At 40.9% G+C, this 204,908-nt stretch overlaps 7 protein-coding genes and 2 long non-coding RNA genes across 10 annotated transcripts; 1 reads left to right on the top strand and 8 right to left on the bottom strand.

Annotated features, from left to right (window-relative positions):
• Positions 1-17,395: 17,395 nt before the first annotated feature.
• Positions 17,396-22,335, bottom strand: LOC119732980 (sperm-associated antigen 1A-like). Its single transcript, XM_038206563.1, has 6 exons — positions 22,155-22,335; positions 21,515-21,707; positions 19,856-20,046; positions 18,333-18,525; positions 17,562-17,681; positions 17,396-17,409 (listed from the first exon to the last, which is right to left on the bottom strand). The coding sequence occupies exons 1-6, from the start codon at positions 22,329-22,331 to the stop codon at positions 17,396-17,398; spliced, it is 888 nt and encodes a 295-aa protein (XP_038062491.1). The 5' UTR covers positions 22,332-22,335.
• Positions 22,336-54,058: 31,723 nt separating this feature from the next.
• LOC119732979 lies at positions 54,059-56,468 on the bottom strand (the record flags this gene model as incomplete). The annotated part of the gene is made up of 1 exon (XM_038206562.1): positions 54,059-56,468. A coding segment is annotated over one exon (2,277 nt), but the record flags the coding sequence as incomplete, so codon positions are not given.
• Positions 56,469-59,388: 2,920 nt separating this feature from the next.
• LOC119732978 (chromatin modification-related protein eaf-1-like) lies at positions 59,389-79,755 on the bottom strand. The gene is made up of 8 exons (XM_038206561.1): positions 79,641-79,755; positions 74,758-74,943; positions 64,865-65,759; positions 62,975-63,165; positions 62,376-62,568; positions 61,554-61,673; positions 60,219-60,347; positions 59,389-59,747 (listed from the first exon to the last, which is right to left on the bottom strand). The coding sequence occupies exons 3-8, from the start codon at positions 65,691-65,693 to the stop codon at positions 59,449-59,451; spliced, it is 1,761 nt and encodes a 586-aa protein (XP_038062489.1). The 5' UTR covers positions 65,694-65,759; positions 74,758-74,943; positions 79,641-79,755; the 3' UTR covers positions 59,389-59,448.
• Positions 79,756-88,271: 8,516 nt separating this feature from the next.
• Positions 88,272-104,248, bottom strand: LOC119732879. The gene is made up of 3 exons (XR_005271618.1): positions 103,908-104,248; positions 90,447-90,613; positions 88,272-88,573 (listed from the first exon to the last, which is right to left on the bottom strand). It is a non-coding gene; the product is annotated as an uncharacterized LOC119732879 (long non-coding RNA).
• Positions 104,249-106,587: 2,339 nt separating this feature from the next.
• Positions 106,588-115,084, top strand: LOC119733355 (zinc finger and BTB domain-containing protein 41-like). Its single transcript, XM_038206942.1, has 2 exons — positions 106,588-106,992; positions 113,105-115,084. The coding sequence occupies exon 2, from the start codon at positions 113,108-113,110 to the stop codon at positions 113,948-113,950; it is 843 nt and encodes a 280-aa protein (XP_038062870.1). The 5' UTR covers positions 106,588-106,992; positions 113,105-113,107; the 3' UTR covers positions 113,951-115,084.
• A 4,448-nt stretch (positions 115,085-119,532) lies between these two features.
• LOC119733285 lies at positions 119,533-158,893 on the bottom strand. Of its 2 annotated transcripts, none has more exons than XM_038206885.1 (9): positions 158,848-158,893; positions 149,082-149,267; positions 147,009-147,140; positions 130,023-130,486; positions 128,962-128,997; positions 127,479-127,663; positions 126,304-126,496; positions 125,228-125,350; positions 119,533-123,475 (listed from the first exon to the last, which is right to left on the bottom strand). In XM_038206885.1, the coding sequence occupies exons 4-9, from the start codon at positions 130,411-130,413 to the stop codon at positions 122,418-122,420; spliced, it is 1,986 nt and encodes a 661-aa protein (XP_038062813.1). In that variant the 5' UTR covers positions 130,414-130,486; positions 147,009-147,140; positions 149,082-149,267; positions 158,848-158,893; the 3' UTR covers positions 119,533-122,417. The 2 variants fall into 2 exon arrangements, with proteins under 2 accessions (XP_038062813.1, XP_038062814.1); XM_038206886.1 differs by having other exon boundaries at positions 130,200-130,486.
• Positions 158,894-162,994: 4,101 nt separating this feature from the next.
• Positions 162,995-171,113, bottom strand: LOC119732977. Its single transcript, XM_038206559.1, has 4 exons — positions 171,101-171,113; positions 169,311-169,346; positions 168,114-168,368; positions 162,995-166,378 (listed from the first exon to the last, which is right to left on the bottom strand). The coding sequence occupies exons 1-4, from the start codon at positions 171,111-171,113 to the stop codon at positions 164,145-164,147; spliced, it is 2,538 nt and encodes an 845-aa protein (XP_038062487.1). The 3' UTR covers positions 162,995-164,144.
• Positions 171,114-190,661: 19,548 nt separating this feature from the next.
• On the bottom strand, positions 190,662-196,131 carry LOC119732906. Its single transcript, XR_005271633.1, has 3 exons — positions 196,012-196,131; positions 191,598-191,783; positions 190,662-190,796 (listed from the first exon to the last, which is right to left on the bottom strand). It is a non-coding gene; the product is annotated as an uncharacterized LOC119732906 (long non-coding RNA).
• A 4,689-nt stretch (positions 196,132-200,820) lies between these two features.
• LOC119732976 lies at positions 200,821-204,862 on the bottom strand. Its single transcript, XM_038206558.1, has 3 exons — positions 204,699-204,862; positions 203,625-203,746; positions 200,821-201,878 (listed from the first exon to the last, which is right to left on the bottom strand). The coding sequence occupies exons 1-3, from the start codon at positions 204,860-204,862 to the stop codon at positions 200,821-200,823; spliced, it is 1,344 nt and encodes a 447-aa protein (XP_038062486.1).
• Positions 204,863-204,908: the final 46 nt, after the last annotated feature.

Here is a 204,908-nt window from a genome sequence, read left to right as displayed (position 1 = left end):
CCCCCCCCCCCCCCCCCCCCCCCCCCCCCCCCCCCCCCCCAGTTTTTGATTTTACGGAGGCCAAGTGTCTGGAGAAAAAAAAGGTGTGAAAAAAACGTGTGTACATTTTCAGATTTTTTGGCTGATGAAACCCCCCCCTGCGAAAATTCCTGGATCCGCCCCTGCATATATAACACTTATATACAAGTAGATTTAATCCATTCTGGTCTGACACTGTCATAAACATGAGGTTATTACCTGCTAGCTTATGTCTTCATATGTTTATGTAAGGGAAATCAGTCCAATGATTCCATGTTATCCATGTCGTTGTATTATTTGGACATTTGCGGCACTTTTAGTTATTTTTACAGTTTACCGTACACACGTTAAGGAATATAATCTTTTAACCTACTCTGGTGTCCTTGTGCTGTTTATCTAATTGGATAGGAGCCGTCCCACACTCCAGAGGCTAGACATGTAAGATTTTTGGCTTTAACATATCGCCCAAGGCTACCGAAAGAGATACAAAAACTCCCTCATGTGTTTCATGTAAGTGAGTGAGATTTTGACAGACAACTTGTCTGACACGTTCAGCATCAAGGTCCATGTTACGAAGTGACAAGCACCGAAAAATAGGGAGACCTTGGAGATGATGGGTGAGAGCCCTCACTGCATCCAAACTGAATGCATTGCCATCAAGGTCAAGCTGTTGTAAACCATGCCCAGCAGGAAAGATGCTGGGTAGGTCTTTCACGTCATCATCGACCAACCTGCATTTTCTGAGGGTCAAGTAGATAAGGGATGACGGGATGTGGCTGACATGTCGCAACCGTGCATGGAGGTCAACGTCAATCAGTGTGAGATTAGTCAACCTGCATCCTTCTAGAACATTCAACAGATCAACAACCTCATCCAGTGACCGTCTCATCATACCCAAACCAATCATGCCAATTTGGTCATGCATGCGCAAAAAGCTGTGCGATACAGGCCCGATGTCAAACAATGACTCTGGCTCAATGAAAATCACAATGTATAATCGAGCACGGCGCTGCTCATCCACCACACCAATTGTTTCCTCAAAGAGACCAAGCTCCTCCTTCTGCTCAGACAAGTAGTAGTAAACATGTATCAACTCAGCTGACTCCATGCTGTTACTCAGAAGAATTCCCCTGAAAAGGGTAAGGCCCTGCTTTACATGCATGGCAAAAGCTGTACCTTCAAGTGGTGGAGTGACATGCTGTAAGTAGTAACTCAGTGATGTCAAGTCTTGGTTACTCTGGCACAGTACCTTAGTTGGTCTTACAAGTTTGTTAGCCAACTCTTCTGAACCAGACTCAAATAACAACAACCGAGCCAATCTGTGCATTTTCGCAATGTCAACGTCCATCTTTTGTATGTGATCCAGAATGAGACCAGCAGCCTGCCTTGATCTACCACAACAGAATATCAGTAGGTATGTCATTTCATGAAGCTTCTCAACTGCAATCTGCTTCATCTGATGATGGAAATTGTTTTCATCACGTTCTAGCAATTTCACCAGGTGACATGCTGCGAAGTATTCTTGGATCAACTTGTGGGGGAAAATGACCAACTTTTTTACATCCAGACCACTTGTGAACATTTCACGTTTAACAAAACCCACATGACAACCCTTGGCTAAGGAAGACTTACAATTTTTAAATTCAGTTTCATTGAACATGAGACATTCTCCTCTAGAGTCTAGCAACCCTTGCAATGCAACACGCCCCAAGCCATCAATGATGGACATCATCTGCTGCCAATCAGGCATACCTTTATTGCGGCGAATGAAAAGAACCTCTGCAAACCCTGTGAATAGCTTGGTAATTCTCTCAGGTAGGGAATTTTTATTCTGCCAAACAATGCACAGCATCTGGGTAATGATTGGAACTACAGCCATTTCCTGCAGATTTGCATTGACTTTCAGATGTGAAATCAACTTTTCTCCCATGTCATTATCAGGAAGATTTAATCTGATGTACTTATCTCTGTCTTGTGGTGTGAAGCCCAATGTTTGAACTTGAGCATAGTTTGGATGACCTCCCAAAACATAATTCACCTTGTGTGGTCGAGTAGTTACCAACACAAAACTTTTTGTAAGGACTCTGTTGTGTAAGATATCCTGAATCCTGTACACGCCCTTCTCAGATTCCAAAACATGAGACGGAATTTCATCTAATCCGTCCAACAGCAAAGCAATGCGTGACTCATGATCAGCAATAAACCCTTTCACTATGGGTTTTGTCAGCTTGGTGTCTTTAGCTAGAATTTGGTCAAATATGGCATCCAAGATACAACTAGATTGCTGCATTTGCATCAGACTTAACCAAAGCACAAGATCAAATCTACCAAGAAGGGGTTTTGAACTAAGTGTGATGGAGGAGTTTGCAATTTTCTGTAATAGGGTTGATTTACCCGTCCCGGCCCCACCATAAAGAAGAATCTTGAATTCCTTAACCACTTCTGGATTTAACAAATCGTCCAAGGAATTCAATGTAATAAACTGAGTGATATCTAACAATGTTTCTCCTTCTGAGAATGTCACAAACCTTTCCGCTTTTCTTTTGCCTGGAATGTTCTTTTTGAGTAGTAGAGGAACAAAGAATTCATTAATACCCACATGACATGACTGCACTGTAGGGTATACAGGAATAGTCGTTGCAGTTTGCTTGTATTTGTCGATAATTTCCTGTTGCAAATCCTCAAAGGTAACCGGCACCTGGAGTCTGGTGGTTTCTAAAAGAAATCATAAAATCATTATGTGTTAACGATTTGAGTATACATAGACATGATTCATAACAAATCTTTCAAGCTGCAATTAAACGAATCCGAACAATGTGCATATCCAATTTTTGACCTTTTTTTTCTTCTTCCGCAAACAATTTTTGGCTTTTCCGCAAACAGTGGAAAAGCCTTTGTTTTTGTTCTTTTTTTTTGTTCTTTTTTTTTTTCCCTCCGTTTTTCTTTTTGTTCTAACCAAAATCCCAAAGACTTTGTACATGGTTTATTAACCATGCCACTTTTGACCTAGAACAAACTCGTATTCTGATGAAACGACCTCATAGTTACCTTGTGTCCCGAAGTGTGTCGTCACGATTGCGTCATCATGGGTCAAGTGACGTCATCTTAAACATGCAAACTTTAAGACCCTAGATTTTTAACAATTCTTTTTTGCTCGTTTTCTTTTCTGGCTTTTCCACAAACTTGCGGAAAAAGCCTTTCTTTTTGTGCTGGGTTTTTTGCTTTTCCGCAAAGTTGCAGAAAAGCCTTTGTTTTCGTTCTCATTTTATTGGGGGGAGGGGGCTTTTTCGCTATTTTGCGAAAAAGCCTTTCTTTTCGTTCTGATTTTTTGGCTTTTTCGCAAATTTGCGAAAAAAAGCCTTTCTTTTTGTGGTCGTTTTTTTGTGGCTTTTCCGCATAGTTGCGGAAAAGCCTTTCTTTTTGTTCTGGTTTTTTTTTCTTTTCTTTCTTCTTCCTCTTCTTCTTCTTTTTATTCCTTTCAAATGCCATTGACTTTGTGCACGTCTTTTCTGGCCTCCACTTTTGGCATTAATCTTTGTCATACATCATTCAAAGTTAGCATAAGCATAGTCCCTATAGCAAAGATGTGTCCCGAAAATTGACGTCATGGTGACGTCATCGACTAGTTTATTATAGATTCTTAAATATTTCATTTTTCCCATAGACTTTGTACACAGAAATTAAAAAAAAATTGTTGATTTTTAAAGGGCATTTTTGACTCTTTGCCAGTAATTCATTTACACCAATCTTTGTCCAAGCAAAGACCCTAATTCAAACAACATTGTGTAATGATGACGTCATGATGACGTCATCCGGTGTTTAGTTATGGGCAATTGAATTGTGACACTTTTAATATTTAAAAATGCATAAGAAATCAACCGTACGCGTCCGCAGCATTCTGCTGCGGGCAAGTGGTAGAGTAGGTTGAGGTCTTTATTTCATTCAGTGTGCGTGTGCAATGAGAACAAAAAGAAAGGCTTTTCCACAACTATGCGGAAAAGCCAAAAAGGAAACTAGAGGTTTATGTCTGTTCAATCAACAGAACATAGGGCTTTTTCGCATTGTTGATTGTTGTTGTTGATTGTTGATGTTGATTGTTGATTGTTGATTGTTGATGTTGATGTTGATTGTTGATGTTGATTGTTGACGTCGATTGTTGATGTTGATTATTGATGTCGATTGTTGATGATGTTACTGATGATGATTGTTTATGTTGGTTATTGATTTTGATTGTTGATGATTGTTGATGTTAATTGTTAATTGTTGATTTTGATTGTTGATTGTTGATGTTGATGTTGATTGATGATTAGTTGATGCTGATTGTTGATGTTGATGTTAATTGTTGATGTTGATGATGTTGTTGTTGAATGTTGATGTTCATTTTTGATATTGATCTTTGATGTTGATGTTGTTGATGATTATTGACGTTGATTGTTGATGTTGATTATTTATGTCGATTGTTGATGATGTTTCTTGATGTTGATTGTTGATGTTGGTTATTGATGTTGATTGTTGATGATTGTTGATGTTAATTGTTAATTGTTGATTGTTGATGTTGATGTCGGTTGATGATTATTGATAGTTGATTGTTGATAGCTGATGATTTTGGTGTTGATTGTTGATTTTGATTTTTGATTTGTTATTGTTGATAAGTTGATGGTGATTGTTCAGTGATGTTGATGTTATGTTTAAATGTGTTTTCAACTATCGTATTTTTGATGACGTCATGATGACGTCACATTCTTTTCAAAATTTTGTGTATATACTTATTCCCTGTCAAACCAAATACAAAAAGAATTTGAATTTTGCATGTTGCGTTCGTGTGATATGGCTTAAAGGGTCCAACAATTCATAAAATCATATTAAATCGTATGATGACGTCATTATGACGTCATTTCAATTTGTACCTATAACACATCCCGGTCTACCTACATACCGAGTTTCAATATAATCAGACTTACCGTGCTGTTGATATTGAGCTTTGAATTATGAACTTTTAAGATGACGTCACGTGACCCATGATGACGTCATTATAACAATACTTGGCGGTGCTCATTATTCTTTTGTGGATTTAGCCTGTACTAAGTTTGAAGCGACTTGGATGAATAAAAGTGTTAAATTTCGTAATCAGAATAAAATTGTTAATATTTAAAAAATCGTTAAAAATCTGTCGATGACGTCATCGTGACGTCATTTCATATTTTGTGCACTGGTACAATTATCTACCCACCCACCAAGTTTCAGTACGATCGGACATTCCCTTATATGTGTTTTACAAAATCGCATTTTTTATGACGTCATCATGACGTCACACATTTTTCAAAATTTTGTGCATATACCTATTGCTTAACAAACCTAATACAAAAAGAATTTTGAATTTAGCATATTGCATTCGTGAGATATGGCTTCAAGGTCCAAAATGTCAAAAATCGATATAAAATCACACGATGACGTCATGATGATGTCACCTCAATTTTTATCTATAACACATCCCGGTCTACCAACATACCGAGTTTCAACCCAATCCGACTTCTAGTTCTTTAGATATAGGGTCCTAGAGTTTGCACATTTCAGATGACGTCACGTGGCCCATGATGACGTCATGATGACGTCACTCTTCCATGCACGAGTTCACTGTGGGTTCTGACTCTGTGCCAAGTTTCATTAAGATTGAAGTATGTTCAGGGTCAAAAGTGGGGTCCAGAATGAAACATGTGCAAAGTCAATGGGATTTGGGATAGAAGAACAAGAAGAAGAAGAAACTAGAGGTCTATGTCTGTTTGCAACAGAACATAGGGCTTTTCCGCATTATGATTTTTTTTAATCAATAATATGCCCTGAATATTCATGAACATAAAATCTGTCAAAAGAATTTTGCATTTTGCATGTTGCGTTCGGGAGATATGGCTAAAAGGTCCAAACAAATAAATATTCATATAAAATCTCAGGATGACGTCATCATGACGTCACCTCATTTTTAATCTATAACACATCCTGGTATAGCCACATACCAAGTTTCAACCCAATCGGACTTACATTTCTGTAGATATAAGACTTCACAATATGTAGGTAAATTTTCAAAAATCAATAAAGAATTAGGTGATGACGTCATCGTGACGTCATAGTCTTGGCATAATTTTTGTATGAGGGTCTTTCTTGGCTGTAACTTTGATGACGATTCCAGATCGCCAAAATACGAAAATGGTGGCTTGAAAACGTGTACAAAGTCAATAGGTTAAAAATCCTACAGCAGAAAAACTGCACCTTTTAATGCGTGATTTTCCTTTAAACTGAAACATTTATATAAAATATTACTTGCTATTCTAACTCTTGGGAATATTTTCAATCAAATGAAAGGCGTAAAAAAATACGATTTCTTTTTCCTTCTCATAGTAATTCTCAGCCGAAGTTCAGAACTACTCAGTAAGATATATCAGTGTTGTATACGGAAAGACTTCTGGAGAAAGCTGTGTACAAAGTCTATGAGAAAAATTAATTATTCATAAATCCATAATAAATCACTTGATGACGTCACCATGACGTCACTCTTCGGGACACGTCTTGGCTATAGGGACTATGCTTATGGCAACTTTCAATGATATCTGAAAAAGATTAATGCCAAGAGTGCTATAATACATCCCTGTCTATGCGCATGCGTGAACATAAAATCTGTCAAAGTTAGCCGAAAATCGGCTAAAACGGTCAGTGTGGACACGATTTGACCTCGGCAACATGTGCGCTGCAGGCTGACTGACATACGATGTACGTGCCTATGTACAACGTACGTGCATGTACATGTACATGTACATTGTGGACGTCCTGTCCTGTGCATGTTTTGAAGCAGAGGTATTGTCAACGTGAAGTTATAAGCGTGCGCAGGGTATGTTCGAGTTTGCTTATCGCCTCGAAACTTTGAAATGTTTTAGACCTACCCTTCAATCGACAATTAAAGTAAAAACAAATATAAAAACTGCCATGGTTGATTTTTCAGGAATTTTCTAAGGAAAAAGTCTCTTTTTATTGTAACTTCCGGTCTGATGACGTCATTTGCCTAAAACTTCGCACACGTCTTAAGTGGGTCAAGGTCATCATATACACCAATATTTAGGCGATTCCAACAAACTTCGCCACAGACATCTATTCAAAATACATTTTTGCTAATTTTCAACCTGACGCTAGAGGGCGCTCGAAGATTTCATGACGTCATCGGTAGATGATTTGAAGAATACTATTCGCCAAGAGACTAACACCGTTAAAAGCAAGTTTATATCTATTACCACTTTCAAATGATAAACCACTTCCGGTTTTGGCCTTTTTCGACCGGAAGCAAGGGTCACGTGATTTCACGCACACTGAATGAAATAAAGACCTTGCAACCTATTCTACCACTTGCCGGCAACAAAATGCTGCGGACGCGTACGGTTGATTTCTTATGCATTTTTGAATATCAAAAGTGTCACAATTTAATTGCCTATAAATACACACCTGATGACGTCATCATGACGTCATCATTACACAATGTTGTTTAAATTAGGGTCTTTGCTTAGACAAAGATTGGTGTAAATGAATTACTGGCAAAGAAGTCGAAAATGCCCTTTGCAAATCGACAATTTTTTTTTAAATTTCTGTGTACAAAGTCTATGGGAAAAATTAAATATTCAAAAATCTATAATAAATTAGTCGATGACGTCACCATGACGTCAATCTTCGGGACACATCTTTGCTATAGGGACTATGCTTATGCTAACTTTGAATGATGTATGACAAAGATTAATGCCAAAAGTTGCGTTGAGAAAAAACGTGCACAAAGTCTATGGGATTTAGGCGACAAAAAGAAGAAGCCAAAAAAAAAAAAAAAAATGAGAACAAAAACAAAGGCTTTTCCGCAACTTTGCGGAAAAGCCAAAAAAAAAATCAGAACAAAAACAAAGGCTTTTTCGCTGATGGCGAAAAAGCCAATTAGGTTAAATGGGACACAAAGGTGCATTTTCAAGGATGACATTAAACCAATTACATTACATGCCCCCTTTAATTTGGCGTCCCCGGTATCACAATACATGTATTGCATATGAATTCCTTTGGGGAACTAACCCACCAGCATGACCAGGCCGGTTTTCACGTGCAACCTCTATGAGAGAACACGGCGAAAAAAATCATTAAAAACGGGCCCTTTTTCACATCTGTCGCCACCACTTCATTATTTGACAGAGTATACAGTACCTTAGATCTTACTACAGTATGACCCTAACAAACTACTCTTGCAGAAAATGAAATAAAACACTGAATAAAACACTGATTTTCACTCACGAATTGAGGTTAAACACTGCATTTTTAGTCAAAAATCTCCCTGTTTTGTGTGTAAACTACACGTGACGTTCAGCCAAGAACTGGTCCATTAACATCATCACAACGTTATACAGGGTGGTAAAAAAAAAAAAAGGACAACCACTTTTGACAGCAATTTTCACCAAATTAATGAACATATTTGAAATATCTTTTCAGATTGTAGTAAAGTATAGGCCTTTAACCATGCATGGTGAAAAAAGCTTAGTAATTAAAAGTCGCAGAAATAGTGATATTATGCTAATTTGAATACAAGTCACCAAAATCAGTCTTGTCCACATGTTATTAATTGGATGTTTTCGTAGTTCATACAAATTAAAAAACCTTCCCACCAAAATATATCTTGCCCTGGTAACTTTTATTAAAGCTGTCCAATTATTCATGTCAGTTTTAAGACTGATCATCTACACAATGAGTTGTCGGCTTAAGTTCATAGTTGCATAACATTAATAACATAATCAAATGTCATGCCCTTTTCAAATGTTAAGATGGGCTTCATTGTTAGCGCGTTTTTTTCAAATGATAATATTCAAGCATGCATTGGTGCATTTTGTGTTAAGAGTATTTCAGTGCCTGAGAGAAAGATGGTACCTTTATTTATATTTTTGATGATATTAAAGTGCACAACGAAAAGAAAAAGAATTTGAACTAGAGGTTCCCGTTTGTTGAGTTACAAATGCAGAGTGGTCGGGATGGCATATTTTCTTGTGTTTACAATGACTTAATCATAATTGAACTGCACAATACCCCTCCCATTACCCTGCAAACTATACGCAAAAAGATATACGCAAACTATTTTGTCAAAATTTGCCCTTAAATCGCTTGTAATTTGATACCTGATGATGTTATGATGGCGTAACAAAAATTAAAACATCTTTGTAACAAAGTACAAGTTCACACAAGGTTTTGTGATCATACCGTGAACCGTTCGGAAGAAATGTTGCTTTGTTTTGAATTCAGGCTAATATCTTCATTTTGAATTCATTTAACCTTGACCTTCCAGTACACCCGGAAGTAAAGGTCACCCGGAAGTAAAGGAAGGAAGGAAGGAAGGAAGGAAGGAAGGAAGGAAGGAAGGAAGGAAGGAAGGAAGGAAGGAAGGAAGGAAGGAAGGAAGGAAGGAAGGAAGGAAGGAAGGAAGGAAGGAAGGAAGGAAGGAAGGAAGGAAGGAAGGAAGGAAGGAAGGAAGGAAGGAAGGAAGGAAGGAAGGAAGGAAGGAAGGAAGGAAGGAAGGAAGGAAGGAAGGAAGGAAGGAAGGAAGGAAGGAAGGAAGGAAGGAAGGAAGGAAGGAAGGAAGGAAGGAAGGAAGGAAGGAAGGAAGGAAGGAAGGAAGGAAGGAAGGAAGGAAGGAAGGAAGGAAGGAAGGAAGGAAGGAAGGAAGGAAGGAAGGAAGGAAGGAAGGAAGGAAGGAAGGAAGGAAGGAAGGAAGGAAGGAAGGAAGGAAGGAAGGAAGGAAGGAAGGAAGGAAGGAAGGAAGGAAGGAAGGAAGGAAGGAAGGAAGGAAGGAAGGAAGGAAGGAAGGAAGGAAGGAAGGAAGGAAGGAAGGAAGGAAGGAAGGAAGGAAGGAAGGAAGGAAGGAAGGAAGGAAGGAAGGAAGGAAGGAAGGAAGGAAGGAAGGAAGGAAGGAAGGAAGGAAGGAAGGAAGGAAGGAAGGAAGGAAGGAAGGAAGGAAGGAAGGAAGGAAGGAAGGAAGGAAGGAAGGAAGGAAGGAAGGAAGGAAGGAAGGAAGGAAGGAAGGAAGGAAGGAAGGAAGGAAGGAAGGAAGGAAGGAAGGAAGGAAGGAAGGAAGGAAGGAAGGAAGGAAGGAAGGAAGGAAGGAAGGAAGGAAGGAAGGAAGGAAGATTAATCGCAACAAATCGAAAGAGTGGTCGGGTTGTGCCCGACCACTCAAATAGCAATCCTTCTTTGAAGTGTGCTATTATTTTGCCTTCAAATTAAGCTCCAATAGCTGAGCTCAGTCAAGCGAAGGGAATGTATACCTCCATGGACAAACAGGTTCCGCACATGAAATGTTCAAATTAGCATAGCTCAGCGATAAAATGTGCAAATGCAACGATTTGAGGTGAAAACTGCTGCCAAACGTGGGTGTCCTTTTTTTTTACCACACTGTATAGCGCCACCTTGGAGCTTAGATCTCGAGTCATTTTTTTTCGTCTCGTCAGCTTTCCAACAGTATAAACCTTATTGTGATTGGTTGAGGTTTAGCCTTGCGTGTATTCATTTACAAAAGAATTGTTCATCTAAACTCCAATAAAATTTGCCGTTGCTCATGGCTTAGTGCGTAGGGTCTGTTTATAGTACACGTGCTAGGCAGCGCTAGTGTATATACACCAAACACACACACAGCCCTATGTGTCAAGGGTCATCTGGCTGTGCGCTTTAGCCGGTTTACATGGGGTCCTTTTGACCGCAAAGGATTTGATATGATAAACGTATTTGCACAAGGTTGACATTGCGCGCAAAAGCCATTCTCTATACACTCTCTGATGCAGTCCACGCAAACATTTTGATCACACCACAAATGGGATGATGAAAGGACAAACTGTTGCTGGCGGTAAATCAAGCAGCAAGCAAGCAAACCTTTGGTATTATACTGTACTATGCAGTGTTGCAAGGTCACTTTCAAGTCTTGTGTGTTATCACGAGCACTGAGTTTTGTCTTCAGGGTGTGGACTGTGGACCCACTTATTAGTCCTCAGTATCTTTAAATTCCTGAGCATGTTTAAGGAGGCATAGGACCTACCTTTCTCAACACCACCCCCCCCCCTAAAAAAGAGAGGGCAAAGCAAGCTGAACAATACCAAACATGACCAAACCGCAATTTGTTTATCAAAGACTTGATTTTACAGTAAAACGTAGGCTAAGCAATTTGTGTATGAAATGAGTTAATACGCATAATTTGTCTTTGAATATAGTAATGGAAATTATTGTAAAAGCCATTATTTTTTTTCCAATCTCTTTTCAAACTTTGGAATTAAAAATATGCTGACTCACCGGGATGGGAAGCACTGTCTTCAGGTGGTCGTGAAGATGTCTCTTCTGAAATTATGAAATAACATTAAAACATATTAGTCTCCAATTCAGCTATACTGTCCACTTTACAAAAAAAACCCCGTTTTTTTGTCCAAAGGGAAGTTTGGGATTCACTGAGAATCATTCAGTTTCAACTGACTTATGCACTTATGATCACTGCCTAAAAACCTGGTTGCAGAAAAAGTAGTTGAGGAGGAACAGTTGTAAGGAAGTCTCATAAGTCGGGAACGTTCGCGGTCCAGTGGAACGTTCCTGTTGGAACGCCAGACGGTCCATTGGAATGTGCCGTGTCCTGAACGGGACGTGGGAGCATTCCGCGCATTAGGGGGAACGTTAATGAGTTAGCACACATAATTTGTTTTTGAATATAGTAATGGAAATTATTGTAAAAGCCATTATTTTTTTTCCAATCTCTTTTCAAACTTTGGAATTAAAAATATGCTGACTCACCGGGATGGGAAGCACTGTCTTCAGGTGGTCGTGAAGATGTCTCTTCTGAAATTATGAAATAACATTAAAACATATTAGTCTCCAATTCAGCTATACTGTCCACTTTACAAAAAAAACCCCGTTTTTTTGTCCAAAGGGAAGTTTGGGATTCACTGAGAATCATTCAGTTTCAACTGACTTATGCACTTATGATCACTGCCTAAAAACCTGGTTGCAGAAAAAGTAGTTGAGGAGGAACAGTTGTAAGGAAGTCTCATAAGTTGGGAACGTTCGCGGTCCAGTGGAACGTTCCTGTTGGAACGCCAGACGGTCCATTGGAATGTGCCGTGTCCTGAACGGGACGTGGGAGCATTCCGCGCATTAGGGGGAACGTTAATGAGTTAGCACACATAATTTGTTTTTGAATACAGTAATGGAAATTATTTTAAAGCCATTATTTTTTTATCAATCTCCTTTCAAACTTTGGTTTATAATAAAGGAATTGTGAACACTGAACAGAAAATTATTCAAGTTTATGTGGGGGTCTGGGGATTTCCCAGTCGAGTAACCGTTGATCTTATTCACATAATTATTTTGACCCACACGCACTGAATTACAAGGCATTTTCTTGACAACACTATTGCAGTACTATGTATAAAATGCTATCAGAGTGACTTCAAACTATGCACAAAGACTCCAAGGTCAGGTAGGCCCGCTAGACAAGTGATGTCATGATGACGTCATCAATGGTCTTATGGCACCTTAAAGGTGTATATTTTACTAATATTTTATCTAGACAACTGTAAGTCTGATTAGGTTGGAACTTGGTATACATGTATATGAACATATATACAGGGAGTCATGTAAAAGACAAAAACTGGGTGACTTCATGATGACGTCGTCTCCTGATACGTATAAATCCTAAAGGTGAATATTTTAAAGTCCCATGTCTGGAGAACTACAAGAACAGCTAATTACGTCATAGAACTACAGTATGTTCAATATTAAAATGCTCAAACAGTACATCACCCTCCCCTTGCCGCCCCCCCCCCCCTAAACTACTTTATCGTATCGAACTAGATTATATTTACCTGGTCCCTTCGATGGCAAATTGTAAGTGATATGAACTGCTCTTGAACCAACAATGATAGGGTCGTGGCTACCGCTGATTGTGCCGATGCTTCCTATGCTGGCTCCACTTCGTTGTGGGTAATCTACAATCAAAAGCAAGAATTAAAATATCCTTCAATTCAATTCAATGCAATAGTTAGAGAATAACAGTGTGAGCACCCGGTCTTCACTTTTGTAGCTTAACCGTGTGTGACTTTTCTTTTGGCGATATTTCCAAACTTTTTGTGTTCATGTTCAGGGGCCATATTTTAGTATTATGCATGATACCCTGTCTCTTCAATATGCATTATTAATATCACCCTTGCCAGCCCAGGTTTGACCACATAGTTCACTGCATTACAACTGATGTCCAGGGTATGAACTTCTGCTGCCATAGCGAACAAAATTACAACAATGTTTGTTTCATATTTTTAGTTTTACCTAATGGAGGAAGCTGAAATTTCGTTTACATACTCCTTGTTTCCAAAATTACAAAGATGCTCGGTTTAGAAACAGTTAATATGTCCATGTGAGGCGTGTTTACAGAAAATAAAACACAGATCCATGCTTTCGTTGTAAACATCCTTAGTACGAAAATGTCGTGTTAAGACTTATAATGCGCCCGCACGCCCCGCATAACAACTACATGTATAGAATGCATACACGCGCGGAAGTCTTCACTCGATGGCGGTTGAGAGCACGTGTACTGATGTATTATAAAAAGTTACCGAAGAACTGTTGTATATTTGGTCAATCATTGGCTTACATGATGCTGGATCAACGCTGGTTCAGGGGCCATTGATTCACTTGTTTTTGAAGCCTGTCTTTATATCACGTTAATACACCCCCACATGATCGAATCTCGACCAATCAGAAGCTATCAACTCTCCAAGGCATTTATTAATGGTTGATTAAAAACATGTCTCACAGTTAAAAATCAGAAATTTGTACATGTGAACATAATATATGATTTTTAAAAAACACTTATACCAAAACATAATATTACTAAAAACCAAATATTAAAATACTTACATTAAAAATAAAAATACTTTAAAAAAATTTGCGCAAACCAGGTAGGCCTATTTTAAAGTGTTTTTTTTTTAAGAACCACAAGTTCAATTCAGTTTGTTTATACCGGTATTTGGCCTGTTTACAGATACAAAGAAGATTTTTTTCCTTAAAACGATGTTGCATTCGGGTGATGTTATTATTGGATTTGTCTTTCAATTCATAATGTTTTGCAGGCCAAATACATTATATTATGAACCCAGTATGTCCAGGAGTTGGTGCCCTCATGCATCCACGCCATGAGAACTTGACTACTGAACCTTCTCACTAATTTGTGCACCAACAGTTTATTTGCCAAAAATTGTGCTCGAAAAAATCATGAAATTTGCTCTTTCTTGTCAACATCATAATAGTGTGCTTTGATAATATCCTACTGTTGGCTCTCAGGTACATGTATGTGAAAAACACCATATTTAGGAGTTTTTAAAATATTATTCAGAAGATGGAATTTGCATTGGGGTGATGTAAATCAACATTGTGTTTTTGCCCTTTACAGACGTCAGGTGCGGATCCAGGATTTTTTTAGACGGGGGGCACAACTTTGGAGAATTTGCTCCGAGAACTAATACGAGCGTGAAGCCCCTGAAAATTTGGGATTCTAGATGCTCTGTGGTGCAATCTGAGGCGATTCCTGGCCCCTTTACCCCTGAATTCTTTGAGCAAAAGCTTTTAAGATTTTAAGAAGTTACTGTGTACTTCAAAATTGTAAACCATGTATTTTCGTATTCATATTTCTTGAATTGTATTTTGGAAAAAGAATCCAATTGACTTAGTTTGTAAACTGTTGCAACAATGCGTTGGGGCATTTGCTCCGAGGACTAATGAGAGCGCGGAGCACAAATGCCTTACGGTGTGGGGTCAGGGGCCCGCTAATAAAGGGCCCCGGGAAATTTTGGATTCAAGATTCTCTGTGGTGCAAATCTGAGGCAATTCCTGGCCCCCTTTTCCCCTATAGCCCTGGGTTAAGTGTAAAATGTTTGAAGATACTTCAGATTTTTTTCATTTTCATTTCGCTTTGGGGTAACACATGTAACATGTAACACATACTCTTGTATTTATAGCCTTTCAAGTTTCTTCTGTTCTTCACTTGATAACCATGTATTTTCGTCTGCATATTTATTTTCGTGCATTTTATTTATGAAAAGGAATTGGATAGGCTTATAGTTTGTAAACTGTTGAAAGGATGCGAATAGGGGCTTCTGCCCGAGGACTAATGCGAGTGCGGAGGGCAAATGTCTTACGGTGTGGGGTCCGGGGCCGGCTTAAGGGCACCGGGAAATTTTTGGATTCTAGATGCTCTGTTGTTTAAAATACACTGTTGCTTTTACAAGCCTTTTAAGTTTCTTCTGTTCTTCACTTGATAACCATGGATTTTTGTCTGCATAATTATTTTCATGCAATTTATTTTTGAAAAGAAATAACTGTATAGACTTAGTTTGTAAACTGTTTAAGGATGCTTTCTAATGTTTTGTTTCAAGTTTAAATTGTTAGTTTATCAATAAGAACAAACCGCTTGAACATGTACATGTACATTGAGTTCAAGTTTAAAATTTGAGTATTTTAATCAAACTACCAGTAAAACAGAGGAGTAATTAGGCCTCCATGCACATTGTAACTTCACAGACCTCAATGAAAAGTGAAATGTCCCATTCAATCCCGAGAGCCCCCTCTCTGGGCTGACAGGGGGCTGGTCGGCAGTGTGGTCTCCCTTACATGTCTTAGGGACGCTGCTACGCTATATATTGTGCCTAATACCGGTAGCGTCAATGCAAAGGATGGAGGGGAAGGATGCTGTTGGGAACCAATATCAGGGTCAGGGGAGTCATAACATGCAGGGTTTACAGACAAATGTATGTGTCTCACCCGGTCTTGGCTGTAGTTGCGGTGGTGGTTGTTGCGTTGGTTCCTGCTGGGAAGGCTGTCTGCTGCCGGACTGAGTCGTTTGTTGATCATCCCTCACTCCATCAGCCGGTAGTTGTTGGGTCGGAGCTGTGCTTGGACCAGGGTTAGTTTGTGTCTCACCCGGTCTTGGCAGTAGTTGCGGTGGTGTTTGTTGCGTTGGTTCCTGCTGGGAAGGCTGTTCATTACTTGACTGAGTTTTTTGTTGATCATCTGGTAGTTGTGGGGTCAGAGCTGCCTGACTGTCTGTCACTGTGGTTACGGTAAGAGCAACCCACAAACCAAATTTGAAGTTCCTCAGTAAAGTATTTCCCAAGCATTCATGCTGATATTACATGTATTTCTATTGTTTTAGCAATATTAGTGGCCTTGACCTAGCTGTCAGCCCCAAAGGCAACAGGCCTCTTAAGACTATCAAGAACGACGGACAACCCACAAACCAAAGTTAAAGCTCTGTAATTATTCTCAAGTTATCACGTTGACAAGATTTCTATTGATTAATAGTGACCTTGACCTTTGACCTGTCAGCCCCAAAAGCTATAGGCTTCTTTAGACTATCAAGAACAACCTCCAAACCTTTCAAGTTCCTTAAGTAAAGTATTTCTCAAGTTAACTTGTTGACAAGATTTCTTTTGTTTTAGCAATAGTGACCTTGACCTTTGACCTGTCGGCCCCAAAATTGATAGGCCTGTTAAGACTATCCAGAAAAATCCACAGACCAAATGTCAAGTTCCTAAGTAAAGTATTTCTCAAGTAATCGCGCTTAACAAGAGTTAACCTAACCAAACCATGCACACACACACGCACTAGCACGTTTGTTAATGGTGTAAATTGAGGATTTTCTTTTGTTCTTCTTCCCTTTTCCTTAGTTTGTACCTTAACTTTTTCGCAACAGCTCTCATTGGTTTTGTACATGTACACATTTTCAAACCGAGGAGTACTCGATGGAGTTTGCAGAAAAGACAGACCAGCAGCCGATTTCACAAAATCTCACGTAACATTTGGCGCAACTCTGCTTGAACCAAAATTGATCGCGTAAATTGCGCGACATTTCACTTATGACACATTTCAAGAAAGTCACATAGTGCGTAAGTCCGCAAGTTGCACAATAAACTATGATGCAACTTGCACCATCATTTTAGGCGGCCTAAGTTGTGGTATAGCGACTGAAATGACATATTTTACCAGCAAATCAGGACTGTCACAGAGCTCGTTATATTGCACAACTTATCAAGGTTGATACAAGACGGACAAAATAATTTTCAAAATGGCAGGCTGAGGTGATCCAACGACTGTTTCGCAGACAAAAAAATTCACACACAAACAGCCGTTGTAAAAGCTGCTTTTATCCTCGTCCAAGATGCTTAAATTATTTAAAGCGCTGTGCAGCTGCGCCAAGTTTTGTGAAATCGATCGTAAGTTTATTGTGCAGCTGGGCAACAACTTTGTTGCGTAAGTCTTACTCATGGCACAAGCTGCGCACTTTTTCATGAAATCAGCTGCTGCCCACTGTCATGGCGCAACCAACAAAGGGTCTATAGTTAAACCTAAATTCAAGATTATTTGAAATGCTATAAAACGGACATTTTTGGGATAAGAAATATTCAATTTACATACCTACATTTGTATTTTTCTTAAATTATGGCAGAGTTTTTGCTTACCGTCGTTGAGTCCGATCTCATGAACGCCTGTTGCCTTGACGTCGCCCTCATTGAACAGCCTCTCAGCCTCCATATCCAACTTGGCTGTGGACTCGGCTAGATTCACGTCTACAATATAGTCTTGTGCAGGGGTGAGATTGTTGGGAAATGAAAAATCCACAAAATAATCAGTAAATAAATGCAATTTGGATCTGCAAACATTTTGCCTCATTTGAATACATGTCCTGAATGACTTCAAATTAGCTTCAGATTCGCGTTTACATTCAAATGTGTGATGCAATCAAGCTAAATGAGTCGTTTGTCGGCAATTATGATTTTAAGATACAGCCCAAAATAGGCCAGTAGGGGTGAAAATTTCTAAATTGACTAAATTGTAAAATCGGAATGTCTTCTTACATGTACATGTCAACTTTTTCCCCCAAGAAAATCTCACGATAAAGTATTTAAAATGTGACATTTTTGCTAAAAAAGTTCAATAAGCTGAAAAAAAGCATGTTTATTGTGGTGTAATAAACACTTCTATTTTGAATCGTTGATTTCTCGGTTTGATTTCTCTGTTTTCTTCTTTCTGCTCTGCCTGTGTTCTAAGTCCCATAACTTCTGAACAAAAGTTCGTATTCACATAAGGTTTTCAGCAAATATAAACTGAAATACAGCTCTATTCAAAAATGTGAAAAAAAACCCACAAAATTCGATAAGGGCCAACAAATGACTCATTTAGCATGATTGCATCTCATGTTTGTGCATTTGGCCTGAAGACTGCCGACCCACCTGCGACCATTTTCTCATATTTCACATCAATCTTGAGGATTTCTTGGAAAGTCGTAACAGCCGCCTCGTAATCCTTCAGTCCCTGCTGGGCCTTGCCAAGGCGCAGCAATGCCTTGACGTTGTTTGGTTCCAACTGCAAGGCAATCCGGCAGTCCTCCATTGCCTCTGCAAACTTTTCCAATTTGTTGTAAGCCTGGGGGGGGGGGGGGGTGGGGAAATAAGTGAAAAGAGGGGATTCAAATTTGCCACATAGTGAACAACGAAGCATTGCGTGTTCAACAGGATAACAGGTGTGTCACCTGGGATTAATCGTCTGCCTTATGTGCAGTACTACAAAAACATACATGTAAGATGAGTTGGCCCCCCTCCCAAAATGATGTTTTCCTTTCTTTTTTATTCCCTTTATGTGAAAACTTTTCAGGAAATAAATTAAAACGTTGCGTATCTCTCTCACAAGCCATCAGCAATGTGCAAATAGTGCACAGTACTGAACACCTAATTCCTTTCCCCTTTTCAGAAAATTAAGCCCTCTTGGTCCCTCCCCCTACCCCCCAAAATGGTTCTGGACCCGCCCCCCCCCCTCCCCTTGAGAATGGTTGCATGTGCAGTCTACAAAAATGGCAGTTTATTTCATGAACCCTGCGTTGCATATAAGTACAACGCGTTGCAAATTATCTCATATACACCACAATGCCTATACTATGTGGGCGTGAAGGGTGCGAATTTAAAACCTTGCTCTTTTTGACTTTCAAAACAATTGTTGACAGCTATGATGTGGGCTATGTCATATTTAGCACCCTCTGCTTTAACTGCAGGTGCTATGCCCCCCTCTGGTGTCATATCCCACATCACAGCAGTCAACAATTGTTCGTTTGTCTACCTTTGGGAGAGTGTGGCATACAGGTTAGGGCAGAGTTGTAATGACTTGAGTCAATGACTCGACTCGAGTCTCAATTTTTGGTGACTTGACTCAACTCAAGTATCTAAAGCAAATGACTCGACTCAACTTGAGTCACTGCGAGCAAATGACTTGACTCAACTCGAGTCCTTCATTAGAAAGACTCGAGTCCCAAAAGTGTAAGCAAAATTTTGCGAAAAATATCGAATTGACTCGCGCTAAATACTTCACTCGGCTCGACCCGACTCGACTACACACTGTGACTTGACTCAACCTTCTTGACCTAATGACTCAACTCGAATCACTTCATTAAAATGACTCGACTTGACTTGTGTCACAAAAATGAGTGACTCGTTTCAACTCTGGGTTAGGGTTATGTGTTTCATGATGAGAGGGTCCAAATCCAGCTACTGGACATATGGTGTGTCCTTGGGCAAGCCACTTCACCTCCACTTGCCTCTCTCCACCCAGGAGTACACATGTAAAGGGTATTAGTTGGGGAGCAACCTACAATGGACTGATCCAGGGGGAATAGAAATATTCTCAGCCATTTCATGAATACGGAGATAAACGCCGGCCTGATGGGCCATCTTGGCTGGTAACAGACTTGACTTGACTTGTTTACCTGTGCCCTGTTGGTGTACAGCACCACAAAGTCTTTCAGACGCTCCAGGCCCTGTGTGTAGAGCTCAACGGCTCGTGTGTAATCGCCCTTATGAAATGCTTGGTTCCCCTGATCTTTCAGAACTGTCGCCTCTGCTTTACGCTTCTCTCTGCGCTCGCTGGCATCTGCTTCCTGGGCCCTCATGACATTATCTGAAAATAAAGTTGATCGCACGTAACATAAAAGGATAGAATTTACTACAGTCATCCCCCATTAACCCTAAGGTTAAAAAAAAGTCTCCGGTTTTTGGTAAGGAGTTTGCCCCAAAAGTCTTGCGGCGTTTTTTTTTTACACCACTTTTTTTTTCTTCAAATGCTGGCTGATATGTTGCAGATGACACTTCGATCCCCTTAAAAATCTCGAAAATATGGTACTCAGTAAGGCCATAAGGCTTGAATAGTCTGCACCCACTTACACTCTCGACCGACACGAACATTCTTCGGGAAATTTGGATAGTCAAGACAAAAATCAGAGAAAACGGTAATGTCAGATCATACAGCGACATCAACATCATGCATGAGCTGCCAAGCTGGTCATTAGTCTGCTCCCTTACATATTGCGCTAATTAAAATGCATTTAAAGATTCCCTGAGATACACGACCATCGCTCCCTCACTCTGGCTTCCAGACAAACAATAACAAAATTACAACACAGTGTGCAAATGATGCCCGACTAAATTTAGTGCAAAATATATGGGTGCCCAGAGAGGCCACGTAAAGCTTATACTCGATCGTAACTCCACCTAAAACACGTTAAATTGTGCAGCAGCAGGATTCCAGTCAAACCAGTGAGTTTGGCAGTTTGGAGACATATCATCTTACATTTCAATTTTTTTCAAAAAATTTTGCAGGCGCGCATGGCTACGAAGACGCACGCGCAAACCAGAAACCGGAGACTTTTTTTTTTTTACCTAACCTCCCCAAATCCTCTTGGCAAAATGGAACATTTTGCAGAAAATTGAGGCTTTATGGCGAAAATGTGTGGCTGATTTTGCAGGATGCACTGTGTCAATGTCTTGGACTGGACCTTGTGTTGTTTATGCTCAGCCATACATATTTAGGCCTACATTATACATGTACTTGAAATCCTCCACATTGCTCTAGGATGTCACTAGCTCTGCCTCAACCAATTGACATTGATTGCTGGAGGATTTTGTAGGATTGAGGTAGTGGTCACCCCTCCAAGGACCACATAAATAACAGAGCATTTTGCAGGATTGAGGCTGTATGCAATTTTTACATGAAGGCAGTCAGAGGATTTTGCAGGACTGAGGTTGCATCCTCGCAAAAACGCCTAGGGAGTTAGGATTAATACAAATACTGCTAATACAAATTCTGGTTATGGGCTATTGAATGTAATGTCAGTATTAAACAGAGCTTTTAAGAGCTCAGTGAATAAACCTGACAATGTATTTTTCAAATCTTCTACATGTATCTGGTCATGGTCAAGGAGACTATACAAACTAGGAGTTTTGGATCATTTCTCTAAATTGTTATTTAGGTATAATGGTTAATTTGGTTTTGTCAAAATTTCACAAAATTTGATAAGGGACGACAAATGACTCATTTAGCATGATCACATCACATGCTTGTGCATTTGGCCTGAAGACTGCTGACCCACCTGCGACCATTTTCTCGTGTTTCTTGTCAATCTTGAGGATTTCTTGGAAAGTCGTAACAGCCGCCTTGTAATCCTTCAGTCCCTGCTGGGCCTTGCCAAGGTGCACCAATGCCTTGACGTTGTTTGGTTCCAACTGTAAGGCAGTCCGGCTGTCCTCCATTGCCTCTGTAAACTTTTCCAATTTGTTGTAAGCCTGGGGGGGGGGGAGGGGAATAAGTGAAAAGAGGGAATTCAAATTTGCCACATAGTGAACAACGAATCGTTGTGTGTCTTAACAGGATAACAGGTATGTCACCTGGGATTAATTGTCTGCCTTATGTGCAGTACTAAAAAACATACATGTAAGATAAGTTGGCCCCCCTCCATAATCAATGTTTTCTTTTCTTTTATTCCCCCTTCTTTACATGAAAACCTTTCAGGAAATAAATTAAAACGTTACATATCTCTCTCACAAGCCTTCATCTTCACTTGTCTCTCTCCACCCAGAAGTACACATGTAATGGATATTAGTTGGGGTGCAACCTACAATGGACTGATCCAGGGGGAATAGAAATATTCTCAGTCATTTCATGAATACGGAGATAAACGCCAGCCTGATGGGCCATCTTGGCTGGTATCAGACTTGACTTGACTTGTTTACCTGTGCCCTGTTGGTGTACAGCACCACAAAGTCTTTCAGACGCTTCAGGCCCTGTGTGTAGAGCTCAACAGCTCGAGTGTAATCGCCCTTATGAAATGCTTGGTTCCCCTGATCTTTCAGAACTGTCGCTTCACGTTTCTCTCTGCGCTCGTTGGCGTCTGCTTCCAGGGCTCTCATGACATTATCTGAAAATAAAGTTGATCGCACGTAACATAAAAGGATAGAGTCTACTACAGTCATCCCCCATTAACCCTAAGGTAAAAAAAAGTCTCCGGTTTCTGGTATGGAGTTTGCCCCAAAAGTCGTGCGGCAATGCAGGTGTTTTTTTTTTTACCCCACTTTTTTTTTCTTCAAATGTTGGCTGATATTTTGCAGATGACACTTCAATCCGCTTAAAACTCTCAAAAATATTGTTTATGTAGAGCTTGAGGTGACCTCAGTTAGGCCATAAGGCTTGAGAAGTCTGCACCCACTTACAATCTCGACCAACACGAACATTCTTCGAGAAATTTTGACAGTCAAGACAAACATCAGGGAAAACGGCAATGTCAGACCATACAGCAACATTGACATCATGCATGAGCTGCCAGTCTGGTCATTAGTCTGCTCCCTTACATATTGCGCTAATTAAAATGCATATTTACAGATTCCCTGATATACACGACCACTGCTCCCTCATTCTGGCTTCCAGACGCACAATAACAAAATTACAACACAGTGTGCAAATGGTGCTCGACTAAATTTAGAGCAAAATAAATGGGTGCCAGAGAGGCCACACAAAGCTAATACTCGATCGTAACCCCCTCTTAAACATGTTAAAATTGTGCAGCAGCAGGATTCCAGTCAAACCAGTGAGTTTGGCAGTTTGGAGACATCATCTTGCATTTAAAAAAAGTTTTTAATTTTGCTGACGCGCATGGCTACAGCGACACATGTGCAAACCAGGAACCAAAGACTTTTTTTGGCCTAACCTCCCCAAATCCCCTTGGCAAAATGGAACATTTTGCAGAAAATTGAGGCTTTATGGCAAAAATGTGTGGCTGAGTTTGCAGGATGCACTGCGTCAAGGTCTTGGACTGGACCTTGTATTGTTTATGCCCAGCCACACATATTTAGGCCTACATTATACAAGTACTTGAAATCCTCTGCACTGCTCCAGCCAGTGACATCCTGGATCCAGGATGTCACTGGCTCCATCTCAACATATGGACAGTGATTGCTGGAAGATTTTGAAAGATTGAGGCAGTGGTCACCCCTCCAAGGACCACATAAATAACAGCATTTTGCAGGATTGAGGCTGTATGCAATTTTTACATGGAGGCAGTTGGAGGATTTTGCAGGACTGAGGTTGCATCCTAGCAAAAACGCCTAGGGAGTTAGGATTAATACAAATACTGCTAATACAAATTCTGGTCATGGGCTATTGAATGTAATGTCAGTATTCAAACAGAGCTTTTAAGAGCTCAGTGAATAAACCTGACAATGTATTTTTCAAATCTTCTACATGTACAGCCATTATCTAGTCATGGTCAACGAGACTATACAGACTAGGAGTTTTGGATCATTTCTCTAAATTGTTATTTTATATAATCGTTAATTGGTTTTGTCAAAATTTCACAAAATTTGACGAGGGCCGACAAATGACTCATTTAGCGTGATTGCATCACATGTTTGTGCATTTGGCCTGAAGACTGCTGACCCACCTGCGACCATTTTCTCGTATTTCTTGTCAATCTTGGTGATTTCTTTGTAAGTCGTAACAGCCGCCTCGTAATCCTTCAGTCCCTGCTGGGCCTTGCCAAGGTGCAGCAATGCCTTGACGTTGTTTGGTTCCAACTGCAAGGCAGTCCGGCAGTCCTCCATTGCCTCTGTAAACTTTTCCAATTTGTTGTAAGCCTGGGGGGGGGAATAAAGTGAAAAGAGGGGATTCAAATTTGCCACATAGTGAAAAATGAAGTGTTGCGTGTTCAACAGGATAACAGGTGTGTCACCTGGAATTAATCATCTGCCTTATGTGCAGTTCTACAGATGAGTTGGCCCCCCCTCCCAAAATGATATATTTTCCTTTCTTTTTATTCCCTTTTATGTGAAAACTTTTCAGGAAATAAATTAAAACGTTGCGTATCTCTCTCACAAGCCATCAGCAATGTGCAAATAGTGCACAGTACTATATACTTAATCCCTTTCCCCTTTTCAGAAAATCAAGCCCTCTTGGCCCCTCCCCCTACCCCCCAAAATGATTCTGGACCCCCCCCCCCTCCTTGAGAATGGTTGCATGCGCAGTCTACAAAAATGGCTGTTTACTTCATGAACCCTACGTTGCATATAAATACAACGCGTTGCAAATTATCTCATATACACCACAATGCCTATAATATTACGTGGGCGTGAAGGGTGCATGTGCCTCGCAACAGAGTACTGCAGCTTTTCAATATCATGTATGGCACGAGCGAGTTTAAAACCTTGCTCTTTTTGACTTTCAAAACAATTGTTGACTGCTGTGATGCGGGATATGTCATGTTTAGCACCCCCTGCTTTACCTGCAGGTGCTATGCCCCCCTCAGGTGTCATATCCCACATCACAGCAGTCAACAATTGTTCATTTGTCTACCTTTGGGAGAGAGTGGCATAGATTATAGGGTTATCGTGACTCATGATCAGAATTCAGAGGGTCAGGGGCCCAATCCAGCTGCTGGTCAAATGGTGTGTCCTTGGGCAAGCCACTTCACCTCCCTGCAACCCACAATGGACTGATCCAGGGGGAATAGCAATATTCTCAGCCATTTCGTGAGTACAGAGATAAACGCCGCCCCGATGGGCCATCTTGGCTGGTAACAGACTTGACTTGACTTGTTTACCTGTGCCCTGTTGGTGTACAACACCACAAAGTCTTTTAGACGCTCCAGGCCCTGTGTGTAGAGCTCAACGGCTCGCGTGTAATCGCCTTTCTGGAACGCTTGGTTCCCCTGATCTTTTAGGACTGTCGCCTCTGCTTTACGCTTCTTGCGTCTCTCTGCGCGCTCGCTGGCATCTGCTTCCTGGGCCCTCATGACATTATCTGAAAATATTAAGTTGATCGCACGTTACATAAAAGGATAGAGTTTACTACAGTATAATCCCCTATTAAACCTAAGACCAAAACAAAGACTCCGGTTTCTGGTATGGAGCTTGCCCCAACAGTGATTCAGAGGTTGTCTGTTCAAATCTCACTTTGGTGAATTTTTTTTATATCTGCTTAAAAAAAATTCAAAGATTAAAAAAAGAGATAGGTCTTGTTTGTCAACGTTGCTTGGCAGATAGCACCGAACAAAATAATAAAATTTAAAACTCATTCTGATTGTGATTGATTGCTCTGTCTCAGATCAGAATTAGAAATATGCTGACTCAGGGGATGGGTAGCAGGAATCACATGTAGTCACTTGGGGGTTACTTGCTGCACATGCGCAGTGTGAGACATCCACTAGTCTTCGCATGTTGGCGACATTTTACCAACATATTCTGGCGCTATGGTGGCATAAAATGTCCACAATTTCCATTATGTGAGTTTTCCCAAAGTTATACCCCGAAAAGATATACTCAAAGTAAGTTTCCAATAAAACTCACCAGATAATCAACTGGGCTACATTTCTTTAAAAGGAGTATTCGTTGCTTTCTTTTTACCATGCAAACTGACCGTGAATTATACTGATGAAGAGCAAATCAATAATTGTGAATAAAAACAAACTGTAGCTCCCTATTAATCACCTGGAAGAGAACATTGACATTGCTGGCCTCACTTCCATAGGTCTCCCTTATTCCTAAAGACTACTACATCATTTGAATACGGAGCATCAATAGACCTATTGAAGCAAAAATTAAAGTAAGAAAAGACTGATATGTCATGCCGTATTTAAGCCTTATTAAGGAACAAAGGCTGATGGCGTTGAGTGGGATTCCTGGACACAACGAGACAAACTAAGTGGAAGGCACAAACATAAGTGGAATGTCTTCATCTGCTGGTGAATATGTCCCTTCTAAAATGGAAAAAAAAAGAATACAGATTGGTCTCTTACCCAGTCACTGCCAGCTTTATTAGGTGGCAAGGATTTAAGCGTTAGGCCAACAAAAAATAATACTTCTGCTTCCTGTTACCCGACCGACCCTATTTTTAGGCTGCGACCCTAAAAATGTTATCGGCAATTCCAAAAAAAAATTAATAATGATTGAATAAATAAAATTAAAAACCTGTTGTCTTTTCTGTCTTCACAAAATACCTCTTAACAAGCCTTTTGCATCAAAAAAGTGTTTGTATATATTTGTTTTCTTTAATACTTACATAAGCTATTGTTTTCAAAAGAAACCTCCTTTATTTTGACAAATCTGCTTCGCGATATAAGTACTTCGCAATTCGATGTCAGTCACAGTGACTATGATCACCTGCGTAAACCTAGCTCAATGGGGCAACAACTGGTTCCCACTGCGCCGCGCCCAATTTAGAAGACAAGATGAAAATGCGGTAACCAGTCTGTCATGGCTATATGATTGATAGCGCTAGAATATGGATATATGCATTGCAGGCACGTGCACTGTCAACTGGTCAGATTCGACATCGTAAAAATGCCAAGAAAACACCGATGGAGAAAGAACATTTTTGCAAGTTAATTCACAGAATTGATCTAGCTTGTCTGTGTATGTATTTTCCGTGTTCAAGAGTTCATTTTGAGATCGCACTACTCGTTTTTGGAGTGATACAATGCAGCGTGTTTCCAAAATTTTCAACAGTAAAAACGAGGTCTGTTGGCTGCGCACCATACATGCACAGTGCATCACACACTTCAGAGTTTTAGCCAGCTTCCCATCTTGACTAGCATTGTGCATATGGTGCGAACGACCTGAATTTTCCATTATTTTTATGGAATTATCGAAAGTAAATATATTGACAATAATTATGGTAGGTTTTATTCACTTTCAGTGGCCATTCACTTTTTGTGTATAGCTTTCGTAGTGCAATGGAAACAGTTCAGGCTAAAACTTCGCATATAATTGAATACCCCATTCAATCGGTATAAAAACAAATTGGCAAAAAAACCCAAAAAATTCCGACCGACCGACCTGATTTTTGAAAGGCATGTAATTGGAAGCAGAAGTATTTTTTTTCGGCCTTAACTGTTAGAAGAATTGGACTAGAGTGACCTTATCTGTGGTTCAATTAGTCACTAATTGGTTGTGGTATTGTGTAGTACGGATGCTCCGAGTAATTGGCCGTGGGGTGACAGGGGGCTGGTCGGCAATGTGGTCCCCCTTGTCTCAGGGACTCTGCTACGCTATATATTGTGCCTAATAGCGTCAATGCAAAGGATGGAGGGGAAGGATGCATCAGGGAACCAATATCAGGGTCAGGGGAGTCACAAAATGCAGGGTTTACAGAAGAAGTTTGTGTCTCACCCGGTCTTGGCTGTGGTTGAGGCGTTAGTTGTGGTGTTGGTTCCTGCTGAGAAGGCTGTTCATTACTTGACTGAGTTTTTTGTTGATCATCTGGTAGTTGTTGGGTCGGAGCTGCCTGACTGCCTGTTACTGTGGTTACAGTAGGTTCTCCCTGTTGCTTGAGGACCTTCTTTTTCTCCATTTTACCATTTAGCGCTGCTGATGCGGGCACAGTTTAGTTGCAGACAGCTTCATTTGTCCAACCCGGTATAATCCTGTGAGTGCAAAGTACAATCAGGTAAAATCACAAAATGGATGCTTTCGGGCAGACAATCAGTCCATCGCCGTCCGTTGGTTTAACGGTTAATCACTATGTCAGTCGGTCAGTAAGTCAGTCGATTGGCTGGTCAGTCGATCTGTCATTCATTCCATCGGTTAGTTGCTCTGTTGGTTTGTCAGTGGGTTGGTTGATTGCTTAGTCAATTGGTCTATTGACAGAGTTGTAATGACTCGAGTCAATGACTCGACTCGAGTCCGACTCGAGTCACATTTTTTGGCGACTCGACTCGACTCGAGTCCCGACGGGTAAATGACTCGACTCGACTCGAGTCACTGCGAGCAAATGACTCGACTCGACTCGAGTACCTCATCAGAATGACTCGACTCGACTCGAGGAAATGATAAGACTCAAGTCCCAAAATAAAAGCAAAACTTACTTGCGAAAAATATTTGCAATGACTTACGCTGCGCCGTTCGCGTTGCCAGTTTTTGTTCACGTCACGTTAATGTTCGCGAAAAATGTACGTTTATATACAGCAGCAGTCTGTTTCCTTCCTCCATAATGAAACAACAAACATACACCGTGTCGCGGACTCCCACCTTGTGGTTCTATAGCATGTAATGCTAAACCCGGAACCAGACTTAAAACGCATTTCTCAATCCGTGGTATCATCATTGGTTTCGGGCGATTTTGAAGTTCTTGGTGGAACGCTGACTAAATTCATGTCCCGATTTCACACAAAAATATGGATACGAACGGGCCCAACTTTAAATATTCAGAAACAGTTATGTATAATGCAATTAGGTTTTAACGTTGTCAGCGATCAGCGAACAACAAAATCTAGACCCGAAGCCAAACCAGTTATAAGACCGAAGTTTCACATCTTCTTTTCTGTGACGTGAGCTAGCAATGGAAACTGTTGGTTGGGTACCATACAGCATACTTTATGTCTTTGGATTTCCGTAATAGACTGGTGCCTTGTATTCTTTCTCTCTTGTGTTTGTTGCTTTTTATTGTAATTTAGTGTTCAAATATTTGTGACTCGAATTGACTCGATCTAAATACTTGACTCGACTCGACTCGACTCGACTCGACCACACTCTGTGACTCGACTCGACTCGACTCGACCTTGTTGACCTAATGACTATAATCCTGTGAGTGCAAAGTACAATCAGGTAAAATCACAAAATGGATGCTTTCGGGCAGACAATCAGTCCATCGCCGTCCGTTGGTTTAACGGTTAATCACTATGTCAGTCGGTCAGTAAGTCAGTCGATTGGCTGGTCAGTCGATCTGTCATTCATTCCATCGGTTAGTTGCTCTGTTGGTTTGTCAGTGGGTTGGTTGATTGCTTAGTCAATTGGTCTATTGACAGAGTTGTAATGACTCGAGTCAATGACTCGACTCGAGTCCGACTCGAGTCACATTTTTTGGCGACTCGACTCGACTCGAGTCCCGACGGGTAAATGACTCGACTCGACTCGAGTCACTGCGAGCAAATGACTCGACTCGACTCGAGTACCTCATCAGAATGACTCGACTCGACTCGAGGAAATGATAAGACTCAAGTCCCAAAATAAAAGCAAAACTTACTTGCGAAAAATATTTGCAATGACTTACGCTGCGCCGTTCGCGTTGCCAGTTTTTGTTCACGTCACGTTAATGTTCGCGAAAAATGTACGTTTATATACAGCAGCAGTCTGTTTCCTTCCTCCATAATGAAACAACAAACATACACCGTGTCGCGGACTCCCACCTTGTGGTTCTATAGCATGTAATGCTAAACCCGGAACCAGACTTAAAACGCATTTCTCAATCCGTGGTATCATCATTGGTTTCGGGCGATTTTGAAGTTCTTGGTGGAACGCTGACTAAATTCATGTCCCGATTTCACACAAAAATATGGATACGAACGGGCCCAACTTTAAATATTCAGAAACAGTTATGTATAATGCAATTAGGTTTTAACGTTGTCAGCGATCAGCGAACAACAAAATCTAGACCCGAAGCCAAACCAGTTATAAGACCGAAGTTTCACATCTTCTTTTCTGTGACGTGAGCTAGCAATGGAAACTGTTGGTTGGGTACCATACAGCATACTTTATGTCTTTGGATTTCCGTAATAGACTGGTGCCTTGTATTCTTTCTCTCTTGTGTTTGTTGCTTTTTATTGTAATTTAGTGTTCAAATATTTGTGACTCGAATTGACTCGATCTAAATACTTGACTCGACTCGACTCGACTCGACTCGACCACACTCTGTGACTCGACTCGACTCGACTCGACCTTGTTGACCTAATGACTCGACTCGACTCGAGTCACTTCTTTAAAATGACTCGACTCGACTCTAGTCACAAAAATCAGTGACTCGTGACAACTCTGTCTATTGATCAGTCAGATGCTCTGTTGGTCTGTCAGTCAGTTGGTCAACCAGTCAGCCAGTCGGTTGCTCTGTCGGTCACTTCATGGGTTGGTAAGTCAGCAGTTGCTCTGTTGGTCGTTTTGTAGAGTAGGTCGGTTGGTCGGACAGCCGCTCTGTCAGTTGGGTGGCTGTAGGTCGATTGGTTGGTCACTCTGTTGATTAGTCAGTAAGTCGACCAGTTGGTCAACTAGTCGGTTGGTAAGGTCGTTCGATCAGTTGGTTATTTTTTTTGGTTGGTCAGTCAATCGGTTGGTTGCTCTGTCGGTCGGTCAGTCAGTCAGTCAGTCAGTCAGTTGCTTGGTAAGTCAGCTAAAAAGACTATACTGAGCTGGCCCTCCAGTTGTATAGCATCAGGGCAGATGGTCGAGGGTTGAAAGGATTCAACTTCCATCTAACCCCACCTCTATCTTTTCACTTTGAGGACACAAAATGAACGTAATGATTAGAAAATATCCAATCTTGTTATATTACCAATGAATGCCTGCACTAAGTGTAGTGATGAGATTCACATCACTGATGCAGTGTAAGCAAACACCAGTCAGCAATGACATTTGAACCATCCGTAATTATCACCCTGCATCTCTTTATGTAAGCCGCCCCCGTACAATGTAGGTGGTCTGTATTCTGTCAACTATTGGAACTGATATCAGTATCCACCAACAATAAACATAATTAAAAAACATATCACTGAAAATCATACTTAATTTGAACCAGCCGGACAAAAAGTAAACAAATAAAACACTTCAAACCATCCCTTTGACACTCTTCACATACAGTAATTACACTTAATTACCTGCATGGAGCCAACTATAGCTATCCCTAACAGTCCTCAATCTTCCAATTTCAATACGATTTTGCACACCCCCTAGGGAGTTAGGGTTGTTAAGAGTCTGTTGATAAATATATCATTTTTATCTTCTCTTTAAGAAATAAAAAGGACCAATTCCAGGGCAGTTGTTTGATAAGTTACTAGTCCATGTAAGGCAAGCATGTGACCATTAGTCAGAGCCTAGCCATGACCAATTTCTCCCCCCCCCCTTCCCAACGTAGCCATTCACAACGTCCATCTGTGACTCGTACCTCTCAGTCTCGCAAGCTCAAAATCTTCGAGGAAACTACAGAGAAACACACAGATTTCACACAGAAATTACACACCCTGACAAGTTAGGTCATTGATTGCATCTCTTTGTAGGGTGTCATTATCTGTATATTTTGTGTGTAATGTGTCAGGGTTTTTTTTTCTCCAAAATCCAAAGACGCCCAAAATATAACAATACACTACAGAAATAAACAAAGTACTTTGATTTTATCTTTGAACCAAATCGAAAGATTTGTACTCGCCCACTCACTTATGCAATATGCAGTGATGCCACGCCCCCACACTTAACACAAATGCAATGTGCAATGATGCCCCGCCCCCTCACTACACACAAACACAATGTGCAGTGATGCCCCGCCCCCTCACTACACACAAACACAATGTGCAGTGATACCCCACCCCCTCACTACACACAAATGCAATGTGCAGTGATGCCCCGCCCCCTCACAACACACAAATGCAATGTGCAGTGATGCCCCGCCCCCTCACTACCCACAAATGCAATGTGCAGTGATGCCCCGCCCCCACACTACACACAAACAAAACGTGCAGCGATGCCCCGCCCCCTCACTACACACAAATGCAATGTGCAGTGATGCCACGCCCTCTCACTACACATAAATGCAATGTGCAGTGATACCCCACCCCCTCACTACACACAAATGCACTGTGCACTGATGCCACACCCCCTCACTACACACAAATGCACTGCACTGAGCACTGATGCCACACCCCCTCACGACACACAAATGCACTGAGCACTGAGGCCCCACCCTCTCACTACACACAAATGCAATGTGCAGTAATGCCCCGCCCTCTCACTACACACAAATGCAATTTGAAGTAATGCCCCGCCCACTCAATACACACAATTCACTGTTCACTGATGCCCTGCCCCCTCACAACACACAAATGCACTGTGCACTGATGCCCCCCCCCCTCTCACTACACACAAATGCAATGTGAAGTAATGCCTCGCCCCCTCACAACACACAATTCACTGTGCACTGATGCCCAACCCCCTCACCACACTCAAATGCACTGTGCACTGATGCCACACCCCCTCACTACACACAAATGCACGGTGCTGATCCTCGACCCTCTCACTACACACCAATGCATTGTGTGCTGATGCCCTGCCCTCTCACTACACACAAATGCAACGTACAGTGATGCCACGCCCCCTCACAACACACAAATGCACTGTGCACTGATGCAACGCCCTCTCACTACACACAAATGCAATGTGCAGTGATGCCTCACCCCCTCACTACACACAAATGCAATGTGCAGTGATGCCCAACCCCCTCACCACACACAAATGCACTGTGCAGTGATGCCACGCCCCCTCACTACATTTGGCTGACGGTTGATCGTTCTTGAAGTTTATTTTGCCAGATTTAGTTTATCTCTCTGTATGACCTTGACAACGATCCAGTAAAACATAAAAATTAGGACTAAAACTGGGGACAATATTGAAAGTAATATTGCAACATGGAATCAGACAAAATAACATCATTCCACTCACTGACATTGTGTTGAACTATAGTTAGTAGGTGTAGCAAACTTCGGTAAGCTACGGGGCATCAACTACTTTATTGCAGAAACAAAGTAGTCTGTTTAATCAAAAGAGATCCTGATAAAGTGACACCAAATTCATTTGTTTTTTGGAGAATTGTAGTTGTATTTCAAAAAAAGTTAGGCCCTTTAGTAAGTATTACCAGTAAGTAGGGATGTTAGCAAAATAACTCCCAAAAAACTTCTCATTTTTTCCCACTCAGAAATTTTTTTCAATTGATACCCTGACAATTTTCCCAATAGGATTTTCTGGTTTCCTCCACCCAAGAAATAATCTTTTTTTTTATTACATATGACACCCCGCACAAAGGTTGTTGAAAAACCTGCCAAAACCAGGCACATTGAACAATGGTGTAATGACCTGCCCAAAACACAAAAAATAAAGAATACTTCAAAAGTAATACCTATATCCAAACAATGTATTCTTGTATACTTCAATTTTTGTCCACACTCCAAACCGGTCTTCAACATAGTGTTGAAAACCAGCCAAGAACATACATGTATTCATTTCCCTTATGAAAGCACAATAGGTTTACTCATGCCTATCCTAGTGATACAAAATCATTGCTCTCTTACTCTGCCGTAATGCATTTATAAGGGTAATATATTCTTGCTGCCCTAGGGGAAACAATAGGGTACCTCTGGCAATTACGAAAGTACGTGAATGTCTACGGTCACCCTGATACCAAACTGTGAAGATGACGTTTCAAATACAAGTTCAGAATTGTGTAAATGTAACTAATGAACCACGACATGTTCATTTCTCTTTAATCAGAATTTCAAGTATCTTGCTCTGCCATAAAGGGTTATATTTTTGCTGCCCGTACAGATTCCAGATTTGCTTTTGAGGAGGAACAATAGGGTACCACAAACTGCAAAGTCTCACTGGCAATTACGCGAGTACCTGTACGTGAATGGCTACAGTCACCCTGATGCCAAACTGTGAAGACGACGTTTCAAATACAAGTTCAGAATCGTGAAAAGTTCAACAATACTTGAATTTCTCATCGGATAAAGCAGCTTAAAACTCTTACCTTTCTGGGCACAATGGAGGGCTACATTACACTATGTACATGTACATGCACTTGTACACTCTAAAGGATGCAAAATCTCCAGTCCATTGAGTACAACTCAATGTTTGCGAGCAGACTTCATAAAATGAAGGCATGCCAAGGCTGAATGCCACGTCATCAATCTGATGAAACCCTCGCATGCAAAATCTGATATATGACGGCTTTGGTATTGACATTTGCATATTATCTCTTTGCACGTGATTTCTATGTGCACACACCCACTCGATATCCACCAATGAAACTGACGGATATTTCTAGGTCATTGTTAATTAAAGAATCTTATCATCAACCAGTTGCATGATACCCAGGGGCCCAGGTCTCCAATTGGACGGCGCATTCCCTCATCTATAGAGCACATAAACTGCACGTGAGCTCATTTCCAGGGATATTGCAAAGTTCACCAGTCACATGACACCAGGAACCAATCAATTTAAAAGGCACGTGAGCTCATTCCCAGGGATATTGCAAAGTTCACCAGTCACATGACACCAGCAACCCATCAATTTATACGGCACGTCAGCTCATTCCCAGGGATATTGCAAAGTTCACCAGTCACATGACACCAGCAACCCATCAATTTAAATGGCACGTACGCTCATTCCCAGGGATATTGCAAAGTTCACCAGTCACATGACACCAGCAACCAATCAATTTATACGGCACGTCAGCTCATTCCCAGGGATATTGCAAAGTTCACCAGTCACATGACACCAGCAACCCATCAATTTAAACGGCATGTACGTCACTCCCAGGGATGTTGGATTGTTCTACACTTAGGTGACACCAAGAACACTCTCGGTGGACGACACATAAACTTGATTCCCAGGGACTGTGACGTGGTTCCATTGGTAGGTCACATGGTTAGTTGTACCCCAACCGGAGTGCACATTCGCTTAAAAAGCAGGGACCCTCTAAAGCCGTCCAAAAAGGATAGTGATAGGTGATTGCATGTCAGCATTACACTTGTTAGTTTCATTCAAGAGGATTTATCTCTGTGGGTCTATTTTGTTATTATTAAGTCACTTTGCTGTTTCAATGTTACAAAAAGACACAACAGGCTCCACATGTACACTGTCATTAGCTGCTCAGGGGGATTGTAAGAATTAATAAACTGCCTTCTATTTGAACCAGTCCAATGGATACCTGTACTACGGGCAAGTTATTGCATCTTGACTAAGCTTGCCAAGTTGGGTTGGACTTGAAAGTCTCAATTGAGGACATTATACATACATGTACTCAGTGCAAGGCCAACATCTCAAGTTAAAACAGCTAAAACTTTGTCATGGAGTATTTGGGTGTTAACGTATCATCCAAGATCCCGACAAGACCCCATAGTGTGTCAAAAAAACACTCAGCAATGACATTTGAACCGTCTGCATCATCAATCATCCTGCATCTCTTTATAGGCCGCCGTTGTCTGTAGTCTGTAATCTAATATGAACTGATATCAGCCCCTAGGAAACCCAAATAAACACACATAAACAAATCCCTACAAATCATACTTTGAACCAGCCAGACAAAAGCAAACGAAGAAAACACTTCAAATTATCCCTGGACACTCTTCGAAAAAGCGCATAGGCCTAGCCGCATGAAGCCTCAAAACTACAACAATTGAGGACATTTGAACCATCTATTTGCAGTGATATCAGCCAAACCCAAAATAAACACACATAACAAACAAATCCCTACAAATCACACTTTGAACCAGCCAGACGAAAGTAAACAAACAAAACACTTCAAATTATCCCTGGACACTCTTCCAAAAAAGGCACTAGCCTAGCTGCATGAAGCCTCAAAACTATACAACTTAAACACTTTATGTTTGCTAGATTTCATAAAGAAATAAGGTGTAGCATTTCCAGGGCAGCCATGGGATTGGTTCCTAATCCATTTACAGTCAAAATACGATGAGTCCTGCGTCAGGGGTATGCCTATAAATAAAGAATTTGACTTTCAATCCAGAAACCATCACAGCAGTCTTTGAATAGGAAAAGTTAACTTGACAAAGTTCAAAAGCTGAACAGGAAAAAAAATTAACAACAACAATTAAAATATACCCTAAGATATCATCACACAGTAATTCAGAACATTACGAATCCCTACTGAGACCATTGTAAAAACAACAGCATGCTTCATTAAATGGACAACGGGTGACCAAGAAGAACACTGTCATTAGCTGCTCAGGGGATTGTAAGAGTTGTAAGAAATAAACTGCCTTCTATTTGATATCTAACACCTGAACCAATCCAATTGTTATACCAATGCCTGTACCACGTACATTGTGTACAAGATATTGCATCAAGACTAAGCTTGTCCAGTTGGGTTGAAACTAGAAGTCTCAATTGAAGACATGTACTCAGTGCAAGGCCAGCACATCGAGCTTAAACAGCTATGACTTCTTCAAGGAGTATTGGAGGTATTAAAACATATCAAAGATCCAAGATCCCATAGCGTGCCAAAAACCACTCAGCAATGACATTTGAACCGTCTGCATCATCAATCATCCTGCATCTCTTTATAGGCTGCCGTTGTCTGTAGTCTGTAATCTATATGAACTGATATCAGCCCCTATGAAACCAAAAATAAACACAAGTTCAACCAAAACAATCCCTGCAAATCATACTTTGAACCAGCCAGATGAAACTAAAGCAAACAAAATACTTCAAGTTATTCCTGGACACTCTTCAAAAAAACGCATAAGCCTAGCCACATGAAGCCTCAAAACTACAACTTAAACACTTTACTTTTGTTAGGTATTTCGTAAAGAAATAAGGTGAAGCATTTCCAGGGCAGCCGTGGATAAGTTCCTAATCCATTTACAGTCACAATACCACTATGTATAGCATTCATATCACTCACAGCCTATCCACTAACCATACATGTACATGAATGTGTAAGGACGCAATACTCAGCAACCAAAAGTGGGACATTAGAGATCTGAAGCAAGATGAAAGCTGCATGCTCTTAGTTTTCTCCTACATTGTGGGAAAAACATCCCACTTCAGTGAAAAACAACATTGAAAAGATAATAGGCCAACTATTTTTCATTACTATACCTCATACATATTCATGATCGAGAGCCGAACGTTCACTGGTCAATTCACCATCACGTGCCAGATGTTATTCTTGCTGTTTACCAAATGCGCGCGCGAGGATTCACGCACATTGTAAATACGCATGCGTAGTAGACTGTCGCATGGGTTACCCGTGCGACAGTCTACTATGCATGCGCTTTACAGAGCAATCGAGGAACTGTCGCACGGGTGCAGTACGCACGCGCGAACATCGCACAGGAGAGATGCATGGTTGCACGGTTCGCGTAAATGTTAATTTACAGAGCTCAATGCTGCCGTACTGGAGAAAATGTATAGACCGTGTAAAGATGTCTCCTGTACAAAAGAAAGTTGTACACATTGCAAACAACTGTATTTACAACTGTAGTAACTGTATTATAATTGCAAACGAACCGAACTAGTAATTGAAGTTGAATCTTTTGGTGAGCTGTACAAGTTTCCCCAAATTTTGTTTTAGGTGCATAATAATAAAACAAAATTCGGCAACTGAATATGTATGAGGTATAGTAAAACAAATATAACATGGTTTATTTCGGGTGGACAGTCGATATTAGCTCCCCTCGGTATTGGAAGTTGACAAACTAGTTCCCTTGGCTTCGCCTCGGGAACTAGTTTGTCAACTTCCAATACCTCGGGGAGCGAATATCGACTGTCCACCCTCAAACCATGTTATAGGGCCTATTTGTATACTACAAGGCAGATTATAATGGTACTGTAAGCAGTCTTTTTTTGTGATTGCGTTACATAAGCTTTATTGAACTTACCAAACTAGTCAGCAATATTTAAAACCAACAAAGAAATCACGGATAGAGGACGGTTTTATTTTTTGGTCGGAAATTTTGGGAATGTCATGAACTAAAATTACATGTACATGCGCATTCGAAAATCGCATTTTCCAATGAAAGATACTGTTCAAATTTCAAAATATATTATCGTTAGATTTTTAGATTAGGTTTTTTTGTGATTGCGTTACATAAGCTTTATTGAACTTACCAAACTAGTAAGCAATGTTTAAAACCAACAAAGAAGTCGCGGAAAGAGGACAATTTTATTTTTGGTCGGAAATTTTGGGAATGTCATGAACTGAAATTACATGCGCATTCGAAAATCGCATTTTCCAATGAAAGATACCGTTCAAATTTCAAATATATTATCGTTAGATTTAAGAGAAGTCAGTTTCAGATAAAGAAGTTGTTTTTGGTGGGAAAAAAAACTCTCATGATTCTAACAACTTGACCAAAACTAACGACAGGTGTGGATCACAATCATGACAATCGCCTTGGTATCATGTCGCAATCTCTGAAGTTCAAGAATTACTGATCTCTATTAAAAAGCATTGGCTTGCGATGGTACTACATGTGTAGGAAGTCATGTGAACTTTGTCTTGGATCACCTCAGGAAAGTGCAAGACATGGCCCCATGGTTCGTTTCTGAGCATGAAGAGGTCGGTTCCCAGATTTTCCCATGGTGAGGTTGGGATCTCATGAGGCTCAATCAAGTGGCATGAAGAGGTCGGTTCCCAGTTTTACCCATGGCGAGGTTGGGATCTCATGAGGCTCAATCAAGTGGCATGAAGAGGTCGGTTCCCAGTTTTACCCATGGTGAGGTTGCGATCTCATGTGGCTCAATCAAGTGGCATGAAGAGGTCGGTTCACAGTTTAACCCATAGGGAGGTTGGGATCTCATGTGGTTCAATCAAGTGGCATGAAGAGGTCGGTTTACAGTTTTACCCATGATGAGGTTGGGATCTCATGTGGCTCAATCAAGTGGCATGAAGAGGTCGGTTCCCAGTTTTACCCATGGTGAGGTTGGGATCTCATGAGGCTCAATCAAATGGCATGAAGAGGTCGGTTCCCAGTTTTACCCATGGTGAGGTTGGGATCTCATGAGGCTCAATCAAGTGGCATGAAGAGGTCGGTTCCCAGTTTTACCCATGGTGAGGTTGCGATCTCATGTGGCTCAATCATGTGGCATGCAGAGGTCGGTTCCCAGTTTTACCCATGGCGAGGTTGGGATCTCATGAGGCTCAATCAAGTGGCATGAAGAGGTCGGTTCCCAGTTTTACCCATGGTGAGGTTGCGATCTCATGTGGCTCAATCAAGTGGCATGAAGAGGTCGGTTCCCAGTTTTACCCATGGTGAGGTTGCGATCTCATGTGGCTCAATCAAGTGGCATGCAGAGGTCGGTTCCCAGTTTTACCCATGGTCAGGTTGCGATCTCATGAGGTTCAATCAAGTGGCATGAAGAGGTCGGTTCCCAGTTTTACCCATGGTGAGGTTGGGATCTCATGAGGTTTAATCAAGTGGCATGAAGAGGTCGGTTCCCAGTTTTACCCATGGTGAGGTTGGGATCTCATGAGGTTCAATCAAGTGGCATGAAGAGGTCGGTTCCCAGTTTTACCCATGGTGAGGTTGGGATCTCATGAGGTTTTATCAAGTGGCATGAAGAGGTCGGTTCCCAGTTTTACCCATTGCGAGGTTGGGATCTCCTGAGGCTCAATCAAGTGGCATGAAGATGTCGGTTCCCAGTTTTACCATGGTGAGGTTGGGATCTCATGAGGCTGAAGTGGATCTTTGCGTTGGCCAAGCTGGTCTTCCTGACAAGTGTGACATGAGGACACCACACGGCTTACTTGGTCGTTTATTTTTGTCCAGAAGACAGAGTCACATGCTAAACGTCATGTTTTCTCAATGTCTAACTGGTCATGTCCAGTGTGAAGGTTGTTGAGAATGTACATTGCACTTGGATTCTGGTATCAGGACTTGTCGCCCTTTTAGATGGCAATGCATGAGAGTCCAAGTTCTTCCCTGTAGGACCAGTAGGGTCGTACTCGTAGATCACGAGGGAGATCTTTGATAGAGCCTGGCCAACCAGAGTAGATGACTCTTTGCAGCTCTGATAGTACTGGGTCCCTGGCCGTTCCTGCTGGAGCATGTCTTGTACATCCAAGGTGGACAAGGTCAATCTGTTGGACAGTCGGGTGCGCATCCGCATGTATCTCAGCTAAAATCCTAATTTACAGGGGTCCAACCCCCTCCCCCCCCCCCCCCCTCTGGCCCTATAGGGTTAAAGCATTACATTTTTATACAACGTGCAAGACATGGCCCCATGGTTCGTTTCTGAGCATGAAGAGGTCGGTTCCCAGATTTTCCCATGGTGAGGTTGGGATCTCATGAGGCTCAATCAAGTGGCATGAAGAGGTCGGTTCCCAGTTTTACCCATGGCGAGGTTGGGATCTCATGAGGCTCAATCAAGTGGCATGAAGAGGTCGGTTCCCAGTTTTACCCATGGTGAGGTTGCGATCTCATGTGGCTCAATCAAGTGGCATGAAGAGGTCGGTTCACAGTTTAACCCATAGGGAGGTTGGGATCTCATGTGGTTCAATCAAGTGGCATGAAGAGGTCGGTTTACAGTTTTACCCATGATGAGGTTGGGATCTCATGTGGCTCAATCAAGTGGCATGAAGAGGTCGGTTCCCAGTTTTACCCATGGTGAGGTTGGGATCTCATGAGGCTCAATCAAATGGCATGAAGAGGTCGGTTCCCAGTTTTACCCATGGTGAGGTTGGGATCTCATGAGGCTCAATCATGTGGCATGCAGAGGTCGGTTCCCAGTTTTACCCATGGCGAGGTTGGGATCTCATGAGGCTCAATCAAGTGGCATGAAGAGGTCGGTTCCCAGTTTTACCCATGGTGAGGTTGCGATCTCATGTGGCTCAATCAAGTGGCATGAAGAGGTCGGTTCCCAGTTTTACCCATGGTGAGGTTGCGATCTCATGTGGCTCAATCAAGTGGCATGCAGAGGTCGGTTCCCAGTTTTACCCATGGTCAGGTTGCGATCTCATGAGGTTCAATCAAGTGGCATGAAGAGGTCGGTTCCCAGTTTTACCCATGGTGAGGTTGGGATCTCATGAGGTTTAATCAAGTGGCATGAAGAGGTCGGTTCCCAGTTTTACCCATGGTGAGGTTGGGATCTCATGAGGTTCAATCAAGTGGCATGAAGAGGTCGGTTCCCAGTTTTACCCATGGTGAGGTTGGGATCTCATGAGGTTTTATCAAGTGGCATGAAGAGGTCGGTTCCCAGTTTTACCCATTGCGAGGTTGGGATCTCCTGAGGCTCAATCAAGTGGCATGAAGATGTCGGTTCCCAGTTTTACCATGGTGAGGTTGGGATCTCATGAGGCTGAAGTGGATCTTTGCGTTGGCCAAGCTGGTCTTCCTGAAAAGTGTGACATGAGGACACCACACGGCTTACTTGGTCGTTTATTTTTGTCCAGAAGACAGAGTCACATGCTAAACGTCATGTTTTCTCAATGTCTAACTGGTCATGTCCAGTGTGAAGGTTGTTGAGAATGTACATTGCACTTGGATTCTGGTATCAGGACTTGTCGCCCTTTTAGATGGCAATGCATGAGAGTCCAAGTTCTTCCCTGTAGGACCAGTAGGGTCGTACTCGTAGATCACGAGGGAGATCTTTGATAGAGCCTGGCCAACCAGAGTAGATGACTCTTTGCAGCTCTGATAGTACTGGGTCCCTGGCCGTTCCTGCTGGAGCATGTCTTGTACATCCAAGGTGGACAAGGTCAATCTGTTGGACAGTCGGGTGCGCATCCGCATGTATCTCAGCTAAAATCCTAATTTACAGGGGTCCAACCCCCTCCCCACCCCCCCCCCTCTGGCCCTATAGGGTTAAAGCATTACATTTTTATACAACTAAATCTGAAACCTCCGTAAATCGAACAGCATGAATTTTATCCATCGGATCATTCATGTGGCCTGACCGTGAATTTTCTTTTCCCAAACTACATGTATGTATCCATATTACATGATTGTTTAGCACCCTCTACGATACTTTAACGATACGTACGCACGTACATGTATATATTAATTTTTTCCCAGGATTTGTCGAGCAGTGCAACAGCTCAGTTGGTAGGGCTGTGATTTTGGACCGCAAAGTTGTAGGTTTGAGTCACCATTTTGTACCGGAATTTTGTTCTTTTCCAATCTTTGGAGGATTTTTTTCAAAAAGGGAAATAAAGTCAGAATTTCAATATGTTCGAATTTATTTCTTTTTTTCTGATTTTATATTTTCTTCTCAAGTTTTTAGAGAAGTAAAGTCCAAAAACACCATAGCGTGCACCCCATGTGGATGTCATTTGGGGAAAACAAATTTGCGGGACCAGCTATCCGTACCCGGCCGGTCATGTACGGTGGTACCGTTGCATATTACATTGTGCAAGCATGCTCCACACTTAGTGTAATGCACTGACGCAGTGATTTTTCCATGTCAAACGTCAATATTTCACCTTTAATCCAGCCGGGAAAGGGTTCCGATCAGTGTTGACCTGGGTGTTTCTACCGTACAAACACTCCATTTACGACTGGTGAAAGAGTGTAAAACTACGCTCGCGATAATTTTTATGTGCCATTGTCATTGACTTTTTCGTCGACTTTTCTTTGAAATTATAATTTAAATAAAGTCACATATTGTGGAAAAATCGTAAAACAAATAAAATTTTGTGGGGCACAAGTTGTTAACAAATTGGAGATTTTGTTGGAAAATTCCAAAAGTCTTTTTTCTGATTAAAATCAGAAAAATATTCTCTGCAAGAGGCAAGTTTGACCATACATGTAGTTAACCATAGTTCGACTTATTCTGGTCAAAGGCACTAGTGGACGACTAGTCTAGTCCACTATTCAGGACCAACCTACTGCGGCTGGTCGTGCCATGATATTACTGGTTATCAATAGCAATTTTCATAGCATAGTGCAGAGGGGACCTACTATCAACAAAAATGGCGGAAAAATGAAAACTGTGAGAGCTGATAATTTCATTTTCATGTCATAGTTTTTCCGTGTACCTTTACGATTCTGTCACTTTTGTCGCCATTGTATAACTGCAATTTGTATTAAGTACACAATTACTACTATTTGTGTACATTTTAACAGAAACGTCAAATGTTGAAAAATTGTGCGACCGCCATTTTCTCATGGTCCTTGACATGACTTAGTTCAACTAGAGTCGTTGATACGTTCCCTACGTTATCTGCACTGCGAATGCACTAGGTACGGCACAAACCAACCACTAGTTAACTATTGGTCCTTGATCCAAGTTGCCCAAGGCTGGCTACAAATGCATACGCAACTTCATCTGCAGCATTCAGATATAACTTATTAACTTACCATCCTGGTTGGCATGGCAACAGTGAGTGATGATGTTTGTCTGTTGACTTTGGCTGTGGAATCGTCTTCTTGTATTATCTCTAGTAGTGGCAGACGTAACTCGTATTGTCTGGGACTAGACGAGTCAATTCTTCCTATACAAAAAAAGACACATTTTACAAAACAAAACCTACAGAGGTCTACAGATGTTGTTCAATGGTGAACATGTAGATTGGCCACATAAAGAGGTCTAGTTGGCATGCCTATCCAAGCAGTATATTTGCATTGTCCTCTAAAGATGGCCGCTCAGCATGAGGTCTATTGAAGTAGTGGCTTGGCTGTACAGTACTGGATTATTCAGTACGGCAAAACCAGACATGAGATATTAGTAAATTCTTGGGGTAACACCTTAACCTTATGACCAGTTCCAGTGCTTTGGCTACAGGGCTCGATTTACCCGGGTGCACGCATGCACCAGTGCATGTAGATTTTTGCTTGTGCACATAGCTTTTTACTGAGCATGCACGACGTGCATATACTTTTTTAGCCACCAAAATACTCATTTCATTCATATATTTACTATTTACAAATGAGTGAGAATAAGAATAAAGTTTGTTGAATACTTGACCAGATAGTGTACAAACGTGTTATTTCTTTTATATATCCATAAATTATTCCTCGCAGCAGATTCAGGTACGCGGTAAAATTTGGAGATCCCGACGTCCTGCAACCTCCTCCGATCATGCATGTGATTTTAATACCACGTGATACATGCTGCGGATAATTTGGTATCGCACTGACGCTCCTGGCATTCCTTATGTCCGGATCATAAGTGTGATTCCAAATTATTAGCTGCGTTTATCACGTGGTCTCGTTATTGACCAATCGGACGCCGCCTATCATATGTGCCACATGAAGCAGACGGGTAGCTCGGAGGGCTGCGATAATTTTGCACGCAAATGACCCTGGGTACTTGTGTCACTTGTCAGGTTAAAATCTAATTTCTACACGTTCGTATGGGTCTTCATCGGCAAATTTTTGTCGAAATGACACATACTGAACACGCGGGAAGGCAAATTTAGCTTTCTATGTGAGTACTCAACATATGTTCGATATTATGTATGGCGGTTCAATTTCGCCATGTTCGAAATGCCACAACAGCGTGGCGTTGTATACAACGCCAAGTTCACGGGTGTACTGTAGGTAGAAAGTTCGATAAATCAAAGAGAAAGAATGCCTTCAGAGAAGCAGACGGATGTAAGTTAATTATGGTACATGTGGGTTTTTCTTGGTGCATGTAGGTTTTTTGGTCTACAAAATTGCACCAGTGCATGCCACTTTTTTTTGGTAAATCGAGCCCTGTTTGGCTAACACCCTGCTCAACTGCTCAATTAAACAACACACAACAGGTGCTTGTCAATGTGCCACGCCTGCTACATGTAAGTCTAACCAAATCAATCCAACGGCCTGAGAGTCTGAGCTTGCTAGTCACCACAGTATGCATTATTGGATGGGACAAACTCCCATTGTCTCAGAATTGGTAGTTGAAACTTGAATGCTGTTCATGTTGGCCTGCTCAATACAGGGTGTATCAAAAATAAGGAAACCCAAATGTAAATGTAAATTATACAAAATCGAATAAATATTTTGAAATAAGTTAAAGATGATGTGAAACGCCAATGTGTCCTCTTTCCAATGATACCTTGATTGTGTGTCTGTGGTGAGTGTACAATGTATGGAAAGATTTCCATATACGAAGTTCACTCAACACCCTGTGTACAAACCCTATGAGATTGGACTGAAAAATTCTAAGTGTTTTCTAAGAAAATGCTTGTATTTTCTCACTGCTCAAATTGACTTTGATGACATGAAATTACTATCTGGGGGCTTGTTAATAGTCAATACAGAGGAAAATTAGTGAACTTCGTATATGGAAATCTTTCCCAATGTACCCTAGAATAAACAAGGTAACAGTATAACAGACTGACACACATACATAAAAAAAAGAAGTTAAAAACAAAAATAATTGTTCACCTACCAACCTGGATAATTGTTAGGATGTTACCGGAAACACACACATATTTTCAGCCTATTTCGAACCTACCATGATATGGGTCTTGGCAGACATCCATGGCTTGGCCGGTGTCAATTCTTGCTGTCCTCTTTGGAGGTTTGTGGCCATGAACTTCCTGTATGCATCTTCATTGGTCTCTGCAAGCTCATCCAGCATTGACCAAAAGCACTGTGCCTGCTTCATCAGGTCATGTTGGACGCCTGTCGCCATACTTTACTAAAATTGGAAAAGAAAGGAGGACAATTTTGAAAATGGCGTCTGCACGATATTCGCAATGGAGACCTTGCTGATAAATGGTAATTTTCACTTTCCATCCAGATTGTAAGTAAAGCTTAGTATCTCAATCTTCAAATCATAAATCTGTAATTGTATCTCAGGTGGGGTGATGTAGTAATTCTGTGGTCATTTTGAGGATAAAATCTGATATTTTTGTTGGCAAATGGTTGGGTTTTTAATCATTTGAAACGCCTTGTAAGTACGATCGCCAGATCATGTCCAAAATGTTAAAAATAATGCAGGGGCTACTGTTGCGGCAATCGTTACAGCATCGTCTGGCTCCCTGACCTAATAGTAAATGTCCTTCATACATGCGCACATCACATGACGATTAGGGTCTGTGGATCGAAAGTTCACCACAGGCATGCAAAATCATAGCGGGGTACCAATGAAATCAAAGACAAGTTCTTTTTGTGAAGTAGATGCAAAATGTTGATTGTTTAACGGCACCATGGTTTCAAGGGCGGATCCAGAACACAATTTTTTGGGGGGCCAAAAATTTTTTGGGTCCCCCCAATTAGTGGGTCAAAAAAATTACGGCGTGGGGTTCGGGGCCCGCTTAAATTTTTTGGATTCTAGATGCTCTGTGGTGCGATCTGAGGCAATTTCTGACCACTTTAACCAATGTTTTTTTGGGGAAAAGATGGTGGTGTACTCATTGCCTGCCTTTATTGCGGTGTCACATAAAAAAAAAATAAAAAAAATAGTTTCGTTTGGGGGGGGGGCCCATGGCCCCCTTTGGACCCCCCCCCCCAGGATCCGCCCTTGCATGGTTTAAGTTGTTTTGTACTGATCATATGTGTATGCTGCAACTAGGGTGGAAACAAAAGTTCCATCTTCTTTTTTACTATAAGGAAAATTCCATTATACATGCATGCTGGACATCATTAATTTTTCCAATAACATGCCCTAAAAAGTCAAATTTTGCAGGGAAAATATTAAAGTATTTACTGAAAAAACAGACTTTTTTCAGACCAGTCTCAAAGGGTTTGTGCACAGGGTGTCAAGTGATGTCCAGGTGGGGTATGGAAGTCTTTCCGCTTTGTTTATCCACAGACCATTGTTGTCATGTGATGTGCACACGCGCAGTTGTGACTCAGATGGGGCTTACATTATGTACTGAGACTTGGGTAATCGTCATCTTCAGGACACCTCTATTTTTAACAAGTTCCGGTTAAAGCTACAGTCCATCATTTGTAATTTGTGCATTTTGTTCGTTTGAAGCAACAAGAGAGTTGCTAAAATCTAATGAAGGATACTGAGCAATTAACCTGATGAAGTTTGAGCTAAGCTTCAGCTGTACATTCTCAATTTCAAATCAAAAGTTACTGAATCATGTTTTGAATTGCAGCTATACGCGACGTCGCGCACTGATCCGACGAATTACAACAACCGCGCGCGCGTGTGCGTCGTTCCAATACTTGTGCGCGCTGCGCTGAATAACAAAACAAACTACTAATTTAAATTTTCCTACGGTGCTTCTTAGATCACCGTTGGAAATGCCTTCCTTCGTTGATTACTTCAAAATGACAGCTTCCCAGAAAGAATAACTTCACAGGGAGTTTAGTTCCCTTACTATCTTTCAACCAAGTTTGTTTTTCAACAATTATTACGCCAGTTACTTTTCGGATGGCTGCAAATGATGGACTCTAGCTTTAAAATGACTGTTCAGCACCAAAGTGACTTTTGCAGGGCAGTCTTTTGTCTTCAGATTTACTCATATTTGTTGGAATTTTGAAACACACTTTCAAAGAAAATGTGACTACTTTCCCCATTTTTTGCATTCATAGACGAAGTGCACGTTGTACTTCTTACAACACGTGTGCATGCCAGACAGAATGAAAGCTTAGCCCGATGCTGATTGGCTGATAACAACATGTTAAAAAAAAAAAAAATTTTATCCAGCCAATCAGCATAATCAGCATCATTCCTTCATTGCATCGAGTTTCACTGTCGCCATCTTGGTTTTTGAGCCTGTTTTCTGGTTGTCTTCGTCATCGACTCCATAATTTCCCCAATAAATCAAAGACATCATGCCCTCTTTCCACAACATAATAAACAAAACATTCAAGAAGGTGTCATCCCTCATAGCTGTTCAAATGTCTAGCCCCATAAATGTGGCCAATTTACCGGACTACCTCCGTAAACAAAGTCCACACTTGGTACATGTACCTGACAATGTAAAACTTTGTCTAGTTTCTATTGTTCACATTTAGACTTTGTAGTTTATTAGTCCCATAAATGTGACGGTGTACTGGTCTACCTCCCTATTAACCAGAGTAGGAAGTCCAGTATTACTGTCACATTTATGGGACTAACCTTCACATGCAGCTAGCACGCACTACGCATGATGGGCACCGGAAGTTAGTTTGTGTGACGCCTTCTACATGTACGTCACAGGTCAAGCAAATCTATCCAATGAGAGCTCAAATGACGTCAGCCCTGACAAGCGTTCTGTTTGCAGGGAGGGGGGTGGGGGTACAAGCGAAGGTACTATGTTTTATTTTTAAGTCCCAGAAAATGTCACTGCGTATGTTCAATGCCTATCCGGCAAAATATCGTTTGCTTAAAGAAAGCCGGTGCCGGCTAAATATACTCCAAATGCCATATTTGAATGTCAATAAAAAAGACAGTCTGATTAAAATTCATGTTTTTATCCATGCCCAGCATGCATTGTAAATGCAGGGGCGGATCCAGGGGGGGGGGGAATTGTGGGGGACAACCACCTCCCAGCTAGCTCTGCCCCCCAAAAAAATTGTCATACAAATTCCTAAAAAATAAGTCAACCCCCCCCCCCCCCCCCCCCCCCCACTGTGACACCCGTATGGAGAACAATGGAGCATTCGCTCACTCGCCACTAGTGAAGCTCTGTCTACGTGGGAAGACTGGGCGCTCTGAGCAAACTTTCGTTGCGGAAAGTATGTTTGTTAAACTTACTTCCTTGTATCGCATCACAAAATACAGATTTTCCTCTTTCACAATATAACTTTTTCATGATTAAAGGCGAATAATTATGTGCACTTTTTAATTGAAAAACGGGTAACTCAGTGAAAATTTTGGGTTTCCTATGGAGTTCACGGCACAAATCCCCGATTTTTGAGGGTGCGGGTTTACTTCTTCGAACAGCACAAGTGTGAACCCGGTCGCACAAGTGTGAACCCGGGGGGGGGGGGGGGGCAACAGCCCCCCATAAAACCTTGTCGTCCCCCCCCCCATTCGCCCCCCCCCCCCCCCCACTGAGATTTTGAGTTTCTAAAAAATCATCATTGATCTACATGACGCCCCCCATGAAATGTCCCAGCCCCCCCCCCCCCCTCCCCCCCCCCCAGCGCCCCCCACTGAAAAAATTACTGGCTACGCTTCTGCTCGCACGGCTTCTGAAAGATAACACAATAAGCTTTCCATTCATGTAACAAACGTTTTGAGTGGTTGAGAAGAACAAGGGGCACTTTTCTTGTCAAATCAGACATCGCTTTGGTTCTGAGGATCGACCGGCTGCTTATGAGTCATGTATAGTCCGGTCTACGCAGTGGGTTGTGCAAGTCGCCGGGTAAATGCACTGTTGCGCGTGACCGCAGAGCATGCAGGGCTTTGATTTTCTGCACATATGGGTGGCAAAGTTCTCCATACGCAAAAAAAAATTATAACTTCAGAAGAATCTACAGTAGTTCAATCACTTCCACCTAGCTTTCTAAGGCCAAATGGTTAACTTTTCAGGCCAAAATTGGCAAACTTACTTTCACTGTTGTGACGTTTTTTCGAAAGTCCTCCACGTCGTGCCCCGCCAATTTACGAACGCGCAACGAACCACGTCAGATTGGTTTGTGAACAAATCCCTGGTCCCTGTACTACTGCAATGATTTCAGAAGCATTGGGAAGTGCGAACCAGTTATTTCTGCGGCGCCTTACTCACCAATGAAAGCTACCGGGCAAATTTTGTGCTGGGGTAGTTTCAGGGTTTTTAGCTTGGGGGAAAAGTCGTTTTTATTTTAATTCACAATGTTTGCATACCATCTTTTTCAATTCCCACAATTTTTATATCAAACAATATTGGAGACCTGTAGGCCTATCTCAGAAAAGATCGTCTTCAAATTCAATAGTTTGCTAAAAAGAAATCTTTTTTAATTCTCACAATTTTTATATAAAACAGTATTGGAGACTTGTATCCAAGAAAAGATCGTCTTCAAATTCCATAGTTTGCTAAAAAGAAATTTTATTTTGAACTGAGTTCCCTTATTTTTGTATTGATGGATGGCTCACCCCTTTTTCATTAAATTGTTATAGCCCTTGTGGAACGTATATTCAAATTTTTACAGGTGCAATTTTTTTTCATCAAGCGATAACTCCCCCCTCCCCGCAACGCCCATTTAGAAATATTTAGAGTGCCGCGACTTCTATATTCCCTATTTTTTAATAATATTCCTGTATTATATATTTAATATTTGATATTCCTCTATTTAATAAATGTAGCCATAGAGGGCGGGCTTTCGATTAGTGCGGCGAAATTAACTTGTCCACTGATAATAACCCCACCAGGATCCAGGAATTTTACCAGTATATTATTACCAGTATATTTTTTTGGGGGTGTCACAGTGGGGGGGGGGGGGGGGGGGTGCATTAATTTTAATTAGTTTCTATGACAAAAACAATTGACAGAGCTGGGGGGCGTTTTGACCTCCCCCCCCCCCCCCCCGAATCCATGCCTGCCCACCTCCGCCCAAAAAAAATGTAGACAGCTTAATTTCATTTTACAAAAACATTTTTTAGGGAATATCGAAGGGAAGTCAAACAAAAAGTGCGTTTTGTTCTTAAAGTAGAGTTGTTTCTTGGTAGTGGGGCCTACACAAGTATCATTAATTCATGAAAGGGGATGAATTGAAGAGGGGGGTGTTAATAGGTAAAGTTCTATTTTTTGGTGTTCATTGGGTGCTAGAAAAAACATTTTAAAAAGGCTTTTTGTTTTCAAATGAGTCACCGTGGTGTCACTAAGCCCACAACAGCAAAACACAACAGGTCCACAACAAAACAATGTAATCAAACAATGATTAATTCAAGACAACTTCAACTTATTTGAAGTTGTCTTGAATTAATCAAAGAAGCTATTGTCTTGCAGACCGAAGTGGGGCCACCAGAAATGCCTTGAAGATTAATCCACCATGGAACAAGTGAAGACGACTGTTTTAATGCGAAATTGTAGTCTATTCATCCCCGTTGCCACTTTATAATACAAAGAAAGAAAAGAGAGGAAACACTGCACCCCTCCCATAAAATGCAATCTAGCCCCGCCCCTCAACATAAGGAATTGGCAACAACTGGCCTGTCGGTTACCACTTTCTGAATCCCCCAACACTAAATGCTTCTGGATCCATCAGCAATTTAGCTGTGTAATCATATTTTTAATTGCATGAAGTAAATTTGTGATTGGGTTGATATATTGTTTAAGGAATTTCTTTTGCTATCCTCATTATGAAGCCTGCATGCCTGATTACAAAACCCAAGTGGTGACCCAGCTGTAGAATTCAGAGGCGGGAGCTTGGTCCATCACTGAGGGAGGAATGGAGGCATAACACAACAATCATCTAACCTCAAAGATTTCTCCTTGATTGACTCAAGTCATTGCATGCAATGATTTATTACATGATAATAATCATAAAAAGAACACAATGTCAAATAACAATCCCGGACGTCTTAAACTTTGCCCAAAATATCTGGAAAAACAAAACAAGAGCTCAGAAATGTTTCTGCACCAATAACAAATAATACGAATGACTTACAAATTCCAACATATCTCTACTCATAGTTAACCAATAAACTTACTTCTGCCAAATGGTGCAAATATCAGATATTTAATTTTTATTTTCAAGTTAAGACAAGATAAGTTTGAGGTAGCACCATGTGAATAAATCTCTTTTGTGAGTATGTGTGGTTCTGAAAAGAACCGGAGGGACTTAACGTTTCGAACAGTATGCTCTGCCCGTTGTCAGGAGAATGAGGGATTCCAACGATGATGATATAAGATGGGTGTGGTGAGGCGCGAGAAGGATGCAAATTAACTGGTGAAGCTCGAAACCGGTGAAGCTGAGAAGGATGCAAGTTGACTGATTTATTCACATGGTGCTACCGCAAACTTATTTTAGTATCTTTCACCATGCAAACCTTCAAATCTTATTTTCAAGTTAGATGAACAAATTGACTGTAGCAGGATGACCGTTCCGGATTACCGTATCGGAACAGGAATCCGGAGGTCACAGGGTCAAACCAGCTCCAGTCAATTTCTTTGTTCAACTTTCACGTTATTATAATGCACCGAGATAGTTCTCCTTTGTGGTTTATTTTTATGACTGAAACCAAACTATCCAGAAGTCAGCAGATTATCCTGACTTGGAGTCCGTGCCCGAGTGATGACCTTATCTCACAGAGTTGCACATTAATGATCACAAGATAAAAATCACAATGATGTAGTTTGTAAACCATGGCTTAAAGGCATAGGAACATTTGTATTTCATGCAATTTGTTCTTTTCCAATACATGTAATATCATCACTGTTTCACAGAAGAATACTCTAAACCTAACATGTTGAAGCTTTGGATATTACACTTTTCAAAAAAAGAGTGAAATATCCATGCACAAACTTTTGATCAATAAATGCGATTTCGTCCACAGAACTCTTATTTCAAAAATCAGTCAATTGACTTATCATTGGAAATCACCTACACTCCTTGATTTCTTCTTAATGACAGCAAGCCAGATGGAATAATTTCACAGGGTATTTAGTACCAGTACGATCTTCAATCCAAGTGAGCTTTTTGATTTCAATTCGGTAAGTTACTTTTGGGATAAATGCAAATGATCCCATCCCATATCCCTTTAAATGCGTAAATGAATGAGTAAAAAAATCCCCGTCTTTTAAAATTGCAATCAGTTCGGCTTCGCAAATACAGTGTTTAAATCTCATTTTAATCAAAATCTTCTTTCATGTGTCATGCCAGCAACAACAGTTAGACATTACTAACATTCAGTTTACATTTCCAATGTGAATAAATCAAAACGTTGATTCAAAGTATACTTTTTCTCTCCTACAGAACCGTTTTTACCAAATTGAATGGTTGCATTTGGGCATGTTATAAACCACTGCTATCACCTGGGCAACTACAAAATATCAAAACTGTTAGAAACAAAAATGTCAGTTTTTGTACAGAATATTGATCATTCTTGGAATAAACAAATCTAGTGTCAATCAATACTTTAAAGAGGCTTGCAATGAAAAAACAAGCAAATTGTCCACCTGTACCTATTCCAACATAATCAGAAACACAGAAACATTTTCGTGTATACAACAATTGCAATGATTGGTCCTGAATGGGCAAACATGACTGTCCTCTGACAAAAAATGCATCAATTGGCAATGCAACATTCTTCATGTATGTATTATACATGAATTGTTTGACAGTATGAACACTGGTTTAGTAACTCTCAATATGCACATAGGCCTATAGTTGAATAGTAAACAAACTCCACGTTATACTGTCCTTACACAACTGCACCACTTTAAAGGTATATTACATAAACAGTCAAGGTGAAAGATCTATACAAACGTTAGCAAACTGGAATCATAATTTTTGCCATTTTATGCATAATTTACATTAATTTACACTAACGATTTGATAATGAATGAAGCACAATCACTCAAAAGAAACGTCTGTATGGGCACGTGAACTTGTCAGGATTTTGTAATTTGTACAAAGCTGAGGCAAATGCTTTTTAGCAAAACTACCGTCTCTTTTTCAGGGTTTAATTTTTTTGTATCATTCTGTACACTAAATTTTGCACAGCACCGGTCTATGGAAGGGTGTTGTGCAGCCATATGCGTGTGGTCACATTAGTTTGTTTGAATGCCATATTACTACATTGATCGGACAACAGGGTAGGAGGAGGCCTTTGTCACAAAAGTTGAAGATATCTCACACAACTTTTACCTAAGATGATGCGATACAAGGTGTTTTCTCACAAGAAATGGAAAGGAGAGGTGGATTCTCCTGTTTAATTGACAATTAGATTGTAGATTTATACTCAGAGGTCACCCAAGATACAAGGTCAATTTAATATCACTTTCAAGTGACACCCAGAATGCTTAGTACAGTGCTATTATGTTTGAAGATTTCAATGAATCATTTTGTACAGGAATTGTTGATTGACTTTTCACATTGATTGATTGATTGATATATTTTTTTTAGGGGGGGGGTGGGGTAGAATGAAGAACTATGCTGGGTAGAATGAAGAACTATGCTTGGTGTATTTGTATTCATAATGTAAGAGGATTCCGAATAAATCTATTTGTATTGAAACCGTTCTGTTGACTTTTTATTCATTATCGAGCCCCTTATTGTCCTCTGAAAATAAAGGTTTTATTGTTATTGATTGTTTTTTTTTTTAAATTTGTTTTTAACTTATTGGGTTTTTTTTTCGGGGGGGGGGGTTGCAGAGTATTGACTTCACATAAAATGACCCATGATACATGCTACTTGTTTCAATTTAATGCAGCTCGTGAGCGTGGTGCATTCATAGGGAACAAAGTGAGAGTTATGACTTGGTGGGAGATTAATAGGCTTTGAAATATCCCTCTCTTGTTTCCTTCAGGTGAGGGAGGTCTTGACTGACAACTTGTCTGACGAGCTCAGCATCGAGGCCGATGTTACAAAGTGACAAGCGGCGTAACTTAGAGAGACCTCGGAGATGATGAGTGAGAGCCCTCACTGCATCCAAACTGAATGCATTGCCATCAAGGTTAAGCCATCCTAAACCATGCCCAGCAGGAAGGATGCCGATCAGCTCCTTCACATCATCATCTACCAACCTGCATGCACAGAGAAGCAAGACTGTAAGGGATGACAGTATGTGGCTGACATCTCCCATCCGTGCATGCAGGTCGGTGTCATACAGTGAGAGAACATCCAACCTGCATCCTTCCAGTGCCTTCAATAGATCAACAACCTCATCCGGTGATCGTTGGTGCATATCCAAACCAAGGCTGCCTACTTGTTCCTGCATGCAGAAAAGACTGTGTGATACACGCCCCACGTCAAACCATGACTTTGCCTCAATGTGAACCACAATGTCTAATTGAGCACGGCGCTGTCCATCTACCTCACCAAGTGTTTCCTCAAGGAGGCTAAGCTCCTCCTCCTTCTGCTCAGACAAGTAGTAGAAAACATATATCAGCCCAGCTGACTTCATGTTGTCACTCAGAAGAATTCCCTTGAGAAGGGTAAGCTCCTGCTTTATTACATGCATGAAAAACTCTGTACCTTCAAGTGGCGGAGTGACATGCTGTAAGTAATAGCTCAGTGATTTCAGGTCTTCGTTACTGTTGCAGTCTACCACAGTTGGTCTGACTAGTTTGGTTGCCAACTCTTCTGAACCAGACTCAATCAACAACCACCGAGCCAATCTCTGCAGATTCTTTTCTTCACCTTTCATCTTTTTTATGTGGCTCAGAATGAGACCAGCAGCCTTTCCTGATCTACCGCAACAAAATCTCAGCAAGTATTCCATTTCATGAACATTATGGGTTCCAATCCGCTTCAACTGGCGACAGAATTTTGTTTTGCCCCTAAAAAAACTGTCAAGCAATTGCACCAGGTGACATGCTGCGAAGTATTCTTGGATGGACTTGTGGGGGAAAGTGACCAACACCTTTACATCCGGACCAATTGTGAACATTTCACGTTGAACGAAACCCACACGACAACCCTCAGCTAAGCAAGACTGACAATCCTGAAATTCAGTTTCATTGAACATGAGTCTTTCCCCTCTAGAGTCTAGTAACCCTTGCAATGCAACACGCCCCAAGTTGTCAATGATGGACATCATGGTGCACATCATGTGCTGATCACCCATATCTTCATTGCGGCGAATGAAAAGAACCTCTGCAAACTTTGAAAATAGCTCGGTAATTTTCTCAGGCAATGATTTCTTTTGACTCTTCCAAACAAGGCACAGCATCTGGGAAATGATTGGAACTACAGCCATTTGCTGGAGATTTGCATTGACTTTCAGATGTGAAATCAATGCCTCTCCCATGTCATCATCAGGAAGGTTTAATTTGATGAACTTAGCTGTGTCTTGTGGTGTGAAGCCACATGCTTGAACTTGAGCGTAAGTTGGGTGACCTCCCAAAACATAATTCACCTTGTGTGGTCGGGTAGCTACCAACACAAAACTTTTTGTAAGGACTCTGTTGTGTAAGATATCCTGAACCCTGTACACGCCCTCCTCAGATTGCAAAACATGAGATGGAATTTCATCTAATCCATCCAACAGCAAAGCAATGCCTGATTCATGATTATCAATGAACCCTTTCACTATGTGTTTCGTCAGTTTGGTGTTACGTGCTAGAATTTGGTCAAATATGGCATCCAAGACACAGCTAGATTGCTGCATTTGCCTCAGCTTTATCCAAAGCACAAGATTGAATCTACCAAGAAGGGGTTTTGAACCAAGTGTGATGGAGGAGTTTGCAATTTTCACTAACAGGGTTGATTTACCCGTCCCGGCCCCACCAATAAGAAGAATCTTGATTTCCTCAACTACTTCTGGATTTAACAAATCATCCAAGGAATTGAGAGTAATTGTTTGATTAATATCTAACAATCTTTCTCCTTCTGGTAATGTCACCGACCTCTCTGATTTTGTTTTGCCTGGAATGTTCTTTTTGAGATTTAGAGGAATAAAGAATTCCTCAATACCCACTTGACGTGACTGCAGTGTAGGGTGTGCAGGAATAGTCGTTGCAGTTTGCTTGTAGTTGTCGATAATTTCCTGTTGCAAATCCTCAAAGGTAACCGGCCCCTGGAGTCCGGTGATTTCTAAAACAAATCATACAATTATAATGAGTAATTTACTAGAAAACAAATTATCATGATTCATTACAATTCTTTCAAGCTACAATTCAACCAAGCCAACCAATCTGCTTGTCCATTTTCCACCACCTATTTTTTTTTCTGCATTATTTTTTTTTTTTTACCTTTCTCCACATAAGCACTGAATTTGTTTCAGTTTCTAGTACTTTCCAGTAAAATGTACACTAGGATTGAAATTTACTTATCAAGATTTTTAAAATTTTATTTGGGGTCCCCGAGATCACAATATTCATACAAATACGCACGAATCAAGTGAACACAACTGTAATAAAGTCAACGTGGAAATTTGGATCACTTCATAAACTGGAATTTTAAATACTGCGCGTTGTTTTGTCATAAAAACATAAATACTGCACGTTGATTGGTCATATTTGTTCCGTTATTGTCAGGAGGAATTTCTTTTTAAGAGTGTGATTACGGCGAACACCCACTGAATCAACCCCCTCTCCCTCCAAAAAAAAGAGAGGAATGCAAGCAGAAGAAAACCACACATGCAATAATCTAAATTGCGATTACAAAACTAAATGCGTTTCTCATTCAATATTGTTTTTGTGTGATTATGGGTTTCCCCAAAATTTGGTTTGTAATAAGGCCAAAAAAAATAATAGTTCTGCTTCCGATTACATGGTCATGCCTCTCAAAAATAGGGTCGGTCGGTGCCAATTTTTTTTATGCAGATTAAAAAGGGTTATTCAATTATATGCAAAGTTTTAGCCTGAACTATTTCCATTGCACTACGAAAGCTATACACAAAAAGGCCACAAAACGTGAATAAAACCTACCTTAATTATTGTCAATATATTGACGTTCGATAATTCGTAAAAAAATAGTGGAAAATTCACGTCATTCGCATCATATGCACAACATTAGTCAAGATGGGAAGCTGGCCAAAACTCTGAAGTGTGTGATGAACTGTGCATGTGTGGCCCGCGGCCAACGGGTCGAAAATTTCGGGGAAACACGCTGCATTGTATCTCTCCAAATACGAGTAGTGCGATCTCAAAATGAATCTTGTACAGGGCAAATACATACACAGACAAGCTAGATCAATTCTGTGAATTAACTTGCAAAAATATTCTTTCTCCATCGGTGTTTTCTTGGTATTTTTACGATGTCGGATCCGACCATTTGACAGTGCACGTGCCCGCAATGCATAGCCATGCTAGCGCTATTGATCACATAGCCGTGCACAGACTAGTTACCGCATTTCTAAATTGGCCCCTGCGCGGCGTGGCGGGAACCAGTCGTCGCCACGTGATTATAGTCATCGTGACATCGAATTGCGAAGTAGTTAAAAATAATGGAGGTTTCTTTCGAAAAATAGCGAATGTAAGTAAGAAAACAAATAAGTACAAGCATTTTTTTGATGCAAAAGGGTTGTTGAGAGGTATTTTGTGAAGACAGACAAGACAAAAGGTATTTATTTTTATTTATTCAATCTTTTTTTTTTTTTTTTTTTTTTTTTGGAATTGCAGATAAAAATTTTAGGGTCACAGCCTAAAAATAGGGTCGGTTGGGTAACCGGAAGCAGAACTATTATTTTTTTTGACCTAAAGGATTTGATTACCTTAAACGGACAGTAAATTGTGTTAAAGGGAATATACATCATTTGCTTTTGCTGTAATTTTCAGAAATGGATGGAATTGGGGGGTTGGAAATATAAAGCAAATATAGTTACACTGACTTTTTGGAGCTTTTGGGTTCGAAAATGCTATAAAAACCAAGAAAAACGATCATTTTCCTGAAGTCTGGTTACCTGACTCCATATAAGAAGAAACAGAGCAGTTGGGGAATTGTAAGGTCAGGGAACCAGTCTAGCTGGCTCGTACCCATTCATAGGTTTGTAATCGATTGCAAACAAGTGCAATGGTCAATTGGGGCCAGTATTTGAAAAAAAAGCCAGTTTTTTCCAACGCTCATCGGCCGATCAGCGTTGGAAATTGATACAAAAATACCACTTTTCTTGAAAATGACGGCATACCAGGTGCCATAATTTTACAGGATGCTTTAGACTGTCATTTACCAACATCCTATTAAGGTATTTTGCAAAAACTTGGTAGTTTTATTTTTTGATGTTTGCAAATGTTGTATATTCCCTTTAAGGCAAACAAAAAGGATGCACGTCGCTCTAGCCATGCCCGTCGGCAAAATTTTAAAACAAAAGTTAAATAAAAGAAGATGTCTCAAAACCGCCAAACTCACTGGTTTGACTGGAATCCTGCTGCTGCACAATTTTAACGTGTCTTTAGATGGGGTTAAGATCGAGTAAAGCTTTATCTGGCATCTCTGAGTTCCCGTATATTCTGCACTAAATTAAGTTGTGCATCATTCGCAGACGGTGTTGTAATTTTGCAATTATGCGTCTGGAAGCCAGACTGAGGGAGCGATGGTCAGGTATCTGGAACCTGTAAAAAAAAATTTCAATGGTGCAATATGTAGGGGAGCAGAATAATGACCAGCCTGGCAGCACATGCATTATGTTGATGTCGCTGTATGGTCTGACGTTACCGTTTTCTCTGATTTTTCTCTTGACTATCCAAATTTCCCAAAGAATGTTTGTGTCAGTCTAGATGGTAAGTTGGTGCAGACTTTTCAAGCCTTATGGCCTTACTGAGGTCACCTCAAGCTCCACCCTAAAGGATATTTTTGAGAGTTTTAAGGGGATCAAAGCGTTTTCTGCAACATCAGCCGACATTTGAAGAAGAAAAAAGAAGGGGAAAAAAAAAACCTGCGTCGCTGCACCACTTTTGGGGCAAGCTCCATACCAGACACCGGAGACTTTTTTTTTTGGCCCAACAACAGTATTTCATTAATTTCAGGTACACCGTAGGTAAAGTAATACTGTTTTTAAAGGCTTCCTTAAGCACACCTAGTTATTTTTAATGGCCAGAAAAAAAATGGTGTTTTGCTTTGTCATTCAATCATATGTACCAAGGCTACGATTGAAACAATGATTGATGTGGTTCATTCTGATACCTACCTAACAGGTTTTCAACAATGTCCCTTCTGCCGATCTCCATCAGAGCTGTGCATAACACGTCCCTCTGATCCACGCTAGTGGATTGTTGGCACCTCCATTTGACCAGCATGTTGAAGATCTGGTTCTCTGTCTGGCCTGGGTTATCCATCACGATGCGCTCGATCTCTGCAGCGCTTAAACCGAGATGTGTAGCCAGCTTCCGCCATTCAGAGCCAAGCCTCTCAGAGATCTTGCGTAGAACAGGGTCAGTGATACCTACAAACAGACACAAATCAATTAATACAGTAAACAACGTTTCTGTACAAAATCTTCATGAGGTTTATTGCTTAGTTCAACAGCTGTTTATGGTAAACAAAGCTTGCGCTTTAATATGTTCAGCACAGCAACTTTGGACACTTATGCAATTGTCCCATTCAATCCCGAGAGCTCTCCTCTTCTCTGCCTTGCCAGTCAAATGAATAAACGTGTACGGGAACGCGAGGGGAGTTCTCGGAATTGAACGGGAAAATTCACTTTCATCCAGATAGTAAGTAAAATTCGCCATGGGGTGACAGGGGCTAGTCTGCAGTGTGGTCCCCCTTGTTTCAGGGACTCTGCTATGCTATATATTGTGCCTATAATAGCGTCAATGCAAAGGATGGGAGGGAAGGATGCTGTCAGGAAACCAATATCAGGGCCAGGGGAGTCATGACATGCAGGGTTTACAGACGAATGTTTGTGTCTCACCCGCTCCTGGCTGTAGTTGCGGCGGAGGTTGTTGCGTTGGTTCCTGCTGGGAAGGCTGTCTGCTGCCAGACTGAGTCGTTTGTTGATCATCTGGTAGTTGTTGGGTCAGAGCTGCTTGACTGTCTGCTACTGTGTTTACGTTAAGAGCAACCCACAAACCAAACATGAAGTTCCTAAGTATTTCTAAAGCATTCATGCTGACAATACATGTATTTTTTTAATTGTTTTAGCAATATTAGTGACCTTGACCTTTGACCTGTCGGCCCCAAAAGCAACAGGCCTCTTAAGACTATCAAAAACAAAGGACAAACCACAAACCAAATTTCAAACTCCTAAGTAATTATTCTCAAGTAATTGCGTTGACAAGATTTCTTTTGTTTTAGCAATAGTGACCTTGACCTTTGACCTGTCAACCCTAAAATTAATAGGCTTGTTAACCCTAACTCCCTAGGCCTTTTTGCTAGGATGTAGCCTCAATCCTGCAAAATCCTCCAATTGGCCTCATGGAAAAATAGCATATAGCCTCAATCCTGCAAATTCCTCCGTTGTTTCTTGAATATGGTCCATGGAGGGGTGACCACTGCCTGAAACCTGCAAAATCCTCCGGCTATGACTGTCAATAGGCTGAGGCAGAGGCAGTGACATCCTTGAGCAGTGCGGAGGATGTCAAGTATAATCAAGGACTAAATGTATGCATGGCTGAGCATTAACAACACAATTCGGCCCAAGACCTTGACACTGCGTACTCCGAAATCAGCAACGCACTTTGGCCATGTAACCTCAATCCTGCAAATTCCTCCAATTTGCAAAAAGGATTTTGGAGGATTCAGGGCGGTTAGGGTTAAGACTATTCAGAACAACCCACAAACCATAATTCAAATTCAGGACTGTCATAGAGCTCATTGCACAACTTATCAAGGTTGATACAAGATGGACAAAATGATTTTCAAAATGGCTGGCTGAGGTGATCCAACGACTGTTTCGCGAATGAAAAAATTCACACCCAAACAGCCATCGTAAATGCTGCTTTTATCCTCGTCCAATTATTCAAAGCGTTGTGCAGCTACGCCAAGTTTCGTAAGATTGATCGTAAGTTTATTGCGCAGCTGCGCAACAAATTTGTTGCGTAAGTCTTACACATGGCACAAGCTGCGCCTTTTTTTATGAAATCGACTGCTGCCCACTGTCATGGCACAACCAATAAAGGGTCTTTAGTTAAACCAAAATTCAAGATTATTTGAAATGCTAAAAAACGGACATTTTGGGAATAAGAAACATTCAATTTACATACCTACATTTGCATATTTCTTAAATTATGGCAGAGTTTTTGCTTACCGCCACTGAGTCCGATCTCATGAACGCCCGTTGCCTTGACGTCGCCCTCACTGAACAGCCTCTCAGCCTCCATATCAGACTTGGCTGTGGACTCGGCTAGATTCACCGCTGCAATGTAGCCTAGTGCAGGGGTGAGATTGTTGGAAAATGAAAAATCCACAAAAATAATCAGCAAATAAATGCACTGTGGATCTGCAAACATTTCAACTCTAAATACGTGTCCTGAATGACTTCAAATTAGCTTCAGATTCGCGTTCACATTCACATTTGTGATGCGATCAAGCTGAATGAGTCGTTTGTCAGCAATTATGATTTTAAGATAAAGCCCAAAAAAGTTCAGTCAGGGTGAAAATTTCAAAATTTTGACAGTGGGCAGCAGTCGATTTCATAAAAAATGGCGCAGCTTGTGCCATTGTAAAATCGGAAGTCTACATATGTCCTTTTACATGTCAACTTTTTCTTCCCGAGAAAATTTCAGGATAAAGTATTTAAAATGTGACATTTTTGCTAAGGAGTTAATGTCAAAAACCTGAAATAAGGCATGTTTATTGTTGTGTAATAAACACTTCAATTTTGAATCGTTTATTTCTCTGTTTGTTTTCTCCATTTTCTTGTTTCAAATATGCCTGTGTTCTTAGTCTCATAACTTCTGAACGGAAGGTCCTATTTACATGTGGTTTTCACCCAATATAAACTGAAATACAGCTCTATTCAAAAATGTAAAAAAAAAAACCTACAACATTCGATAAGGGCCGACAAATGACTCATTTAGTATGATCGCATCTCATGTTTGTGGTTTTGGCCTGAAGACTGCTGACCCACCTGCGACCATGTTCTCGTACTTCTCGTCAATATTGAGGATTTCTTGGTAAGTCGAAACGGCCGCCTCGTAATCCTTCAGTCCCTGCTGGGCCTTGCCAAGGTGCACCAATGCCTTGACGTTATTTGGTTCCAACTGCAAGGCAGTCCGGCAGTCCACCATTGCCTCTGTAAACTTTTCCAATTTGTTGTAAGCCTTGGGGAGGGGGAAATAAGTGAAAAGAGGGGATGCAAATTTGCCGCATAGTGATCAACGAAGCGTTGTGTGTCTCAACAGGATAACAATCGTCTGCCTTATTAGCAGTACTACAAAAACATACATGTAAGATGAGTTGGCCCCCCTCCCAAATTGATATGTTTTCCTTTTTTTTTTCCCCCCTTCTTTATATGAAAACTTTTCAGGAAATAAATTAAAACGTTGCGTATCTCTCTTACAAGCCTTCATCTTCACTTGCCTCTCTCCACCCAGGAGTACACATGTAAATGGTAAGGGTATTAGTTGGGGAGCAACCTACAATGGCCTGATCCAGGGGGAATAGAAATATTCTCAGTCATTTCATGAATACGGAGATCTTGGCTCGTAACAGACTTGACTTGTTTACCTGTGCCCTGTTGGTGTACAGCACCACGAAGTCTTTTAGATGTTCCAGGCCCTGCGTGTAGAGCTCAATGGCTCGTGTGTAATCGCTCTTCTTGAATGCTTGGTTCCCCTGATCTTTCAGAACCGTCGCCTCTGCTTTACGCTTCTTTGCGCGCTCGTTGGCGTCTGCTTCCTGGGCTTTCATGACATTATCTGAAAATAAAAATGATCGCACGTAACATAAAAGGACAGAGTTTTCTACAGTATAATCCCCCATTAACCCTAAGACCAAAACAAAGTCTGCCGTTTCTGGTATGGAGCTTGCCCCAAAAGTTGTCCGGCGACGCAGGTTTTTTAATTTTTTTTTGGGCCCCACTTTTTTTTTCTTCAAATGTCGGCTGATATGATGCAGATGACACTTCGATCCCCTTAAAACTTTCAAAAATATCTTTCAGAGTGGAGCTTGAGGTGACCTCAGTAAGGCCATAAGGCTTGAGAAGTCTGCACCCACTTACGATCTCAACCGACACGAACATTCTTCAGGAAATTTGGATAATCAAGACAAAAATCAGGGAAAATGGTAATGTCAGACCACACAGCGACATCGACATCGTACATGAGCTGTCAGGCTGGTCATTTGTCTGCTCCCTTACATATTGCGCTAATTAAAATGCATTGACAGATTCCCAGAGATACACGACCATCGCTCCCTCAGTCTGGCTTCCAGATGCACAATAACAAAATTGCAACACCGTGTGCAAATGGTGCCCGACTAAATTTAGTGCAAAATATATGGGTGCCCAGAGAGGCTACATACAGCTTATACTTGATCGTAACCATCTCTAAAACACGTTAAAATTGTGCAGCAGCAGGATTCCAGTCAAACCAGTGAGTTTGGCAGTTTTGAGACATCATCTTACATTTAAAAAAAACTTTTTAATTTTGCAGACGCGCACGGCTACGGCGACACACGTACAAACCAGAAACTGGAAACTTTTTTTTGGCCTAACCTCCCCAAATCCTCTCAGCAAAATGGAACATTTTGCAAAAAATTGAGGCTTTATGGCAGAAATGTGTGGCTGATTTTGCAGGATGCACTGGACCTTTTGTTGTTTATGCTCAGCCACACATATTTAGGCCTACATTATACATGTACTTATCCTCCGCACTGCTCCAGGATGTCACTGGCTCTGCCTCAACAACTTGACAGTGATTGCCGGAGGATTTTGCAGGATTGAGGTAGTGGTCACCCCTTCAAGGACAACATAAATAACAGAGCCTTTTGCAGGATTGAGGCTGTATGCAATTTTTACATGAAGGCAGTTGGAGGATTTTGCAGGACTGAAGTTGCACAGGGTTTTATGCCTTTCTTTCCTAGTGTATTCAATAATGGATGAGTACTAATACGTAAGTAAGTATAGTGAATTATGTTCTGTGAAGAGGCATACCAATCAGAAGAATGCAAAATATGGCTTAAGGACGGGGTGCAATGGGGGCATTCCTTCATACAAGGAGCAAGTGACCTGCATGACTGCACAGCCTTTGTGTGGTAGCAGGACTGCACAAAAACAGCAGCTGTGGAACTACCTGACTAGCCGTGTACCACAACATACCACAGCTGGCAACTGCATTCCAGTGAGGATAGTGTGACCTTATCTGTGTTTCAATTAGTCACTTATTGGTTGTGGTATTGTGCAGTACGGATGCTCCGAGTAATTCGCCATGTGGTGACAGGGGGCAGTACACCAGTGCGGTACCCCTTGTTTCAGGGACTCTGCTACGCTATATGCATTGCGCCTAATAGCGTCAATGCAAAGGATGGAGGGGAAGGATGCTGTCAGGGAACCGATGTCAGGGCCAGGGGAGTCATAACATGCAGGGTTTACAGACGATATGTTCAAATGTGTCTCACCGAGTCTTGGCTGTAGTTGTGGCGGTGGTTGTTGCGTTGGTTCCTGCTGGGAAGGCTGTCTGCTGCCGGACTGAGTCGTTTGTTGATCATCCCTCACTCCATCAGCCGGTAGTTGTTGGGATGGAGCTGTGCTTGGACCAGGGTTAATTTGTGCCTCACCCGGTCTTGGCTGTAGTTGTGGCGGTGGTTGTGGCATTGGTTCCTGCTGGGAAGGCTGTCTGCTGCCGGACTGAGTCGTTTGTTGATCATCCCTCACTCCATCAGCCGGTAGTTGTTGGGTCGCAGCTGTGCTTGGACCAGGGTTAGTTTGTGTCTCACCCGGTCTTGGCTGTAGTTGTGGCGGTGGTTGTGGCATTGGTTCCTGCTGGGAAGGCTGTCTGCTGCTGGACTGAGTCGTTTGTTGATCATCCCTCACTCCATCAGCCGGTAGTTGTTGGGTCGCAGCTGTGCTTGGACCAGGGTTAGTTTGTGTCTCACCCGGTCTTGGCTGTAGTTGCGGTGGTGGTTGTTGCGTTGGTTCCTGCTGGGAAGGCTGTCTGCTGCTGGACTGAGTCGTTTGTTGATCATCCCTCACTCCATCAGCCGGTAGTTGTTGGGTCGCAGCTGTGCTTGGACCAGGGTTAGTTTGTGTCTCACCCGGTCTTGGCTGTAGTTGCCGCGGTGGTTGTTGCGTTGGTTCCTGCTGGGAAGGTTGTTTGTTACCAGCCGGTACTTCTTGGGTCGGAGTTGCCTGTCTGTCTTGTGCTGTGCTTGGGCCAGGGCTAGTTTGTGTCTGCGGCGTTTGTGTCTCATTTCGTCTTTGGGCTCCCTCTTCCAGTGGTTCTGCCATTTAGCGCTGGTGATGTGGGCACAGTTTACTTGCAGACAGCTTCGGTAGTCCAACCCTGGTATAATCCTGTGAGTGCAAAGCACAATCACTGGTAAAATCACAAAATGGATGCTGTTGGTCAGTCAATCAGTCCATCAGTCCGTTGGTCGACCGGTTGGTCATTATATCAGACATGCAACTGGGAATTAAAAAAACGAGGGATTTCCAAACCACACAAGACTTGGTACAGTGTAATTTGTAATGGTATTCATGAAAGCAAAACACAAGGAAATCAGCGGATCCGAGGAAAAGTTGCATGCCTGCTATACAATGTACATGTCATTCAGTCAGTTGGTTGGTCTGTTGGTTGGTCAGTCAATCTGTCGTTCAGTCGATCCGTTCGTTGCTCTGTGGTTGGTCAGTAGGGCGTGGTTGATTGGTTGGTCAGTCAGTCCATCGGTCAAAAAGGGCGTGGAGGACTGAAGGCAAAGAAGGGAAGTGGGTTATAGCCGCTGGTAATGATCAACATGTAGATTGTGCTCTCTGCACATGGCCAGCAGTTTTGTTAACACCCCACCCATGAACAAAATCTTGCTACGTGACCAGCAAAACTTTCTGAAACCTTGACAATAAAAGTCCAAAGTAGTTTAAAAACTTAAAACTTGAAATTGGAGACCCACTTTATTTTAAAAATCACATCATTCAGTCACAAAGATTTTAAAAAAGCTGTACATTCCTGATCAGCAGAAAAAATAATATTGCAGTCATTAATAGACCTATTGACGTCATGCTTTGTTTACATGTGTGCTTTCTTATGGGAGCCAGGTGGGCACGAGAGCCACCATGCAAGCTCCCATAGGAAAGCACGTACATGTAAACAAAGCGTGACGTCATGTAGGTCTATTAATTCACTCACCTTTAACCCATGAAAGGCATTACTTCGGTAGCCGACTGTGGCAGTGAAGGAGTTCACACGTCCATTACTGTTTGGATATAAAGACATAACAGTTAACTTTGTGTAGGAAGGAACTTAAACACTATTTTTACAACCTGCATTGTGCTAAAAACCTCTAAAACAGCAGTGTTGAGGGAGGGGCATCCCTGGAAGGGAATTAGCCATGCCAACACATCAAACTTTGAACAACCACATGCACACCCGCCTCCCCACCCTCAAGTGTTGTAGGATTTATGCTTTTATCTCTTCCACAAACTAAATCTCAGGCATGCAAATGTAAATTCATTACACAAAAAAGGAAATTCCAAAATTTGTTTTTGAATTTTGAGAGGCATAATGACAATAAAAATGACAACGACAATAATGAGAATAAAAAAAGAGAGGAAATCAGCTGCTCCGAGAAAAAGTTGCATGCCTGAAATCTATTGCAATACTATGAAGCCCGGGAAGGGACAGGGTTGAAAATTTTTTTGGCATTTGCTAATTCATTCGCACGAATTACTAATTCGTTCGCACGAATTACGAATTCGTTCGCACGAATTAGTAATTCGTTCGAACGAATTACTAATTCGTTCGCACGAATTAGTAATTCGTTCGAACGAATTACTTATTCGTGCGAACGAATTACTGGAGTTTGCTAATTCGTTCCCACGAATTACGAATAAGTCCTAATTACAGAATAGAGTAACATCTTTTGAAGTACACTGCTTTCATTTCAGCAAGGTAGCCTTTTCAGTAATTTGAACTGTTCTCAGGGCTCTGACATGCACATTCATAGCCCTTACTGGTACACGTCTGTGAAGACAAAACTTGTTTATTGTGTCGAAGAGAAATTACCACTCCTCTAATTAAAGTACCTTGGCCTGTACATGTTACTCAACTCAATAACAGCAACAACAAAAACACACCTGTATTATAGCCATAGAGCATGTACAATCAGTTTATGAGAAATAAACTGAATACCCAGACTATATTGTTGATTGTACAATGGTATATTCACCAATAGTTTACCTACAGCGAGCCAGAGAGCTTAGAATCTATTCAAGTTCAGCATTCCTCGATCCAACGTCACTACCCCATTTATTGGGTTTGTATTCTCACAGACTCTCACAGACCTTGATGCAAATTCTGTCAACAATACCCAATGAAAAAGCTGCCACAAACAATCCCATATTTGGCGCGCTGCCCCGCTATGTATGGCTTATGGATAACATACACGTATACATGTGCCACACCCTGCAGGTAAAACTTGTATACACTCAACCAAAAAAGAAAGTCCCCCCCCCCCTCATACTTGTTTGTCTTTAACTCAATAACTACTAGGCACCTCTCACTCAAATAACGACTAATCAGTACAGAAAGTCCTTAGCAATCCAGCCATACTCTTAATTTGGCCCTATAACAGTGACAATGTGTACACATTTATACAACTTATGACAAATGATACCGAAACAAATTTGCACTTTTGTACACCTGCAAGTTGAGTGGGAACATTTTGTTTCTAACGCTCTTTCATCTCTTCCAACAAAAAAAATGTACTCTTGTAAAAATTGATTACTTAAAAAAAAAAGTCACCATTTCCTTTACTGCATTCTTTGCATGTTCTTCCAGGTTCAGTAAAGGAATGGGTAAAAATATAACCAACAAAACTGGAAATCATTTTTATGAAATTTTTATTGGAAGATTGCGTTGGAGGTGAAATGTTCACACTCAACTTGCTCGTACACAAAATTGCATAATTTTGTACACATTAACACTATATTTTGTACCAAATAAAGAGTATGGCTGGATTGCTAAGGAATTTCTGTACTGATTAGTCCGTTATTTGAGCAAAAGATGCTCAGTACATTGTAGTTTTAGAGTAAGACAAAAAAGTATTTTTTTGTGGGGGGGGGGGGGCTTTCTTTTTTGGTTGAGTGTATAATGGCGATATGGAACTACACTGTACATATATTGCAGGTGCTTTTCATTTTGTTTGGAGCACTCAACTATTGTGAAAAATACTGTATTAGGCAAACCACGGACCACAATGGTCCATGGGCAAACTCAAACATGTTTTTCTTTGGTAATGAGTGATTGGCTTACAGCATTAGCAGCCTACATGTACATGTACATCGCATGAAGTAATTTGCACACGGTTAGAGTCCATCACTAGTAATTTGCGCATTATGTTCGTTTGAAGCAACAAAATCTAAAGAAGGGTGCTGAACAACTAACCTGATGAAGTTTCAGCTCAGCTTCAGCTGTATATTTCAAGAAAAACAACATTCTGGGATCTCGATTTCCAATCAAAAGTTGCTAAATCATGTTTTGAATCGGGCCTGAATTCAGCGTCCGAAACAGTTCTCACTGAGCCGATTGCAGCTCTACGCGATGTCGCGCACAGATCAGATGAATAGCAACTGCGCACACTTGTGCATCGTGTCAACGCTTGCACGCGCTTCGCTGAATAAACGAACTAAAACAGAAATTTCCAACAGTGCTTCTTAAGACGTTGGAAAGGCCTTCTTTTGTTGATTTCTTTCAAATGAAAGTTTGCCAGAAAGATATTTCACAGGGAGTTTAGTCCCCTTACTATCTTTCAATCAGTATGTTTTTCACCAGTTACTTTTTGGATAGCTGCAAATGATGGACTCAGGCTTTAAAACACAACATGTATACTTTTTTTGTTAAATTATAACTTACAAGTAGAAAATCCACTATAATAAAAAAATTCCCACATCACAGTATTTGATAATTGTTAAATGACCGCATTTAATTTCACATTTTCACATAATTGTAGACAAGCTCAGTAGGCATCTCAAATAAACTTATAGAACGATCATCACACAATATTCACTGCAGATTAGGAAGCAATATATATGCAGCAGGATGTTATAATTACACAAACTGTTCTCTGTATGTTGTCCCTTAAACACTGCTCATGGTAAGTGATGTGGTCTGAATGTATTTTCATGCCTAGGCTTGGATTTAGCTTGGACTCAATCATGAAACTTTGACTTTAATAGCTTGACTTCTGGAAAAAAAGACTGGACTGGATTGGACTCCATCTGCTTGGACTCAACTCAGTGGACTACACTATAATACTGCTGACAGGAGTTCAACCCCATGTGACAACAAAAGTTTTAGAATTTGAATCGAAACTTCACGTTATCTTCTACAAGTTCCCGTACCAAACATGATCACACTTTAAACCTGAAACCCTTTGCCAATTTGTCACGGTGATTTCATGTAGGACACCAGCATACGACTAGCTATGATGTCATCTGAAGTGACTGGTAACCGGTACCAAATCCACTGGCGAATCAAATCCTCGTCCAATAGCTGATCGGTAAATTGTAAACTGCACTCCAAAGTTGTACCCCATTTCTGACCCTGCAACAGCAGTCCTACTAGCAACATGAATTGTCACTAAATGATTCCACACACAAAAAGAAAGAATGGCTACTCACCTACAGAAACTGTTCCCCTGTATACAGCACTACACACACACCTGTGGCTTGCCTCACAAACAATCAATGCTAAACTCTTCCAGAAACCAAATCTAAGATTGCAATACTAAAAAGGTGCAGTGCAGAATCAACAAGAACAGAATCCAAGTTACTCTCAAAGGCGAAGGCGCGCAAATGATAGAACCACTTCCGCCCAGCCCCTATTTATAGTCCCGATGACGTCATGCTGGGTAGTTACTCAGAAGAATTGGGCAATTGCCATGTGTTTGTGCTGTGCCACCCTGTAGTTTGATTGGCCTATTTCTCCTGCACACACTCACGGTCACACTGAACATACCACCCTATTGGTGCACACGTAGATATTTAAATTAGGCTGACCCCTAGGTTATTCTGACAATCTAAGCTTCCCCATAGAGCATGTACAATTGTACACTCAGTTTATGAGAAATAAACTGAATACCCAGACTATATATTGTTGATTGTACAATGGTACTGGGGGTATTCCCCAATAGTTTACCTACAGCGAGCCAGAGAGCTTAGAATCTATTCAAGTTCAGCATTCCTCGTTCCAACGTCCCTACCCCATTTCCACCATTGACTCTCACAGACCTTGATGCAAATTCTGTCAACAATACCCAATGAAAAAGCTGCCACAAACAATCCCATATTTGGTGCTGCCCCGCTGCTTACACGTATGCCTTACGGATAATATACACATACATGTGCCACACCCTGCAGGTAAAACTTGTATACACTCAACCAAAAAGAAAGTCCCCCCCCCCCTCAAGTTTGTTTGTCTTTAACTCAAGAACTACTAGGCACCTCTCGCTCAAATAACCACTAATCAATACAGAAAGTCCTTAGCAATCCAGCCATACTCTTAATTTGGCCCCAAAACAGTGATATAATGTGTACACATTTATACAACTTATGACAAATAATACCGAAACAAATTTGCACTTTTGTACACCTGCAAGTTGAGTGTAAACATTTTGTCTCAAACGCTCTTTCATCTCTTCCAACAAAAAATTCTTAAAATTGATTTCTTCACATTTTTTCACCATTTCCTTTACTGCATAAATGTACTTTGCATGTTCTTTGAGGTTCAGTAAAGGAAAGGGTAAAAACATTACCAACAAAACTTTTTGTTGGAAGATTGCGTAAGAGACGAAATGTTCACACTCAACTTGCGCGTACACTTTGTGTACGGACATTATCGCTATTTTGTGCCAAATAAAGAGTATGGCTGGATTGCTAAGGAATTTCTGGCAATAGTTTTAGAGTGAGACAAAAAGTATTGGGGGGATTTCTTTTCTGGTTGAGTGTATGTGTGGGATGGTGATATGGAACTATTGCCTGTGCTTTTCATTTCGTTTGGAGCACTCACCTGTTGTGAAAAGTACTGTATTAGGCAAACCATGGACCACAATGGTCCGTGGGCAAACTCAAACATGTTTTTCTTTGGTAGTGAGTGATTGGCTCACAGCATCAGCAGCCTACATGTACATCGCATGAATTAATTTGCACATGGTTAAAGATATAGTCCATCATTTGTAATTTGTGCATTCTGTTCATTTGAAGCAACAAAAGTGCTCAAAATCTAAAGAAGGGTGCTGAACAACTGACCTGATGAAGTTTCAGCTCAGCTTCAGCTGTATATTTCAAGAAAAACAACATTCTATGATCTCGATTTCCAATCAAACGCTGCTGAATCATGTTTTGAATTGGGCCTGAAATCAGCGTCCGAAACAGTTCTCACTGAGCCGATTGCAGCTACGCGATGTTGCGCACCGATCCGAAGAATTATAGCAACCATGCGCGTGTGCATTGTGTCAACGCTTGCACGCGCTTCGCTGAATAAACGAACTACTAGTTAACAGAAATTTCCAACGGTGCTTCTTAAGACGTTGGAAAGACCTTCTTTTGGTGATTTCTTTAAAATGACAGCTTGTCAGAAAGAATAATTTCACAAGGAGTTTAGTCCCCTTACTATCTTTCAATCAGTATGTTTTTCACCAGTTACTTTTTGGATGATGGACTCTGGCTTTAAAATAGAACATGTATACTTTTTTCGTTAAATTATAACTTACGGTACAAGTAGAAAATCCATTACAATAAAAAATTCCCACATCACAGTACATGTATTTGCTAATTGTTAAATGACCGCATTTAACTTCACATTTTCACATAATTGTAGACAAACTCAGTAGGCATCTCAAATAAACTTATAGAACCATCATCACACGATATTCACTGCAGATTATGAAGCAATATATATGCAGCAGGATGTTATAATTACACAAACTGTTCTCTGTATGTTGTCCCTTAAACACTGCTCATGGTAAGTGATTTGGTCTGAATGTGTTTTCATGCCTAGGCTTGGATTTAGCTTGGACTCAATTATGAAACTTGGACTTTAATAGCTTGACTTCTGGAAAAGAGACTGGACTCGATTGGACTCCATCTGCTTGGACTCAACTCGGTGGACTACACTATAATACTGCTGACAGGAGTTCAACCCCATGTGACAACAAAAGTTTTAGCATTTGAATCGAAACTTCACGTTATCTTCTACAAGTTGCCGTACCAAACACGATCACACTTTAAACCTGAAACCCTTTGCCAATTTGTCATGGTGACTACACGTAGGACACCAGCATACGACTAGCTACATGATGTCATCTGAAGTGTCAAATCAACTTGCGAACCAAATCCTCGTCCATTAGCTGATCGATAAATTGTAAACTGCACTCCAAAGTTGTACCCCATTTCTGACTCTGCAAACAGCAGTCCTACTAGCAACATGAATTGTCACTAAATGATTCCACACACAAAAAGAAAGAATGACTACTCACCTACAGAAACTCCTCCCCTGTATACAGCACTACACACACAACTGTGGCTGGCCTCACAAACAATCAATGCTAAACTCTTCCAGAAACCAAATCTAAGATTGCAATACTAAAAAGGTGCAGTGCAGAATCGACAAGAACAGAATCCAAGTTACTCTCAAAGGCGAAGGCGAGCAAATGATAAAACCACTTCCGCCCAGCCCCTATTTATAGTCCCGATGACGTCATGCTGGGTAGTTACTCAGAAGAACTAAGCAATTGCCATGCATTTGTGCTGTGCCACCCTGTAGTTTGATTGGCCTATTTCTCCTGCACACACTCACGGTCACACTGAACATACCACCCTATTGGTGCACACATAGATATTTAAATTAGGCTGACCCCTAGGTTATTCTGACAATCTAAGCTTCCCCATAGAGCACGTACAATTGTACACTCAGTTTATGAGAAATAAACTGAATACCCAGACTATATTGTTGATTGTACAAATTGGTACCGGGGGTATTCCCCAATAGTTTACCTACAGCGAGCCAGAGAGCTTAGAATCTATTCAAGTTCAGCATTCCTCGTTCCAACGTCACTGCCCCGTTTATTGGGTTTGTATTCTCAGGTCATCCACCATTGACTCTCACAGACCTTGATGCAAATTCTGCCAACAATACCCAATGAAAAAGCTGCCACAAACAATCCCATATTTGGTGCTGCCCCGCTGCTTACGGATTAGCACACCAGGTGAAAGGAATAATGGCGATATGGGACTATTGCTGGTGCTTTTCATTTCTGTTGGAGTACATGTACTCACCTCAGTGACAAAGTCTTTCTTAGACAAACTCAATCTGTTTGACTTTAATGAGTGATTGGCTGACAGCATACAGCACACATCCAATATGTCATTTCGTTCACATTTTGTGGGGATTACCAAACTATAGACTTTTGGAAACTGTGTTGTACAGGGTGTCCCAAAACAAATGACACCCTAACTTTGATTGCAACTTCAAAAATAACCAAGCTGGCTCTGTACGTTTTTTTTGCAAGCGGACATTATCACTAGCAAACAAAATTTGGGTGTCGGAGCAGGAGGGGGGTGGGGGGTTCGCATTTTTTTTTCATGAATTTCTATTGAAAAAAAAATGTTTGACAGAGCTGGGTTTTGTTTTTTTGACCCCCCCCCCCCCAAACCCCCCCCTCTGGATCCGCACCTGTGTAGGCTGGGAATTCTTAACTGTTGAAAACAGCCACTTGATTGATTTGGACTGAAAGGACTACTTGGCACAAAATGTATGTTTGCATAGGAGGGTTTACCAAAATTAACTATTTTTGACGTGACACAAGAGGGCGCCGTATAATGACGTCATCTTCACTTGCTTGTGTTTGGCATCCCTCACTGACCATTTGCTGAATTTGAATCTTTGAACAAAAGTACACTTTGAAAATGAAAAAGGTCTTCGCTGTCGGCGATTCCGTAAATTTGGGCATAAATGTCAGACACTTAAATGAGCTGCTGTTGGAAAAGTGAATGTGATACATCACTAATAATGTGACATCTAATGAGTAGAAAACAATTACATACCAAACTACGGTACCACCACCTTGACGACCATGTGGTCCGACGTATGATGGTTAAATTAAACAATTCAACAGGTTAATTAAACAGAATACCAGTGAAGGGTATGTACCCTAGTTAAACAAAGCCAAAGTATAACAGACTGACAGACACACACAAAAAAGAAAGTTAAAAACAAAAATAATTGTCCTACCTACCAACCTGGATAATTGTTAGGATGTTAGCGTAAACACACACATATTTTCAGCCTAAGTGAACCTACCATGATACGGGTCTTGACACACATCCATGGCTTGGCCGGTGTCAATTCTTGCTGTCCTCTTTGGAGGTTTGTGGCCATGAACTTCCTGTATGCATCTTCATCGGTCTCTGCAAGCTCATCCAGCATTGACCAAAAGCACTGTGCCTGCTTCATCAGGTCATGTTGGACGCCTGTCGCCATACTTTACTAAAATTGGAAAAGAAAGGAGAACAATTTTGAAAATGGAATCCACGCGATATTCCAAACGGAGCCCTCGCCGATAAACGGTAAATTTCACTTTTCATCCAGTTTGTAAGTATCATGATCTTCAAATCATAAATCTGTAATTGTATCTCAGGTGGCATAAAGTAATTCTGCGGCCGTTTTGAGGGTGAAATCTGATGTTTCTGTTGGAAAATGGTTGGGTTGTTAATTATTTGAAATGCCATGTAAGTACTATCGCCAGATTATGTCCAAATGTTGAAAATAATGCAGGGGCTACTGTTGCGGTAATTGCTATCGTTACAGCATCGTCTGGCTCCCTGACCTAATAGTATATGTCCTTCGCACAACTGCATGTGCGCACATCACATGACAAGGATTAGGGTCTGTGGATGGACAGTTCGCCACACCATGCAAAATCATAGCGGGTACCAACAAAATCAAAGAAAGTTCTTGTTTTGAAGTAGATACAAAATGTTGCTTGTTTCACAGCACCATGGTTTAAGATGGTTTGTATTGATCATGTGTATGCTGCAACTTTTGTGCAAAAAAAATTGTCCATCTTCTTTTTTACTACAATAGGAAATAATTCCATACATGGACATCACTAATATTTCCGATAAAATGCCCTAAAAAGTCCAATTTAGCAGGGAAATATTGAAGCATTTACTGAGAAACACTTGGAATTGTTCAGACCAGTCTCATAGGGTTTGTGCACAGGGTGTCAAGTGATGTCCAGGTGGGGTATGGAAGAATTTCTGCTTTGTTTATCCACAGACCATTGTTGTCATGTGATGTGCACACGCGCAGTTGTAACTCCGATGGGGCTAATATTGTGTACTGAGACTTGGGTAATCGTTATCTTCAGAACACCTCTATTTTTCACCGGTTCCGTTCCGTTCAAAACTGACTTTTGCATGACTATTCAGTACCAAAACAACTTTTGCGGGCCAGTCTTTTGTCTTCAGATTAACTCATGTTTATTGTAATTTTGAAACGCACTTTCAAAGAAAATGTGACTTTCCTATCTTTTTTTTGGCAATCAGAGACGCAAGCCAGACAGAATGAAAGCCTGATGCTGATTGGCTGATTTTATGACAAATTTTTCAAAAAATATTTTTTTTATAAGCCAATCAGCATGATCAGCATCGAGCCTTCATTGCATCAAGTTTTCACTGTCGCCATAAATTCGAGCCTGTTTTCTGGTTGTCGTCGTCATCTTTTCAAATGACTCTTTTACCCCATAATTTCCCTCATAAATCGAAGACATGCCCACTTTCCACAATATAATAAACAAAATATTCAAGGTGTCCTCCCTTGAATGATTGAAAAAAAAGTGATGTACGTATTGAGTGTCATTTAGTCAGCTGTTTTGATGAGTCCTTTCTACCTTTAACCTTATATAGGAACAGGTTCCTAAAGATAACGATTACCAAGACTAGGCCTACTACAAAGTACATGTACTAGGCCTAGTACATGTACTAAAAATAAAAAGGCGAAGTTGGGCCCCATGTTACTCTGGCATGTCTGACGGAAAGAATGCAGCATTCAGCATTTGTGTTCCAAGTCAATGGAAAGTCAAGAAGATTTTCAAAGTATTTTCTAACCACATTGGAAACGCGATTCTCTGTCCCAGATTCATATCTTTTAGGAAAGAGTTCCATACTGGGCCATGACCTGAAAAGTACCAAATCTGATGAAGAAACACAATTTAAGGAGTGCAAAAATGCTTAAAATACTTTAACCACCAGTCACACTTGCCAACTGCACTTGCCACACTTGCCAACTGCGCACTGAAGCGCACACCCGACGACTGTTTGTCGGCCAACTTCGGCTGCCGTTCTACCTCTGCCGTGATGCGAGTGAAGACTCATGTAGTTAGTGCAGCAGTGGTGCATCAAACAGGCATCCGGTGCGCGCTTCAGCGCCATGCCGCGCCGCGCAGAGTCAGTTGCTGTGTCACGCGTAGCTGCTCTATTTTCTCGTCCACACATCTGACAGCAACACGAGGCCAGCGAAAGATGGCCATAAAAAAGGCTTCCAAAAATTCGTGATTTTCATGGCAAACCACAACCCATCCAAACAAACAAAGTTGTTTTCGGTAGTTAAAGGGAATATACAACATTTGCAAACAACGAAAAATAAAACTATCAAGTTTTTGCGAAATACCTTAACAGGATGTTGGTAAATGACAGTCTAAAGCATCCTGTAAAATTATGGCACCTGGTATACTGTCATTTTCAAGAAAAGTGGTATTTTTGTATCAATTTCCAACGCTGATCGGCCGATCAGCGTTGGAAACAACTGGCTTTTTATCAAATACTGGCCCCAATTGACCATTGCACTTGTTTGCAATCGATTACAAACCTATAAACGGGTACGAGCCAGCTAGACTGGTTCCCTGACCTTACAATTCCCCCAATGTATGTAAACTGCTCTGTTTCTTCTTATATGGAGTCAGGGAACCAGACTACAGGAAAATGATCGTTTTTCTTGGTTTTTATAGCATTTTCGAACCCAAAACCTCCAAAAAGTTAGTGTAACTATATTTGCTTTATATTTCCGACCCCCCAATTCCACCCATTTCTGAAAATTACAGCAAAAGCAAATGATGTATATTCCCTTTAAAGACCTACTTCATACATCCATCAAGGTATTTTTTCTCCAAAAAAGGATTTCGATGCATTTTGACGGTATTATTTCACGGACAAATCAACTAAAAATTAGGTCATGAAATTTTCGGTTTTTTTCAACGACGACGAAAGTCTCCCAAATGTTGTCAAAGGAAAGAATGAACCTTCATCTACAAAAAATCTCATGAACGTGATATATCGTCAATATTTTAAGAATTTGATGTACACCTACCCAACAACTTCCATTTTTCACAATGCGAAAAGATCGTCACCATTGTAAAGCATAGAGCGAGGAACCAAACACGGTTTGACCTTGTGACCCCATACGCCCACTGAATGGTAGAGTTCGAGTATGGCCTGCTTAATATTCATGTCATTCATTGCACATTCGCACGTGCTATTCGCAATGTTTTCAAGCCAACGTACGTCAGCGTACTTACTTTTGTTTACACGCGTACATGTGATTGCAAATCATGAAATCTCACAACGGTCTTCATTTTTAAATGGCGATTTGGACCAAACATTAGAACTCTCCTGCACGTGTTTCACATGAAAATGAAGCGTATACCTTCCTTTTGGCCCTCGCTTTTGTCATGTTTGTTGATAAAAATATGATTTTGTTCGACAGGCCCTGACATCACTTTATATTTGGCAAAAGCAGTTATTTTGGTATCAAATAAAGCACATGATTTGAACTTTTCACATATTTAGCCATCTTGGCCAAATAGTACATGTATCCAGGCACTTTTTGTGTTTTCTTTAGTCTCGCATAAATCTGGTAAAACCTCGCGTACGCTTTTGGGCCACGCATGCGCGACCTCAGGACAAGAAACTGAGGTCAAACAGGGCTGTGTGCGTGTGAGACACGGCCACTGACTGGCGCCATGCAGTTGGCAAGTGTGACTGGTGGTTCGCTGTGTGTGCATGGTAATCGACAGCGCTTTGCAGTTTGTTGGTGCACAAATCTAGCACCGGGCATCATCATGACCGCACGGCTGTCGGTTATGCCTCCTTTTTTCACTGCAATTGTAAGCTGAATCTTCATCGTGGATCGTTTTTTTCTTCAAAGACCTGTGAAGTGGTGAAGTGGGTAAGACCCAGTTGAAATAAGTGTGTTTAGGGGAACAAAATTGCACATTTTCGAATTTTTTTTGGACCTGCCAATGCTGCAGTCCAAGTGAAAAAACTTCCTTCAGCCCTAAATGACAACCCAATGATAAAATTTAGGGCTGGGTAACTCCAGCTAGGAAAACAACTGTGTTTGGACAAAAAAACCCAAAAATGCCGACCACCCTAGTGTAGGCCCCTACATGTATGTCACTTTTTAGTGTCATTAAGCCAGCTGTTTTGGTGAGTTCTTTAACCTTGGGTCCTACAAATAACGATTACCGAGACTAGTAGTACAAAATATAAAAAGGCGATGAGTTGGGCACCAAGTTACTCGGGCATATCGAGCGGAAAGAATGCGGCGATCACGAAGTGTAGGGCCCCTGTTTTGTTTTGATCAAATTATAGTCAAATTTTTTGTATTGTTCAAAAATCACCTTTACAATCAAAAGCAGACTTTCCTCAATTCTAATGACACCTGTTTTGCAATTTTGAACAGATTCTTGGGTTAGAAATCACAATTTTCCTGCGCGGTTTGTGCCTTGCAATTCAGCATGTCGTGCGTGCCCGCTCACGGTTCATCGAGCGGTGATCGCCATCTTTATTTTCGGGCTACGTGTTTTCGCGCCACGCTGTCATCGTCATTTTACCCCCGAATTTCCCTCAGAAAATCAAAACCCTGCCCTTTATCTATGACTAACTGTTTATTGAAAATGCCGCCAAAACTAGTTTGATACGTCCAATAATTTAAAAGTGGATTTTGTTCCCTTATAGGAACCGGGACCTACACTACACGATCGCCAAGAATGCAGTAGGCCTATTCAGCGTTTGTGTACAAAGTCTATGGAAAGTCAAGAAGATTTTCAAAGTATTTTCTAACCAAATTGGAAATGATTCTCAGTCCCAGATTCATGTCTTTTTAATATTTTTGCAATGACTGACCTTTATTGAGATGATATATGAAGAAAATGTGGCGTCAGGCTGCAACGTTCTTTCCCCAAACGTTCCCTTTCTTGCTGAACTTCAGGAGTTTCAACTTTCCGCAACTTTAGTTTTGTTTACTAATCGACCAAGTTTACAAGCGCCCTCTCTAGTTGGACGTAGAAATCTTACGTTCCGAGGGATCCCCTTCTGGGGGGGGGGGGGGGGGGGGGGGGGGGGGGGGGGGTTGAAAGAAAATTAAAGTAAACCGTTTGGCACATATAATGAATTTGTCTTTGTGCGAGAGACTACTGTTTTGTCAGGCGTGCCCTTTTTCAACAGAAACGTTTAGTTGACAAAAAAATGTGCAAAATATATGGGGTATAAGGCCTATGCCCTTACTTAGAAGTGAAACAAACGACTTTCAATAAAGTAAAAGGGGTAATTTCTTAGTTTTCAAATTCAAGAGGATTGTGTTGCTTATATGTTCCATGAAAACTGAATTGGATTGTATTTTTCGCATTATATTCAACGCTATTGTTTCGGTATTATTTGTATGTTTAGACGGTTTCTCATGAACACACTATTTATTTTAACATAGACAGCTTCCCTCAAATTTTAATAGACTTGTGTCACAAGGGCATTAAATCTCAACAGGAAACATCAGACACTATATTTAATACACTTAGAGCAGTAGAGTGGTGTCAGCGCCAAAAACCAATCCGAATTAATATAAAGGACATTTACACTTATAATTTTGCCGACTAAAATTTTATTTCAAAGGAGGGCGCGCTTCACAACCACCGGGATTTTGTCCTTGCCATTGTACAGAAACGACCATAATGGACCGTAACGCTAACTCCTGAATTATCTGATGCATTGAATTCAATTTCAGCCAGCAGATTGGTCATGACAAATAGAACAAACACACAGAACATTAAGACAACAAATTGTTGTTCTCTCCGTAAATATTATTTTTGTCAACACCGGGAAAACGCGCGTATCTGCAATCACGGTCTATAGCACACTTTTCCAATATTGTACAGAAACGACATCGACACAGGCCTTATGGACACGCCAACTCCTGAATTATCTGATGCATTGAATTCAAATTCAGCAAGCAGATTGTTCATGACAAATGCGAAAAGCACACAGAATATTTAGGCAACAAAATTGTTGTTCTCTCCGTAAATATTGTATTTGTCAACAGGCCAGGAAAAATGCGCGTATCTGCAATCACAGTCTATAGAACAAATCCGAAGTCAACTTTTTAATGGAGCCAAAACAACAATCGATATATGGACACAATTACTCAATCAAATGTATCTTGTGATAAACTGAAATGTGGGTAAATAATAAGTCGTGATGTCAAAAGGAAGGCCATTACTTTTCAATTTTCAGGGGAAATAATCTCATACTACATTTCGTACACTTCAAGACAGATATATCGTCACCACACATTTTGCTTACAAACATTTTATGTCAAAAGAGGTTAAAGTGTATGAAATTGGGCAAAACAATGATCTTTTCTCCAAATAACACAAACATTCCTTTGAAGGTAACAGGAGTATTAATCAATATTCCTCTTTCGAGTCATATGTAATTTGTCAGTTTCCATAAACTGGGATGCCAGTAACAATTTTAAAAAGATCTTTCTGAAGGTGATTTTCTTGAGAATCAATGTACCCAAAATAATTGCAGGTTTTAATTGCATCTTTTCCTTTACAGGTACATTTACAAGGCGTCCGGAAGCCTAACACCAGTACCGGTGCCCCAACACTAATTTTCAATCGTCATGAATCCTCCTATACACTTCCCGCGCTGACCCTCCCCCACCTTGGCTCGCAAATCCAGATAATCGACTTATTACTGTCAGTTGTTAAACCTCTTAGTCAGACGGCCCAGCGGTCTAAGCCACCTGCGGGATTCGAACCCGCGCCCAGGCGCTCCATAGGCGTTCGAATCCCGCCCAAGTTTTGACTTCAATAAAATATCTACCTCAACATTTTTAAGGGTTTCAAAACCCTTTATTGACCAATAGAAGGAGTGAACAAACTGAACATCACAGGCAAAATTTAAAATATTAAGCAGTGATTAAAACCAATTTTAGTGAGCAGAGAGATTTCGAGACGAGTGAGAGGTTTAACATTTGAGATCTACTGTTAAATTGCTCGAATTATTAGGGCCGTAATATTGTCAAAATTTCAAATATAATAAGAGAAAAACGAGAATGACATTATGGGGGTGCTGGTCCAATCCGACGATCATGTGGTCACAACTCAAAACAAATAATACATGTTTTATAGAATTGAAATTCGACATTAACTTCCTAAATCTCTTGAATAATTCTTTGAAATATCCGAATTAAGGGTAGCAAAACAATTAATCAAGTATAGAAATAGTTTATAAGTTCAATTTGTTGTGTGTTTATTAGGCTCCAGAATTTTTTTTTTTTTAAATGCTGTTGGGTTTCAAATGTGAGATGTCACCTTGGTGTCGCTAAGCCCACAACAGCAAAACACAACAGGTCCACAACAAAACAAAGTAATAAAACAATGATTAATTCAAGACAACTTTAACTTATGTGCAGTCGTCTTGAATTAATCAAGAAGCTGTCTTCTTGCAGACCGAAGTGGGGGCCACCAGAAATGCCTTTTGAGATAAATCCACCAGGGAACAAGTGAAGACGACTGTTTTTAATACGAAATTGTAGTCTATTCATCCCCGTTGCCACTTTATAATACAAAGAAAGAAAGGAAACACTGCGCCCCTCCCATAAATGCGATCTAGCTCCGCCCCTCCACATAAGGAATTGGCAACACCTGGCCTGTCGGCGACCCCTTTCTTCAATCCCCCAACAATAAATGCTTTTGGATCCATCAGTGCTTTAGCTGTCAACTCATTGTTTTTATTGCATGAAGTAAATTTGTGATTGGGTTGATATATTTTCTAAGGAATTTCTTTTGATACCCTCATTATGAAGCCTGCATGCATGGGCGTCGTGAGGGGGGGGGGGGGGGGGGGGCAAGGGGGCACTTCCCCCCTCCCTCCCTGGAAAACGGGGGAAAAAGGAAAAGGGGGGGGGTAAGGAAAAAGAGGTGCGAAGCCATATTGCTGTTAATTTGATGGGGGGGGGGGGTAGGGCAAATGCTCCCTTGCTCACGCTCGGAAAAGTGATAAATTGAGAATATAATGAAAAAGTTCAGGAATTTTGGGGAAAAATTTGTTTTGCCCCCCCCCCCCGGAAAAAATTCGTGTCGACGCCCATGCCTGCATGCCTGATTACAAAACCCAAGTGGTGACCCAGCTGTAGAATTCAGAGGCGGGAGATTGGTCCATCACTGAGGGAGGAATGGAGGCATAACACAACAATCATCTAACCTCAAAGATTTCTCCTGGATTGACTCAAGTCATTGTATGCAATGATTTATTACACGAAAATAATCTTACAAAGTACACAATGTCAAATAATAATCCCGGTCGTCTTAAACTTTGCCCAAAATATCCGGGAAAACAAAAGAAGAGATCAGAAATGTTTCTGCACCAATAACAAATAATACAAATGACTTACAAATTCCAACATATCTCTACTCATAGTTAACCAATAAACTTACTTCCCCCAACGGTGCAAATATCAGATATTAAATTTTTTTTCAAGTTAAGACAAGATAAGTTTGCAGTAGCACCATGTGAATAAATCTCTTTTTGTGAGTATATGTGTGGTTCTGAAAAGAACCGGAGGGACTCAACGTCTCGAACAGTATGCTCTGCCCGTCGTCAGAAGAATGAGGGATTCCAACGATGATGTGATGTTATAAGGATGGGTGCGGTGAGGCGTGAGAAGGATGCAAACTAGTGAAGCTCGAAACCGGTGAAGCTGAGAAGGATGCAAGTTGACTGATTTATTCACATGGTGCTACCACAAACTTATCTTTTCTTAGTATCTTTCCACCATGCAAACCTTCAAATCTTATTTTCAAGTTAAATAAACAAATTGACTGTAGCAGGATTACCGTACCGGAACAGGAATCCGGAAGTCACAGGGTCAAACCAGCTCCAGTCAATGTCTTTGTTCAACTAATGCACCAAGTCAGTTCTCCTTTGTGGTTTATTTTTATGACAAAAAACAAACAATCCAGAAGTCAGCAGGTTATCTTGACTTGTTGGAGTCCGTGCCCGAGTGATGACCTTATCTTACAGAGTTGCACATTAATGATCACAAGATAAAAATCACAATTATGTAGTTTGCAAACCGTGGCGTAAAGGCATATAGGAACATTTGTATTTCATGCAATTTGTTCGTTTCCAATACATGTAATATCATCACTGTTCCGCAGAAGAATACTCAAAACCTAACATGTTGAAGCTTTGGATATTACACTTTTCAAGAAAAGAGTGAAATATCCATGCACAAACTTTTGATCGATAAACGTGATTTCGTCCATAGAACACTTACATGTATTTCAAAAACCAGTCAATTGACTGATCATTGGCAATCACCTACATTTCTTGATTTCTTCTTAATGACAGCAAGCCAGATGGAATACTTTCATGAGGTGTTGAGTACCAGTACGATCTTTAATCCAAGTGAGCTTTTTGATTACAATTCGGTAGGTTAGTACTTTTGGGATAAATGCAAATGATCCCATCCCATATCCCTTTAAATGTGTAAACTAATGAGTACAAAAATCCCGTCTTTTCAAATTGCAATCAGTTCGGCTTTGCAGTTACAGTGTGTAAATCTCATTTTAATCGAAATCTTCTTTCATGTGTCATGCCAGCAACAACAGTTAAACACTATTTACATTCAGTTTACATTTCCAATGTGAATAAATCAAAATGTTGATTCAAAGTATTCCTTTTCTCTCCTGCAAAACTGCTTTTACCAAATTGAATGGTTGCATTTGGGCATGTTATAAACGACTGTTATCACCTGGGCAACTGCAAAATATCAAAACTGTTACAAACAAAAAATGTCACTTTTTGTACAGAATATTGATCATACTTGGAACAAACAAATCTAATGTCAATCAATACTTTGAAGAGGCTTGCAACGATAAAAACAAGCAAATTGTCCACTTGTACCTATTTCAACATAATCAGAAACACAGAAACATTTTTGCGTATACAATAATCTGAACGATTGGTCCTGAATGAGCAAACATGACTGTCCTTTGACAAAAAGGCGTCATTTGGCAATGCAACATTGTACATGTATATACAGGGTTAGTCAAAAAACTCCACATGTCGGGACCATTTTTAGTGAATTTCTGCATGTGGCACTTTCAAAATCTAGGATATGAAAGCCCAATTCATAAGCTTTCTTTTAGTACAAGAATCACTCAAATCACTGATGTACTTTTCAAGTTACGGATTTTAAACACTGCCACTGTTTCAAAGTCCTGTCAATGGATCACATGAAGGTAATTCTTTCAGCAAAATGAAAACAAATCACATATGGATGTATTGATTTTTTTTGGGGGGGGGGGGGGAGGGGGGGAGATTGGGGGTCAGTAAAATGAAGAACTATGCTGGGTATGATTCATAATGTAAGAGGATTTCAAATAAATCTATTAGGATTGAAACAGTTTTGTTGACTTTTTCATTCATTATCAAGCCCCCTATTGTCCTCTGAAAGTAACTTTTTAATTTTTATTGATAGTTGTTGTTTTTGATTTGATGTTACTTCTTCTGTTCTTTTTTTTTTGGGGGGGGGGGGTGGGGGGTTGCAGAGCATTGATGACCTCACATAAAATGACCAATGATACGTGCTACTTGTTTCGATTGAATGCGCCTCATGAGAGTTGTGCATTGATAGTAATTACTTGATGGGAGATTATGTTTCGAACAATCCCTGTTGTGTTTCCTTCAGGCGAGGGAGGTTGTGACAAACAACTTGTCTGACGAGCTCAGGATCAAGGCCGGTGTTACAAAGTCTCAACCCACATAAACTATAGAGACCTCGGAGATGATGGGTGAGAGCCCTCAATCCATCCAAACTGAATGCATTGAAATCAAGAAAAAGCACTCTTAAACCATGCCCATCAGGAAGGATGCTGATCAGGTCCTTCACATCATCATCGACCAACCTGCATCCATAGAATTTCAAGATTGTAAGGGATGACGGGATGTGGTTAATATCTTGCAATCGTGCATGCAGGTTGATGTCAAACAGTGAGAGCCAACTCAACCTGCATCCTTCCAGTGCCTTCAAAAGATCAACAACCTCATCCGGTGATCGTCTGACCATACAAAACTGAAGACTGTCCATTTGTTCCTGCATGCGGAAAAAGCTGCGCGATACACGCCCCACATCGCACCATGACTGCGGCACAATGTAAACCGCAATCACTAATACAACAACATCCACCACACCAAGGGTTTCCTCCAGGAGGCTAAGCTCCTCCTCCTTCTTAGACAAGTAGTAGTCAACATGTATGTTACTTGCTGACTTCACGCTGTCACTCAGAAGAATTTCCTTGAGAAGGGTAAGGTCATGATGTCTTACATTCTTCAGGGTAAAGGATGTACCTTCAAGTGGCGGAGTGACATTCTGTAAGTAGTTACTCAGTGTTTTCAGGTCTTCGCTACTCTCGCATTCTACTTCAGTTGGTCTGCCTCTGCCATGTTTGGTAGCCAACGCCTCTGCACCAGAATAAAAAAAAGTCCGGTATTTTCTAAAAGAAATCATAAAATCATTAATCAAAACCGAACAATCTGCCTGTCCATTTTTCGACCTATTATTTTTCTTCTGCAATCAGGTTTATTTAGTTTACCTATATTTTGCAACGTATGATCCATTGGTTGAAATTTCCAATTCCATGCAGTATAATGTACACTGACAAATTTTGCCTGGGATTAAAATTTACGTATCCACAATTCATGTTTAAATCAAGGGTCTAAATGCGACGGGTTTTCTTAGGAACACAATTTGTGCAACTTTCTATTCCCTTAAATGTATGAAATTATTTAAAATCCCTTTTTGGTTAATTTGATTGAAAGTGCACTTCTGATTCTTCAAACACAAAACAATTTTCCATGCTTTTCCGGACAACTGAGGGACAACTGTTGCTGTGATGTCATTTCAGGAAGACACTGTTTAGGGGTTTTCTGTTCAAAACATTTCTGCAAAAGGTTTGCTCACTGGCTTAATGCCATGTACTGACACAACAATGAATAGCCAAAGAAAATTTACGACCGCAAAATATCAACAATTCTAGCAATTTGTCGTGCTGAAATGCTAGACTCCTTCAGCTAAGAAGCAAGGCATGTTTGTTGTGACAGGCATGGGCGTCAATCCTTGGGGGGGGGGGGGGGGGAGGGGACAGGTTCCCCCCCCCTCTTTTTTTGAAGGATTGGGGACACAATATCAAATGCCCCCCCCCCCCCCATTTTTGAACTCATGTCTTATTTACAGGGCCCTATTATGCACTACAAAGTATCTTTTGCAAAGAAAATATTGGTTTCTACTAGCAAATTTGACACAAAATGCAATCAGATTGACTTCAAACTACGCACAAAGACTCCAAGGTTAGATTGGCCCTAGGCAAGTGATGTCATGATGACGTCATCAATGGTTTTATGGCACCTTAAAGGTGTCTATTTTACCATTTTTTATCTAGAGAACCGTAAGTCTGATGGGGTTGGAACTTGGTATACTGTACATGTATATGAACATATTTACAGGGAGTCATGTTAAAGACAAAAACTGGGTGACTTCATGATGACGTCATCTTGGGTCCTGATACGTATAAATCCTAAAGGTGCATATTTATAGTCCTATATCTGGAGAACTACAAGAACAGCTAAATAAGTCATGGAACTATGTTTAACATACATTGCATAATATGCTCAAACAGTACATCACCCTCCCTCTGCCCCCCCCCCCAAAAAAATATTCAAAATCAACAGTAACACTTGATTTAAGATATCAAACTACAGTAAACTCCGGCTAAACCGACATCGTACAAACCGTCATATCGCTTAAATCGGCCGTCTGAAAAAAGTCCCGATTGTCTCTAATGCATTTCCATTGACATTTTCATTTCTAAGCTGGCCATTGTAAGCCGCCATTTCGCCTATATCGGTGTGTTACTTTCAGTCCCATTTCCTCAAAACTACACAAATTCCTCTGTATAACCCGGCATCGTGCTCTGCGGTTTGCAAGAAGTGTCGAGTGAAAAGTCCCACACACTGCAATCTGACATCTGTTTATGGCACAGCCAGTAATTGATGCACGTGCGCGATCAAAAAGGGGTTTTCCCGATAGCACAATACCAGCACCCCCTCTCGACTGCACGCATGCTTTCTGTTCATTTTGGGGGTCCCCTTATTGAACCAGTACCATGCACACATTCAATTCGTGACTGTACACGAACGTCGTGCACAATGACCGGTCATGGACGTACAGTATGCAAGCTGATCGTACCACTCGCTTGCCGGCCGCGCTGTCCTTGCTTCGTACGTACGTACACATACTTTCTGTGATCAATACCACAGCCTGTTTGTGACTGATAAACATTGAGGATATATTTGCTGAAATCAACCATGGATGTAGAAATAAACCAGGGTAAATCAAAGCCTTTGAATTTTAGCCATGAATCTTGTTTGCATGATTCAGATACAGATGCGCATAGGACCTAATTCAATCCATTTTTTCACTCCGTGATTCAATTCGTGTATTTGTGTAAGACGGCAAAATGACGTCTTGCAGCAGAAGCCGACATCTGGGTAAGCCGTCACAAATTCTCTGGTCCCGAGAGTGCCGTCTTATTCAGCCGGAGTTTACTGTACTTTATCGTATGAATTGTATCAAACAAGATAATATTTACCTGTTCCCTCCGACGGCTTGTAGTAATTGAAAGTAACTTCCCCTGAAGCAACAACGTTAGGGTTGTTGTTACCGCTGATTGTTCCAATGCTTCCTATGCTGGCTCCACTTCTTTGTAGGTAATCTACAATCAAAGTCAAAGAATTAAAATATCCTTCAATTCAATTCAATTATCAGGGAATAACAGTGTGAGGACGTGGGTTTTCTCTCCGCGATAATGACCGTGTTGGGGGATGGCAGCTGTTAATGGACCGAGCCAAAATAAACAGTGAAAATGCTCTGAATTTGTGACTTTTCTTTTGGCAATATACCCAGACTTTTTGTGTTCATGTTCAGGGGCCATGGTTTAGTTTATGCATGGTACCCTGTCTCTTCAATATACATTGTTAATGTGCAATTACGAAATTGCAAAAGCGTCAGCAAATGGTGCCCGACTTAATTTAGTGCAAAATACATGGGAGCCCAGAGAGGCAACATAAAGCTTATACTCAATTGTAACCCCATCTAAAAACATTAAACTTGTGCAGCAGCAGGATTCCAGTCAAACCAGTGAGTTTGGCGGTTTTGAGATATCGGCTTACATTGAAAAATAACTTTTGAATTTTGTCGACGCGCATGGCTACACGCAGACCAGAAACCTGAGACTTTTTTTGGCCTTAAGTTAAAAGAGACATTTCGTTGAGGTAGTAAGAAATTTTCACACATATTGTAGGATTAAATTGACAGGGCCAAATCACTTCAACTTGGTGGGAAGGTAGATAATGCATACAGAAGTCATCATGATGACGTCATCACCTGATTTTTTATTAAGTTTTAAACCTATTACATTTTCTTCTACTACCAACATTTGACATAAATTGCATTCAGATTGACTTCAAACTACGCATAGTTAAAGAACCCAACCCTAGACAAGTGATGTCATGATGATGTCATCAATGGTCCTATGACGTCACCTTAAAGATTAATGGATTCCAAATGATAAGTCCAGTTAGAAATGAGATTTTTGTGTCTAACTTCGGTAGGGGGTTGCCCTTGGGTACAGGCAAGTTGGGATTAGTTTTGGGGTCAAAGGTCAAAGTCACCATGGTGAGTTAAAGGTCAATGGTTTCTGGATGATAACTTGACTCCAGCTGAGAGGTTTCAACAGCAACGCTGTTATTTTTCTTAGATATTTCAATTTCCATTATTATGTTTTTTTGGTTTTGAAATACCAAATATCCCCTTAACTTCACGTTGACTGCGACGTTTCTCAATGTATTGATCTGCAATAACAACACAAAAAAGTGTCATAACTTTTCAAGGATCTCATATTTCAGGGAAATAATTTTCGTTAAAGGCACAACCACTGTCGTAGTCTTTGTTCCAAGACGTCCTTAGCGGTGCAATTAATACTGCATGCACGTACCGGTTATCTTGGACTGTGCAGCGATTCACAGAAGTGGGCGCTACGCAAATACTAACAAGCCATGCAAAAGACTTTCTTTAACGTCTTTGCTAGCGGTTCGCTGACCCAAGTCAGGTTTGTAGTGATGTGCGGTACAAAGGCTGTACTGTCTCAGTATCCTGAATTAAGAACGTCTTGCTCAAAGACTACCACTGTCTGTGAACTTCTACACTCTCTAATAATCAAAGTGACCATTTTGCCAGGTATGACTGTTTGATAGGCTATAAATAATTATTGAGGAACATAAAAGCTCGGTTTTATTATGAAATCAAAAAAATAAACATAATGTACAGCAGACGACAAAACTAAATCACATGAAATCATGAAATCTCACGTTTCAATATTATTTCTTGTAATATCTTGTGTCGATATTTATTATCTGGTTTCAAGGCAAAACGGTTTGGGAAGATTTCCATTCCTTCTCTAACCCTATACGATTAGAGCCATGCCATGGATTCACTTCGGAAGGGGTGGGGGAGGATAAAACAAGTAAACAATATGGAAAGGCAATAATGTCCAATTCTGTGATCATACCGGTAGGAACATCACTCACATATTACAAAACCAAATGTCAACAGTAGAGCCACCAGAAAGCCGTCAATTCCTCCAACCGTTCCAGCGATTTTGTAAATATCATCCAGGTCATATCCACCACTTCCAGTTGCAGACTTTGTAGTTGTGCCGCTGCCAAACTCTGCCATTTCTGTTCTTGTCAACAACCTTTTAAAAATAAAGTCACAAGCGAAAATTGTAAGTGAGCTACATGCGAGATAGCGAGGTGTTTGTTATCTAGACACTACAATCTTATGAATGGATGTTTTTCTAATCAAAGGGCGGATCCGAGGAAGTGATTGGTGTCTCTCACTACCCTGTAATTGAAATGCTAATTCTTTACGTAATGGAAAAAATCTTCATTTTTAGTTTACATTCTTCTGTGCATAACTGTCATCACTCAATAGTGCAAATCTGAAATTCACTGATGCAGAGAGGTCCTTGATCTTATTATGAGGTGACTGCAGCAATGCCCCAGCCTCTCCTCTGGAAAATCAACCACTGAAATCACATACTCATTGCGACTTTTATCAAATGATCGAGCTGTTCATTTGCAACTATCCAAAAACTAACTGATGAAATTATTGTTGAAAAGCATAGGGCCTACTTGTTTTAAAGATAGTAATGACACTAAACTCACTGTGAATTTTTTCTTTTGACATGCTGTCATTTTAAAGAAAACAATTAAAAAATTTCATTTCCAAAGATGCAAACTTATTTCTGATAGTAGTTCGATTTTAATTCATGAATGGGCCCTATATCTAGAGAACAGTACTGCTAGCACTGAAACTTTGTAGATGTATGTCTATAGATGGGAATGCGTTATTGATGAAAATCTCTTTGTAATTTTTTCGTTAGGTCATAGATATGAAAAACTTGTGATGCCATCATGAAAATGTGAATTTTTAAAACAAACATCCAGGTAGTTCCGATTGTCATGAAACTTGTTGGAAGGTAGATAATGTTACTAGTATGCAAAATTCAAAATGACGTAAAGATGACGTCATCAACTGATCTTAATAAATGTTTAAACTTTTCTTAGCATTTAATACAAGAAATTATTAATAACAAAAGAAGCATTGCCAAAAAAAAAACCTCATAAAAATCTAATGCAGAGAAGCCCTATATCATATGTTCTGTTTTTAAACAGACATAGAAAGACCTCTTGTTTCTTTTTTGGAATTATTGTTCAGGTTTTGAAGAGCTATAACAGTACATCTTTAACTACATTGTATCTTCTAGGATATTGAAATAGACAAAATGTATTTTCAATATAAACCGGAGTCTGCCTACTCATATTACTGTATAGGTTTTGTTGGAACATTAGTACTACTAGATGTCCGTAGCTTTATATTTTGCAATTAATTGTTACTGCTACATTTGTAAGCTAGCCTTTAACCGCATTCAAAGTAACTGACAATATTTTCTTACCCCTTTTAAATTCCCAGTCAAATCACTAGAAGACAAAGTTTTCTACTTTGATGTAAAGAGCACAAACAGTTGAGACTTTTGATGGGGCGGATCTGGTAAAGATGGCGCTGTACAAACACAGCATCGTCATCAAGTCGCGTGACATGGTTTATATTTAGAACGTGGGATTTTTGTTTTGCTGCATACATGTACGTCACATGTACCGGCAGGCTTCTAGCCGGCCAGGCATACAATAGGATATTGGGCCGATACGCTTCGAAAAAAATCCGATACGCTTGAAGTTAACCGATATGCTATCAATATGCTTCACATTTTCTGTGACAAAAGAAAAAACTACCCAAGGTTTTCTCACTACTTGTGTATTAAGTGTACTGGTATAAAATAAGATCTGTTGCTGAAACGAATTATCAATTGTTACCTGAGGCAAATCATTTTTTTTAAACGAACAGTGAAAGCACATCCCACGAAAAGATACCGAGGTTCGCTACCGAGCGCTGGCGGTATACACTGTTGCACTGGCCGGCCGGCGGGCCGTACGTGAGCGAACTCTTTCGTTGAAATCTGATGTGATTGCGTGCCCCGGTCAACCATGCATCCAACACACGTGCTGTATGATCGGACCAAACCATTTTTGGTAATAAAGGGGTGTATTGTCTTGGGAACAATACTTATCAATATTTCCATTGAAGAAAAGAAAACCTGTGCTTTTTTTAGAGTCTGAAACATTTCTTTATACGACAGTCAGTTGTTCTACGTCACAATATATTATTTTTTCTGGAAATGTATTCAAGAAACGACGTAAAACGCAAACCTGGCACTAAATCATCCCTTACGAAATTAATGGATTCGCCCGTGCATCGTGCTAGCTGTTTTTTGAAGAAAGTACGATTGTACATTTGATGTTTTGACGTTACTACTCGTTAGTAATCACAACAATTTGATAAGTTTTGTTGTAAAAAAGGACTTTATTTATTCTTAGGACAAAATAAATCAGCATCTGTTGCCACAAAGCAAGATTTGTAGCACTCCAGTCAGACGCCACATGGTGGGTTGCATACTCTCTCAAGTGCTGCGGGAAAATGTTGTCATTCGCCGGCACAGGCTGCTGGGCCATGCGCTAACTTGCCGGCAGCAATTCCCAGTGTTTATTTCTCATCGTCAATGTTCATATTTCTCGCCAATCATGATCATCTTAGTCATGCTTTAAATTGTGTTTCTTCATGTTTCCACCACTTTTTGCAATTTTCCTGTAAGAGGGTACCATATATCATTATCAGTAATGGAAAACAATGAAAACTTGAGACCTACATTTTTCCTTATGAAAAAGGATCTTGTTTATAAACAGTTCTCTTATTAGGTGTTGGGCCTCAGCCCAACACCTATTGTTATTGTAAGAATTTACTATTATTCTTTTTATTCTTCAAGACACATTTCTTCTCCAGAACTGTTTGTTAACATGAAAACATATATGAACTTCAATTGTCAATACATGAATGCACAACCAACTGAAGATGTGCTTTTTTGCAATTACGTCATCATGACGTCATCATGGGTCACGTGACGTCACTTCAAAAAATAATAAATTTAATCTTTGAAATTCAATATAAAATCAACCGTGAGAGACCGCAACTTGAAGTTTGCGGGAATCGACATGATAATATATGATCTTCATTTTATCTTGTGCGCGTAAAATCACGTGACCCTTCCTTCCGGTCGAAACCGGAAGTGCCTAATAATTTGAAAGTGGAAAAAGATATGAACTTGCTTTCAACGGTGTTGATGTCTGCCTGGATTGACCTTTCAAAAAAAATAATTGGTGACGTCATGAAGAGTTGGAGCGCCCTCTAGCGGCAGGTTAAAAAACGCGAAAAACGCATTTTCACTTGATGTCTGTGGCGAAGTTTGCAGTAACGGCTTCAAAATTAATGTACATGATGACCATAATGACCACCTGTGCGCGAAAAAAAATTGATTACATGTACGTCATCAGACCGGAAGTTACAATAAAAAGACCTTTAAACCTTCAAAACTTGCTAAAAAATCAACCATGATAGATATAATCAAGATTTGGCTAACTATAGCACAGTTAAAATAGTTCTTGAACTTTCTGGTAATGACGTCACAATGACGTCATCAAGTATCATATTACAAGCAATCAAAGATTTCTAAATTTAATCTTTGAAAATCAATATAAAATCAACTGCTACAGATTTGATTTTGTTTTTTATAGCAATCGATACAATATTGCAGGGTCTTCATTTTTGGTATTAAGTGCAAAATCACTTGACCCTTCCTTCCGGTCGAAACCGGAAGTGCCTTATTATTTGAAATTGGCAGAAGATGCGAACTTGCTTTCAAAGATGTGAGTGTCTGTCTAGGCAGTACTGTACATGTACAAAAATTTACAGGTGACGTCATGGATTTAAACATGCATATTTTGAGTTGATGTGTGTGGCAAAGTCTGCGGTAATCCATGGCCCAACACCGTGTGGTTGTTCATACAACCTCTAGTTTATCACTGTTAATATCAGGGTTTGACTATAATGGCAAAGATTTCATGTAAAGGTAAACTTGGCGTAATGAATGCTTTTTGAAAGACATCTAATGCTGACTACCGTGTTGCATTTGTTTTACTTGTAATTGAATTTTTTTTTTTTTAAATAAAATCCAGGCCCACTTTCTGCAGCATGCTGTTACAGTGTTAGGGTTTTTTGCTCTTTTTCCGATCATAAAATATGTTTCCAAATGGCCTTAGATTGCACCACAGAACATCTAGAATGTGAAAAATTTTTGCATGGCAGACTCAATGTCTCCATTGTGTTTACAAAAAAAGTAAAAGTGGGGGCCTGGGAAAAAAGGCCGTCCATCCCTTGCCAGCAGTCACAAATGGCATATCTTACATGAATCATCTAAGCAGGGCCATCTGTGGTTCAATTAGAATGAAATCAAAGAAAATGTGCACTCGGTTTAAAACCTGTCTTCCCAGCCGGTTTTAAAAGTCACACGAATGGGTGGAATTTATTCTATTCACCGAGATGATAAAAGGGATTTTCATTGATTCGTCAATACAGTTCACACATGTACATGTATATAACTGTGGCTCACCTAATAAATCATGCTTTTATCTCTTCCACAAACTAAATCTCAGGCATGCAACTGTAAATTCACCACACAAAAAAGGAAATTCCAAAATTTGTTTTCGAATTTTGAGAGGCATAATGACATGAGAATAAAAAAAGAGAGGAAATCAGCATCTCCGAAAAAAAAGTTGCATGCCTGAAATCTATTGCAATACTGAAAATGTACAGTTCAGAATCGACAAGAACGGTTCCACTGTTACTATCAAATGAAAGAACCTCTTCCGCCCAGCCCCTATCTATAGTGAAAATGATGTCATGCTCGGAGAGATATTAAAGTAGAACTGGGCAATTGTCAGACCCCCTGTGGGTCGGTATACATGTATACCACGAAAATTGAAACTGCTTCACTGCCTTTTGAGCAACGGGGCAACATGCAACACAAACTACCATCTGAAAGTTGTCAAACATCCCGTTTTGCGTAAAACATTTTTTTTATCAAACAAGTCCTAATTACAGAATAGAGTAACATCTTTTGAAGTACATGTATACTGCTTTCATTTGAGCAGGGTAGCCTTTTCAGTAATTTGAACTGTTCTCAGGGCTCTGACATGCACATTCATAGCCCTTACTGGTACACGTCTGTGAAGACAAAACTTGTTTATTGTGTCCAAGAGAAATTACCACTCCTCTAAAATAAAGTACCTTGGCCTGTACATGTTACTCAACTCAATAACAGCAGAAACACCCACTCTATATTAGCGATAGTGCATGTTCAATTGGTATATGAGAAATAAACTGAATACCCAGACTATATTGTTGACAGTACAATGGTACTGGGGGTATTCCCCAATAGTTTACCTACAGCGAGCCAGAGAGCTTAGAATCTATTCAAGTTCAGCATTCCTCGTTGCAACGTCACTGCCCCGTTTATTGGGTTTGTATTCTCAGGTCATCCACCATTGACTCTCACACACCTTGATGCAAATTGTATCAACAATACCCAATGAAAAAGCTGCCACAAACAATCCCATATTTGGCGCACTGCCCTGCTACTCACATGTATGCCTTACGGATAATATACATGTACATGTACATGTGCCACACCCTGCAGGTAAAACTTGTACACACTCAACCAAAAAAGAAAGTCCCCCCCCTCAAGTTTGTTTGTCTTTAACTCAAGAACTACTAGGCACCTCTCATTCAAATAATGACTAATCAGTACATAAAGTCCTTAGCAATCCAGCCATACTCTTAATTTGGCCCTAAAACAGCGATAATGTGTACAAAATTATACAACTTATGACAAATGATACCGAAACAAATTTGCACTTTTGTACACCTGCAAGTTGAGTGTGAACATTTTGTCTCGAATGCTCTTTCATCTCTTCCAACAAAAAATTCTTAAAACAAATTTCTTAACATTTTTTCACCATTTCCTTTACTGCATAAATGTACTTTGCATGTTCTTTGAGGTTCAGTAAAGGAAAGGGTAAAAACATAACCAACAAAACTTTTTGTTGGAAGATTGCGTTAGAGACGAAATGTTCACACTCAACTTGCTCGTACACTTTGTGTACGGACATTATCGCTATTTGTGCCAAATAAAGAGTATGGCTGGATTGCTAAGGAATTTCTGTACTTGTCATTATTTGAGCAAAAGATGCGCAACAGTTTTAGAGTGAGACAAAAAGTATTGGGGGATTTCTTTTCTGGTTGAGTGTATGTGTGTGATGGCGATATGGAACTATTGGAACAATATGGAACTATGGAACTATATGAAAAGCACAGCTTTTCATTTCCTTTGGAGCACTCACCTGTTGTGAAAAATACTGTATTAGGCAAACCATGGACCACAATGGTCCGTGGGCAAACTCAAACATGTTTTTCTTTGGTAATGAGTGATTGGCTCACAGCATCAGCAGCCTACATGTACATGTACATCGCATGAATTAATTTGCACACGGTTAACAATGGTTAAAGATATAGTCCATCATTTGTAATTTGCGCATTCTGTTCATTTGAAGCAACAAAAGTGCTCAAAATCTAAAGAAGGGTGCGGAACAACTGACCTGATGAAGTTTCAGCTCAGCTTCAGCTGTATATTTCGAGAAAAACAACATTCTATGATCTCGATTTCGAATCAAAAGTTGCTAAATCATGTTTTGAATCAGGCCTGAATTCAGCGCCGAAACAGTTCTCACTGAGCCGATTGCAGCTACACGATGTTGCGCACCGATCAGATGAATTATAGCAACCACGCACGCATGTGCATCATGTCAACGCTTGCACACGCTTTGCTGAATAAACGAACTACTAGTTAACGGAAATTTCCAACGGTACTTCTTAAGACATTGTAAAGGCCTTCTTTTGTTGATTTCTTTAAAATGACAGCTTGCCAGAAAGAATAATTTCACAGGGAGTTTAGTCCCCTTACTATCTTTCAACCAGTATGTTTTTCAACAATAATTACGCCAGTTACTTTTTGAATAGCTGCAAATGATGGACTCTGGCTTTAAAATAGAACATGTATACTTTTTTCGTTAAATTATAACTTACAAGTAGAAAATCCATTACAATAAAAACTTCCTACATTACAGCATAGAGCAAGGACAGATTCAACAAAATGTTGAATGACCTATTTAACTTCACATTTTCACATAATTGTAGACAAGCTCGGTAGGCATCTCAAATAAACTTGAACAAATTTATATAGAACCATCATCACCAGTATTCTGCAGATTATCAAGAAACTATATAGAACCATCATCACACGATATTCACTGCAGATTATGAAGAAACTATGCAGCAGGACGTTATAATTACACGAAATGTTCTCTGTACAGTGGCGTACATGTGTAGCACGGTCGTTTTTATTGGGGTTTTTTTTTTAAATTTCTTTAAAAGGGCACTTGCACATCTGTGCTGAAAATGTAGACACGCTTTTTTTCCCCAAACACTTGGCCTCCGTAAAATCAAAGGGGGGGGGGGGGCTGGTACCATCTGTCTATGGGGGCGCTCTTCAAAACCGACGATTGTGCACACTAATAAACACTATATGGTGCTTTTCAGGGCGATACATGAACGTAAATTCACCAAAACAGGCACCCAGAATGGCCGATGGGACCAAAAAGGGCACAACTTCTTTTTAAAAAGGGCAATTGTTCAGAAAAAAAGGGCACTTGTTTAAAAATGGGCACTCTTTACAAAATATTTGGGGGGGGGGGGGTAAGCGCTGTTTAAAAAAGGCATTTGAATGGAAAAGGGCAGTCTTTAGAAAATATTGGGGGGGGGGCGGTAAAAAAAACCCTTACCCCCCTGCTGGCTATGCCTATGCTGTATACATGTTGTCCCTTGAACACTGCTCATAGTATGTGATGTGGTCTGAATGTGTTTTCATGCCTAGGCTTGGATTTAGCTTGGACTCAATCATAAAACTTTGACTTTAATAGCTTGACTTCTGGAAAAGAGACTAGACTGGAATTGGACTCGATCTGCTTGGACGCAACTCCGGTGGACTCGACTCGACTGGCCAAATAAAGAGTATGGCTGGATTGCTAAGGAATTTCTGTACTTGTCACTATTTGAGCAAAAGATGCGCAATAGTTTTAGAGTGGACAAAAAGTATTGGGGGGATTTCTTTTCTGGTTGAGTGTATGTGTATAATGGCGATATGGAACTATTGCCTGTGCTTTTCATTTCGTTTGGAGCACTCACCTGTTGTGAAAAGTACTGTATTAGGCAAACCATGGACCACAATGGTCCGTGGGCAAACTCAACATGTTTTTCTTTGGTAGTGAGTGATTGGCTCACAGCATCAGCAGCCTACATGTACATCGCATGAATTAATTTGCACATGGTTAAAGATATAGTCCATCATTTGTAATTTGCGCATTCTGTTCATTTGAAGCAACAAAAGTGCTCAAAATTTAAAGAAGGGTGCTGAACAATTGACCTGATGAAGTTTCAGCTCAGCTTCAGTTGTATATTTCAAGAAAACAACATTCTAGGATCTCGATTTCGAATCAAAAGTTGCTAAATCATGTTTTGAATTGGGCCTGAATTCAGCGTCCGAAACAGTTCTCACTGAGCCGATTGCAGCTAAGCGATGTTGCGCACCGATCCGACGAATTATAGCAACCATGCGCGTGTGCATTGTGTCAACGCTTGCACGCGCTTCGCTGAATAAACGAACTACTAGTTAACAGAAATTTCCAAAGGTGCTTCTTAAGACGTTGGAAAGGCCTTCTTTTGGTGATTTCTTTAAAATGACAGCTTGCCAGAAAGAATAATTTCACAAGGAGTTTAGTCCCCTTACTATCTTTCAATCGGTATGTTTTTCACCAGTTACTTTTTGGATGATGGACTCTGGCTTTAAAATAGAACATGTATACTTTTTTCGTTAAATTATAACTTACGGTACAAGTAGAAAATCCATTACAATAAAAAATTCCCACATCACAGTACATGTATTTGCTAATTGTTAAACGCATTTAACTTCACATTTTCACATAATTGTAGACAAGCTCAGTAGGCATCTATATATATAAGAGAGAGTTTAACTCGGCCTCCGAGACGATGTTTGCTCATGAAAGGATCCGAGACCGCGGGCTCCCGCGGCACCAAAATCGCTCCACGTCCGTGGAAAAATGCGGAGTGTGTCTTCCGCCGGGTCGGACACTTCGGGTCGTCCTTATTTTCCCGTACGGACCGACGATCCGTTTAGTCGATTTTTCGTGACTGCGTTTTGCGCAGGAATTTGCCGTCGTGTGCACTTTCACGTTGACTGCCTGGCCGCCCCCTGTGCTGGCTTTTTCTGCGTGTCTAGACTGTGCGAGGTCAGCGAGGTCAACATAGGGTTGCGTTTACGTGTTCTACTCGGCCGTTTTGCAAAAGAGTTCACCAAACGTTAGTATGGGGTGACCTTGGTAAAATATTTTTTGTCCATGGTGCGTGGCCACCAAGTGTCCCTATTCTTTCATATGCTTCGCTTGCCGCCCCTGTGCCGAGTGCAACAAATACTCAGAAGGACTATATATTAGTATGCCTAGCGCGGTCTGACCAATCGAAAGTCTACACTGCGTGGTACTTCCCGGCTATGCGTAAAACCGTCACTGGCAACGCGTACTGCAGCCTGCTCCACACCCTGGAAACAAGGTTGAGTCTACGGTGCTCGCTATTTGAAGCACAAGCATGTGATGTCGCGTGATAGAGTGCTGTTGCTTCCATAATGTGTTTACAGCTCCATGCTTCCACCACCAAGGCTGAGCGTTGTGAGTTCGTTGCCCGCCACGTATAATTCAGTGCAAGGGCGGATCCAGAACACAATTTTGGGGGGGGGCCAAATAAAATTTTGGTCCCCCAAAAAGTGGGTCTAAAAAAATACGGCGTGGGGTTCGGGGCCCGCTTAAGGGCCCCGAAAAATTTTTGGATTCTAGATGCTCTGTGGTGCGATCTGAGGCAATTTCTGACCCATTTAACCAATTTATTTTTGAGGAAAAGATGGTGGTGTACTCATTGCCTGCCTTTATTGCGATGTCACATTAAAAAAAAAAAAAAATTGGTTTCGTTTTGGGGGGGGCCATGGCCCCCTTTGGCCCCCCCCTGGATCCGCCCTTGATTCAGTGTCGTGTTATAATTTCGGGGGCCTGTTTGGGGTCAACGAAGGATCGATGCATTCACAAAAAAATCAACGAAAAAGTGTCCGACCTGGCGGAAGACACCCACATTTTTCCACGGACGTGGAGCCATTTTGGTGAAGACCGCGGTCTCGGATCCTTTCAGGAGCAAACATTTCTCGGAGGCCGAGTAAAACTTGCTCTTGATGGTTGAACTTCAATAAAAGTTAAATCGACTTTTTCCTCGCAGACGGTCTTGCAAATTGTAAGAAGTTCAAGTTTACGTTTGTTGAAGAGTCCAATACTGAAACTTAATTATGACCTTCGTCCATGATTCAGACCATTTGTAATTTTATGGTAACACTTAACATTTAACATTTTCATTTCAAATAACACCTTTACATTTTATTGTATTCGCATGTGTACTACGGTAACCTTTTCACTGCGTTTTCCAAATGCGACTGCCTCACAAAATGCCAATTTAACAGACCAACGGGAACATTTACAAACAGTTGCCATGGTACATAATTATCATGTGCGTAAATCCATGGGGGACAGGGGGAACCCCCCCCCCCCCTCCCCATTTTAAAGCGGGGGACATTGTTTGGTTCCGCCCCCCCCACTTTTTCTTCCCCGAATAAAAATTGTAGCCTACAACAATGATTCTATTGCTCAGAATACATGTAGCTGATTCAATTACTCCAAACTCAAAACTTTAAAAGATGATCTTTTGCTAAAATTGGTTTTAGTGGTCAGAAATTGCCTCAGATCACACCACAGAAATAGCTTTTCTATAACTGCATGTCTCCTTAACTATATCCCCATTTACATTTAACTCATCCTCAACACTACGCCCTACCCGATCTATGATCGGGTAAATCAGCTTGTCTCAAATAAACTTATAGAACCATCATCACACGATATTCACTGCAGATTATGAAGCAATATGCAGCAGGATGTTATAATTACACGAACTGTTCTCTGTATGTTGTCCCTTAAACACTGCTCATGGTAAGTGATGTGGTCTGAATGTGTTTTCATGCCTAGGCTTGGATTTAGCTTGGACTCAATCATGAAACTTGGACTTTAATAGCTTGACTTCTGGAAAAGAGACTGGACTCGATTGGACTCCATCTGCTTGGACTCAACTCGGAGGACTACACTATAATACTGCTGACAGGAGTTCAACCCCATGTGACAACCAAAGTTTTAGCATTTGAATCGAAACTTCACATTATCTTCTACAAGTTGCCGTACCAAACACGATCACACTTTAAACCTGAAACCCTTTGCCAATTTGTCATGGTGACTACACGTAGGACACCAGCATACGACTAGCTACATGATGTCATCTGAAGTGTCAAATCAACTTGCGAACCAAATCCTCGTCCATTAGCTGATCGATAAATTGCAAACTGCACTCCAAAGTTGTACCCCATTTCTGACTCTGCAAACAGCAGTCCTACTAGCAACATGAAGTGTCACTAAATGATTCCACACACAAAAGAAAGAATGGCTACTCACCTACAGAAACTCCTCCCCTGTATACAGCACTACACACACAACTGTGGCTGGCCTCACAAACAATCAATGCTAAACTCTTCCAGAAACCAAATCTAAGATTGCAGTACTGAAAAGGTGCAGTGCAGAATCGACAAGAACAGAATCCAAGTTACTCTCAAAGGCGAAGGCGCACAAATGATAGAACCACTTCCGCCCAGCCCCTATTTATAGTCCCGATGACGTCATGCTGGGTAGTTACTCAGAAGAATTAAGCAATTGCCATGCATTTGTGCTGTGCCACCCTGTAGTTTGATTGGCCTATTTCTCCTGCACACACTCACGGTCACACTGAACATACCACCCTATTGGTGCACACATAGATATTTAAATTAGGCTGACCCCTAGGTTATTCTGACAATCTAAGCTTCCCCATAGAGCACGTACAATTGTACACTCAGTTTATGAGAAATAAACTGAATACCCAGACTATATTGTTGATTGTACAAATTGGTACCGGGGGTATTCCCCAATAGTTAACCTACAGCGAGCCAGAGAGCTTAGAATCTATTCAAGTTCAGCATTCCTCATTCCAACGTCACTGCCCCGTTTTTTGGGTTTGTATTCTCAGGTCATCCACCATTGACTCTCACAGACCTTGAGGCAAATTCTGTCAACAACACCGAATGAAAAAGCTGCCACAAACAATCCCATATTTGGTGCTGCCCCGCTGCTTACGGATTAGCACACCAGGTGAAAGGAATAATGGCGATATGGGACTATTGCTGGTGCATTTCATTTCTGTTGGAGTACATGTACTCACCTCAGTGACAAAGTCTTTCTTAGACAAACTCAATCTGTTTGACTTTAATGAGTGATTGGCTGACAGCATACAGCACACATCCAATATGTAATTTCGTTCACATTTTGTGGGGATTACCAAACTATAGACTTTTGGAAACTGTGTTGTACAGGGTGTCCCAAAACAATTGACACCCTAACTTTGATTGCAACTTCAAAAATAACCAAGCTGGCTCTGTACGTTTTTTTTGCAAGCGGACATTATCACTAGCAAACAAAATTTGGGTGTTGGAGCAGGAGGGGGGGGGTTTCGCTTTTTTTTCTCATGAATATCTATTGAAAAAAAAATGTTTGACAGAGCTGGGGTTTTTTTTTGGACCCCCCAAACCCCCCTCTGGATCCGCACCCGTGTAGGCTGGGAATTCTTAACTGTTGAAAACAGCCACTTGATTGATTTGGACTGGAAGGACTACTTGGCACAAAATGTATGTTTGCATAGGAGGGTTTACCAAAATTAACTTTTTTTGACGTGACACAAGAGGGCGCCGTGTAATGACGTCATCTTCACTTGCTTGTGTTTGGCATCCCTCACTGACCATTTGCTGAATTTGAATCTTTGAAACAAAAGTACATTTTGAAAATGAACAAAGGTCTTCGCTGTGGGCGATTCCGTAAATTTGGGCATAAATGTCAGACACTTTAATGAGCTGCTGTTGGAAAAGTGAATGTGATAGATCACTAATAATGTGACATCTAATGAGTAGAAAACAATTACATACCAAACTACGGTACCACCACCTTGACGACCATGTGGTCCGACGTATGATGGTTAAATTAAACAATTCAACAGGTTAATTAAACAGAATACCAGTGAAGGGTATGTACCCTAGTTAAACAAAGTCAAAGTATAACAGACTGACAGACACACATAAAAAAGAAAGTTAAAAACAAAAATAATTGTCCTACCTACCAATCTGGATAATTGTTAGGATGTTACCGTAAACACACACATATTTTCAGCCTAAGTGAACCTACCATGATACGGGTCTTGACACACATCTATGGCTTGGCCGGTGTCAATTCTTGCTGTCCTCTTTGGAGGTTTGTGGCCATGAACTTCCTGTATGCATCTTCATCGGTCTCTGCAAGCTCATCCAGCATTGACCAAAAGCACTGTGCCTGCTTCATCAGGTCATGTTGGATGCCTGTCGCCATAGTTTACTGAAATTGGAAAAGAAAGGAGCAAAATTTTGAAAATGGCGTCCACGCGATATTCGCAACGGAGCCCTCACCAATAAACGGTAAATTTCACTTCTAATCCAGATTGTAAGTAAAGCTTAGTATCTCGATCTTAAAATCATAAATCTGTAATTGTATCTCAGGAGGCGTATATAGTAATTCTGAGGCTGTTTTGAGGGTGAAATTTGATGTTTTTGTTGGTAAATGTTTGGTTGTTAATTATTTGTAACGCCATGTAAGTACTATCGCCAGATCATGTCCAAATGTTGAAAATAATGGAGGGGCTACTGTTGCGGCATTTGCTTTTGTTACAGCATTGTCTGGCTCCCTGACCTAATAGTAAATGTCCTTCGTACAACTGCATGTGAGCACATCACATCACATGACAACGATTAGGGTCTGTGGATGAACAGTTAACCACACGCATGCAAAATCATAGCGGGGTACCAACAAAATCAAAGAAAGTGTTCTTGTTTTGAAGTAGATACAAAATGTTGATTGTTTAACAGCACCATGGTTTAAGATGGTTTGTATTCATCATGTGTATGCTGCAACTTTTGTGCAAACAAAATTTTCCATCTTCTTTTTTACTACAATAGCTAGGAAAGAATTCCATACATGGACACATGACATCACTAATTTTCCGATAACATGTCCTAAACAGTTTGCAGGGAAAACATTGAAGCATTTACTGAGAAAACACTTGGAATTTTGCAGACCAGTCTCATAGGGTTTGTGCACAGGGTGTCAAGTGATGTCCAGGTGGGGTATGGAAGTCTTTCTGCTTTGTTTATCCACAGACCATTGTTGTCATGTGATGTGCACACACGCAGTGGTACATGTAACTCCGATGGGGCTTACACTGTCGTTATCTTCAGAACACCTCTATTTTTTACCGGTTCCGTTCCGTTCAAAACTGACTTTTGCATGACTGTTCAGTACCAAAACAACTTTTGCGGGCCAGTCTTTTGTCTTCAGATTAACTCATGTTTGTTGTAATTTTGAAACGCACTTTCAAAGAAAATGTGACTTTCCTATCTTTTTTTTGGCAATCAGAGACGCAAGCCAGACAGAATTAAAGCCTGATGCTGATTGGCTGATGATATTTTTTTTATAAGCCAATCAGCATGATCAGCATCGAGCCTTCATTGCATCAAGTTTTCACTGTCGCCATAAATTCGAGCCTGTTTTCTGGTTGTCGTCGACGTCTTTTCAAATGACTCTTTTACCCCATAATTTCCCTCATAAATCGAAGACATGCCCACTTTCCACAATATAATAAACAAAATATTCAAGAAGGTGTCCTCCCTTGAATGATTGAAAAAAATGAGTGATGTACGTATTGAGTGTCATTTAGTCAGCTGTTTTGATGAGTCCTTTCTGCCTTTAACCTTATATAGGAACGGGTTCCTAAAGATAACGATTACCGAGACTAGGCCTACTACATGTACTAGGCCTAGTACATGTACTAAAAATAAAAAGGCGAAGTTGGGTACCAAGTTACTCTGGCATGTCGGACGGAAACAATGCAGCATTCAGCATTTGTGTTCAAAGTCAATGGAAAGTCAAGAAGATTTTCAAAGTATTTTCTAACCACATTGGAAACGCGATTCTCTGTCCCAGATTCATATCTTTTAGGAAAGAGTTCCATACTGGGCCATGACCTGAAAAGTACCAAATCTGATGAAGAAACACAATTTAAGGAGTGCAAAAATTCTCAAAATACTTTAACCACCAGTCACACTTGCCAACTGCACTTGCCACACTTGCCAACTGCGCGCTGAAGCGCGCACCCGACGACTGTTTGTCGGCCAACTTCGGCTGCCGTTCTACCTCTGCCGTGATGCAAGTGAAGCCTCATAGTTAGTGCAGCAGTGGTGCATCAAACAGGCATCCCGTGCGCGCTTCAGCGCCATGCCGCGCCGCGCCCAGTCAGTTGCTGTGTCACGCGTAGCTGCTCTATTTTCTCGTCCACACAACTGACAGCAACGCGAGGCCAGCGAAAGATGGCCGTAAAAAAGGCTTCCGAAAATTCGTGATTCTCATGGCAAACCACAACCCATCCAAACAAACAAAGTTGTTTAAGGTAGTTAAAAACCTACTTCATACACCCATCAAGGTATTTTTTTTTCTCAAAAAAAGGATTTTGATGCATTTTGACAGTATTATTTCACGGACAAATCAACTAAAAATTAGATCATGAAATTTTCGGTTTTTTTCAACAACGACGAAAGTCTCCCAAATGTCAAAGGAAAGAATGAACCTTCATCCACAAAAAATCTCGTGAACGTGATTTCGTCAATATTTTAAGAATTTGATGTACACCTAATGTTTCCAACAACTTCCATTTTTCACAATGCGAAATATCGTCGCCATTAATTGTTAAGCATAGAGCGAGGAACCCAAACACAGTGTGACCTTGTGACCTCATACGCCCACTGATTGGTCGAGTTCGAGTATGGCCTGCTTAATATTGTAGCGCAAATTGGTAAACACTTTCATGACTTACTTCTCACGCGGCGATTCTCTTTAGTTCTGGCAGCTGGTCTTCATTGGGCGATAGAAATTAGAGATTGGGCGTTTTTAGCTGCGCACATAAAATGTACATAGCGTGCAAGCATGAGTGCTTGGCGGTACAGGGTACCAGCGAAAGTGCTGTTGCGCGTTGGGCTCTTTTAGTGTGCGGCGCAGAATTGGGCGCATTGGCATTGCACTGCATGCACAAACCGCATAGTTGGGCGCTTACTGAAGCCAAATTTATAGCGCGTATTTTAAAGTTGCTAAGGAGCTTGGTTACGCGTACGCCGTAGGCGCGGCGCACTTCACTTGCCATTTTGCTGTCACTTTGAGCGGACGTGCGCTGATCTCCACAACTAATATTGTGAGTAGAAAATAGTGTTATTTATATCGTGACACTTTTCCCAGCTATTTAATTTAGGGCAAGTCTAGCTTGGGGTAATTCAGCGCACAGTTATCCAAAGTCCGCATATTTTAGGTGAAATTTAGGAGAGAATATAAGCCAGAAATCTTGTGAATAATTTATTTGGAAACCATTTGGAGGTCTGATCACCTCCGGAGGTAACTGGAGGTGACTGGAGGTAACTGTGCTTGGAGGTACATGTACCTCCGATTCATTTGGTGCGAATTAAATGATGCATTGAGTAGTACAAGTTATATCTTGTTTCCGATTGTCAATTACTTGCTTGTCCAATAGGGTTTGCCTGCAAGTGGGGATATATTTTCCCCAAACGGACGCACCCCCCGGGTTGTTGAGAACCCGCCGCCCATATAGAATCCCCACCGCGTGCGGAGCCGCTCCCGCGCGCAACTCAATAAAATAATTTGTGGGAGGGAAGAACGCCACAAATGGTGTCAGAAGTGGGATTCTTGTAGGGAAAAATTTAGTATTGGTAGGCAAGTAGTTGTATTTTTGTGTGTGTGTTTGCTTACCTCTTCCGAGTGTGAGCGCCTCACTGATTTGTGTACCTCCGCCGGAGGTGCTATATAGAGTGTGTGTTATTTGAGAATTATTTTGCAGTTGTGTGTACAAATAAAAGGGGCTTGGGATATTATGGCGGACCACAGGACCTCCAGAGAGGTCATATCAGGTTCGGGTACAGTCACCTCCGGAGGTGAGAGTGGTGTACCTCCCCATGGAACCGCCCCTAATTTCATATCAATGAGATTAGAGGAGCTGGAAAAAGAAATTCAGCTGCAGGAAGAGCAGCTCCGATACACACTTAGAAGCATGGCGTTGGATAAGAAAGTCCAGCCGAACAAAGTAGATAAACCGATTATAAATCGGAATAATGTTGAAATGCCTGGATTGCACCTCCCGGAGGTGCAGGATGATCCAGAGGTGAAATTCAAAGATTTAATGGGGGAGTTGAAGCTCCAAACGTCGGGGTATGCGACTGGGATCAGTCCTACGGTGCCCCTAACAACAAATACAGTCATGCAATGTAGTAGCAAAGACAGACAAAGTGAGGATCAAAACAGCCGTGTGGCTATAAGAGGTCCTCAGGTTAAAGGTTATGGAGGGCCTGTGACCTCCACACCTCGTCCCGTAGTCTCAGAGCCTGTACGGACAGGACAGAGAGATGAAATTGGATTGCATCCAATGACCGGACGTGGTGGTCGGCCGAATATAATGCCGGATAGATTTGACGGAAAAAGTCCCTGGAAAGACTACCGTCAGCACTTTGAAGCATGTGCAACAGCGAACGGCTGGAGCAATGCACAATCGGCTGTGTTTTTAGCAGCTAGCTTAAAAGGAGCAGCACTGAAAGTGCTAGGGCGTTGTAACCGAGAAAGCGGACAACTCCAGTATAAAGAATTGATAGATCAACTCGAAGCGCAATTCGGGCCGGGACAAATGGCCGAAAATTTCTTAATGGAATTGCGAACGCGCAGACAGGGTCAGAAAGAATCCCTGAGAGAGTTGGGGCAGGCAATAATGGAGCTAGTGGCCCTAGCCTACCCCGAGTTCGATGAAAGTGGACGGGACCGTCTAGCACGGGTCCACTTTGCTGATGCCATTGAACACCAGTCAATCAGAGAGGGCATATTTAGGGCGAGGCCCCAAACCCTTGACGAATCAATCAGAGCTGCATTGGCAACAGAAAACTTTGAGCGAATGGAAGCTGAGAGAGATCCATCGCCAAGAAAACCCAAATACTGTAGAGCGAGTGAAAACAAGGGAAACCCACAGTTGGGACCAGCTAAACAAGCATTTCGCTCAGATAAGGATAAATTCCAGACAGTGAGTGAGGCGCCCCAACCGATGGGAATACCTCATAGTGAGGTACACATTGGAGGCGCTACACAATCAGAGGTGTTGACTTGTTACAATTGCGGAGGATGGGGGCATTTTGCAAGAAAGTGTCCCTCCCCGAGAAATCGTTCGGGAAACGCCGGGCGGTCTACCACGGGACCCATGGAAAGACCGCTATTCCAGAAAATGGGTCAACCAGTTGTCCCCCAGAGAGGACAGAATCCAAACCAGAGTTAGAAAAACGGGAAACAAACTCGGTTCCCCTAGAGGAACCCAAAGAAGGGTTATTTGTACGAGGGGTGTTAAGATCTATCAGTGTACAATTTCTGGTAGATACAGGGTCGACAGACACGATTATATCGAAGTCTGTTTACTCCCAGATCCCTATGGAAAAACGACCCAAATTAAACACAAGCCATATTCAAGTTCGTCAGGCTGGAGGTAGCCTTATGGGCAACATAATGGGTACAGTTGAAGTTGACATTGAGGTTGGCCACACAGTTGCTCTTGTTAAGGCAATAGTGGCCGATTTGCCGATCCCAGGAATTCTGGGCATGGATTATCTTCTCCCGACCGGAGGAGTATTAGATCTTAATGATTTATCCTTACACATCCATGGTGAAAAGATCCGTTGTACAGATCGAGTTGGGTCCTCGTTCTGTTATCGGGTAGTGGTGGACACAACCACTACTATACCACCTGGGCATGAAGCTATAGTGCTGGGGCATGTAAAGTCCAACCAAGAGTGGATTGCCAAACTTGGAATAATAGAGCCAATAGCCAATGGTGGAGAGCTTGCCCAAAGAGGCTTGGTGTTAGCTAGAACACTTGTAAGGACTGACCAAGACACAGTTGGACTAAGGGTATTAAACCCAAGTAGAAACAAACGGGTACTCCGCTGTGGGACTACAGCTGGAGTCCTCACAGAAGTGAAGGAAAGTGACATTGAAACTGAGTGCAAGCAGGACTCTACCATGGGAGTGCACGTCCCACTACATCTCAGAGAACTCTACGACAGAAGCGTTGAGAATTTAGAGCCTCGTTATCACGACGAGGTCAAGAGACTCCTAATTGAGTTTGGTGATGTGTTCTCCAAGGGTGAATCCGATCAAGGTCAGACCAACCTGGTGAAACACACCATCGATACGGGCACTGCCCGACCTATGAAGCAGCGGTTGCGAAGACAACCTGAATGCAATCAACAAGAAATATCCCGACAGGTTGAAGGTCTTGTAGAAAGAGGAATCATAGAACCATCTGAAAGCCCTTGGGCTTCGAATGTGGTTCTTGTTGCTAAGAAAGATGGCACAAAAAGATTTTGTGTGGATTATCGAGGGCTAAACTCAGTTACAATAAAAGATGCATATCCTGTTCCAAGGATAGATGACTCCCTAGACGCCCTGTCCGGAGCGAAATGGTTCTCCACATTAGACCTATCCTCCGGATATTGGCAGGTTGAGCTTGATGACGAAGCGAAACAAAAGACTGCATTTGTGGTCAGAGGAGGCTTGTTCAATTGGAAAGTAATGCCCTTTGGGCTCAGCAACGCCCCGGCCACATTTGAACGGTTAATGGAAAGAGTAGTCGCAGGGTTGCAGTGGCAGACACTGCTTGTGTACCTCGATGATGTGATTGTGTATGGGAAAACGGTCACCGAGGAATTGGATCGCCTGAAAGAAGTGTTCAGTCGCTTCAGAAAGGCAAACCTGAAACTAAAGCCAGCAAAATGCTTCCTGTTTCAGAAAACAGTGAGGTATTTAGGTCATGTAGTATCGGAGAGTGGCATCGCCACTGATCCAGACAAAACCAAGTCCATTCGAGACTGGCCAACGCCTGGTAACGTCAAAGAGGTTAGAAGTTTTGTGGGACTGGCCTCTTATTACCGGCGCTTCATCAGAAATTTTGCAGACATAGCAAAGCCCCTGCACAAACTTACCGAGAAGTCTCGGGATTTCATATGGGACTCAGATTGTGAGAGGTCATTTGAGACCCTCAAGAAGTGTCTGCAAGAGGCACCAATATTAGCCTACCCCAAGCCAGAGGGCCAGTATATACTGGACACTGATGCTAGTGGGGATGGAATTGGGGCTGTGCTCTCACAAACTCAAGAAGGGAGTGAAAGGGTGATTGCATATGCTAGCAGAACCCTATCTAAACCCGAGCGGAATTATTGTGTGACGCGGCGAGAACTACTCGCAGTGATCTTCTTCTTACGACAGTTCAAGCAGTATTTGTACGGACGGAAGATAATCATCCGAACCGATCATGCCTCCTTGAGATGGCTTATCAACTTTCGCAACCCAGAAGGTCAGTTGGCTAGGTGGTTGGAAGTCATTGGCGAGTACGATTATACAATTGTACATCGACCAGGCTTGAAACATTCCAATGCAGACGGCCTATCTAGGCAACCATGTAGACAATGCGGAAGGACTCTAGAGAATGAGTCAGAAACGGCAGTACACGAGAGTGTGGTTCGAATAACAAAGGTACAGCCAGAAATAACCAATGAAGCCATAACGCAGGCCCAACTAGAGGATTCCTCCACTTCTTGGGTAATCCAGGCCAAAAGAGATTCAACAGAAAGGCCAGAATGGAACACCGTTTCTGGGAAGTCAATTTCCATCAAGACCTATTGGCGCCATTGGGATCAGTTACACATCAACAATGATGTACTATACACCAGGTGGGAGTCTGATGATGGCAAGGAACTGAAATGGAAAATTGTACTTCCTGAGTCGCTACGAAAAGCGGTGACGGAAGAACTGCATGCAGGAAAAACAAGTGGACACCTTGGGTTTAAGCGAACACTGGCCAGAGTAAAGTGTCGCTACTACTGGTGTGGCATGCGCGCAGATGTCCGTTCCTTCCTCAGGAAGTGTGAACGATGCGCAAAGAGGAAATCACCACCTAAGCGGAACAAAGCACCGTTACAGCAGGTTCCAGTTGGCTATCCAATGGAAAGAGTAGCACTGGACATAATCGGCCCGCTACCAATCACCGACGATGGGAATCGTTGGATACTGGTAGTGGGCGATTATTTTACAAAGTGGATCGAAGCATATCCACTTGTGGACACAACAGCACAAACAGTTGCCAAGGTCCTTGTCACCCAGTTTATTTGCCGATATGGGGTCCCTGCAGAACTTCACTCTGATCAGGGAAGAAACTTTGAAGCAAACGTGTTTGGTGAAGTGTGCCGTACACTCGGTATACACAAAACACGAACCACACCCTATAATCCAAAATCCGATGGACTGATAGAGAGGTTCAATCGAACCCTCATCAACATGGTTGCAACCATGATAGAGCCTCACAGGCAGCAAAAGGATTGGGATTTGCAGTTGCCATATGCAACATTTGCATATCGATCCACTCCGCAGGAAAGCACAGGAGAGACACCCAACATGATGATGTTGGGCAGGGAAACGGCTTTGCCGATTGATCTGTTGACTGTTCACCTCGAGCACCCTGCGAGTGGCGACTTGGATTATGCAGAAGAGTTACGAACAAGACTAACGAGTGCTCACGATCGGGCTCGTGAGCATCTTAAATCCAGTACGAGAAGACAGAAGCGAGGCTACGACCGAAATGTGTCTGGCAAACCGCTGAACAAAGGAGATTTTGTTTGGGTTTATAACCCAGCTAAGAGGAAGGGAGTCTGTCCAAAACTAGAAAGTCGTTGGCAGGGCCCGTATCTGATAGTTGATAAACTTTCGGATGTAGTGTTCCGACTCCAAAAGAGTAAAAGGGCACGGACAAAAGTAGTGCACTTTGACCGGCTGAAACTGTATGAGGGCAAAACCCTTGAAAATTGGACTGAACCCAGGCACGAAAGCCTAATAAGTGAGCATGAAGAAATCAGTAATGAGCGGATGGAAATCCCTCCCCAAGACAGATCTATTGAGTGTGTAGATAATGAGTCAGGAAATGAGAGTGAGGCCATGGAAGAGCCGGTTGAAGCCGCTTCCATGGAGGTAATTAACAATGTCAATGAGGGAACTCAGGAATGTGAATCTGAAGAAAACATTGCGGCATTGAATGAGTGGGTGAGGACCCCTCCAAAATCTTCTATGAAACCCTCCGATTTGATGAGCGGTGTACCTCCTGTAAAACGACGGCAGTTGCCAGTAAGAAATCGTAGAGTACCCAAGAGGTACAGGGATTGTTAGAGGGTGATGAATGTTACTAAACCCTCTCTTCTTCTTGTTTCTTATTTCAGACTATGCCATTACCAATGACCACTCCAGACGATCTGGACGAGAGCAGGTTGCTGAGGTGCAACAAGTGCCCGAAAGTATTCTTGCAGAGACGAAGTCTCTACCGGCATCTGCAAGATTGCCATGGCCCACCCAGATACCTCGACTGCCAGAGGTGTGAATTCCAGTCTAAACGGCGGGACAACCTTCGCAGACACTACAGAAGGGTACATCCGAAACACATGGATGACCTCCATTTTTCAAGCAGCCCTCAGGGGCAGCTACCACACAGTCACCGTTGGATGGAGCGGAGGGATATCGCAAAAGTGTCCTACAGCCCCAGGGCAAGACCTGCAGCAACGGCGAGCTGTCCCCCGGAGACAGTAAATGCTCCAGCTAAATATCCAGCTACAGTTCCACCCACACCACGAGAAGCGGTGCATGTGGCACCTCCTCAGCCTACACCATGCAGTGTCTGGAATGAGATGGACATTCCAGTAGCTGAGGAGGTGGTGATCTCGCCAGCCGCATCACTATCCTTACTACCAGCAACCGCTGAGGAGCCGCTGCCCACCCACAACAAGACACCTAGCCCGGTTTCGGCACCAGTGAGCGGGAAACCCCTAGCCTGGCTGAAAAGCCAAATTCAACAGCAAAATCTGCCTACAGCCTCGGCCTCGTCAAGTGAGTCAAGCGAGGACTCAGACGAAGAAGAGGAGGTCACCAAGAAGAAATCATCCCTGCTCAATATTGCCATCGACAACGGCCTGACCAAGGTGACAGAGGTCGTCACCAAGACGAATTTCCGCAACGGCGACAAGGTTTCCGAGGTGACGCGGACCAGGGTGTATGAAGCCGGCAGCAAGTAGATCCAAAGTCTTCAAGTTCGTCTATCTGGACTTAACTTTTAACTTCAATTAATTGTTCCTCGTCGCGTTGCGGATCAGGACTCTAGTGCCACCTGTTAATCAACAAGAGAGTCTAAGTGTTTTTATTTTATTCTGAAATATTAAGTGTTGCGGATAAGGACTCTATCGTCCCAGTTAATGTTTTACTGTTAATTCAGATAATTGTTGACGAATTCATTGTTCAAGTGTTTTTGTTGAGGATCAACAGACTCTGGTCATCGGTGAAATTAGCTATAGAGTCAATGTTTTTAAGGAAATGTCTTGAAAGAATTAGAATTGCTGAATTGTTTAATCACAAAATAATTGCTGCCTTTATCCCTCACCTTTTTAACCAATTTGCTTGTTAGAGTTTCAGCCTAAGTGAACGGGGACCGTTCAGGCTTCGAGTGGGGCTATGTAGCGCAAATTGGTAAACACTTTCATGACTTACTTCTCACGCGGCGATTCTCTTTAGTTCTGGCAGCTGGTCTTCATTGGGCGATAGAAATTAGAGATTGGGCGTTTTTAGCTGCGCACATAAAATGTACATAGCGTGCAAGCATGAGTGCTTGGCGGTACAGGGTACCAGCGAAAGTGCTGTTGCGCGTTGGGCTCTTTTAGTGTGCGGCGCAGAATTGGGCGCATTGGCATTGCACTGCATGCACAAACCGCATAGTTGGGCGCTTACTGAAGCCAAATTTATAGCGCGTATTTTAAAGTTGCTAAGGAGCTTGGTTACGCGTACGCCGTAGGCGCGGCGCACTTCACTTGCCATTTTGCTGTCACTTTGAGCGGACGTGCGCTGATCTCCACAACTAATATTGTGAGTAGAAAATAGTGTTATTTATATCGTGACACTTTTCCCAGCTATTTAATTTAGGGCAAGTCTAGCTTGGGGTAATTCAGCGCACAGTTATCCAAAGTCCGCATATTTTAGGTGAAATTTAGGAGAGAATATAAGCCAGAAATCTTGTGAATAATTTATTTGGAAACCATTTGGAGGTCTGATCACCTCCGGAGGTAACTGGAGGTGACTGGAGGTAACTGTGCTTGGAGGTACATGTACCTCCGATTCATTTGGTGCGAATTAAATGATGCATTGAGTAGTACAAGTTATATCTTGTTTCCGATTGTCAATTACTTGCTTGTCCAATAGGGTTTGCCTGCAAGTGGGGATATATTTTCCCCAAACGGACGCACCCCCCGGGTTGTTGAGAACCCGCCGCCCATATAGAATCCCCACCGCGTGCGGAGCCGCTCCCGCACGCAACTCAATAAAATATTTTGTGGGAGGAAAAACGCCACAATATTCATAAGTCATTCATTGCACGTTCGCACGTGCTATTCGCAATGTTTTCAAGCCAACGTACGTCAGCGTACTTACTTTCGTTTACACGCGTACATGTGATTGCAAATCATGCAATCTCGCAACGGTCTTCATTTTTTTTAACCAGCGATTTGGACCAAACATTAGAAGTCTCCTGCACGTGTTTCACATGAAAATGAAGCGTATACCTTCCTCTATGAATCTTTGAGCGTGTTTTAAAGAATCCAATGTACACCTAAAAACTATCGGCCCTCGCTTTTGTCATGTTTATTGATAAAAAATATGATTTTGTTCGACAGGCCCTGACAACACTTTATATTTGGCAAAAGCAGTTATTTTTGGTATCAAAATAAAGCACACGATTTGAACTTTTCACATATTTAGCCATCTTGGCCAAACAGTACATGTATCCAGGCACTTTTTGTGTTTTCTTTAGTCTCGCATAAATCTTGTAAAACCTCGCGTACGCTTTTGGGCCACGCATGCACGACCTCGGGACAAGAAACTGAGGTCAAACAGGGCTGTGTGCGTGTGAGACACGGCCACTGACTGGCGCCATGCAGTTGGCAAGTGTGACTGGTGGTTCGGTGTGTGAAGTGAAAAACTTCCTCCAGCCCTAATGACAACCCAATGATAAAATTTAGGGCTGGGTAACTCCAGCTAGGAAAACGACTGTGTTTGGAAAAAAAACACCAAAAAGGCCGACCACCCTAGTGTAGGCCCCTACTTGTATGTCACTTTTGAGTGTCATTGAGTCAGCTGTTTTGGTGAGTTCTTTAACCATGGGTCCTACAGATAACGATTACCGAGACTAGTAGTACAAAAAAAAAAAAGGCGATGAGTTGGGCACCAAGTTACTCCGGCATATCGAGCAGAAAGAATGCGGCGATCACGAAGTGTAGGGCCCCTGTTTTGTTTTGATCAAATTAGAGTCAAATTTTTTTTGTATTGTTCAAAAATCACCTTTACAATCAAAAGCAGACTTTCCTCAATTCTAATGACACCCGTTTTGCAATTCTTTGGTTAGAAATCACGATTTTCCTGCGCGGTTTGTGCCTTGCGATTCAGTGCGTGCCCGCTCACGGTTCATCGAGCGGTGATCGCCATCTTTATTTTCGGGCCACGTGTTGTTGCGCAGCGCTGTCATCGTCATTTTACCCCCGAAATTCCCTCAAAAAAAATCAAAACCCTGCCCTCTATCTATGACAGTATACCTGTTTATTGAAAATGTCGCCAAAACTAGTTTGGTAGGATGGGTTGCCATATTATCGCGGTACTTACCACTAACCTTGCCGAATTGTCCTGTCTTTTGTGTAGTATAACTCTTCCTTTTCAAATTGATATAAAAAATTCCAACGGTGGTGTGGTTTATTCCGTGTACGATTGCCTGTGAAAATAGACATGCTCGGAGTGTACGAACGGAGGTGGACTCCCTATTATCGCGGTATGCGGGAAGTGGTTTTTATAATGATCTCAACTTTTTTATTCATAGTTAATGTTTGACCAAAACACACCCTGAATAAAGTCTGATATTTTCCCTGTAAGTTCAAGTTGATTAAAGACTATTATATCTGCAGGATGATTTCTAAGACCCTGCCCTTCCCCCGAAAGGAGAACACAACTCACTGAGGCAAGTCTACTGATTGGCGATTGGGGGCGCCATTCACTTTACACGGTGTGCTGTTTTATTTTTGTTAACGCGCTGTGCTTATTTTGATCCCGTAAAAGTTTTTACGATTTCGCGGTGCAAATATCGTCCTTCGACTTCATTTTACATTTGCAGCTGAAGAATCGGAACCAGGCAATGGAACTTTCATAGACAGAGCACCATTAAAGATTTATGTTAACATATAGACGGTACCTTTTAGTTTTGGAAAACGTTATAATTTATTAAAAATCGTTAAAAGTCCCGAAAGACACAACATTTTTTAATCGTCCTTTTTATACAACTTGGCAAAAAGTATGACTGGTGAACTGGAAAAAAATTGCCACTTGACATGCTTGAAGGAGCTTTGGCAACGCAAAAAGAGAAATTTCCCATTCCGCGATAATAGGGATGCCGCGATAATAGGGAGTCCGACTACACGTCCAATAATTTAAAAGTGGATTTTGTTCCCTTATAGGAACCGGAACCTACACTACACGATCGCCAAGAATGCAGTAGGCCTATTCAGCGTTTGTGTACAAAGTCTATGGAAAGTCAAGAAGATTTTCAAAGTATTTTCTAACCACATTGGAAATGATTCTCAGTCCCAGATTCATGTCTTGTTAACATTTTTGCAATGACTGACCTTTATTGAGATGATTTTCTGAAGAAAATGTGGCTTCAGGTTGCAACGTTCTTTCCCCAAACGTTCCCTTTCTTGCTGAACTTCAGGAGTTCCAACTTTTCGCAACTTTTGTTTACTAATCGACCAAGTTGACAAGCGCCCTCTCTAGTTGGACGTGAAAATCTTACGTTCCGATGGCGTCCTTCTCGGGGGGGGGGGGGGGGGGGGGGGTTGAAAGAAAATTAAAGTAAACCGTTTGGCACATATAATGAATTTGTCTTTGTGCGAGAGACTACTATTTTGTCAGGCGCGCCTTTTTTCAACAGAAATGTTTAGTTGACAAAAAATGTGCAAATATATGGGGTAAGGCCTATGCCCTTACTTAGAAGTGAAACAAACGACTTTCAATAAAGTAAAACGGGTAATTTCTTAGTTTTCAAATTCAAGAGGATTGTGTTGCTTATGTTCAATGAAAACTGAATTGGATTGTATTTTTCGCATATATATTCAACGCTATTGTTTCGGTCTTATTATTTGTATTGTTAGACGGTTTCTCATGAACACACTATTTATTTTAACCATATAGACAGCTTCCCTCAAATTTTAATAGACTTGTGTCACAAGGGCATTAAATCTCAACAGGAAACATCAGACACTATATTTAATACACTTAGAGCAGTAGAGTGGTGTCAGCGCCAAAAACCAATCCGAATTAATATAAAGGACATTTACACTTATAATTTTGCCGACTAAAATTTTATTTCAAAGGAGTCCGCGCTTCACAACCACCGGGATTTTGTCCTTGCCATTGTGCAGAAACGACCATAATGGACCGTAACGCTAACTCCTGAATTATCTGATGCATTGAATTCAATTTCAGCCAACAGATTGATCATGACAAATAGAACAAACACACAGAACATTTAGACAACAAATTGTTGTTCTCTCCGTAAATATTATTTTTGTCAACACCGGGTAAACGCGCGTATCTGCAATCACGGTCTATAGCACACTTTGCCGATATTGTACAGAAACGACATCGACACAAACCTAATGGACACGCCAACTTGAATTATCTGATGCATTGAATTCAATTTCAGCAAGCAAATTGTTCATGACAAATGCGAAAAGCACACAGAATATTTAGGCAACAAAATTGTTGTTCTCTCCGTAAATATTGTATTTGTCAACAGGCAACGCGCGTATCTGCAATCACAGTCTATAGAACAAATCACAGTGAAGAGTAGCAAAACAATCAAATATATAAATAGTTTATCAGTTCAATTTGTTTTGTGTTCATTGGGTGCCAGAAAAAATATTTAAAGTTGTTGTTTGTTTTCAAATGCAAGAGACACCTTGGTGTCGCTAAGCCCACAACAGCAAAACACAACAGGTCCACAACAAAACAATGTAATCAAACAATGATTAATTCAACTTATTTGAAGTTGTCTTATTAATCAAAGAAGCTGTCTTCTTGCAGACCGAAGTTGGGGCCACCAGAAATGCCTTTTAAGATAAATCCACCGGGGAACAAGTGAAGACGACTGTTTTAATGCGAAATTGTAGTCTATTCATCCCCGTTGCCACTTTATAATACAAAGAAAGAAAAGAAAGGAAACACTGCACCCCTCCCATAAAATGCAATCTAGCCCCGCCCCTCCACATAAGGAATTGGCAACAACTGGCCTGTCGGTTACCACTTTCTTAATCCCCCAACAATAAATGCTTCTGGATCCATCAGCGATTTAGCTGTGTAATCATATTTTTAATTGCATGAAGTAAATTTGTGATTGGGTTGATATATTTTTTAGGAATTTCTTTTGCTATCCTCATTATGAAGCCTGCATGCCTGATTACAAAACCCAAGTGGTGACCCAGCTGTAGAATTCAGAGGCGGGAGATTGGTCCATCACTGAGGGAGGAATGGAGCAATAACACAACAATCATCTAACCTCAAAGATTTCTCCTTGATTGACTTAAGTCATTGCATGGAATGATTTATTACACGATAATAATCATACAAAGTACACAATGTCAAATATAATCCCTGACGTCTTAAACTTTCCCCCAAATTTCTGGAACAAAGGAAAAGAAGAGATCAGAAATGTTTCTGCACCAATAACAAATAATACAAATAACACACAAATTTCAACAAAAATTTCTTTCACAGTTAACCATATCAAAGCCAAATCAACTTACTTCCGCCAAACGGTGCAAATATCAGATTTTTAATTTTTATTTGAAAATTAAACAAGGAAATTGACTGTAGCAGTATTACCATTCCAGATTACCGTATCGGAACAGGAATCCAGAGGTCACCAGGTCAAACCAGCTCCAGTCAATGTCTTTGTTCAACTTTCAAGTTATACATGTATTATGATGCACCGAGACAGTTCTCCTTTGCGGTTTATTTTTATTACAACATGTAACTTAAGTTGCACGAAAAGATCCAGGTCAACTTTCAATGTCTATTTGATAATAACGAAATAACGTTTGGGAAAAACAGAGGCACAGTAACTGAGGACATTTCAATAACCAGTGTTTGTGTAACGGGAGCACAGTCACTGGTTGGAGAAGCGTCAGGAACTATGACAATGTTCTACATAAAGGATGAAGGTTTTATTTCGCTCCATTTTAGTAAACGTGAAACAGAAACCAAACTTTCCAGAAGTCAGCAGATTATCTTGACTTGGAGTTCGTACCCGAGTGATGACCTTATCTTACAGAGTTGCACATTAATGATCACAAGATAAAAATCACATGTAGTTTGTAAACCATGGCTTAAAGGCATATAGGAACATTTGTATTTCATGTGTTTTGTTTGTTTCCAATACATTGTGATATCATCACTGTTCCACAGAAGAATACTCAAAATGTTGAGGCTTTGGATATTACACTTTTCAAGAAAAGAGTGAAATATCCATGCACAAACTTTTCATCAATAAAAGCGATTTTGTCCATAGAACTCCTTTATATCCGAACACCAGTCAATTGACTGATCATTGGAAATCACCTACATTTCTTGATTTCTGCTTAATGACAGCAAGCCAGATGGAATAATTTCACAGGGTGTTTAGTACCAGTGCGATCTTTAATCCAAGTGAGCTTTTTTACTACAATTCGGTAGGTTACTATTGGGATAATTACAAATGATCCCATCCATCCCTTTAAATGTGTAAATTAATTTAAAATTGCAATCAGTTCGGCTTTGAAGTTACAATGTGTAAATCTCATTTTAATCAAAATATTCTTTCATATGTCATGCCAGCAACAACAGTTAGACATTATTTACATTAGTTTACATTTCGATATATCAAAACGTTGATTCAAAGTATACCTTTTCTCTCCTGCAGAACTACTATCACCAAAATGAACGGTTGCATTTGGGCATGTTATAAACCACTGCTATCACCTAGGCAACTGCAAAAAATCAAAACTGTTAGAAACAAAAATGTCAGTTTTTGTACAGAATATTGATCATACTTGGAATAAACAAATCTAGTGTCGACCAATACTTTGAAGAGGCTTGCAATGATAAAAACAAGCAAATTGTTCGACTTGTACCTATTCCAACATAATCAGAAACACAGAAACATGTGCGCGTATACAACAATTGCAACGATTGGTCCTGAATGAGCAAACATGACTGTCCTCTGACAAAAATGCATCATTTGGCAATGCAACATTCTACATGTATATATTATACATGAATTGTTTGACAGTATGAACACTGGTTTAGTAATTCTCAATATGGACATAGGCCTACACATGTAGTTGAATAGTAAACAAAATCCATGTTATACTGTCCTTACACAACTGGACCACTTTAAAGGTATATTACATAAAAAGTAAAGGTTAAAGATCTATACAGAAGTAAGCAAACTGGAATCATAATTTTTGCCATTGTACGCGTAATTTACATTAATTTACACAAACTATTTGATAAAGAATGAAGCACAAACACTCAAAAGAAAAGTCTGTTTGAAAGGAATGAAGTTGTGAGAATTTTCCGAATTTGTACATAAGGCAAACGCAAAACAATTCAAAAGTACCCGAGGTTTGGAGTATTATTCTCTATACTAAATTTTGCACAGCACTGGTCTATGGAAGGGTGTCATGCAGCCATTTGCGTGTGGTCAAATTAGTTGTTTGAATGCCATATTACTACATTGATCGGATAAACAGGGTAGGAGGCCTTTGTCACAAAAGTTGAAGACATCTCACACATCTTTTACCTAAGATGATGCGATACAAGATAATTTTCTCAAAAGAAATGGAAAGGAGAGGTGGATTCTCCTGTTTAATTGACGATTAGATTGTAGATTTATAATAGTACTCAGAGGTCACCCAAGATACAAGGTCAATTTAATATCACTTTCAAGTGACACCCAGAATGCTTAGTACAGTGCTATTATGTTTGAAGATTTCAATGAATCATTTTGTACAGGAATTGTTGATTGACTTTTCACACTGATTGATTGATTAACTGATGGATTGAATTTTTGGGGGATGGAGGTTCAGTAGAATGAAGAACTATGCTTGGTATATTTGTATTCATAATGTAAGAGGATTCCGAAAACATCTATTTGTATTGAAACTGTTTTGTTGACTTTTTCATTCATTATCGAGCCCCTTATTGTCCTCTGAAAATAAAGTTGTTGTTGTTATTGATTGTTGTTGTTGTTGTTGTTTTTTAAGTGATTCTTTGGGGGGGGGGGGGAGAAGGTTGCAGAGCATTGACTTCACATAAAATGACCCATGATACGTGCTACTTGTTTCAATTTAATGCAGCTCGTGAGCGTGGTGCATTCATAGGGACCAAGGTGAGAGTTATGACTTGGTGGGAGAATATTTAGGCTTCGAATTCTCCTTCTTCTATTTCCTTCAGGTGAGGGAGGTCTTGACTGACAACTTGCCTGACGAGCTCAGGAGGGAGGCTGATGTTACAAAGCCACAACAAATGTAACTTAGGGAGACCTCGGAGATGATGAGTGAGAGCCCTCACTACATCCAAACTGAATGCATTGTCACTAAGGCTAAGCGATTCTAAACCATGCCCAGCAGGAAGGATGCTGATCAGGTCCTTCACGTCATCATCTACCAACCTGCATGCATCGAGCTGCAAGACTGTAAGGGATGACGAGATGTGGCTAACATCTCCCACCCGTGCATGCAGGTTGGTGCCATACATTGTGAGCCAATCCAACCTGCACCCTTCCAGTGCCTTCAATAGATTGACAACCTCATCCGGTGATCGTTGGTCTATATCCACACTAAGTTTGCCTATTTGTTTCTGCATGCGGAAAAAGCTGTGTGATACACGCCCCACATCAAACCATGACTTTGTCTTAACCACAATGCCTAATTGAGCACGGTCCTGTTCATCCACCACACCAAGTGTTTCCTCAAGGAGGCTAAGCCCCTCCTCCTCCTGCTCAGACAAGTGGTAGTCAACATATATCAGCCCAGCTGACTCCATGCTGTCACTCAGAAGAATTCCCCTGAGAAGGGTAAGCTCCTGCTTTCTTACATCCAAGTAAAAATGTGTACCTTCAAGTGGCGGAGTGACATGCTGTAAGTAGTAGCTCAGTGATTTCAGGTCTTCGTTATTCTTGCAGTTTACCCTAGTTGGTCTGACTAGTTTGGTAGCCAACTCTTCTGAACTGGACTCCCACAACAGTAACCGAGCAAATCTCTGCAGTTCCTCCTCGTCACCTTGCATCTCTCGTATGTGATCCAGAGTGAGACCAGCAGCCTGCATGGATCTACTGCAATAAAATCTCAGCAGGTATTCCATCGCAAGAACATTGCCTTCTCCAATCTGCTTCAACCAATCACGGAATTTGTTTTCGAAATCTAGTTCCTTCTGCAGGTTATCTGCTGTACCCGGCCCCTGGAATCCGGTGATTTCTAAAAGAAATCATAGAATAAGTAAGAGTAAACTGTTTATTAAGTATACATAAACATTCGATTCATAAAAATTCTCTCAAGCTGCAATTCATCAAAAACAAACAATTTGCACGTCCATTTTTGGACATTTTTCTACTGAAAAGGGTTTTCTGTTCGAATCAGGCCCCCATTATTTGGTCAATTGGTCAATACAAAAAATTGAGAAAGGTTTGCTCATTGGCTTATACTGCCATTTACTGACACAACAAAGCCAAAGAAAATTTACAACTGTAAAATATCAAAAAATTCTAGCAATTTGTCATGCTGAAATAACTATAATATTGAGGTTTCTGACCAGAACAACATCCCAGTTTTGCTAAAAAATATGGAAATTTGGATTAGCATAAACACACAAAAGGCACCAAAATACCCCTGAAAATAGCCAAAAAGAATTTTATAGTTAAATGGGACACAAAGGTGCATTTTCAAGGACTACATTGAAACAAATTACATTACATGTGCCCTTTAATTTGGCATCCCTGAGATCACAAAACAGTGAAATCTCAATAATCAGTCAAACTCTGATAACTCAAAACAACTGTTAAGTCAAACAAAGAATCCATTGCCTTCATTAGTATAACAATGATATACAACCCTGCTTAACTCAAAACTCTGCCAAGTCAAATTTTGAAACTGTTCCTTTGAAGTTTGACTTGCCAAGATTTCACTATATTGATCAACCCAGCTGCACAAGGTTGACCTTGCGCGCAACAGCCAGTCTCTATTTACTCTATGATGACGTCCACGCAGAAATTTTGATCACGCCACAAACGGGGTGATGAAAGGACGAACTGCTGCTGGCGGTACATCACACAGCAGAAAGCAAAATGTTTGATAATGATGTACTGTGCAGTGTTGCAAGGTCACTTTCAAGTCTCGTGTATTATCACGAGCAGTTTCTTTTTCAGGGTGTGGACCCACTTATTAGTCCTCATTGTCTGTAAATTCCTGGGCATATTTAAGGATGCATAGCGACCTACCTTTCTCAACACCACACCCCCCACCCAACCCCTAAAAAGAGGGCAAAGCAAGCTGAATAATACCAAACATGACCAGACTTAGATTTGTTTATCGAAGACTTGATTCTACAGTAAAACGTAGGCTAAGTAAGTTGCGTATGAAATGAGTTAACACGCATTTGTCTTTGAATATAGTAATGGAAATTATTTTTGAAGCCATTTTTTCCCCCCATCTCCTTTCAAACTTTGCTGGTTTATAACAAAGGAATTGTGAACATTGAACAGAAAGTTATTCATGTTAATGTGGGCATCTGGGGATTTCCTTTGATCTTTATATGCACATTTCATTTTGACCCACACGTGCTGAATTACAAAGCATTTTCTCGACCAAACTCGTCAGTCGGAAGTCACTTACATTGTATACATTTGTATACATTGCACTTGCAAAGTCTGCGCGTTTTCGGAGACAGTTCCCGGACACAATCTCCATGTTTGACTCCTGCAGGTCAGAAGCAAGGCCTATATGCCGTGATAGGGCAAAATCACTGAAACTTGGTGGGCCCCGATTGTCATCTGAAATTTTTAAAGTCCTATATATCTGGAGAACTACAACAGCTAAGTCATGGAACTATGTTCAACACATATTCTAAAACCGTAAACCACCCTCCCCCTGCCCCACCCCCCCCCCCCAATACATTAACACTTGATTTAAGATATCAAACTACTTCATTGCATCAAGCAAGATTATATTTACCGCGTTCCTCCGACAGCTTGTTGTAAGTGATAATAACTGCACTTGGACCAACAATGACAGGGCTCTGGCTACCGCTGATCGTGCCGGTGTTTCCTATGCTGGCTCCACTTATTCGTGGGTAATCTACAATCAGAAGCAAGAATTACAATATCTATTATATAAGATGGAATTTTTGCGACGGGGTGATATAAATCAAATTAGGTTTTGCCCTTCACTGACATTTAAACACTGTATACTCAGTGTGTTACCTCCGGAGTGAAAGTTGGAAAAAATCACTCGGGTGGGACTGGAACCCACAACCTCCTGCTTTCTAGTGCAGATGTCTTACCACTCGACCACCGAGCTAACGGGATCGGTTGGCTGGTTCGAATCTGATTAACATAGCAGCGGGTACCGCATAAACTATGCCGTTAGCTCGGTGGTCGAGTGGTAAGACATCTGCACTAGAAAGCAGGAGGTCGTGGGTTCGAGTCCCACCCGAGTGATTTTTTCCAACTTAAATTAAATGCACTGTGGATCTGCAAACATTTTAACTCATTTGAATACGTGTCCTGAATGACTTCAAATTAGCTTCAGATTCGCGTTCACATTCACATGTGTGATGCGATCAAACTAAATGAGTCGTTTGTCGGCAATTATGATTTTAAGATACAGCCCAAAATAGTTCAGTGACTTTTTTGTAAAATCGGAAGGCTACATATGTCCTCTTTCATGTCAACTTTTTTTCCCCAGAAAATATAACGATAAAGTATTCAAAACGTGACATTTTTGCTAAGGAGTAACGAGTTTATGTCAATAACCTGAAATAAAGCACGTTTATTGTTGTGTAATAAACACTTCAATTTTGAATCGTTGATTTCTCTGTTGAGTCTCTGTTTTCTTGTTTCAAATCTGCCTGTGTTCCAAGTCCCATAACTTCTGAACGGAAGGTCGTATTCACATGGGGTTTTCACCAAATATAAACTGAAATATAGCTCTATTCAAAAACCACAACATTTGATAAGGGCCGACAAATGACTCATTTAGCATGATCGCATCACATGTTTGTGCATTTGGCCTGAAGACTGCTGACCCACCTGCCACCATTTTCTCGTATTTCTCGTCAATCTTGAGGATTTCTTGGTAAGTCGTAACAGCCGCCTCGTAATCCTTCAGTCCCTGCTGGGCCTTGCCAAGGTGCGCTAATGCCTTGACGTTGTTTGGTTCCAACTGCAAGGCAGTCCGGCAGTCCTCCATTGCCTCTGAAAACTTTTCCAATTCGTTGTAAGCCTGGGGGGGGGGGGAATAAGTGAAAAGAGGGGATTCAAATTTGCCACATAGTGAACAACGAGGCGTTGTGTGTCTCAACAGGATAACAGGTGTGTCGCCTGGAATTAATTGTCTGCCTTATGTGCAATACTACCAAAACATACATGTAAGATGAGTTGGCCAACCTCCCAAAATGATATGTTTTACTTTCTTTTTTCCCCTTCTTTATAAGAAAACTTTTCAGGAAATAACTGAAAACGTTGCATATCTCTCTCACAAGCCATCAGCAATGTGCAAATAGTGCACAGTACTATATACTTAATCCCTTTCCCCTTTTCAGAAAATCGAGCCCTCTTGACCCCCCCACCCCCCCCCCCCCAAAAAAAATGATAATGCCCCCCCCCCCTTGAGAATGGCAGCATGTGCAGTCTACAATAATGGTTGTTTACTTCATGAACCCTGCATATAAATACAACACGTTGCAAATTATCTCATATACACCACAATGCCTATATAACGTGTGGGTGAAGGGTACATGTGCCTCGCAACAGAGTACTGCAGCTTTTCAATATCATGTCTGGCACGAGCGAGTTAAAACCTTTCCAAACAATTGTTGACTGCTGTGATGTGGGATATGTCATGTTTAGCACCCTCTGCTTTACCTGCAGGTGCTATGCCCCCATCAGGTGTCATATCCCACATCACAGCAGTCAACAATTGTTCATTTGTTTACTTTTGGGGAAGTGTGGCATAGTGGTTAGGGTTATAGTGACTCATGATCAGAGGGTCAGGAATCCAAATCCAGCTGCTGGTCATATGGTGTGTCCTTGGGCAAGCCACTTCACCTCCACTTGCCTCTCTCCACCCAGGAGTACACATGTAAATGCGTAAGAGTATTAGTTGGGGAGCAACCTACAATGGACTGATCCAGGGGGAATAGAAATATTCTCAGTCATTTCATGAATACGGAGATCTTGGCTCGTAACAGACTTGCCTTGTTTACCTGTGCTCTGTTGGTGTACAACACCACAAAGTCTTTCAGACATTCCAGGCCCTGCGTGTAGAGCTGAACAGCTATTGTGTAATTGCCCTTATGAAATGCTTGGTTCCCCTGATCTTTCAGCACCGTCGCCTCTGCTTTACGCTTCTTGCGTTTCCCTGCGCGCTCCAGGGCCCTCATGACATTATCTGAAAATAAAGTTGATCACAGGTTACATACAGTCATCCCCCGTTAACCCTAAGGCCAAAAAAAAAGTCTCCGGTTTCTGGTATGGAGCTTGCCCCAAAAGTTGTCCGGCGACGCAGGTTTTTTTTTTGTTTGGGCCCCACTTTTTTTTTCTTCAAATGTCAGCTGCTATGTTGCAGATGACACTTCGATCCCCTAAAAACACTCAAAAATATCCTTCAGAGTGGAGCTTGAGGTGACCTCAGTAAGGCCATAAGGCTTGAGAAGTCTGACCCACTTACGATCTCGACCGACACGAACATTCTTCAGGAAATTTTGATAGTCAAGACAAAAATCAGGGAAAACGGTAATGTCAGACCATACAGCGACATCGACATCTTGCATGAGCTGCCAGGCTGGTCATTAGTCTGCTCCCTTACATATTGCGCTAATTAAAATGCATTTACAGATTCCCTGAGATACACGAACATCGCTCCCTCACTCTGGCTTCCAGACGCACAATAACAAAATTACAACACTGTGTGCAAATGGTGCCCGACTAAATTTAGTGCAAAATACAAATCAACAAATTGACAGTGATTGCCGGAGGATTTTGCAGGATTGAGGCAGTGGTCACCCCTTCAAGGACCACATAAACAACAGAGCATTTTGCAGGAATGAGGCTGTGTGCAATTTTTACATGAAGGCAGTTGGAGGATTTTGCAGGACTGAGGTTGCACAGGGTTTTATGCCTTTCTTTCCTAATGTATTCAATAATGGATAAGTACTAATACGTAAGTAAGTATAGTGAATTATGTTCTGTGGAGAGGCACCAATCAGAAGAATGCAAAATATGGCTCAATAGGTCACTTAATAGAGCACTGGAACGGTGATTCAGAGGTTCTCTGTTCAAATCTCATTTTAGTGAATTTCTTTACCAATCTGCTTAAACAAAATTCAAAGATAAAAAAAAGAGATATAACTTTTTCGTCAACGTTGCTGGGCAGAGAGCACCAAACAAAATAATAAAATTAAAAACTCATTCTGATTGTGATTGATTGCTCTGTCTCAGATCAAAATTAGAAATATGCTGACTCATCAGGGGATGGGTAGCAGGAATGTCTTCATAACTGCTGGTGAATATGTCCCTTCTAAAATGGGGGGAAAAAATGAAAACAGGTTGGTCTCCAACCCAACCACTGCCAGCTTTAAATTCTTTTTATTACTGCAAGCTGGAATGAATGCCTCCAAGCGAGACAGGACCGTTACAATCTGGAAACTTTGACAAATCCACTGTCTGAAAAAAGGCTGTGTCACTCACCTGAAGCGTGGGGAGGCTCAACATCCAATTTTCTTTCTGAAACAAAATAATATGAACTTTTTTATGCATTTGCCTTTACAGTGTAAATACCACTGCACTGTGAAAAGAGGTACTGACAAATTGAAAAAGGACACAGGACATAATAATTCATTTACTTCAGTTTACATCTTTCTAGAGTGATTTTTTTTATATACCTGCTTTCACCAGCATAAAAAAAATGGTAATTTAACAAGGTCAGGAAATGTTTGATAGCTGCTGTCTATTAATAGTTTTGACCGTGAGTGTGCCGCACAAGTGGGTCGTATTTTACTGGAAACCTCTCAGCTTAAGGTGCTGCCATTGTCCAGAATGGATAAATAAAATGTGTTTACATTTTCGATTTATGTGTTCCTTTTTGCCATTTATTTTTCTAAAGAGAAATAATTGATACACAACACAGAGTTCAATGAAATATATAATCTGATTAAAATTTATCATAACTAAATGTTTTGAAAACACTAGTGCACGATTTCGGGAACAAGAGATAAACCTAAAGTTAATAATAATAACCTGGTTATAATGCACCTAGTCAGTTTCCCTTCGTGGTTCATTTGAACATTTGTAACAAAAAGCCGTATCCTCTCTGAGTGATCCTCGTTTGCATTTTCCAGGTCGGAGGACCTTTTCTTTTTTATTTCTCTCAGTACTGAGGCCCTCGGTTTCAGTGCCAATTTGAAATTTGCAGAGCCACATCGGAAGTTGAACATCGGTCTAAACTTCAACGGGGTGGATCTTTATTTCTTTTAGGTGGCAAGGATTAAAGCGTTAACTGTTAGAAGGATTGGAATAGTGTGACCTTATCGGTGTTTTAATTAGTTACTATGCTCCGAGTAATTCACCATGGGGTGAGGGGGGCAGGTCACCAGTGCAGTTCCCCTTGTTTCAGGGACTCTGCTACACTATATATTGTGCCTAATAGCGTCAATGCAAAGGATGGAGGGGAAGGATGCTGTCAGGGAACCGATATCAGGGCCAGGGGAGTCATAACATGCAGGGTTTACAGAAAAATGTATGTGTCTCACCCGGTCTTGGCTGTAGTTGTGGCAGTGGTTGTTGTGTTGGTTCCTGCTGGGAAGGCTGACTGCTGCCAGACTGAGTCGTTTGTTGATCATCCCTCACTCCATCAGCCGGTAGTTGGTGGGTTGCAGCTGCCTGACTGGCTGGTGCTGTGCTTGGACCAGGGTTAGTTTGTGTCTCACCCGGTCTTGGCTGTAGTTGTGGCAGTGGTTGTTGTGTTGGTTCCTGCTGGGAAGGCTGTCTGCTGCCGGACTGAGTCGTTTGTGGATCATATCTCGCTCCATCAGCAGGTAGTTGTTGGGTTGCAGCTGCCTGACTGGCTGGTGCTGTGCTTGGACCAGGGTTAGTTTGTGTCTCATTTCGTCTTCGGGCTCTCTTAGCAGGTGGTTCTGCCATTTAGCGCTGGTGATGTACGTGGGCACAGTTTAGTTACAGACAGCTTAATTCGGTAGTTCAACCCGGCATAATCCTGTGAGTGCGAAGTACAATCAGGTAAAATCAGATAATGGATGCTGTTGGTCGGTCGGTCAGTCGGTCGGTCAATCGGTTGGTCACTATGTCAGTTGGTCGATCGGTCGATCTGTCATTCAGTCGATTGGTTGGTCCGTGTTCTTATTGCAGTGCTCAGTTAAATATTACAAGCTACATGTATATAAGACAACAGGAAAAAGCAGCACTTAAATGTTTTCAATTGGCCAATTGTTACTCAATAAATATTGTTCTGATTCGAAAGACTTTATGCACTGGCAAGGGCATCAATCGCTTCTCAAAAGTGGGTGGGGGGGGGGGGGAGGACAAACCGGAAAATCTGAGGCAATTACTTGATGTTAACAAATTCTCTTTAGCAAAAGATTTTCATTTTCGAGTTTGAAGTAATTAAATCAGCTATTCTGAGCTATAGAATCAAATGCAGGCCTACAAGTTTTATTCAGGGACGAAAAAAGTGATGGGGTGGGGCAAATGATTTGATACCCCCACTTTAAAAAGTGGGGGGGGGGGGATGGGGGGGGGGGGACATAACCGTGACTGCACATGACTGCGCAGTAAATGTTCAAACAAGTCAGAAGTTAAACGTGTCCATGAACACAAGGGGAGCTCCTGGAATTGAACGGGAAATTTCACTTTTCATCCGCATCGTAAGTTAACCACGTACCTCGATCTTATCCATCGATATGTACTTGTATCTCAGGTTGTGTAGGGCCTATCTACATGTAGTTATTTTGTGACCATTGGCACAACTGCAGAATACCCCACTACTCATCTATCCCACCTTGTAGCCGGGTACGAGGATACAAAGTCACGCTTGACTGCTCATCCACAATACGCGTGCACTGCGTATCCCCGTTTCCGCGTAGCCACTCCAGGTGACCTACATGTATATGTACATGTATGTGCTTTGGACTGTTTTTCAACTTTCCCATTCACTTTACGCAGTAAGTACTGGAGGATATTTTTTTTTAAAGGGAGGATTTTTTTTAAAGGGAAAATAGCGCCCTCTTGCGCCCCTCCAAACTCAATCCCACTCCATATCCGCGTAAAAAATATACTTTAAAGAAAATTTAAAAATAAAAATATACCAAAATTTGGGGGAAAATATATGGCGGCTATTTACGATTTATGCAAATTATGCACCCTTCCCATTAGGTGTCACTTTTTCTAAGTATCTTCTCTAGGGCTATAAGAATCAATCTGCCAAGTTTGGTGCTTTGGACCAGTTGTTCAAGATTTTGTCAAAAATTGGAAAATCCCTGCAGATTTGGGAGATTCTACTCACAAAATTGGACTGTCTTTGCTCAGATCGACTCCGAATTGACACAGAATAAGATCACATTTGCATTGACAAGTACCGTTAGCATGAGGTCATCATGGGCCATGTGATGTCATCGTCGATGTGCGTTTTTCATCATGAATGTACAGCTGTGTTTGTCTATAGATAGGAATGTGTTATAGATGAAAATCAAGATGACGTTATACATGTAGTGCCGTCATCACATGATTTTATATATGATTTCTTCAAATTTTGAAGATTATCACCATATCTCCCCAACACAAAATGCTAAATTCAAAATTCTTTTGGTAATAGGTTTGTTCGGTCCCCCCCCCCCCAAAAAAATCTCATGAAAAAATTGTAATGCGGAGAAACCTACATGTATATGTTCCATTTGTAAACAGACATAGAAAGACCTCTGGTTTCTTTTTTGAAATTCTTGTTCAAATTTTGAAGAGTTATTCAGTACATCTTTAATTATCTTCTGAAATATTGAAATGGACAAAATGTATTATAGATCACTGTAGTCTGCCCACTCTTATTACCGCATGTAGTTTTTTTTTTTAAACATTACTGAACTCTTTCGCTACGGAATTTAATTTACCGATTTTTCCCCGTTTGGACGTAATAAACCGCTGGAAATTCTGCTGTGTGTTGATGTGGACGCCACCATCTTACAATGTCTCTCTGTAAACAAACTGCTCACAATAATGTGCAGCAGACCCGGCGAGACGGAGAGCCGCTGGCAGCGGCTCAAACTAGGGTCAGAGGTTATACGATATATATTATGTAAATAAGGCACACGTCATGGGGATACCCTGTTTATTCACAGCGACGTCACCGAGCTGCTTCCAGCGGCTTGCCGTAAGACATGTACAATTTTTGTGTGCCGCTGTCAGCGGCTCCCGTAGCTAAAGAGTTAATGTATACATGTACACTTCACATTTTGCAGTCTGAAATAAACTGTGATTCCTATGTTTGTACGCTAGCCTTTAACCTCATTCAAAATAACTGACATTATTTCCTTACCTCTTTTAAATTCCCAATCAAATCACCTGAAGACAAAGTTTTCTACTTTCATGTAAAGGGCACAAACAGTTGAGGCTTTTGATGGGGCGGATCTGGTAAAGATGGCGCTGGACAAACACAGCATCGTCATCAAGTCGCGTGACATGGTTTATATACAGAACTTTGAGATTTTTGTTTTGCTGCATACATGTACGTCACACGTACCGGTACAGTCTGTTTATCTATTTATCTGTGTACATACAGTATTTACTTGACTCTTGAGTTTTAGTTTGGAGCTCAGAGACAGGAAGCTCCATGCACTGATGCCATCTACAGGTGTACATTGTTATATTTCAATCGCACACACCTCAGCATCTGTGTACATATTTACTTCACACTTGAGTTTTGGACCTTAAGATACCGTATTAGGTTCATGCATTTTATCTACATGTACAAAATGCACTTTGTTAAATTTCAATGGCATACACCTAAGCATCCATTTAATTCCACTGCTCTGACTGCTGTATTTTTAACCCTCAAATTAATGCCCTATAATATTGTAAAAAATCTTGCTTGAACCCTACACATGAACTGCAGTTTTTTAGGGTTCGTCATAAATTCAAATGAAATGGAAGTCCGACTTCCTACTGATAAAACTGAACAAATTGTGAAGTTATGCTGTTCCTTAGTTTAATACTCAAACATGGCTGACTGCACAGTTTGTCGCTCAAGTAATTTGGAAACTGGTTTCTTGCTTTCCAGGAGAACAATTGGGCCCCTTGTCTTACAGGAACCTTGAAATCAGTATAAGATGCAGTAGTTTAGGAAAACGGAGGAATTTTCACACAAAAAGGTCATTGATAAAAGAAGCAACAACTGAATTGCAGTGGTGGGTTTCCAATTTGCCCTCTGCGTCTCATTTTATTTTGCCGCAAAGTGATCTGAGCAACTTGCAAATTTATAGAAATGGATGCATCCATTAGTGGATGGAGAACCTATGTAATTGCCTCGCAATTAATCTTAAACCTAATGGAAGATGGACCAGTTGTGAATGAAACCAAATTTCAGATCAATTACCTTGAGCTGTTGGCTGTTTTCTTATGGCCTTTGTTCATTTGTATTGCATATGGACAGTAAAACCATATACCACTGCAGTATAAATCATATGGATGGATGTCATTCATCGGAACTAAATCAATTGACTACAGAGAATACAGCTGTGGTGTGTAGAACATGACATGGTTAATTTCACGTCATATTCCGTGATACAAAACCATTGCTCTCTTACTCTGCCATAAAGGGTTGTATTCCTTTCTGCCCGTACAGATTCCCACTTTGCTTTTGAGGGGGAAACTATAGGGTACCATCAAAGTCTCTCAGCAATTATGCGAGTACGTGAATGCCTACGGTCACCCTGATGCCAAGCTGTGAAGAAAACATTTCAAATACAAGTTCAGAACTGTGTACATGTAACTAATGAACCACGATATTGTCATTTCTCTTCAATCAGAAATTTAGTATCGTGGTTTGTCAGTTACACGATTTAGATCTTGTATTTGGAATGTCTTCCTCAGTCTGCAATCAGGGTATTGATAGACATACATGTACAAGTGTACATATTTAAAGCGACTTACAGTTCTCTTACCTTCTTGAGCAAAATGGAGGGAGGGGCAGAGGGCTACACTCTAAAGTATGCAAAAACTCCCAGTACAAATCAATGTTATAGTACAACTCAATGTTTGCGAGCAGACTTCATAAGTGAAGGCATGCAAAGGTCGAACGCGACGTCGTCAATCTGATGAAACCCTCGAATGCAAAATCTTATATATGACGGCTTCGGTATCGACATTTGCATATTATTTCTTTGCACGTGATCTCTTTGCCTACAAATGCACTCAGTATCCACCAATGAAACCGACAAATATTTTTAGGTCGTCGTTAAATAATGTCGACGGTTATCATCTACCTGTTGTGTGACATCCAGGGGCCCTGGTCTCCTAATGGAGGGCGCATTCCCTCACTCCCTGGATATTGCATCAGTCAACAATTACTTGACTCAATTAAGGAATCCATTCAGCACACGAACGGCACGTGAGCTCATTCCCAGGGATGTTGGATCATTCCACACTCTTTGGTGGATGACACATCAGCTTGATTCCCAGGGACTGTGTCATGTGACATGGTTCCATTGGCAGGTCACATGGCTAGTTGTACCCCAACCGGAATGCACGTACGCTTAAAAAGCAGGGACCCAGTAAAGCCTTCCAACAGGATGGTGATAGGATATGATTACGGGATCGTATGTCAGCATTACACTTGTTCGAAGTTTCATTCAAGAGGATTTTATCTCTTTGGGTCTTTTTTGTTACTATTCAGTCACTTTGCTGTATCAATGTAACAAAAAGACATAACAGGCTCCACATTTACATACTGTCATTAGCTGCTCAGGGGATTGTATGAATTTATACACTGCTCTCTTTTTGATATTTGATATGTACATGTAACTTTTGAACCAGTCCAATGGATACCTGTACTACGGGCAAGTTATTGCATCTTGACTAAGCTTGCCAAGTTGGGTTGGACCTGAAAGTCTCAATTGAGGACATTATACGTACTCCGTGTAAGGCCAACACCTCAAGTTAGAACAGCTACAACTTTGTCATTGAGTATTTGGGGGAGTATTTGGGGGTTAACGCATCCAAGATCCCGGCAAGACTAGACCCCATAGTGTGCCTAAAAACACAATCAGCAATGACATTTGAACCGTCTGCATCATCAATCATCCTGCATCTCTTTATAGGCCGCCGTTGTCTGTAGTCTGTAATCTAATATGAACTGATATCAGCCCCTAGGAAACCCAAATAAACACACATAACAAACAAATCCCTACAAATCATACTTTGAACCAGCCAGACAAAAGTAAACGAAGAAAACACTTCAAATTATCCATGGACACTCTTCCAAAAAAGCGCATAAGCCTAGCCGCATGAAGCCTCAAAACTACAACAATTGAGGACATTTGAACCATCTATTTGCAGTGATATCAGCCAAACCCAAAATAAACACACATAACAAACAAATCCCTACAAATCACACTTTGAACCAGCCAGACGAAAGTAACCAAACAAAACACTTCAAATTATCCATGGACACTCTTCCAAAAAAGGCACTAGCCTAGCTGCATGAAGCCTCAAAACTATACAACTTAAACACTTTATGTTTGCAAGATTTCATAAAGAAATAAGGTGCAGCATTTCCAGGGCAGCCATGGGATTGGTTCCTAATCCATTTACAGTCAAAATACGATGAGTCCTGCGTCAGGGGTATGCCTATAAACAAAGAATTTGACTTTCAATCCAGAAACCATCACAGCAGTCTTTGAATAGGAAAAGTTAACTTGACAAAGTTCAAAAGCTGAACAGGAAAAAAAAAAATAACAACAATAAGATATCATCACACAGTAATTCAGAACATTACGAATTCCTACTGAGACCATTGTAAAAACAACAGCATGCTTCATTAAATGGACAACGGGTGACCAAGAAGAACACTGTCATTAGCTACTCAGGGGATTGTAAGAGTTGTAAGAAATAAACTGCCTTCTATTTGATATCTACACCTGAACCAATCCAATTGTTATACCAATACCTGTACCACGTACATTGTGTACAAGATATTGCATCAAGACTACATGTATAAGCTTGTCCAGTTGGGTTGGACCTAGAAGTCTCAATTGAAGACATGTACTCAGTGCAAGGCCAGCACATCGAGTTAAAACAGCTATGACTTCTTCAAGGAGTATTTGGAGGTATTAAAACATATTCATAAATACCTCAGACAGTTTAGCTATTCCTATTGGTCGAGAGCCCGTCACGTGGCCGGTCTTAAACGGATGATAAAGACATGGCTAGCTGGTCTTAAACACTTTTCCAGTGTCACAATAAAATGTGGACTCCTAAACATCCAGTGCCTCTTACCGTTTCATTGGTTGAACGTTCACAATCCTCACGTAGGCATGCGCAACACCACATGCGAGTCAGAATTTTATAGTTCTAAATTCAAAACGCAACGCCCCAGGTGCGTTCTGCGTGACATCGCGCAGAACATGTTACGCGCGCGTCAATCTCCATAAAAGGGTTGTTTACATCTTACTCGCCAGCTGAACACTCCATTATTTTGCTAGAGGGATGTTTCAAAAAGCATGAAGTGAACTTGTTGAACAAAATCGGGATTTTTTGAACGAATTATTTGATATTTTTTTACGGATAAGGTATTTATGAATGGGAATAAATATGTGCTCGGTCGGTATTTATCACTCTGTTTAATACCGCTTAGAGTCTGGGTGCTGATAATTACCCTCGCCTCCGGCTCGGGTAATTATCAGCACCCAGACTCTAAGCGGTATTAAACAGAGTGATAAAAACCTCTCGAGCACACATTTATTCCCTTATCAAAGATCCAAGATCCCATAGCGTGCCAAAAACCACTCAGCAATGACATTTGAACCGTCTGCAATATCAATCATCCTGCATCTCTTTATAGGCCACCGTTGTCTGTAGTCTGTAATCTATACGAACTGATATCAGCCCCTATGAAACCCAAAATAAACACACATTAATAACCAAACAAATCCCTACAATTCATACAAGAACCAGTGAGACGAAACTAAGATAACAAAACACTTCAAATTATCCATGGACACTCTTAAAAGCAAGCCAACCTATCCAAAATCCAAGACCCCACAGCGTACCAAGCAATGAATTTTAACTGTCTGCATATTATCAATCAGTCTAAATAGGCCGCCATTGTCTGTAGTCTGTAATCTAAAGGAAGTAATATTAGCCCCTACTATGACAACCAAAATAAACAAAACAAAACACTTCAAATTATCCATGGACACTCTTAAAGGCAAGCCAACCTATCCAAGATCCAAGACCCCATGCAAAGCAATGGATTTTAACCGTCTGCATATTATCAATCAGTCTAAATAGGCCGCCATTGTCTGTAATCTAAAAGAACTAATATTAGCCCCTACTATGACAACCAAAATAAACAAAACAAAACACTTCAAATTATCCATGGACACCCTTTAAAAAAGTGCATAAGCATATAGCCGCATGAAGCCTCAAAATTACAACTTAAACAGTTCATTTTTGAAATGTTTCTGTAAAGAAATAAGGTGAAGCATTTCCAGGGCAGCCGTGGATAAGTTCCTAATCCATTTACAGTCAAAATACCACTGTATAGCATTCATATCACTCACAGCCTATCCACTAACCATACATGTACACATGTTTGTGTAAGGTCACAATACTGGCAACCAAAAGCTGGACATTAGATCTGAAGAAAGATGAAAACTGCATGCTGTTACATGTAGTTAGCTCTTAAATTGTTGGGAGAAACATCCCTTTAAGTGCAAAACAACACTGAAAAGATAATAGGCCAAATATTTTTCACTGCAAGGCAGATTATAACAGTTTTGTGAGCAGTCTTTTTTTTTTGCGATTGTGTAGTTACACACGTTTTATTGAACTTACCAAACTATTAAGCGACATTTAAAGGCAACAAAGGATTCATGGATAAAGGACAGTTTTATTTTTTGTGGGAAATTTTGGGAATGTCATGAAATGAAATATATGCATTCTAAAATTGCACTTTCCAACGAAAGATACTTTTCACATTTCAAAATATATTATTGTTAGATTTAAGAGAAGTCAGTTTCAGATAAAGAAGTTGTTTATGATGAAAATAACTCTCTTGATTCTAACAACTTGACCGAAACTAAAGAGGGGGGCGCATCACAATGGCCTTGGTCGCAATCTCTGAAGTTTAAAAATTACTGATCTCTTAAAGCAATGGCCTGCAGTGGTACTAGGAAGTCATGTGATCTTTTTCTTGGATGCGTAAAGACCAAATGAAAGATATAAGTTACCTCAGGAAAGTGCAGTTCCCAGTTTTATCCATGGTAAGGTTGGGATTTCATGAGGCTCAATCAAGTGGCCTGAAGAGGTCGGTTCCCAGTTTTACCATGGTGAGGTTGGAATCGCATGAGGATCAATCAAATAGCATGAAGAAGTCGGTTCCCAGTTTTATCCATGGTGAGGTTGGGATCTCCTGAGGCTAAATCAAGTGGCATGAAGAGGTTGGTTCCCAGTTTTACCCATGGTGAGGTTGGAATCGCATGAGGCTCAATCAAGTGGCATGAAGAGGTTGGTTCCCAGTTTTACCCATGGTGAGGTTATGATCTCATGAGGCTCCATCAAGTGGCATGAAGAGGTTGGTTCCCAGTTTTACCCATGGTGAGGTTGGGATCTCATGAGGCTCCATCAAGTGGCATGAAGAGGTCGGTTCCCAGTTTTACCCATGGTGAGGTTGTGATTTCATGTGGCTCAAGTGGATCTTTGCGTTGGCCAGGCTGGTGTTCCTGACAAGTGTGACATGACGACACCACACGGCTTATTTGGTCATTTATTTTTGACCAGCAGACAGAATTACGTGACAAACGTCATGTTTTCTCAATGTCTAACTGGTTATGGCCAGTGAGAAGGTCTTTGAGAATACCATTGCGCATGCATTCTGGTATCAGGACTTGTCGCCTAGCTTTTACATGACGATGCATGAGAGTCCGAGTTCTTCCCTGTAGGACCAGTAGGGTCATACATGTAGGTCACGAGGGAGATCTGTGATAGAGTCTGGCCAACCAGAGTACATGACTCTTTGTAGCTCTGATAGTACTGGGTCCCTGGCCGTTCCTGCTGGAGCATGTCTTGTCTGGCACATCTTAAGTGGACAAGGTCAATCTGTTGGACAGTTGGGTGCCCATCCACGTGTATCTCAGCTACAGTTTCATCTAGTGGTACGTCATTGACCTTGGAGGGGTTTGGCAATCATGCATCATAGCACCAGGTTTGTAGGCATCATCAAAGTTGTATCCTTCTAAATTGATGAGAAGATGCTGCAAACGGGGTGGTGCGCTGGCTAGGGGTTTGTTATTTCACTGTCGTAATGACATAACAAAAGTTCCACTAGAGTCATTGGCACTTTTATCTTTAGTACATAATCACGAACCAACCACTAGTTAACATTGATCCTTGATCCAACTTGCCCAAGGCTGGCTACAATGCATGTGCAACTTCATCTGTAGTACGGTGGCCCTGGAACGACATTTTAATATGAACCTTGTAACTTCTTAATATTGACGTTGTACCTTGGCAATATGCACGTTGCACGTAGCTTAATATCGCATTGTGGAAGTTGTTCCTTCTTAATGTGAATGTTCCAACTTGTTAATGTTCACGTTCGATCTTGTCAGTGTACACCATTGATCATGCTTGATGTCAACGTTGCACCTTGCTTCTTTGCAATATGAACCATGTACCTTCGCATTGTGAACGTTTGACCTTGCATCTTGTTATTTGTTGAACCGTCCTCCTTTGCAATGTGAATCATGCATTCTAAAAAGTACGAAGTCCTTGCCAAGCCCTATAGTTAGACAACAAGTTATGATAAAGTTTCAATCTTACGGCTGTTTAATGTCACTTAACCTGGGCGTTTACCTTGTAGTGATTTTTATCATGACTCAAGGCTCTCTGTTTTATTTCACTCATCTTTTATAATTCATGTTCAGGCTAACCATAACCCAAGGTTCGGCATACATGTAAAAACATGCATCTTGAAGCAAATTTTTCATTGTTTCAAATAACCTGATCTAATCATTTCAACCGTTTACTATACACAAATTTATACCGGTTCGCTTTCTGAATGTAATGATTTCTTTCTTCCTGTACTTTCATCTTTGCCATATCCCAATAATTTTTTACTTGCCAACAGGGCTCCTTACCAAATAGTATGAGGATCCCCGCTGTTTTGACGAGCATTTGGTTTTCGGGCTACTGCTAAGTCGAACCCTACATACCCCCCTCCCCCCGGATATCCGCGCCTGACCGCAACATGAAGAATATTCACAATTGGCTGACGACCAGTCATGTATGCATGAACTCCAAGCCAACAACTTCGTATAGGGTGCCCCGGCAACACGTGATTCGTGCTAAACGTAACGGTGCGGTCGTGATGCGGCGCTCTCTCGCAGTGGCGGGTTATATTGCTGCAGCGGGTAATCGCGCAATCAACCATAAAAACGTCTAGCCCCTAGACAAGCTCGAGTATGTTGCGGGTGTATGCACTGAATAAACAATTACATAATTGACCAAAGCCACCTGTGCCCCGCGCGCTATCGCTTTTACAATGATTGACGGAAATGGGACCGTTGTTTAAATCCCCGATATTTCCCTGAAGTAATAAATATCAATGTATGCCCTTACTCTTGTTGTCCGATGCTTTATAAGACGTGGCTATTATTTTGTAATGGTACCACCGCATATAAATGATGTTCCTTTCAATTACATCTTTAGATCATACTCTTATACTAATTAAATATGTGGATCTCGACGGAAATCTCTCGTAACTATGAGTTTTATGTCTGATATGACATCACACTTTTGCTAATGAATATGGAGATTCACATTTGCACAAAAGCAAAAAAGGCACCAAAATACCCTTGAAAACAGCAAAATGAAAATAAGGTTAAAATGGGACACAAAAGTGCATTTTCAAGAAGTGCATTAAAAAAAATTACATTGCATGGGCCCTTCAACGTATCCAAGATGCAAGACCCCATTAGGTGCCAATAACCACTCAGCAATGACGTTTGAACCGTCTGCATTGTCAATCATCCTGCATCTCTTTATACATGTAGGCCACCGTTGTCTGTAGTCTGTAATCTATACGAACTAATATCAGCCCCTATGAGACTCAAAATAAACACACATAACAAACAAATCCCTACAAATCATACTTTAAAGCAGCCAGAGGAAAGTAAACAAACAAAACACTTCAAATTATCCATGGACACTCTTCCAAAAAGCGCACTAGCTTAGCCACATGAAGTCTGAAAACTACAACAATTGAGGACATTATACATGTAGTGCAAGGCTAGCACCTCAAGTTGAAACAGCTACAACTTCTTCAAGGAGTATTTGGAGGTAAAGGCATCCAAGATCCAAGACACCATGGCGTGCCAAAAACCACCCAGCAATGACATTTGAACCATCTACTTGAAGTGATATCAAACCCCATATAAACACACATAACAAACAAATCCCTGCAAATCATACTTGGAACCAGCCAGACACGATTAGCAAACAAAACGCTTCAAATTATCCCTGGACACTCTTCAAAAAAGTGCATAAGCCTAGCTGCATGAAGCCTCAAAACAACAACTTAAACAGTTTATTTTTGAAATGCTTCCGTAAAGAAATAAGGTAAAGCATTTCCAGGGCAGCCGTGGGATAAGTTCCTAATCCATTTACAGTCCAAATACCACTGTGTTATAGCATTCAAATCACTCACGGCCTATCCGCTAACCATACATGTATGTGTAAGGACACAATACTGGCCACCAAAAGTGCGACATTAGAGATCTGAAAAAACAACATTGAAAAGATGATAGGCTAACTATTTTTCACTGCAAGGCAGATTATAATGGTATTGTAAGCAGTCTTTTTTTGCGATTGCGTTACATTAGCTTTATTGAACTTACCAAACTAGTCAGCAATATTTAAAACCAACAAAGGAGTCGCGGATAGAGGACGATTTTATTTTTTTGTCGGAAATTTTGGGAATGTCATGAACTGAAATACATGTGCATTCGGAAAATCGCATTTTCCAACGCCGGAAACATAGGGCCTACTGTTCAAATTTCAACATTAATTATTGTGAGATTTAAGAGAAGTCAGTTTTAGATACAGAAGTTCTTTTTGGTTAAAAAAAAACTAACTTGACCAAAACTAACGACAGTTGCGGATCGCAATCGCCTTGGTAGGCCCCCTATCATGTCGCAATCTCTGAAGTTTAAGAATTCAAAAAGCAATGGCCTGTGGTGGTACTAGGAAGTCATCTGATCTTTTCCTTGGATGCGTAAAGACCAAATTAAAGATATCAGTCACCTCAGGAAAGTGCAAGACATGGCCCGATGGTTCGTTTCCGAGCATGAAGAGGTTGGTTCCCAGCAGTGCTGGAGGACTCGAGTCCGGACTCGAGTCCCGATTTTCAAGGACTCAGACTCGGATAATGGGGACTCAGACTCGGACACGACAATCTTGAGGACTCGGCCCGAGTCTGGACAAAAAACCACATATTTTACCTATAACTTTACTGCAATTTCATTTTAAGAAGACACAGTTTTTAGTTTTCAAGATAACGTTACGTACGTGTCGAGAGTCACTCCAACTTGAATGCACCGTCTCGCCTACGTACGTAGTAAGCCCTACGTGACATGAACTGGTACGGTCCATATTGTGTGATACGGATACTGTGCTTGGTGTATGCACGGACGTCCGCGAGTGCCCATTTGGTTTCCTGATGAAAGACTCCCTAACGACGCCATGGAACCAGACTAATGAGACTGTGCCTAACTGGCACGTTCACTGGCCTGGTGGCTTGCATGACATGATTAATGTTAAATTTCTATATTGTACAGCACTTTTTTTAATTTGTGCACCCTGCAAACATTCTCACATATACATTTATCTGCTAAAATATTGCGTGCGCTAGAATTTAAATGAAAATCTTTTGCGAAACGATGAGTGAATTAGCTACAGTTTGAGGTTTGGGCGCACGCAGCACGCATGCGCACATACTGAGCAGTCTATCCGATCATCCCGCAGATCGTTGGCAACAAGGGTTCAACTTCTTGTCAACTGTCGAGGCTTCTGACTTACCATGTACCACTCCATACCGCAGATCATGTCGGCACTTTCCCGAGTGATCAAGTACAAATTTACCAATCACAAGAAGTATTCGTGCCACAAAAAGGGCAAGAAGAGACATTCTGCACACTGTAACTTTTGCAAAGCCACGATTTCTGAAATTAGTGATCATTGAACTTCCTCAAACTTCATCCGTCATCTGCAGCGTGTACACAAATCCTGGTATAAGCCTGAGGAATTTCGTAAATGATGGGACAGATCAGTTGCGGGGGTGGGGGGGGGGGGGACACCGAACAGGAATTCGCGGACGTCCGTGCCTACACCGAGCACAGTACCCGTATCACACAGTATGGACCGTACGTACCAGTCCGAGTCCGAGTCCTTGAAAATGGGGACTCGAGTCCTCCAGCACTGCTTACCATGTACCACTCCATACCAAAGATCATGTCGGCGCTTTCCCAAGTGATCAAGTATGGATTTACCAATCACAAGAAGTATTCGTGCCACAAAACGGGCAAGAAGAGACATTCTGCAAACAGTAACTTTTGCAAAGCCACGATTTCTGAAATTAGTGATCATGCAACTACCTCTAACTTCATCTGTCATCTGCAGCATGTACACTAATCCTGGTATACGCTTGAGGAACTTTGTAAATGATGGGACAGATCGAGTTGCGGGGGGACCTTTTTTTTTCCTCCCAAAATTTTGAACTTCTTGTGGTGGGCGTTTATGCATTTCTGTGAAATATTTTACTTGTAGGCCCCCTATACCCCATCAAGTGCACCAGTGGAGCGCATTTTCAGTCATTGGGGTATAATAATGCATCCCCATCGTACCAACTCATTTGGCTCAAGTGGATCTTTGCGTTGGCCCGGCTGGTGTTCTTAACAAGTGTGACATGAGGACACGACACGGCTTATTTGGTCGTTTACTTTTGACCAGAAGACAGAATTAAGTTCCAAACGTCATGTTTTCTCAATGTCTAACTGGCCATGGCCAGTGTGAAGGTCGTTGAGAATACCATCGCGCATGCATTCTGGTATCAGGACTTGTCGCCTAGGTTTTACATGACGATGCATGAGAGTCCGAGTTCTTCCCTGTAGGACCAGTAGGGTCATGGGGGAGATCTGTGATAGAGTCTGGCCAACCAGAGTAGAGGACTGTTTCCAGCTCTGATAGTACTGGGTCCCTGGCCGTTCCTGCTGGAGCATGTCTTGCACATCCAAAGTGGACAAGGTCAATCTGTTGGACAGTCGGGTGCGCATCCGAATGTATCTCAGCTAAAATCCTAATTTACAGGGGTCCAACCACCCCCCCCCCCCCCCACCTGGCCCTATAGGGTTAAAGCATTGCATTTTTGTACAACTAAATCTGAAACCTCCGTAAATCGAACAACATGAATTTTATCCATCGGATCATTCATGTGGCCTGGCCGTGAATTTTCTTTTCCCAAACTACATGTATGTATCCATATTACATGGTTGTTTAGCACCCTCTACGATACTTTAATGATACGTACGCAGGTACATGTATATATTAATTTTTTCCCAGGATTTGTCGAGCAGTGCAACAGCTCAGTTGGTAGGGCCGTGATTTTGGACCGCAAAGTTGTAGGTTTGAGTCACCATTTTATACCGGAATTTTGTTCTTTTCCAATCTTTGGAGGATTTTTTTCAAAAAGGGAAATAAAGTCAGAATTTCAATATCATATGGAGAACTAGGGAGCATTTTCTCACTCGCCACTAGTGCAGCTCTGTTTACGTGGGAAGACTGGCTCATGTCTAGGCGCTCTCAGCAAACTTTCGTTAATACGCGGAAAGTATGTTGGTTAAACTTACTTCCTCGCATCACATCATAAAATATAGGTTTTCCTCTTTCAAATGAATATAATTTCTTCATGGTTAAAGGCGAGTAATTATGTGCACTTTTTCATTGAAAAACGGGTAACTAAGTGAAAATTTCGCGTTTCCTATGGAGGTCACGGCACATTTCCCCGATTTTTGAGGGTGCGGGTTTACTTCTTCGAACAGCACACGTGTGAACTCGGTCGCATACAATTACCTCGCACGGTTTCTGAAAGATAACACAATAAGCTTTCCATTCGTGTAACAACCATTTTGATTGGTTGAGAAGAACAAGGGGCACTTTTCTTGTCAAATCAGACATCGCTTTTGTTGCGAGGATCAACCCACTGTTTATGTATAGTCCGGTCAACGCAGTGGGGCTGTGCAGGTCGCCGGGTCAATGCACCGTTGTGTGTGACCGCAGAGCATGCAGGGCTTTGATTTTCTGCACATATGGGTGGCAAAGTTCTCCATATGTTCGAATTTATTTCTTTTTTTCTGATTTTATATTTTCTTCTCAAGTTTTTAGAGAAGTAAAGTCCAAAAACGCCATAGCGTGCACCTCATGTGGATGTCATTTGGGGAAAAAAATTTTGCAGGACCAGCTATCTGTACCCGGCCGGTCATGTACGGTGGTACCGTTGCATATTACATTGTGCAAGCATGCTCCACACTTAGTGTAATCAACTGACGCAGTGATTTTTCCATGTCAAACGTCAATATTTAACCTTTAATCCAGCCGGGAAAGGGTTCCGATCAGTGTTGACCAGGGTGTTTCTACCGTAGAAACACTCCATTTACGACTGGTGAAAGAGAGTAAAACTACGCTCGCGATAATTTTTATGTGCCATTGTCATTGACTTTTTCGTCGACTTTTCTTTGAAATTATAATTTAAATAAAGTCACATATTGTGGAAAAATCGTAAAACAAATAAAATTTTGTGGGGCACAAGTTGTTAACAAATTGGACATTTTGTTGGAAAATTCCAAAAGTCGGTTTTCTGATTAAAATCAGAAAAATATTCTCTGCAAGAGGCAAGTTTGACCATACATGTAGTTAACCATAGTTCGACTAACTCTGGTCAAACGCACTAGTGGACGACTAGTCTAGTCCACTATTCAGGACCAGCCTACTGCGGCTGGTCATGCCATGATATTACTGGTTATCAATAGCAATTTTCATAGCATAGTGCAGAGGGGACCTACTATCAACAAAAAAGGCGGAAAAATGAAAACTGTGAGAGCTGATAATTTCATTTTCATGTCATAGTTTTTCTGTGTCACTTTACGATTCTGTCACTTTTGTCGCCATTGTATAACTGCAATTTGTATTAAGTACACATTTACTACTATTTGTGTACATATTAACAGAAACGTCAAATGTTGAAAAATTGTGCGACCGCCATTTTCTCATGGTCGTTGACATGACTTAGTTCAACTAGAGTCGTTGATACGTTCCCTACGTTATCTGCACTGCGAATGCGCTAGGTACGGCACAAACCAACCACTAGTTAACTATTGGTCCTTGATCCAATTTGCCCAAGGCTGGCTACAAATGCATACGCAACTTCATCTGCAGCATTCAGATATAACTTATTAACTTACCATCCTGGTTGGCATGGCAACAGTGAGTGATGATGTTTGTCTGTTGACTTTGGCTGTGGAATCGTCTTCTTGTATTATCTGGTAGTGGCAGACGTAACTCGTATTGTCTGGGACTAGACGAGTCAATTCTTCCTATACAAAAAAAGATACATTTTACAAAACAAAACCTACAGAGGTCTACAGATGTTGTTCAATGGTGTACATGTAGATTGGCCACATAAAGAGGTCTAGTTGTCATGCCTATCCAAGCAGTACATTTGCATTGTCCTCTAAAGATGGCCGCTCAGCATGAGGTCTATTGAAGTAGTGGCTTGGCTGTACAGTACTGGATTATTCAGTATGGCAAAACCAGACATGGGATATTAGTCAATTCTTGGGGTAACACCTTAACCTTATGACCAGTTCCAGTGCTTTGGCTACAGGGCTCGATTTACCCGGGTGCACGCATGCACCAGTGCATGTAGATTTTTGCTTGTGCACATAGCTTTTTACTGAGCATGCACGACGTGCATATACTTTTTTAGCCACCAAAATACTCATTTCATTCATATATTTACTATTTACAAATGAGTGAGAATAAGAATAAAGTTGAATACTTGACCAGATAGTGTACAAACGTGTTATTTCCTTTCCATAAATTATTCCTCGCAGCAGATTCAGGTACGCGGTAAAATTTGGAGATCCCGACGTCCTGCAACCTCCTCCGATCATGCATGTGATTTTAATACCACGTAATACATGCTGCGGATAATTTGGTATCGCACTGACGCTCTGGGCATTCCTTATGTCCGGATCATAAGTGTGATTCCAAATTATTAGCTGTGTTTATCACGTGGTCTCGTTATTGACCAATCGGACGCCGCCTATCATATGCGCCACATGAAGCAGACGGGTAGCTCAGAGGGCTGCGATAATTTTGCACGCAAATGACCCTGGGTACTTGTGTCACTTGTCAGGTTAAAATCTAATTTCTACACGTTCGTATGGGTCTTCATCGACGGCAAATTTTTGTCGAAATGACACATACTGAACACGCGGGAAGGCAAATTTAGCTTTCTATGTGAGTACTCAACATATGTTCGAAATTATGTATGGCGGATCAATTTCGCCATGTTCGAAATGCCACAACAGCGTGGCGTTGTATACAACGCCATGTTCACGGGTGTACTGTCTGTAGAAAGTTCGATAAATCAAAGAGAAAGAATGCCTTCAGAGAAGCAGACGGGTGTAAGTTAATTATGGTACATGTGGGTTTTTCTTGATGCATGTAGGTTTTTTGGTCTACAAAATTGCACCAGTGCATGCCACTTTTTTTGGTAAATCGAGCCCTGTTTGGCTAACACCCTACTCAACTGCTCAATTAAACAACACACAACAGGTGCTTGTCAATGTGCCAGGCCTGCTACATGTAAGTCTAACCAAATCAATCCAACGGCCTGAGAGTCTGAGCTTGCTAGTCACCACAGTATGCATTATTGGATGGGACAAACTCCCATTGTCTCAGAATTGGTAGTTGAAACTTGAATGCTGTTCATGTTGCTCTGCTCAATACAGGGTGTATCAAAAATAAGGAAACCCAAATGTAAATGTAAATTATACAAAATCTAATAAATATTTTGAAATAAGTTAAAGATGATGTGAAACGCCAATGTGTCCTCTTTCCAATGATACCTTGATTGTGTGTCTGTGGTGAGTGTACAATGTATGGAAAGATTTCCATATACGAAGTTCACTCAACACCCTGTGTACAAACCCTATGAGATTGGACTGAAAAATTCTAAGTGTTTTCTAAGAAAATGCTTGTATTTTCTCACTGCTCAAATTGACTTTGATGACATGAAATTACTATCTGGGGGCTTGTTAATAGTCAATACAGAGGAAAATTAGTGAACTTCGTATATGGAAATCTTTCCCAATGTACCCTAGAATAAACAAGGTAACAGTATAACAGACTGACACACATACATAATAAAAAGAATTTAAAAACAAAAACAATTGTTCACCTACCAACCTGGATAACTGTTAGGATGTTACCGGAAACACACACATATTTTCAGCCTATTGCGAACCTACCATGATACGGGTCTTGGCAGACATCCATGGCTTGGCTGGTGTCAATTCTTGCTGTCCTCGTTGGAGGTTTGTGGCCATGAACTTCCTGTATGCATCTTCATCGGTCTCTGCAAGTTCATCCAGCATTTACCAAAAGTACTGTGCCTGCTTCATCAGGTCATGTTAGACGCCTGTCACCATACTTTACTAAAATTGGAAAAGAAAGGAGGACAATTTTGAAAATGGCGTCTGCACAATATTCGCAATGGAGCCCTTGCTGATAAATGGTAATTTTCACTTTTCATCCAGATTGTAAGTAAAGCTTAGTATCTCGATCTTCAAATCATAAATCTGTAATTGTATCTCAGGTGGGGTGATGTAGTAATTCTGTGGTCATTTTGAGGATAAAATCTGATATTTTTGTTGGCAAATGGTTGGGTTTTTAATCATTTGAAACGCCTTGTAAGTACTATCGCCAGATCATGTCCAAAATGTGAAAAATAATGCAGGGGCTACTGTTGCGGCAATCGTTACAGCATCGTCTGGCTCCCTGACCTAATAGTAAATGTCCTTCATACATGCGCACATCACATGACGATTAGGGTCTGTGGATCGAAAGTTCACCACATGCATGCAAAATCATAGCGGGGTACCAACGAAATCAAAGACAAGTTCTTTTTGTAAAGTAGATGCAAAATGTTGATTGTTGAACAGCACCATGGTTTCAAGGGCGGATCCAGAACACAATTTTTTGGGGGCCAAACATTTTTTGGGTCCCCCCAAAAAGTGGGTCAAAAAAATTACGGCGTGGGGTTCGGGGCCCGCTTAAGGCCCGCTTAAATTTTTTGGATTCTAGATGCTCTGTGGTGCGGTCTGAGGCAATTTCTGACCACTTTAACCAATGTTTTTTGGGGGAAAAGATGGTGGTGTACTCATTGCCTGCCTTTATTGCGGTGTCACATAAAAAAAAATAAAAAAATTGTTTCGTTTTTTTTGGGGGGGGGGGGGCCCATGCCCCCCCCCCCCCGGATCCGCCCTTGCATGGTCTAAGTTGTTTTGTACTGATCATATGTGTATGCTGCAACTTGGGTGGAAACAAAAGTTCCATCTTCTTTTTTACTATAAGGAAAATTCCATTATACATGCATGGACATCATTAATTTTTCCAATAACATGCCCTAAAAAGTCAAATTTTGCAGGGAAAATATTAACTCTTTCGCTACGGAATTTAATTTACCTTTTTCGTCCCAACTGGACGTAATTCAAAGCTGAAAATTCCGCCGAGCGTCGATGTGGGGGCCGCCATCTTTGAATGTATCTCCGTAAACAAACTGCTCACAATAACAAAAAGCGCACCCCAGCCAGACGGAGAGCCGCTGGCAGCGGCTCGAACTAGGGTCAGAGGTTATACCATATAAATTATGTAGATATGGCCCACGTCATGGGGACATCATGTTTATTCATAGCGACGCAACCGAGCCGCTGCCAGCGGCTCTCCGTACGACCTGTACAATTTGTATGAGCCGCTTTCAGCGGCTCGCCGTAGCGAAAGAGTTAAAGTATTTACTGAAAAAAACAGACTTTTCTCAGACCAGTCTCACAGGGTTTGTGCACAGGGTGTCAAGTGATGTCCAGGTGGGGTATGGAAGTCTTTCCGCTTTGTTTATCCACAGACCATTGTTGTCATGTGATGTGCACACGCGCAGTTGAGACTCAGATGGGGCTTACATTATGTACTGAGATTGGGTAATCGTCATCTTTAGGACACCTCTATTTTTAACAAGTTCCGGTTAAAGCTACAGACCATCATTTGTAATTTGTGAATTTTGTTCGTTTGAAGCAACAAGAGAGTTCAAAATCTAACGAAGGATACTGAGCAATTAACCTGATGAAGTTTGAGCTAAGCTTCAGCTGTACATTCCGAGAAAAACAACATTCTTAGATCTCAATTTCAAATCAAAAGTTACTGAATCATGTTTTGAATTGCAGCTATACGCGACGTCGCGCACTGATCCGACGAATTACAACAACCGCGCGCGCGTGTGCGTCGTTCCAATACTTGTGCGCGCTGCGCTGAATAACAAAACGAACTACTAATTTAAATTTTCCTACGGTGCTTCTTAGATCGCTGTTGGAAATGCCTTCTTTCGTTGATTACTTCAAAATGACAGCTTCCCAGAAAGAATAACTTCACAGGGAGTTTAGTTCCCTTACTATCTTTCAACCAAGTTTGTTTTTCAACAATAATTGCGCCAGTTACTTTTCGGATGGCTGCAAATGATGGAATCTAGATTTAAAATGACTGTTCAGCACCAAAGTGACTTTTGCAGGGCAGTCTTTTGTCTTCAGATTTACTCATATTTGTTGGAATTTTGAAACACACTTTCAAAGAAAATGTGACTTCAGGCGCGGATCCAGGGGTGGGCCGCGGGGGCACGTGCCCCCCGTCTAATTGAGTAAAAAAAAAAAAAATGAATAAAACGGGGGGAAAGGAGGGGGAGGTGAGAGAAATGGAGGGAAGGAGGAGGGCAACCTTCAAACAAAAATGCCGGCGCCGATATTATACATCAGCGGCCTGCAACATTGTGTACTGGCCGTATGACACAGGGAACTCGAGAAGCTTTGAAGTAAGCCGCGATCCCACCGTACGTATCCATACGTAACCCTGCATGGTATATGGGTTATGAAATGCGATTCATATGAGCGTACGTACCGGTACGAAAAACACGCACGTGTGACAGCCGATGTGCTGTGTTTAGCGCGATGAGCGCGAGATCCGTGGTTGAACGCTGCTCTTTGGACCACACTATTGGTCAAGGGGTGTGTTTTCGTATAACAATTTGCCAGCATTTCTTCCAAGCGCTTCCAAGGAGTCCAAAAAATGTCCGTTTCAGTAAAAAATGTCCGTAGAAAATCTTATCTTATTGATAAACTGAAAATGTATACTTGATACAAAACATTAGAAAGCATCCTTGCAAAAGTTTACAAACTAAGTCTATACAATTCCATTTCAAAAATGCACGAAAACAATTATGCAAACGAAAATGGTTAGGCCGAACAAAAAAAATGGTGTGTTTACGGTAACGGTCTGAAAAAAATCCAGGTAGGTAGGTAGGGAAATAATTTTATTTTGTAATTTTTTTTTTTCATTTCAGTTCTGCATGCCCACGCGTGTTCTTTTGCAAAAAAATTAAAACCACTATTCAAGCATTGAAGATATTCAATCGATACATTTCAATCCAAATTAATTTGTATCGTCGGCCAGGGTTCTCCCCAGGATTTTTTCAAACATGTGGGGGAGATTTGCTGTGATTCAACAACCCGAAAATGTTTAAACTTTAGAAGCTCTCTGGTGCATTTTAGAGCAAATCTGGGGGTCTTTATCTTAAGATTTGTCCTTGAAATTCAGAGGAGATCTTGTAGGTCACTAATATTTTTGTAATTAAAGAAAAAAAAATCAAAATTGTTAACTTAAAAAAAATTAACATTTCACAACCTGTGTTTCATTGCTTCCTAACTAGAAAAGTATGAATTACATTTACATGCAAGTTTCAAATTAAGAAATTAAGGTGGAGAAAAAGAACAACTTTTGATTCCGATTACATGCCTTTCAAAATAGCGTCAGTAGCAGTGGCGTCGCCAAGGGGGGGCCAGGGGGGGCACGTGCCCCCCCCTGGAAAACCTAGTGCCCCCCGAGTGCCCCCCCATCTGAGATTTGGGTTGGTAAACAAATATATATATATTTTGTTATATTCAACTCCCATCATCTGAGTTGGTTTTTCATAAGGACAAAGAAGCACAGTAATTCGTATTTTCTTCAAATGAGCATCAAATGTGGCACCATTTTGCATCTAGCCCATCCTCCATATGCGAAAATTTTCCAAAGGGGGCACCCCCTCCCCTTAGACCCCTCCCCCAGGACGGCGATCCGTATCCACCTAAGTGCCCCCCCCCCCCTGTGCCCCCCCCAGACTGAAAAGTCTGGTGACGCCACTGGTCAGTAGGTCGGAAAATTATTTCGCCAATTTTTTGGGGGTGCTGATTAATGGAGCATCATTCGTACTAATCATAGAGCAAGGAATCATGTTTATTTTGTGCCTGGATTATTTTCATTTGCGCCACGAAAATTATCAAGACTGGCTATCAAAAGTGATTAAAACTTGCCTCACCTAATTAAAAATATATTGGAGGTCGGTGATCCACTTTATGCTTAACATACATCACGGCCGCTGGCACCGCCAACATTCCGCCTGGCTGGCCGAACATCGCGCCGTGCTCACGGCCCACGTGGCCCAAAATCTTGCACTACTGCAGAAACACGCTACGATGTTTCGCCACAAGTTCGAGCTTTGCAGGTTCGTCATTTTAATGGAAAACACATACACAGAAAGTAAAGATCACGTTCTGTAGATTAATTCGCAGAAATTCTCTTTCTCCAGCAATGTTTGTTTGGTAATATTTTTACGATCCAACTTCGGCCCACTACATCATCATGCTGTATGATACGAAGTATGGACCAGAGAGAGGCAGTAGTCACTGGTTCCGGTCCTTCATCATAGCATTGATTCCGTTAGCTGGCGAGGGAACCAGTGTACCGTGCTGTATGTTAGCTGGGTGCTGCTGGTGTTCAACAGAACATGTCATCGTGTGCATTGTGATCACACATGCATCGGAAAAACAGGATTTTGGTCAAGATTTTGCATGTCAAGATGAAATAATGGCGTATGTAACGATCAAATTGTGCATTTTAATGGCGTGTATGATAATTATATTGTGCGTACCAGGGGCTAAAAAATGTGATCGGCATTTTTTTTGTCAGCATATCGGGCCGGCCGCAATTCCAGCATATCGGGCAGATACGCACGTTTGTACGTACGTGGGGAGAACCATGCCGTCCGTCGGGCAGCCAGGCGTACCCCGATGCGTTTGTGCAAAATAATCGTACTTCGTAGTTTGAGAATTCAATTTTTGAGATCGTCGCGATTTTCGCACGTTTAACACAGGTATGTTTCAAATTATGGTCAGATTCAAGTGTGGAAAATGTTTTTTGTTCGTGGCAAATAATTAAAAGTACTTGAAATGTTTGAAATTTGTCAATTATCAACCTTCAAAATGGCAATAAAAAGTTTGAGGTCGGCAATTTGGCCGAAAAAATTCCAGGTCGGTCGGGTTACCGTAAACACACCATTTTTTTTGTTTGGTCTTATCAAGTGAAAAACAGAAGAAACTTAAAAGGCTTGTTAAAGCAAGAGTATACATGTATATTAAACCAATGAAAAAAAATCCTTATTTAACTTAAAACATTTTGCTCAAATAACTCAGGGAAGGAGGGGCCAAATATCGCCTAAGATTGCACCACAGAGCATCTGATTATCAAAAAAATTCCCGGGGCCTTTAAGTGGGCCCCAGACCCCACGCCGAAAGACATTGCGCTCCGCATTATTAGTCCTCGGGGCAGATCTACCGACGCATCCTTAAAACAGTTTACAATCTAAGCCGATCCAATTCCTTTACAAAAATAAAATGCAAGAAATATTGATTATGCAGTCGAAAATACTTGGTTATCAAGTGAAGAACAGAAGAAACTTAACTAGGCTTGTATTAAGAAATACAAGAGTACAATTTCAAACCAAAAAATTAAAAAAAAACATGGTGTCACCGCAAACCGAAGCGATAATGAAAAAAAAATCCTAATAATCTTCACAACATTTTGCTGAAATGGGGCCAGGAATCGCCTCAGTTTGCACCACAGAACATCTATAGAATCAAAAATTTCCCGGGTCCCTTCAGTGGGCCCCGAACATGGGCGTCGCGAGGGGGGGGGGGGGCAAGGGGGGCACTTGCCCCCCCTGGAAAAGCAAAAAAAAAAAAAAAAAAAAAAAAAAAAGGAAGAAAAAGAAAAGAAAAAAAAAGAAAGAAAAAGAGGCGCGAAGACAAAATGGTGTAAATTTAATGAGTTTGGGGGGGGGGGGGGGGGGGCAACATGTCCATGCCCCCCTTTAAAACTGATAAATCGAGAATGTGTTGAGAAATACAAGCATTTTTTGGCGACGCCCATGGCCCCGAACCCAACGCCGTAAGACACTGCTCCACGTTCGCATTATAGTCAGGTGGCATACGATCGGAATCGTGACCGACTGGTCCAAAGCACCAAACTTGGCAGATATATTATTATAGCCCTAAAGAAGATATTTAGAAGGGGTGACACCTGAAATTCTTTTGGGAAGGGGACCTAATTTGCATAAAGCGTTAATCCCTGCCGTGTAATATATTTATTCCCATACTTGGGTAGATGTTTATTTTTTTATTTTTTGAAAAGTATATTTAGGTGATTTTACTAACATATCCTTACTTCAATAACACTTTCTAAAGCATATCGGAGATTTGAAGATTATAAGGACATAATAAAGATCAAAAATGGCTACCATTATACCCCAAAGTTGCGCGCCTTTCCTTTTTCCTCCGATATCATCACGTAGTCTTGCCAAACCTCAGTATTGATGACCTTCAAATTCACAAAGTTACTTACTGGCAGAGTTGCCCTAACCAAAATAAATGGGAAATCGTGTGAAAAATTATATCATCTTGATATTTAGCCCACAAAAACATAAAAGGGGGGGGGGGGAATGAGGTGTCCGTAAATTGGGCTAAAATGAGGCGAAGGGTTGCCTAACATATGGGGACTTGATCAAGTTCAAGGATGAATCCCCCAAAATAAGAGTTATTGTTTTTAAAAATAATGATGTCTACGTCCAAATGTTTTCTTGCCAATAATTTTGGGAATTTCCTCAAACTTTTTAAAGTCCCCACGTTTAATAGGCAACCCCTCACCTACTTTTTAGCCCAATTTACGGACACCTCGTTTTTCCCCATTTTTGTGTTCTGGGCTAAATATAACGTTATCATTGTTCACATGATTTTTCATGGAGTTTTAATCGAGTTACTGAGTCAGTAAGCAACTTGGTGACTGTGAAGCTCATCAATACTAAGGTTTGGCAAGACAACTTGATGATATCTGAAGACAAGAATGATGCGCAAAACTGTAGGATATAAAAGTAGCCATTTTGGATCGTTACTATGTCCTCATAATTGTCCAGTCAGTATTAAATGCTTTAGAAAGTGTAATTGAAGTAAGGATGTGTAAGTAGAATCACCAAAATATACTTTTCAAAAAATAAAAAAATTAAAAATATACCCAAATATGGCAATAAATATATTACCCGGCAGGGATAAACAATTTATGCAAATTAGGTACCCTTCCCAAAAAAATTACAGGTGTCACCCCTTCTAAATATCTTCTCTAAGGCTGTAACAATCTATCTGCCAAGTTTGGTGCTTTGGACCAGTCGGTCAAGATCTTGTCAAAAATTGGCCCTAAGCCACCTGACTATTAGTCTTTGGAGCAAATGCCTCAGCGCATCGCCCATTGCAACAGTTTACAATCTAAGTCAATACAATTCCTTTTTTTTTTAAATACAATGCAAGAAATTATGAAGACAGAAATACATGGTTTGCAACTTTGAAGTACACAGTAGCTTAAAATTTGTAAAAACAAGAGTATATTTTTAAAAAATCCTTACAAGATTATCAACTTTTGCACAAATAATTCAGAGGGAAAGGGGCCAGGAATCGCCTCAGATTGCATCACAGAGCATCTAGAATCACAGAGCATCACAGAGCATCTAGGACCCCACGCCGTACGGGCTTCGCGCTCCGCGCTCGCATTAGTCCTCAGAACAAATGCTCTAGATGTGCCCCCCCATCTAAAGAAATCCTGGATCCGCGCCTGGACTTTCCCCATTTTTTGCATTCAAAGACGAAGTGCACGTTGTACTTCTTACAACACGTGTGCATGCCAGACAGAATGAAAGCTTAGCCCGATGTTGATTGGCTGATAACAACATGTTAAAAAAAAAATAATTTTTATCCAGCCAATCAGCATAATCAGCATCATTCCTTCATTGCATCGAGTTTCACTGTCGCCATCTTGGTTTTTGAGCCTGTTTTCTGGTTGTCTTCGTCATCGACTCCATAATTTCCCCAATAAATCAAAGACATCATGCCCTCTTTCCACAACATAATAAACAAAACATTCAAGAAGGTGTCATCCCTCATAGCTGTTCAAATGTCTAGCCCCATAAATGTGGCCAATTTACCGGACTACCTCCGTAAATAAAGTCCACACTTGGTACATGTACCTTACAATGTAAAACTTTGTCTAGTTTCTATTGTTCACATTTAGACTTTGTAGTTTATTAGTCCCATAAATGTGACGGTGTACTGGTCTACCTCCCTATTAACCAGAGTAGGAAGTCCAGTGTTACTGTCACATTTATGGGACTAACCTTCACATGCAGCTAGCACGCACTACGCATGATGGGCACCGGAAGTTAGTTTGTGTGACGCCTTCTACATGTACGTCACAGGTCACGCAAATCTATCCAATGAGAGCTCAAATGACGTCAGCCCTGACAAGCGTTCTGTTTGCAGGGAGGGGGGTGGGGGTACAAGCGAAGGTACTATGTTTTATTTTTAAGTCCCAGAAAATGTCACTGCGTATGTTCAGTGCCTATCCGGCAAAATATCGTTCGCTTAAAGAAAGCCGGTGCCGGCTAAATATACTCCAAATGCCATATTTGAATGTCAATAAAAAAGACAGTCTGATTAAAATTCATGTTTTTATCCATGCCCAGCATGCATTGCAAATGCAGGCGCGGATCCAGGGGGGGGGGGGGATTGTGGGGGTCAACCACCCCACCCCCCCCCAGCTAGCTCTGCCCCCAATAAAATTGCCATACAAATTCTTAAAAAATAAGTCACCCCCCCCCCCCCCCTGTGACACCCATATGGAGAACAATGGAGCATTTGCTCACTCGACACTAGTGAAGCTCTGTCTACGTGGGAAGACTGGCTATACTAGTAGGCACTCTGAGCAAACTTTTGTTAATATGCGGAAAGTATGTTCGTTAAACTTACCTCCTTGTATCGCATCACAAAATACAGATTTTCTTCTTTCACATGAATATAACTTCTTCATGATTAAAGGCGAATAATTATGTGCACTTTTTCATTGAAAAACAGGCAACTAAGTGGAAATTTCACGCTTCCTATGGAGGTCACGGCACAATTCCCCGATTTTTAGGGAGCGGGTTTACATCTTCGAACAGCACACGTGTGAACCCGGTCGCATACAATTATCTCGCATGCAGTGGCGTAGCCACAGGGGCCGTAAGGGGCTGTTCAGCCCCCCCCCCCCCCCATGAAACCTTGTCGCCCCCAAGTTGCCCCCCCCCCCCCTACTGAGATTTTGAGTTTCTAAAAAAATTATCATTGATCTACATGACGCCTCCCATAAAATGTCCCAGCGGAGCGGCCCCCCCCCCCCCCCCCCCCCCCCACTGAAAATTCCTGGCTATGCCACTGCTCGCACAGCTTCTGAAAGATAACACAATAAGCTAATTCCATTCATGTAACAAACGTTTTGATTGGTTGAGAAGAACAAGGGGCACTTTTCTTGTCAAATCAGACATCGCTTTTGTTCTGAGGATAGACGGCTCCTTATGTATAGTCCAGTCTACGCAGTAGGCTATGCAGGTTGCCGGGTAAATGCACCGTTGTGCGTGACCGCAGAGCATACAGGGCTGTGATTTTCTGCACATATGGGTGGCAAAGTTCTCCATACGCAAAAAAATTATAACTCCAGAAGAATCTACAGTAGTTCAATCACTTCCACCTAGCTTTCCAAGGCCAAATGGTTAACTTTTCAGGCAAAAATTGGCAAACTTACTTTCACTGTTGGGACGTTTTTTCGAAAGTCCTCCACGTCGTGCCCCGCCAATTCAAGAACGCGCAACGAACCACGTGAGATTGGTTTGTGAACAAATCCCTGGTCCCTGTACTATTGCAATGATTTCAAAAAGCATTGGGAAGTGCGAACCAGTTATTTCTGCGGCGCCTTAATCACCAATGAAAACTACCAGGCACATTTTGTGCTGGGGTAGTTTCAGGTTTTTTAGCTTGGGGAAAAGTCGTTTTTATTCTAATTCACAATGTTTGCATACCATCTTTTTCAATTCTCACAATTTTTATATAAAACAATATTGGAGACCTGTATCTCAGAAAAGATCGTCTTCAAATTCAATAGTTTGCTAAAAAGAAATTTTATTTTGAACCGAGTTCCCTTCATTAATTTGGTATAGCCCTTGTGGAATGTATATGCAAATTTGTACAGGTGCAATTTTTTTTCATCAAGCGATAACTGGCCCTCCCCCCGCAACGCCCATTTAGAAATTTTTAGAGTGCCGCGACTTCTATATTCCTCTATTTTTAATAATATTCCTCTATTATTTAATATTTGATATTCCTCTATGTAATAAATGTAGCCATAGAGGGCGGGCTTTCGATTAGTGCGGCGAAATTAACTTGTCCATCACTGATAACCCCACCAGGGGCGGATCCAGGAATTTTACCAGTATATTATTACCAGTATAATTTATTTGGGGTGTCACAGCAGGGGGGGGGGGGGGGGTAGCATTAATTTAAATGAGTTTCTATGAAAAAAACATTGACAGAGCGGGGGGGGGGGCGTTGTGACCCCCCCCCCCCCCAATCCATGCCTGCCCACCTCCAACCCATACACAATGTAGACAGCTTAATTTAATTTTACAAAAACATTTTTTAGGGAATATCGAAGGGAAGTGAAACAAAAAGTGCGTTTTGTTCTTAAAGTAGAGTTGTTTATTGGTAGTGGGGCCTAGACAATTCGTCACCGTTTTCACGAAGAGCCACATATCTCCAAAATTACAATTTTTTTCGATTTTGATTTTTTCAATATTTCGCATTAAAACAATGTACTTAACCATTTTGACATGTTTCTGTAAGCAAAACATCATTAATTTCTAAGTTACATTAATGTTGCAAGGGGCAGAAATCTCGATAACTGCATTTTGAGTTTTCACGAAGAGCCACATACATTTTGGCCCTTTGAACGCGTACAAAACCCATTGCACGGAAATACGTAAAAGTAGGTCAAATGAGATTTGCGTTTTCACGAAGAGCCACATATCTGTGTTACATTTTCAGGCGCGCGCGCGTACTCACGCGCGCCTATGGAAATACACGTTGAACAGAAAGGGCCAATATGTCGGAAACGTGAATTTGCGTTTTCACGAAGAGCCACATATCTTTACTAATTAATTTCCACTAATTAACTGCTTTATTAAGTCTTATTACCGGGTTTATGTAAAACTTCAGCTCACGTAGAATTGTGTGATGGTTTTCTTGCTGCACAAAGTTGTTGCAAAGTAGTATTTCTTGCAGTTTTAAAATATGAGAAACTTCTTTTGTGATTATCTCGAAAACACTTTACTTCAAAATCAACATAATATATATAGTATGTGGCTGTTCGTGAAAACGGTGACGAATTATCATGAATTCATGAAAGGGGATGAATTGAAGAGGGGGGTGTTAATAGGTAAAGTTCTATTTGTTGGTGTTCATTGGGTGCTAGAAAAATATTTTAAAAAAGCTTTTTGTTTTCAAATGAGCCACCGTGGTGTCGCTAAGCCCACAACAGCAAAACACAACAGGTCCACAACAAAACAATGTAATGAAACAACGATTCATTCAAGACAACTTCAACTTATTTGAAGTTGTCCTGAAGTAATCAAAAAGCTGTCTTGCAGACTGAAGTGGGGGCCACTAGAAATGCCTTGAATATTAATCCACCATGGAACAAGTGAAGACGACTGTTTTAATGCGAAATTGTAGTCTATTCATCCCCGTTGCCACTTTATAATACAAAGAAAGAAAAGAAAGGAAACACTGCACCCCTCCCATAAAATGCAATCTAGCCCCGCCCCTCCACATAAGGAATTGGCAACAACTGGCCTGTCGGTTACCACTTTCTTAATCCCCCAACAATAAATGCTTCTGGATCCATCAGCGATTTAGCTGTGTAATCATATTTTTAATTGCATGAAGTAAATTTGTGATTGGGTTGATATATTTTTTAAGGAATTTCTTTTGCTATCCTCATTATGAAGCCTGCATGCCTGATTACAAAACCCAAGTGGTGACCCAGCTGTAGAATTCAGAGGCGGGAGATTGGTCCATCACTGAGGGAGGAATGGAGGCATAACACAACAATCATCTAACCTCAAAGATTTCTCCTTGATTGACTTAAGTCACTGCATGGAATGATTTATTACATGATAATAATCATACAAAGTACACAATGTCAAATATAATCCCTGACGTCTTAAACTTTTCCCCAAATTTCTGGAACAAAGGAAAAGAAGAGATCAGAAATGTTTCTGCACCAATAACAAATAATACAAATAACATACAAATTTCAACAAAAATTTCTTTCACAGTTAACCATATCAAAAGCCAAATCAACTTACTTCCGCCAAACGGTACAAATATCAGATTTTTAATTTTTATTTAAAAATTAAACAAGGAACTTGACTGTAGCAGGATTACCATTCCAGATTACCGTATCGGAACAGGAATCCAGAGGTCACCAGGTCAAACCAGCTCCAGTCAATGTCTTTGTTCAACTTTCAAGTTACACATGTATTATAATGCACCGAGACAGTTCTCCTTTGTGGTTTATTTTTATTACAACATGTAACTTAAGTTGCACGAAAAGATCCAGGTCAACTTTCAATGTCTATTTGATAATAACGAACTAACGTTTGGGAAAACCAGAAGCACAGTAACTGAGGACATTTCCATAACCAGTGTTTGTGTAACAGGAGCACAGTCACTGGTTGGAGAAGTGTCAGGAACTATGACAATGTTCTATATAAAGGATGAAGGGTTTATTTTGCTAAATTTCAGCAAACGTGAAACAGAAACCAAATTATCCAAAAGTCAGCAGATTATCTTGACTTGGAGTTCATGTCCGAGTGATGACCTTATCTTACAGACTAAATATCACAATTATGTAATTTGCAAACAATGGCTTAAAGGCATATAGAACATTTGTATTTCATTTTGCTTGTTTTCAATACTTGTAATATTATCACTGATTCACAGAAGAATACTCAAAACCTAACATGTTGAAGCTTTGGTATTTCTTTTCAAGAAAAGAGTGAAATATCTATGCACAAACTTTTAATCAATAAACGCGATTTTGTCCATAGCACTCTTATTTCAAAAAATCAGTCAATTGACTTATCATTGGAAATCACCTACATTTCTTGATTTCTTCTTAATGACAGCAAGCCAGACGGAATAATTTCACAGGGTATTTAGTACCAGTACGATCTTTAAACCAAGTGAGCTTTTTTATTACAATTTGGTAGGTTACTTGTGATATAAATGCAAATGATCCCATCCCATATCCCTTGAAATGTGTCAATGAATGAGTACAAAAATCCCCGTCATTTAAAATTGCAATCAGTACGGCTTTACAAATACAGTGTTTAAATCTCATTTTAATCAAAATCTTCTTTCATGTGTCATGCCAGCAACAACAGTTAAACATTATTTACATTCAGTTAACATTTCCAATGTGAATCAATCAAAATGTTGATTCAAAGTATACCTTTTCTCCCCTGCAGAACTACTTTTACCAATATGAACGGTTGCATTTGGGCAAGTTATAAATGACTGTTATCACCTGGGCAACTGCAAAAGATACAAACTGTTAGAAACAAAAATGTCAGTTTTTCTACAGAATATTGATCATACTTGGAACAAACAAATCTAGTGTCAATCAATACTTTGAAGAGGCTTGCAATGATAAAAACAAGCAAATTGTCCACTTGTTCCTATTTCAACATTATCAGAAACACAGAAACATTTTCGTGTATACAACAATTGCAACGATTGGTCCTGAATGAGCAAACATGACTGTCCTCTGACAAAAATGCATCATTTGGCAATGCAACATTCTACATGTATATATTATACATGAATTGTTTGACAGTATGAACACTGGTTTAGTAACTCTCAATATGGACATAGGCCTATAGTTGAATAGTAAACAAAATCCACGTCATACTGTCCTTACACAACTGCACCACTTTAAAGGTATATTACATAAACAGTCAAGGTTAAAGATCTATACAAAAGTTAGCAAACTGGAATCTTAATTTTTGCCATTTTATGCATAATTTACGTTTATTTACAGAAACTATTTGATAAAGAATGAAGCACAAACATTCAAAAGAAACGTCTGTTTAAAAGGCGTGACGTTGCAAGAATTTTCCGAATTTGTACATAAGGTAAACGCAAAACAATTCAAAAGTACCCGAGGTTTGGGGTATTATTCTGTATACTAAGTTTTGCACAGCACTGGTCTATGGAAGGGTGTCGTGCAGCCATTTGCGTGTGGTCACATTAGTTTGTTTGAATGCCATATTACTACATTGATCGGATAACAGGGTAGGAGGAGGCCTTTGTCACAAAAGTTGAAGACATCTCACACAACTTTTTCCTAAGATGATGCGATACGAGATATTTTCTCAAAAGAAATGGAAAGGAGAGGTGGATTCTCCTGTTTAATTGACGATTAGATTGTAGATTTATAATAGTACTCAGAGGTCACCCAAGATACAAGGTCAATTTAATATCACTTTCAAGTGACACCCAGAATGCTTAGTGCAGTGCTATTATGTTTTAAGATTTCAATGAATCATTTTGTACAGGAATTGTTGATTGACTTTTCACATTGATTGATTGATTAAATTGATGGATTAAATTTTTTTGGGGGGGGGGGTGGGGGTTCAGTACTAGAACTATGCTGGGTATATTTGTATTCATAATGTAAGAGGATTCCGAATACATCTATTTGTATTGAAACTGTTTTGTTGACTTTTTATTCATTATCGAGCCCCTTATTGTCCTCTGAAAGTAAAGTTTTTGTTGTTATTGATTGTTGTTTTTTGTAATTTTCTGTGGTCACATTAGTTTGTTTGAATGCCGCAGAGCATTGACTTCACATAAAATGACCCATGATACATGCTTCTTGTTGCAATTTAATGCGGCTCATGAGCGTGGTGCATTCATAGGGAACAGGGTGAGAGTTATGACTTGGTGGGAGAATATTTAGGCTCAAAATTCTCCCTCTTTTGTTCATGTGTCCTTCAGGTGAGGGAGGTTTTCACTGACAACTTGTCTGATGAGCTCAGGATCGAGGCCGATGTTACAAAGATGCAAGTAACGTAACTTAGAGAGACCTTGGAGATGATGGGTGAGAGCCCTCACTGCATCCAAACTGAATGCATTGCCATCCAGGGTAAGCGATTCTAAACCATGCCCAGCAGGAAGGATGCTGATCAGGTCCTTCACATCATCATCTACCAACCTGCATGCAAAGAGCTGCAAGATTGTAAGGGATGAGGGGATGTGGCTAACATCTCCCACCCGTGCATGCAGGTTGGTGTCATGCAGTAAGAGATCACTCAACCTGCATCCTTCCAGTGCCTTCAATAGATTGACAACCTCATCCGGTGATCGTTGGTGCATAACCAAACCAAGCTCGCCTTTTTGTTCCTGCATGCGGAAAAAGCTGTGCGATACACGCCCCACATCAAACCATGACTTTGCCTCAATGCGAACCATAATGTGTAATTGAGCACAGCGCTGTTCATCCACCCCACCAAGTGTTTCCTCAAGGAGGCTAAGCTCCTCCCCCTTCTGCTCAGACAAGTAGTAGTTAACCACTATCAATCTAGTTGACTCCATGCTGTCACTCAGAAGAATTCCCCTGAGAAGGGTAAGCTCCTGCTTTCTTACATACATGTGAAAAACTGTACCTTCAAGTGGTGGAGTGACATGCTGTAAGTAGTAGCTCAGTGATTTCAGGTCTTCATTACTCTTGCAGTCTACCTCAGTTGGTCTGACTAGTTTGGTAGCCAACTCTTCTGAACTAGACTCGAACAAAAGCAGCCGAGCCAATCTCTGATGTTTCTCCTCATCACCTTCCATCTCTTGTATGTGATCCAGAATGAGACCAGCAGCCTTTCCTGATCTACCGCAACAAAATCTCAGCAGGTATTCCATCGCAAGAACATTGCTTTCTCCAATCTGCTTCAACTGATCACAGAACTTGTTTTTGTCATCTTCTAGCAATTTCACCAGGTGACATGCTGCAAAGTATTCTTGGATGGACTTGTGGGGGAAAGTGACCAGCACTTTTACATCCAGACCACTCGTGAACATTTCACGTTGAACGAAACCAACATGACAACCCTCAGCTAAGGAAGACTGACAATTCTGAAATTCAGTTTCATTGAACATGAGTCTTTCCCCGCTAGAGTCTAGTAACCCTTGCAATGCAACACGCCCCAAGTCATCAATGATGGACATCATGATGGTCATCATGTGCTGATCACCCATTTCTTCATTGCGGCGAATGAAAAGAACCTCCGTAAACTTTGCAAACAGCTCAGTAATTCTCTCAGGCAATGACTTTTGATTCTTCCAAACAAGGCATATCATCTGGGAAATGATTGGAACTTTGGACAGTTCCCATAGATGTTGACTGGTTTTCAGATATGAAACCAATGCCTTTCCCTTGTCAGCATCATCAGGAAGGTTTAATCTGATGTACTGATCTCTGTTTTGTGGATTGAAGCCAGTTGTCTCCAGCAGGGCATACTTTGGGTGACCCCTAAGTATGTACTGTTTCATGTGTGGTCGGGTGGTGACCAGCACAAAACTTTTAGTAAGGACTCTGTTGTGTAAGATATCCTGAACCCTGTACACGCCCTCCTTAGATTGCAAAACATGAGATGGAATTTCATCTACTCCGTCCAACAGCAAAGCAATGCCTGATTCATGATCATCAATTAACCCTTTCACTATGGGCTTCGTCAGTTTGGTGTTTTGAGCTAGAATTTGGTCAAATATGGCATCCAAGACACAACTAGATTGCTGCATTTGCCTCAGCTTTATCCAAAGCACAAGATCGAATCTACCAAGAAGGGGTTTTGAACTAAGGGTGATGGAGGAGTTTGCAACCTTCACTAACAGGGTTGATTTACCCATCCCAGCCCCACCAATAAGAAGAATCTTGATTTCCTTAACTTTTTCCTGATTGAACAAATCATCCAAGGAATTGAGAATGTCATACAGTGCTTCATCCAAGAATAATTTTCCTTCTGGTAATGTCACCGACCTCTCTGATTTTGTTTTGCCTGGAATGTTCTTTTTGAGTTGTAAAGGAATAAAGAATTCCTCAATACCCACTTGACGTGACTGCAGTGTAGGGTGTGCAGGAATAGTCATTGCAGTTTGCTTGTAGTTGTCGATTATTTGTTGTCGCAAGTAGGCAAAGGTATATGGCCCCTGGAGTCCGGTGATTTCTGAAACAAATCATACAATTATAATGAGTAATTTATTAGAGAATTCAGATGAACATGATTCATCACAATTCTTTCAAGCCACAATTCAACAAAGCAGACCAATCTGCAGGTGCATTTTTCAAGTCCACTTGTTTCTACATTTTTTTCTTTATCCACGTATATAAAGCATTGAATTTGTTTTGGTTTTCCATTTAGTGCAGTAAAATGTACACTTAGAAATTTTGCCAAGGATTGAAATTTACTTATCCAGATTTTTTTTTTTTTTTTTTTTTGGCGTCCCTGAGATGACAATATTGATAAAACAGTCCCTTACACTCTTTAAATGAACAAAACTGTAATAAGTCAATCCAAAAATGTTGATCATATCATAACCTGGACAATGAAAGGACTAACTGTTGCTGGCAGTTAAGTTCAAACAAAAGAAATCTCAACATTTATGTAATACTGCACATTGTTTTGAGGCCATATTTGTTCCGTTATTGTCAGGAGGAGTTTCTTCTTAAGAGTGTGATTTTACGTTTACCCAACACCCACTGAATCAAACACTTGTTATTGGTGTTCATTCATGGGCGTATCTATACGAGTGCATGAAGACTGAAAACATGTGTCCTGACCTTTCGTACCGCCCCCCCCCCAAGAAGAATGCGAGCAGAAGACAACCAAACATGAAATAACCTAAATTGTGATTACAAAACTAACTTCTATAGTAAAAAGTATGTGCTTAAGAAACAAGCTAATGTGCGTTTCTAGTTGAATATTGTTTTTAATGCCGTTATGTGTTTCCCCTTCAAACTTTCTGAGCACTGAAATTTGGTTTAAAATAAAGGAATTGATTAACTCGTCAGATGCACCATGAACCGACGTATCTCATTTTTTTGTGTTTTGAGAAAAACCGATTTAAAGTCGGTCATTATTTTGTAGGCTTTCAAGCTGTTTTATTTATGCTATTAAATTATAGATGGAACTTTATTGTATGCAATCCGTGTGCATCTGAGTTGCTAAGTTTTTGAGAAATTCAGTTCCAAAGTTATTTGTTACTTCGTGAAACAGATTTTTGTCAGTTTATTGTATGTCATTCAACGCGCATAATAGTGGCCGTACGTGTGCCAGATACGGCGATAGATCGGTTCGTGAAACGCTAAATTCCATTTTTTCATGTCAACGCTCCTTTGTAACGTCATAACACTATGGGAATTAGTGTATAAAGTGGCGTCATAGATACAGAATAAAAAGACTAGATCGGCAGCGTGTCCACACGCGCCCATTCACCGTGCAATAAATCTCCGCCATTTTTGTTGTCTCTCGTGAACGCACAACAATTAAAGTAAAGTAATGGAGCTAAATGTATCTTTCCTCCAGCACATGACCTAGCTCAACGCACGCGAAGCTAGAAATGCGCACCGTGTATTTACACGATGCGCACACGCATTAGCGATAATGGTGCACTGTGTGCGTAATAACGTTAATGACAAAAACTAAATTTGACAAAAAATCTAGATACGCCGGTTCGTGGTGCGACCGACGAGCTTAAACAGACAGTAATTCGTGTTAACAGAAGTGTCTTATTAATTTCAGGAATACCGTAGGTAAAGTAATACAGTTTCTCTATGGGTTCCTTAAACACGCCTACTTATCTTAATGACCAGAAAAAAAGGGTGTTTTGCTTCGTCATTCAATCATATGTACCAATGGTATGATTGAAACAATGGTTGATGTGGTTCATTCTGATACCTACCTATCAGGTCTTCAACAATGTCCCGTTTGCCGATCTCCATCAGAGCTGTGCATAACACGTCCCTCTGATCCGTGCTAGTGGATTGTTGGCGCCTCCATTTGACCAGCATGTTGAAGATCTGGTTCTCTGTCTGGCCTGGGTCATCCATCACGATGCGCTCGATCTCTGCAGCGCTTAAACCGAGTTGTGTAGCCAGCTTCCGCCATTCAGAGCCAAGCCTCTCAGAGATCTTGCGTAGAACGGGCTCAGTGATACCTGCAAACAGAGACACACCAATTAATATGGTAAAGAACGTTTCTGTGAAACCTTGTACACGTATGTATATACCCTACTTCGTTCAACAGTTTAATTTGAACAAGCTTACGCTTATGTTCAGCACGGCAACTGTGGACACTTATTTAATTCTATTTTTGATTATATTGATTCTCTCAAACTCAGATCACTCGCGTTGATGCACATGCAGTGTTTCTTCTTTTGTAGACATTATGAAAAATGCAATAACTGTTAGTCTCAAATCCAGCATTTGTTCCACCCATAAAACGTTTTATCCGGCAAAACGTAATGTTAAGAAGTACTATAATAGGCTTTATACATGTAACTTTCCTGGAACTTGGGGGTGCTCATCATCCAAGTTTGTTTCTGAAAAAAATTGTATTAAATGTACCGCATTTGCCTTCACAGTGTTAATAAGACTGCACTCTGCAAATTACAGAGACATAATTTACAAAATTAGGCGAATGTACAAATGTGGCTAAACATATCAGTAAACAGAGCACTGCAATGGTGATTCAATGGCATGTTCAAATCTTGTAAATTTATTGACTCATCTATTTTCTTTTAATCAAATAGAAAAAGACACGTTCATTCTTGTCAGTGTTGCATGGATGCAAGCCGCTATCAAAAAAAAAAAAAAATACTCATTCTAATTCTGATTGATTCCTCTGTCTCGGATCAAAATTAGAAAATGCTGACTTACGGGCATGGGTAGCAGGAATGTCGCACTATGATCAATGAATTAGCTGGTACAAAACTCATGCGTGAGTACGGCTGGATTGCTAAGGAAGTTGTTATTTGAGTGTGAGGTGCTCGGTAGTTTTTGAGTTAGACAAAAAAGTATTGGGGGGAACTTTCTTTTTTGGTGGAGTGTATCACAGACAAATGACAGAATACATTGTCAAAAAAGTCTCTACAACTCACCTGGAACTTGGGGAGGCTCATCATCCAATTTTCTTCCTGAAATAAAATAATATGAACTTTACATGCATTTGCCTTTACAGAAATAACACAGCACGGTGGAAAAAAATTGGGAGAGGGCAAATACAGGGCTCCATAATTCAGTCAATAGAGCACTGGAACGGTGTTTCTGAGGTCACATGTCCAAAATCTTCCATAGCTAATGAAGCTGGACGCTGCAAAAGTACTGCTGGCAGGGCAGTTGCTTTGTGAAATAACTGGTATGATTCTCTGGCCATTGAAGGGTGCCCTATGAGTTATATCATGATTGGAATGATATATATGGGAACTATAAAGTGAGATACTTTGTGTTTATGCTCTACCTGGGAGCAAATTGGTTTGTGTGATGACATACAATAGCTGGATGCTGTGAGGGAGTTGAGGTTTCAAGATTTTGTCAAGCATACAAAGACCTATTGTAAAGAACTGGATTTAGATTTTAATTTGGCTGACAGTTGTCCAACTTCAACGAACCTCTTGGAGCAAATCTACTCCAAAGATTTCCCATTGTTGGTCAGACTAGGACCACGCTCCAACACAGGCAAACTTTCTGCAGAAAGATAAAAAGGAAACCAATTGTTATACTCATTTAATTATAGCACTTCCATACGTACCTATTCGAATTAAATGGTAGATTAAAAACATTGCCTTATGCCTGTACATTGGAACCGTCTGTAATTATCAACCTGCGTCTCGCTGCCGTTGTAGGTGGTCTGTATTCTGTCAACTATCAGTACTGATATCAGTCCAAGTATCCACCCACAATAAACATCATTAAAAAATCATATCACTAACAATCATACTTAATTTGGACCAGCCAGACAAAAAGTAAACAAACAAAACACTTCAAACCATCCCTTTGACACTCTTCACATCCAGTAATGACACTTACCTGCATGAAGCCAACTTTAAGAGTCCGTTGATAAAAATATCATTTTCTAATCTTCTCTTTAAAAAATATAATGGACTGAATCCAGGGCAGCTGTTTGATAAGTTACAAGTCCATATAAGGCAAACATAGCAATCGTATCAGTCAGAGCCCAGCTATGATCAATATTCCCATATAACATTCCTCTACCGTTCAGTGTGTGGGTTCGAGTCCCAACCGAGTGATTTTTTCCAACTTTTACTCGGTAGGTAACACTCTGAGTATACAGTGTTTATACGTCGGTGAAGGGCAAAACCTAATATTGAAAACGAACACAAACAAACCCTAAACCTAAAGGAAAATAGGAAACTAAAGCATACAAAGTACAAAAAGTAAATCTAAAGCTATTGGAACTTCAGAACACACCAATGACATTTGAACCCTGACAATTTGCGTCATTGAACCCTCTGTAATTATCACCCTGCATCTATTTATGTAAGCCGCCGGTGTCGGTGGTCTGTATTCTGTCAACTATTGGAACTGATATTGGTCCAAGTATCCACCCACAATAAACATACATTCAATTAAAAAATCATATCACTAAAATCATGCTTAATATGGACCAGCCAGACAAAAAGTAAACAAACAGAACACTTCAAACCATCCCTTTGACACTCTTCACATACAGTAATTACACTTAATCACCTGCATGGAGCCAACTTTAAGAGTCCGTTGATAAAAATATCATTTTTTATCTTCTCTTTAAGAAATAAAATGGAGCAATTCCAGGGCAGTTGTTTGACAAGTTACTAGTCCATGTAAGGCAAGCATATGACCATATATCGTATCAGTCAGAGCCTAGCCATGACCAATTTTCCTACCTAACCTTCCTGTACCATTCAGTATGTGTAGAGATGGGCCACCGGTAGCTAGCTGCTCACGGCATGCATGTCGCTGTGACTCGTATCTTGGCCTTGCAAGCTCAAAATCTTCGAGGAAACTTTTTGTAGTGTCATTATCTGTAATTTTGTGTGTAATGTGTCAGTTTTCTTCAAAATCGAAAGACGCCCAGAATAAATACACTAAGAAATAAGAAAGATTTTATCATTGAACCAAATTCAAACAAAAAGGCCAAAAGCACTGTGCAGTAATGCCCCGCCCCATCACTATGCACACATATTATTGGTGACTGCTCTATGTTCCGACACCCCTATGTTCCGACAACCTAGATTGTGTTACTCCCGGTTAGGGTTAGGGTTAGGGTTAGGGTTAAGGTTAGGAATAGGAATATGTGCAGTCGGAACATAGGGGTGTCGGAACATAGAGGTGTAACCATATTATTTAGCAGTATGATCTTAGTCTATTAAAAGGCCAACATCATGCAAGATTTAGTAGGTCCAAATAATTTCTAGATGCACATGCTTAGCTAGGTACACAGCTTTAAAATTTTCCTGGGCTCTGTTGTTATGACTGCTACAAGCATGTAAATGGTTAAACTTTCTTGAAGTTTATTTTGTCAGATTTAGATTGTCTCTCTGTATGACCTTAACAACCTTGTTTCCATGGGTACGATCTTACTTAGTTCCTATCGTGCCTTGCGCGATCTTTACCCCTGGAATTGTGTAATCTAAATGTGCCAAATAGTGGCACATTTAAATTTGGACTGCAGTCAAGTATCTAACGCACGATGCGGTGGTTTAACATTTAGGATTTATTTTAATTTGACGTACCTACATCGTCCCTTTATAACACAAGATACAGATTTTCTGCGGCTAAAACCGAGACTTCCTTTATCCATCATACAGGCATCCTGCAGTTTAAAAAAATGTTCGTACGTGACGTGACGTGCAGGAGATAATGCACAAGCGCTTACAGGGCGTGCAGTTTTTGAAATATATACACGCAGTACGCTCTGAATAGCCGGTTAATGCTGTTTATGTATTCCTCATGGCCAGGGGTTAGCCAAGGAACGCGCACACGCCCATGGAGTCAAGGCTGTGACCTAAACAACTAGCCAGTAATAAATAAACCTATCAAGATTAGGACGAAATTTGGGGACAATATTGCGTTAAAACAAAACCCATTTATTACAATTACTATTTGAAAGTTACATTGCAATATGGAGTCAGACAAAATCACACCATTCCACTCACTGACGTTGTGTTTCACAATAGTTAGTCCATGTACGGTAGTACATTGTATGCTTGTTTTTCCCAAACTTTGGTAATCTTCGGCAGTTAATTATTACAGAAAGGAACTACAGGGTGAGTAAACCAATGCATCCCAAATGGCAGGACCAATTCTTGAATGAAGTTTTGCCTGCAGGACTTTCAAAATCTAGGATATGAAAGCCAAATTCATAAGCTTTCTTTTTGTACAAGAATCATTCAGGTCACTCATTTACCTTTCAGTTACAGACTTTTAAACATTAACACTGGTTTAAAGGTCTGTCCATGGATCACAAAAAAGTGTTCCTTCAGCAAAAGGAAAACAATTCTCATAGGAATGCATGGGAATTGTTTTTGTTTTGCTGAAAGAACATGATGTACCGGTAAGTTATTGAACACATTTAGTCAAATGAATTATAATATGTAATCGATCTGACCGTAACTACAATGTATATGTAAGGCCAAGACAATTCAATCAATCAAAACAGAAGCCGTTTTGACTTTTCACTAGATGTGTTTAAGTACATACACGTATATTTCAATATCAAAAAATGACCAGGCTATCTAAATCGCCTGATCACTTCCCTGTATTGAAAATAATATTTAAAATAAATGCCATTTTGTTCAATAAGTTACTGTGAACATGTCTGCATGTGTCCATATTTACCCCCCCCCCCACCCCGCCCATCGCTTTAAAGATACTCCAAACAACTCCTATGTTGTAAAAGAAAAATAACCACACCTGCATAGTACATAATTCTAAAAGTATGGACTTTCCCCAAGGCAATATTAGTCTAATAATAGACCCATGGTGAATGCCATGGGTCTATGATATGTGAGCAGATTTGCTGATTAATTAGGCAAGACCCCGCCTCTTGACCTCCTAGATTTTGACCAATCTGCAGGCGCTTCTATATCGGGTCTCCCGTTATTCACCCTTGGCGTGTCATAGGCAATGGATTAAAAAGCCCTGCGTCATGCGCTCGGTATCATGTTACGCGATTATGCGCCCGGCTATTGTTGCATTACAAAACACTGCACTCGAATCGACCAATCAAACGTTGAGTCCTGATTTGGGAATGAAATGATGTCACGATCTAGTAAAGTCGACTCCGATTGGCTGGCGCGCGGCTGGCATGTCTAGACATATCAGACTTTATACAGGAGTCTTGCTCCGTAGATAACGGGTGATACTCAGACTAAGGCAATATGATAATACCTGTTAAATTCTTAAGGGGGGGGGGGGTGAGGGGGGGCCGGGGGGGGGGCAGAGGGGAAGGCGGAGAAGGAAGAGGGGTGGCGGGGGGGGGGGTGCTTTGAGACGGCTGCTGGTGTAAATTTTGTCAGGTTCACTTGCAAATTGATATCTATTTGGGCATATATACATACAGCAATCAAAATCTGAATTGGGTGGCAAGGGAAGGGGCTGGGCCTAGCTGGGTGGGGATGACTGGACATCATTAACTAATGATGCACTTCAATCAGAGGACAATGGATAGGGCTATTATTATTCACTGTAGCTTGCAAACACATGATGTTTGCCGACGTGACAATGATTTTCCGACAAAGCCAAGTTATTGGTAGACCGGATGGTCATACCCCACCCTCAACCCCAAGCAATGCCCCGGGGGTGGGGGAAGGGAGGCTGTGAAAAGGAAGCTGTGTAATTCCTAAAGTGTTCATCTGCAAATTATTTAGTTACATTTGTTTTGTTCCAAATGCAATAAATTCGGTGGCAAAGGGAGAGTGGGCGGGGCCTAGCCGGGTGTGTGTGGGGGCTATACGACTTATTATTCATCCACTATAGTCTAAGGGCCCTGTCACACTTCTGCGTATCCTAATTCCTTATGAGTTGCGCATTAACATTTTTTTCATACGCAGTCGTACGCACAATACGCACCTCATATGCATCTCTATCGTTTTGTGTAAGTTTTATGCACGCAGGCATACGCATGGTACGGCCCAGTACGCCGGATAGTTTTGGGCATGCACAAAACTACGCTGCGTACGCTGTTACGCAGGTCATAAGTTATAAATACGCAGGGTATCGGTCCCCCATCGGTCGAGCACGGTACGAGTATGCTATGTGTTCGTGGGGGATAAGCGGTTCATACGCAGTAATACGCTGACCTCCCGGCACACACCCCGTCAGCATTATGAGCCGCCTATATTGGACGTATACATAGCGTACTTGCAGCGCAGATACAACGCACGCTGAACGAACTCATAGTGAATGCCTACGTATTGTACGAATTGGTACCACTCTTCCTGCGAGCCGGCAGCGCATTGTACTTATTCGTAACTTATGAGAAACGCACAGATAGCGTGCTTGTGCACTGCATATGCAACTCATACGCATCTCATACGCAATGGATGCGCTGAATTTGTTACTTGTACGCTAGATGTGCGGTCGCACATAAGTCAATGTAATCAAAAAAATTCGACGTTTTGAGCATACGGCTGCGTATTGAACAATTTTGATAAGGAACTCATAAGGAATTAGGATACGCAAAAGTGTGACAGGGGCTTCACAATGATACACAGTCTGATTCTGTTTTAACATATTATTATGTTATTACTCAAAACAAAGGGCAAAACTGAAAATACACTTTTTAAGGTTTTTGTGAAAATTACCATTTTTGGAGCACTAATGCACAAAGGATACAATAACCCAAGATTTTCTCACCAGATATGAAAAGACCAATGTCTGAACTAACCATAACCGAAGGGAAATTATTCTTAGTGCCCTGGAAAGTGCTATTTTGGAGGATTAAAAAAAATTTCTTGTAAGGGTAAGGATGATACTTTGTCGTGATATAGTTATTTTTGTGACATAACTTCGTGTTTTGGCTTGATGGCTTTTAAAAATAATGCAAAAAATGAATTTTTGCAGCCTCTAAATATTGATTTAAAAAGTCTATTTTGGTTACTTTAATACTCCCCAAGTCCTTTCATCCCACAAAGTATAAAAAATTAAACTTTTTGACTGTGGACACTTACACGAAATGACTCTTAAAGGGAAGATACAACATCTGCAAACATCAAAACAAATTATCACGAAGTATCTTACTGGACTGTTAGGGAATGACAGTCTAAAGCATCCTGTAAAGTTGTGCTCCTGGTGTGCTGACATTTTCAAGAAAAACTGTATTTTTCCAACGCTGGTCGGCCAACCAGTGTTGGGGAAAACTTTTTTTTCCCTCAAAAAGTGCTCCTAATTTTTCATATTTAGTTCGTATGCATTCTCTTTGCAATTAATTTCACACCTGTGAAGAACTACAAGCCTGCTAGACTGATTCTCTGATCTTACAATTACCTAAAGTTTATAAATTGCTACGTTCATCTTAAGTGGGTCAGGGAACCAGACTTCAAGAATATGATTGGTTTTCTTGGTTTTTCCAGCACCAACCCAAAACGTGGAACAAGTCAGTGTAACAATATTTGCTATAACATACTAATCCTCCAAATCCATTTATTTCTGAAATTTGCAGCAAAAGCAAATGTTGTACATTCCCTTAAAATGTTTATCGTACAGCCTTACTTTACTTAAAACCGACATAACAGGCGAGTATCACTTGCCCCCAAAGCTATTTTACCACCTAAGTCATTATGTAATCATGCATACATCAAAATTGTTTAAAGTTAAAGAAAACTTTTATTTGGAATGCGCTCTCTTGCACACTATAAAGCATCCCCCCTCAAAATCATGATACTTATAAATAATACTTTAAAAAGTATTCATAAATACTTAAGACAGTTTAGGCATTCCTATTGGTCGAGAGCCCGTCACGTGGCCGGTCTTAAACGGATGATAAAGACATGGCTAGCTGGTCTTAAACACTTTTCCAGTGTCACATGAAATTTGCCTTTTAACGTTTCATTGGTTGAATGTTCAAATTCCCCACGTATGCATGCGCAATACTACCTACCAGTGAATCATTATTCATAGTCCGATATTCGTACTACACCAGCCCAGCTGCATTTCGCGTGACATTGCGCAGTACGTACGACCATGGAGGTGGAATGCGCAACACGCACGCAATTGTGGAGGGGCATTCGATATTATAGTCAGAGGGGTGTTTCGTAAAACATGAAGTAAAATTGTTGAACAAAATGGTTGACAAAGCCTAGTTTTTTACTCGTTTTGATTTTTGGACCGAAAAGATTTGGTTTTCTGACCAAAAAGGTATTTATGAATGGGAATAAATATGTGTTCCGTCGGTATTAAACACTCTGTTTAAGACCGGTGGAAGTCTGGATGGGTGAGTCTGGATGGTTTTAAACAGAGTGTTATAATACCTCCAAAACACATATTTATTCCCTTATTTATAAACATTAACACAACTATTAAAAATGATGGTTATTTTGATAAGGAATTCCAAGGTACAAAATTTTGGTCATCAAAAATCAAGCTGTGTAGATTTCATATCAGTCGTATGCAATGTGGGTGTCTCAAGACGGTTGTCTTACTCACAATTTATTAACAATTAATAAACAAGACAGTTTACCCATTGCTATTGGTTGAGAGCTTGTCATGCGGCCATCTTAAACGGCTGATTAAACACTGACTGGCTGGTCTTAAACACCAGTCCTTTTACCCTTTTATTGGTTGAAAGTTCACAATCCTCAGTAAAGGCATACGCAACACTATCAATGAGTCTGTACTTCATAGTGCAAAATTCACACTACACCAGCACAGTTGCATTCTGCGTCACATCGGGCAGTGCCCGCAAGGTCAATCTCCATATTGGAGGTTTCTACAACTACCGGGTACTCGTAAGCCAGAGGGCGTTTTAAAAAACATGAAGTAAACTGTTGAACCAAATCTTTGGAAATTTACAATTTTTGACTTCAGTTAACTGTTTGACCAAAAAGGTATTGATGAATGGGAATAAATATGCGCTTGGCCAGTATTAAACACTATGTTTAAAAGACTGGTTTGGAATCGGACGCCGATAATTACCCTCGCCTTCAGCTCAGGTCATTATCAGCATCCAGACTCCAAACCAGTCTGAAACATATTGTTTAAAACTGGCCAAGCACCTATTTATTCCCTTATGAAAGCACAATACATGTACATGTTTACTCATGTCTATCCTAGTGATACAAAACCATTGCTCTCTTACTCTGCCTCAAAGGGTTATATTCTTGCTGCCCGTACAGACTCCCGCTTTGCTTTTGAGGGGGAACAATAGGGTACCACCAATTACGCAAGTATGTGAATGTGAATCAATACCCTGATTGCAAAACTGTGAAGGAGACATTTCAAATACAAGTTCAGAATTGTGTGCATGTAACTAACGAACCACAATACTTGAATTTCTCATCGGATAAAGCAGCTTGAACTCTTACCTTGCTGGGTAGAACGGATGGCTACATTACACTACATGTATGTACCGGTACATACATGTACGTGTACACTCTACAGGATGCAAACACTCCAGTCCAAGCACAACTCAATGTCTGTGAGCAGACTTCATAAAATAAAGGCATGCAAAGGCTGAATGCGACGTCATCAATCTGATGAAACCCTCGCATGCAAGATCTTATATATGACGGCTTTGGTATCGACATTTGCATATAATCTCTTTGCACGTGATCTCCTTGTGCACACACCCACTCAATATCTATCAATGAAACTGACGGATACTTGTTAAATGTTAAACCTGTTGCGTGATACCCAGGGGCCCAGGTCTCTGATTGGACGGTGCATTCCTTCACTCCCTGGATGTTGCATCACTCAACAATTACTTAACTCAATTAAGGATTCCATTCAGCACATAAACAGCACGTCAGCTCATTCCCAGGGATATTGCAAAGTTCACCAGTCACATGACACCAGCAACCCATCAATTTATACGACACGTCAGTTCATTCCCAGGGATATTGCAAAGTTCACCAGTCACATGACACCAGCAACCCATCAATTCAAACGGCACGTACGCTCATTCCCAGGGATATTGCAAAGTTCACCAGTCACATGACACCAGCAACCAATCAGTTTAAACGGCACGTACGTCACTCCCAGGGATGTTGGATTGTTCTGCACTTAGGTGACACCAAGAACACTCTCGGTGGACGACGCATAAGCTTAATTCCCAGGGACTGTGTCATGTGACGTGGTTCTATAGGCAGATCACATGGCAAGTTGTATCCCAACCAGAATGCAAGTAAGCTTAAAAAGCAGGGACCATGTAAAGCCATCCAAAAGGATAGTGATAGGATAACATTACAGGATTGTACGACAGTATTACACTTGTTAGTTTCATTCGAAAGAGGGTTTTATCTCCGTGGGTCTATTTTGATACCATTAAGTCACTTTGCTGCTTTAATATTGTAACAATGAACATGAACAAAGTAACACAACTTTCATTGAATGGGAGGATTACAGTACCACCAGTGTGATGAATGATATCTTTCGTGGGTTGTGTGGTTCTAAGAAGAACCAGTTGGTTAAACTCGACATTTCGAACAGTGTGCTCTGTTCGTCAGCAGTCTCCTGATGACAAACAGAGCATGCTGTTCAGAATGGCGAGTTAGGCCGAAACAAACTGGTTCTTCTCAGAAATACACAACTCACTAAGAGATATCATTCACATGGTGTTACTGCTGACCTCCCATACATTGGTCATGTCCACCATGCTAACCCTTAAAGTCTCATTTAACATTTAACTTTGTTATAAATGATGAAACATAACTGACATAACTGACATATCTCAGGTTAATTGAACTTGACAAAGTCCCAACGCCACATAGGGAAAAAGAAGTCAAAACAACAATTAGAATATAGCCTCAGATATCATCACATAGTAATTCAGAACATTTTGAAAATTGTAAAAAAACCAATGTCAAACCAACAGCACTCTTCATTTAAATAATAGACAACAGGTGACCGAGTATTTGGAGGTGAACGTATCCAAGATCCAAGACCCCATAGCGTGCCTTCTACTCCTGAACCAGTCCAATGGATATACCAATACCTGTCCCAGGTACAAGTTAGGCCTTAAAAAAAAAAGGATATTTTTTTTTTTTGGAGGAAAGAAATATAATTAAAATCTATAGAAATGAATTTTAAATACGTTTTGAAACCGTTTCTGACCGTTTCTCCTCAATTGTATGACGATGGTGCGCGTGGAACTTTGGAGTGCACAATGTTTTGCACCTTCCTCTCCATGACACAACGAACATGCAGAAGATCGCGCAGGCCTACAGATGCACATGTACATACAGTACAGTACACGTGTAGCCTCGTCCTAGACTGTTGCACGGCGCGAACTGCTACATACACTATTGAAAATACTTCGCTATTTAATTTCATGTTTAAAAAAATAGTTCATTATAATATAAATTATTTTAATTAATTTTCCACTATTTTACACAATAACAATTGATATATATTTATTCTAAAAATGGTAAGCTATTCTGTAACCCCGGCGGCCGACGTGACCCGGCCGGCCCTCGGCCCGTGGTTACGCGCGTACGCCGTCGCAAATTATGGGGATCTTCGGTCATTTTCAACCGTTTAATGCGGCAAATTTGAGTCTAGAGCTGGGGGTAATCGCCCAGAGCTGTGCCGATGGTGTAAAAGCGGGTTACACCGTGCTAAAAATACAAACTTCACAGGAAGAATCGGGTCCATATAAAGATGTCGATGCAGATGAAACGGCTAACATTTTGTCTGATTTTGGATTCCGCTTTTTGATATGTACCTTTGGATCATCTGTTGATGATGAGCCTTGTTTTCTTTTGTTATCGTGTTCTACTACCGGCTTAATGTCATTTTCGTTGCTGGGATTAAAAAAAAAAAAAAAAAAAAAACACCTACCTACCCTATTTTTTCTGGCCTGTTACGCCAACATAACTTCTTTTTTTTTTAGGCCTTACTGCTTCAAGACTAAACTTGTCCAGTTGGTTGGACCTGCAAGTCTCATTGAGGACATTATACGTTCAATGCAAGGCCAGAGTATTTGGAGGTGAACGTATCCAAGATCCAAGACCCCATAGCGTGCCAAAAACCACTCAGCAATGACATTTGAACCGTCTGCATCATCAATCATCCTGCGTCTCTTTACAGGCCGCCGTTGTCTGTAGTCTGTAATCTATATGAACTGATATCAGCCCCTAGGAAACCCCAAATAAACACACATTAATAACCAAACAAATCCCTACAATTCATACTTTGAACCAGTGAGACGAAACTAAAATAACGAAACACTTCAAATTATCCATGGACACTCTTAAAAGCAAGCCAACCTATCCAAGATCCAAGACCCCATGCCAAGCAATGAATTTTAACCGTCTGCATATTATCAATCTGTCTAAAAAGGCCGCCATTGTCTGTAGTCTGTAATCTAAAAGAACTAATATTAGCCCCTACTATGACAACCAAATAAACAAAACAAAACACTTCAAATTATCCATGGACACCCTTTAAAAAAGTGCATAAGCATATAGCCGCATGAAGCCTCAACATTACAACTTAAACAGTTTATTTTTGAAATGTTTCCGTAAAGAAATAAGGTGAAGCATTTCCAGGGCAGCCGTGGATAAGTTCCTAATCCATTTACAGTCAAAATACCACTGTGTATAGCATTCATATCACTCACAGCCTATCCACTAACCATACATGTACACATGTATGTGTAATGACACAATACTGGCAACCAAAAGTTGGACATTAGATCTGAAGAAAGATGAAAACTGCATGCTGTTAGTCAGCTCTTAAATTGTTGGGAGAAACATCCCTTTAAGTGCAAAACAACACTGAAAAGATAATAGGCCAAATATTTTTCACTGCAAGGAAGATTATAACAGTTTTGTAAGCAGTCTTTTTTTTTGCGATTGTGTAGTTACACACGTTTTATTGAACTTACCAAACTATTAAGCGACATTTAAAGGCAACAAAGGATTCATGGATAAAGGACAGTTTTATTTTTTGTGGGAAATTTTGGGAATGTCATGAAATGAAATATATGCATTCTAAAATTGCACTTTCCAACGAAAGATACTTTTCAAATTTCAAAATATATTATTGTTAGATTTAAGAGAAGTCAGTTTCAGATAAAGAAGTTGTTTATGATGAAAATAACTCTCTTGATTCTAACAACTTGACCGAAACTAAAGAGGGGGGCGCATCACAATGACCTTGGTCGCAATCTCTGAAGTTTAAAATTACTGATCTCTTAAAGCAATGGCCTGCAGTGGTACTAGGAAGTCATGTGATCTTTTTCTTGGATGCGTAAACACCAAATGAAAGATATAAGTCACCTCAGGAAAGTGCAGTTCCCAGTTTTACCCATGGTAAGGTTGGGATTTCATGAGGCTCAATCAAGTGGCCTGAAGAGGTCGGTTCCCAGTTTTACCATGGTGAGGTTGGAATCGCATGAGGATCAATCAAATAGCATGAAGAGGTCGGTTCCCAGTTTTACCCATGGTGAGGTTGGAATCGCATGAGGATCAATCAAATAGCATGAAGAGGTCGGTTCCCAGTTTCACCACGGTGAGGTTGGAATCGCATGAGGATCAATCAAATAGCATGAAGAGGTCGGTTCCCAGTTTTACCCATGGTGAGGTTGGGATCTCCTGAGGCTCAATCAAGTGGCATGAAGAGGTCGGTTCCCAGTTTTACCATGGTGAGGTTGGAATCTCATGAGGCTAAATCAAGTGGCATGAAGAGGTTGGTTCCCAGTTTTACCCATGGTGAGGTTGGGATCTCCTGAGGCTCAATCAAGTGGCATGAAGAGGTCGGTTCCCAGTTTTACCATGGTGAGGTTGGAATCTCATGAGGCTAAATCAAGTGGCATGAAGAGGTTGGTTCCCAGTTTTACCCATGGTGAGGTTGGAATCGCATGAGGCTCAATCAAGTGGCATGAAGAGGTCGGTTCCCAGTTTTACCCATGGTGAGGTTGTGATTTCATGTGGCTCAAGTGGATCTTTGCATTGGGCAGGCTGGTGTTCCTGACAAGTGTGACATGACCAGGCGCGGATCCAGGATTTCTTTAGACGGGGGGCACACCTTTAGAGCTTATGCTGCGAGGACTAATGTAGCGAGCGCGAAGCCCTTACGGCGTGGGGTCCGGGGCCCGCTTAAGGGCCCCGGGAAATTTTGGATTCTAGATGCTCTGTGGTGCAATCTGAGGCCATTCCTGGCACTTTTCCCCCTGAATTATTTGTGCAAAAGTTGATAAATTTGTAAGGATTTTTTTAAAAATAAACTCTTGTTTTTTACAAATTTTAAGCTACTGTGTACTTCAAAGTTGCAAACCATGTATTTTCGTCTTCATAATTTCTTGCATTGTATTTAGAAAAAAAGGACTTGTATTGACTTAGATTGTAAACTGTTGCAACGGGCGATGCGCTGGGGCATTTGCTCCAAGAACTAGTGCGAACGCGGAGCAGTGTCTTACGGCGTGTGGTTCAGGGCCCACTGAAGGGCAATTTTTGATTCTATAGATGATCTGTGGTGCAAACTGAGGCGATTCCTGGCCCCATTTCAGCAAAATGTTGTGAAGATTATTATGATTTTTTTCATTATCGCTTCGGTTTGCGGTAACACCATGTGTTTTTTTTAATTTGTTGTGCATTGGTTTGAAATTGTACTCTTGTATTTCTTAATACCAGCTACCCAGTTAAGTTTCTCCTGTTCTTCACTTGATAACCAAGTATTTTCGACTGCATAATCAATTTCTTGCATTTTATTTTTAAAAAGGAATTGGATAGGCTTAGTTTGTAAACTGTTTTAAGGATGCGTCGGGAGATCTGCCCCAAGGACTAATGATGCGGAGCGCGAATGTCTTTCGGCGTGCACTGGGGTCTGGGGCCCGCTTAAGGGCCCCGGGATTTTTTTTGATAATTAGATGCTCTGTGGTGCAATCTGAGGTGATATCTGGCCCCTCTTTCCCCGAGTTATTTCAGCAAAATGTTTTAAGGTAAATAAGGATATTTTTCGTTGGTTTAATATATACTCTTGTTTTAAGTTTCTTCTGCCTTTCACTTGATAACCTTTCGTCTGCATAATTGTTTTCGTGCATTTTATTTTTGAAACGGAATTGTACAGACTTATAGTTTGTAAACTTTTGCAAGGATGCTTTCTAAGATGTTTTGTATCAAGTATACATTTCAGTTTATCAATAAGATTTTCTAAGGAAACGGACATGTTTTGGACTCCTTGAAAGCGTGTGGAAGAAATGCTGGCAAATTGTTATACGAAAACACACCCCTTGACCAATAGTGTGGTCCAAAGAGCAGCGTTCAACATGTATGTCGCGCACATCGTGCTAAACACAGCACATCGGCTGTCACACGTGCGTGTTTTTCGTACCGGTGTCACATGAAAATCCAACTCCTATGAAAATCTGACCCCTATTTCCCTACTATTGGTTGAGCCCTCGCACGTGACAGGTCACTCTCCGCGGTCCGGAAACGATCCTAAAAATAGCGTAGTATGGTACTCACGCGTGCGCAGTACTACCAATGAGTCCACATTTCATGGAGTCGGATATTCACGCTACACCGGTACGTACGCTCATATGAATCGCATTTCATAACCGATATATTATGCAGGGTTACGTATGGAGTACGTTCAGTGGGATCACGGTTTACTTCGAAGCTTCTCGAGTTCCCTGTGTCATACGGCCAGTACAAAATGTTTGCAGGCCGCTGATGTTTAATATCTGCAACGGTATTTTCGTTAGAAGGTTGCCCTCTTCCTTCCCTCCATTTCTCTCACCTCCCCCTCTTTTTTCTCCCTGTTTTATTCATTTTATTTTTTTGTGGACTCAATTTGACGGGGGGCACGTGCCCCCGCGGCCCACCCCTGGATCCGCGCCTGGACATGACGACACCACACGGCTTATTTGGTCATTTATTTTTGACCAGCAGACAGAATTACGTGACAAACGTCATGTTTTCTCAATGTCTAACTGGTCATGGCCAGTGAGAAGGTCTTTGAGAATACCATTGCACATGCATTCTGGTATCAGGACTTGTCGCCTAGCTTTTACATGACGATGCATGAGAGTCCGAGTTCTTCCCTGTAGGACCAGTAGGGTCATAGGTCACGAGGGAGATCTGTGATAGAGTCTGGCCAACCAGAGTACATGACTCTTTGTAGCTCTGATAGTACTGGGTCCCTGGCCGTTCCTGCTGGAGCATGTCTTGTCTGGCACATCTTAAGTGGACAAGGTCAATCTGTTGGACAGTTGGGTGCCCCTCCGCGTGTATCTCAGCTACAGTTTCATCAAGTGGTACGTCATTGACCTTGGAGGGGTTTGGCAATCATGCATCATAGCACCAGGTTTATAGACATCATCAAAGTTGTATCCTTCTAAATTGATGAGAAGATGCTGCAAACGGGGTGGTGCGCTGGCTAGGGGTTTGTTATTTCACTGTCGTAATGACATAACAAAAGTTCCACTAGAGTCATTGGCACTTTTATCTTTAGTACATAATCACGAACCAACCACTAGTTAACATTGATCCTTGATCCAACTTGCCCAAGGCTGGCTACAATGTGCAATGTGCATGTGCAACTTCATCTGTTGTACGGTGGCCCTGGAACGACATTTTAATATTGACCATTTTAATATGAACCTTGTAACTTCTTAATATTGATGTTGTACCTTGGCAATATGCACTTTGCACGTAGCTTAATATCGCATTGTGGAAGTTGTTCCTTCTTAATGTGAATGTTCCAACTTGTTAATGTTCACGTTCGATCTTGTCAATGTACACCATTGATCATGCTTGATGTCAACGTTGCACCTTGCTTCTTTGCAATATGAACCATGTATCTTCGCATTGTGAACGTTTGACCTTGCATCTTGTTATTTGAACCGTTCTCCTTTGCAATGTGAATCATGCATTCTAAAAAGTAGGAAGTCCTTGCCAAGCCCTATAGTTAGACAACAAGTTATGATGGAGTTTCAATCTGACGGCTGTTTAATGTCACTTAACCTGGGCGTCTACCTTGTAGTGATTTTTACCATGACTCAAGGCTCTCTGTTTTATTTCACTCATCTTTTATAATTCATGTTCAGGCTAACCATAACCCAAAGTTGGGCATACATGTAAAAACATGCATCCTGAAGCAAATTTGTCATTGTTTCAAATAACCTGATCTAATCATTTCAACCGTTTACTATACACAAATTTATACCGGTTCGCTTTCTGAATGTAATGATTTCTTTCTTCCTGTACTTTCATCTTTGCCATATCCCAATAATTTTTGACTTGCCAACAGGGCTCCTTACCAAATAGTATGAGGATCCCCGCTGTTTGGACGAGCATTTGGTTTTCGGGCTACTGCTAAGTCGAACCCTACATACCTCCCCCCCCCCCCCCCCCCCCCCCCCGGATATCCGCGCCTGACCGCAACATGAAGAATATTCACAATTGGCTGACGACCAGTCATGTATGCATGAACTCCAAGCCAACAACTTCGTATAGGGTGCCCCGGCAACACGTGATTCGTGCTCAACGTAACGGTGCGGTCGTGATGCGGCGCTCTCTCGCGGTGGCGGGTTATATTGCTGCAGCGGGTAATCGCGCAATCAGCCATAAAAACGTCTAGCCCTTACAAGGCTCGAGTACAAGCTCGAGTATGTTGCGGGTGTATGCACTGAATAAAAACTTAAATAATTGACCGAAGCCACCTGTGCCCCGCGCGCTTTTACAATGATTGACGGAAATGGGACCGTTGTTTAAATCCCCGATATTTCCCCGAAGTAATAAATATCAATGTATGCCCTTACTCTTGTTGTCATGCTTTATAAGACGTGGCTATTATTTTGTAACGGTACCACCGCATATAAATGATGTTCCTTTTAATTACATCTTTAGATCATACTCTTATACTAATTAAATATGTGGATCTCGACGGAAATCTCTCGTAACTATGATTAAAAACACAAAAAAAATCTGAATAGGGCTTGAAGGATGTAAAGTATTATGATAAAAGCCTTCTTAACGTGATCACACAACACTGTTTTGCATTATTGTAATTGACGAAGAGTAAACCGTCAATAAATTAATTAGTCTCATGAATTGAACACATCTTTTCTAGTGAAACAGCGCTCATTAGCCTGAACATGAATTATAAAAGATATGTGAAATAAATCAGAGAGCCTTGATTCATGATAAAAATCACTACAAGGTAGACGCCCGGGTTAAGTGACATTGAACAGCTGTCAGATTGAAACTCCATCATAACTTGTTGTTTAACTATAGGGCTTGACAAGGACTTCATACTTTTTAGAATGCATGATTCACATTGCGAAGGAGGACGGTTCAACAATGATATTAACAAGATGCAAGGTCAAACGTTCACAATGCGAAGGTACATGGTTCATATTGCGAAGAAGCAAGGTGCAACTAAATTTGACATCAAGCATGATCAATGGTGTACATTGACAAGATCGAACGTGAACATTAACAAGTTGGAACATTCACATTAAGAAGGAACAACTTCCACAATGCGATATTAAGCTCCGTGTAACGTGCATATTGCGAAGGTACAACGTCAATATTAAGAAGTTACAAGGTTCATATTAAAATGGTCAATATTAAAATGTCGTTCCAGGGCCACCGTACAATGGAGAACATTATACATTTACTCAGTGCAAGGCCAACACCTCAAGTGAAAACAGCTACAAGTTCTTCAAGGAGTATTTGGATTTTGGAAGTGAACGCATTCAAGATCCAAGGCACCATTGCAAGCCAAAACCACTCAGCAATGCCATGTTAAACAACAAATCACTAAAGAAAAAAAAGTTTACGACAGCAAAATATACAAAATTCTGGCAACTTTTTGTGCCACAAAGCAATTGCAATATTGAGGTTTCTGCCTAATATGACATCACACTTTTGCTAATGAATATGGAGATTCACATTCTCACAAAAGCAAAAAAGGCACCAAAATACCCTTGAAAACAGCAAAATGAAAATAAGGTTAAAATGGGACACAAAAGTGCATTTTCAAGAAGTGCATTAAAAAAAATTACATTGCATGGGCCCTTCAACGTATCCAAGATGCAAGACCCCATTGCGTGCCAATAACCACTCAGCAATGACATTTGAACCGTCTGCATTGTCAATCATCCTGCATCTCTTTATAGGCCACCGTTGTCTGTAGTCTGTAATCTATACGAACTAATATCAGCCCCTATGAGATAAACACACATAACAAACAAATTCCTACAAATCATACTTTGAAGCAGCCAGAGGAAAGTAAACAAACAAAACACTTCAAATTATCCATGGACACTCTTCAAAAAGCGCACTAGCCTAGCCGCATGAAGCCTCAAAACTACAACAATTGAGGACATTATACATGTAGTGCAAGGCCAGCACCTCAAGTTGAAACAGCTACAAGGAGTATTTCAAGGTTATAACGTTTCCAAAATCCAAGACACCATAGTGATAGCGTGCCAAAAACTACTCAGCAACGACATTTGAACCATCGATTTGCAGTGATATCAGCCAAACCCAAATAAACACACATAACAAACAAATCCCTACAAATCATACTTTGAACCAGCCAGACGAAAGTAAACAAACAAAACACTTCAAATTATACCTGGACACTCTTTGAAAAAGTGCACTAGCCTCGCTGCATGAAGCCTAAAAACTACAACTTTAATAACCAGTTTATTTTGGAAATACTTCCATAAAGAAATACTTAATTAAGGTGAAGCATTTCCAGGGCAGCCTTGGGATAAGTTCCTAGTCCATTTAAAGGCAAAATAGGGTAGTGTAGCATTCATATCACTCACAGCCTATCCGCTAACCATACATTTATTGCCAGAAAAACGGTATATCTTTTGGAGGATCTCTCCAGGGAGCAGCTTTGTCTAGAAGGATGCCACTGCATGAGAAGATGGAGCCCAAAAAGTGTATTTGCTATGAAATTTATGAAATCTGGCACATACATAGATCAGCTCAATATGAATATACCCAAAAAAATGTATTACAATATAGCAAAGAGTTTTAGAATTATTGCCTAATGTTTTACCCCACATGTACCAATGACAATACTGCTTTAAATGTGTAATACGTGGGGAAATTCCATTTTTGCTGTGCGCAGCGTCAAAAAGCAGCGCCAAAAAAAGTGGCGCTGCGCAGTAACCCTTGTTTGGAATTTTATGAATTTGGTATCAAAAGATGTGCAAGACTTTAGGCTACAAAGTCATTAAGGCTTGGGGAGAGGAAAAAAAAAATATCCGCAAAAATATCGGTTTGACATGACTATAGTTCAACTAGACTCGTCGGTACATTATCTTCACTGCGCATGCGCTAGGTACATCACGAACCAATTGCCACTAGTTACATGTAACCATTGGTCCTTGATCCAACTAGACTCGTTATTGGTACATTATCTTCACTGCGCATGCGCTAGATATGTCACGAACCAACCAGTAGTTAACCATTGGTCCTTGATCCAACTTGACTAGTTATTGGTACATCATCTTCACTGCGCATGCGCTAGGTACGTCACAAACCAACCACTAATTAACCATTGGTCCTTGATCCAACTAGACTCGTTATTGGTACGTTATCTTCACTGTGCATGCGCTAGGTACGTCACGAACCAACCACTAGTTAACCATTGGTCCTTGACCCAACTAGACTCGTTATTGGAACATTATCTTCACTGCGCATGCGCTAGGTACGTCACGAACCAACCACTAGTTAACTATTGGTCCTTGATCCAACTAGACTCGTTATTGGAACATTATCTTCACTGCGCATGCGCTAGGTACGTCACGAACCAACCACTAGTTAACTATTGGTCCTTGATCCAACTAGACTCGTTATTGGTACATCATCTTCACTGCGCATGCGCTAGGTACGTCACGGACCAACCACTAGTTAACCATTGGTCCTTGATCCAACTAGACTCGTTATTGGTACATTATCTTCACTGTGCATGCGCTAGGTACGTGATGAACCAACCACTAGTTAACCATTGGTCCTTGATCCAACTAGACTCGTTATTGGTGCATTATCTTCACTGTGCATGCGCTAGGTACGTCAAGAACCAACCACTAGTTAACCATTGGTCCTTGATCCAACTAGACTCGTTATTGGTGCATTATCTTCACTGTGCATGCGCTAGGTACGTCAAGAACCATTGCCACTAGTTAACCATTGGTCCTTGATCCAACTAGACTCGTTATTGGTGCATTATCTTCACTGCGCATGCGCTAGGTACGTCACGAACCAACCACTAGTTAACCATTGGTCCTTGATCCAACTAGACTCGTTATTGGTGCATTATCTTCACTGTGCATGCGCTAGGTACGTCAAGAACCAACCACTAGTTAACCATTGGTCCTTGATCCAACTAGACTCGTTATTGGTGCATTATCTTCACTGTGCATGCGCTAGGTACGTCAAGAACCAACCACTAGTTAAGTCCTTGATCCAACTAGACTCGTTATTGGTGTGTAGTGACATGTACATGTGTATATAATTAATTGTTTGTACTTTTAGCTCCAACAGGCGTTCCATACAAATAAGTATGTTAATAAGTTTTGGTTGCCATAGGCACCGGAGTTCACTCTCGCTGTGACCTTTTACTTATCGTTTTCATTCTGCTTTGTGCAAGTCTTATTCCAACGTTGAAAGTTTCCTCAACCAAGTTTTATTCAGTCAATAGATGTGTGCTTAAACCTACTGACTTTCCAGAAGTTTGTTAATCATTGGATAGCAGGTGCATGACGAACTTGTGAGTTTTGAGAGCATTAAAACTTGTAAACAACCAACATTTTGTGTGCCGTTTTTCACGACTTGTAAGAACAGACACGAGGCTTGATAAACAGTAGTAGAACTCATTTCGGGAGAAAACACGAATTACTACAGGTGCATTATCTTCACTGCGCATGCACTAGGTACGTCACAAACCAACCACTAGTTAACTATTGGTCCTTGATCCAACTAGACTCGTTATTGGTACATTATCTTCACTGTGCATGCGCTAGGTACGTCACGAACCAACCACTACATGTGTAGTTAACCATTGGTCCTTGATCCAACTAGACTCGTTATTGGTGCATTATCTTCACTGCGCATGCGCTAGGTACGTCACGAACCAACCACTAGTTAACCATTGGTCCTTGATCCAACTAGACTCGTTATTGGTGCATTATCTCCACTGCACATGCGCTAGGTACGTCACAAACCAACCACTAGTTAACCATTGGTCCTTGATCCAACCTGCCCGAGGCTGTGCAACTTCATCTGCAGCATTCAGATATAAAAAAAACTGTGAAAGTATTAACTTACCATCCTGGTTGGCATGGCAACAGTGAGTGATGACGTTGTCTGCTGAATTGGCTGTGGAATGGTCTTCTTGTATTGTCTCTGGTAGTGGCAGACGTAACTCGTATTGTCTGTGACTAGAAGAGTCAATTCTTCCTAAACAAAAAAAGTACATTTTAAAAAACAAAACCTACAGAGGCCTACAGATGTTGTTGAATGGTGTACAGGCAGATTGGCCACATAAAGAGGTCTAGTTGTCATGCCTATCCAAGCAGTACATTTGCATTGTCCTCTAAGATGGCCGCTCAGCATGAAGTCTATTGAAGTAGTGGCTTGGCTGTACAGTACTGGGTTATTCAGTACGGCAAAACCAGACATGGGATATTAGTCAATTCTTGGGGTAACACCTTAACCTTTTTCACCAGTTCCAGTACTTTGGCTAACACCTTCCTCAATTGCTCAATTAAACAACACACAACAGGTGCTTGTCAATGTGCCACGCCTGCTACATGTCAGTCTAACCAAATCAATCCAACGGCCTGAGAGTCTGAGCTTGCTAGTCACCACAGTATGCATTATTGGATAGGACAAACTCCCATTGTCTCAGAATTGGCAGTTAAAACTTGAATGCTGTTGTGTTGCTCTGCTCAATACAGGGTGTATCAAAAAAGGAAACCCAGATGTAAATGTAAATTATAAAAAACTAATAAATATTTTGAAATAAGTTCAAGATCATGTGAAACGCCAATGTGTCCTCTTTCCAATGATACCTTGATTGTGTGTCTGTGGTGAAGGTACAATGTACCCTAGAATAAACAAAGTCAAAGTATAACAGACTGACAGACAAACATAAAAAAAGAAAGTTCAAAACAAAAATAATTGACTCGCCTACCAACCTGGATAATTGTTAGGATGTTACCATAAACACACACATATTTTCGGCCTATGTGAACCTACCATGATACGGGTCTTGACACACATCCATGGCTTGGCCGGTGTCAATTCTTGCTGTCCTCTTTGGAGGTTTGTGGCCATGAACTTCCTGTATGCATCTTCATCGGTCTCTGCAAGCTCATCCAGCATTGACCAAAAGCACTGTGCCTGCTTCATCAGGTTATGTTGGACGCCTGTCGCCATACTTTACTAAAATTGGAAAAGAAAGGAGGACAATTTTGAAAATGGAATCCACGCGATATTCCAAACGGAGCCCTCGCTGATAAACGGTAAATTTCACTTTTCATCCAGATTGTAAGTAAAGCTTAGTATCATGATCTTCAAATCATAAATCTGTAATTGTATCTCAGGTGGCATAAAGTAATTCTGCGGCCGTTTTGAGGGTGAAATCTGATGTTTTTGTTGGAAAATGGTTGGGTTGTTTTAACAATTGTTTGAAACGCCATGTAAGTACTATCGCCAGATTATGTCCAAATGTTAAAAATAATGCAGAGGCTACTGCTGTGGCAATTGCTATCGTTACAGCAGCGTCTGGCTCACTGACCTCATAGTTAATGTCCTTCGTACAACTGCATGTGCGCACATCACATCACATGACAGCGATAAGGGTCTGTGGATGAACAGTTTGCCACATGCATGCAAAATCGTAGCAGGGTACCAACGAAATCAAAGAAAGTGTTCTTGTTTTGAAGTAGATTTTTGATTCAAAATGTTGAATGGTTAATGGCACGTTTTGTATTGATCATGTGTATGCTCCAACTTTTGTGCACTTTAAGGAAAGAATTCCATAAATATACATGTATGGACATCACTAATTTTTCCGATAACATGTCCTAAAAAGCCAAATTTTGCAGGGAAAATATTGTAGTATTTACTGAGAAAACACTTGGAACTTTTCTGACCAGTCTCATAATAGGGTTTGTGCACAGGGTGGCAAGTGATGTCCAGGTGGGGTATGGAAGTCTTTCTGCTTTGTTTATCCACAGACCATTGTTGTCATGTGATGTGCACACACGCAGTGGTACATGTAACTCCGATGGGGCTTACACTGTTTACTGAGACTTGGGTAATCGTTATCTTCAGAACACCTCTATTTTTTACCGGTTCCGTTCCGTTCAAAACTGACTTTTGCGTAACTGTTCAGTACCAAAACAACTTTTGCGGGCCAGTCTTTTGTCTTCAGATTAACTCATGTTTGTTGTAATTTTGAAACGCACTTTCAAAGAAAATGTTACTTTCCTATCTTTTTTTTGGCAATCAGAGACGCAAGCCAGACAGAATGAAAGCCTGATGCTGATTGGCTGATGATATTTTTTTTATAAGCCAATCAGCATGATCAGCATCAAGCCTTCATTGCATCAAGTTTTCACTGTCGCCATAAATTCGAGCCTGTTTTCTGGTTGTCGTTGTCGTCTTTTCAAATGACTCTTTTACCCCATAATTTCCCTCATAAATCGAAGACATGCCCACTTTCCACAATATAATAAACAAAATATTCAAGAAGGTGTCCTCCCTTGAATGATTGAAAAAAAAAGTGATTTACGTATTGAGTGTCATTTAGTCAGCTGTTTTGATGAGTCCTTTCTGCCTTTAACCTTATATAGGAACGGGTTCCTAAAGATAACGATTACCGAGACTAGGCCTACTACATGTACTAGGCCTAGTACATGTACCGGTACTAAAAATAAAAAGGCGAAGTTGGGCACCAAGTTACTCTGGCATGTCGGACGGAAAGAATGCAGCATTCAGCATTTGTGTTCAAAGTCAATGGAAAGTCAAGAAGATTTTCAAAGTATTTTCTAACCACGTTGGAAACGCGATTCTCTGTCCCAGATTCAAATCTTTTAGGAAAGAGTTCCATACTGGGCCATGACCTGAAAAGTACCAAATCTGATGAAGAAACACAATTTAAGGAGTGCAAAAATGCTTAAAATACTTTAACCACCAGTCACACTTGCCAACTGCACTTGCCACACTTGCCAACTGCGCGCTAAAGCGCGCACCCGACGACTGTTTGTCGGCCAACTTCGGCTGCCGTTCTACCTCTGCCGTGATGCAAGTGAAGACTCATAGTTAGTGCAGCAGTGGTGCATCAAACAGGCATCCGGTGCGCGCTTCAGCGCCATGCCGCGCCGCGCCCAGTCAGTTGCTGTGTCACACGTAGCTGCTCTATTTTCTCGTCCACACAACTGACAGCAACGCGAGGCCAGCAAAAGATGGCCGTAAAAAAGGCTTCCGAAAATTCGTGATTTTCATGGCAAACCACAACCCATCCAAACAAACAAAGTTGTTTTCAGTAGTTAAAGACCTACTTCATAGGCCTACATCCATCAAGGTATTTTTTTTCTCAAAAAAAGGATTTCTATGCATTTTGACGGTATTATTTCACGGACAAATCAACTAAAAATTAGGTCATGAAATTTTCGGTTTTGTCAACGACGACGAAAGTCTCCCAAGTGTTGTCAAAGGAAAGAATGAACCTTCATCTACAAAAAATCTCGTGAACGTGATGTCGTCAATATTTTAAGAATTTGATGTACACCTAATGTTTCCAACAACTTCCATTTTTCACAATGCGAAATATCGTCGCCATTGTAAAGCATAGAGCGAGGAACCCAAACACGGTGTGACCTTGTGACCCCATAAGCCAACTGATTGGTCGAGTTCGAGTATGGCCTGCTTAATATTCATAAGTCATTCATTGCACGTTCGCACGTGCTATTCGCAATGTTTTCAAGCCAACGTACATCAGCGTACTTACTTTCGTTTACACGCGTACATGTGATTGCAAATCATGAAATCTCGCAACGGTCTTCATTTTTTTTAACCGGTGATTTGGACCAAACATTAGAAGTCTCCTGCAAGTGTTTCACATGAAAATGAAGCGTATACCTTCCTCTATCTATGAATCTTTGGCCGTTTTGAAGAATCTAATGTACACTTAAAAACTATCGGCCCTCGCTTTTGTCATGTTTGTTGATAAAAAAATATGATTTTGTTCGACAGGCCCTGACAACACTTTATATTTGGCAAAAGCAGTTATTTTTGGTATCAAAATAAAGCACACGATTTGAACTTTTCACATATTTAGCCATATCTTGGCCAAACAGTACATGTATCCAGGCACTTTTTGTGTTTTCTTTAGTCTCGCATAAATCTTGTAAAACCTCGCGTACGCTTTTGGGCCACGCATGCACGACCTCGGGACAAGAAACTGAGGTCCAACAGGGCTGTGTGCGTGTGCGACACGGCCACTGACTGGCGCCATGCAGTTGGCAAGTGTGACTGGTGGTTCGCTGTGTGTGCATGGTAATCGACAGCGCTTTGCAGTTTGTTGGTGCACATATCTAGCACCGGGCATCATCATGACCGCACGGCTGTCGGTTATGCCTCCTTTTTTCACTGCAACTGCAATTGTACTTTTGTAGGCTGAATCTTCATCGTGGATCATTTTTTTCTTCAAAGACCTGTGAAGTGGTGAAGTGGGTAAGACCCAGTTGAAATAAGTGTGTTTAGGGGAACAAAATTGCACATTTTCGAAGTGAAAAACTTCCTCCAGCCCTAAATGACAACCCAATGATAAAATTTAGGGCTGGGTAACTTCAGCTAGGAAAACGACTGTGTTTGGACAAAAAAAAAACAAAAATGCTGCCCACCCTAGTGTAGGCCCCTACATGTATGTCACTTTTTAGTGTCATTAAGTCAGCTGTTTTGGTGAGTTCTTTAACCTTGGGTCCTACAGATAACGATTACCGAGACTAGTAGTACAAAATATAAAAAGGCGATGAGTTGGGCACCAAGTTACTCGGGCATATCGAGCGGAAAGAATGCGGCGATCACGAAGTGTAGGGCCCCTGTTTTGTTTTGATCAAATTAGAATCAAATTTTTTTTATTGTTCAAAAATCACCTTTACAATCAAAAGCAGACTTTCCTCAATTCTAATGACACCCGTTTTGCAATTTTGAACAGATCCTTTGGTGAGAAATCACAATTTTACTGCGCGGTTTGTGCCTTGCGATTCAGCATGTCGTGCGTGCCCACTCACGGTTCATCGAGCGGTGATCGCCATCTTTATTTTCGGGCCACGTGTTGTCGCATCACGCTGTCATCGTCATTTTACCCCCGAATTTCTCTCAGAAAATCAAAACCCTGCCCTTTATCTATGACATACCTGTTTATTGAAAATGTCGCCAAAACTAGTTTGGTACGTCCAATAATTTAAAAGTGGATTTTGTTCCCTTATAGGAACAGGGACCTACACTACACGATCGCCAAGAATGCAGTAGGCCTATTCAGCGTTTGTGTACAAAGTCTATGGAAAGTCAAGAAGATTTTCAAAGTATTTTCTAACCAAATTGGAAATGATCCTCAGTCCCAGATTCATGTCTTTTTATAACATTTTTTGCAATGACTGACCTTTATTGAGATGATATATGAAGAAAATGTGGCGTCAGGTTGCAACGTTCTTTCCCCAAACGTTCCCTTTCTTGCTGAACTTCAGGAGTTTCAACTTTCCGCAACTTTTGTTTACTAATCGACCAAGTTGACAAGCGCCCTCTCTAGTTGGACGTAGAAATCTTACGTTCCGATGGCGCCCTTCTCGCTCTGGGGGTGGGGGGGGGGGGGGGGGGGGGCGGGTTGAAAGAAAATTAAAGTAAACCGTTTGGCACATATAATGAATTTGTCTTCGTGTGCGAGAGACTACTATTTTGTCAGGCGCGCCCTTTTTCAACAGAAATGTTGACAAAAAATGTGCAAATATATGGGGTAAGGCCTATGCCCTTAATTTCTTAGTTTTCAAATTCAAGAGGATTGTGTTGCTTATGTTCCATGAAAACTGAATTGGATTGTATTTTTCGCATATATATTCAACGCTATTGTTTCGGTCATATTATTTGTATGTTTAGACGGTTTCTCATGAACACACTATTTTTTTTTAACCATAGACAGCTTCCCTCAAATGTTAATAGACTTGTGTCACAAGGGCATTAAATCTCAACAGGCAACATCAGACACTATATTTAATACACTTAGAGCAGTAGAGTGGTGTCAGCGCCAAAAACCAATCCTAATTAATATAAAGGACATTTACACTTATAATTTTGCCGGCTAAAATTTTATTTCAAAGTCGTCCGCGCTTCACAACCACCGGGATTTTGTCCTTGCCATTGTACAGAAACGACCATAATGGACCGTAACGCTAACTCCTGAATTATCTGATGCATTGAATTCAATTTCAGCCAGCAGATTGGTCATGACAAATAGAACAAACACACAGAACATTTAGACAACAAATTGTTGTTCTCTCCGTAAATATTATTTTTGTCAACACCGGGAAAACGCGCGTATCTGCAATCACGGTCTACAGCACACTTTGCCGATATTGTACAGAAACGACATCGACACAAAACTAATGGACACGCCAACTCCTGAATTATCTGATGCATTGAATACAAATTCAGCAAGCAGATTGTTCATGACAAATGCGAAAAGCACACAGAATATTTAGGCAACAAATATGTTGTTCTCTCCGTAAATACTGTATTTGTCAACACTGAGGCCGGGAAAAACGCGCGTATCTGCAATCACAGTCTATAGAACAAATCCGAGTGAAGAGTAGCAAAACAATCAAGTATATAAATAGTTTATCAGTTCAATTTGTTTTTGTGTTCATTGGGTGCCAGAAAAATATTTAAAGTTGTTGTTTGTTTTCAAATGTAAGAGTCACCTTTGGTGTCGCTAAGCCCACAACAGCAAAACACAACAGGTCCACAACAAAACAATGTAATCAAACAATGATTAATTCAACTTATTTGAAGTTGTCTTATTAATCAAAGAAGCTGTCTTCTTGCAGACCGAAGTGGGGCCACCAGAAATGCCTTCTAAGATAAATCCACCGGGGAACAAGTGAAGACGACTGTTTTAATGCGAAATTGTAGTCTATTCATCCCCGTTGCCACTTTATAATACAAAGAAAGAAAAGAAAGGAAACACTGCACCCCTCCCATAAAATGCAATCTAGCCCCGCCCCTCCACATAAGGAATTGGCAACAACTGGCCTGTCGGTGACCCCTTTCTTGATCCCCCAACAATAAATGCTTCTGGATCCATCAGCGATTTAGCTGTGTAATCATTTTTTTAATTGCATGAAGTAAATTTGTGATTGGGTTGATATATTTTTTAAGGAATTTCTTTTGACATCCTCATTATGAAGCCTGCATGCCTGATTACAAAACCCAAGTGGTGACCCAGCTGTAGAATTCAGAGGCGGGAGATTGGTCCATCACTGAGGGAGGAATGGAGGCGTAACACAACAATCATCTAACCTCAAAGATTTCTCCTTGATTGACTTAAGTCATTGCATGGAATGATTTATTACACGATAATAATCATACAAAGTACACAATGTCAAATAATAATCCCTGACGTCTTAAACTTTCCCCCAAATTCTGGAACAAAGGAAAAGAAGAGATCAGAAATGTTTCTGCACCAATAACAAATAATACAAATAACACACAAATTTCAACAAAAATTTCTTTCACAGTTAACCATATCAAAGCCAAATCAACTTACTTCCGCCAAACGGTGCAAATATCAGATTTTTATTTTTTATTTAAAAATTAAACAAGGAAATTGACTGTAGCAGGATTACCATTCCAGATTACCGTATCGGAACAGGAATCCAGAGGTCACCAGGTCAAACCAGCTCCAGTCAATGTCTTTGTTCAACTTTCAAGTTACACATGTATTATAATGCACCAAGACAGTTCTCCTTTGTGGTTTATTTTTATTACAACATGTAACTTAAGTTGCACGAAAAGATCCAGGTCAACTTTCAATGTCTATTTGATAATAACGAAATAACGTTTGGGAAAAACAGAAGCACAGTAACTAAGGACATTTCAATAACCAGTGTTTGTGTAACGGGAGCACAGTCACTGGTTGAAGAAGCGTCAGGAACTATGACAATGTTCTACATAAAGAGTGAAGGTTTTATTTCGCTCCATTTTAGTAAACGTGAAACAGAAACCAAACTTTCAAGAAGTCAGCAGATTATCTTGACTTGGAGTTCGTACCCGAGTGATGACCTTATCTTACAGAGTTGCACATTAATGATCACAAGATAAAAATCACATGTAGTTTGTAAACCATGGCTTAAAGGCATACAGGAACATTTGTATTTCATGTGTTTTGTTTGTTTCCAATACAAGTAATATCATCACTGTTCCACAGAAGATTACTCAAAATGTTGAGGCTTTGGATATTACACTTTTCAAGAAAAGAGTGAAATATCCATGCACAAACTTTTCATCAATAAAAGCGATTTTGTCCATAGAACTCCTTTATATCCGAACACCAGTCAATTGACTGATCATTGGAAATCACCTACATTTCTTGATTTCTGCTTAATGACAGCAAGCCAGATGGAATAATTTCACAGGGTGTTTAGTACCAGTGCGATCTTTAATCCAAGTGAGCTTTTTTACTACAATTCGGTAGGTTACTATTGGGATAATTACAAATGATCCCATCCATCCCTTTAAATGTGTAAATTAATTTAAAATTGCAATCAGTTCGGCTTTGAAGTTACAATGTGTAAATCTCATTTTAATCAAATATTCTTTCATATGTCATGCCAGCAACAACAGTTAGACATTATTTACATTAGTTTACATTTCGTTATATCAAAACGTTGTTTCAAAGTATACCTTTTCTCTCCTGCAGAACTACTATCACCAAAATGAACGGTTGCATTTGGGCATGTTATAAACCACTGCTATCACCTAGGCAACTGCAAAAAATCAAAACTGTTAGAAACAAAAATGTCAGTTTTTGTACAGAATATTGATCATACTTGGAATAAACAAATCTAGTGTCGACCAATACTTTGAAGAGGCTTGCAATGATAAAAACAAGCAAATTGTTCGACTTGTACCTATTCCAACATAATCAGAAACACAGAAACATGTGCGCGTATACAACAATTGCAACGATTGGTCCTGAATGAGCAAACATGACTGTCCTCTGACAAAAATGCATCATTTGGCAATGCAACATTCTACATGTATATATTATACATGAATTGTTTGACAGTATGAACACTGGTTTAGTAATTCTCAATATGGACATAGGCCTACACATGTAGTTGAATAGTAAACAAAATCCATGTTATACTGTCCTTACACAACTGGACCACTTTAAAGGTATATTACATAAAAAGTAAAGGTTAAAGATCTATACAAAGTTAGCAAACTGGAATCATAATTTTTGCCATTGTACGCGTAATTTACATTAATTTACACAAACTATTTGATAAAGAATGAAGCACAAACACTCAAAAGAAAAGTCTGTTTGAAAGGAATGAAGTTGTGAGAATTTTCCGAATTTGTACATAAGGCAAACGCAAAACAATTCAAAAGTACCCGAGGTTTGGAGTATTATTCTCTATACTAAGTTTTGCACAGCACTGGTCTATGGAAGGGTGTCATGCAGCCATTTGCGTGTGGTCAAATTAGTTGTTTGAATGCCATATTACTACATTGATCGGATAAACAGGGTAGGAGGAGGCCTTTGTCACAAAAGTTGAAGACATCTCACACATCTTTTACCTAAGATGATGCGATACAAGATAATTTTCTCAAAAGAAATGGAAAGGAGAGGTGGATTCTCCTGTTTAATTGACGATTAGATTGTAGATTTATAATAGTACTCAGAGGTCACCCAAGATACAAGGTCAATTTAATATCACTTTCAAGTGACACCCAGAATGCTTAGTACAGTGCTATTATGTTTGAAGATTTCAATGAATCATTTTGTACAGGAATTGTTGATTGACTTTTCACACTGATTGATTGATTAACTGATGGATTGAATTTTTGGGGGATGGAGGTTCAGTAGAATGAAGAACTATGCTTGGTATATTTGTATTCATAATGTAAGAGGATTCCGAAAACATCTATTTGTATTGAAACTGTTTTGTTGACTTTTTCATTCATTATCGAGCCCCTTATTGTCCTCTGAAAATAAAGTTGTTGTTGTTATTGATTGTTGTTGTTGTTGTTTTTTAAGTGATTCTTTTTTTTGGGGGGGGGGGGAGAAGGTTGCAGAGCATTGACTTCACATAAAATGACCCATGATACGTGCTACTTGTTTCAATTTAATGCAGCTCGTGCGTGGTGCATTCATAGGGACCAAGGTGAGAGTTATGACTTGGTGGGAGAATATTTAGGCTTCGAATTCTCCTTCTTCTATTTCCTTCAGGTGAGGGAGGTCTTGACTGACAACTTGCCCGACGAGCTCAGGAGGGAGGCTGATGTTACAAAGCCACAACAAATGTAACTTAGGGAGACCTCGGAGATGATGAGTGAGAGCCCTCACTACATCCAAACTGAATGCATTGTCACTAAGGCTAAGCGATTCTAAACCATGCCCAGCAGGAAGGATGCTGATCAGGTCCTTCACGTCATCATCGACCAACCTGCATGCACTGAGGTGCAAGATTGTAAGGGATGACGAGATGTGGCTAACATCTCCCACCCGTGCATGCAGGTTGGTGCCATACATTGTGAGCCAATCCAACCTGCACCCTTCCAGTGCCTTCAATAGATTGACAACCTCATCCGGTGATCGTTGGTCTATATCCACACTAAGTTTGCCTATTTGTTTCTGCATGCGGAAAAAGCTGTGTGATACACGCCCCACATCAAACCATGACTTTGTCTTAACCACAATGCCTAATTGAGCACGGTCCTGTTCATCCACCACACCAAGTGTTTCCTCAAGGAGGCTAAGCCCCTCCTCCTCCTGCTCAGACAAGTGGTAGTCAACATATATCAGCCCAGCTGACTCCATGCTGTCACTCAGAAGAATTCCCCTGAGAAGGGTAAGCTCCTGCTTTCTTACATCCAAGTAAAAATGTGTACCTTCAAGTGGCGGAGTGACATGCTGTAAGTAGTAGCTCAGTGATTTCAGGTCTTCGTTATTCTTGCAGTTTACCCTAGTTGGTCTGACTAGTTTGGTAGCCAACTCTTCTGAACTGGACTCCCACAACAGTAACCGAGCAAATCTCTGCAGTTCCTCCTCGTCACCTTGCATCTCTCGTATGTGATCCAGAGTGAGACCAGCAGCCTGCATGGATCTACTGCAATAAAATCTCAGCAGGTATTCCATCGCAAGAACATTGCCTTCTCCAATCTGCTTCAACCAATCACGGAATTTGTTTTCGAAATCTAGTTCCTTCTGCAGGTTATCTGCTGTACCCGGCCCCTGGAATCCGGTGATTTCTAAAAAATCATAGAATAAGTAAGAGTAAACTGTTTATTAAGTATACATAACATTCGATTCATAAAAATTCTCTCAAGCTGCAATTCATCAAAAACAAACAATTTGCACGTCCATTTTTGGACATTTTTCTACTGAAAAGGTTTTCTGTTCGAATCAGGCCCCCATTATTTGGTCAATTGGTCAATACAAAAAATTGAGAAAGGTTTGCTCATTGGCTTATACTGCCATTTACTGACACAACAAAGCCAAAGAAAATTTACAACTGTAAAATATCAAAAAATTCTAGCAATTTGTCATGCTGAAATAACTATAATATTGAGGTTTCTGACCAGAACAACATCCCAGTTTTGCTAAAAAATATGGAAATTTGGATTAGCATAAACACACAAAAGGCACCAAAATACCCCTGAAAATAGCCAAAAAGAATTTTATAGTTAAATGGGACACAAAGGTGCATTTTCAAGGACTACATTGAAACAAATTACATTACATGTGCCCTTTAATTTGGCATCCCTGAGATCACAAAACAGTGAAATCTCAATAATCAGTCAAACTCTGATAACTCAAAACAACTGTTAAGTCAAACAAAGAATCCATTGCCTTCATTAGTATAACAATGATATACAACCCTGCTTAACTCAAAACTCTGCCAAGTCAAATTTTGAAACTGTTCCTTTGAAGTTTGACTTGCCAAGATTTCACTATATTGATCAACCCAGCTGCACAAGGTTGACCTTGCGCGCAACAGCCAGTCTCTATTTACTCTATGATGACGTCCACGCAGAAATTTTGATCACGCCACAAACGGGTGATGAAAGGACGAACTGCTGCTGGCGGTACATCACACAGCAGAAAGCAAAATGTTTGATAATGATGTACTGTGCAGTGTTGCAAGGTCACTTTCAAGTCTCGTGTATTATCACGAGCAGTTTCTTTTTCAGGGTGTGGACCCACTTATTAGTCCTCATTGTCTGTAAATTCCTGGGCATATTTAAGGATGCATAGCGACCTACCTTTCTCAACACCACACCCCCCACCCAACCCCTAAAAGAGGGCAAAGCAAGCTGAATAATACCAAACATGACCAGACTTAGATTTGTTTATCGAAGACTTGATTCTACAGTAAAACGTAGGCTAAGTAAGTTGCGTATGAAATGAGTTAACACGCATTTGTCTTTGAATATAGTAACGGAAATTATTTTTGAAGCCATTTTTTCCCCCCATCTCCTTTCAAACTTTGCTGGTTATAACAAAGGAATTGTGAACATTGAACAGAAAGTTATTCATGTTAATGTGGGCATCTGGGGATTTCCTTTGATCTTTATATGCACATTTCATTTTGACCCACACGTGCTGAATTACAAAGCATTTTCTCGACCAAACTCGTCAGTCGGAAGTCACTTACATTACATTGTATACATTTGTATACATTGCACTTGCAAAGTCTGCGCGTTTTCGGAGACAGTTTCTGGACACAATCTCCATGTTTGACTCCTGCAGGTCAGAAGCAAGGCCTATATGCCGTGATAGGGCAAAATCACTGAAACTTGGTGGGCCCCGATTGTCATCTGAAATTTTTAAAGTCCTATATATCTGGAGAACTACAACAGCTAAGTCATGGAACTATGTTCAACACATATTCTAAAACCGTAAACCACCCTCCCCCTGCCCCACCCCCCCCAATACATTAACACTTGATTTAAGATATCAAACTACTTCATTGCATCAAGCAAGATTATATTTACCGCGTTCCTCCGACAGCTTGTTGTAAGTGATAATAACTGCACTTGGACCAACAATGACAGGGCTCTGGCTACCGCTGATCGTGCCGGTGTTTCCTATGCTGGCTCCACTTATTCGTGGGTATCTATACATCAGAAGCAAGAATTACAATATCTATTATATAAGATGGAATTTTTGCGACGGGGTGATATAAATCAAATTAGGTTTTGCCCTTCACTGACATTTAAACACTGTATACTCAGTGTGTTACCTCCGGAGTGAAAGTTGGAAAAAATCACTCGGGTGGGACTGGAACCCACAACCTCCTGCTTTCTAGTGCAGATGTCTTACCACTCGACCACCGAGCTAACGAGATCGGTTGGCTGGTTCGAATCTGATTAACATAGCAGCGGGTACCGCATAAACTATGCCGTTAGCTCGGTGGTCGAGTGGTAAGACATCTGCACTAGAAAGCAGGAGTCGTGGGTTCGAGTCCCACCCGAGTGATTTTTTCCAACTTAAATTAAATGCACTGTGGATCTGCAAACATTTTAACTCATTTGAATACGTGTCCTGAATGACTTCAAATTAGCTTCAGATTCGCGTTCACATTCACATGTGTGATGCGATCAAACTAAATGAGTCGTTTGTCGGCAATTATGATTTTAAGATACAGCCCAAAATAGTTCAGTGACTTTTTTGTAAAATCGGAAGGCTACATATGTCCTCTTTCATGTCAACTTTTTTTCCCCAGAAAATATAACGATAAAGTATTCAAAACGTGACATTTTTGCTAAGGAGTAACGAGTTTATGTCAATAACCTGAAATAAAGCACGTTTATTGTTGTGTAATAAACACTTCAATTTTGAATCGTTGATTTCTCTGTTGAGTCTCTGTTTTCTTGTTTCAAATCTGCCTGTGTTCCAAAGTCCCATAACTTCTGAACGGAAGGTCGTATTCACATGGGGTTTTCACCAAATATAAACTGAAATATAGCTCTATTCAAAAACCACAACATTTGATAAGGGCCGACAAATGACTCATTTAGCATGATCGCATCACATGTTTTTGTGCATTTGGCCTGAAGACTGCTGACCCACCTGCCACCATTTTCTCGTATTTCTCGTCAATCTTGAGGATTTCTTGGTAAGTCGTAACAGCCGCCTCGTAATCCTTCAGTCCCTGCTGGGCCTTGCCAAGGTGCGCTAATGCCTTGACGTTTGTTTGTTCCAACTGCAAGGCAGTCCGGCAGTCCTCCATTGCCTCTGAAAACTTTTCCAATTCGTTGTAAGCCTGGGGGGGGGGG

The sequence above is a fragment of the Patiria miniata genome, unplaced genomic scaffold (genome assembly GCF_015706575.1).
Source record: "Patiria miniata isolate m_02_andy unplaced genomic scaffold, ASM1570657v1 HiC_scaffold_25, whole genome shotgun sequence".
NCBI lineage: Eukaryota > Metazoa > Echinodermata > Asteroidea > Valvatida > Asterinidae > Patiria > Patiria miniata.
The sequence above is the reverse complement of the archived record's forward strand: the minus strand, read 5'-3'. Positions and strand labels throughout refer to the sequence as shown.

Coding starts and splice junctions, on each gene's coding strand:
- LOC119732977 (XM_038206559.1), bottom strand. Junction 168,369..169,310: donor TGAGCCTCCCCAAGTTCCAG/GTGAGTTGTAGA, acceptor CTCTGTTTGCAG/GTATCACTGAGCCCGTTCTA. Junction 166,379..168,113: donor CATTGTTGAAGACCTGATAG/GTAGGTATCAGA, acceptor GATTTGTTTCAG/AAATCACCGGACTCCAGGGG.
- LOC119732980 (XM_038206563.1), bottom strand. CDS start 22,331: ATGAGAGCCCTGGAAGCAGACGCCAACGAGCGCAGAGAGAAACGTGAA. Junction 21,708..22,154: donor TGTACACCAACAGGGCACAG/GTAAACAAGTCA, acceptor CCCCCCCCCCAG/GCTTACAACAAATTGGAAAA. Junction 18,526..19,855: donor TGTACACCAACAGGGCACAG/GTAAACAAGTCA, acceptor CCCCCCCCCCAG/GCTTACAACAAATTGGAAAA.
- LOC119732976 (XM_038206558.1), bottom strand. CDS start 204,862: ATGGAGGACTGCCGGACTGCCTTGCAGTTGGAACAAACAAACGTCAAG. Junction 203,747..204,698: donor GAGAAAATGGTGGCAGGTGG/GTCAGCAGTCTT, acceptor TCTGATGTATAG/ATACCCACGAATAAGTGGAG. Junction 201,879..203,624: donor CAAGCTGTCGGAGGAACGCG/GTAAATATAATC, acceptor ATGATTTTTTAG/AAATCACCGGATTCCAGGGG.
- LOC119732978 (XM_038206561.1), bottom strand. CDS start 65,693: ATGGCAGAACCACTGGAAGAGGGAGCCCAAAGACGAAATGAGACACAA. Junction 62,569..62,974: donor TGTACACCAACAGGGCACAG/GTAAACAAGTCA, acceptor CCCCTCCCCAAG/GCTTACAACAAATTGGAAAA. Junction 59,748..60,218: donor GCAACTACAGCCAGGAGCGG/GTGAGACACAAA, acceptor GTCTGTTTGTAG/GTATCACTGACCCTGTTCTA.
- LOC119733285 (XM_038206885.1), bottom strand. CDS start 130,413: ATGGCAGAACCACCTGCTAAGAGAGCCCGAAGACGAAATGAGACACAA. Junction 127,664..128,961: donor TGAGCCTCCCCACGCTTCAG/GTGAGTGACACA, acceptor CTTTATTTTCAG/ATAATGTCATGAGGGCCCTG. Junction 125,351..126,303: donor ATACGAGAAAATGGTGGCAG/GTGGGTCAGCAG, acceptor TTCTGATTGTAG/ATTACCCACGAATAAGTGGA.
- LOC119733355 (XM_038206942.1), top strand. CDS start 113,108: ATGCCATTACCAATGACCACTCCAGACGATCTGGACGAGAGCAGGTTG.